We start from the raw sequence: 254,281 nt of genomic DNA, 5'->3' as shown, positions 1-254,281 counted from the left end.
ATGACAGTTGTTAACCATTCTTTTATTATGTTTATTGTTATGATTTTGCCATTTGATAAGGACTTACTATTTTGAATTTTCCTTTGAGTTCGGTATCTTGTTATTTTACTTTTTTCTGCAAAGTACCACATATATGTACTAAACAATCGCTGTTTTTTTCCAAAAAGAAATCTTGTGCATTTTCGATCTTTTGTGAAGTTTCCAAGGTTCGCAAAAGAAACGAAATTAATGGTTAGTTAATAGATAACTTATTTTTGTACTGAAATTGGCCAATTTATTCGTCCATTGAAAACAATTTTAGTTTCTTGTGTACAATTTGGAAATTAGCATGGCGTTCATTATCACTGAACTAGTATATATTTATTTAGGGGCCAGCTGAAGGACGCCTCCGGGTGCGGGAATTTCTCGCTACATTGAAGACCTGTTGGTGACCTTCTGCTGTTGTTTTTTTCTATGGTCGGGTTGTTGTCTCTTTGGCACATTCCCCATTTCCATTCTCAATTTTATTTTAAAGATAATAACAGTTCTTTGCTAGAATATATATTTCAACTTTTCATGCCGACAGGCCTGAAAATAATGATTTTGGGAATTGAGCAACACATTGATTCCAAAAACAATTATTCAAAAACGATATTATCAGCATGCCTACGGTATGATCGAAAATATATTTATTGATTTGGTAGTAGAGTTAGAGGGGTTCCTTATTCAGCAAATTTTTGGTATTCCATTAGGTACTAATTGTACATCACAGCCAGCCTGTTTAAAAAATATTGATATTTTCGGAGAGTATGTTGTGCTAGCTATTAAACCAGGTTAACCAGTAATTTTCTCCAGAAATTGCCCTTACCAATTCAGAGGTATGACAGGGTTTTTTTCCACTCGTTGCTTTGGGTGATAACATTTGTTTTGTCAGTTTGTCTCCCCTGTGAATTTGCCTAGTAGTACGGTATTTTTAGTTTCAATGGTTGTATTTAGTCATCGGTCAAATCTATTATATAATTGTTGGGATGCACCTATAATGTCTCTTGTCCAAAACGATGATATACTAGTAGCAAATCAATTATACGTAAATACAGATGTGTGTAAATAAGGGTTTAAGAGTACCACCATTTAGCCTACTAAAATCAATGCCACCACCCATTAACCCGCATTTCAATAAGTTCGAACGTATGCATATATCCCAGTTAATTTGAGGTTGGAGATACTTCTGAAAGTGCAAGTTCTGCTTAAAATTATTCTTCGATTATAACACAAATTGACAACATTTAACTAGAATATATAATAAACATAATGATTTCAATTTTCAAACTATTAGATTCCTATATATCAGCAGTCAAATACCCCCTCATCTTTGACTAGATGTACATTAGGATGGAGGGTTTGTAAGGCATAACAAGAGATCTAGACTCTTATCATGTTGACACAGTCTGTCTCGCACCTTTTGGAATTCATGGGATTCTTTTTGTTTTTACTTTTACATTGGTCTGTTTCTTAATCTATTTACGAGATTTGAACATCGCTTAACTTAATGGACGATATCAAAGGTCAATGTAGGATAAAAAACGTAATTCACATAGTTTTCTCACTGCCCCCCTTCCCTTAACTTAATGGACGATATCAAAGGTCAATGTAGGATAAAAAACGTAATTCACATAGTTTTCCCACTGTCCCCTTCCCTTAACTTAATGGACGATATCAAAGGTCAATGTAGGATAAAAAACGTAATTCACATAGTTTTCTCACTGTCCCCTTCCCTTAACTTAATGGACGATATCAAAGGTCAATGTAGGATAAAAAAACGTAATTCACATAGTTTTCTCACTGTCCCCTTCCCTTAACTTAATGGACGATATCAAAGGTCAATGTAGAATAAAAAACGTAATTCACATAGTTTTCTCACTGTCCCCTTCCCTTAACTTAATGGACGATATCAAAGGTCAATGTAGAATAAAAAACGTAATTCACATAGTTTTCTCACTGCCCCCCTTCCCTTAACTTAATGGACGATATCAAAGGTCAATGTAGGATAAAAAAACGTAATTCACATAGTTTTCTCACTGTCCCCTTCCCTTAACTTAATGGACGATATCAAAGGTCAATGTAGGATAAAAAACGTAATTCACATAGTTTTCTCACTGCCCCCTTCCCTTAACTTAATGGACGATATCAAAGGTCAATGTAGGATAAAAAAACGTAATTCACATAGTTTTCTCACTGCCCCCCTTCCCTTAACTTAATGGACGATATCAAAGGTCAATGTAGGATAAAAAACGTAATTCACATAGTTTTCTCACTGCCCCCTTCCCTTAACTTAATGGACGATATCAAAGGTCAATGTAGGATAAAAAACGTAATTCACATAATTTTCTCACTGTCCCCTTCCCTTAACTTAATGGACGATATCAAAGGTCAATGTAGGATAAAAAACGTAATTCACATAATTTTCTCACTGCCCCCTTCCCTTAACTTAATGGACGATATCAAAGGTCAATGTAGGATAAAAAACGTAGTTCACATAATTTTCTCACTGCCCCCTTCCCTTAACTTAATGGACGATATCAAAGGTCAATGTAGGATAAAAAACGTAATTCACATAGTTTTCTTACTGTCCCCTTCCCTTAACTTAATGGACGATATCAAAGGTCAATGTAGGATAAAAAAACGTAATTCACATAGTTTTCTCACTGCCCCCCTTCCCTTAACTTAATGGACGATATCAAAGGTCAATGTAGGATAAAAAACGTAATTCACATAGTTTTCTCACTGCCCCCTTCCCTTAACTTAATGGACGATATCAAAGGTCAATGTAGGATAAAAAACGTAATTCACATAATTTTCTCACTGTCCCCTTCCCTTAACTTAATGGACGATATCAAAGGTCAATGTAGGATAAAAAACGTAATTCACATAATTTTCTCACTGCCCCCTTCCCTTAACTTAATGGACGATATCAAAGGTCAATGTAGGATAAAAAACGTAATTCACATAATTTTCACACTGCCCCCTTCCCTTAACTTAATGGACGATATCAAAGGTCAATGTAGGATAAAAAACGTAATTCACATAGTTTTCTTACTGTCCCCTTCCCTTAACTTAATGGACGATATCAAAGGTCAATGTAGGATAAAAAACGTAATTCACATAGTTTTCTCACTGCCCCCTTCCCTTAACTTAATGGACGATATCAAAGGTCAATGTAGGATAAAAAACGTAATTCACATAATTTTCTCACTGCCCCCTTCCCTTAACTTAATGGACGATATCAAAGGTCAATGTAGGATAAAAAACGTAATTCACATAATTTTCTCACTGCCCCCTTCCCTTAACTTAATGGACGATATCAAAGGTCAATGTAGGATAAAAAACGTAATTCACATAATTTTCTCACTGCCCCCTTCCCTTAACTTAATGGACGATATCAAAGGTCAATGTAGGATAAAAAACGTAATTCACATAATTTTCTCACTGCCCCCTTCCCTTAACTTAATGGACGATATCAAAGGTCAATGTAGGATAAAAAACGTAATTCACATAATTTTCTCACTGCCCCCTTCCCTTAACTTAATGGACGATATCAAAGGTCAATGTAGGATAAAAAACGTAATTCACATAATTTTCTCACTGCCCCCTTCCCTTAACTTAATGGACGATATCAAAGGTCAATGTAGGATAAAAAACGTAATTCACATAGTTTTCTCACTGCCCCCTTCCCTTAACTTAATATAGGCAAAATTGATTTGCCAATATGGAAATATGAAAAATCGATTTTGGATAAACATAACTTGCAGCAATTTTACCAAAAATATACGTTAAAGGCAAGCTATAACTGAGTCTAAATAATTTAAGTGTTTAGAATACAAACCTTGGAGTCAAACGGTTTAAATGTTTGTAAAAATAATAGCAATCACTTTCATTCGCATGACATAGAAGTAAATCATAAGTAATGAACATGATATCATTATTGCAACAAAATAGAGTTTTGATAGTGAAAAAAAACCACTTTATTTTGTATCTCTATTTTGTTTCAATATTTTCATTGAAAAGAGATTTTTTTTTTATTTCTGTCCACATATCGGCTTTGCCCGCATTTAGACGATTTTCCCCAAATGTATTTATCTTTGAAGTACTGTCTATTTTTCGTCCTTACTTTTGGTAATATCTATTACGCTAAATCTCATGTCAAAGAACTCTAACAACCGAAGCTGTTGTTTGTCTTATAACATTTCATTTGTTTCAAACAAATCAAAAAATTAGTTGCACTTCAACGTCATCATGGACGCAATTTGTCACATGCAAAAGATGTCTTTTAGATGTGTTATGTAATTTTGAGCTATTTGATACTGGAAAGAAACTACACAAATGAGGTTTAGGAAGCCATGTCTGCTCAGAATGTGACGTCTTATGTAGAAAATACTCAAATGAATACATGTTGTTCTTATAAAAATTATACTCACTGATTCACATATAATTGCATATATAAGTGTATCAGGATTTCAACAATGAGTTGACAAATATATATGCCTTTGTCGCTTGGATTTTAAGTTGTTTAGTTTGCTTCATATCCATGATATCGGTATTAAACATAATGAAAATTACAAAAAAATATATATAAAGAAAAGACTTTGTACATACATCATTGTTAATAAAACATATCAATGAGATTATAAAAAAACACAGCACAAAACATACAAGAAATACTGACATAAACATAATTGAAAATTATATAGAATTTGAAAAGGTCTGCAATTGAAAAAAATCTTAGAGAACCTGCTTTAAGATTTTAAGTTCATGATTTTTAAAACTTAAGCAGTGTGCTACAGAACTCTGTAATCTAGGAGATTTCGGTTAATTTGCTAATTGAAATTGGGCTTTGGATAAGCTTTCAGAAACGGCAAATACTCTAAGAGTGGTACATTTAAACGGGTTAACCCCTTTCTTTTTGTACCAGTCCGATGTCATTTTTTCATTTGGTTTAAATGTTTTATTGTCTCAATAGCGCACCCTCTTAATTTCACAAAGTAGTTTCCATAAAATGTGAAATTATGTTTATTTTTTCATCGATCATAATAGTTCTTTCCGTACGAATGACATAAAAATAAAGAAAAAATAAAAAAAAAATGAAATGAAAAAAAAAGTTCTAAATTATCAACCGATTTTGTTATGACACACACAATACGACGAAACAACGGCATTATAGATAAACTGGTACAAATTTTCATTTCGCAAAAATTGTCAGACAAATTTATTGTTCGTGTTTTCGAATCAAAATTGATTTTTTTTTCTTTCAAAAAACTTTGCAATTACAGATCCATAAAGAAACTCTCAGACATAATAACTTTATATGTTGTTTTTTTTTCAATAGAAAACGGTAAATCGTTCACAGGGCAGATAAAAGTTAATGTATTCTTTTCTTAATATTGTTAAATGAAAGGATTGATTGAACAAAATGAAGAATCCGGCAATTCACTGTGACATAAAGTAAATGAAATGATTTATTATTCTTCAAATCTGAGATTTTTTTTATTGTATCTGTTTTCATAAAATAAAGTGCTTCCTTTGAAATTAATTTGTTTTGTCGTCAGTTTATTTGATAACTTGTAATTTTCTTAAGAAGGCACACATTTTGATTGTTTTATTGCAGAAAACAGGATTATATCATTCATTTTGATTTTTGCAAACAGCCACCAAATTATATTTATTAAATGAAAAATCTATAAATTAGAAATTTTAAAGCCTTGAGCATTGATAAAAATAAATCGTGCGAATATGAAAGGATGGCAAATTTATTAAATAGTTCCATGTTAGTCTATAAAAACCTATTGGTATGTAAAAAATATATGACATGGATTTTAAAGTATGCCCGGATTTCATAATTCGTTTAATGCGCATTGCAAATATTCTGCTGCTTTATAATTGAAAATTTTATCATCATTCGACATTTTAAGAATACATAAGACATATCGTTGGATTTGAATTATATAACAAAAAAGTTATATCACATTGACAGTGAAAAATCATTTAAAAAAGAGAAAGCAGATATCAGGAGGGGAGCAATAAAAAAACACGACAAAAATTATAAATACAAAAGATACACAAAAAACTAAACATCAAACTCCCAAAAACTGACGATAATTTAAAAAAACGTACAAATGACTCAAGATGATTTTAGACATTTGAATGAGGTTGAAGGTAACAAAGATTGCATAACTCAATAGTCAAAGGCAAACTGACAATGCCATGATATACTTTATTCGAAAAACGATCTTAAGACAAACAATAATCTACAGAACAAAACATAAATAACTTAATACCATACCTGCCAACTGTCAATATTTGCGGGGGATTTCCCCCATGGAGGTTCCCAAATTGAAATTTTGAAAGAGCAATTTTGTCCACAATTTAAAAAAAACCAATTAATTTTACAATGATTCCAGGCTTATAAAAGTGTGAAGAAGCCAAAAAAAAAACCAACATTAAAATGTATTTGAAGGCCCCCTTGGAGGTTTTTTAGGATTATGGCAGCCATCTTGCACGCAAAACCCCCATGGGCGTTTTGAAAAGTTGGCAGGTATGTAATACTGAGCAACATGAACCCCAACAACACGGGTTTTAGTCTTTCTTAGAAATTCTGGAAGGTTTAACAGATCATTTTCCACGTGTGACACAGGGCTACGTGATGAATTCTTACATCACCACATTCGTAAACAATCGATCATTTTATAAAATGATTTAACCCTGAGACTTGAACAAATATCAAATTGTGGAATTGTAAACAACGAGGATAGACATGGAAGTATCAAAAATATTGAGCACACAAATTAATAAGAATGAAACAAACCGGAACTTCTATTGGAAGTTAAGCTATATCTTTTTTCAGTCAGGTACGAATAATTCGGTTAAGCATGTCTTCGGAGCCAAATTGTACAAAATGATATAAATTGTATTGTTTTGCACAAACTTTTTTCTAAAGCCACAAATAAAGTTTTTTTTTTATGAATGCATTAAAAACATATTACAAAAAACTTCGAAAATATAGTAATAGAGATCTTTGATTTTCTGCTTTTAGTAAAATGATTGTATATGCAATGGATCATATGGCTATTATGTTAAAAAAGGAAAAGATAATACATTAACCTAGAGAATGAGTTAAATTAACAATATATAAGATGTTTGATGGCGTTTATGATATGCTACTAAAGACACACCATTACAAAGTTATCAAGAAATTCAAAGATTGATATGAAATGAGTGTACCACCTTGTTTCTGTTAGTGCCATTTGCTTTCGAAATCGGATATGTATGTTTTTATAATGTATCCATATCAATAATGGTTATTGCATTGCATACGTTCAATATTTTAGTGCGTTTTTTTTCATTTTTCTCATACAAATGTGTTGATGATTTTATGTATCTTCTTCATATCTAACTTCATATAACATTGACGTTGGTAGATTTGTATATACTAATACATCTAACTTCTTATAATATTGACGTTGGTATATTTGTATATACTAATACATCTAACTTCATATAACATTGACGTTGGTATATGTGTATATACTAATACATTTAACTTCATATAACAATGACGTTGGTATATTTTTTATACTAATACATCTAACTTCATAAACAATGACGTTGGTATATTTTTTATACTAATACAGTTAAACCTGTTTTAAGAAACCACTTAATTCAGAGCACAAAAGTGGTCTCATAAAACAGATGGTCATAACTGTTTCATACCTGAAATGTCTTCGAACCAATGCCAACATGAGAAATTCTGAAAACAGAAAGGTTTGGTTTTTGATTTTTATTTTTTAGCGTAGATCATTTACACAATTTTGAATTTTTGAAAAACTAAGGCTTTTCTGCCTAAGGCATAGATTACCTTAGCTGTCTTTGGCATAACTTTTCGGAATTTTGGTGCTTAATGCTCTTCAAATTTGTACTTTATTTGGCCATTTTCAACTTTCGAGCGTCACTGGTGAATCTTTTGTAAACGCGCGTCTGGCGTATATACAAAATTTAGTCCTGGTATCTATGATGAGTTTATTTACTGTTCATGGTAAACAAAATTCAGTTGAGATTTGTATTTACAAATGCAACAATTAGGAGTATTGTTCAATTATGGTCAACTGTGCATCAATATTTTCTTTCTGGGAGATAGATATCTTTTTTTTTCTTTTGAAATGCGTATGCTTTTAAAGAGGAAAACAGACCATCTAGTCTGAAACACCATGTGCAAAGAAAAATCGACGATGTGGCATAGAGCAGTGCACACACTTCAACAGAGATAAAGTACGATTGTTTAATATAAACTCCGAAAAGTACAACGTTGGTTGTTCGAAAGGGAGACAGAAACAAATTTAGATAATATTGATAGCCATTCTCGTCAAATTCCATATTTACTTTTTAAAAAAATCACCATAAATTATTTGCTTTCAATGATTAACAAAATACGATTAAGATTTTTATCTACAAATTTAACAGTTAGATGTATTATTAAGTTAGGGTGAACTGTGTATCTATGATGAGTGTATTTACATCCTTCCGTTACAGGAGATATATTTTCTTTTTTAATTTCTAAAATGACCAGATAGTCTACAACATTTTATGCAGAAAATAATAAACCAGTTTCAAGATAGTAGTACACACAACTCAATAAAAATAACGAACAATTGTGCAATGGAAACACCGAGATAGAAAGAAATGAATTAACATATTAAAAGCCATCTTTGTCAAATTCCAGGTGTTTTATAAAAACAGAGGAATCGTTAACTGTGCCATAATTTAAATAAAAAACTTGTCCGTTCCAGGATTGATAAAGAGGCCAATTAAAGAAAGTATTAAGTAAATTTAAGATCTTTAAAGTACTTATCTCAACAAAAAACAGACATGTCAGCTTGGTCAAGGATCAGACAAGACCAATATAAAAAAATTCTATCAATTTTAATTAAAACGCCCTAGCCACCTTAAAAAGATTCATTGGTTGTCAATTTCCGAACTTCTAGTGGTCAATATTTCATGCGTATTCAAGAAAAAGATAATATAATCAATACACATAATTAGTAGTCTTGCAATATGGATTGTTTTGAAAATGTGTATGGTCCTTATAATACATTTGGCACAGGTTAATAGTCTTGTAATCAGTGCATGTTATTTCATCGTTATAGATGACCACGAATATTTTTTTTAATTATGATTTGTAATTGCATGAGCAACAAAATAGGTTCCACATGTGAATAGGAACCAAGTAACCCTTTTTATTGATATGTGTCGTGTAGCTCAAAATTCGTTTTTTAGTGGATTTGTTCGTCTTTTAGTCGTTTTGGGGTTGTTTTGTTTTGCCATGACGTTTTTTAGTTCAAAATGTAACCTTTCTCTAATCATTCCGACTCTTTTTAACTTTTAACTATAGATATAAGATATCAATGTTTAGGGTTCGGTATTTTGTTTAACAATTTCGTTATTTGATTCCAATAATGGTAATGTTGGCAATCGTTTCTGCGATAGATTATAATATATGATGTTTTAGGTTGGATGAATGACTGGGCCACATTTACAACGTGTTGTGACATTGAAAATGATCTATTTGGATATTAGTTTATTTGTATCATGAGAAACACTTTTATATTCTTGAAAAGGATTAAATCTCCTTTCATATTATTTACATAAACGAGAAATCTTACAAGGAAAAGTATAGAACCTTGGTCTTACCTATGGTAAATTATTTGAATTGATGATAGTTGGCTGTTAAAATTTAATATCTTCTATCAAGCAATGCAATTGTTTATGTTTTTATTGTCTGTTTTTAAAGTTAAAGTCTGTAGTTGTCACCGATATTTAGACGGTTTCTGTTGTCCAATTTATTTGAAATAACAATATTCTTTTGTTTAAATGTCATGAGTATTACAATTTATTGATTCTCTGTTGTGTCTCAATTATTACATTAAAACTTTGTCGGGAGCACTAGCTGTCAAATTCATTTCCACCGATTTGCCTCAAATTCTCATATTTGATTTAAAACCATATATCCAAATTATAAAAAAAAGGCTAAAACATTTAACATGGCATTGGTTTGGTAATATGTTGCTTCGTTTCGTTTGTATTGTAGTCTTGTTGTCATCTAGTTAACTATTGAGTTGATCTCTGATGAGCATATTAGCGATATAAATGTAAATATACATATAAATAGAAAGCCAAATCGTGCATTTGCGGTCCTACTAAAAAGCGCCCGGGAGCGCCCGGGGAAAAGAAAAAGCGCCCGGAGAAGGAAAATAGCGCCCGGAGAAGAAAATTAGCGCCCGGGAGAAGAAAATAATAATATTTTATAACAATATTTTTTTTCCTTAAAAAATAACTAATCATTGCTTGTTTTGTCCTTAATATAAATGGGGATATGTACGATGCTACATCTAAAGTGTTGTTGTACTTTTACATTTTAGATTTCAATATTGTATATTAAAGTAAGTAAATAGATATAAATAAGAGTACAGTATATAGAAGAATGATGAAAGACATTGTCCTCGATCAAAATGTATATTTTGTTACTAAAAATAATCGGTACCTGAGGTCTAATATTTTCTCAACGGCATGGTGAACACTTTTTTATACAGATGCTGAAATTATATCTTTTTATAAAACTAAAACTGTTTCAATGGCTATGGTTATCAGGGTTTTAATGCTTAGACTTAAATTTAAACCAAACTTCTGCTTTTTACCCCCTTGTTTTAACTACGGTACATATCGTTTTTGAAAAAAACATGTCTTTTGATGTCTTACATGTTATAAATCTTCCGCATAAACTGTTATCCATTATTATCAGTCTCTCGAAATAGTATTCATATATTTTTGTTAAAATTGAAATATTCATACTTGTTTTTGTGCTTTATTACAAACGTATATATTATCTGAATTGGCAAATTACTTGTCTAAAATAAAAAAAAAAATCAATTTTCATAACTGAACATAGGTGTCTCATGCCAATAAAATATAAATATATTTTTCCCGGGCGCTTTTTCTGTTCCCCGGGCGCTATATTTTCTTCTCCGGGCGCTTTATCTTTTCTTCTCCGGGGGCTTTATCTTTTCCCCGGGCGCTTTTTCTTCACCCGGGCGCTCCCGGGCGCATTTTAGTAGGATCCTGCATTTGGATTTTTCTAGATCAGTTCAATTTCATATTGTAAATTAAAAATATATGTTACTCATCGTTTTTATCTGTATACAAATGATTGTTTGGTTGATCGGTTCATTCAATTAAACGTTTTACCATCGTTTCACTTTCAATGTTGACATTATTTTCCTTTAGATAACTGACCACGCACAGTGCATGCGTTATCAATCTCTAGATAAGGGGTTAAATTAAAGTTCACATGAATACGGATTCAATGTGATCGAATTATTCACTTGTAAGTGAATAATTCATCATCAATGTTTCTTAGCTTTGTTTGAGAAAATGACCATACAGGCTGCCATGAGTGAATTATTGTTGCACCATTTTACTTTCATTAATGATTGAATCAAAAAGTCATATCGAAAGAGAGATAAGAAGTGAGACTTACATAAAGTGTATGTTGCTTATATTTGTTCAGTGTTATCAACATTAAACACATTTCATAGATTGATATATTCTATATCGAATAGAAATTTTAAGCATTTAAGTCAGTTTTTTTATTCAGTTTTTGACCAGTGCTGTAAAATAAAATTTATAATATCATCTGACCTGAATGATTCGCTGGAGTTAACTTAAGTAAATACCCTATAACACATTCAGTATCTCCTTAATTCGTTCTTTATAAGTAATCAGTAATGTGTATATGAGACATCATTCTTTTCCAAATATTGAGTCTGGGTGTCTGAGACGATCAATGCATGCATAGTATGAAGTTCATGCACCAAATCTTAGCGACGGTTAGCTATTGCAACATCAAGCATTACGTAATTCACTGACACCGTAACACAAACTATATAGTATACGAACTGGTTAACCGTTATGGAACATCTCTGTCGCAGACCATCACCAATATGCTCAAATTGTTGTAATCACAATACTGTCATCCTCATCTGTGGTGACGTCACAGAATGAGACTTAAATTATTACCAAAATTGTACCTACCATGAGTAATATTGGGATGATTCAAGACTAGAAGGATCTGGTAGCTGTTCTTGTGTATCTGAGATCACTGTGAATGTAACGTTGTGTTTGCTGTTGCTTATATTTTCTTTGATTTCTGACACTTTTTTGTTGTGGTAATGTCAGTTTTAGAGAGATTCCACAAACTTTATACAGACAAAGATACAATCTTCGTTGAAGCATATTCAAAACTGTTGTAGTGTTGACCGAGTTATATTTGGTTTAGTAAATGTACTTCATGGATTAAGAAACATAATCGTACCCTGGTTTAAATAGATGCGTTAAGATAAATCTCTTCATAGTTTTGTCATTGAAGAATTTGAAAATGATGTTTATGATAAAAGGAAGTCATCAATCGAAATATTGTAACTGCAGTAAAATGAAATGTGTCAGAAATGTTTAATTGTGGTAAATGCAGAACATTTATATACAAGAGATGAATTTCTAAATTTCTTAACATTCAGAAACCATCATTGTTTTGTCACTTTTTAACGAGCATACATCAATTAATTATAAAATATCGGGTCGAATCACTTATAACTTTTGGTTATCTTTACGTAGATTTCTTAACCTAGACTATCGAAGACAACATTGATGGTTTTATAACAAAAACATGTTAACCGAACTCCAAGGTATATTTAATCAAAGTGCTTGTAAGCACTGAGGGTAAAGATTGCTTCAATTTATCGGTGGGAAGTAACATTAAATATTGCATTGTATAAAGCATTGGTTGTAGTTGATTTATCAGTAATTCTAGACAAAGGAAGATAACTTCAATATTTAAAGATGGCTTTAACATTTTTAGAACAGTTATTAGATTCCTGCACCTTGCAAAAGTTATGTAATTTTCTTGACAATTGTAACATCATTTTGTGCCGTGAATATCTAGGCATATATTACATCGATAAATTTCTGGAAATGTTCTTGGATAAGATGTATAGAAAGTTATGATCAATGCACTATATAATCTATATTGTGTGTATCAAAAAGGTAGTGATAAGTCTTGGAAGATTTCGATATCAAGTCAGTCCCATAAGGATTTATAGCTTGCTAAGTCTCACACGTGTATGGCAGTTGTAACTTACACCATTGTGTGAGCAACCCAAACACATAATTGGTTAATGGGACAATTTTAGTTACAATGGCTGAGTATCAGCTATAAAATACCATACGAGTTGATATGCGTATACTCTATTCGCTTGTGAACTTGTAATATTGCAGCTAAAGTGAGGAAAATTTATAATTTAAAATTTGTTCGTTTGTCATAGATTTAGATACTAAGATGACCTCTATTGTCAAGGTAAATGTTACTCTATAATAAGGCGTAGTAAGCTGTATCATTGGTTTCTTTGATCATAAGTTCAACAGGACATATCAATGTGATCCAATCACAAAACTTTATTCTGATAACGGAAAGAACATCATCAATATACCTGTATGCACAATTAAATGATCTACATTCCTAGATATTGTGGTTTTTTTTCAATTGTCTGGAGAAACTCCGACTCATATGAAGATAACACTCTTGGCATGTTCAGTTTTCCGTTTTATAGTATATTTTTTAAGAGAAAGAAGTGTTTGACATTAACGTCTTGATTATCACATAACAAGCAGTGTATTTCCCTAAAAGTATCTACATGTTGTGAATGTAAAGAAAGAAATATGACATGTTTGTTAAAAATAATTAACCATGGATCAAAAGAACAAAGACATGAACATTAACCTTATTTGATGTTGCGGCTAAATACATTTGGACACGAAATACCATGTATTCTTTATTCTAATTCTATCAGCTAAAATTCTATTTTGCTACAGGTGTTTCGCAGACTTTGTGTGTGACCATGTATCAATTGTAATTTCCTATTTAAGTGTAGGTTGGTCTGATATAAGAAGAATACATTGAAGAGAGGAATATTACCGAAGGGTTCACTTAAAAGACTATGCCATGGCCAAAGAAAGAAATAAGGGAGAACAAAAGACAGACACTTCCCAAAAAAACATGCATATACATGAACAATCTTTTGTAGGACAGTGATGTGAGCTTTTGATATTCTCATCTTTTCAAAATTAAATAATGTAAAATTCTTGCAATACTCGTACATGTATTTGAACTTGTGAAGCGGTAGAAATATCAATGAAAATCATCCCACATGACATGGTCCAATTGTATTCTTAACTAACCAAATTCAAGACTTGATTAACCATCTTTCTTGTATTACTAGTAATACTTTTAAAGATGGTCAAAATGTTCAAGTTATAATAAACAATCATGACCTAAATAAAGTCAACAGTAGTATACAGCTGTTCAAAACTCGTCAATCTATGGACAAAAAACAAAATCAGGGTAACAAACCAAAACTGAGGGAAACACATTAAATATAAGAGGAAAACAACAACACAACATTAAAATGTAACACACACAGAAACAAGTCCCTATATTGTTGAGGGCCAATTAAAGATGAATTGACAGTGAGATGTCATAATCAAAGTGTCTGTAAGCACTGAGGGTAAAGATTGCTTCAATTTATCAGTTTGAAGTGAAATTAAATATTGCATCGGTTGTAGTTGATAAAACAGCAATTCTAGACAAAGGAAGATAACTCCAATTTTAAAGAAGTCTTTACCTATGACTTGATTTATATTTATAGAATTGATATTAGATTCCGGCACCTTTCAAAAGTTATGTAATGTTCTTGACAAGTGTAACATTATTTTGTGCCTTGAATATCTGAGCATATATTACATCAATAAATTTCTGAACGTTCATGCATAGGATGTATAGAATATTATGATCAATGCACTATATGTTGTATAGCAAAAAAGGTACTGATAAGTCTTGAAAGATTTAGATATCAAGTCAGTCCCATAAGGTTTTGATTGCATTTCTTGCAATCTTTACCTAAAAATAATTTATAAATAAAAAACAAGTCAGGGTAAATAAATGAACATCGTAGTACTTTAGTTTGTTTATTTACACCTGCTATTGCATAGCTGTTCATATATATATTTATCATTTATAATGTACATTTCATAACAATAAAGCACCAACATAGAATAAAGTATGGATATGTGTAATATTGGTCAGTTGACACAAAGAATAAAGTATGGATATGTGTAATATTGGTCAGTTGACACAAAGAATAAAGTATGGATATGTGTAATATGGGTCAGTTGACACAAAGAATAAAGTATGGATATGTGTAATATTGGTCAGTTGACACAAAGAATAAAGTATGGATATGTGTAATATTGGTCAGTTGACACAAAGAATAAAGTATGGATATGTGTAATATTGGTCAGTTGACACAAAGAATAAAGTATGGATATGTGTAATATTGGTCAGTTGACACAAAGAATAAAGTATGGATATGTGTAATATTGGTCAGTTGACACAAAGAATAAAGTATGGATATGTGTAATATTGGTCAGTTGACACAAAGAATAAAGTATAGATATGTGTAATATTGACCAGTTGACACAAAGAATAAAGTATGGATATGTGTAATATTGGTCAGTTGACACAAAGAATAAAGTATGGATATGTGTAATATTGGTCAGTTGACACAATGAATTGGTCAGTTGACACAAAGAATAAAGTATGGATATGTGTAATATTGGTCAGTTGACACAAAGAATAAAGTATGGATATGTGTAATATTGGTCAGTTGACACAAAGAATAAAGTATAGATATGTGTAATATTGACCAGTTGACACAAAGAATAAAGTATGATTATGTGTAATATTGGTCAGTTGACACAAAGAATAAAGTATGGATATGTGTAATATTGACCAGTTGACACAGAGAATAAAGTATGGATATGTGTAACATTGGTCAGTTGACACAAAGAATAAAGTATGGATATGTGTAATATTGGTCAGTTGACACAGAGAATAAAGTATGGATATGTGTAACATTGGTCAGTTGACACAAAGAATAAAGTATGGATATGTGTAATATTGGTCAGTTGACACAAAGAATAAAGTATGGATATGTGTAATATTGGTCAGTTGACACAAAGAATAAAGTATGGATATGTGTAATATTGGTCAGTTGACACAAAGAATAAAGTATGGATATGTGTAATATTGGTCAGTTGACACAAAGAATAAAGTATGGATATGTGTAATATTGGTCAGTTGACACAAAGAATAAAGTATAGATATGTGTAATATTGACCAGTTGACACAAAGAATAAAGTATGGATATGTGTAATATTGGTCAGTTGACACAAAGAATAAAGTATGGATATGTGTAATATTGGTCAGTTGACACAATGAATAAAGTATAGATATGTGTAATATTGACCAGTTGACACAAAGAATAAAGTATGGATATGTGTAATATTGACCAGTTGACACAAAGAATAAAGTATGGATATGTGTAATATTGGTCAGTTGACACAAAGAATAAAGTATGGATATGTGTAATATTGGTCAGTTGACACAAAGAATAAAGTATGGATATGTGTAATATTGGTCAGTTGACACAAAGAATAAAGTATGGATATGTGTAATATTGGTCAGTTGACACAAAGAATAAAGTATAGATATGTGTAATATTGACCAGTTGACACAAAGAATAAAGTATGGATATGTGTAATATTGGTCAGTTGACACAAAGAATAAAGTATGGATATGTGTAATATTGACCAGTTGACACAATGTTTATCTTCAATTTGGTGGTACTATTATTCTTATTTCAAAAACTAGAAATAAGAAAATAAATAATAATATTTAGATGGTCTTTAAGGGAATGTCCTTGGTCTACATAGTAGTTCAAACCTTTTCAGTTAAGTCAAACTGATCATGAAGGAAAACAATCATATTTATAAATAAAAACTATTTTGATTTTATGAATTGATATGTTGAACCTTTTACAACCTTAAATTGATTACTAAATTGGAGACCATACATTGGCTTATACACACACAACCCTTTGCTAAAGTCAATTTTTAGTACACATAGAGCATTAAGTGTTTCTTGACACACAAAGAGCAATCTATGTGTCTGAATACACAGATATAAGTGTTGTGTCAGCATAAACAGTGCTTTAAACTTGCACTATAAAAACAATAACAATGTAGTCCTGACCAGAAAATAATTTGCTTCCATCAAATTTAAGTACATGTAAAAAGGAAAGGTTAAAATTGGTGAGATGTAAAAAATAACTTAACAAATGAGAATTTATAAGAAGCATAGTTTGGAAATATACAATTGTATAATACTAAATATTAAGTCAGCTGAACCACAGAAATATTATGTATAAAGCAATTGAAGATGTGTCATTTGGCTTTCCTTAACTTATAAGTGACAAAATTATGTGTTTCCACATTTCATACAGAGACTAAATATATTAGTAAAATTATTGAAACCTTATTTGCTCATATTCAGATGTAAATCACTAAAGTTTGTCTACATTTTATTTAACAAGACAATAAAACTTTTATTTTTACTTAGAACAGAAAGATATGTACAAATAACAATAAGTAAAATTAACAAAAAACAATTACAGCACTGTAAGGGTTAACACTGGTTAATACTCAAAATTAAAATTATTTCCACAGTTCAAAATAACTGAATGAGAATGCCAATTCACATTTGATGACATATTTTTTCAAAGGATTGTAATAACATATCATACTCCAGTTGGACAATCAGTCAAACATTCTTGTGTATGATTTTAAACATCAACATCATTTCATAAATACATGAAAGCTACAATGTATTAAGACATGCAGTTTATACTTCTGGTAGTAATACAAAATTGTCAAATTTGATAAATCTTCTTTTAATAATATGGATTAAAACTTATATAAGTCTTCATGATATGGTAGAAATTCTTGAACCTTATAATATTGCATCATTTTAATAGTAAAAAAAAACATGAATAAATTCTTCATAAAATGCTTTAAGACAATGTATACTATCAATACCCTTTTAATCTGTCACAAGCCTTACATTCTTTATTCATAGGAATAGAATTAAGAATGGATTACTTATTTCTATTCTGAAGTACAAGATATGTGTTTCTTCAGCTTATGAAACATGCCAAAATGTTGTGATGTAAAAAAAACTTGCATTTCTTGTAACTTTAATGTCATATAAACTGATAAAATGACAGGTGATGACATGATATAGGTGAAGATACTTTGTACAAATGATAGTGGGAGATAACTCAATGATATATTTCTTTACGAGATCATAGTGTGTTGTATGACAAAGGAGATAAGTCAGATGAACTGTTGTGTTTTTGGCAGTGTCACAATAAATAAATCATGAAGTTATATGTAAAATGGAATGTAATAAATTATTTAATGTTATTTACAATTATTAATGATTATTAAATATATGTCATTTCACTGATTAGAAAATGTGGAACAGAAAATGATATTAATCTCAAGCTTTCTAAACATACTACATTAACTAATAGCAAGTAATTAAATGTATTTAATACATATATGTTTTGTTCTAATTCTGGTGCAATATTAGACATATCAGACTGTGATATATGAGGCAACTCCAATAATTTTTTTAATTCTAATTCAACATAACTTTTATATCTTAAAGATGCTATCATTTGTATAAGAGAAGTTTTTGTGGTTCTGGCAATATGTCCTCTATTAAGTAGGTTGCTCATATCTCAAAATTAATGAAAGAACCTCAATATGAGGCAATTTTGCCAATACAGCAGTGTTCTTACATGTGAAATACTAGAGGGCCTAAAGCAAATATGCAAGAAATTTATCAAATATATTGTTGCTGATTATCAGAAAGACTAATAATATGTTTTGTTAAAATCTCAGGTGAGTTTTATGAACGATCATGATGGTTTTTTATTTTCAGGTAAATGACCCAAATGTGACCTTTAAAGAATGTTTTTACGTTTGTTGGAACTGTACTGTACAAATGTAAATGAGGATAAAATATCAACAAACAGACTTTAACTTATGGAACTTTTATCATTATTTATGAAAATCAAAACTGACAATTGACAATTGTTTTTTGTCTATGAATTTAACACTTTGAGTATTTTGAATTTAAATGAATCCAAACGATCATTATGCTCTGTTTTACAAAATGAATGAGTATGTTTTAATACAAAAGAAAAATTTGAGTGTAAATTAACAAATTTCAGTTGTATACATATAGATCTTACCACCACATGCCTTTAATTAAGACATCTATTCACTCTGATTAGCCAAATTTTAAAACTTTATAACGCAAAATTTACCAAGCATTTTTAAATTTTCAAATCTGACTATTGATATAGGATAAATATTGTTGTCAACAGCGTAGTAGAGTGGTAAAATCTGTTTCTCTAATGGTTTCATGAAAAATGCTGAGTGCAGTGTTCTGTAGGATACGACGAGAAGTTGTACAAGACAATATTTGTGGTTTACCTAAGTTCATCAAACTGGTCAGAACCTGTTTTAATGCATATATAATTAAGAGAAATAAAATTAGCTTTACAGAATAAATTCTACAACCTATCTATTCAAAATCGTATTTGATATTTCTACAGCATTATATATGACAAAGTCTTCAATGCATATGTTTACTTCAGCTAAGTGCATCTAACTTTTTAAAAGGAAAATTGTATGGTCCTAAATGGCACTCAGTACGTTGCTTTGCATTGCAAATCATTTTAAAATCAAAAACTCTAAAAGCATTTAACTTATTCTTAAAAGTATATATTACACTTCCATAATTCAAAATTGCTTTAAAAAAGTACAATATGAAGATGATATAAGACTAGCTGGCACACATTCTATAAAAACAATCAGTAAAACAACTATACTTGTGCTTGAATTCATCAATTCTTTGTAATATTTATAATTCTTCAAGATATAACAATGACTTAAAATGAAGGATATTTAAAATAAATGGTAAAACAAATGATTTGAGATCATTTAACACCACCCTTCTGTATACATAAAACAATCTGTTTTATTTACATATCACAGAAACTATATTTGGCTTGTTCTGTAAGCAAAGGAACATTCCAGTTGTAATGTGAAGTTCTATCCCTTCTCAGATTATCCTTGAGTATGGAGTCCATTACAACATTAGAATGTTCCTTAACAACCTTGATGTAACCTTGACATAAGTCACATGACCTTGTAAGGATCACAACAAAGAACTACTCCTCAGATCATCCTTAAGTATGGAATCCATGACTACACTGGAATGTTCCTTAACAACCTTGATGTAACCTTAACATAAGTCACATGACCTTATAAGGATCACAACAATGTACTACTCCTCAGATTATCCTTAAGTATGGAATCCATGACAACTTGGAAAACAACCTGAATATTGCTAGTGTCTGTTGCAGTGGTAAAATGTGGATAGATGACTTTAGACGGCACATGATTCTGACGCTGAAATTCTATTCGTATAAAATGAGCTGCACTATCAAAATCACGGTCTTTACCTGAAATATAGAAAAAAAAACATAAGAAAGATAAAGAAAGAGGGCAGCAAAAGAATTTGAAAATTCTGGGGATTTAAAAACAAAAGTGTATCATCTGGATTTTGAACATGTATTGTCAATGATCCAATTTTGTTTTTTTTAATGCTGTTTATCTCCCTTAATGAATAATCATTGTCTGATATATTCATTTTTTTTACACATGAAAACAGGCCATCTATGTGTTTTTCATTCCTCTTGTGTTAGTGTTCTTGTATTCTATTTGACTTTCATATATTTGTCATTTTGCCTCAATATGGCCTTTTTGTGATGCTGCAGCTTCAATCAATCATTATTTGTTACCCCAATTTCCCATACACAGCCTTACCTGCTTCCTCTGATTGTTTTCACTGAATAAAAATGTTGAAAAACAAACATTGTTACAAAAATGTTATAACATTGTAAGTCATTTACAGCCATTCAAGTCCCTTATTGAAATGAGATCCTTTTGGAACGCAATGCAGAAATCGCATTGTAGGGGGTTCCCATCATCAGATCATGTGTGGTCTTTGTAGAGGCAATTATGGAATGTGTTCTGTTTAGTGATAACAGCAATACTTTAGGAAAAAACAGTCTAGAAAAAAATTAGACTGAAAAATGACATCATGTGATAGCTAAAGCTGTCACTTTGAAACAGTTGAGCTTCACAAAATGTATATACCAACCTCGATAATCAGGAAAGAAGTTCCGCAGATGTCTCTCAGAATGACGTATCTTATCTTTAAAAAGATCCACTTTGTTCAAAAATAAGATCTGAAACAAATAAATAAATATTTTTCAAACAAATAAAAAAACAAAAGAAAGAAAGACTACTTAACTTAGACATAGATGTTGCTATGGTGTATAAACTAAAGTCAAACCAAAAAAATAGCCTCTCCAAGAAACCTTTTTTGCTCCCTGACAGCTGATTTCCCCTGACAACTGTTATAAATGTGCTTATCTCCCTTATGTAAAGAAATAAGTTCATTTTAAAACTAAATGAAATTACTAATAAGTTTTGCAGTGTTTCCAAGATTTTCAAATAAAAATATATATCAATATCTGTTTTAAATTGGGTGATATTTTGTTAGACACAAAATTAACCAGATACCTACTCCCAAATTTCTATAAATTCATCAGAAAAATCAGCTTATTTTTTCGCAATTAAAGTCGTTCTAAGTCTGACATCTTCTAGTTCTATCTTTTAAAAAGAAATTTCCTTAAATCTGTGCCAATTGAGTATTGAATATTTATAAAATTTAGTGTTTTATATAATATGAATTGAACCACTTTTAAAACTGGGAATATAATTATCAAACATGAGTTTAATGGCAGTTCAAAGAAAATAAACAAACCAAATGCTATTTTAGATTTGAACCTCTCCAGCAACTCATCAAAAGACAATGAAGATGCCATATATATAAATGTTTTGAAAAAGACTGGCATATCATATAGCTAAATAGGAGAAAACTAGCAAAGTAGATATGAAAAAAGTATTTATATAAGTTACAAAAATCTTAAGACCATTTTTAAAATCTATTCAAACTAGTACATATTATAAACTCACCATACAAGTCTCCCTGAAGAACCTATTATTACAGATACCTCTGAACAAATTCAAACTTTCTTCAAGTCGATTCTAAAAGATAAAATAATAAATTATATAGCAACCTTTCAAAATGTTGTTTATTCTTCTTGTTTTGTCAAATTGGATTATCTCCCTTTTAACAATATGTTGTCTCACTTCTTTTTGTCTTTTTACTAATCTAATTACATTATCTTTTTATTATAAAGAACAGATTCAAAAGAAATTGTTTACAAAATACTATAGTTTCATTCATTCTGTACTGTTTGGTCTTTTTTGTCTGTTTTTTTAAGTATTGTAGCATAATAAAAACTAATTTTCAGACAATATTGTTCCAACTTCTCTCTGTTTCTGATGTTTGTCTTGATTAAATGATTTGAAATTACAGTCTCCTTTATTCAAAATTATTTTTTTGTCATCATATTTGATACCATTATGTTAGTCTAGTACACAAAATCCTTATCATTAGTTTCATGTAAATCTAAACTTGTAGGAATTTTTGGTCCTCAATGCTCTTCAACTTCGTACTTTTTTTGGCCTTTTTTTATTTGAGCGTCAATGATAAGTCTTTTGTAGACGAAACACGCGTCTAGGGAAAAAAATAATAAATTTAAATCCTGGTATCTATGATAAGTTTATTTAAAACCTCTAAAGTAAAAAAATTAAATTAAACTAACCACATCTGGGTCTTCAAACAAGTACATATCATAACAACTTAATGCTGCCACAAATAACACGGCTTTAACATCCCCAAAACAATGGATCCACTTCCTCCTCTCTGATCTCTGACCTCCGACATCAAACATTCTGAAAAATATCATAAGAACATCATAACAACACATACATAAAGTTTTATATTTGATATATACTAGTACCTACATGTATAATAAAATTAGCACCGACTATAAAGTTTGGAGTTACTCATAATGTAAAACAAGAGTGCACACGCTGAAATGTCTCGCCTTCTATACTAATCATTGATATTATGTTGATAGTCCTAAGTATAAAGCTAAGCTTTATTACAACTGTCACATAAACTTAACATTAACCAAGATAACTAAACAAAGACCAATGAACCTTGAAAAAGAGGTCCAGGTCAGATGAACCATGCCAGGCAGACAGGTACAGCTAACAATGCTTCTATACAACATATATAGTTGACACATTACTTATAGTTTAAGAAAAATAGACCAAAACACAAAAACATAACACTGTGCAATGAACCGTGAAAATGAGGTCACGGTTAAATAAAATCTGCTCAACTGACATAAAGATCATAAAATATTTCCATACACCAAATATAGTTGACCTATGGCATATAGCATTAGATAAAAAGACCAAAACTCAAAAACTTAACTTTGACCACTCAACCATGAAAATGAGGTCAAGGTCACATGGCATCTGCCCGATAGACATGTACACTTAACAATCATTCCATACACCAAATATAGTAGACCTATTGCATATGGTATGAGAAAAACAGACCAAAACACAAAAATTTAACTATAACCACTGAACCATGAAAATGAGGTCAAGGTCAGATGACACCTGCCAGTTGGACATGTACACCTTACAGTCCTTCCATACACCAAATATACTAGCCCTATTGCTTATAGTATCTGAGATATGGACTTGACCACCAAAACTTAACCTTGTTCACTGATCCATGAAATGAGGTCGAGGTCAAGTGAAAACTGTCTGACAGACACAAGGACCTTGCAAGGTACGCACATATCAAATATAGTTATCCTATTACTTATAATAAGAGAGAATTCAACATTACAAAAAATTTGAACTTTTTTTTCAAGTGGTCACTGAACCATGAAAATGAGGTCAAGGACATTGGACATGTGACTGACGGAAACTTCGTAACATGAAGCATCTATATACAGAGTATGAAGCATCCAGGTCTTCCACCTTCTAAAATATAAAGCTTTTAAGAAGTGAGCTAACGCCGCCGCCGTAGCCGCTGTAGCCGCCGCCGGATCACTATCCCTATGTCGAGCTTTCTGCAACAAAAGTTGCAGGCTCGACAAAAAAACTGTACTGTAAACTTTAGTTACTGACATCCATATCATTTGGACCATTGTGGGTAGTTTTCTCATTATATACCACATACACCTTCTTATTTTTATATTACATAAATTTGGTGTGTCTGAACTCAGTTATTTTCTAGCTTAATCTTCTTGAGGAAAGCTAAAAAACCCAACATTGTCAAATTCTATATTTTTTACTACATGTAATAAAAATATGCGCTGTAGTATGTTTTTCCTTTCTTGGATTCTAGTGAATTGCAGGTTATATACATTTACATATTTATGAAATTTCATTTAACTTTGTCATCGTTACCTGAGTTTTTCTCTCTCTGTTTTTTATGTACTATGTTTTGTCTATTGTTATATATATAAATCCTGTATAATATTGTACAGATTTTGCTCAAGCTGTTTCAACTATTGGTAAAGTATCTTGTTTTATTGGTGTATACTAGGTTTTTTTCACACATACAAAACTTGCTACTTATTGAAGTATGTAATTTTATCCCATGTATATTCTTTATATAAGACTACTCCAAACAATAAGTACATATTACATAATATAAAGTTTATTAACAATCCATAAAATCTTTCCTTACTGACGTAACAAGATTAACGAATGTTTACATTACGTGCACTATAAGAAAGTAATTTTAACCAGGAAATATTGTACTACAAAACACAACTCTAATGTTTCTTTACGTAATTTATTGTTGTCACCACATGGTCGTTACAGACAGACATGTCTTAATTACATAGCATTTAAATCTGCACACAAAAATGTCACATGCTTGTTTTATTAGGTAAATAAAATTCGCTTTAACATGATTAAATACTTTGGTCTACTCAAAGGACACAATGTCTAGCTTTGGAATGAAAGGCATAAAGTCCTTCCCCATAATTAGAAAATGTGAGACATTTCAAGTACTTCTTTGCATCATGAATGTTCACATTCAAAAAATTGAGAGGCGAATAAGGATTTAATAAATTCATTCATCAGAACTTCAATGAGACTAAATTAGATATATCTTTATTAGACTAAATTAGATATATCATTATTAGACTAAATGAGGTATCCTTATTACCAAATGGGCTAAAATGCATAGAATAAGGATTGCGATGTGGTATGGTTGATAAAAAGACAAGTATCAATTAGAGACCAAACATAGATGTTAACAAATACAGGTCACCGTACAGCCTTCAACAATAAGCAAAATTCATACTGTTTAGTAAGCCATAAAAGATCCTGACAAAACAAAATGTGAAACAATTGTTGTTCTTTACAGAAGTTTTGGTGTATTTGACTTACCTTATAACAAAGTTGTTAATCTTAAAACATGTTTCTAAGATTCCAGTTGTGCGTACCCTGGCTCGTAGAACATCTTTTGCGTTAGGTATAAAGTTATGATGACATATTCTGTCCATATTCTCAAAGTAACTGTAAAAAAATAGTTAAGTTTAAGACATAATAATATCAAATCGCCATAATTAACAGCATACCAAATTCTTATGGTCCAAATATTTTTTTCATGATTTTGCATGTGTAGACCAAATTGTCTGTGTGAGATACACACGTTATACTATTCTCTTTTTACTATTTGTTTACAAAATGTAAAGTATTGAGGTCAGACAGGCTTTTTTTTATATTGCAGTGTAAACACCCAAGATTAAATAAGATCAATTTCAATCTGGTCTTTTTATGTTCAATTCAAATAAAGATATGTTCAATTTCTTACAAGTGAAAACAGGGTCTTATAGTATGATATAATATAAGTTTATCTGTAAACATCTGAGGTTAAAATGTATTTTATGAAATATAAATGTCAAATTACCAAAAGCTACAAGTTCATCAATTTTAAACTTACTATTCTTTGTCTGAATGTCAGATCTATAATCATCAAAAGAAACTATAAATGCATATCTTTGGGTTTTTTTGTGTAGTAGGGTTTTCTTATTAAAATTATCCCAATTATCCTACATTTGATGATGTACAAAACCAAATTAAAGATATTTGTTAGAAGCTTAATTTGAGTTTGTTTTATCATAAATGTTCTCCAATCAATAATGGGTAACACCATAATATTTTTCGCAGTTTTACCATAATCCTGGGTTTTTTTAATGTTGAAGGGTTTAATTCTTAACATTGCTCGTTATTTTGAATTTGTGCACGTACAAAACCAAATTACATAAATGTGTTAGTCTGCTTAATTGGAGTTTGTTTTACCATAAAAGTACTGGCCGATAATGGGTTACACCATAATAAGTTTTTTAATATATTCTCAGTTTTACCAAACCTTTAAACAAATTGGTACAAGAAGACTTGAGACAGTTCAATGTTTTACCTTGTAAAATATATATATTACCCCATTACACTTTAAATTGATGTCTATAATGGACCTAGAGTCAACACACTTTGACTTAATATTTTATGGCCTAAATGTAATGTACAAGTTACATCAACCTGAACATATCTACTTTCAGGTCAACGTGATATAGAAATGTTGACCTTGTCATTTTATCTTATTTTATTCATTATGCAGAATATTTAATCATAATGAAGGTCAAAATAACTTAGAAAGTAAACATGCCATAGTTATCAATGTATCATTTTCAACCCGTTTACCAATTTAATTAATGAGGTTTTCTTTCCCTACAGTGGATCATTTTTTTCTTCTGAATTCAGTAAAATTTGACTTTTCATGGATATTTGATTTTGTCATTGATACAAACAAGTCTATAGAAAATTTGTATTCTGTTAAACATTAAAGGTTTAACTTATGTTTTATAATTTGACAGCATGTAACAGAATCTTGAGTACAGTCTAAACACTCAGACATGAAATCAGCAATATATTTTACTATATTTATCCTTTTAAAAACTGAGGTCATTCGATCCTCTTAGGTCGGATAATCTTAAGTTCAACATGAATGACCATTCAATGGGCCACTTAATTGTAGGTAACATTTCAATATATACAAATAAAACACTTCACACCTGTACCAGGTGATAAGATCAAAAGGCCTAACAGATGTAAGTATCTACCTATTGTCTAACAGGTGAGATAAACAAAGGAAACACCTGGTAGAGTCATTGTCTTTACAAACTTTTATTGAATATGAATCATTAAAATTCTTTTTTTACCTGTTTATGTCACTTTATTGATTGTTTTTACCTGGGATTTGATTACCTTTAATCATTGAGATGCATCCTATATATGAGAAGATTCTCCAATGTTGGTTTGATGTGTCATTAATTAATATTTAAAGTTGATGGCTTTATGGTTACTTGTAGAATAACTGAATGTTATCATCTAATGAGGTTTTGTGATGTATTTATTTACTTTATTCTCAACATTAAAAATCTATAGGGACCCATTTAAATAGTTAGCATAGTTGTCTATAAAACATAATAAATGGAATTACAAAACCATAATAAGGAATTTGTGCAACTTTCATTGTATTCACTACTTCACTTTATTTAGTGTCAAAAACACAAACTTGGTTTGAATTGAGTGACAGAATTAACAAACAAAATATAGATGTTCATATGATGTATTGATAGCTGTAATTTTAATACATCTAAATGCACAAAACTATTTATCTTTTTCTGAATTGTTTTCCCTGTTTTTCATATTAAAAACCCAGGTATTTTCAATGTTATTCAAGCCATCACATTCCTACTTAATATTATTTTCAAGGAAATATCAGTACTAAGTCAGGAATTATATGACAGTTGTTTGCCTTTCATTTGACGCGTTCGAGCTTTTGATTTTGTCATTTGATAAGGGACTTTCAGTTATGAATTTTCCTTGGAATTTCAGTATTTTACTTTTTAGTAAAAACATAATGACATCACTGAAACTTGATATTGGTAACGTCACAGGATTTTCCAATGTGCTGTGCAGAATTATATTGGTGTAAGGAAATACAATAATAGATTGGGTATCATTTGAGTAGGATTTGTCTTCCTCATCATCAAATTATAGACTATTTCATTTTCAGAATATATGAAGTTTCAAGGTTTCAAATTACCAAAAAAAGAAGGCCATGGAATTGCATGCCATTGTATGAAACATGAACAATTATAGACATATTGAAACATTAACATACACTTCCTGGATTTAATTGATTTTGAAATGCATGTTAGAAACTGAGAAACATAATTATTGTCCAACAAAGTAACAAATTAAGGCCAGGTATTTTGCATATAATATTTTTGAAGACAGGCAATTATATATTAAGCAAGCCATTTATGCAAATCATCATTCTAACAAAAACAATTTATAATTCTAGTAATACAGCTAGACTCCTTACATGTTATCAATAGATATGGCTTGTTTGAAACATAGATTTTTTTGGTTTGTAGACATCTACTGACAGTTTATTCCTCAATTTTATCAAAATAAAATTTATAAAACTCAAATCGTGAATGGAAGTTCAAATGGTACAAGTAATATTTACGGCTCATCAAACAACAAGTCTGTACAATGTCACAGAACATCGTTAACATTCCTTTCTATATTACTTACTATATAGCCGAATCATTCAGTTCATATTCATAGCCTCGAGACACAGCTAGTCGTACCCCTCGGTCCTGCCACAAGTATTTCAGTGAAGCGTACACATCTTGATACATGTTCTGTTTTTTGTCAAAACAACAGGTACAAGTGAGGACTTTTTCTGCATGAGACTGGAATGTTAAATATGAAAAAAATAGATTTAAGGTATATGTAAATATGGTATAAATGTCAAAGACATAACTACCAAGCAACAATAAAATTGAGAATAGAAATGGGGAATGTGTCAAAGTGTTCATCAAAATAGTTAGAAGTTGTCATAAGTCATATCTTAGGTTTTTTGTTGTTTGGAGAATTTGAAGTTGATGACAGACCTGGGACAGTTTCTGTTTAATTTATATACACTTGTTTTAAGACTCAAAGCAATTCTGTGCTTGACATTTTGTGTGGACATTTGTCTATTCTTAAAGACTGGCTGTTGACTTCTAAGTAGATGTCTTGTGGAAGTTACTGTGGATGTTTTTTTAATGTGTACCATTTTTTTAGGTTTAAGGAAAAAATATCTTGTCTGTGTATGTTTGATTTTGTGGTTTGTTAAAGTCTACATACAAGCTCACAAAATCAATCAACAGACCGTTTACCACCAAGAGAAAGGCATTAATCCAAAACATAAAGGTGAGGAAGACAAACATTTGACCATTTAACAAAACACAGTAAATTAAAAGATTTAGCAATCTAAAACAAATTAATGGAACTTTTTCCTAACAAAGGATAACAGATAAGCACTGATGTCATTCAGATACAAAGAATTCAAAAGTCAATAGTACCATGGATTAACATTCTATACATTCTTGTAAAAAAATCCAAAATATCTTTATCCTATCAAAGATAGTCTAATCCACCCTATTCTTTAATGTGGTTTAACACAACATTGTTCAATCTATTAATGATTTTATTACAACTAATTTTTAAAAGTTTAAGGACTTAATAAAGACTTTATTGACATTATAATCCAAACAACAAAAATAAAAAGTCATTGAGTTCTATCTTATCCTAATAATCTTGACACAATAAAAATAGAATTGTTTTACAGTGGACGATTTGTAGGATACTGTTACCGCTTACTTCATTGTCACTTTACTAAAATTGAAAGATCTATACAATTCTGGCAATAGCTTAAGATATTTATAGGGGTTTACTTTCCTATTAAATTTCAATTTAGAGTCCACAATGTTGTATACAAAGAACGAATTAGGTTCCTCTTATGTGGTATAAGTTACATCAACAGAGAACTTGTAAATGTGTTAAATGGATAAAATTGTTACATTCAAATTGTTCCTAGTGGGTAACTTAACCATCATAACAGCGCATTTAATCTAGTAATTTGTAATTTGGTCTACTCTTTTTTAGTTTAACATTGTTATCCATGTATCTTGACTTTTCCCCACAAAATACAATATATATTGTTAATTTAAAGCTGAGTGGTGATGTTTGAGAGGATTTTCCAAGTGAGGTATTGTCATTTAAATTGAGGAGCAAAAATATTTTTTCAAAATTTGACAAGTGTCCTTAAATTTCATCTTTTTTACATAAACTATGAATTACCATAATTCGGCCATAAATGTAACACAACCAAATTCAGTTTATATAATATAGATGCCTCCAAAAGTATATAATCTTTGAAAAAGTCACATTTACGTTATAATTTATGTATAACCATGTTAAATATTGAATGAAATGTGAATTTATCCATCCAAATTCAAACTTAAGTATTTAAGAATAAAAAAAAGGTGTTTATTTAATTCCTTCAGGATTACATTTGAACATTTATCAGAAACCTTCAGAATCAAAACTTTGGCAAGCTTAAGATATAAATTCAGTGATGAAAAAAAAGTGTATGATCAACTTTCAACTTGTAAAAGTTTCTACAAATGTTCAAGAAGAAACTAAGACAAAATCTGCCAGAGTGGAAGCTGTAACTATATATCAGAGGATAATGCCTCTTAATTCTGTGTCTACTTCGGTCCTTATCATTGGATTTTTTTGTTTTGCTCATTGTTGAAAGCTTTACAGAGAGACACTATAGTTGCTAGTTTGTACATCACTTGGTCTCTGGTGGATAGATGTCTCATTGACAATCACATCACATCCCCTTATATTTCAATATTCAAATCAAAATCATTATGTCTTGACTTACTCTGTATTTAGGATTTTCCAGATTAATACGTAACAGTCCCATTCCTGTCAGGACATACTTCATGGAACCCAGTAAGTTATCCAAGACAGCAGGCTGAAAAGAAAAGAAATATTGATGATTATGAATTGCAATCATTACTTTGTATGATTTTTTTTTTTAATGATAAAATTTGATGGGCATGGGTTGTTATTTGCTGTTTGGTCAAGCTGTTGTCTCTGTGACACATTCCCCATTTCAATTCTAAATTCTATTCTTAAATATTTTAAATTATACGGAAAGAATTCTGATATAGCCCCACATGCCTCATATTTCTGTGACAGCCAAAGTTTCCTGTATACCGGTAACTTCCTTCACTTTTAAGAACCTTTATATGTAACTGACATATTGCTCCCAGAACCTGACAATTTTGAAATTGAGCTATGGCTATTAAATGATAGTGTTTGAACATCATTCAGTTAAGGGACAGATTGGTCTTACAAATAGATGCCTTTTTGAGGACTTTCTGGGGCAAACCAGAGATCAGAGAAATCTTGGACTAACTTTTCAGATAATCACAAACCAACATGATAGTCCTGAAATAAATTACACAATCTATAATAAAAATATGATAAATTCATACTATAATCAGCCATATAATGGTCATAGATTTAATAGTATTCTATTAATTAAATATTAATAATTCAACACTCCTCTATTTATCATATTTAAATAGATCTTATAGATATTTATTGACTAAGACATGTCTGACTTGGCCTTCATTTAGACAGTTAAACAATATACAATCTTGTCGTGTCTTTCATCAGCTACATAAATACCACAGAAAAAACACGAAAATTTGAATAAAGGGTCGGCAATGTTAATGATCATATTAAGGTCATCAATAAAACCACAGAACCATTAGTAATTAGGCCAGGTAAATATTAACGTAGGTGTGTATAGATAATATCCCCAGGTAAAAACATATTCTTGTCCAATCATATTTATAAAAAGTTTTTCTTACCTACAGACAGTAATCTGACTATAAATAGTGCAGACTTTTGATAACAAATAAAAATATTATTGAATATTTATTGCAATGAGTTATCCTGTTCAGAGTTATGCCCGAAGGTTGTTTTTTTCCTGGTGAAGTAGTTCTAAATCATAAAACTTTCTTTTTTAATCCGACTTTTTACACGGAATTTAAATAAATGATTGATCGATATGACATTGATAGCCAAATATATGACTTCCCATTATTTAATCTAAACATTTCATTTTTTGTGGAATTTTATCATGAGTTTTTTTGACTAGTGAACAAATATCCAGGTGAATTCATTAGCACATAATGCATTGGGCTTAACTCATGTGGTTTGATAAAAGGTGTCAACTTGCTTGTCTTTGGAAGTCAAAACTTTTTTCAGAAGATTTCTCATATTATAATCATAGTATCATTTACTAGTATTCTTATTATGTATTGCTTTTAAGAAGGGTGTATTGGTTCTTAAGCAACAAAAGAAACCGGTCCCAACAAAAACTTTGGTTTCATGAAGTGTAAGCCATTAAAAAGAGCTGTGGTGGTCAAATACAATATAGCACAAAAACAATTGATAGAGAAAACTCATGCAGATATCAGATAAAGGTTATTAAGTAAATGCTTCTTGTTTTTTATATAGATTAGACCGTTGGTTTTCCCATTTAAATGGTTTTACACTAGTAATGTTTGGGGCCCTTTATATCTTTGTGTTTGGTGTGAGCCAAGGCTCTGTTGAAGGCTGTACTTTGACCTATAAAGGTTTACTTTTACATATTGTGCTTGGATGGAGAGTTGTCTTCTTACATCTATCCAGACTAAGGTTTGAATAGGATATAAACATACAAATGCATATTGTCTTCGAAACTATTTACTTAGAAAAAAATAGGTAACTATTAAGATCTAGCTGTGTACTTCAATTGAGTAGGATACCTTAACCATTTCTAGTGAACTAAACACAAATTGAATTCTCAAAGAGAATGTTCCAAATGTTGAAAAGTTCAACTAGGAAGGGAGATAATTCTTAATGGCAGAATTCCCTACTACATGTACTAACAGGACCTGAGTCAAACAACTACTAGAGATTTCAAAACTTTTAAAATGAAAGTGTGCCTTTTATGAGTATGCTGTCATTATCATCAATAAAACAATGGTTACTAAAGTTTCTTTAAACTTTATGCAGATGGAGCATTGAATCTTCAAAAAACATTTTTAAACATTTGACTGTCCCTCAATGCACTGTGTGTACACTTTTCTTTGGGACCATACCACTAAGTATTCTAATTGCTCTCTACAATACCTATAACATGTTTACGCTATTACGATTTATAAGAAAACATATAAATAACATGTATGACATGACGAGTAGGTGACAATTTAACGTAGTACCTGACAGGTTAATTATATTGTATTATCTACCATGTCATTTATAGTATGAAAAATATTTGTATGATCTCTGTAAATAAGGAGGATTTATTTCCTGACATATTCCATTCACTTTCTATGTACATGTACTAGTATATATATATATTTATATCATACCTGATTTAGGTAAGCCATTTCTACGCTGGCTGAGGTGAGCCTACTAAAAGGTACTATTAAAGTCTTTTAACAATGTATAAGTACATTCAGTTGTTCTTAGTAAGATGTACAAAGATTCTAAACAGTACGTTTGCATTAAGAAGTGCTCTGTTACTTAGTCTAACCTTTTCAATGGTGATTTCAAGACCTTTTATTCAGAACAAATTTACTATTGGGTTTTATACTATACTTTTTCGATATTATAACCATTATGACCGTAAGGTTTAAATGTGTTTCATCTATAATTTATATCTATTTTACATGTTCATACATTTCAAATCATGCAAATATTCAGATTTACTGGGTAGCAACATTGTTGAAAAAATTCTTTATAAAATGCATAGCAATAAAACTATTGTTGTACTATAACACTATCCATAAAAATCCCCTTAAATTATTATTATCAAAGACGTGTATTTATAAAACCTGACATAAAAATTCAACCAGAAAACTACTCCTATTGAATAGATCAGAAAGATCTAAAGCAAATGAAACTAGGTAGCCCATATTTACATGTTAAATTAATGTGTTTAAAAATAAAAATTGTATTAAATAGTAATCCAATGTATTTCATAATAGATGATGCATTATAGCCAGGTATTCAATAAAGACTATTACAAAGGCAGTCATTTAAATAGCTTGTCCATAGAAATCTTTCTTATGGCTATGCTTTTTACAAGCTACTATAAAAATACTGTATATCAGGCACGAGAAATTGACAAAATCGAATGAAATATGCACAGACATTTCTGTTTGAAAGAAAAATCTTTAATTCTATACATTTCCTTCTTTTCAATGAGAAAAATCCTGGTTTAACAAATTAATAAAAATCAATGTCTAAACACAGAGACATATGTTACATATACATATCCTATTACTTGATTTTAGTTAACATCAGCATTGATTTGTAAACTTTTATAAAAACAAATAAGACAGTAAGAGACAGTTATGCTGCATTGGAAGGTTCCACCAAAACAGTTTCAGACTGACAGCAAGCTATCAAAGCTAAAAAATTGTTTAAAATTGAGAATGGAAATGTGGAATGTGTCATAGAGACAACAACCCGACCATGGAGCAGACACAGCGAAAGGTTGTGGTCAAATATTTTCATTATTAAATATATAACAAATAAGGTTTTATATCAAATAAGTACTGGACATCTGATGACCACATTAACAGTGGCATGCTTTATTTTGTTTAATACCAAGACCAGACTGACAACGATGAGATCAATCTTATGACATGACATTATGAAAGATTGTTTGGCAAAGAAGACATCATTACTGTAATTAACAGTAATTTATAAGTTTAAAGAATGTTTGGTATGGTAAATAACTCTAACATTTAATGTTTCCAGTCACCAAATGAACTCTCTTAATTCAACCAAAAGTCAAATATATAAAAAAGAAAATCTAGTCAGTCTATAACATTTAAAACTGAGCTACATTATTGCCTGTTACATGTACTGACATACAACTATCAGAAGATATCACAAAGACCATCATCATAAATTAAAGTCCATTCTAAAAGATGTACATCAAATCTGAGGCTTATATTTTCAAGATTATAATTCAAGTTACCTAATTATATAGTTTTTGTTAATACTAAAGAAGAACCAAATGAAATAAGAAAATCCAACCAAGATTGAGACATCCTACCTATTTTTAGTTTTTCAACCAACAAAAAGTAAAATAACGAAAATATCAAATTTTTAGGACAGCATATATTCTAATGACCTAATGTACTTGTTAACCCCCTCCCTGTGCTATCTCTGGAAACCATAATGTATAGTAATAGGAGACATATTCCTCTCTGTGCAAACACCATCCATCCTGGTGTCTAAAACAAATTCTTACCTTGAACGACATTAATTCATCATTAGAGAATCCATCATGGTGTATTATCTTCATTTGTTTTACCAAAGTACTTTTGCCACTCTCTGCTGCACCTGTTTAGATACAAAGAAATATGTTATAAATAAAACTAATGACACTGTGCCATTTCGATATTTATATATATTATCAGGGGTTTCAGAATTGCTGGTAGATAGTCCTTAAGCACAGATATATCTAATTCCAAAAGGAATAACAAATTTTTAAGAGAAAATATTCTACATTGGCCAGAACATATCATACTCTCTATCTAATATTTACTTATATGTTGTCCATACTCTGAAGAAAGTATGTTATAGAAGCATATAATTCCAGGTTTAAATAAGTTTGGTTCAGAGTTCTTGTCTTTTCTCTAAAATACTTTCCATCCTTTAAATTTTGCTTTATTTAGAACTATATTTTTTTTAGGAGGACATTTCAATTATAACAATGAGCCATGACTAAAAGCTCAAGGAACATGGCAAAAGCCAGATGCCAACTTCAATTCATAAGGTAGTTGAATACCAATTATGGTCTGTGTGCAACTCTTGAATCTTAATGTTTTGTTAAAGTCATTTATGTACACAGTCTTAGCAGGAATGAGAAAATCCCCCTACCAAGTTCAAGGATGATACCCCAACAGTAACAGGAGTGGTCAATGAATACATTTAGATCTTATTATAACAAAACCCATGTTTAAAGATCTTTAAAACAATTAACATTTATTCAAGATGTACATAATGAAAACTGTCTTTATTTTATTTTTTTGGAACATAGATTTAATTACACAAAACAAATACCATTCATAGAAATATAGATAATGATGATAAACATTATATGTCTTAAAGGTATACTTGTAAGATTGTTAATGAATGAATGATTTAACATGGGAAATGTAGGCGGAGAATCATTTCATAAATTAAACATAAGCATTTAAAATATGTGTTGTTGGAATGTGTCTGTCAAGCGGAAATACAACTGATGCAATACTACATTCTCTACACAAATAATAATGAATTACATTCTGTTATAATGTTAAGGGCCCTTTATCAATTAATAACTCTGGCTTACAGGTCAAAGAATTGTCACATCCATGCCATTATATATTTTTATTTACCTATAGGAAGATATGTAATGAAAATGTGTATTTAAAAGCTATTTCCTTCATGCACATGTTATAGAGGGGCCTGATGGGGTTTTTTTTTGTTCTTCATGATCGGCGAATTTTTGCTATTAGTGATCCGTTTTTCTACAGATTTTATTTTTTTATATTTTTGTGATCCTTGATCATGAAAATTTATTTTCTGTGAATCATGATTGACATGAAAAATCAACTCGTGAATTGTGATGAGACATCCATTCCTCCCCCCCCCCAAAAAAAAAAAATCAGGCCCCTCTTTATATGCAGTAACACCTTTTGTTTAAATAAATCACCCCATTTAAAAAATGAAATTTCTCCCGGTTAAGTCCCTACACTTTCTACTGTAATGCTGAGACTAATATAACATTGTGTTCAGTGTACTTTGCTCAGTGTAACGTTTCATAAGATTCTAACCATGTTGGACAGGGGCAATGATGAAACTTATTTGTATTGTAATATCTTTGACTAATGATTGATTGATTGGTGTTTAACACTTACAGCACTATTGACTATTTCTAGGCATCAGTTTTTCTAGATGGAGGAAGCCTGAGTGCCTCAATAGAACCGTGACCTTGGGCAGGAAAACTGACAATCCTTGTCAATATAAAGGTTTGAATAGAGCACACTTGACAATCGCAGGGTTCGAACTTCTTATTCATATGCATTAATATTGTGTCATACAAGTACAAACAGAAAATTAAAAAACATATATGTCATCTGTAATCATTACATAATTTTTTGATCTCCAGACTTACAGGTACGCACAGGTAAATACTACACATTCCAGGCTAGAAAATCTAATATTTACTTTGGAAATTTTCACCTTTAATCTGCTTTTTTCTTTTAGCATTAAAATATTTAGAAATAAACCTATCATATTAAAGAATTTTCACCTGTGCATGCATTTTTTATCAGAATTTTCCAGTAGATATTTCCTTCCTCAGTGATATGTCTTTACATGTATACATGTAAATTTAAATGAACCTGGTTTTAATTGAAAATATGTATCTTAAACTTAAATACCTACGAATTTCACATATGCACAGTAAAAATCAAATATTGGAAATATGTTAATTAGATGTAATATATTTAGTTGTAATATTTTTAAGATAACTGTCCACTTCAAATGTAGATTTTTTTTGTTTTTTTCTTCCTATTCAATCCTAATGGTTTACAAAGGAAATATGCTGTTGTGGAAATTTTGGATAAAAATGTACCTAGATTAAACAATTACAAAAAATATTCTATTACCAGAAAAAGTCAATATTATCTCTAAACTGATTGTTTATCATTCTTCAATTTCAGTTTAACAATCATCAAAGAAATTTAAATAGTAACATTAAAGGGGTTCTAGACAAGCAGGTAAAACAAAACCAGTAGTTTAAAACAGAAAAATGTCAATACTAGACCACACAATGTTATAACCCTAGTGACTCTGAAGGTAAAATAAAATAAAAAACAATTCTGATGAAATTTTTTTTTTTCGTGTCTCTTGTCACTTGATTTCCAATATCCAGACACAAGAGAAAAACAGTTACTTCTTGATGTTAAAAGATGACATAAATGTTTAACAAAAACATTACTTGTGTTTGAAAATTCCATTGGTCATTGTTGGTGTAAGATTTATAATTTACTTCAAATTATGCCCATAGTAAACATGGTAAAAAGAAAAAAAGTACAAACAAAATCAAATGGAATTTTTCAACAATTTTGACTTTTATATTTTAAACTTTTCACCATTGGGTGGTCTGCAGTAAGGAGGTGTGTGCAGAGATTACTTTTCAACCTCACAGTTACTGGTGACTCCTGCTATTATAGTCTTGTATTAAACTGTTTTAAGGGAGGACAACTAATCAAGTCTTTGAATACAACTGTAATCAAAAGTTGGCTTTAATGTGTACAGCATGGTCAGAGTCATACCAATACTAATTTATAATGTTATTGAACATGGTCAAATCTAGCTCTGCCATTATCACAAATGTAATCAAGTTGAAAAAATAAGGAGTTTCCCATTTTATTGAAAGTTTTCCGGTATTTTGGTTTTTATTTTGGATAATCAGTTAAACTGAATATTGAATAGAAACTATAAAACTATGAAATTGATGACCTTCCTGTCGACCAAACACAAAACCTCGGTTGGACAAATGTAAATCTTAGGTTTAAGATCAATGTCGTTCTCGGTACTTTGCCCACACAAATCTTGTTCAAGAGCCATTATTATACCATTATGCATATAATCCTAGTATTAAAAATTCATTTTTGACAATGGTAAATCTGTTACAAAATAGAAGTTTGTCATAAGGGGATTTGTAAAAATCTCTGTCTTTAAAACCTGTATGTATTGAGAATTACACTTTCTTTTATGCTGATCAGTGACTTCTTTACAGAGTTAATTCCTGTACTAAACAAGATTTATAATTTTAAGTAGCATGAGTCAATACTATTTAATGTTATTAATTACTTTGATATGCTGTTTTGGATTGATCTCGGGTCAAGTTTTATCCTTTTATCATTTTCGGTTTGTACATACCAGTCTTTTTATTACTAAATCGTGCATTAAAAACATATACCACAAAAAGTAGTTTTTATTATGCATTTCAAAAAATATTCGTGTCATTAAAATATTCTTTTTACAAGTTATCTAAAAAAAAATCATGCAAGGTCATGAAGGTCCCCTGCCATTAAAAGCCTAAGATTGAGACATTCATTGACTAAAGGGAAAGCATTTGTCCTACGCTAAACTACCAAAACATTTAGGATGACAACACTCTATTGACAATAATCAATATTGAATTGGATCTCCAAAGAAAAGTCTTTTTAAAGTGCCCTTCTTTAAATGACAGTTTATATTGATCACAAGAATAGTGAATCTTGATAACTATGAAATTATATTACAGTCCAATGAAATCAATAATATATATAAAGTACATGTAATATATATATAAAGAACAAAAAAAGGAAATACCAAAGGGGAAACAAGAGCTACAAGTCTATGAAAAACACTATTATCATGGCCTGAAAAACGGACAAAGACAAGAACTTAGGTCAACTACATGTAAACAATATACTGAAAACTTAAGATTGACCAACACAAACCCAACCAAAAACATGGGGTGAACTCTTTAAATCAACAAGTTAATATTCTACTTGTACAATTCTCAGTCAAAATTACTATTAAAACATGCTAATACTATTTAATAAAACCAGCTATGCAATCGGCTAAATACATATGTACCAGACAACCTCAGGTCTGCAACTCAAATTGACAAAAACCAAGGAATCATATAATGTAACAACTAACTCTGACTTATCAAAAGGTTTAAGATTGTGACAAATGTAATCACAATAAAATAGAATCTAAAGTTGACCAATAATCACAATAAAATAGAATGTTTAGTTGACCAATAACAATCTCAGATGTGTGACCATTCCTACAGAGCATAGTGATGATTTATCACAAGACAAAGCTGAGCTTATACTTTTCAGCCTTAACTCAAAAGCTTTAACAAGAAAAAAAAAAGAGTTCAACTGTATTTTTCCTGTAGTTATACTTTTCACAACTGAAAGGAGTATATCTTATTAAGTTGACAAAATTACTGTCCCAGTAAGTCATCAGGAATTGTGAAATCTGAACATACTGAAGCAAAATTATTATAATTGCCAAATTATTTTAGATTGGCAGAATATATATCTTATAAAGTAAAAGATGAAGAATTTGTCTGATAATTCTGTCAGAGCATGGAAGTATTATATTGACAAACCTCAACAAGAGATTATTGAGACTTAAGTAAAGATGAAGAATCAGTAAGGATGAAGAATTTATGGCTCTTTAGAAATGATTGAGACTTGAGTGTCTAGACTTGTTAAAATATTTTATAGATGATAAATTTATGATGAACATATCATACTGTGTCCACAGTGCATGTAAATAGTTCCATATACCATAATGATATAGTTCTGAATGGAGCCCATTGTATAGGCCTTGAGAAGTGTTATCTGACCATCAATGTTTGAACAGCCATCAATATGAACTTTAAGAGGTGGTGATACACCACTTTATCTGAATAAACATCTTATATTGTATTCACACTGAGTGGAGAAGTTTACATATAATGTGACTTATTTGACTTCAGGAAATCTTCATAAATATCTGCTGATTTATAGGGGTAATTTATTATATTTGACATGGGAATAATAACATAAAATTGTAACTATAAACACTGAAACAAAGAATTTAGATTTGACACATTTTTAGCAGTATTGAGAAGTCTCCACTCCGCATATCTATTCCTTACTTTAGAAAAACGCTATATACTATATATTATACTTATTTATATATGTATAAACATGCATTTTTATTTCTCAAATTGCCTTATTCAGGGTCTTTTGGCAAAACATTACAAATTGTGAGTGCCAATCCTGTGAAACAGGTGCAGCTGTTAGCTGCTTCGGGGCCCCTCAATTCATCCATAGTTATTAATGATAAATTTCTGTTTTCTGTACAAAACGGTGTATATGTTTTGAGGAATTATTTTGTCTCCACTTATTTTATCATTGCCTGTGCTACAGTCTGATTTACATAGTATGCTTTCTGATGAAACCCCTCCCCTTACTGCATGTAACATGTGTAATATCATTCTGTTTATTTATAGTCAAACACAGACCCATTTAAAGATTTTCACAGAGTTTTGTAAGATTTATAGTAGAATGAGAGAAGGTTAAATACTAAAAATACATAAACACACAGCTATTGAAAAATCAAATATTGAAAAAAGAGATTTAAAATGACAACCTTGTAGGGACAATTTTCGATCATTTATAATTAAAAAGTCATTTAATACCAACTTGTAAAAACTTGAAAATGGAAGTTAATTTGATCTAAAAACATGTTTATGTGTCATAATCAGTAAGGAAATAGATAATATTGAAGGTGTTACTATTACAAATAATAGCTAATCTGTATTACAAGGGCTATCATTGGGACCTTAATCATTGATAAACAAGGAGGTGTCAATTTAAGATTAAGTACTACCTGTATATTCAGTGTTAATCAACAAGAAAAACACGCTGGTTATTGGATTACCTTGTACACAAATTATTAAGATCAGGCCTCTAGGCCAAGATATGTTCGCTAAAAATATTTGTCCTTCCTTTTTGTTTGAGTGTCACAGAAATAATCTCTTTTTTCCCTTTCAAAAGCTTTTAATTATAATTAAGATATTTTTGATGAGAGTGAAAGTCTCTCTGTAGATTAGGTAGAGTTGACAAAAGTTATAAATCAAACTAGCTACTAAGTATCTGTCAGAATTATAATACCACTCTTTCCTGGACTTCAAAACTATTTTGTTGAAAAATGCAAAGAACCCTTTTCCATACATTGAATGTTATTAAAACAAAGAAACCTGTAGTTCAAATGTACATGTATGTCATAATGAATCTTTGGTCCAACAAGGCAAGAGGGTTTTGATAGCATATTGTTTTGTTTCTCAATAAAGATACCATATGGGACAATCAAAATGTGAAAATTGAATAAGAAGGACAAAAAAAACAATGACCAAAAGTTAAAAAAATTCAAATGCAAATAATAGTTCATAACAGTCTTAACTTAAAATTTATCAGTATAGTAATTTAAGAAGTCTACTCAAAACCAAGACTTCCCTGTGTTACTTTAAAGGATAAATAATCTTTGTTCAATTAGTGGCACTGACATAACTTATTATAGTCTTTAGCAAATAAACATTTGCGTATATATGTCATAAATTAGGAAATGTTGATAGAAGGTGTTTTAGCAAATGGAACATGTCCTGCTTATATCTGACACAGATCTTTTAATAATTTTACAAAAACATTTTAGAATAAAAAAATCTTCAAATAAAGACCATCAGCTTTTAATATATATATACATGCAACATAACTGACCATCCAAATTAGTACTACAACATAATTTACATGTTTTTGTTCCTAATTAATTAGAAGCTAGATGACAGGCACTCAAAATTTGAATGTAATATAAGACACACAAAACCATGACATCCAATAGGGAGAGAAACTTGAAGTCAAAATGGCTCTAATGCTGACAATAATACACAATGTAGACTATAATACATCATGATTTTTTTTAAACTTTAATAATTGTTATTTTAAGATAAATGGTCATGCTCTAGTATGCTTGTACATTGTTATACATTTTTGTTCTAGAATTAACAGCTAGATCATTTAGGAGTAATTATTGAAAATCAAAATTCTTCTTAATTTCTCATATTGAATATTACAATAATCTTAATTCAATTATAATTTATTTTTATAAGAAGGATCATTTAGTGTAAAGTAATATTATAAATTTTAGCAGAGACATAATTATATGTCTAAGAAGATTTTAGTACACATGTAAGAATCTTACCAAGTAATAAAATTTTAATGACATTTTGCTCTTCTTTAGCCCATGACTGTAACTGTCGGTCTATAACATCACTTTTGGCACGTGCTTTCAATTCCTCTTGATCCAAACTTAAACACTGACCCATATTAATGAATTGTACATTTTCACTAAAATTACAACACAGTATTTTTTAATAATACATTTAAAACTTTTTCATATTAATAAAATCCAAATCATATATTTTAAAAGATCAACACACTAATTTCCTTTAAAATCTAAAAAAATCAACTTTAAACACAGACTGTCAACACAAATATATCAATGTCGATTTTTCACTACAGACACCCGTACTACTTATTTGTGTACTGGGACATATGATTTGTTGTCGTGTCCTCAAAAAACATGTAAATGCAAATGTCACGTGTATGCAGAACAGAACCCGCCCACTTTTTTTTACGGTGACTACACAAAATATGACTGTCAAATATATCCGACAGTAAACAGATTTTTAAATACACTACGAGCAAAGTCGGGAGATTTCCTGTCTGTTTTTAGTTGTATAAGTCCAGACATTTTACTCTTAAAAAGAAAAGCATATAAAAACACTAATGCAAAACAGAACAATAAAAGTCATATAGAACAAAACAAATCAAAACTGTACGTGGCAAAAATAAAACAAAACCAGACGGCAAAAAATAAATAAATAAACAAACAAACGAAAAACCAACAAACAGGCCATCATAGTCAATTTATGGATGTTTGTCAAAACCATAAGTCAGATTAATCTGTGTCTATTGTAATCTCTCTTTCAAGTTCGATGGGATCGATGCACGATGCACGTTCACTGATAAAAGAAAGATTCTTCTCTAGTAGGGACATGCATTGTATGTGGGTACTTTAAAATTCCAAAGATCTGTTAGAGAACATACATTCCAGGTCTTTTTCATCTTGCAATAGTATTTTAAAATAGATATGAAAAAGTGTGGTATAAATTACGTGCCAATGAGAAAACTCTCCATCCAAGACACAATTTTTAAAACTGAATAAATAATAAATAAGCTTTATTTAGAGTCGGCAAGGTATACAAACATAGACAAACATAAGCTCTAATGAGCTTTTAACCGACATATGAGACATTTTTTAACAATACAACATTTATAACAATACAACACATAATATAATACACATGCAATAAATTTCACAGCACAAAAATGAAGCACTAAAAGCAGGATATAAGCATAAGCTAGGTATTAAAGCTAAAAGCATATAAGTGTAAACTAGGCATAAAAGCTGGCAAAATGCATAGCATAAAAATTTGAAAAAATTGGGTATGATCTAGATGGTAAATAAATTTGCATAATATATAAACTAAAAGTCTACACAAACTGTCATTTCCAATCCATTTCCATGACTTTAAAATATTTTTGAACTGACTAAAATTAGCAATTTTTCTAAAATCATCAGGTAGATCATTCCATAAAACAGCAGCTGTGTATTTAAAAGAGTTCTTACCATAGGTTGATGTTCGGACCCTAGGTATATCTACAATATTAGAATCTCTAAAATTATATTTACAATCTTTCAATACAACTAAATCATGTAAGCGTGGTGACAATTTATATAAAATTTTAAAACACTCAATAGCCATGTTACGCATACGTCTTATTTTCAGTGATGGAACCTTTGCTCGTAAAAGTAGTTCATTATATGAACTAACATAGTCTTTATATATAAATCGTAAAGCCCTTTCCTGAATTTTTTCCAATTTGGTGGTGTTATTTTTGTTGCAAAAATGCCATGCCAAAGGACAAAAATTAAAATTAGATAAAATAAATGTATGGAAAATGGTCAATTTATTCAATTTAGTAAGGTAGCAGCCAATGCGCTTCAAAACATTCAGTTGTTGGGATGCTTTACGACAGATATTTTTAATGTGGTGATTAAAATTAAGTTGATAGTCAATATCAATACCTAAAAGTTTGACAATCTCATCACAGGATATTTTTGCTGACTGTATATTAAAAAATGGCTTTTTTGCAAATATTTTATTTCCAACTGCAAAGGCTTGGAATTTGTCAGGATTTGCCTGCGTACAATTAAAACTAAACCAGTTAATTAAAACAGCACTTTCTCTTTCAAGTGTACATAATAAATTTTCAAAATTGTTGTCTGCATATTTCAGAGTGTTATCATCGGCATAATTATATAGGGTACCATGTTCAATAAAATAGAATATGTCATTTATAAAGATATTAAATAATAGGGGCCCTACAATTGAGCCTTGGGGTACCCCTTTCTGGATGTCAGCCCAACTGCTGAGTACTCCCTGAAGTTTGATTTGTTGCCTACGATCTGTTAGATAATTTTGAAGTAATTTCACTGATTTAAAAGAAAGACCGTAGGCAGATAATTTACTTAAAAGAATATCATGTGGTAAACAGTCAAAAGCTTTCGAAAGATCCATAAGAATAACTGCCACATACATATTATTATCCAAAGCTGTTTTCACTTTCTGTATATATATAGACGATGCCATCTCATCAACTAATTCATTTTTTGTGATTATATTGAACGCAGCTATCTAAGAACTAGAAATAACGAATTCAACATACACTAAAGTATGCATCCTATATTGATAACATCTAGATATTGATGAGGATTGGTTAAGAACACATATACTTTAACGACAAATTTGAAAAGAGATGACAATTTTTCAATTATCAACTTTCCGTGCATTTCTAGATTCCAGTATCGCCTACATATGGAGTATGTATCTCCCAGGTAACACGATATTCCAGTAGCGCCTACATATGGAGTATGTATCTCCCAGGTAATACGATATTCCAGTAGCGCCTACATATGGAGTATGTATCTCCCAGGTAATACGATATTCCAGTAGCGCCTACATATGGAGTATGTATCTCCCAGGTAATACGATATTCCAGTAGCGCCTACATATGGAGTATGTATCTCCCAGGTAATACGATATTCCAGTAGCGCCTACATATGGAGTATGTATCTCCCAGTTAATACGATATTCCAGTAGCGCCTACATATGGAGTATGTATCTCCCAGTTAATACGATATTCCAGTAGCGCCTACATATGGAGTATGTATCTCCCAGTTAATACGATATTCCAGTAGCGCCTACATATGGAGTATGTATCTCCCAGTTAATACGATATTCCAGTAGCGCCTACATATGGAGTATGTATCTCCCAGTTAATACGATATTCCAGTAGCGCCTACATATGGAGTATGTATCTCCCAGTTAATACAATATTCCAGTAGCGCCTACATATGGAGTATGTATCTCCCAGTTAATACGATATTCCAGTAGCGCCTACATATGGAGTATGTATCTCCCAGGTAATACGACATTCCAGTAGCGCCTACATATGGAGTATGTATCTCCCAGGTAATACGATATTCCAGTAGCGCCTACATATGGAGTATGTATCTCCCAGGTAATACGATATTCCAGTAGCGCCTACATATGGAGTATGTATCTCCCAGGTAATACGATATTCCAGTAGCGCCTACATATGGAGTATGTATCTCCCAGGTAATACGATATTCCAGTAGCGCCTACATATGGAGTATGTATCTCCCAGGTAATACGATATTCCAGTAGCGCCTACATATGGAGTATGTATCTCCCAGTTAATACGATATTCCAGTAGCGCCTACATATGGAGTATGTATCTCCCAGTTAATACGATATTCCAGTAGCGCCTACATATGGAGTATGTATCTCCCAGTTAATACGATATTCCAGTAGCGCCTACATATGGAGTATGTATCTCCCAGGTAATACGATATTCCAGTAGCGCCTACATATGGAGTATGTATCTCCCAGGTAATACGATATTCCAGTATCGCCTACATATGGAGTATGTATCTCCCAGGTAATACGATATTCCAGTAGCGCCTACATATGGAGTATGTATCTCCCAGGTAATACGATATTCCAGTAGCGCCTACATATGGAGTATGTATCTCCCAGTTAATACGATATTCCAGTAGCGCCTACATAAGGAGTATGTATCTCCCAGTTAATACGATATTCCAGTAGCGCCTACATATGGAGTATGTATCTCCCAGTTAATACGATATTCCAGTAGCGCCTATATACATAAGGAGTATGTATCTCCCAGTTAATACGATATTCCAGTAGCGCCTACATATGGAGTATGTATCTCCCAGGTAATACGATATTCCAGTAGCGCCTACATATGGAGTATGTATCTCCCAGTTAATACGATATTCCAGTAGCGCCTATACATAAGGAGTATGTATCTCCCAGTTAATACGATATTCCAGTAGCGCCTACATATGGAGTATGTATCTCCCAGGTAATACGATATTCCAGTAGCGCCTACATATGGAGTATGTATCTCCCAGTTAATACGATATTGCAGTAGCGCCTATACATAAGGAGTATGTATCTCCCAGTTAATACGATATTCCAGTAGCGCCTACATATGGAGTATGTATCTCCCAGTTAATACGATATTCCAGTAGCGCCTACATATGGAGTATGTATCTCCCAGGTAATACGATATTCCAGAGCGTGCAATTCATATCATGATTTCCTGAATAGAAGGTTCTCACAAGGAAACTACTTAACCATGATTTCCAAGTGATGAAGCTGAAATCATTCCTTCGAGATTTTTTCGGACGCAATCCATTGGCGGATCCAGGGGGGGGGGGGGGGTGGACCCCCCCTTTTTTGGCCGATCAATGCATTTGAATGTGGACATATAGTTGGACCCCCTTTTAAAATGGCTGGATCCGCCCCTGCAATCACGATTTGGTTGGCCACTTTGTAATATCTGTTTCACGCCCATCGACAGGTATGTTCCAATTTTCGCAGCAGCAATACATTCCTCTTTTCCTCGAATGTGAGATACCGAATAAGACTTATCAACTGATATGTACTTACACGTACAGCACGAAGCGTGCAGCAAGTGGAGCACGAGGTGCATACCCTTCCAGGGCATCTGATATCATTCACAGTTTTGTTGGTTTCGGATTGTAAAGACTTTAGAATGAAACTAACGGAGTTTAAACTTTCTGAAGAAATCTTTGATTCTGTCTTTCTAAAATAGTGTTAACCGTAGAAGCGTTCCAGAAAGACAATCTATCGCATTTTTCATTTGGCGAAAAGGGAAAATCTATCAGTGCCGATATCGTTATGCTTAGGTATGGCATGACACGTATTTGATCACAGACGGTTGCATGGATGTCTCAGTCGTCATCTGGATCAACACAGTTTATTTTCGTACTCAAAAGTTTATCTGGTCCTGTTTTGAGGTAAGGAGTTTTATTTTCAAGTAGACAATAAATGCATGATTTTTTTATTAGTTGTTAGTGGCTTTGAACTAGCTGTCAGATAACTGCAAGTACTCTCAGATCTGTTCCTAGTGTCTTTTTGTTGTTGGGATGTACAAGTACTTGGCCACGTCCACTTGTATTTTTGTCCATCTGTTAAGTTAAGCCTTTTTCAACTGATTTTTATATTTCGTTCTTATGTTGTACTGTTATACCACTGTCCCAGGTTAGGGGGAGGGTTGGGATCCCGCTAACATGGTTAACCCCGCAACATTATGTACGTATGTGCCTGTCCCAAGTCAGGAGCCTGTAATTCAGTGGTTGTCGTTTGTTTATGTGTTACATATTTGTTTTTCGTTCATTTTTTTAAGGCCGTTAGTTTTCTCGTTTGAATTGTTTTACATTGTCATTTCGGGACCTTTTTTAGCTGACTATGCAGTATGGACTTTGCTCATTGTTGAAGGCCGTACGGTGACCTATAGTTGTTAATTTCTGTGTCATTTTGGCCAGTCTCTTGTGGACAGTTGTCTCATTGGCAATCATACCACATCTTCTTTTTTTATATACTAACTCACTTTCAAGTTCGTGAGCAGGTAAATATATATTCGTTATATCTGCTCGATTACTTGAGAACAAGATTAAAGGCTACATACAAACTCATAATTCGAAAAAAACAAACCGAGCATGACTAAAAACGAAAAAGACCAACAGACAAATAAACAGAAAACACAACATAAAAAAAAAGACTGAGCAACAGGAACCCCATCAAAAAACGAGGGATGCAGATCCTGCTCCATATATGGTACCCTCACCTAATTCCTTCAACTCTGCTAGCGACGTACGTGAAATAAATACATAGTAATCCGCCATTATCCTTCATTACTGATTTCAATCAAGGCCGCTATACAATTTTCCGATGTTCAAATATCGTAAATAGATTAAGAGAGTATAACATAACTCCAAGGTAAATTAAAGGGAAGTCCACAAATCTGACAAAATCGATTGTTTTTATACTGACTAGCTAAACCATCCATTTGTATGGGACATATAGCTCCGTTGAAATAACAAGTTTGGTTGTAGCCTACAACTTAAACAAACATAACACTAGAAGGTAATTATGACAATAATAAAAATCCAATTAAGAACATATATAAAACCAGCCGAGATTGTTGGTATTCCAATTGGAACCAACTATGCACCTCTCCTTGTCGATCGGCATTTTCTTATTTTCTAATGAGTCGGAGTTCCTCAGTTTGAACAGACTTAAGTTAAACCTACCTGTCCTTTATGCCATAAAGAGGTGGAAGATGAATTTCATTTTATCATAACATGTTCAGAAATTAATAAAACTAGGATCAAAATGTTTGATGAAATATCTAGTATTGTCCCGTGTTTTAATTCAATGAGTGAAGAAAACAAATTTGATTTTATATTTTCCTGCGAAGAATGTGATATTTTACTTATCATTGTTAACTGCATAAGTGAAATGTACAATGAAAGAAACAATTATAATGTCAATATATGAACTGTGTAATTGATGGCTCAACTTATAATGTTATATATATTATAACATATTTTTTGTAACATAAGCATAATATTTTAATTGATAATTTTAAAGAGGAGGCATGCTGTCAAAAATAGTATTATAATTAATACTAATAATCTATGTTTTTGTTTTTCTTTCAATGCTACATGTTTGTAGTGTTTAATGACTATCGTTTTGTATTTAATATGCCACTGTCTGTTTGTTTGTTTTTGTTGTATATTTTAGTAACAATCCTATTGTTTGGATTTTATACTAATAAAATTCTTATTCTTATTCCTACCTCGAAAAAAAAACAGATCCTAGAGGTATTCCATTGGTCAACGTTAACTAATATACATAATGTGTCTGTTAAAACTTAGTTAATACACTTTATTTTTTAACGTTTATTTATCTAATAGGTTGGTCAAATTTGCAGGGCATATATCTATATAGCACCGTTACTGGTTTCCCACATAGAAAATTATGTGCTACACCAGCACGGATAAAAGGAAAAGTTGAATAGGAATCCAGTTAAGAGAAAGCATGCTGACGATATATAATTTCTAGAGGTTGTTACATTCGACCTGGAATAATATATTTATAGCGTGGTAACGATTTTTTTTTTACAGTGAAAACAAAATCTGTATTTTTTCTTGCAAGCAAATGAAGAATGGAATGAAGAGCTCATTTTAAGAAGTGACGGGCTGTGCACGTTTGACGGTTTTCAAGAGTCAACTTTCTAATTTTTGAAGACTTTGAAATCATACTTTATTTATTTTCAGAATAGAATATAAGCAGTCGCATTATAAAACAGAAAAGCGATGTCAACTGGAGTAATGTTACATCAACAAGTGATTAGTGCTAATGTTTACTTTCTTTGGGGTCACCGGTAGATGTCTGTATGATCAAAGGTTATGTTGTCGATATTGTCCAATCAACAGAGACTCTTTAATAGCGCGGCTAATTTAATGCGATCTTTTGGTGGGAAACTTCAAAGCGCCCGATCGCAAAGTTGGACAGGACGGAAAAAAAATCTGGGAAAGAAAGATAAAGATAAAATGTTGGGAAGAAAACCACTGAAACAGATCGACAGTAATGGTATGTATATGTTAACTACAAAAAAATATTATAATCCATTCTTGTTTCTTTTTTTTATGATATATTTCTATTTCATTTTCACAACACCCTGGCCTTTGTCTTTTTTTTTTATAGATTGCTAGTAGACCACATTTTTAAAACCCTGAATCTGCACTTAGTTTGTACCATAGTTTTGTCTTTTAAAGCTGAAGAATTTGATTTGAACATTCAAGCTTTTGAAGTTTTGTTCATTTTAATAATTAGAAATTTTTTTAGAACTAAAATTATATATAGACTATAGTCTTTTATGCATATACAGATCCAGGGGGGCCTGGGGGTCGACCCCTCCCCCCCATTTTTGTGGGGAAAATTTGGTTAAATATATAGGGAATCACTGAAGCGTGACTGGAGTGCCCCCCCTTTCATTACCTTTGCTATGTAATTATGAAATTCCATTACTTTCAATATTACATAAAATTTGCAGAGTAATAAAAAATGTAACCTTTTGGGTTTTTTTTTCTGATGCAATCAGTGTATCACACTTTATACACTTGCCAGGTACTTTTGATTTTATTTTTAAAAGTCCCCAATTACAGTAGAAAAGAAAAAAAAAATATAATCTTCTAATACTACAACTAATGAACTCTGAATGATTTAACTTTTTTTTATTTTTCTGCATCTGTGCAGAAATCTTTTCCTGTATCATTTAGGTCTGGATTTGAGTAAAATGTTAGAACTTAGGAGACGTCCCTTGTAACAGTAAAGAATTGAAAAACTATAAATCAATAAACTGATTATATCATAATGCATTAGTATACACCAGTTCAGAGATTCAGTTAATCATTTATGTAACTGTCGAGTGGCTTCCACAGGCCATATGACCAAAATGTAGGGATTTCCACTTCCAAAATGTGTAACTACTGTTCTGTTGGAATTAGGTACCTATGGAATAAACATTATACATGTATAAATGTTATTTTACAGTCATGGGAAACACACTGAACGACATAGGAGCCTTGCTTCCAAAAGGGAAAAAGTATACAGTAAGTATCAAGAATTTTTTCATGGCCAATAAAATCAGCAGAACAGGAAGTCTTTTCGGTCCACACAATTTGATACTTGTAGACACTGGATTAAAAGTGAGGTGTTCATCAATGACAATTGACTTAACAACCCAATGAAACAAAACAGAAGCTTAAGCCAAATAGATGTTTATGTAGACAAGTAAAGTGGTTGTACAATATTTCAACATCAAATTCTAGCCCCCTTCCCTTTAAAAATATTTTTGAAATAATACCTGATTATTCACAAATGCCACATCCATTGTCATAACATTAATTAACTACAAAGTACAAGTCATATTCAAGTTGCATCTTTGAAATTAGCCCTTGTCAAAATAAAAGGCATTTAGTCAACTTAAACACAAAACTTTGGATAGATTTAGTTACAATCTTTTCCTCTTAAATGTAGCATCGCTATTGGTCTGAGTAAAAACTAGTTTTTGGATAAACACTTGTGTGGATAGACAGTTTTATTACAAAAAAGTTAGCAGTAGATTGTATGCATATTTATTTTGTAGGTCTCAGTAGAGGGTAATATCGGCTGTGGGAAGACTACATTGTTGGAGTATTTCAGGTCTTCTCCTAACGTTGAGGTAAGACTAGTTATAAAACCAACATTTTTTGAACAGATAGGAATTATATATTTTGTTCATATTATCTAATTTATGAAATTTATGTTCTTTGTAAGAAACAAGATGTAGTGATGGAAATGTACTCTTGTTTAATTACTTGGATATAAGTATATGGTATGAGTGCCAATGAATCAACTCTCCTTCCGAGTCACAATTTGTAGAAGTAAACCATTATAGGTCAAAGTACTGTCTTCAACACAGAGCCTTGGCTCACACTGAACAGCAAGCTATTAAGGGCCTCAGAAATAACTAGTGTAAAACCATTCAATCGGAGGGAAACCAAAGGTCTAATCTATATAAAAAAAGAGAAACCTGTATGAACCACATCAACAAATGACAACCACTGAACATCAGGTTCCTGACATTGTACATTAGTCACTTGGATGAGATATATAGCTTTTTTCCTTTTCTTTAGTCATGGAATTTAAGTTGCATGGAACATTTTTCTAGGTTCTAAATTCAAGTGCTAACTTTTTATGAAGTACCTTTTCAACACTTGTTTGATTTTGCTTTATGTATTGATTTGTCATTTACATATATAGTTGCTTATGATGTTGGTTATATCTTGTTTACAGGCTATAAGAGAACCTGTAGAACAGTGGACAAATATACAAGGACATAATGCATTGGTAAATATTTACTTCTACAGAACACTAGGAAAAGAAGTCCATCTATATAACTGTACATGAATTGGTTCCAAGGGCTTCCTTTTTATCAAATAATTCCTGTTAAAAGTTTTCAGTCATTTGGTTAATTTTTAGCACACAACTGATTACATGTCATACAATTTAGGTAGTCTTGAAATTTTGTAAATTAAAAAAGATTGGGTATGATTGCCAAGAAGACAACTATTCCAACAGACATAAACTGAACTAGATTTTTAAAAAGGTTCAGGCATGACAATTTTTTCCATTTTAACAACAAATACGACAGATAGCAAGCAACTGACCACCTTTAAATTACTGGTTACTGACTTGGGATAAGCACATACAGATTTGAGACTAGTAATCAGGGAAAAAAAAGGTGCAATCAAAACAGCAATCTAAGAGTCTCAAAAATACTAAAAGCTAGTTGATCAAAGCCAATTACAAAACAAATACATTAATCATGCTTTCGGAGATTAAACATCAACTGATACACATCCAACAGATTTAGTGTAAGATACCATAATGTGTCAGAGAAAGAAATATTTAGTATTACAATGTTTTTTTCAGGCTTTGTTGTATGAAGACCCTCAGCGATGGAGTTTTACCTTTAATTTGTATGCACAGTTAACCAGAATACAAATGCATGTCAAACCTCATGTAAGTTGTTTATATAAAATGTATGTTCTTTCAGTAAATTCTGCATCTTCTATTATTTTACCAAAAATCCATGTTATTGCTTTGCTCAGATCATTCATTTATCATTAGGAGGTGGTGTCTGTACTTTTACCCTCCTATGCTTAGTACCACCAGAATTTAGGAATTTTAATATAAGATGTTCATAGAATATATTGAAAAGTGCCATCTACATAAGGAAATGTACCTGTCAACGTGAAGGATAATGAAACCCTTGTTTTAGTCTTGTCTGTTTGTCCCAAGTATGTTTTAAGATCTTTCTCAGAAACTTGTAAACAGAATGACCAGGTTTGTCAACAGTTTGATTGTGATGAGTTTCAATGCTAGAACTATTTAGACCTGTGAAAAAATATTCCTGTTTGCCCATACTTTGAGTTCTACTTTATTTTGAATTAACTTGAATTCTTTCATTATTTTGACTGAACTTCTAAAATACAACTACAAGAATGACTTAATTAGGTCAGCAGCTCAACGGTGAAGAGTTGTAATGTATGCGCTTTTTATATGTCCAGACACCTACTTCCTGTTTCCCTATAATGGTGTTTTAACTTGGTTTATGCCTTTCTACAAACATTTAATTGTAATGTATATATATTGTGTCATTATATTTGCAGATGAAACCTGTAAAAATGCTGGAGAGATCTCTTTATAGTACTAGATATTGTTTTGTAGAAAATGATTTTAGAAAGTAAGCATATTAAATGTTTGTTTAACACTGATCAAACCCAAACTTAGTAATCACAATAAGAAACTGAAGACAAGAAGTCAAGACAGCATGACATACTTAAACTTTTATCAATGTTTCTGTGTAATTTACATGGTAGAAGGCTAATGATAATATACAGACTTAGTATATTCTGTGACTCACAATTTCAGTTTTACAAGAAAAGATACCAAATTGAAACAACACTCAAGAGTTGAAGAAGAACAAAAATTGCAAAAATAAGACATATCAACAGTCAATAAAACATGACAGCAATAAGTAAGACTGAGCGAGACAACTCCAGCAAAATATTATTATCAATCTAATTGAATTTATATTAAAATATTTAATGTTTTGTAGCAAAACAATTAATGGTATGGAACTTGGTATTTTAAATGGATGGTTTGACTTTTTAATGGAGAGAGAAAATACTTCATTAGACCTCATCAGTATGTATATGTTCATGTCATTTATGTAAAAATTGATTGTTTATGTATCTGTCTTTACTCTACATGTCTGAGATGAATTTTTGGAAAATTTAAAATATTTAACTTGCCTTTTGAGGTGATTCTTGCAGGCGGGAACACTTTTTACAAGTCTCATCTGATGGTTGATGAAATTATTGCATGAAATGCGACCTGGCCAAAAAAAAAAACCACTGTATTCACTAATGCAAGTATTGCTGGTTATTTTAACTTTGTTAAATTATGATATGAATATTTCTGGGTCTCCCATACCAACAGACCTATAATTATGTAACCTGTGGTATGGGGTGGATGATTTTACTATTTTGAACCCAATTGTATGCCTCTTTATGTATGATATTTACATGTGAGGACTTAAACTGATATGGACTGGCATGACATGTTTTTTGCTTAAATCAATTTCATGATTTTATGATTAATTTGTAGTATACCTCAGGGCTGATCCACAAGTATGTTTTAACAGAATAAAGAAAAGATCCAGGAAAGAGGAATGCTGTGTTCCTTTTGTAAGTTGATTTAGTAGGTTTATATAATAATGCACAACTCATTCCTGGTTCTCTCCAGGTACACTCATTTACTCCACCAATAAAACCTGCCGTCACAATATAACCAAGAGTGCTGAGAGTGGCATTAATATCAACTCAATCAATAGATAATTTGGAAGAAAAATATTATATAGACAGTGTCTTCCCTAGAAAATTCTTGATGCATGGTGGGTCTCAGAAGAATTTGTAACGCGGAGAGCGTCGTTGTTTTGTAGAATTATTTTTATTACACTAGTGAAACTGAGACTACTATAACAATAGTAGTCTCAGAGTGAAATGAGATGTGCATTAAAACTTCACATAGATCTGCAATACAGTCAGGAACAATACTTAATATTTTCTCTCAAGGCCAGTCTGGATCCAAAAGTTTTTTCAAGGGCCCTTTAGAACTTTTAGGCTCCACTAGGTTTGTTTTAACTACAGGTACATGCATATTTATAGTCTGGAATGTTCTTATATAAAAGCCAAAAATATATGTTTAAAATACCTTATACATGTATCTTGTTTCTGATTATGATGGAAATAATAAAGTAATTAAATATACATGAGTTTTTCAGAATTAAAATCCATTTAACCATGTATTTTCAGACTGGTGAACTTTATATATTTGTAATACATTTTTTATTGAAATAAAAAAAAAAAAAAAAAAAAAAAACAGCCCCCCTTTCCATACTATTTTAATAAAAAAAAAAGTATTATCAGTTTCACCCCAATAAGTTATTATTTTTTCATGAATAAATATTAGCAGTTAATCAAAATGATTTCCAAAATGAAATTCCTACTGTCTATAAATAACAATGAAATTTCATTGTTTCCTGTAAATAAGGGGTTTCCCGAATTTTCCCGCCAAAAAGCACATGGCTTTTAACAAATGTAAACAAAGCATTCAATTTGTGATCATGGATTACAGCTTTAATTAATTTAATTTGGAGATAGATATTCAACTTAAGGTACAGTCAAGCAATGTTTTTACTTTCTTCTGGATTAAAACTAGTTTGAAAGATCAGTTTGAAAAATAAAATAATTTTTGACATCAAAACAAAAACGATCTTTATTCAGTGACCCATATTTTTTTGAACTCTGTTACGGAGGTCAAAGTTACATCATGTTTCAACCCAATGATGTGTATTCTTTGACAATTTGTTCCAACTAATTAACTGTGTTTGATATAAATAGTTCGATGTCAAACATATGATTTCAAAACGTAAAATTTATACTGCAAAAGGTTTACTTTTTATTTTTCACGGAAGGATATTTGGAAGCTGTATCAGGATATAATATTTATCATTAAAAGAATTTGAACTACCGATTTCTATTATGCAATCAAAGTCTTGAATGTTGTTCTATCTAATCAATGTGGTTGTAAAATCAGAGCGTTGCATCTAATTATGATCAATTATCAGTCCATTGAGTTTGAAACACCTGTAGAGTTGCCAATTGTCACTTCATATTATAAGATAATAAAAATTTCACACATAGCGGGATGCATAGCGGGTATGATAAAAGCATGGCGGCCGAAATTTTATGCGTAGCGGTACCGCAATGCATGAATAGCCTAGGGAAAACACTGATAGACAACTGAATCTACAACCAAATTGTTATATTTCATTACTGGGGTAGTGTATGCATCTACATGTCAGTTGTCATTTAAATAACTGTTACAGAAAAATAACACTATATTGTTATGAAGGAGCTGATCTTGTATTTTATTTACATCAAACTTGTATCTAAGACAGTGAGTGAGTGATATTGTTGGCTTTTTTCATAACTACCTCTACCCTTTTTTATTGGGAAAATATGCATAATTTTTATCAAATTGGGAAATTTAGAATAAACCATGAATTTTAAGAGTCAAACTCTGCTTTGAAATAAGACCCCTTATTGTCAGTGATAATACATAAATAGACCCTCAAATCTGCACATATAGTCATTTTAGGCATGGAAAATGTATAAATGAGTGTTTATAGTTTGCATTCATGTACAATTACTACTGAGACTGCGCTGTTTTGGAAAAAAGTTGTCTTTTGGCCAGTTTTGGGGAATAATTTAAGCCATTTTTTTTCAAATTGGGATTCTTCTACAGGGAAAAAAAGCCTTTATTCTCCAGTAATTTGAGGCAAACAATATCACTGCAGTGAGAAATAAGTATGCCTTCTATTGTAGTAATTTACATGACTTCATTATAAAGGTTATAACTTGTATTTTAGGAATTAATCCAGTCTTTACATGACTTACATGAAGAATGGTTGATACAACATAAGAAATTTAAACTTCCTGCCCCTGTACTGGTAAGTTATTTGTACAGAATATATATTTGACCTAAAAACTGTTCCATTAAATTTATGTAGGACCCTGGAAAGGAATTTTCAAATCTAAACTTGAATTCAGTGTAAAATACTGTGGAATTTTGAATTTGCCTCTAAGATTGTTACCGTACCCAAATTTGTTTTAATGTAAGTGCATCATGTATGTTTGAATAGAACAGTCTGTCAAGGGATAAGAGAATCTCTTTAGATTTCTATAAATTCAGAATTAATTACGAGATTTTATTATAAATGTGAATATTGCGACTTGATGATTATTGCAATAATAAGAACTTGCATTCTGATATCGTCTTTGGTTAGCTTGCTTGTTAGCTGAACCGTGAAGTCATTATTTTGTCAGGTATACTACCCTCCTTTCGAAGTAGCATAGTCCAACAGACAGAACGATTGGTTTTCTGTCGGACTAGTCTATTTTTAAAGTAGGGTAGTTTACCTTACCTAACATTGACTTCATGGATCAGCTAACAAGCAAGCTAACCAGAGATATTACCTTTGGCTACACACTCAATGGAAGCCGCTGTAAATGCTGAGTAGTACCATCTAAGCATATTAAGATCTGTTGTGAAGTCGCTTCCTATTGACAATTCTTTGAATTTTTAACTGGATTTTTGTGACAAAAATGTCGGTTATTGATTTGAGAATGTACGGCGGGCGGGCGGGCGTCAATCAAATGTTGTCCGTGCATTAACTCATGAACCGTTCAACCAAAGCTTTTAAAATTTTAATATGTTATTACTGACAACTATACGAAGGTCAAGTTGAATAATGGCGATTTTGACTTTTACCGTTCAGGAGTTATGGTTCTTGAAAGATTGAAAAATGGAGTTTCCAGTCGTGTCCGTGCATTTACGCATGAACTGTTCTACCAAAGCTTCTCAAATTTTAATATGTTGTTACTGATGACAGAATGGAGGTCAAGTTCAATAATGACGATTTTGACTTTTACCGTTCAGGAGTTATGGTTCTTGAAAGATTGAAAAATGGAGTTTCCAGTCGTGTCCGTGCATTTATGCATGAACTGTTCTATCAAAGCTTCTGAAATTTTAATATGCTGTTACTGATGACAAAATGGAGGTCAAGTTCAATAATGACGATTTTGACTTTTACCATTCAGGAGTTATGGTTCTTGAAAGATTGAAAAATGGTGTTTCCCGTCGTGTCTGTGCATTTTCTCATGAACCATTCAACCAAAGCTTTTGAAATTTTAATATGTTGTTACTGATGACAAAATAGAGGTCAAGTTCAATAATGACGATTTTGACTTTTACCGTTTAGGAGTTATGGTTCTTGAAAGATTGAAAAATGGCGTTTCCATTCACGTTGTTGCATTTACTCATGTCCAACCATTCAATCTAAGCTTTTCAAATTTTAATATGTTGATACTGATGACAAAATGGAGGTCAGATTTGATATTGACGATTTTCACTTTCACCATTCATCAGTAATGGTTCTTGTGATATTGCCAGGACACAAATAAATGTTAATAAATCCGGTTTGCTGTCGTTGTGACAGCCTCTTGTTATCTAGTATTATCCTACTGGCCATGGAATTGTTTTGTTACATACTAGTTCATCTTTTATATGAAACGATCTATTTGATGTTAATGTTTATACCTGTTGATATTTCGTTCTTTTCAGGTGCTTGATGCAAACAAAGAATACTCAGAGATAACACAGCTGTATGAAGATAAGAGACAAGAAATTTTATGTGGATTTCACTGATAGTAGTGGAATTGTGTATGATCGAGAGATGTGTGTATGTGTGTATACAAGCAGTGCAATAGTTATTTCGTGTTAGTGTCTATATCATGTTAGTGGATCGTGTTAAATATGATTGTTATGTTAAATGATGTATGTGAATGTTTTGATTATTTATTATTTTCGAAAATACCTTGGAATATTTATATTAAGTTGACTAGTGTATTATAGGGGTAGAATTCAAATATGTCTGGATGTTCTTTTAAAGATGTAAAAAACAAAATCTTTATATTGAAGAATATAAGTGGTACTTGACACACATGCATATGAAAATGAATAATTTCACTTTTTTATTTCTGCTTCAGATGTTTAACTTCCATTTAGTTTAGATACATACCACAAATTTTTTTTTTTTTTTTTTTTTTTTATTTGCATGAAATGTTAATTTAGCATTTAAACTTGCATGGGCATTTAAAAAAAACTTGGTGAAGCAATGATATTTATAAAATGACAGCTAATATGGTATTTTTAGTAGATTGTTTTTAGCAAGGTGTAGATGTTATGCATTTAAGTTCAAAAAACATTTTTTTTATGTGCATTTATTGAAGTACAATGCAGTTATGAATAAACATAACTGTTTCGAAAGTTACAAATGATCTCACTTTGATGTCATATCTCTTCAAGTCTTAAAATGTCTAGTGGTGTAATTACTGTGTATTTACTACTCTCAATAGTTTGCTGTATTAAGTTCAATTGTAGCTATTCATTGGGTTATACCACTGCCTTTGTTGCCTTGTACTTTTGTCACAGTATCCAAATATGAATAATAAACTGCTAAATTAACCCACATTGTCAAATATCTGAAGTCACACTTTGTTCAATCTCATCTACCTCAATATGATGTGAAATTTTATTGCAAGCTTATTTTGACATCTTTAATTCCAATTGTATTGTAATAAAACTTCTTGCTGATTCAAAATATATATAAGTTTTAAAAAAAAGCACACTGTTTAGGTACTGTGATGGAAGCCATAATGTTGTGTTCAAAATTTTTTTCAATACCTCACATATTATTTTGTCAGCTATAATTTAAAAGTGTTCAAATTTTTTATGAAGAAACAGAATCTTATTTGTAACCAAAGGTGCTTTTTTTTGCCAGAACTAGCTCATTTATTGTTTTTCAATTATTGATTTCTTTTACTTGTTTGTTGATGATTTTGATATTTAAAGATGCTGAATTTTGTTTACATTTTACCATGTCATCTGAGCTTTGATGTCATTCTTTTCAACCATAAATCGCAATGAATGTACTATTGTCTTTTATTATTATTATTATTACTCATTTTAAAGAACTTAAATATAAAATGTAAATGAAGCTAAAACATTATTTTTGAAGGATTTTATAAAATATAGTTGTGTAGATATTTTATCAAGTATACAAATTTAATTTACCCCCGAAATATTATGAAAAATTGTTAAAATTGGTTAGCCTTAACACTTGGTACCCAGGGGATATATATTGGGTCCCATTGTTTAGCAAGGGGGTTACCCACCATTGTAAAGACCACTCTCTATAGCCAGTCAAGGTCGTTAAAACCCCTCATCATCTGCAAGATGGTTGATGTACTATGGTAGTTATGCTATCAAATTTGAAATCTTCTGGTATGGGGGACATGTTTTTAAAGACCAATTTATATATTAGAGAGGATGATATTAACTTATAATGTCATGCATTATGGTCTCCATACAAACCATTATTGAAATATTGAACTCTGTTAAAAGTCAACTGCTAGATTTAGTCCCAATCATTCATTGATAGTCAATGATATTTTTATACATGAATGTGGAAATAAAGATTTTATATATATCTGTTGTTTATCTTACTCTCATATATGCCCCAACTGTACTAAACAGTTTACTGTAAACCGGGAAATTTTCACGCTGTCTTTATTTCGCGATTTATTAACACAATCTTAATTCGCGCCGTTTTGATTTCGCGATTTCTCTGTGACCTTTTATAAATAGATTTTCCCTTAACCTTTCGCGGTCGTTTTATTTTCGCGTTTCACTCATAACCGCGAAAATAAAACTGCCGCGAACATTTCCCTGTTTACAGTATTTTAATAAGGTTACATGTTTACCAAAAGGACATATCTTATATCAACAAAAAGATTCATACGTAATAGGTTTTCTCAATTTTATATACTTAAAAGTAAATGATATAAAGATCATTTTACGTGGGCATGTACACCTTTCAACTTTAAAAAAAATAACTTGCTCAATTCTACGAGCAACAAAAATGAGGTCAAATGTGCACTACGGATTAAGATTACTATCTGAAGAATATAGCCAACCATACAGTACTGTCACATTTGCTTCATGAAGTGCTACAGGGATAGTGATCTGGGGATGGCAGAAAAGCTTCAGAAGGTAGAAGACTGTATATATATGCCTTATGTTATGAATTTTTCCTTGGTCATATGTCCATTGTCCTTGACCTTGCTTTGACTACTTGAAAAAAAAGTTTTAGTATTTTAAATTTCTCCCATATGAGTAAGTAAACCCTCTTGTATGAGTCAACTGATATCTATATATTCGGTATGAGTGACGTACCTTGCAAGTTTTTGCTTGACCTCCACCTCTGTCCTCATTCCATGGATTTGTGAACAAGGTCAAGTTTTCGTGGTTTAGTTCATATCTCGGATGCTGCAAGCAATAGGTCTATATTTGGTGTATGGAATGATTGTAAGGCATGCATGTCCATCTTGCAGGTGTCATCTGACATTGATCTTATTTTCATGGTTCATTGGTTATTTTTTTTGTGATTTAATCTGTTCTTATACTGTATGCAATAGGTCAACTACAATTGGCATATGAAAATTGTTTGATGTCTGGCTTGTCTTATTTGTCTTGTAAGGTGTATATACTTGTCAAGCAAATCTCATTTGACCTCATTTTCATGATGGTTAATTGGTCAATCCTTGTCTGACAAACGTTAACAGTAATATAATCAATGTAGGATAAAAAACTTAATTCACATAATTTTTTCATTGATTACTATTGCAAGATGAAAAGTCTTAGATTGTATGTACTCGAAAGATCTTTGGAATTTAAGTATCCACATTGGATTCATGCCATCCATAGAATAGGTAGTTTCACAATAACGTTAAAGCCTGGCTTTGATTGCCGATTAATTGATATCAATTATTTAGAAATTGGTTTCTTTAAGAGTATACTTGGACGACCCAGCAGTGTAACCTTGTTTGTAAGAACATGTAGTTGAGGTATCCAATACAGTAATAGAAGAATCAGCTCTTCACCTTTGGTTGAAATTCCAAAGGAATATAGAATGTTTGGATAACTAAAAATCTAATCACAAAAGCACAAAATTTCTAATTTCTTTATTTTGTATAAGTGTATAATATATATATTACACAGTACATTTACATGGGTATAAAAATGATTTACAAATACACACATAAATCACAACCAAACAAAAAATATCACAATTACCTGATCAAGGTACATTATTATGCATTATTAAAGTTGATATGTCATTCCTTATAATAAAACAAAATTTGGTATAAAAATATATAAATCTGGATCAACATTATCTTGAGATTTAAATTATAAATTAAAGATTATCTGACACTCAAGATTGAAAGTGAAAATTTTAGATTAACCAATATTTGAGATTAAATCGTAAATTGTAGATTATCTGAAATTAACTGTCTGATTGTTAAAAACAAAGTGATTAATTATCTCCCCTTGAAGATAAAAACAACATAACTGATTGTTGGTTGTCATGAATCTTTAAAGGTTGATTTGGATTGGTTTTAATGTTTTCTTTTTTAGTTGTCACCATGAACCTTTTAAAATACTGATATCTGGTTATAACTGATGGTGATATACATTAATTTTAACTAGGCCAGGGTATGACAAATGATTGCCTACAATTACAGATTTTTTGGTGAAAATTCCCTTCATTCAACACTTGGTTTGCATTATAAGTAGAAGTTATTTATGAAAGTAGGAACAATAACAACTATTAAGTTATATGCCATCCAACTTAAACATATTACACATTTAGCACTATTCATAGCTGGGAATGTCTTGTGCATAAAATGTTTACAAAACAAGTCATAAACAAGTGAAACTGCGAGCTACTGCTCACTGATGATACCCCCGCCGCAAGTGGATAATATTAATAATGTAAAAATATGCAAGTGTTCGGTAAACAGGAAGTTGTCAAGTGATGAATCTGAAAACGCATCACACGGTATAGCTGACTTATATAAATCCTGAAACCAAATTTCAGAAATCCTTGTATTGTAGTTCCTGAGAAAAATGTGACGAAAATTTTCAACTTGGCTATCATGTGTAAAATCATACAAGTGTTCGGTAAACAGGAAGTTGTCGAGTGATGAATCTGAAAACGCATCACACGGTATAGCTGACTTATATAAATCCTGAAACCAAATTTCAGAAATCCTTGTATTGTAGTTGCTGAGAAAAATGTGACGAAAATTTTCAACTTGGCTATCATGTGTAAAATCATACAAGTGTTCGGTAAACAGGAAGTTGTCAAGTGATGAATCTGAAAACGCATCACACGGTATGGCTAACATATATAAATGTTGATACCAAATTACAGAAAGGGTGGATGTGTAGTTCCTGAGAAAAATGTGACGAAAGTTTCATGGGACGGACTGACTGACGGACTGATGGACTGATGGACGGACGGACTGACGGACGGACTGACAGACAGAGGTAAAACAGTATACCCCCCCCTTTTTTAAAGCGGGGGTATAAATATTCTACAAAATATATATAAAAAACAACATACAAAAACAAACAAACCAATTTCTACTTCTTATTATAAACTTTCATACGCTGTCATTTATTGCCATACCCAGTAATAAATTATGAATGCTTTTTTCTTGAATTGCATATTAAAGCTAGTTCACTTCAATTTACTGTGGATTCATTTATTTTCGTGGATATCAATTTTCGTGGATTTTTGATTTCATGGTTTTGCCACTCTGTATACAAAGCCTATTGAAAACCCACGAAAATTGGTATCCAACAAATAATAATGAATCCACAATATGTGCCAAATGTCCTATGGTAATGAGGTTCTTGAAATTTTACTATATCTTATGTTAAAGAACTACTATTTATTTGGCATTATAAATTTGGAATTTATTACTTTTTAATAAACAAAATTTTCCCCAAATGGCACATCAGCATTCCAAACTGACAGCAGCCTGGCAAGAATGTAAATAACAGGATTTTTTCTCTTCATCAAGTTAACATGGCCAATGCTACCTGATTATGTGTTTAAAAACATTGCATAATATATGAGACATAAAAATGTTAAAATCACTCTTCATAAACTTCTGTTTCTATACGGAAATCTTCAACTTCTGGTTCAACCAATCTCCGTGGAGTCGGAGGAGTGCTCCCTTGGCTACTGTCACTACTGTCATCATTGTCACGGATCACTGCATCGATAGATTCAGGACCAATTATCACTTGTTCTTGAGGAACAGGTTCTCGTGGTCGAGTTTCAATGAATGTTTTTTGAACAGTAGCATATTGAACTGCGGGATCTTCGGACACATATCCTTTGTTGTCATACATTACAGGATCAAAATTCTCTATCACTATTGGTGGCACTGGTTGCTGCTATTCAATGATAAATAATTCTAATGTCAACATACAAAAAATAGAAATAAAATGCAGATGTCATGCCCTGTTTTGATCTCTTTTACTCAGATACTTCAAAAATATTTCATATATTTAACTCTGACAGTAATATTTAAGCATCGAATATTTCCAATGAGCTATTTTAGCTGAATACTTTTAGACTAATCACTTTATAGCAGTTATCTCATTTTTAAATTATTTAAATTTTTATAATGTAAAATTAACTTACCAATCTGTCTGAATTTCTCTTTTGTACTACAAATATAATAAAATACAATTGTGTATGAGAAAAAAATTGAATACAAAATATAAACAAGTTTAAATCAAAAATTTTTACCATCAATTTTATATAATTGTGAATTTTGTTAGGATAGACAGATATTCAGGAGAAATTATTACAATTTCTACAAATGCTGATACACGTAACCAAAAATGCTTTTATAATTTAAATTGTCAGTTTGTATTTTTGTGAAACCTATTCTGTTGCTCTTTTGGCAATAAAAAGTATTGCAGAAATTTATGAAATTACAGTAGTTTTAACAATTTATAAGAACTAACATATTAACTAACTTACTTAAATTTTGCTTCATGTTTTGTTTACTTTTGCGTATACAAAAGCAAGCCACAATTACAAATATGATGATGAAGAATAATAAAATCAGTACAATTATCATAACAACCATGGCAGGTGTGCCGTCAACATAGGTTGGTTCATCATCAGCTACCTATAAATAGAAACAAAATCTACTAATCGTAAAAAAAATTCTAGAGTGATCAACTGCAGTCATTTGCAGTCTAAGGTCGAAAAAGACTCCTATATTTCCTTAACCCTTTCGCCGATGAGTCCCGGTTTACCGGGATTCACGCTTCAGACAGCTGACGATGAGTCCCATTTTACCGGGATCGGAATACATCTTTTATGTTTCCCACTCAAAACGGTGCAAACATGAGTTATCTTTCTTTGATGAATACCCGGATGAAAGTGTAAACATGGCGCTTCCGTTTGTTGAAAACCGTGTCAAAATCAGACGAAATTTACGGAATTTACGAGAATTTGAAATGACGGAACATTTTTTTGGAAAGAATATGGAAGAATTGAAGCCAAACTAGTATACTTTTTTGACGTAAAATGTCGTTTTATGTACAAAACACTTGGAATGGACATCGTTCAGTGTGCGGAATTTGTACAGCCTCATAAAATTTTTCAAAATTTTGCCGTTATGGGTTTAAAAATTACGATTTGGGGTCTTGGAGCAGAATTTTGAGAATTTCACCTAGATAATGCCGAAAATTTGAAAATTTGAATATTTTATGAAGAAAAAATTATCAAAACATGAACAAAACTGTGAACATGGTGTTAGTGAATGAAATTAATACACAAATAACTACAGACAAGTTTTTATTGACATTTATTATGAAGATCTCCCACTTGAGTAATAGTAGCCTGGGAAGCCATCGTCTCAGAGTAGCTTCTCTCTGGGCAGCAATCGGTGAAAGGGTTAAAAGTGACAGTGTGGTATCAACATAAGGTAGCCCACAAGGTTCAAATGGAACAAAAATAACTGCATCACTGCTTTTGAAAGTTTTTGCCATGGTTATAAGATAGGGCACATCTTACAGGAAAACTTGTGACAGATAATGCATTAATCAAAGACATGACATCTTTGAATCTGGACTCTTAAAAAATCACACTGATACACCTGACTTAGCGAATCTAGCATTCTGAGTATTTAAAGTACACTTACACCTAAAGATTTAATATACAGCAGATCAAATGGTTCTGTGTTTCTGGCTTTCTGTGTATTTAGTATTGAAAGTAGCTGTGCACCAGTATATATATAATTTGTACTGCTAATGGCTGATAGGTACACATCTGACCTGTTATAATGAGAAAATATAAATATTGTCATCATTTAGATATAACCTGTTTCACTTCATCTATTGTGAAATTAACAAGCATTCTGTGAGTATTACTTGGCAATACACAGTCCCCTACTTTTTAAAAATATTCATTGTATTGGAACAAAATTCTAACTTGATTTATAACTTGTCATTGTGTAAACTATTTAACAAGTATCTAGTCAATATCTTCAAGCATGACGAAAAAAAGTGTTGAAAACTGATGATTTAAGTGAGTTTTTAAAAGTCCAAGGACAATAACTCTGCACAAAATCACAGACAGACAATGTGCAAACCTAAAGTCCCTTTCGACTTCATCAGTAGAGGACTAAAAAGCTGGCAAATTCTTTGCTTGAGTTAATCTTTTAATAGCTTTTACCACATTCAATTGACCAAAGTTTTTTTTAACCCCTTAGAAATTCATAATGTAAATAGTTTTTGTTTACTCTATGCAAAGTGAAAATAAATTGAAAATATTTTATTTCATCACATTGCACTTTGTTAACTTGACTGTGGTTTTCTACAGCAGTTGGTTAAAACTTCTGACAGTTGATCAGTCCAAATTGAACCCTTTATGACTCCTATTATCTGCCCTTGTCCAATGACTTACCAGTAAGAATCCTGCTGCTCTCCTGATGTCACATGGTCTTTAACAGCAGATATACAAACAAACTTAAAAACTGAGCTACCATCGGAATTTTTCAAACTTTCAAACGTTCTGAAAAAAAAACACACACCAAAGTTTAATCCATGTTAATATTGTCAATTGAAAATCAATTAAATCTTTTTTTACATGATATTGGCTTTTTTTTTTCAATTTTGTTTTGAATCTTGAACAAAACAAGTGACCCATGTAGCAAGGTCATACCAAAAACTAGGTTCTTTTAAATATGTAATTACACAGTGTTAACAGCTGCAGAATGCATTTTTTCATCCTAGGTGCAAGATTAATTATATTGCAAGTTAGGTCTACTCCATATAAATTTAACTGGTGAATAGGACACCAGATAACATAAACTATTAATTCAACCTAATACTACAAGGGAGGGTTTAAAGACCTTGACTACCCATGAGGGACTTGCACGCTCACTATTTGACCATGTATTTAATAATGTGATACACTGTTTTCACACGCCATTGCTGCGCCTTCTTTTTCTTTAGTTGTTGTGTCTTGCAATTAAAGTGTAATTGACGAAAATACTTTCATTCTTAAGATCTGTTAACTGTTTTTCTTAGTGCTAGTTTTTTCCTTATTATAAGTATTGTAGCTCTAGATCTATTTTTACTTACGTTTTAATTTGATCAACAAACTGTCTGACTTCTAATGGAGGCTGTGTTATAACAAGTTCTACTTCGTTACCTCCTTGTGTCACAAAAATCTGAAAATATTCAAATTCATTACATTTAGGGCATGTCATTTCCATTATTTTTCTATAGTGCTATTGTGTGATTTGAAAGGTTGAAATGAATAGGGTCCTTTATTTAACAAAAGGTCAAACAATGTACTGTTTAAAAAGAAGAGGTACAAGACTAAATGTATTTACACTTATGATATTTAGGTGAATTTTCTCTCCAAATGACCTTAGATCTGCTCTGAATAATCTTCTGAAGTCAATAATTACTTTTTAATAATGTCCATCTTTTAAAATTGTGATGTCAAAGTTTTATGGAACCTGTGTGACTTTATGTAATGGTGGGCACATTTTGCATAGAGGTGTAAATACTTCTATTGTTAATAACTTCTTTGACTTCATCATTTCGAAACATTAAGTTTATTTCCTGGATTTGACATTGAGAAAGGGTCAAGTTCTTGACATGAATACACACAGTACCAAGTTTGATGAAAATAGGATGTAAGATTTCAAGTACTGCAACTTTAGAATGAACAAACAGATAAAAGTTTTACAATGTTTTCTTCCTTGCATCACAATGTTGAAGCGTGTGACAAGGTTTTTGTCAATTTAAAATTACACATACCAAAACATCAGACTCATCAGACAGCTGTTTATCTGTTGCCCTGACAACCAAGTTGAATTGGTTAACCCCACGGCTAATAAAGTCAGCCATTAACTTCCTGTTGTAGATAACTCCAGTGTTACTTCCTATTTCCAGTCCATCGTCACGGTTACCAGATTTTATACTGTATTGGATTCCACCAGAGGAATCTTGATCTTTTGCAAACACAGTAACAATACTTTGTCCAATAGGAGCTCTTGTAGATATACCTATCAAAGTTAATAAGTCATTAATCAAACAAACACAGTAACAGTACTTTGTCCAATAGGGGCTCTTGTAGATATACCTGTCAAAGTTAATAAGTCATTAATCAAACAAACACAGTAACAATACTTTGTCCAATAGGGGCTCTTGTAGATATACCTGTCAAAGTTAATAAGTCATTAATCAAACAAACACAGTAACAATACTTTGTCCAATAGGGGCTCTTGTAGATATACCTGTCAAAGTTAATAAGTCATTAATCAAACAAACACAGTAACAATACTTTGTCCAATAGGGGCTCTTGTAGATATACCTGTCAAAGTTAACAAAATTAGTCATTAATAAAACCTTAAACCACAGACTGTATCAGTCAGGATCGAGCGTATCCAGCTATTTTAAAAAGGGGGGGTTCCAACCACATGTCCCCATATAAATGCATTGATCATCCCCAAAAAAGAGGGGTTCCAACCCTGGAAGCCTGCACCCCTTCCCCCACCCTCTGGATCCGCCACTGTTAGTAAATGTGCACAAAAAAAGGAGTAATTTTATCAGTCAAATTTGGAATTTGGAATAAATGTTTTCTAATTTAGAGGAATGCATAAAAATTCTAAATTTTGACCATTTCTATTGCAAAGTCTAACAATTTTTTTACCAAGATCAACTGTTATTCCAATTATAATAAGGGAAAGACAATGATTAACTTAGCAGAAGTAGACTGTGCATTCTAAAGACACTTACAGCCAGTGTAAGATGACTCTTCAAACTCTGGTGGAGCATCGTTAGTATTCCTGATATTGATGATAACCTGTACTATATCAGGGGACAGAGCTCTTTTCCTCCTGTTAGTAATCACGGTATAGTCACTGACGTTATTTGTGGCATGGACATCTAGGATGTACTGTTTCTGTTGTACACTATCCACAGCAGCCGCTAATTTCATCACTCCAGTCATCTTGTCCAGAGAAAATTTCCCTTTCTCATTTCCACCTGTAAAACAATTCCTGTTGTTTAATGTTGTACAATAAAAGAGGGTTAATATGGTATAATGTTAAGATGCACCAATGATAATAACTGATTTATAAAATTTTATAAAATAGTAAATTTAGTAAAAACAGACATCTGAACAAACAAACAGATGTATGGATCTATAGCTGCTACAACATTTATAATGAGACATAAAAGACAGACATTTGAACAAACAAACAGATGTATGGATCTATAGTTGCTACAACATTTATAATGAGACATAAAAGACAGACATCTGAACAAACAAACAGATGTATGGACCTATAGCTGCTGCAACATTTATAATGAGACATAAAAGACAGACATTTGAACAAACAAACAGATGTATGGATCTATAGCTGCTGCAACATTTATAATGAGACATAAAAGACAGACATTTGAACAAACAAACAGATGTATGGATCTATAGCTGCTGCAACATTTATAATGAGACATAAAAGACAGACATTTGAACAAACAAACAGATGTATGGATCTATAGCTGCTACAACATTTATAATGAGACATAAAAGACAGACATTTGAAGAAAACAAACAGATGTATGGATCTATAGCTGCTGCAACATTTATAATGAGACATAAAAGACAGACATTTGAACAAACAAACAGATGTATGGATCTATAGCTGCTACAACATTTATAATGAGACATAAAAGACAGACATTTGAACAAACAAACAGATGTATGGACCTATAGCTGCTGCAACATTTATAATGAGACATAAAAGACAGACATTTGAACAAACAAACAGATGTATGGATCTATAGCTGCTACAACATTTATAATGAGACATAAAAGACAGACATTTGAACAAACAAACAGATGTATGGATCTATAGCTGCTGCAACATTTATAATGAGACATAAAAGACAGACATTTGAACAAACAAACAGATGTATGGATCTATAGCTGCTACAACATTTATAATGAGACATAAAAGACAGACATTTGAACAAACAAACAGATGTATGGATCTATAGCTGCTGCAACATTTATAATGAGACATAAAAGACAGACATCTGAACAAACAAACAGATGTATGGATCTATAGCTGCTGCAACATTTATAATGAGACATAAAAGACAGACATTTGAACAAACAAACAGATGTATGGATCTATAGCTGCTGCAACATTTATAATGAGACATAAAAGACAGACATTTGAACAAACAAACAGATGTATGGATCTATAGCTGCTACAACATTTATAATGAGACATAAAAGACAGACATTTGAACAAACAAACAGATGTATGGATCTATAGCTGCTGCAACATTTATAATGAGACATAAAAGACAGACATCTGAACAAACAAACAGATGTATGAATCTATAGCTGCTGCAACATTTATAATGAGACATAAAAGACAGACATCTGAACAAACAAACAGATGTATGGACCTATAGCTGCTGCAACATTTATAATGAGACATAAAAGACAGACATCTGAACAAACAAACAGATGTATGAATCTATAGCTGCTGCAACATTTATAATGAGACATAAAAGACAGACATCTGAACAAACAAACAGATGTATGGACCTATAGCTGCTGCAACATTTATAATGAGACATAAAAGACAGACATCTGAACAAACAAACAGATGTATGGATCTATAGCTGCTGCAACATATATAATGAGACATAAAAGACAGACATTTGAACAAACAAACAGATGTATGGATCTATAGCTGCTGCAACATTTATAATGAGACATAAAAGACAGACATTTGAACAAACAAACAGATGTATGGATCTATAGCTGCTGCAACATATATAATGAGACATAAAAGACAGACATCTGAACAAACAAAAGGATGTATGGATCTATAGCTCAGCTGCAACATATATAATGAGACATAAAAGACAGACATTTGAACAAAGAAACAGATGTATGGATCTATAGCTGCTACAACATTTATAATGAGACATAAAAGACAGACATTTGAACAAACAAACAGATGTATGGATCTATAGCTGCTGCAACATTTATAATGAGACATAAAAGACAGACATTTGAACAAACAAACAGATGTATGGATCTATAGCTGCTGCAACATTTATAATGAGACATAAAAGACAGACATTTGAACTAACAAACAGATGTATGGACCTATAGCTGCTGCAACATTTATAATGAGACATAAAAGACAGACATTTGAACAAACAAACAGATGTATGGACCTATAGCTGCTGCAACATTTATAATGAGACATAAAAGACAGACATTTGAACAAACAAACAGATGTATGGATCTATAGCTGCTGCAACATATATAATGAGACATAAAAGACAGACATTTGAACAAACAAACAGATGTATGGATCTATAGCTGCTACAACATATATAATGAGACATAAAAGACAGACATTTGAACAAACAAACAGATGTATGGATCTATAGCTGCTACAACATTTATAATGAGACATAAAAGACAGACATCTGAACAAACAAACAGATGTATGGATCTATAGCTGCTACAACATTTATAATGAGACATAAAAGACAGACATCTGAACAAACAAACAGATGTATGGATCTATAGCTGCTGCAACATTTATAATGAGACATAAAAGACAGACAATTGAACAAACAAACAGATGTATGGATCTATAGCTGCTACAACATTTATAATGAGACATAAAAGACAGACATCTGAACAAACAAACAGATGTATGGATCTATAGCTGCTACAACATTTATAATGAGACATAAAAGACAGACATTTGAACAAACAAACAGATGTATGGATCTATAGCTGCTGCAACATTTATAATGAGACATAAAAGACAGACATCTGAACAAACAAACAGATGTATGGATCTATAGCTGCTACAACATATATAATGAGACATAAAAGACAGACATTTGAACAAACAAACAGATGTATGGATCTATAGCTGCTACAACATATATAATGAGACATAAAAGACAGACATTTGAACAAACAAACAGATGTATGGATCTATAGCTGCTACAACATATATAATGAGACATAAAAGACAGACATTTGAACAAACAAACAGATGTATGGATCTATAGCTGCTACAACATATATAATGAGACATAAAAGACAGACATCTGAACAAACAAACAGATGTATGGATCTATAGCTGCTACAACATTTATAATGAGACATAAAAGACAGACATCTGAACAAACAAACAGATGTATGGATCTATAGCTGCTACAACATTTATAATGAGACATAAAAGACAGACATCTGAACAAACAAACAGATGTATGGATCTATAGCTGCTGCAACATTTATAATGAGACATAAAAGACAGACATCTGAACAAACAAACAGATGTATGGATCTATAGCTGCTGCAACATTTATAATGAGACATAAAAGACAGACAATTGAACAAACAAACAGATGTATGGATCTATAGCTGCTACAACATTTATAATGAGACATAAAAGACAGACATCTGAACAAACAAACAGATGTATGGATCTATAGCTGCTACAACATTTATAATGAGACATAAAAGACAGACATTTGAACAAACAAACAGATGTATGGATCTATAGCTGCTGCAACATTTATAATGAGACATAAAAGACAGACATCTGAACAAACAAACAGATGTATGGATCTATAGCTGCTACAACATATATAATGAGACATAAAAGACAGACATTTGAACAAACAAACAGATGTATGGATCTATAGCTGCTACAACATATATAATGAGACATAAAAGACAGACATTTGAACAAACAAACAGATGTATGGATCTATAGCTCAGCTGCAACATATATAATGAGACATAAAAGACAGACATTTGAACAAACAAACAGATGTATGAATCTATAGCTGCTGCAACATTTATAATGAGACATAAAAGACAGACATTTGAACAAACAAACAGATGTATGAATCTATAGCTGCTACAACATTTATAATGAGACATAAAAGACAGACATCTGAACAAACAAACAGATGTATGGATCTATAGCTGCTACAACATTTATAATGAGACATAAAAGACAGACAATTGAACAAACAAACAGATGTATGGATCTATAGCTGCTACAACATTTATAATGAGACATAAAAGACAGACATTTGAACAAACAAACAGATGTATGGATCTATAGCTGCTGCAACATTTATAATGAGACATAAAAGACAGACATTTGAACAAACAAACAGATGTATGGATCTATAGCTGCTACAACATTTATAATGAGACATAAAAGACAGACATCTGAACAAACAAACAGATGTATGGATCTATAGCTGCTACAACATTTATAATGAGACATAAAAGACAGACAATTGAACAAACAAACAGATGTATGGATCTATAGCTGCTACAACATTTATAATGAGACATAAAAGACAGACATTTGAACAAACAAACAGATGTATGGATCTATAGCTGCTGCAACATTTATAATGAGACATAAAAGACAGACATTTGAACAAACAAACAGATGTATGGATCTATAGCTGCTGCAACATTTATAATGAGACATAAAAGACAGACATCTGAACAAACAAACAGATGTATGGATCTATAGCTGCTACAACATTTATAATGAGACATAAAAGACAGACATCTGAACAAACAAACAGATGTATGGATCTATAGCTGCTGCAACATTTATAATGAGACATAAAAGACAGACATCTGAACAAACAAACAGATGTATGGATCTATAGCTGCTGCAACATTTATAATGAGACATAAAAGACAGACATTTGAACAAACAAACAGATGTATGAATCTATAGCTGCTGCAACATTTATAATGAGACATAAAAGACAGACATTTGAACAAACAAACAGATGTATGAATCTATAGCTGCTACAACATTTATAATGAGACATAAAAGACAGACATCTGAACAAACAAACAGATGTATGGATCTATAGCTGCTACAACATTTATAATGAGACATAAAAGACAGACAATTGAACAAACAAACAGATGTATGGATCTATAGCTGCTACAACATTTATAATGAGACATAAAAGACAGACATTTGAACAAACAAACAGATGTATGGATCTATAGCTGCTGCAACATTTATAATGAGACATAAAAGACAGACATTTGAACAAACAAACAGATGTATGGATCTATAGCTGCTACAACATTTATAATGAGACATAAAAGACAGACATCTGAACAAACAAACAGATGTATGGATCTATAGCTGCTACAACATTTATAATGAGACATAAAAGACAGACATCTGAACAAACAAACAGATGTATGGATCTATAGCTGCTGCAACATTTATAATGAGACATAAAAGACAGACAATTGAACAAACAAACAGATGTATGGATCTATAGCTGCTACAACATTTATAATGAGACATAAAAGACAGACATCTGAACAAACAAACAGATGTATGGATCTATAGCTGCTACAACATTTATAATGAGACATAAAAGACAGACATTTGAACAAACAAACAGATGTATGGATCTATAGCTGCTGCAACATTTATAATGAGACATAAAAGACAGACATCTGAACAAACAAACAGATGTATGGATCTATAGCTGCTACAACATATATAATGAGACATAAAAGACAGACATTTGAACAAACAAACAGATGTATGGATCTATAGCTGCTACAACATTTATAATGAGACATAAAAGACAGACATCTGAACAAACAAACAGATGTATGGATCTATAGCTGCTACAACATTTATAATGAGACATAAAAGACAGACATCTGAACAAACAAACAGATGTATGGATTTATAGCTGCTGCAACATTTATAATGAGACATAAAAGACAGACAATTGAACAAACAAACAGATGTATGGATCTATAGCTGCTACAACATTTATAATGAGACATAAAAGACAGACATCTGAACAAACAAACAGATGTATGGATCTATAGCTGCTACAACATTTATAATGAGACATAAAAGACAGACATTTGAACAAACAAACAGATGTATGGATCTATAGCTGCTGCAACATTTATAATGAGACATAAAAGACAGACATCTGAACAAACAAACAGATGTATGGATCTATAGCTGCTACAACATATATAATGAGACATAAAAGACAGACATTTGAACAAACAAACAGATGTATGGATCTATAGCTGCTACAACATTTATAATGAGACATAAAAGACAGACATCTGAACAAACAAACAGATGTATGGATCTATAGCTGCTACAACATTTATAATGAGACATAAAAGACAGACATCTGAACAAACAAACAGATGTATGGATCTATAGCTGCTGCAACATTTATAATGAGACATAAAAGACAGACAATTGAACAAACAAACAGATGTATGGATCTATAGCTGCTACAACATTTATAATGAGACATAAAAGACAGACATCTGAACAAACAAACAGATGTATGGATCTATAGCTGCTACAACATTTATAATGAGACATAAAAGACAGACATTTGAACAAACAAACAGATGTATGGATCTATAGCTGCTGCAACATTTAAATGAGACATAAAAGACAGACATCTGAACAAACAAACAGATGTATGGATCTATAGCTGCTACAACATATATAATGAGACATAAAAGACAGACATTTGAACAAACAAACAGATGTATGGATCTATAGCTGCTACAACATTTATAATGAGACATAAAAGACAGACATCTGAACAAACAAACAGATGTATGGATCTATAGCTGCTACAACATTTATAATGAGACATAAAAGACAGACATCTGAACAAACAAACAGATGTATGGATCTATAGCTGCTGCAACATTTATAATGAGACATAAAAGACAGACAATTGAACAAACAAACAGATGTATGGATCTATAGCTGCTACAACATTTATAATGAGACATAAAAGACAGACATCTGAACAAACAAACAGATGTATGGATCTATAGCTGCTACAACATTTATAATGAGACATAAAAGACAGACATTTGAACAAACAAACAGATGTATGGATCTATAGCTGCTGCAACATTTATAATGAGACATAAAAGACAGACATCTGAACAAACAAACAGATGTATGGATCTATAGCTGCTACAACATATATAATGAGACATAAAAGACAGACATTTGAACAAACAAACAGATGTATGGATCTATAGCTGCTACAACATATATAATGAGACATAAAAGACAGACATTTGAACAAACAAACAGATGTATGGATCTATAGCTGCTACAACATATATAATGAGACATAAAAGACAGACATTTGAACAAACAAACAGATGTATGGATCTATAGCTGCTACAACATATATAATGAGACATAAAAGACAGACATCTGAACAAACAAACAGATGTATGGATCTATAGCTGCTACAACATTTATAATGAGACATAAAAGACAGACATCTGAACAAACAAACAGATGTATGGATCTATAGCTGCTACAACATTTATAATGAGACATAAAAGACAGACATCTGAACAAACAAACAGATGTATGGATCTATAGCTGCTGCAACATTTATAATGAGACATAAAAGACAGACATCTGAACAAACAAACAGATGTATGGATCTATAGCTGCTGCAACATTTATAATGAGACATAAAAGACAGACAATTGAACAAACAAACAGATGTATGGATCTATAGCTGCTACAACATTTATAATGAGACATAAAAGACAGACATCTGAACAAACAAACAGATGTATGGATCTATAGCTGCTACAACATTTATAATGAGACATAAAAGACAGACATTTGAACAAACAAACAGATGTATGGATCTATAGCTGCTGCAACATTTATAATGAGACATAAAAGACAGACATCTGAACAAACAAACAGATGTATGGATCTATAGCTGCTACAACATATATAATGAGACATAAAAGACAGACATTTGAACAAACAAACAGATGTATGGATCTATAGCTGCTACAACATATATAATGAGACATAAAAGACAGACATTTGAACAAACAAACAGATGTATGGATCTATAGCTCAGCTGCAACATATATAATGAGACATAAAAGACAGACATTTGAACAAACAAACAGATGTATGGATCTATAGCTCAGCTGCAACATATATAATGAGACATAAAAGACAGACATTTGAACAAACAAACAGATGTATGAATCTATAGCTGCTGCAACATTTATAATGAGACATAAAAGACAGACATTTGAACAAACAAACAGATGTATGAATCTATAGCTGCTACAACATTTATAATGAGACATAAAAGACAGACATCTGAACAAACAAACAGATGTATGGATCTATAGCTGCTACAACATTTATAATGAGACATAAAAGACAGACAATTGAACAAACAAACAGATGTATGGATCTATAGCTGCTACAACATTTATAATGAGACATAAAAGACAGACATTTGAACAAACAAACAGATGTATGGATCTATAGCTGCTGCAACATTTATAATGAGACATAAAAGACAGACATTTGAACAAACAAACAGATGTATGGATCTATAGCTGCTACAACATTTATAATGAGACATAAAAGACAGACATCTGAACAAACAAACAGATGTATGGATCTATAGCTGCTACAACATTTATAATGAGACATAAAAGACAGACATCTGAACAAACAAACAGATGTATGGATCTATAGCTGCTGCAACATTTATAATGAGACATAAAAGACAGACAATTGAACAAACAAACAGATGTATGGATCTATAGCTGCTACAACATTTATAATGAGACATAAAAGACAGACATCTGAACAAACAAACAGATGTATGGATCTATAGCTGCTACAACATTTATAATGAGACATAAAAGACAGACATTTGAACAAACAAACAGATGTATGGATCTATAGCTGCTGCAACATTTATAATGAGACATAAAAGACAGACATCTGAACAAACAAACAGATGTATGGATCTATAGCTGCTACAACATATATAATGAGACATAAAAGACAGACATTTGAACAAACAAACAGATGTATGGATCTATAGCTGCTACAACATTTATAATGAGACATAAAAGACAGACATCTGAACAAACAAACAGATGTATGGATCTATAGCTGCTACAACATTTATAATGAGACATAAAAGACAGACATCTGAACAAACAAACAGATGTATGGATTTATAGCTGCTGCAACATTTATAATGAGACATAAAAGACAGACAATTGAACAAACAAACAGATGTATGGATCTATAGCTGCTACAACATTTATAATGAGACATAAAAGACAGACATCTGAACAAACAAACAGATGTATGGATCTATAGCTGCTACAACATTTATAATGAGACATAAAAGACAGACATTTGAACAAACAAACAGATGTATGGATCTATAGCTGCTGCAACATTTATAATGAGACATAAAAGACAGACATCTGAACAAACAAACAGATGTATGGATCTATAGCTGCTACAACATATATAATGAGACATAAAAGACAGACATTTGAACAAACAAACAGATGTATGGATCTATAGCTGCTACAACATTTATAATGAGACATAAAAGACAGACATCTGAACAAACAAACAGATGTATGGATCTATAGCTGCTACAACATTTATAATGAGACATAAAAGACAGACATCTGAACAAACAAACAGATGTATGGATCTATAGCTGCTGCAACATTTATAATGAGACATAAAAGACAGACAATTGAACAAACAAACAGATGTATGGATCTATAGCTGCTACAACATTTATAATGAGACATAAAAGACAGACATCTGAACAAACAAACAGATGTATGGATCTATAGCTGCTACAACATTTATAATGAGACATAAAAGACAGACATTTGAACAAACAAACAGATGTATGGATCTATAGCTGCTGCAACATTTAAATGAGACATAAAAGACAGACATCTGAACAAACAAACAGATGTATGGATCTATAGCTGCTACAACATATATAATGAGACATAAAAGACAGACATTTGAACAAACAAACAGATGTATGGATCTATAGCTGCTACAACATTTATAATGAGACATAAAAGACAGACATCTGAACAAACAAACAGATGTATGGATCTATAGCTGCTACAACATTTATAATGAGACATAAAAGACAGACATCTGAACAAACAAACAGATGTATGGATCTATAGCTGCTGCAACATTTATAATGAGACATAAAAGACAGACAATTGAACAAACAAACAGATGTATGGATCTATAGCTGCTACAACATTTATAATGAGACATAAAAGACAGACATCTGAACAAACAAACAGATGTATGGATCTATAGCTGCTACAACATTTATAATGAGACATAAAAGACAGACATTTGAACAAACAAACAGATGTATGGATCTATAGCTGCTGCAACATTTATAATGAGACATAAAAGACAGACATCTGAACAAACAAACAGATGTATGGATCTATAGCTGCTACAACATATATAATGAGACATAAAAGACAGACATTTGAACAAACAAACAGATGTATGGATCTATAGCTGCTACAACATATATAATGAGACATAAAAGACAGACATTTGAACAAACAAACAGATGTATGGATCTATAGCTGCTACAACATATATAATGAGACATAAAAGACAGACATTTGAACAAACAAACAGATGTATGGATCTATAGCTGCTACAACATATATAATGAGACATAAAAGACAGACATCTGAACAAACAAACAGATGTATGGATCTATAGCTGCTACAACATTTATAATGAGACATAAAAGACAGACATCTGAACAAACAAACAGATGTATGGATCTATAGCTGCTACAACATTTATAATGAGACATAAAAGACAGACATCTGAACAAACAAACAGATGTATGGATCTATAGCTGCTGCAACATTTATAATGAGACATAAAAGACAGACATCTGAACAAACAAACAGATGTATGGATCTATAGCTGCTGCAACATTTATAATGAGACATAAAAGACAGACAATTGAACAAACAAACAGATGTATGGATCTATAGCTGCTACAACATTTATAATGAGACATAAAAGACAGACATCTGAACAAACAAACAGATGTATGGATCTATAGCTGCTACAACATTTATAATGAGACATAAAAGACAGACATTTGAACAAACAAACAGATGTATGGATCTATAGCTGCTGCAACATTTATAATGAGACATAAAAGACAGACATCTGAACAAACAAACAGATGTATGGATCTATAGCTGCTACAACATATATAATGAGACATAAAAGACAGACATTTGAACAAACAAACAGATGTATGGATCTATAGCTGCTACAACATATATAATGAGACATAAAAGACAGACATTTGAACAAACAAACAGATGTATGGATCTATAGCTGCTACAACATATATAATGAGACATAAAAGACAGACATTTGAACAAACAAACAGATGTATGGATCTATAGCTGCTACAACATATATAATGAGACATAAAAGACAGACATTTGAACAAACAAACAGATGTATGGATCTATAGCTGCTACAACATATATAATGAGACATAAAAGACAGACATTTGAACAAACAAACAGATGTATGGATCTATAGCTGCTGCAACATTTATAATGAGACATAATCATGTCACATCTTTTATACAATTCCAATACAAATCAAACCTCTTCCAAAAAAAAGAAGTTTTTCAAAATTCATTTAAATAATGAATAATATTATAAACTTCCAGGCTGATGATAAAGCATTCAGTTTATTTTATATATTTCCCTAGTAACATTCTTACCTATTATGTAGTAGTAAATCTTTGGGTTTTCATCATCATCTGTAGCAATAGCCTCCCCTATTTTATCACCAACATTAACGTTATCTGACACTGTAATCTGTATAGGTCTTGTACTACCATCCTGTGAATCAAAAATCATTTATTCTACCATTATATTCAGGTTCAATTTTATACTTATACAGGGGCGGATGCAGGAATTTTCGAAAGGGGGGGGGTGCTAACCCAGGGCAAAGGGGGGGGTGCAGGGGGGGTGCAAAACATATGTCCCGATACAAATGCATTGATCGGCAAAAATAAAGGGGGGGTGCGCACCCCGGAACCCCCCCCTGGATCCGCCACTGCTTATACTTGTATTCATTATTTCATTTCTTTCATTTCTCATAGTTTGCTACAATTCCTTACAAATATTTTTCATTCCAATATCATGACCTTTCATGTTGCCTACACACTTACTATCAATACTATATTTCCTTTGATGGTCAACACATTACTCTAAATTTTTACATGCTTATCAATATTCTTGCTTATGAATTATTCATTATTTCATGAAAACATGTTCCGTTTTACAAAAATTATTTATAATAAACTTACTTGTAATTGTGGGAACTTTGGAATGTTATCATTGACATCTTTAATCTGAATAGTAAGGTATCTTGTAGCATCCAGTGGAGTGGGGGTTCCACGGTCTTTAGCCATTAGGAGAAGCTGAAATAAAAAGCCATCATAAAACATCTAAAATAAATAACTCAGTATTCAGAAGCTTCTTAAACAATAAAATATACACATAAGATAATTTGTAGTATTTTAAAATTAAAGTTTGCCAAAGATAAATGATATTCAAAAATAAAGTCAAGGCATTTTTTCAATAAAAATAGTTTAATCCATTACACTTTATCTAATCAAACCAAAAACATAAATAGCTTAAAACTTTTCAGCACAATGATGAGGATCATGATGATGGATGATTAATTAATGACCAGTGGCAATTAAATACATATTCAAGACAAGATCCTGTAATGTGTAGCGAATGGAAACCTTGCTTTGAACTAGACCAAAACATAGAGCTGGTTTATGACATTTTGTTTTTTACTTAGTAGCTCAGGGCCAATAGGTCTTTACTTTCTGGTACATCAAAGTTATGTAATACTTGCCACATATCTAGGCACTTTTTCCCTGTCGTATACTATTCTTGCACTGATTACACCAGTTATAGAATTAATCAGGAATTCATTTGTTTGATTGGTAAATATTCCTCCAGCAAAGAATCCATAATCAATTATACCATTATTGCCTTTGTCTGAATCCTCAGCGTGTACATCGTAAACTATCATTCCAAGATACTGATTCTGTAATGTAAAGAAATACCTCAGACTATGTCCTCAGGATGTACATCATAAACAATCATTTCAAAATTATTTTTTTAAATGTAAAGAAAAACCAGACTACATGTTCAAGGACCATTACAGTGTGCATTTCTTACTACTAACAAAGACTGTAAGCCATTATCTCTAACACTACGACAGCTGAACTAATGGTAAGACCAATTTAAATAATGATTAGCTCTACATGAACTGACCAATGAAGTGTAAGGATTTGTAATTACCTCCAGTACACTGACTGTCATATTCTGATCAGGTGGAATAATCCATCTTGGTGGAGAATTGGTAGCCTCCAGGACTGTTATCTGTACATGGGCTGTATGAGTATAGGGTCCACTACCATCTTGGTCCCTGGCTTGTACAATAAAGGTATAGACACCAGAATTCCTTAACAGACTCTTAGCTACTCTGATTCTTCCTGATTTCTCAGCAATACTAAAGAAACCTGGGGAAAATGTCAAAGAACATATTTTAAATGCATTTAATATTCTAATTAATGAACCTTTAGTATTAGCAAACTCACATCCCCCTCCCCCTTCATGCACACATTCAAAAGAACTTTAACCTGTTCATTTCAAAGCACTTACGATGCAATTTATATATTATCAATTATTTCCAAGGGACATAACTCTTAAAAAAATTGCTAATTGGCAAGATTTTTCAACTGGTCCTAGACATAGCTAAAATAGACCTTCTTTATCAATTTGATAAAAATCTGGCAAAAATTGTACAGATGAGAACGCCTACAATGTACTATTCAAGTTACTACTTTTTCCTAGAGGCATACCTCTTTTAAAAATAGTTGATCAATACTGTTTTTGAATTTGTCATATACATTGCATATGAAAACCTATGATTAAATTTGCATAAAAATCTGTCAAGAGTTGTACACATGATAGCCCTTACAAGACTGCACAGACAGATGTGCAGATGGATTAAAGCCTTTTATTTGTATGTCCCCCACAATGCCTGTGTTCCTAGATATTTTGTAATCTATTTACCATTTGGATCTCCAGTGTTATTAGTTATGGTGTAAGCTATTTCTGCATTATATCCTATATCAGCATCCGTCGCAAACACCTGTAGGACCTGGATTCCAACAGGAACTGTCTCAATTATTGTGGCCACATAATTGGACTGAGTGAATACTGGTGGATTATCGTTTATGTCGTCTAATGAGATGTATACCTGAAAATGTAATGTACAATGATTATTTCAGTTCCTTAAATTATACTGGTTAACACCATTCTTAATCTACAAAGAAATACAACTATGAAATCATTTTTATTCGTGGGGATATCAATTTGTTTGGATTTCCTGGATATAGGTTTCAGTAACCTGGAATTTCAATGTCCAACAAGGCATGAATTTTCTACAGGCTTGCACAGGCAAACAATGAAATTAAAGAAGATGTTTTTTGTTCGCAATCCATTAAAGTTGGTATCCACAAAAATAAATGAATCCACAGTACAGTGAACACAAATTAAGAAAAAAGGTGCATTGAATGATCTGCACTGCCAAGAACATAAAAAACATTGTATTGAATGAGTTTGAACATAAAAATAGTATTTTCATGTTGTTTCTAGTTATTCTGGTGACAACAAATGGAAATTTTAAACAACCTTGACTGGCTATACAGCCCTTGCACGGTTCTGTTGATACTCAATTGCAGAGATGCAAAATAATATACAATCCCTACTACCATGTGTTGTAAGAATATGTATTTTAAAATATAAGATACTAATTTTTCATTTCAAGACAATAATTATTGATTCATTAATAGAGATTTCTACCATATTGAACTTACTCGGACATTAGTAAACCTCCTAACAGAAGCATCTAGAGGACTGTCATAGGCTGTCACTTGTACATCTATCTGGGGTGTAGTCTCCCTGTCTAATACTGCCCCAGGGGCAACAGTTATCTCACCCTGAAAAGCAATTTGACATCATCAAATCACTAAACATATACAGTCAGTCTGATATAAGGCAACTGCTACATAAAAGTTGGAAGTTTTTCATTTACAGTCGTTTGCCTCGAGTGTGTAGGTAAAAGCAATATCTTTGGTTAGCTTGCTTGCTAGCTGAACTGTGAAGTCATTATTAGGTTAAGTACACACTCATTGCAATAGGCTGTAATAAAATCATTTTTTTTCAGAAGAATTCACACCTCAGCTTGAAGATATTATCAAAGCGAATAAAGGTATAAACATACATAAATTTTGCAATCTACACCTTAAACTTATTTTGCCCTTATCTATACAATAATAACACTGATAATATTACTTCCATTTTTTTAGCAGGAAAATCCTTTGATTAAATAATTATTAAATATCTGATCTTCAGTCATTTTTCAGAAATCCTACTTCAGTAATTCCCATTATATTATGAATACTAACAGTGGTATCATTAATCAGGAATCTGTTCAAGGGATCTTTCATTTCATATCTTACAACACCATAGTCTCCCTTGTCAGCATCATTAGCCAGTACAGTGACAACAGATTTTCCTGCACTCTCCCCTTCGTTTATTCGTGCAGTGTAGGATGTCTGAAACAGAAAATATATTGTATAAATGAACAACAGTTGATTCTGTAGTTTTTCAATCTAAAATGTTTCAAACAAGTGAAACTGCAAGCTACTGCTCACTGATGATACCCCCGCCGCAAGTGGATAATATTAATAGTGTAAAAATATGCAAGTGTTCGGTAAACAGGAAGTTGTCGAGTGATGAATCTGAAAACGCATCACACGGTATAGCAGACTTATATAAATCCTGAAACCAAATTTCAGAAATCCTTGTATTGTAGTTCCTGAGAAAAATGTGACGAAAATTTTCAAGTTGGCTATCATGTGTAAAATCATACAAGTGTTCGGTAAACAGGAAGTTGTCGAGTGATGAATCTGAAAACGCATCACACGGTAAAGCAGACTTATATAAATCCTGAAACCAAATTTCAGAAATCCTTGTATTGTAGTTCCTGAGAAAAATGTGACGAAAATTTTCAACTTGGATATCATGTGTAAAATCATACAAGTTTTTTCGGTAAACAGGAAGTTGTCAAGTGATGAATCTGAAAACGCACCACACGGTATGGCTGACATATATAAATGTTGATACTAAATTACAGAAAGGGTGGATGTGTAGTTCCTGAGAAAAATGTGACGAAAGTTTCATGGGACGGACTGACTGACGGACGGACGGACTGACGGACGGACTGACAGACAGAGGTAAAACAGTATACCCCCCTTTTTTAAAGCGGGGGTATAACTAAATACTGCCAATAAAACGATGATAACTTAAATCCATTAAAAAACATTAAAAATTCTATTATTTCGTTCTGAGCTAACATATGGGAAATATGTCAAAAAGACAACAACCCGACCAATAGCAGACAACAACTAAAGGAAATGTTGGGTCTTAAACGTAGCAAGAAAATCCTGCACACGAAACTCCAAAACATATCAATGAACTAAAATTAAAAATATGCACTTACCTGTGTAAAAATAGGTGAGTTGTCGTTGATGTTACGAACTGTTACATAAACAGTTGTAGAAGCACTGAGTCTGGGGACACCAGTATCATATACAAGTGCTGTGAAATAAGTTTGTTCAATTTTCTCAAAGTCTATCCTACTAGAAACACTTAGTACACCTGTAAAAGAGAAAAGTTCAGTTAGAAATAATACAACAATGAATTTATTATAGTCGTACACTGTTGACTGGTCATGCTTCATATTAGGTTCAAGCTTTTTCCTATGAATATGTTTGATTTAAAAAAAAATCTTTCAGCAAATATCTTAAAAAACATTGATTTCTGACAGGAAATCAAAAATATAATGTGGATTTCTCTATTTTGATGAGATTTCCCCCCCTCCCCCTTAGATAGCTGTAAGATTGCATTCTGTTTTTGCTTAATTTTGACAAATTTAGAATCAACCTATTAGGATATTTTTTTTCATTAAACACTTGAATTTGTGGTTCACCAACTAACAAAACTAGAAACCCAAGTACAAAAATGAATACAAAAGTACTGATGTAAATAATTACCTGTTTGGAATCCTATAGCAAAGTAATTATTAGGGTTATAAGGTAATGAATATTCTGCTATGGCATCATCTTGGTCCTTAGCTAGTAAAGCCATGACAAATGTCCCAATCGGTCGCTCTTCGTCAATGGTAATGTTAGTGTGAGGTAGGAACTCTGGTGCCTGGTCATTATACTCCAAGATGTTTATGATCAAAGTACCTGTAAAACATTACCATCTTCCTAATATATTGATTGATAATGTTTTTTATTACTATAAATTTTAAATAATTGACCAATTGCCTTAATTTTCATACTATTAATAATCCTGTAATAATCCTGATACACATAGATCCATGTTTGCTGTAATTGACTTCCCTTTTTGCTTTGAGATTATCTACAATGTTATCTGGAACCATTGATTTCAACTCTGTCTAGTGCAACTTTACAGACAGAAAATTTGTTAACTACTTGTTCTACTATGAAGTGGGGTAGTGCTGATAGAAGTTACAATTGAGGCATAATCCATTTTTTGTTGTATTTTTATAGACAGGAAACCAGTCACATACATGTTCCAGTCTGCTGTGGGCTGACATTGGTATCAGTTACAGTCATGGCCAAGGTCACAACAGAGGCTTAATCACTGTCTATTTTAGCTCTATAGACAGGGAACTAGTTACATACCTGTCCCAGTCTGCTGTGGGCTGGCATTGGTATCAGTTACAGTCATGGTCAATGTCACAACAGAGGCTTTATCTCTTTCTAGTTTAACTCTATAGATAGGGAACTAGTTACATACCTGTTCCAGTCTGCTGTGGGCTGGCATTAGTATCAGTTACAGTCATGGTCAATGTCACAACAGAGGCTTTATCCCTGTCTAGTTTAGCATTCGTTAGGACATGCCCAGCAACAGGATCAACAGCAAACAAGTCCTAAAATAAAATCCTTAGATATTAAACATCTTTATATAATGTTTATGTAGACCAATGATATATTTTTTCTATTACTTACAAAGATGTTTGAAGACTTTGAAGACAGAAATTCCATCCTAGAAATGAAAAGAGGGGGTTGGACCTCCACTTTTTTTGGACAGTCAATTCATTTGAATGGCGACATATAGTTGGACATCCCTTTATCCTGGGTTGGGACACCCCCTTTTTAGAATGTCTGGATCTGGCCCTGATATTATATCAGCTAGTGTAGGTCAAATATTGACACCAAATGCGGATTGGGTTCTTTAATACGACTTATAAAAACATTTCAGTTTGAAACAAGAATGTGTCCATAGTACATGGATGCCCCACTCGCTCTATCTTTTTCACTGTTTAGTGGATCTTAAAATTTGGGTCAAAACTCTTATTTGGCACTAAGTTTAGAAAGATCATATCAAAGGGAACATGTGTACTAAGTTTAGAAAGATCATATCAAAGGGAACTTGTGTACTAAGTTTAGAAAGATCATATCAAAGGGAACATGTGTACTAAGTTTCAAGTTGATTATACTTAAACTTCCTCAAAAACCACCTTAACCAAAATCTTCAACCAGAAGCTGAAGCGGTACAGACAGTACAGTACAGTCTTACGAATGAATGGACACACAGACTGAAAAACATAATACCCCTAGTTAAGGCATTAAAATAAAAAAAATATACAGCAAGACAATTATAAATTATATTGGTAAAAACATACACTGTAATCATAAATGTTTTTGTTGACTTGAACACCATCTGGGTTAATGGCTGATTTTGGTTCTGTGAAGGCAAAACGTAATATACTGTTGTCATCTGGATCTTGTGCAGACACTTTAAACAACGAGTAACCAATGGCAACATCTAAAATAAAATGGGACTCATTAGAATGTTATATTTGTAAGATAAATCTTTAAATACTAATTTCATTAATGTAGAGTCTAAATTGAATAAATATAACTGCAAGCATCTAAAATATTCTAATTTTGATTTGACAACCTTTAACCCACTATTATTTAGTGGAATTTAAAGTACTAAATATTAAAGATATTTTTATTTTATTTTTCATCATACAGTGGTAGGGATGAATGTAAGAAGTACAAGAGTAGGTATAAATCATTAAAAAAAAATTGTCTTTTAATAATGTTCGTTGATGTTTTGTCACAGTATAATTGTATGAGAAGGAGACTCTTACTTTCATACACCTCAGCTCTCATTGTAGAAGGTACAAAGAATGGGTCCTTATTGTTCTCATCAGTAATCTCTATGGTAACAGTACTGGTCCCTGTTTGTTGTGGGCGTCCTCTATCTCTAGCTAACACCTACAAAACAAGAATGTGTCCTCAGTACACGAATGCCCCACTCGCACTATCATTTTCCATGTTCAGTGGACCGTGAAATTGGGGTAAAACCTCTAATTTGGCAAAAAAATTAGAAAGATCATATCATAGGGGACATGTGTACTAAGTTTGAAGTCAATTGGACTTAAACTTCATCAAAAACTACCTTGACCAAAAACTTTAACCTGAAGCGGGACAGACGGACGGACGAACGAACAGACGGACGGACGCACAGACCAGAAAACATAATGCCCCTCTACTATCGTAGGTGGGGCATAATAAATAATAAAAAATTAAGTGAGCCAGCTCACATACCCAATGCCCCACATAAAGAATATAATATGGGATCAATGTAATCAATTAGTTGCTGTACCTTGGAAATGAGGTGGAGGACCATGCAATCTTCATCATCTTTGCAATATCATGCTTTCATTTTAATCAAAGCACAAAAGCACTAAAAAGGCAGGTTCTATCTACCTATCACTGTAAGGCTGCTGACCAAATATAGAATGGTTTTGTTTAGTACTGGAGAAATGTGTAATAAATTCTTTAAGATTATTCAACATTTAAAGAACCAGTTAACAGAAATAGAGTGGTTGAAAGATCTGAAAAAAGCTAAGACATAAAATCATTTTGTAAAGTAATACATTTTGAAAAATTCAAGGTTTGGGTAAACAGAAGTAGGTGAGTAAGCGACATTTAAGTGGTTTTGTTTAGTCATACATTAAAAAGAGGAAATATTTGTTAGATGAACAGATGAGATATAAGGTTGGATGAGGTGAATGTAATATAACCCCCACTCCTAGAGTGAGTATATCATACCTGCATAACATACTCCTTCTTGACATCAAAGTCAAAGGTAGCATCAGGTGAGGTAGATATATCTCCAGAGGCTGTATTTATCATAAACTTGCCAGAAGCCCCTGTATTGATACTGTAGTCTATCTTACCAGCATCACTGGTGGGAGAGTCTTTATCTTGGGCTCTCACAGTCAGTATGTAGTGATCTGAAATGTACATTACATCATACAGATTCATATAGACCACTTATTAAACATTATAATTTGTTCTTAAATCAATTTTCTTGTAAAATCTTATTAATTTATCACTAACAAAATATGGAAAACTAAGTTTTGGAATACCAGAGATTGTTAATTAAATAATTTGTGAATTGTTTGAAAACTGTACTGGTGTTTGTGGTTTTATTTATCTGACAAATAAGCATCAAACTGGATATTACACCAAGCATAATTTTATCATACTAGTAACCAACTGATTTCATTGGATGCTTGACTGCACTTGGAACAGAGTAAGTCAGACACTGGTTTGTATCAAATCTGAATTTTGTCTTGTTACCAACACCATATATGTCACAGTGAACTCAACATACACCAAATTATTGTAATGGCTTATACTAGACAGTGACTTTGATACCACTTTTATTAACTGTAAATATACATTTATTTCAACATATACAAATCTTTCAACAAATTCGGGAACAATTACATTCATTCATAATCTAAATATAAAACCACAAACTACAATGAGACAAGAACTGACGGACTAATGAATTCGACCAAGCACTTACGTCATGAATTAATATCGCCAATAAAACAATTTCTAGCTGTTATTCAGTAATTTTGAACTATACTATAAAACTATGTAAAAAGTACGGAAAAGCTGTATTGCAGAAAGTTATAAAACTATCATAATATTTCCATATAACTTTTAATGAATGAAACTCTATCGAGAATCTAAATAATATTTTCCAAATAATAAAATTAACTAACCTGTAAATATTGCTTTGGCATTTAAGCGTCAGCATTGAAAGGCGGCTATTCAGTTAATGAAATATTAAATCTCTATATATAAATAAAGCGTACATATATTTTCCCGCACTCGTGCAATAATATTTTATTCTATTTAAATCGTTCAGGTGTGTAGTGACGTGTATATGAAATTGTGCAGTGACATATATTAGAAATGTCGTCAGTCTCAGTCAATTGTCATAATGAGTATGATGAAATAGAAAATGGAATGAATGAATGAAATAAATGAACTGATGAATAACCAATCAACCATTTAATAATACACATAAATACGACGGTGACATATATATATATACTGTCAGATCAAGGAGCGTAAAGAGATTTGATTTATTGTTGGTATCTTAATGCTCAGTGGTTAATATTTCATGCATGTTCAGGACAGGTCGAGATCTAGAGAGAGAAGTGCTGTATATTAATATTGTAGACTTACTTCCAAGAGTTTTCTCATTAATCTTTCCATAATAATCACTAATATCAAACTTGGGTCCATTGTTGTTTAAATCCTGTAAATATGAACAAACATAATTATAAGAAAAAAAAACCCAAATATTATTGTACCTTCTTGTCTTTTGAAATTGCACAGATTTTTTATGTACAAAAAGAGTGGTCACATCTGTATTGAGATCAAGACTTTTTCAAAGCCTGCCAGGTAATATATTCTATGAAGAAGCTTTTAACCATAATAATATCAAATTTAATTTTAAAATGATTTTATAAGTCGATAACATTTTGTATTTTAAAAAAAGGTATAAAAAAATTGTAGGAAACTTGTTTGTTCTTTCAATATTAATTATGTCATAAGCTAGGACTTTGAAAAAAATATAATTCAAAAAGCACAGAAACTTTTACATATCTGTCTATTTGATGAAATCTTGAAGCTCCAATTCCAATAGGAGAATGCTTAAGATCTGAAATATGGGTAAAGTTTGTATGGAAGAAGTCTTGACAATAACTTACAATAACATAAATGGTGACTGTTCCTGTGTCAACATATTGTCCATCTGATGCCTGCACTGTCATGATAAACCTTCAACATAAATAGTCCATGTAATGAATATAACATGTTGTCTATCTTACTGTGTTGTGTCTTTTTGTTGAGCACTTATTTTACAATGTTGTGTACCAGTAATAGCTCTTATTTTAATTTGTATAGACTTTATGTACAAGTTATCAGTATGTTGGCATACACCTTCTTTCACCATGTGATACAAGTTTATCTTCAATTATTCACCAGCATGATATTTCACTTGAAGGTTTATTGAAAGTTTATATACTTTAAGTCTAAACATTAGGGATAGCTGACCACTTTATTAAGTTTGTTATATAGATACAAATTTGGATACCAAATTTGAATCTGTATTTTTTATTTTTTTTCACCGGTTTTTCTTTCTTTCTTTCAAAAATGAAATATTTCATTTTGTAATATTATCCGATTGTATGTCAAAGAATCTTCTAATATTCCATTTGGACAGATAATTTTGTTTTAGTGACTATCTTGATAACGGTACGTCTAAACACTGCTAAGGACATATACAATGCCACTAAGGACTAGAAGGAGTGCTGTAAATATGTATTATTGCATAGCAATATAATATTTCCCTCAGAAAGTAACCCAAAGTAAGCTTGCAATAAATCTTCAAAATTCATGACGTCATTAACGACAAAATTTAAGTTTAAACCAATTTTTATTTTTAAATATTATATTGCTATACAATAAAAGGGTTATTACATGAATATTCGGGAATATTGTCCCTCGCAAAATATATATTGCACTCGCAAGCTCGTGCAATATGAAATTCTACTCAGGACAATATTCCCAAATATTCATGCAATAACCCTATAATATTGCACTAGTGCAATAAATCTTCAAAATTCATGACATCATCAACAACAAAATCTAAGTTTAAAACAATTTTTACTTTCAAATATTATATTGCTATACAATAAAAGGGTTATTGCATGAATATTGTCCCTTGTAGAACATATATTGCACTAGCAAGCTTGTGTAATATAAAATTCTACTCTGGACAATATTCCCCAATATTCATGCATTAACCCTATATTATTTTTACATATTATGTTAGACATTGATATTTAATGCATAAATTTCACATTTTATAGAAAAATAATTACAAATAAACAAGATATTCAACATTATTTAGACATAAGGACTCCTTAGCAGTGCTTAGACACACCCTTTTGATAAAATCTGTATTTGGATATCTCTTTGGACCTTTTACAACCACAACAAAACTATACTTACGACCCATTAACACCAGGAGCATCATCATACAATATCGGCTGTTTGGCGGTAATATTCCCTGTTGTAGAATCTATCTGCCATTTTAGCGTACTTTCTTGTATGAGACTGTAGGATATAGGACCCCCCACATTATCAGGATCGGTAGCCACCACAACCACTTGTGGGTTTGGAACAGTTCGTAATTCCTCAATATAACTTATATAGTTCTTGGTAGCAAACGTTGGGCTGTTGTCATTGACATCATCAATATGAATGACAAGGTTAGAGGTCACTGTTTGACCAGATCCACCAGAATCCCTAGCTGTAACAGTTAGATCATAACGGCTTTTCTGTTCATAGTTTATACAGAAACCAGAGCCTGGTGTAGCACAATTAGCAACGGTCACCTGTCCACTGACCTCATCTATCTTAAATCTGAAACAATAACAATTCTATTCAAATCAATTTCTCCATGTAATGCCAACAAAAAAAACCAGAACTGTCTGCATTGCAGGACTAATACACCCCTTTTTCAACCTTACAACAATTTTTGTTTCTAGTCTGATATTCAGTATTGAGGAAATGACACTGATTGATATTTTTGGTTTTCTGTTATTATTTTTATATAATCATTGGCCTTGTGTTATATTGACACATGGTTACAGATTGGTAAATCTTAAAGAATTATACTGACCCAAGAACAAATTCTATGGTTTGTATACTGCAAATTCAGCTTTGTTTGCAGGGGATATAATTAAGCAGTTTTAACTATATATACTGTGGTATACAATTAGTAGAAAGTACAATAATCTATTGTATCAGTATACCTATTGAAATACACAAGAAGCTAAAAAAAATAATAATACATTCTATCTATAGTATGTCCATTTTGCCTTCTACAGATGAGTTTGGTACATTGGATTACTTGGGATCTTATGAGGGTTATTAGGACACATTTTGGAAATTAGCAGATTAAATAAAAGGTTGAGCTAGCATAAAATCACTTACAGAGGACTTCCATCTCCAAGGAGACCAAATCGTATGCCACTGTTGCCAAGGATACCAGAGTCTGGATCTGTTGCCTAATAAATAAAACAACAATAAGGCTTCAATAAAATATAAATCAGAATGACCATTATCAAATATCATCTTAACACTGCATGACTGTTGCACAATTACATTAATCATTTGCCAATCAATCCATACGGGTTTACTATCCATACGGGTTTACTATCCATACGAACCCCTAAAAAAACATGTTTTTTAGGGGTTCGTTACGTTTGGATAGTAAACCCGGCAATTGTAACAAGCCCCTGTGAGTAGATTATCTCAAAAGTTCATTTCTTGACAACCTCATAATTTCACGATTGTACACATCGATTTTAAATTAGTTTCTGCATAACACATGCAATGGCAGTACCTTTCCAATTACTATTTATGTGTTGCGTCTAAATTTAAGTTGTAACACTTTATAGTGACTGAAAAGGGTAGAAATTCATCAGATGAGAAAATGCTGAAGACACCTGGAAACAGCACCAGATCATTATGTATTGCATCTAATACAAAGAAACAAACTGAGATTTGGATAGTTCCACTTCAAGGTAAAAATATTAATCTCTTGAAATGATATTAAAAAAATATTGTAACACTGTAGTTAATTAATAAAGATATTATTACGTGTATTTCTGTATTGGCCTTGTTATTGGTCCTCGGCCAGCTGTAATGGCATTCGGCTTCGCCTCAGGCCAATACAGCAAGCCTCGGACCAATAACAAGGCCAATACAGAAATACTTACGTAATAATATCATATTACTTTTTATGTCCAAAGTGAAAAACAAGCACCTTAAACCTCTAAAATATACAGACTACCAATACATACTGTAACTGTAACAACAATTGTTCCACCAGGAGCAGTCTCTACGATTCGTTCGTCATAGTTAGGTGGATTAAACGTTGGAAGGTTGTCATTAACATCTATAACATTTACTATGACTTTGGCCGAACCAGATCGCCTTTCTGGTGTCCTGGTTTCTCTAGCTATAACCTAAAATTATATATTGATGCCATATCTTTAAAATGTATACAATTTAATAAATTTATAAGAAATGGAACAACTGCTATACTTTGTTTTCTTTATTTAACTAGCAGTTTTCAGATCAATACTTTCCTTAGCTTTCAATTTGGGGGTTAGAGTTCCTGATAAAGGTAAATCCTGAAAAAATCTTTGGACACACCAAATTTATGAAGAGTTAATTCCATTTTCTAGCACGGGGCTGATACTATTGCTGGCTAGTCCCCAAAGGGTATCCTCATTTCAGTAGTCATTGCTTATTTACTGATATCATTTACCAAATACCACTCTTAAATTTACGAATTATTAAGATCCTAAGGTTCAAACCCATCAGGGAAAGTTGACCTTAAGTAGATTTGGCTATTTTCTTGAAGTCCTATTTTGTCATATAACTCCTCACACATTAATACAGTCTTAAACTTTATAATTTGGGGAGTTGAGCATATCTGTCACCAAATAAAAAGAAAGAAAACAATAGCATTTAATTTTACATTTTTAGCTATCAAATTTAAAAAAAACCTCACTGGTCATAATTTTTGTTTTTTAAAACTTTTTAAAACTGTTACAATATTTCTAAGACAAACCATTGCAACTTTAACAACATAAGTAACCCGTTCCTGTCAATTTTAACTTACATCAAAGATATACTGAGTTGGTCCTGTTTCATAATTTATCAAGTTAGTATCCTTTATAAGTATGCTTGCAGTTGTCTGTCCTTGTCCATTAGATGGTGATACTTCAAATTCTGCATTGTAATTGGATAACTCAAATTCAAAATAAGCATTGTCAGCCTACAAAAAAAATAAATAATATTAAATGGATGAAAACATACAAGTCATTATTTTTCAATCTTTTTATGTTTATATATAGATTGATGGTCTTAAAATTAAGACGTATTTAATAATTTGTACCAGAATGGTCCTATAAAACCTTGAAGTAGTGGTTGTATGGCTATATAATCAACAGCAATAGATAATATCTAGATTCAGACACTATCCAATTTAAACCCAGAAGTTGTGAATATATATATAATCATAGAGAATCAAAGGGAAATAACTTACCAAATCTGGATCAGAAACTGTCAATATCACACCAGGTAGAGGTGACTGGTTGGGTATGTCTTCAGCAATACTGACATTAAACTGGGTTTTAGCAAACTTTGGACTGTTGTCATTAGCATCAACAACATTAATTCTAATGGTTGTGTAGGCAGTTGTGGAAGCATCACTTCCCAAAATGTTAGCTGAAGCATTTATTACCTCTCTTGCCTAAAAAAATAATATCAGAAATATTCATATTTAATTCTTTTTTGAAATTTTAAAAGATGAGTCATAGTTACAGTAATGATAATACAGCTACTGTCTGACACAATTTTGTTTAGTCTAAATAAAAATGTGTTGACTTTGTATTGACAAATAGCCTGGTTTCAAACTTGTACGTATGCTGCAACTGGCGATTTGAACATAGCTCATGCTGGTTTTTTTTTAATGTAATTACATGTATTTTATTGTTTCTCAATATTTCACAGTAAGGTTTAAGCAATTTATATAACTAACTGCCGTTCAAATACCTAAATATAATATAAGAATCTCAGACTAACTTACCATAAACCCAAGACCTATATTGAGTTCTTGACTCTCTCTAACTCATGTTGATGTCATGTTAACTTACCCTAATTCCCAGATCTATATATCCTATAATAAGGTCCTGACTCTCTCTGTCAAAGGTAACGTTGGTTGTGATATTTCCCGATACAGGATCCAATCTCACCAGTTGGTTAATAACTGAAATCAATATTCATATTTCATTTTTAATCCCATTCAATTTTATAGTCCCCAAGTAAAATATTTTACACCAGTCCATGTTACAAAATAGAAAACATTTCAATTTCTATTCAAGACATATGAAACTTAACAAAGACATTTTACACAGCTAATAAAAAAATCAAAAAAATCAAAAATTAAACTAAATATTTTATATATTTTATGTACTGCTAAAACTTGACCATTTATCTGTATGGTTAAGATGTGGGTTCCAGTTTAGCTTGTGTTGTTGGGCTCTTGTCTCATTTATGGTATATAACAACATTTTTTTTTCAAATACCATAAATGTTTTTTATGTAAGCATAATTTTTCACTTGCTCTCTAGTCAATAAATGTTTGGAGAATATAATCCATGACATGTGACTATAAATTATGGGTTTGAAATAAAACAAAAAAAGTCAGAATATGATTTCAATGAAACTTTTCACTAAAAGCTAAGCAAATTCATGCAGTTCAGTCTTCACATTCTATAACAACTATCCCTCAACAAGACATTTCATGACTAAATTCTATGTTATAAACAAGACAAAATTCAAGCTGATAATTACAAGCTTGTCATAAATGGCAAATGAACAAGGCATGCAATTTATTTGAAAAAAATATAAATAAAGGTATCAATACAAATGCATGATCCCCGATATTAATTCCTGCTGATTTTGTTGTTAAAACTAAAATATGAGGAAGCTTTTGAACTAACAATACTAAACAACTTTCATTTATTGTAAAAGGGACATAACTTTTATTCATTTTAATTGATAAAAATAGAAATTTAGATATTTGAGTTCCTTGCCTTTTCTCTTTTAGTTCAATCCAAAATTAGGTCTCTGGTAAAGGAAATAATTCACTAATCCAAGAATTCAACTTTTGAAAGATATTTAACTCACAAGTAAAAACACTGAAAAACTAACTCATGCAATGTGTATATCAGTAGTTCTTTGAATATTTTTCTATATTGGAACTCTTTGATTAATTATTCTATAAAAAGTCTTATCCTGTTCAATAAAGAAAAATAAAGTAATATCTATTTCATTGCTAAGTAGACTGGAGAAAAAAAAAGTAATTTCATCATGATCACAAAAAGAATCTTACTAGCCATGTGACATCATTGAAGTAATGGTGAAAACCGAGTGATGTCTAATTGTATCTATTCACTTTCAACACTCTGGTTTTACAAAGATATAAAAGATGTAAATAAACAAATTCATGAATGATAGTTATAAACATGTATTAAATAACAAGAACAAAAACAATGATTTGCATGCTGAACATTTAAACCACTCTCCCAACATATAAAATTTTTAACTATACAAAAAGTTTAACTCACGATGATGACACAAGTTAATTATATCACCTAAAATCAATCAATTAAGTCTGATTAACTTGTGAAGTGTTGAATAAGTCACATAAAAGAAGCCAATAACCGTATAAGAATTTGGATTCATATACACTTAAAATGTACCACAAAGAGGTTCATCTTCAGATCTTAAAAATATCAAAACATTGCACTATAGCTATCTGATTGTGCTAAAATTACATTCATGTCTCCTCCCAACTAAGAATCCTGAAGACTTTGTTATCATATTGTTTATTCATATCCTAGCTATATCATTAAAGTTATTTTTTTTCCTATGTTTTTTTCTTTTTTGATATGAAGCCTTCTTAAACTCATATGCTGTGTTCACTCGACACAAAGTTTCATATTGTGACTCGCACCTGATATTTTACAATATCAATATGCATACCACCTGATAATCCGTACATATCTATACATGCTATATGCAGATTTTTCTGAAATCAGAATAATTAAACTTTTTTTTAAGTCTTTAAAATCGCAATTATAAATGCATGCAATAATTTCTAAATTAACATATTTGATGGTCTTTATCTCAGGTAAAACTACGCAATCTGAAAGCCTCCGTACAAAATCTTATGGATTAACTTATGTGTATCACAACTTCTATAAATAAGTCTAGCTATTTTCTACAACATGGAATGCAATGATTAACTTATAATTTTTGTCATATGTAACAATATACTTATACAATACAAGACATATATACTATATATCATTCCTTTAATCAAAAATGCCATTCCAGTATAATGCATTATTTCCCATGCATGTTACACTATAAATAGTAACAACTCCTGTGCATGCTTTACAACACATGTAGACATCACTTCTATACAATTTCTCCTGTTTTTTTACTCCATTCCCCCCCCCTGTAAAATCCTCTTGTAATTCATGAACCATCAACAGTTACATGCTTTACTTACATGTCCGTATAGGAAGTATCCCTATTAAATCATATATCTGAAAATTTAATGATCTCATTGATCACAATTACTAGCACAGAAATTTAGTTAACTGAATCAACATTATTGGTGTTGATCTCAGATTATCATGTGCCAACGTTTGACTACAGTAATCACATAATCACAATTGCTCACGTAATTTAAATTGTTTGACTATCATTTTGAAATAATCACCAATATTTAACTCTTGAAATTACATAATCACAATTATATGGTTATCACAAATGTTTGGCTGTGATAATCACAAAATCACCATTATATGACTACCTTAATCACAACTGTCTAGCTATTGAAATCATATATACACTATTGTATGACTCTAAAGGTAATCACAAATCACCAATGTCAAGTTCATACAATTCTTTGTTCAATTTCACTATGATAATCACATAATCTCCGTTGTTTATACCTACCATACTATGGGAAACCATACCTATTGTATTCTATGTAATAACATCTACCATAACATGTGTATACATTCTGTAATCTTTCTTATTATAAGCACACTTATTGTAACATGTGTATTCACATCTTTTGTAACCTGTTTAATTACACCTTTTGTAACCTTTATAATCAAATCTACCAATCTTTGTAAGCATACCTATTGTATAAATTAATGTGTAATAAAATATATTGCAACCTTCATAATCACACTTATTGTACCATGCATACTCACACTTATTGTACCATGTGTAATCACACTTATTGTACCATGTGTAATCACACTTATTGTACCATGTGTAATCACACTTATTGTTCCATGTGTAATCACATTTATTGTACCATGTGTAATCACATTTATTGTTCCATGTGTAATCACATTTATTGTACCATGTGTAATCACATTTATTGTACCATGCATACTCACACTAAATGTACCATGTGTAATCACACTTATAGTACCATGTGTAATCACACTTAATGTACCATGTGTAATCACACTTACTGTACCCTGTGTAATCACAGTTAGTATACTATGTGTATTTACACTCTTGAACCATGATTAATCACACTTATTGTACCATAAGACACATGATGTGTTACCAATCTAACCCAATTACTTACTTTCTATATCAGTAAAATTACTTGCTAGAATAAAAGTTGTGCGGCCAAATGTAAACTCCTCTACTATTATACGTGTTAGGATAATCTGATTACAATTAGATTTACTATTCTATATAAAATTGAATTGAAGGTTTTAAATGTATGTTTACTCTTTCATCCCCCTTTTGCTCGATGGACTATGGCTTATGTTGGCAATGTATGTGTTTGAATTTATTTTTCTAAATGGATTTAGAAAATCAATTTATACAATAATAAAGGTGTGATGTACAGGGTTTTAATCACTAATATTTTGATCAAATATAAGTCTATGCAAAAGTATCCCCTTGAAAATAATATATGAACAAGAAAATATTTCTAAATTAGTGTTTATATGTAGATAAGTATTTGACAATTTAACATGTATATTAAGACTTACAAGCTAGTTCATATCTAATCTCTCTGGCATTCTCTCTATCACCATCAACTGCCTCAACATACTCCAAGAAACTACCCTAAAATGTACATAATTTACATTTATACATATATGGGTTGAGTTTATTAACAATCACTGGGTCAATGCCACTGCTGGTGGAGTTTTAAATACCCCATGGTATCACCAGCCCAGTAGTCAGCACTTCTGTATTGACTTGAGTTATCATTGATATGTTCATAATTATAAATTAACTGTTTATAAAACATTTGAATTTTTTAAATACTAAGGATTTCTACCTCAACTCTGGTGAAGTAGGGAGGTGTGTTCCTTATGTTTAAGGAGTGTGATACAAAAGAGACTTACTGCAGGTATACCCTCTGTAACAGTGGTAGAGACTGCTCTGGTGAAGTAAGGAGGTGTGTTCCTTATGTTTCAGGAGTGTGTTACAAAAGAGACTCACTGCAGGTATACCCTCTGTAACAGTAGTAGATACTGCTCTGGTGAAGTAAGGAGGTGTGTTCCTTATTTTTGAGGAGTGTGATATAAGAGACTCACTGCAGGTATACCCTCTGTAACGGTGGTAGATACTGCTCTGGTGAAGTAGGGAGGTGTGTTCCTTATTTTTAAGGAGTGTGATATAAAAGAGACTCACTGCAGGTATACCCTCTGTAACTGTAGTAGATACTGCTCTGGTAAAGTAAGGAGGTGTGTTCCTTATTTTTAAGGAGTGTGATACAAAAGAGACTCACTGCAGGTATACCCTCTGTAAGGGTGGTAGATACTGCTCAGGTGAAGTAGGGAGGTGTGTTCCTAATGTTTAAGGAGTGTGATACTAGAGTAAGAGTAAGAGAGACTTACTGCAGGTATACCCTCTGTAACAGTGGTAGATACTGCTCTGGTGAAGTAAGGAGGTGTGTCCTGGACGTTTATCAATGATACTTCAATACTTCCAATCTGAGTCTGTATACCATCCTGATAAATCAATAAAAAAGTTTATGAAATTAATGAAAATATATGTCTCCCAACTTGAACTCCACCTGGAAACCATCAAGACTGTTGCAACTTTTGGCTATTGTTATCCCCTCTGCATATGTATTTTAAAAAAATTATTGAAATGTCTGATCTATTATGAAATAAAGTGGTATCAGAAAACCTCGTTGGATTTCAAAATTTATCAGACTTAAGAATTTCCAAAAAGCTCAATGCTATTTGATCAATAATGAAATGTTGGTATGTTGTCTTTGATAATGAAGTCATCTGACAAACTATTTCAGGTAGACCCAAAATGTAAGATGCAGGTCAACTTTCCCACAAAGATTTAACTTTTTTTTACAATGGACAACAAACATCAAGAGATTGCAAAGGATCACAGTGGCCAATTTTGGTTGGTGAGCATCATTAATATTTGTTAACTTTACATTTACTTCAATTTGTTACAATAAAAATAAAAAATAATAAAAAAAGAGCAAAGTTTTTCTCATTAAAAGCCTGTAATTAAATAAATTTGACCTTGAACACAAATACTTACAAAAGCAGCCAACGGTATCTGATAGAAAGCCTGAACTTCATAATCCACCGGCTCAGCTAGTGTCACATGACCTATCCAGTTCTTATTTGAATCTGAATCTATATTTAGTTTAAACTTGTTGCAGGAATCTTTATACTGTAAATAAACAAATATTTAGGTTTTGTATAAATTACTCTTAACTTTCTGTACATCAGCTTCAGTTTTCTTAAATATGATTTTTTTGAGTTAAAACAACATGAAGTGTACTTTAATAATAAGCATGACTTTTATATAAAGTAAATCTTAAAGAATTATTGTGTGACATAGAGTTGCTGATTTGGAACTTCTTTTAAAGACGACTGATTAACATCTTTTAGAAACACTACAAATTTGAATGTTAAATTCTTTATCACAAAGTAAATCCAGCCTTCCATACTATACATTTCAGACTCCAATCCTTATAACATTAAGTCCACCAGTAACAGTTATTCAGCAGCTATTGTTAGTTATTCATTTTTTTAAATTAATTGTTAGTTTTTTTTTTTTATCATATATAGGAACTGGAAAGTCACCTGACCATCACCGCCATACTGAATTTAATTAGCAGACATAATTATAAATACAAGTTTTCTTATAAACTTAAAATTGCCTTGTTGCCTTTCTTTATTTTCCCAGTAACATCACAAAATAAAAATTTACCATACTTTTTATGATGTTTAAGAGAGAATATAATTCTATAACAATTGTTGAATAAGAATATTCAAGTTTGCCAACATGTCATCTAGCAATTATTCAGAAAACAAATTTTAAACACAGTTTCACATGTGATACAATATTTCTCCACTCTCAACAGAAATTTGGAATTCTTTGCCTAAATAATTGAAAACTGATTGAAAAGGTTTATGCTGATCACATGTGTCTTGCCTGCAATTGCTGTTGTAAGTATAACAGTTTCATGTTGACTGCCAAAAAATAAGTTCATTTATTTATAATAAAGTACAGATTTTTTTTTTTCCTTATTCAGATATAATTTTTTTTCTTTTTCTTATTCAGATATAATTTTTCTTTTTCTTATTCAGATATAATTATTTTTTCAAATATCTTCCATACGCGCAATGTTTTAAAAGCGTCTATCCAAATTTGATAACATATTATAAAGTTTTAAAGAGTAATTGAAGTCTCAAATACTGTAAATGTTTGCTGCAAAAAAAGAAATAAAACCCTTTATGACTTTTATCAGTTAAAAAACGAAAAAGAAAAAAAACATTTTAAAAATTCATCTTGAATCTTTCATGTGATCATAAATAGCTTATATCCAAGTTTCATAAAATTTGGCAAAGGTTTAACAAATCAATTATGTCTGAAAAACTTCCACTACAGACTGAATTTACATGTTGATCAAGCTAGCAATGTTAGAATAAAGGATGGCTATTTCTCACTTCAGGGACAAACTGTTCCTGACTCAACAAAACTTAAACTGCATGATATGGAGAAATATTGCAACACAATACAATGGTAGATTCCATATCATTCAAATCTCTCTTTTGTAATTATATGAATAAAATGACAGCAGCTGGTTTTATGTACATCAAACACCAGAACCAAAAACAAAATAATATCTAAAAAAAACCTTGTAGCTTTTGTTTCATTATTTGATTAAAATTAAACACAATAACTGCTTCAACTTACCACTAATTGATCAATCTAAACACCAAAAAACAACAATGTATATGAACATATCACACACTTAAATACATATCCCCAATGTGCAACATGTTTGTCATACAAAAAAAATAAGATATTAAAATAGATGTATTTTCTTTTGCTGCTTTTTGTTATTTCCTCGAATCTTTATATCTCCTTTAAATTACCAGCCAATGATATCTGCGGCCATGATTTGTCTTATCATTCTCAAGAAATTCAAAAAAATCAACAATAAAAAAAATCAACAAAAAAAAAAAATCATATGATTTGAAAGGTCATGTGTAATTACACTAACTTAAGCAAATGTGGCATGATAAATATAAAAATGTCAAAAATGAACAATAAATTTGTCTTGAAGATTTCAAAAAATATCCTCTATCACTATTGTACCATAATGGGATCTGTCTATTAATTTCACCAAGGATTTGTATAGTAGGATCTTACTATACAAAATCTTGATTTCACTATAAAGTTAAATATAATTTATAAATCTTTGAGCATAAATAGAGATAGCTTTAATGTCCAAAATTGTTTGTAATTCTTGTTTACCTTTGTCAGTATTGTTTGTAATTCGTGTTTACCTTTGTCAGTATTGTTTGTAATTCTTGTTTACCTTTGTCAGTATTGTTTGTAATTCGTGTTTACCTTTGTCAGTATTGTTTGTAATTCGTGTTTACCTTTGTCAGTATTGTTTGTAATTCGTGTTTACCTTTGTCAGTATTGTTTGTAATTCGTGTTTACCTTTGTCAGTATTGTTTGTAATTCTTGTTTACCTTTGTCAGTATTGTTTGTAATTCGTGTTTACCTTTGTCAGTATTGTTTGTAATTCGTGTTTACCTTTGTCAGTATTGTTTGTAATTCTTGTTTACCTTTGTCAGTATTGTTTGTAATTCGTGTTTACCTTTGTCAGTATTGTTTGTAATTCGTGTTTACCTTTGTCAGTATTGTTTATAATTCGTGTTTACCTTTGTCAGTATTGTTTGTAATTCGTGTTTACCTTTGTCAGTATTGTTTGGAAAAGAAAAAGATGTAAACAGTTTATGATTTCTATATTTTCATTTGAGAAAAAAAAAAGGTTTTGGTTTTTCTGTTGTACAACACAAAACCACACCAATCACCATGACAATATGATAATAGATTTTCTCAGTGCTTAAATATCATACAAACATATCACAGAAAGACTTCCATTTAAACCTCCATGACAGAATAAGTTTAATACACAGATAAGGGGTTCAAATGGAAGTCTTAAATTCAACACAAAAGGATACACAATCTTACCACAGGTTCTACACCCTAAACATGATACATTAAAATCATAACTTTTCATGTCACCATGTATACTAGTAAAGAATTCAAACAGTTGAAGATACCGATATATGATTTCTTTTATATGCAGTTTATATTTGGAATTGTGTGTATACTTGTAAGTAATTTGAGGTTAAAAAAGACACAAGTAAAAAGAGTTGTGAAATGAGATTTGTTTTAAAATAAAAGAGTTAAAAGTTCAGATTATATCAACTGTCACCTGTCATTTATGTATATCATTGAATAGATTAACTTGCAGATTTATGAAATGATATTATCACTCTGTATTCCAACATATAGCAAGTATTAGCTTAAATATTTGAAAAAAAGGGTTGAACTTTTTATTTGAAAAGCCATAGAAACTATCCAATGTTCTATCTTTAGTTATTTTTCATATCATTAGATTCTGTAACTAAACATCCTAAAGCGATCGTAACTAAATTCCTTTCCCTTACTCAATGTAGTTAAAAAAAAATCAATCCATAAGACAATAAAGGAAAAGTTTTTAGATTCAGAAACTTATCCTTATGAACAGGTGAGCCTAAAATAAAAACTTGCACCTAAGGACTATTATTTGTCCAACGATATATATTGTCCAATATTCATAATATCACTTGACAGCTTACTATATGGGTCCAACAACATCACTTATAGTTATTTTGTATATATGTTTAAAATATATTCAGATAAAACAAGTGAAACTGCGAGCTACTGCTCACTGATGGTAACCCCGTCGCAAGTGGATAATATTAATAGTGTAAAAATATGCAAGTGTTCGGTAAACAGGAAGTTGTTAAGTGATGAATCTGAAAACGCATCACACGGTATAGCTGACTTATATTGTCCCTTAAACCAAATTTCAGAAATCCTTGTAGTGCAGTTTCTGAGAAAAATGTGACAAAATTTTTAACTTGGCTATCATGTGTAAAATCATACAAGTGTTTGGTAAACAGGAAGTTGTTGAGTGATGAATCTGAAAACACATCACACGGTATAGCTGACTTATATCAAGCCTGAAACCAAATTTCAGAAATCCTGGCAGTGTAGTTCCTGAGAAAAATGTGACGAAAAATTTTCAACTTGGCTATCAGGTGTAAAAATGATACAAGTGTTCAGTTAACAGGAAGTTGTCGAGTGATGAATCTGAAAATGCATCACACGGTATAGCTGACTTATATCAAGCCTGACACCAAAGTTCAGAAATCCTGGTAGTGTACTTCCTGAGAAAAATGTGACAAAAATTTTCAACTTGGCTATCAGGTGTAAAAATGATACAAGTGTTCGGTAAACAGGAAGTTGCCAAGTGATGAATCTGAAAACGCATCACACGGTATAGCTGACTTATATCAAGTCTGAAACCAAATATCAGAAATCCTGGTAGTGCAGTTCCTGAGAAAAATGTGACGAAAAATTTTCAACTTGGCTATCAGGTGTAAAAATTATACAAGTGTTCGGTTAACAGGAAGTTGTCGAGTGATGAATCTGAAAACGCATCACGCAGTATAGCTGACTTATATCAAGCCTGAAACCAAATTTCAGAAATCCTGGTAGTGTAGTTCCTGAGAAAAATGTGACGAAAATATTCATGGGACGGACGGACTGACGGACGGACAGACAGAGGTAAAACAGTATACCCCCTTTTTTTTATATCCCCGCAGGGGTATAATAAGGGTTTATAATCATAAATATAAACAAACTGATGTACTTAAAAAATACAAACATGCAGTTTGAAATACCTAAACCATGGATATATCTTACATATTGCATTCCTAATTCAATAACATGCAGGTTGCAATGGTATAGTATACATGTGTATGTTCTAGAGACTCTACAACATTTATTCTCCAGTATGTGTTATATAGAATAATACAGACAGCCAATCATTAGATATATGTGTTCAGATGATGACTGGTCTCTTTATCATGCAACTTACCCTGGTATCCTAGACAACAACCATTTATTATAAAAACACAATATCAGTAAAATTTTAGAAAAAAACCAAATACCGTGTTTATAAACATATGAATTGACCTTAATGAATTAATTCAATAAGAAAAAACTGACATTCATAAACTTCAGATGATGTCCACATTTCAATTTATAATAATCAACCAATTAAAACTTAACTTTTCATTATGAAATAGATTTTTCATCTTGAGCATAAAAAATGGAACTCTGTTTCTAGATTTATAATGAAAACTTTCCAAAGAATATACAATGTCTCTATTTTTATACTGTCACTCTTTTGCTTCGACTGTCAAATCAAGAATGCAGAATATGGACATTTAATGTAGTCATGGTGATTATGGAGATTTGTCTCCCTTCTTTCACTATAACAATATGCATTTTCTTTCATCGTTAGGTATTAAACACACTATAACAAAAGGATATCTCACAATATACATTAGAAAATTTACCTTTGATAAGAATGTGCACAAAAGCTTTGAATAGCATCTTGGTGAGAAATCATTTCTTTAATGACCCTCATGGGAAGTCAAGGTCATTAAAAAACCCACCCTCATTGTCATCATTTCTATAAGTTGTGACTTACCTGGGGTGCTGAGGTGACAGATGGGTCACAGGTGACTATTAGCTTTGAGTTGGTAAAATCCACATCTGTAACCTGCAGATTAGCATATACCGTGGTCCCAACAGCTGTGTTCTAAAAAAACAACATGGAGTTTATTATTGTTATATAAAAGTATCTGTCTCAAACTTCTAAATGATCTATAAATTTTGTTTTTGTTCAATGATCAAAATTATAAATTATAATGAGCTTAAAAATTTGTCAGATAATCAAAATTTATAGGGTCTTGCTATAAATAACTTTAGTATGATAAACTTGTTAGCACATCATTGACTGGGCAATACAGAAATGATCAATAAATGCCATTCAAATGAGGGAAAATATACAGCATTAGATAGCCAATGATTACCTCAGGTAAAGATGTCTTCATGGTCGGACTTGAAAACTGTGGTTTTTCATCATTAACATCTCTAATCTGTATAGTGATTGGTCGCCTGATCTGAGGACACAAAAATTGTCATATACATATATATATATATACCTCCACATTAGTGACTGAATATTTGGCTACAAGGGAGATAATTTGTGAATTATTTATGAAATTACCTCCACATTTGTGACTGAATATTTGGTTGAAAGGGAGATAATTTGTGAACTATTTATGAAATTACCTCCACATTTGTGACTGAATATTTGGCAATAAGGGAGATAATTTGTGAATTATTTATGAAATTAACTCCACCGTTGTGACTCAATATTTGGATATAAGGGAGATACTTTGTGTACAATTATGTAATTACCTCCACATTTGTGACTGAATATTTAGCTGAAAGGGAGATAATTTGCAAACTATTTGTTTAGTTACCTCCACATTTGTGCCTACATCAATGGCAATGAATTCTACAGCTATCTGTGGTTCATCCTGAAAAAAAAATTGCAGAACGATTACATAATGCCATATATGCTTGCTCATCTTCACTAATATTAAAAAAAATATATATGGCTTATTCGTATTCCTCATACCCACCAAAAATGTAGTCTATAAGGATTTTAATTTATCATGGCTATAACCATGAATAATTGTAGTTCTTCATTTGATATCTACTTAAACATTTCTGTTATTAAAAATAGCTAATACAGTCTCCCCAAGTTAGGTTAAAATGTATTAGGAATATAATCATGCAGAAACAAGACGTTTTTGTTATTCTTGTAATAGTTGGAAATCCCCTTTTATAGGCATTCTTTATTTACTGAACAAATGAACACATCACAGTTAACTATTGAAAACAGACAATGTAGATAATATGTATTTTTTTTAAATTTCACTCACAACCATCTTAGAGTAAATGTTAGATAAGATTGATATTGAGAATGTACATAACCTTTTTCTTTTAGCAAAAATCTAAAAAATCATTTATAAACATACTAACCTCTCGATCGATCACTCTAATCAGACTTACAGCTCCTGTTTGTGGATTAACTTGGAAAACATCACGAACATCAACTTTACTGTTATATAACACCTGACCAGTGGCTCCTGTAGTCTGTAATGTGTAGTTCAGGGGACCTTTAAACAAAAACATTTCTTATCTCAAAACATATTAAAATCAAGTCTGTAAACTTTAGTTCATAAAATCTGTAACATGAAAAGTTGTGATGTATGAAGCAGAAAAAAAAAATTAAATTTTTTTTTTAAATGTTTGACAGAATAATCAAAATATCCTTCCTCAACAAAAAAAGCAAACAATATACATCTTAGCCTGAGAATGTTGCAACTTTATTTGTAGTGTATTTTCAGTATTTATCAACTTTTGAGTCAAATCTCATTTTCAACTAAAGCATCAACTCCAGGCTGGAATATGCTCTCACCCACTGATAGTATCTACAGAAATAGTACATTTCATTGATTTTAAAGCAAAAGATTACAAATTGAATTAAATAAAAATTTTACTTCAAATTGGTAAAACATTTTATAATCTTGTGAAACGAAAAAGCATTTCGCATATTTATTGTAAATTAATAGTGCATCATGAAACAAAGACTTACCTTCAGGAGTATTTTCAAACAAATTATAATCTTGCATGAACTTTGTGAACTGAAACTCTCCATAAACTGTCAATATAAATAGATAGTATTTTTTATTTTTAAATCTGTTTTGGCAAAATGACATAAAAACATTTTTTTGTTTTAACATGAAGCCTTACACATGAATTACATTTCTACTCTTGAAATTTGCACATTAAATTAAAGATCTATTATTTTCTACTATTTTACAATCCAAGATGGAGGAAGACCCCAAGTTACCTAAAGGTTGAAAGATATACTTGTCTTATCTGAAAGCATATATTTTCATATCTTATCTTAAAACTCTATTGTTAAGTTTTCATAACACAAAATGGTTTTCCCGTGTATAACTATACACAATTTGACAATTTGTACAACCTGAAAATGTGAAATATTTTTAAAATGTAACATGTAAGATGTACATGTAAACTACATTTTGTCAAATTATTAAACAACAAAGCAATCCTCCCCCTCCATTCTACCTTAATTTAAATTAAATGTTAAACAAAGCCAGTATTCTAGGCTCTAGCTTTTCATTTCTTTTAAAAAACCTGTTTTTAGAGAAAAAAAATGAAAAAAATAGAAAAAAACTTTGATCATCAAATAACATAACAAAAAGATAATATATGTTTAATTTATGCATTTTAAAATGAACATGAAGTAAAAAGATTATTCACAAACTATTATGGTTACTGAATTACCAGACTATGAACCAAAAAAATCATACCTTATATTTTTTTTATATAATCAACAACTTACCTGAGTGAAGAATTGTCAGAAGAAAAGCGACAGTAAGTTGAGTAACTATGGTTAGACGTATTGGGTGTTCCATAGTGTACCTGAATAGGAAGAAAAATAATATGGCTTACTCGAGATCCGTCACAAAATAATATGGCTCACTCGAGATCCGTCACAAAATAATATGGCTCACTCGAGATCCGTCACAAAATAATATGGCTCACTCGAGATCCGTCACAAAATAATATGGCTCACTCGAGATCCGTCACAAAATAATATGGCTCACTCGAGATCCGTCACAAAATGGATAAAAAAATGGATCAGAATCAAATGGCTTAGTTGTGAAGAATGTTAAGTGGATGCCAGGCCTTAAAATTTTCCTAACTGCACAGGTAAGTCTGTTCACAGAGTAGTTTTTGAGGTGAAAATACGGCCATATTAGACATGTTAGAGGGGCCTGAAAGGGGGTCTCATCACAATTCACAAGTAAATTTTTTGGCAGTGGCTATTTGACCGGCACCGGCTAAATAGCAAATTTGCTATTTGACCGGCACCGGCAAAATAGCAAATTTGCTATTTAGCCGGCACTGAATAAAACTGTTTATTGATGTGATTGTCAGGGACTTTCTATACTTAGTATGTAAAACTACGTACATCATAAAAAAGACAATATTAAAAGCTGTTTGCTACGAATTTCAATAGGACACATGATTTAACATTTGCAATTGTTACAAAACCAATTATTTGCCTTTGGAAGTTGCTTAAACTAGCACAAGATAAATGTTGCCACTCCAAACAGGAACTACACATACGGTATCTATGATGAGTTTATTTACACTGGCTTCCTTTGAATCTGCATCATGTGTGCATATGTTGCATATGTAGATAGGGTTCTTTTTCTTCTCTTTATATACGCTCTTAATCATTTTCTTTATTGTCTGTTACATTTATATCATCATTGATGTCTTCAATATCCTCATTAACATGCACGTCTGTTTGTTCATGTTCATTGCCACTTGAACTTGTACTTTCCACAGAATCAGATTCTAGAACTTCAAGAACCATACACCTCTTCCCATGACTCCAAAAATTTGTAATGCTCTGAATAACATCTCATCTCTGTTGATATTCGCCACCAGTAGCTTCGGATGCAAGACTAGTCATTTGTTGTAACAGAATTTGTGTCTCCCTGTATTTTGTGCTTTGAGAAATTTTCCTCACTCTTTTTGGTGTATATATAATAGAACACACTGATGACTGGGTTTCTGATATACCGGTATCATCAAATAATCTATGTGATGTCCTACCTGTGTTAATCTTCCAACGATCTGACACTGCTTCAGCAACAAACAAATTTTCGTGATTAACTTCTCTTAGTTTGAGTATATGCCTACACGGGAGAAGCATACTTTGATGAAACAAACAAGAGCAACTTTTTGAATCGACTCTCACTTGGCCCTTGGCTTGTTGTAGCTGTCCATATAATTTCTCTATCATCACTCTCTTTCTGCTCTAGTTTTACTTCAGACCTGAGTGAAAACTGTTTCAGGATATATGCCCAAGCATATGGCGTCACCAACTCTTGATATTTATATTCAGGCGAATCATTCGAGAATGCTGAAACAGTCCTCTTTTGAAATATACCGCTTGTCTTGAGGTCTCGTTCTGTTCGCAAAGAATTTTAGGCAATCAGAAAGTGTTCAGCAAAATCTGGTAATGTGGAGTAGTGCACAGATTTTATTTTGTCATTTATTTCTTTCAATCCGGTTGTTAGTGCGATTCCAAAGATTAACACCATCTTTAAGTCCATCAACCCATTCCTGTCTGATGTTGTTCCAGTTTCTTTTGAAGTATGATATTACTGAGTTTGATGATTCTTCACAAAGTTCTTTGTAAAAAGATTGCACTCTTTGTAGGAATTGAATTGTGCATTAAGCTCAATTTTTTTAGGTGTTATATCATCCATTATCACACTATATACTAACCAACTATTTAGGTTGAAAAGTACTCACCCATATTCAGTTCATTTGGTTTGTAATATTTTTCAAATTACATAAAATTTGCCCTTAGTCATATACAGGTAGATGATAGGTTTTTTATTTCTAAAGGAGAGTTAAAAGTTTAAGTGTTTATATGAGTAACAGTAACAAACGTTTTTAAATATAAGATTTAGATTTTTAATTATTATTCTTACATTTTTATTCCAGTGAGATATAATTTAATCATAGCCGGCTAAATAGCAAATTTGCTATTTTGCCGGTGCCGGTCAAATAGCAAATTTGCTATTTTGCCGGTGCCGGTCAAATAGCCACTGCCTAATTTTTTTGTCAATCACGATTCACAGAAAATAAATTTCCATGATCACGGATCACGAAAATATATTAAAAAAATAAATATGTAGAAACACGGATCGTGATACGGATATCGAAAATGCGCTGATCACGATGAACGAAAATAACCCATCAAGATCCTCATATTAGTCCATTTGTTATGATGAACTTTAAAGTATTGAGTTTATCTGTATGAATGGTTAATCTGTTTTTAAAAGAACATGTGGTAATATGTGCATGCAAATAAAACAACTAAACTACCAGCATGTTATTTTGGTTTTTTTGTCAGGTAATAGTCATGATAGTGGTTTTCTCACATAAAAAATAATATTTTGATCAACCTTTAATTATTTGACATGCAAGCTGTAGCCTAAAAAGATATCACAAATATGTGAGCAAGGTATAAATGTCAGTGTATTAATTTTTTAATTATTTTTTTTGTGTTCTATTTGTGATTCTATTTTCCTTTTCCGTTTAGAATAACTTCAATTTTTAACTGAACTGACATGTTTTCATACAAGTCATTTCCATTCAAATATAAATGATGGCAACATGGGAGGGAGAAATATCATATTTATACTCTGAAATAAAGAAATTCGTTCAAATTATGCATATTTTTAAAATAAGGAAATTTATAAAATATAGAAGAATGTTTGTTGCACATGTACGATCTTACCCTAGGCTAAAGCTTGTTTGTATACTGGACGCCCTACTCCACACAGTTCATATTGTTTTCAAGTGAATAGTTGTGTTATAATTGAATTAAAGATGACTATAAATAGACAGACCGGTTTGTAAAAGGGGGTGTTTTATGCTTTGTACCTCCTTTAAAGGTTGGACAAAATCAAGAAACCATGAAAATAGTTTCCATTTTTATATTGCAAATTTTTATAAAAAGCAAAACATTATAATCTGTATAAAAGAAAACTTTATTTCAAATCTTTATAGATTTAACGATACACAATTTTGATTTGAAAAATATACAACTAAATTAATTAACCTTCAACAGATAGACCACAGTATTATGCATATTCAATTTACAGTTTCGTTTTTTGAAATATAAAGAGAAAGATAAATCTTGCTGAAAAAAAGCGCGGGGAAAATGGGTGGTTCCCAAGTTGTCCTATTTTTAGAGTTTCAAAACCGGTTTTTGTTTTCTTTTGAATACACATGTATGCATAAATACAGGCATTGGGTGTTATGAAGGTACTCGGTATTAATTGAAAATTGAAAGGTAAAACAATAACTATTTTAATAATTGCTTAAAAGCAACATTTATCAGTTTCATAGCGATACATTTTATCGTAAAAAGTCACACTTCCAATAATTAATACAATAAATATTTGAAATTGAGTTCAGCAAGTCTTGAACAAAATTATCTCCCTTTTAAAATAATTGTCAAATAATGATGAATTTATTAAAAGAGGAATTGACTCGATTAGCATTCAATAATCTACCTTGAGGCCTCGCATTGATTTCAGAGCAACATGTTTAAAACTATTTATCATTATACTCAGTGGTGAAGTATTAAAATTTATAATAATAATAAAATTGAGAATGGAAATGGTGAATGTGTCAAAGAGACAACAACCCGACCATAGAACAGACAACAGCAGAAGGTCACCAACAGGTCTTCAATAAGTTTAAAATGTCACTATATTTATAATAAGTCAAGTAATTTCATTGTTCTAATACACCTTATCGCTAATCCCGGCTGACCCGGCCGCTTGAACTTTTGACGCATACAACATTCACTTTTCAATTATGGTGTCAGATATTTTGTTTTATGACGTCAAAATTTTATGGAAACCTGTGTGATATCCAGCAATGGCGGACAAATGGCGATAAGGTGTATTGTTATAATGGGAATTTACCAGAGTAATTATAGAACCACCAATTGAATATCTCTTGGAAAGGGAAGATCTGCATCTTTATCCATATTTTATAATCTTCATTTATGGGTATTTCATCTCAAAACAGATATAAACTTTCAGTTAAAAAAAATGAACTTTTGATTGAGTTCCTGTCTTTTTCTATTTTTTGCCATGGCAGTGTCAGTTTATTTCAACCTGAGACTATTATGGTAGTCTCAGTTGTCAACTTGTGAATTTGAATGTCCATTTTGGTATCTTTTGTCGTTAATAAATCTTTGGTACAAACATTCATGCAAAAGACAATAATTTGATCCAATATCAAATGAATATGTTCAATATATGATTGAAATATCCTTTCCAATATAGAATTTTAAGGCCACTAACTCCATAAAGTACGTTCATTTGATCAATGGATTGAAAACGAACTTTGGAGTTCGATGCATTTCCGTCAAAAACTGGTTTTAGTGAACATCATTTGTGCGTTTAGGTATGTTAGGGGCATCTTAGTTTCCGTGCCAATGTTGAGCGAATGGTTTGAAAACTATAATAAATGCTATATTGCGCAAATTATTCAGCAAACTAGATTTTCATAATTGACAATCAGCACTACTGTCATTAGGAAATTGTAATTAAGTACTTACAAAACAAATATTATTTTTAGTTTATCCTGCACAATGACGATCACTTAAAGACGCTTGATGAACGTTAATAGTACAGGGATACAGGCGATCCCCTCTATTTGGTAAATGACGTCATAAAGGCCCGCATAATTGACGAGTTTTTTCCGGTGACAGATGAACACGAAAGTAGTCTATTGAATTATATAAAATGTTGTCATTATAGAAACTTTTATAGATTACTCTACAGCATTGGTTTCAGGTGACCTGTAAGTAACTGTCAACATCATCCTTGCACAGTCTACATGTTTGTCTGACAGGTTTCACCTGACCTGGACCTCATTTCCTGGATCAGTGATCAAAGTTAAAGTCACTTTATTAGGTCCATCTCTCAGATACTGTAAGCAGTAGCTAGGTCATCTTTTTTTGGTATGCAGAATGATTGCATTTTGGTGAGTCCCCGTGTGGCAGGTTTCACCTTGGTCTTATTTTCCAATAATAATTTGTTGTGTTTTGTTCTATTTTTTTCTCGTACTACAAGCATTAGGTAAACTATGTTTGGTGTGTGGAATGATTACAAGTTTCTCGTACTACAAGCAATAGGTAAACTATATTTGGTGTATGGAATGATTACAAGTTTCTCATACTACAAGCAATAGGTAAACTATATTTGGTGTGTGGAATGATTACAAGTTTTTCATACTGCAAGCAATAGGTCAACTATATTTGGTGTGTGGAGTGATTACATTGTTCTTATGTTTGTTTGGCAGATATCATCTGTCATTTTCAAGGTTTATTGGTCCATAGATATAAGAAGATGTGGTATGAGACAACTCTCCATCCAAGTCACAATTTATAAAAATAAACCATTAAAGGTCAAAGTACTATGTTTAGTTTCAGTGGTAAGGGCCTCTTCTAAGATACTTTTTACAATAAGTTAAATAAATTAGGACTCACTGAATGGAATAATTGTTAGGTGTACATATCTGTCTGGCAGGGTTCACCTGACTTTTACCCCCATTTCATTCATGGTTAAATCTGTTATAAGCATGGAAGACATTTGAGTATGCTCTCTTGTTAAAATTTGTATGTTCTACTGTTTAATTTGAGTAGTTTATTTATTTTTCTTACAATCGTAAAAATTTTGCATACCACTTACAAAATGTTACTCCAATAAGACAGTACTTTAAGGGACAGACTGTATTTCAATCTGCCGAGTTGTTAAAATTCATATTCAAAGATATGCTTGAACAGTTTATACAAACTTAGCACAATATTGAACATAAAGCTCATTTAAAAATGAAATATATGATGTTTTTTGTGTTTTTAGGATAGACTGAAGATGTATAGTCTAGTTGTTATAATTGCCTTAACAGGTGAGTCAATGATTAAGTTAATCACATTAATAGTACTACGTGTAGTACTACGTTTTACAGTATGAAATGCATATATTGACAATAAATTTCTCTTCAATCAAAATTGACAAATGATTGAGGTCAAAAACTTTGAAAATCCAAAACTAATTAAAAAATGAAAAACCTATCAAGCAAAAAAGACAAAATAGAGATATGGATAACTTTACAATTTATGCATACATACATGACATATGAGAAAATTAAGATCAGATTAATCTTCTTGTTGTGATGGTGTAAAACTTATAAATAAATGTTACACAAACTACAGAAAGAAATAGACACAAATGTGATTTTATAGGACATTCACACTTATATAATTAAAAAAATAATATTATAAATGATACAGCTACCTTCCAGACTATAAAAGGCAAAGGCTTTAAACAACTGCTGATCACCAAACCTACTGCAACTGATAATTTTATTTGTATAAATAAAGGCAACAGTAGTATACTGGTGTTCAAAAATCATATAAAATTGATTGAGAGGAAAACAAATCTGAGTTGCAAACTTAAACCAAAAGAAACACATTAACCACAAGAGGAAAACAACAAAACAACAGAAACACTGAAGTGCAACAAAAACAAACGCCAACATGCGTAGAAATGAACTATTTGATAACAACTGCCATATTCCTGTTTATCTGATTTGGTACAGGATATTTTTAGAAAAAACGGTGGGTTGAACCTGGTTTAATGGCTAGCCAAACCTCCAGCTTTATGACAATGTTAAGAAATATCGCTAAAATCACAGACAAACAGAAATATCACAGAGAAACCTGGTATGAAATACTAGTTTTGCATCATTTTGTAATGCCATGATAACAAAAGTACCTAGATTTTCTTCTTAGGCTGATCAAAATGATTTGTTTCTGGCTTTTTTCTTTTATATTGTAATAGAGTATCGGATTTTTATCATAATTATACTATGAGCTTAAACATGTATTAATATATTTGTAGGAACTATTTCCTTTGTTGTTGGACAAAATGGTAAGTAAGTAAAAATAAAATATATGATTATGATTATTATTGGTTAAACCTTGAAATGTTTGTGTATTATTTTTATGCAGTTTTATAAAAATGTCTCATTATATACCTGCTCCAGACACTTTTGGAAATATTTATTACCAGAAAATAGCAGAGTATTATACTGGACTATATCTAAAGTGTAGCTTCTCTTGGCTTAAAACTGATGGTAAGAACTAAAATACAGGGGTAAATTAAAGTTGTGACCACAAAGGATGCCACTTGTTTTTTTTAACTCCTGTTTTCACCTCTTGTTTTGAATGTGGTTATACATATCTCAATATTTAGTTAAAATCATTGTATCTTGTCTTGGTTTTGTACCTTATAGTGTAGAATAGATGAAGGCACGTGCACTCACCCTGTATGTAAAAAAAAAATACATGAGAATATTCATGAGAATATTATCAAAAGCAATAATAGTATTGATGAAATAGTCATCTTGAAAAATGCATATATTTTTCATCGCCAAACTTGATTGGATAATGTCCTTTGCGGTAAAGAAAATTTTACTGATCTTGTGGTAACATGGTTAAAAGTCCAGGACTGGTAGACTTCTCAAAATAGAGTGTGAAATTGCCAAAAATGCCCCAGACCACTTCAACCATCAATGCCTGACTCCTTCAAATAAAAAAAAAAAACCCAAACAAACAGACAAACAAACAAAAACGAATTTCAGTAATGACTGCAACCAGCACCAAGTCTAAATCATTTTTTATATTGTAGCACCTGTGTTTGATGCCAACAATGATGGTGACTTAAGGAGCCGTCTGAGTCAGGGGATCGTTGAGGGAACTACAGTTGGTATGTTATAGAATTATACTGGATTAAATATTCCTGTTTATCCTGCAATTTGATTGGTTATCTAAGCAGGGGATATGGCTCCATATTCCTTGTGAAGGTTAACAAAGATAAAAATTTAAAGTAGTGTTGAAATTAGGACAGGACTGACTCCAGTATAATATATTTGTAATTCAGCCTTCACTTGGAATATTGGCTCATAGTGTATACTGCCATATAGTATTCAGATAGTCCTTATCCTCAGTCCAAGCAGTGTTAAACAGACAACAGTTGTTATGTTACAATAGTCCAATATGTCATAGTGCATTGAAGACCCATTGGTGGCCTTCGGAAGTTATCTGCACTTTGGTTGGTTGTTGTCTCTTTGACACATTCCCTTTAAGTTTTTACATTCTCAATTTTATGAGGCTATTGTTTCAGAATACTATTTATATTCATTCAGTGTGTTGTAGTAATTAATTTATTTTGATTGACTGTTAATTGCTTAACGTCTAGTGGCTTATATTTCCTTCATGTTTAGGATGAAAACAAATTAACAATAAATGCTATAGGTAGTTCATTTGATATAAACTACTGGTCGTTAAGATCAAAATATACATATTTCTTCTCTAGCCACCAAATTTAAAAAAAAAAATCAAAATTTCTTGAACAGATGTTTTATTGAGGAACATTTTTTGGGAATAATTTCATTGGATATATAGCAGTTTGACAAACGCTAATTTTGATCATAGAGAAGCTTAATATTTCCTTAACATGATTAAAATGTTCATCTGATTTTTACAGTGTAATCTCCCTGTAGTGTTATTTATCTTTCTGTGATACATCTACATTTTTATACCCCCGCTTTGAAAAAAAGGGGGTATACTGTTTTACCTCTGTCTGTCCTTCCGTCAGTCCGTCCGTCCCATGAATATTTTTTGTCACATTTTTCTTAGGAACTACACTACCAGGATTTCTGAAATTTGGTTTCAGGCTTGATATAAGTCAGCTATACCTTGTGATGCATTTTCAGATTCATCACTCGACAACTTCCTGTTTACCGAACACTTGTATCATTTTTACACCTGATAGCCATGTTGAAAATTTTTCATCACATTTTTCTCAGGAACTGCACTACCAGGATTTCATGAATGTTTTTCGTCACATTTTTCTCAGGAACTACACTACCAGGATTTCTGAAATTTGGTTTCAGGCTTGATATAAGTCAGCTATACTGTGTGATGCGTTTTCAGATTCATCACTCGACAACTTCCTGTTAACCGAACACTAGTATCATTTTTACACCTGTTAGCCAAGTTGAAAATTTTTCGTCACATTTTTCTCAGGAACTGCACTACCAGGATTTCTGATATTTGGTTTCAGGCTTGATATAAGTCAGCTATACCTTGTGATGCATTTTCAGATTCATCACTCGACAACTTCCTGTTTACCGAACACTTGTATCATTTTTACACCTGATAGCCAAGTTGAAAACCTATCGTCACATTTTTCTCAAGAAGTACAATACCAGGATTTCTGAAATTTGGTTTCAGGCTTGATATAAGTCAGCTATACCGTGCGATGTATTTTCAGATTCATCACTCGACAACTTCCTGTTTACCGAACACTTGTATCATTTTTACACCTGATAGCCAAGTTGAAAATTTTTCGTCACATTTTTCTCAGGAACTACACTACCAGGATTTCTGAAATTTGGTTTCAGGCTTGATATAAGTCAGCTATACTGTGTGATGCGTTTTCCGAGTCATCACTCAACAACTTCCTGTTACCAAACACTTGTATCATTTTACACATGATAGCCAAGTTGAAAATTTTCGTCACATTTTTCTCAGGAACTACAATACAAGGATTTCTGAAATTTGGTTTAAGGGTCAATATAAGTCAGCTATACCGTGTGATGCGTTTTCAGATTCATCACTCAACAACTTCCTGTTTACCGAACACTTGCATATTTTTACACTATTAATATTATCCACTTGCGGCGGGGGTATCATCAGTGAGCAGTAGCTCACAGTTTCACTTGTTTCTTTATGTTTTCAGGGACATACATAGGTCAGCTGAAGGCTTTTGTTCCAGGCAGTCCTAATACAGTGGTCCAGTTTAGAGGTATCAGTACAACTTTAGCTGTTACTTTTGACGGTAATGTCACCCTCAGTAGAGAACTGGACAGAGAGGTAAGTCATTTTCCAGAATTTTTCCAGATCAAAATAATTCCTTGTTTAACATGATAATACAATTTTTCACTAATCCACTAATAAAAATGTGTTACCCACTAAAATAAATTAATCCACACAAATATAAAAAGTTTGAAGTGGCTGCTCAGTAGATTTAAGTACTGGTGTTAAAAAAAAATTATCAATTTTTAGAGTTCCTCTTTGTTTAATCAAGAGTTCAGTTGAAATTTTCCAATAGGTCTAATTGTATCACCATATTAATGCTATTATAAACATAAGAAGATGTGGTATGATTCCCAATAAGACAACTGCTACAAGAGACCAAATGACAGAGAATTAACAACTATAGGTCACTAAAAGGTTTTCAACAATGAACAAAGCTTATATGGTATAGGCAGCCATAAAAGGCCCAGAAATGACAAATGTACAACAATTCAATCAAGAAAACTATAAACATTTATATATCAACCTAAATGGAGTTCTGTTATTTGACCTTCATGTCAAGTTTTTATTTTCCAGGAAACCTCTCAGGGAGGAAATGATTTACAAGCAAAATGGTTGGCATATTATACAAACAATAATGTAAGTGATTGTAATTAGATTTATTTATCTCTGTATTTGAAACAAATAATTTCATTTATAAGACAGTCTATTTTAATATAATTTACAGAAAATATCAATAAATTTACAAATGATTAGTTAAGACTTTTCCAGCAACTCATTTCACACAAAATTTTCTAGAGAATAAAACTCATAAACATTTCATTATAACTTCTGATCAATTTGTATCTTTTTTTGTTTTGAAAATAGCCCTAGAATGTTAATTACTTTATTATATCCTAGTCCTTTCTCTAAGAACTTAGTCAGGATAAATTAGTTAAAACATTCAAATTCATACCTTAAGGATTAATTTATGGTTTGTTATAATTCTGAGAAAATAAATGTGAACTAGAATTAGTGAATCTGGATTTACAATTATAATTTTTTAGGCTGATATCAAATGACAGTCAATCTATATAACTAATAATTGTCCAACTCTTGTATTTGGTATAAGTTACAATTGTGTTTTTTTTTATACAATATGGAGTGAAAATCATTGTTATCAAGATTAAATATGTAGGACTCTAAAGTGCGATGGTACTCTAAAGTGCGATGGTAACGCTAAAGTGCGATGGTCTACGCTAAAGTACGATGGTGTCTCGCGCTAAAGTACGATGGTTGTTTGTTTGCTAAAGTGCGATGGAACAAAAGAGAAAGGTTCAAGGGAACTAATTATAAAAACAAGTATTTTTGCAAAATCTAGTCTGCTATGATATAACATATAATGCGATAGGCTTTTACTTTACCGGTAGTCTTATGTGACTGTTTCTAAATTAAGAAGACAAATTTGGATTTGCAACTGGCAAGGGGATGTGTTTACATTAATAGGCTGTGTAAACGACAAGCTACATCCTATATGCTCCTCGACCTGAACATGCATGAACTATTTGCCACTGGACGGAATAAATAAAATTTATTTTTCCCCTTTTTCCTAGCGAGTATTAATACATGTTATATTTAACCAAAATGTACACACTGATGTTTTAATGGACAATTTCTGATTTACGCTTGAAACGTGAACCTTTATTTTAACGATGTTTATACTCTTCAATAAAATCAATATTTTAATGTAAACGTAAACATAAATTTGCATCTGTTTGCTTCCATTATTTATTTCATATTCCGGTATGTTCATTTTTGGTTTGTATAAACGACTGTTAACGTCATAATCCAACTACATTTTGTATGTCTATACTTTGGTGGACCATCGCACTTTAGGGTATGGAGGCATCAGACTTTAGCGTAGACCATCTCACTTTAGCATGACAATCGTACTTTAGCGTCCCCATCGCACTTTAGAGTCCTACAAATATATATAATAACATAAAAAAATGTAATTTTTGATTGTCCTTTACTTTATGACATGTCTAGTAGAGAAACTTTTGTTTCACTAGTATCATATATGTACATTATCAGCAAGTATATAATCTGCCCTAAATGTTATTATTTTTGGAAAAGTATTATTAATAAAAACTTTTAAAATTGAAATGTGATAAACAATAACAAATCATGCAATAATGACTCAAGGACAGACATGTTTATTATATATTCCATCTTCATCCTGTGTGTTTATTCATTTAACAATACTGATAAAATATTGCATGTGTACACTATTTCAGACAATATTTACAAAGTCTGCCATAGTTTTCTTCAGAAACATACAACATAAGTTCTAAAAAGTCTTAACATATTTTAATAATCTATTGACCTTTAATGGAAAGGTATTACTTCTTTCACTGCTTAACTAGTAGGAATAACTAAAATTTATGACATACTCTCAAAGACACTGTTGATTGATTATGTTTTGGTGTAAGCCACTACCCTCAGCACTATATGTAATGGGGTGGGGATTGTCTTTGTAATTATTGTTGTAAATACTTTTGTGTGACATTTCCATTAATCCGGATTGGGAGATGTATTCATACGTACACACATACATACATGCCTCTGACAATTGGCTGCTTATACAACTGTACAGTAAAAAGAAATAATGTATTATGTACAAAATTTGGTAGAATAGATAAATTTATTGTCAGGTCAGCTTTGCATGAGGAAGTCAGAACCTTAGCTCCTGGATTATTTCTAGTTTCATCAATGGATCACATTTTAAAATATTGGTACTTAAAAAACTTCTTGCACGCAAGGTTAACACACACTATAAATCTGTATTTCATTCTTCTTATAAGTTAATTTCTACCTTTCATTAGTTTTACACTAGTCATCTTTAGGGTCATTTATAGCTTGCTGTTCAGTGTGAGCTAAGGCTCCCTGTTGAAGACCTATAATGGTTTACCGTTACATATTGGGACTTGGACAGAGAGTAGTCTCATTGGCACTCATACCACATCTTCTTATATCTATCATATCTATCTATAATTGTTAACTTCTAAGAATCACACATGGCACCTTACCAGTGAAATGACAGGACCTGTAGGGTTTATCAACAACTTTTTTAAATGTTTTAATTGTCTGGTCATTATTGATAATAATTTTATAGTACCGTATAATAGATATATGAAAACTTTTTTTAGCAAATATAATCCTTAATTGAAAGGTGTAACTTCCTCCACTGCATAATAAGTAGACATAACTTGAATTTATGACCAACTCTCAAAGAAATTATTGATTGATTTTTTTTTTAATGTTAGACTATTCTCTATTTCTTGGTGGCCACTTTTTATTAGGCATACTCTGAGAGAACCAAAACCTTTGTCCCGAAAACTGACAATCTTAGTGTATTAAGACTGGTGTGAATCTCAAGTGTTGACAGGCTAAATATATATAGTATATATGATATAGTAGTTGAACTTAACTTACACCACTCAGCCACTCGGCCACCAATGCCCCTCAAACACATCATTAAATATGTTACATTTAAAGTCATAAGAAACGAGTGACCGGTGAAAAATAATGTTCTTCCAATTCTTGAATCAATGCATACAAACATAATAAACTTAGTCTTCTGTGCACCAATTTATCATTTTTTTCGTGTAAATTTCGTATAATCGTCAATTTTTTTTTTCAATCGGTCAGTGTTGTTGTAAAAATATGGCAGGTAATTAAAGTTCGTGTTTTGAAAGCCGAAGTTTAATGATTGTCACCTGTTTGTCAACAATCGACAAAAAATCAACAAAAAAGCATGGAAATTGAGCACGTGTTTAACATGTAAATTCAGATAATAGTTTATTTTATGACATTCATGCGTATTGTGATCACTGGATTTTTACGAGATGGGTCACACTGAGGTCACTTTGCATACGGAAAATATGTCGGGGGAATTGCTTCCTGGAAGGAAGCAATTGAAATAAAGTAAACTTCTTCTAAATATGAATAAATTAAAGAATTTTCTTCAGAAAAAAGTATATGTACACAAGTTTTATAATGAAAACTATCCATTGAGTTATAAAAAAACATATGCATTATTTTTTATGATTTGAGGTTTCTTATGACTTTAACTGCTTGATTCTAAATAAAGGCTAAAAATTGTCAATTTAATAGTTCCAATTTGCAGTCATTAACTGTTTGTACAAAGCATACCAACTTACAGTCATATCAATTTATGACCAGTTATTTTATTCAATTTATATATCTGAGAAAAAGATAAAATAAAATTTTTGACACTGAAATCAGATACTTTTTTCTACATTATCTTTCACATTCACAACTTTAAACTAAGTATTTCCACTTGTTATATATGTGTATATTAACTCATCAGAGAAACCAGGACTAAATTTTGTATATATGCCAGACTTATTATCTTTATGCTGTCACTTAGGAAAGCAGTAATTCACTTAGTTTGTCATGTTTTTTGTTATCCATAAGATAAATTGAATTTTGCTAAGTAGTCACACATGTAAAGACAAATGAAACCTGAAGACTCATTATGCTTAAAACAAATACACCTTGGATAATTCAGTCCATCCTCTTCATGAATCAGTACTTTACTCTTCTGTCCATCTTTTGATATTACTATTATTTTATTTGATCTCTGGTCTACTACATAAATGTAACCAAAATTATTGGTCCATAGTCCCATTGGTCCCTCTAAATCCTGTTTATATTGCCAGATCTGTTTACCGGATCCATCATAACAGTATACTGCTTTACCACCATAGTCACTATAGAATACTCTGTCTTCACAGTAAGCAACGTACTCAAGAAATGATCTACTCAGAACTTGCATTGACTTCAGTGTATTTCCTTCCAAGTCTATAATACGGATTTCATCACTATCCAAACCTACAGCAAGAGAATCATCTGTTGATGATAATCCAAAGCAGTATTTGTCTAATGTGATAACTTTGGTAACTGTTTCATTCTCCATATTGAAGATCTTAATGGCTTTCTCCCTAGGATAAGTTATGGCTATAGTGTTCTGATTGATCTGTGTAACGCTCTGGGCTCCACCAGGTATAGGTAGTTGTTTGTGTAGTTTGCCATCAGAAGTAAGTAGGTTAACTTTACCACCACTTTTCACTACTATAACTCTTCCATCCATCAGACAAATCATGTCACTAATCAACTGCTTTATGTTGATATCTATCTTTGTCTCAATATTCATTGTCATGTTGTTTATGTTGGATTGTTCGTGTGATGGTACTTGTGCTTTCCTTCTCACACTTGTTTCTTTCTTCATTGAGACATCTGTCTCGACAACCATTACTTCTCCAAGGGATGCTAAAGTCCCTAACTGGCTGATTACCTTTTTTACTTCATCATTTTGCTTCATATTCATTTCAACTTCTTTGGTCCTCCCATCATTTTCTAGATCCTCAACATATCGTTGACATTGGTGTACTTGTTGTTCTATCTGATGTACACCTAGAAATGATTGGAGTTTAGAAATATTTGTTGTGGCTGTTTGTAATTGATCTTTCATTTTCTTCAAGTTTTTAGTTTTCCTGTCAATTTCAGAAATGAAATCAGTTGCTTTTGATTTTTCCTGATTCCAAATACTATCTATTTCTTTGCATAACTTCTTCTCCAGGTGGTCTAGATGTTTATTTATTTTCTTTCTAATTTCTGTTATAGAATTCTTAATGCTAACACACTGAATTTCTCCTGTTTTGATGTTTTCTGATTTGTTGCTGATTAATTTGTTAAAAAAATTCACGAGAGAACTTATGTCTGTCTCTACAGTCTCCTTTGATTTTTCAATTTTGATTTTATCCACTACACCTGCCAAACTTTTTATTCCCGTACATTTTAAATGACTAGTTGAAATACATTCATCACAGCAAGGCATTAAATGACCAGGACAGTACAAGTTGAGTTGCTGACCATGTTTGTCACATTCTGTTTTGATGGCTTGGATGGATGGTTTATAACTTTTGATATCAATCGTCTTATGATCACATGTTGCTTTGAATCTTTTGTGATGACTTAAACATGTTGAACATAATCCTTCATCACAGTTGTAACACCAGATGTCAGCTTTAGTGGTTACTTCCCCTTTGTGACAAGGTCCACATAGTATAGGTTTACTGGATGCCATGACCTGAACATGAACAAATGAAAAATGTTATTTAACTTTGCTTCATGAAATCTTGAAAGAGCTGATAAATCAAGAGTATAACCAAATCTGTAGAAGGAATATTAAGGAGCTTTGCATCAGGTAAATAGATGTACGTTCCTTTATTGAAAAATGATTTCCTTTTTGGGCCCCACCTACGATAGTAGAGGGGCATTATGTTTTCTGGTCTGTGCTTCCGTTAGTTTGTCCGTCCATCCGGCTGTCCGTCCATTCAGGTTAAAGTTTTTGGTCAAGGTAGTTTTTGATGTAGCTGAAGTCCAATTAACTTGAAACTTAGTTCACTTGTTGCTTATGATATGATCTTTCTAATTTTAAAGCCAAATTAGGCTTTTGACCCCAATTTCACGGTCCACTGAACATAGAAAATGAAAGTGTGAGTTTCAGGTTAAAGTTTTTGGTCAAGGTAGTTTTTGATGAAATTGAAGTCCAATCAACTTGAAACTTAGTACATATGTTCTCTATAGTATAATTTTTCTAATTTTAATGCCAAATTAGATTATTACCCAATTTCACGGTCCATGGAACATGGAAAAGGATAGTGCCAGTGGGGCATCTGTGTACTTTGGATACATTCTTGTTTTCCCCAATATTTTTTTACTGTGAAATTGTATTAAAATGAGTAGGTTCTATAAGGCCTTAAAATGGCCCCTTTTTTAAACGTCTGTCAAAATTTTGACGGGACATATTATGGTATACAAATGTCCTGCCTCCGGCTGTCTGACGTAAACATGTCGCACCGTAACTTGAGAAAGATTCATCCAAATTTCATGAAACTTAATGCAGTTATATGGTCAAACGATTTCACATGTCGCGCTGTATCTTAAAAACAATTTATGATAATTGCTTAAAACTTTACAAACTTCTTAGTTATATTAATCTTAAGATCTGTATAATTTTTGGTGATGATTCAAAATTTTATTTTTGAGTTATTGAGTATTTTGTTAAAAAAAGGGATGGGATAATTACATGTCGCGACATATCTTAAAAACAATTTATGGTTATTGCTTAAAACTTTACACACTTATTAGTTATATTAATCTTAAGATCTGCATTCTTTTTGGGTTTGATTCAAAATTTTATTTTAAAAATATTGAGTTTAAAAAAAAAGGTTGGGTCTTTCACATGTCAGGATGTATCTTAAAAACAATTTATGATTATTGCTCAAGACTATACTCACTTCTTAGTTATATTTATCTCAAGATCTAATTACTTTTTGGTGATGATTCAAAATTTTATTTAAGGGTTATTATTGAGTTTTTTTGTTAAAAAAGGAGGGTTTTTCGCATGTCCAGCTGTATCTACATGTAAGAAATTATTTATTATTATCATGATTATTGCACACAAGACGACGGGTGTATTATAAGCTCATGGTGCAGCTGATTATTTAGATTAAGTTTCAAATCTGGATTTATTGACAATATCAAAATGAATCAAAGCTAATACAATTAATAGGAAAAGAGCCTTTTGTTAAAAATTCATGTACCTGCGTTTTATTCATGACGTCACAAGTAGTACTCATTTTGATTATTTTTCCCACATTAAACATGTTAAAAATCAATGAAAATGGGTAAATTCCATTGATTATTGGACAAGAACCATAGAGAGTATACATCAACAAAAAAGATCTTATAAAGTAATGTTTGTAAAGATCTTTCACTTGAATATTTAGTTTGTCGACACCTGCACTCTATGTTTCCTGGTCCAATTTGGTTGAACCTTGACCTATTATGTCAAAATTCGCCAAAATTCCTTACCTTGACCTATGTTGGATGTACAAATCAATACTTTCGAAATAAATCGTGGACTCGAAAACTTTTATTTAACTTTCTCACATGTCTTTACGACTACTTAAAACATTTTTTTTTTGTAACATTGAACATTATAATTGGGGCAATTATGTCCTTATTGAACTTACTCCTTTTACGGTTGATTTCCCCTGTATTTGTTTCACTAACAGGTTTAAAATGTTAAAATGATAAAACTTGAGATTGTTCAAAAGTTTTTGAGGTATTGCTCACAACAACATCATGGTCGGCACTCAACATAGGGTTGTTCAGGAAAAGCTTGAAACATATTATGATGTTTTCAAATGTTTTTTTGCTTTACTGTTTTTGATCAACAGAATCAATAAAGATAAGTATTTAACAATTAAAAAAAAATAGTTGATTATTTATAGGGCCTTGATTTTTTTACACTATTCAACCAGATCTATACTTTAGCCTATGAACTCTTATTATCTATATTTATGTCTTTAATGTGATAACATATAAAAGTGAGTACAAATGCCTGTTGTTATTTTCCTCTTGAAGTCCAGATTGTTTTTGATGTTAGGTTTGCCATCTTCTTTATATTCATATTAAAATATATGTAAAAAAATAAACAAAAAGATACATAGCCCCAAATACAATCCTTGTTTTTCATTGTCAAAAAGGATATAACTTTTTCAACTAAATAGTTTACCTCTTTGATTAGTGAATTGTCATCATCTGTATTTTGTTTCTATCCAATAAGTTACAAGGAAGTAAATTAGAACAGGTTTATACATGATCTCCATTATCAGTATGTATATTTAAAGGTCACACCTATATACAGATCTATCATACCTGTTATAGTAAATCATACCTGTTCTAGTTAACAGATAACATTGAAATGACACAACCATGAATATGATATAATGACAATTAGTTTTCCTCTAAAGATAAATCTAAAACATTTTGTATTATTTTTTTTTTTTTTTTTTTTTTTTTTATTATTAAAGTGAAATATTTTTTTATTTTTTTGCTTTTATACTATAACAGATATGTCAAATTGTGCACTGCTAAAATATTTAAAAATACAAGATCTGCAAAAATAACAAAAGTGGTTGCAATACCGCTAAACATTATTATCAAAATGTCATGCCTTCACTAGATGAGCGATTTCGGCTCTTTGGAGCCTCTTGTTATTTTTTTTTTATAATTAAACAAATTACATTTTTTGTTGAAATAATTTTACATGTGGTAGTTTTTCTTGCATCAGTACAAAGTAATTATAATTGCACTAAACATGCTAAATTTTATCATTTTTTTTTATTTGTGGAAAACAGGAAATCATAGAAACCCAATCCACAGTAACAGTGACAGTAATAGATACAAATGACAACAATCCAGAATTCCAGAATGTACCTTATTCAGCACAAATTCCTGAGGTAAGATTTCAATTATATTGTATTGACAAAACATTGTTTAGGAATAGAATTAATTTATATAAACTGCAGTCCTGAATTAACAGCTAGAAAACATATGCATGCAGAGTAAATCTTTTCCCAATTTATACAACTTAATACATAATATGGTGTAAAAGTAAAACAATTGGAGAAAGGTAATGAATATCCTACATTTTTAGATCTTTTTTATCAGTAAACATGGGGTATACACCACTGTGAGAGCAAATTATTGGAAGTACATTACTGTGAGAGCAAACTATTGGAAGTACTGTCTTGTTAAATTCTTGACAATTAGAATATCACTGGCACCTTGTTTAAGTGTGTTGTAAAGAAGCTGTGGTATGATGGACACTGAGATAACTACTCACCATTGTCCAAATGTATTTAGAAGGTCAACAACTACAGGTCACCATTCTGCCTTCAATAATGAGCAAAACTATTTTCCTAAGATTGCAATAATTAATTTCACATTTATTTACATTGCAATAATAAATTCAAGCAATAATTTCTGAATTTACAGTAGCACTTGATCATCTTAATCATATTTTTTACCATCTTAGATATCTTTTCAGTTGCTTTTTATACCCCCGCTTTGAAAAAAAGGGGGGTATACTGTTTTACCTCTGTCTGTCCTTCCGTCAGTCTTTCAGTCCATCAGTCCGTCAGTCTGTCAGTCAGTCCGTCTGTCCCATGAATATTTTTGTCACATTTTTCTCAGGAACTACACTACCAGGATTTCTGAAATTTGGTTTCAGGCTTGATATAAGTCAGCTATACTCTGTGATGCGTTTTCAGATTCATCACTCAACAACTTCCTGTTAACCGAACACTTGTTTGATTTTACACATGATAGCCAAGTTGAAAATTTATCGTCACATTTTTCTCAGGAACTACAATACAAGGATTTCTGAAATTTGGTTAAAGGGTTAATATAAGTCAGCTATACCGTGTGATGCGTTTTCAGATTCATCACTCGACAACTTCCTGTTTACCGAACACTTGCATATTTTTACACAATTAATATTATCCACTTGCGGCGGGGGTATCATCAGTGAGCAGTAGCTCACAGTTTCTCTTGTTATTTTAACAAATGTCCAATCCTTTCTTTTTTGCTTGTCATCAATTAAACTGAATGATTTCAGGACACTTATCTGTTGGAAACATTGTGGTATTTGATAGATATGGCTTATTATGCAGTAAATTCATTAAATACAATTCATTTATGACACAATTAATCGGAAAACACAGTAAACATTTTGCAAAAAATACACAGTAACCTTATTTAATTCAATTTATTTAGGTCACAGGTGTTGGAAAAATTGTATTGTAAAATGGATATGCAGTAACCTTATTTAATCCAATTTATTTAGGTCACAGGTGTTGGAAAAATTGTGTTGTAAAATGGATATGCAGTAACCTAATTTGATCAAATCTTTTTATGGCATAGTTGTTGAAAATAATGTGATGTACAAAAGATATGCAGTGACCTAATTTGATCCAATTTATTTAGGATACAGCTGTTGGGAACACAGTGTTCAGTGGGATTAGGATATTAGATAGTGATATTGGTATCCATGCGGAAGTGGAATTAACATGTTTTGTGGACCTTACCGATAGTCAGGTATGTCTATGTTCCACATGGAAATTATTTTGTTCAAAGGTGACAGTTAAATGAATTGCAATTAGTCTACAAAATATGATGAGTTGAAGTGCCATTAAAAAAAAAGGTTTATGAACTCATCTTGTAACAATAAAATTGAGAATGGAATTGTAACAACTATTGGTTGTATAAAAAATGGTGACTGGCTATTTCTTTAATTTTGACCGGTGTGAGAAAATATTTCTCCTCACTAAAGAAAAATATGTTCTCGGCAAATGATTGGTAGAAATTTAATTGTGATGTTAAATTTTCTTGTTTTCTTCTGAAATTCCCTTGATGTCATGAAAAAAGGCGACCATGCCTAATGACGTCACATCAAAAGTACACAACTTTCCTCTTATCTTTGAAAAGGAAAGATAAAAATCATTAGAGAAACCACTGTAACTTGTGTATTACAATATTTCTCAACTCTCAACAGTTAAATTTTAATTCTTTAAAAAGCTCGTCAAGCCTTGTGCTTCAAATATTGAAATTTAACTGTCTCGAGTGGAGAAATATCGTAATACACTTGTTGCAGTTGTGGAATCTATATATATCTAGGTCATCACTGTCAAATAGAAAGGTTGTCATGTTTCTTCAGAATAACTTGCAGACAGCAACATGGCTGTTGTTGTTAAAAATAGAATATAATAGTAAAAAAAATATGATTTGAAAATCTTGCCTGGAAATGATGTATCACATGTGATACTCCTCAAGAAAAGTAATTTACAGTTCAATCATTTTTTTTGTATCTTTATCCGTCATTTCCCAGACAAGGCTGTCAAAACTACATAAGGTAGATAGGGTGTCTTCCTTCATTTTGGATTTTGAAATACCAGAAAACAAGGTCTAGATCTTTGATCAAATGTGCAAATTTTGAGATTGTTAGGTAATTCATGTGTAAGAATTTTCATTATAATGTAGAAAATGCCATTTTTTATCATATTTATTGTTGTATTTTACAAAAAAAAGGAATACTACTTTTTCCAACTTTGCCAAATAAGGGGAGGCAACTCAAATGCAAGGGCAGATAATTCAGATAGTGTTACTTTTACAATAAAATGTGTTAGGAATTTACCCATTTTATTATGTAGTAAGAAACGAGTCCGGTGACCCTGTTTTTAGCTCACCTGGCCCGAAGGGCCAAGTGAGCTTTTCCCATCACTTTGCGTCCGGCGTCCGGCGTCGTCCGTCGTCGTTAACTTTTACAAAAATCTTCTCCTCTGAAACTGCTGGGCCAAATTTAACCAAACTTGGCCACAATCATCATTGGGGTATCTAGTTTTAAAAATGTGTGGCGTGACCCCGCCAACCAACCAAGATGGCCGCCATGGCTAAAAATAGAACATAGGGGTAAAATGCAGTTTTTGGCTTATAACTCAAAAACCAAAGCATTTAGAGCAAATCTGACATGGGGTAAAATTGTTTATCAGGTCAAGATCTATCTGCCCTGAAATTTTCAGATAAATCAGACAACCCGTTGTTGGGTTGCTGTCCCAAAATAGGTCATTTTTAGGAAATTTCACCGTTTTTGGTTATTATCTTGAATATAATTATAGATAGAGATAAACTGTAAATAGCAATAATGTTCAGCAAAGTAAGATCTACAAAAAAGTCAACATGACCAAAATGGTCAGTTGACCCCTTAAGGAGTTAATGCCCTTTATAGTCATTTTTTGTCAATTTTTCGTGAAGTTTTGTTATCATGTACAAAAATCTTCTCCTCTGAAACTACTGAGACAAATTTAACCAAACTTGTCCACAATCATCATTAGGGTATCTAGTTTAAAAAATGTGTGGCGTGACCCGGCCAACCAACCAAGATGGCCGCCACAGCTAAAAATAGAACATAGGGGTAAAATGCAGTTTTTGGCTCATGACTCAAAAACCAAAGCATTTAGAGCTAATCTGATATGGAATAAAATTGATTATCAGGTCAAGATCTATCTGCCTTGAAATTTTCAAATGAATCAGACAACCTGTTGTTGGGTTGCTGCCCCTGAATTGGTAATTTTAAGGAAATTTTGCTGTTTTTGGTTATTATCTTGAATATTATTATAGAAAGAGATAAACTGTAAACAGCAGTAATGTTGAGCAAAGTAAGATTTACAAATAAGTCAACATGATTGAAATGGTCAGTTAACCCCTTTAGGAGTTATTGCCCTTTATAGTCAATTTTTAACCATTTTTCGTAAATCTTAGTTATCTTTTACAAAAATCTTCTCCTCTGAAACTACTGGGCCAAGTTCATTATAAATAGAGATAATTGTAAGCAGTAAGAATGTTCAGTAAAGTAAGATGTACAAACACATCACCATCACAAAAACACGATTTTGTCATGAATCCATCTGCGTCCTTTGTTTAATACTCACATAGACCAAGGTGAGCGACACAGGCTCTTTAGAGCCTCTAGTTTCTTTTTCTCATCTGAAAGCATAATATTGGAGCTATCTTTACATATTTTATCTCAAAATTCTATGGTGTAGTTTTAGTTTTATGGCAGAAAATTGGGTTTTCCATGCATAATCTATACAAAATCTAACAATTTTGCACAACCTGTAGTGTGAAAATAAGTCCTGTGACCCATTCTTTTTAATAATGTTTTTAAACATGCAGGATATAAACTTCATTTTGGAAAATTATTAAAATATTCCATGGATTATAATTTAGATACCCTATCTACCTAAAACAGAAATGACAGAAATTCAATGATCGATATTAACCAAGCTTTTGTAAAAAGATATAGAGTTCTTAAAAACATTTTTTTTTATCTTGATGGTTCACGAAGAAAATCTACTGGTCCCCACTATTATTTCTATTGTGATATACCTAAATTTGTTGGACAAAACCTTCAGACCACCATTTTTCGAGAACTTTGAAGATATGTTAATGATTTTCTTTTTAGATAATGACTAAGGACTGAAACTGTCATCAAGTACTTTGCATTCAATAATTAATACTATAATTTAATGTATTAAGCATTCTGAATAATGCTGTGTAAAGGTAACTTCACCAGAAAACCGGAGGATATGGGTTTAGGTACCTTTAATGCAAAAAACAAAGGATATGGGATATGTACTCATGACACAAAATCAGTACATGCTCATCTAAAAACACAAAAATTATATACTCTTTGTCTATAAACTTTGAATGTCGGTCTATTATTTAAATGGTATATAAAAATGAATGTCTGTATTATTTATGGCTCTTATTGATATTACAGACTGTGGAAGCTTGTGGGTACTTTAACTTGACAACCCAACAGCTTGGACAAGGTTTATACAGTGGAGCGGTCATTTTGAAGAAACCATTAGATTATGAGTTCAGAAAGGGGTTTACCATGACTATACAAGCTAAGGTAAAGGTTCAAGACAGACAAGGTTATCGTTACAAACAAATCCTGTAAAATAACAAATACTTTTAACACATTCCTCTAGCTTCCATCATATTTTACCATTGAATGAAAATTTGAGATGATTTATATACTTTTCACGAAGTTATATAGATCTTGAATACTTGTCTCATCAAAGTAATTTGAGTTACTTTTATTTAGTTGATTCTTGCTTTCCTATTCATGTGTTATAAATATAATTATAATATATTGAATTCTGTATTCAGCATTAAACTACTGACATGTTAAATCTACTTTAGAAAAGGACTTTACATGAAATGTTTAAAAGAACATGGGACTTCAAATGATTATCGTTGTCAGAAGATCTTTTAACATTTCTTATATAGCATATATACATTCAACATTAAAACAGATAAGTTTTTTTTTAACTCTTATTATTATCTACACAGTCACATCAAATCTTATCATGTGTGTCTTTATATTTTTACAGGACAATTATAAGCAGCTAGGTGGAGCTCCATCTTTGATGACAACTGTCAATGTTTTGTTGGAGATAGAAGATCAACAGGATACGCCCCCTCTCTTTATGGAAACACCCATAACAATATTTGTTATAGAAAATCTACCAGTTGTAAGCTAAAGTATATTTTGCTTTAAGATTTGTTTGTTTGTTCATTTTTGAATGAATTCCATTTATTTTCTATATTGTTCTGTTCCGACTGTTCGTAATGTTCATCAGTTTTTATGCCCCACCTACGATAGTAGAGGGGCATTATGTTTTCTAGTTGTCTGTTCGTTCGTGTGTGTCCGTTGGTCCTGTTTCAGGTTAAAGTTTTTGGTCAAGGTAGATTTTGATGAAGTTGAAGTCCAATCAACTTCAAACTTAGTTCACATGTTTATTTTGATATGAACTTTCTAATTTTTATGCCAAATTAGAGTTTTTACCCAAATTTCACAGTTCACTGAACATAGAAAATAAGAGTGCAAATTTCAGGTTAAAGTTTTGGGTCACGGTAGTTTTAGATGAAATTGAAGTCCAATCAACTTGAAACTTATTACACATGTTCACTCTGATATGATCTTTATAGAAATTAAATGCCAAATTAGATTTTTACCCTTAGTTTCACAGTCAATTGGACATAGAAAATGATAGTGTGAGTGGGGCATCCCTGTACTGTGGACACATTCTTGTTTAAGCCCAATAAATTGATACCAAGAATAGTGTAAGAATGATATGACATGTCTGTTTAACTTTTTTTTAGGGAACTCCTGTTGCAACTGTGACTGCTAAAGATGGAGATGAAGGCTCTCCTAGACCAATCAAAATCGTCAACAAAGGTAAAACATATTGATCTTTGTTGATAGCTCAACATATTTGAAATATTTGGAAACTTGATTTGAGAAATTTTATTCAAGTATTTACAGTGTATTTTGTGTGTTAGTGAGAAGTTTTGTGTGTTATAATCATTCAATGACTCGCCTTTATTTGTTTTTTTTACAATATATTTATTTTATCAGCTAAATAGAAGAATAAAAAGGAAACAAATGTGAAAGACAATTATTTATTGTCCATCAGAACCAGACCATCATAAGTGTCTAAAAATAATCTCCTGTGTATTAGTGGCTTATGATAACTGATCATAAATCTTTCCTAGTTACATTTCTTTTTTTCTTTTCGTTTTATGGATAAAATTGTAAAATTTTATTAAGGGATTCAATTTTCACTGGTTATTTAAATAACTGGTTATTTATTTAAATAACCACTGTTATAGAAGTTGGACAGTTTTATTGAATGTTCTTTTCATCTCCAATTTGCTGTTCTTTTGGTCCCTCAGTCAGTTTCCACACTTTTTATCCCATGGATTTCATTCTTATTTTCAGAGTGTTTTAAAGTCATAAGAAACGAGTGACCAGTGAAAAATAATGTTCTTCCAATTCTTGAACCAATGCATACAAACATCATAAACTTATTCTTCTGTTCAAGAATTTTTCATTTTTTTCGCATAAATTTCGTCTAATCGTCAATTTTTTTTTCAATCGGTCAGTGTTGTTGTGAAAATATGGCAGGCAATTAAAGTTCGTGTTTTGAAGTCGAAGTTTAACGATTGTCACCTGTTTGTCAACAATCAACCAAAAAGCATGAAAATTGAGCACGTGTTTAACATGTAAATTCAGATAATAGTTTATTTTAAGGACATCCATGCGTATTGCGATCACCGGATTTTTACGAGATGGGTCACACTGAGGTCACTTTGCATACGGAAAATATGTCGGGGGAATTGCTTCCTGGAAGGAATCAATTAAAATAAAGTAAACTTCTTCTAAATATGAATAAATTAAAGAATTTTCTTCAGAAAAAAGTATATATACATAAGTTTTATAATGAAAACTATCCATTGAGTTATAAAAAAACATATGCATTATTTTTTTTAATTTGAGGTTTCTTATGACTTTAAAAATAACTAGATCCTATTTAATTTTCATTTTGATAAGTTCAAATGACTGACCCCTGTTTGATGACTAGACTATGGATACAGGTAATGGATGCATGAATTGAGAAATTCATTTTAAAATAAAAAACCTGCTCTATATTTTCATGCATGTATAGCTTTTATTGATTCCTGAAAACTCAAAGAATTTTATATAAAATTGAAACAAAACAAAGATTTAAGATTTTGATCTGCATTTTACTGTGGAATAGAAGTTTGAAGTTTTACAGAAGAAATCCTATTCTGTTAGAACAAGAAATATAAAAAGAAGATGCAGTATGATTGCCAATGAGACAAAATGACATAAAAATTGACAGCTATAGGTCACTGTATGGCCTACAACAATGAGCAAAGCTAGTACAGCATAGTCTGCAATAAAAGGCCCAGAATCACAAATGTAAAACAAATGGCCTTACTAGAAAGAAATAAAATATTTGAAAAATACAATTTGAATGTTTTAATTGATTTGTATTATTGTCTGATATTAATCGATTAACTTATGTGTTTTAAGCCTACGGTAAGTGTGACTGTTGCTAACCAACTCTATAATGTTATGGTACACCCAGAGTGACAAAACAATCTTCTAAGGTCAAATGTACTTTTAAACATTCAAGATTTCCTGACATTTTTCAAATATTGATTTATTTAGATTGTATTACTAGAAAGAAATATTTTTAAAATATGACAAGAAAATAATTTGAAAGAAAATTTATAAAGTACATGTGACCTTGCTCTCAGCTACTGACAAAGTGTGCTTTATACTCATTTGTATTACAGAACTTTATAAGGATTATGTAGGGTGACAGATCCTTTCATATCTTTGGATGATGGTTTTATATTGGTTGCCATGACAACTGTTTGTTGTTGACACTTTATATTGGCATGATACAGAATGATAGATGTGATTACATTTGTTATGGCAACCTATTTTTCCACTGGCTTTAAATCCTTGGAAACTCTTTGGTTTATACCCTTTGATCCTCTGACCTCACCTGTTTTTTTTTAAATCCTTAAAAAATCCTTGATATCCCCCAAAAGTCAGATTGAACTGGTGTATTTAATCATCCTTATACTGCTAAATAAATGTTCTGTTTGAATTAAAAACTTAAACTTATGACTTTAATCAGATATAGATCTGAAATCAATTTCCTGATAGCATTTTATGAATTAATGGCCAGAGTATCCTAGGGTACTCATGGGTTTTATTAATAGCTTACAGATTTTACTTTTAAACCATTATTTGATCAAACTGTCAATGGATTGTATAAAGAAATTATATAAGTAATGATAGCCATTGATATTATAGAGGTGGTGCAGATTTAATTGCTTTTTTTCTTATCTCAGTTTCATTACCTCCAAAATAATGTATGGTAATTTCTTCAAACTAGCTGTTTTTCAGTGAAGTTTTTATGTAATATACACAAACTGAAGCAAATTGCAAATGCTATTTGATTTTGTTGATGACATTTCTTTCATAATATTTAAATTCCACAATTTTAAATATCAATCTAATTATATGTGGCATACATTTTGAATACTTCTGATATTCATCAACTTGACCATAAGTGAGCTTTGTTATAGTTCGTGTGGTAAAGGTGATAAGAATGACCATCAGTACTTGATCACCCTCAGGGTAAAGGTAAAGGTATCTTACATCAGTGTAAAGGTAAAGGTATCTCACATCAGGGTAAAGGTTAAGGTATCTCACCTTCAGGGTAAAGGTTAAGGTATCTTACATCAGGGTAAAGGTTAAGGTATCTCACCTTCAGGGTAAAGGTTAAGGTATCTCACATCAGGGTAAAGGTTAAGGTATCTCACCTTCAGGGTAAAGGTTAAGGTATCTTACATCAGGGTAAAGGTTAAGGTATCTTACATCAGGGTAAAGGTTAAAGTATCTCACCTTCAGGGTAAAGGTTAAGGTTTTTTTTTCAAAAGCACTGGGATAAGGTTACATTCCATGGGTGTTGTTCTTTTGCTTTTAATAAACATTTTTTATACTTTTTTTATGTCAAATTTATATGTCAGTAAAATTGTATGTATATGAACAAATAATAATAAAAACATTACATAAGTCAGGCTTTAGAAATAAAAATTACCATAAAATGCTAAATGATAATGCTTTTATAAAACTGTTAATAAAGTAATGCGCTGCGTAAAGGCTGTCTAATGCATGTTATAATTCTTATCATGTAAATGCTTTTTATAAAGTATTTTATATTTCAGCATGGTGTGTTTGCATGTCTCATGTCGAGCATTAGTCAGAACTATTTTTGAGTGATTTATTATGCATGCATTTTGTAATTTATAACTATAGACTGATATCTGTTTGGTCAATATGCCATCAGAGGTTTTTCATATTTCTATTATCGGTTATTTATTTTCCTTAAAAGGTAATTTTATACAGATTTTCTTGACAGGATATAATACATTTTAGTTTTGGATGTTTAAATATAATTCATAACTGTATACTTGTCAAAAACATTTTTGTGACAATAGCAACCTTAAATTTTCTGTTTCTGTCTTTTTATGTCCATTGTCCATGACCTCATTTTCTTGTTTCAGTGACTACTTAAAAAAACTATATCTTGTTTTATTGTCATGTGAATTTATCACTTATAAGTAATAGGACAACTGTAATTGGTATATAGATTCCTTGCAAGATCTACAGGTCAGACAGGGTCTCCTGACCTTACCTCATTTCATGGATCAGTGTATTCATGGTTAAATTTGTGTCAAAAACTCAGAATCATTAAGCTGAAGGTCAACCTTATTTGGTATATAGAATGATTGTAAGATGTAAATGACATTTCTAGCAGGTTTCATCATTCTGACCTTCACTTCACTTTAAAGATTCATTGGACAATGCTGTTTTTATGATTTATGGTTATCTGTCAGATTTCATCTGACCATGACCTCATTTTAATGGTTCATTCAATAATGTTAGGTTTTTTGGTTTAATTAAGTCTGTTTCTCAGGTACTATAAGAAATAGGTCAACAATATTAAGTGTATGAGTTTAAGATGTATATGCCTGTCAGGCTTTTTCATCTGACTTTTAACCTTATTTTCATGGTTCATTGGTCAGTGTTAAGTTTTTATGCTATAAGCTAGAGGTCCCCTATTTTTGTAGATAGAATGATTGTAAGGTATACGTTCCTTTCTGACAAAGTCAAAGTTTTTCCATAGTTAGGCCTGTTTTTCAGAGCAATAGACTGAATAGTTGGTGAATGGAATGATTGTAAGATGTATAATGTCAGTATTAAAGGGTTTATTTGACTTTTATTTCATTAAAATGGATCATTGAAAATGTTTTAATATAATTTGGTACTCGTGGCATAATTGTTTTCCTCAAAGCCTGTTTATATACACTTCAGTGTGTGGACTCTTGTTATTAAAAATGAACTTTTAGTATTGGTTGCATTTTAATTTAGAAATTCTATTTACAATTCAAAAGACTGCAAACCTTATTTACTTGTATACAGCAGTATGTACAACATGTATCAGGTGACTTCATTAAAAAATTCACTATTTCAAAATGTGTCGAGACAGTAGTTGATTGGTATTGTAGTGAATACAAACTTGTAGACAATTAAAAATATTGTTACAACTGTCCAGTCCTAATTGTTGTTAGTACAGAAAATGTTATGAAAAATTACATTTCAAATCCTTGGAACACACATTATTGTTTTGTATTATATGTTTTAAAAAACAGATTTGATGAAATTATTGTACATTATAAAATTTCAGATCCAAATCAGTTGTTTAGAGTGGGTGATGCTGTCAAAAAAGCTGAAAACACCTGGGTGTCTCAAGTGCTAATTAACAACCCCATTGACAGAGAAGTTCTACAGGCTCGGTATCAGTTTGATATTCAGGTAAGAAACACCTGGGTGTCTCAAGTGCTAATTAACAATCCTATAGACACAGAAGTTCTACAGGGTGGGTATCAGTTTGATATTCAGGTAAGAAACACCTGGGTGTTCCAAGTGCTAATTAACAATCCTATAGACAGAGAAGTTCTACAGGGTCGGTATCAGTTTGATATTCAGGTAAGAAACACCTGGGTGTCTCAAGTGCTAATTAACAATCCTATAGACACAGAAGTTCTACAGGGTCAGTATCAGTTTGATATTCAGGTAATGCTTTTTTCATACAATTTGCTTTGAACTTTTTGTGTGATAACTTTCAATATCAGACTAGTTTTTTTTGTGCTTTTTTCACATTTCTTGATCGGTGTGAAAACATATTTGCTCTTCACTAGTGAAATATTTGTTCTCTGCAACTGATTGGTAGAAATTTAAGTATGATGTCAAATTTTCTTGGTTACTTCCGAATTTTCCTATTGTGATGTCTTGAAAACCTGATGACTTCACATATAAAGAACAGAACTTTCTGCAAATTTTTGAAAAGGCAGGATAAAAATCATAGAGAAACAGATTTGGGGCCATAATAATTCATGTATTACGATATTTCTCCAATCTCAATGCACAGTTAAATTTAAATTATCTAAAACGCTTGGCAAGCTCACGCTTTAAATGTGAAAAGAGAAGAGGAGTCAAAAGGAGAAATATCATCACATAGTTGTTGCAGTGGTGCCATCTATATTTCTTCAGTCAAGTAGAATGAGATGATGTCACAAGCCTTTACCATTCACATTGCTTATAGTACTGCAACTGACATCGAAAAAGACGCTTAGTTAACGAGTTTAATGGTCCGGAATAACACACGGCTGCAAATTGTTTTAAATGATAGAATAATATCTATATTTTAATTTCCGTCGGGTCGTAAAAAGTTTCTATGGTCACATTTTTGTATTTTATCCCTTTAATGGGAGTACCCCTCAATTTACGGTTTTGGGTAGTTACCTTAAAATCCAAAAATATATTTTTTGGTTAAATTTCCCGCTTTTTTCGTAAATATTTTCTATGCACATATCATCAAGGATCATCGGAATGATGAAGACATAAATATTATACCATCTCCAAGTAAAACTTTCAAACTTAAAGTTGGCTGTTTTTTAGATAGAAATTTAACGCGTTTTTCTTTGAAAACGAGAAAACATATGATTCAAAAACAGTATTTGACATTTGAGAGGACACAACATATTATTGTGATACTGCATGGAAATTTTGTTGGGCAAATTCCAAACAATTTTGTCAAAAACTCAAAAATAAAAACATCATTTGTACCTTTTTTAATTACGGAAATATCCTATCCGTCAATCAGCTCCACCATTTATTTTTTCATTCACAATCAATTTGATAGTTTCGATGTGATTATGTAGATTTTGTAGGAGAAGTTAATTTATTTTTGAGTGATTTGAATATATATAGTAGTTCTTTCGTGTATTTTCTGTAAATAAGTTATATTTTTGTTAATAAAATTTTGACTTTATATAAAAGTTAACCAAATCCTTCGGATAAGAGGTTTTTCCGGATAATGACATTGTTTGAAAATACATTGTATGTCAATGTTTAACCTCAGAGCAATTAATATGCATGCAAGTGGTCGGGGGGAAAAGTACTATTGAAGTTTCGCAGAGATTTGGTGTGTGACAAGGTAATGCTAAAACCAACTTCTCTTGATATTCTGCTTTCCGTGGGCGAATCATCAGTGATGTTATGAGACTTGCACCAGAAGGCAAAATTGGTGCGTCTTTAAATTAAATTGATTGATTGATTGTTGGTTGCTTAAAGTCCAGTGGCAAATATTTCATGCATGTTCAGGACGAGAACAAGCTAACAATAAAAACAATATGTAGGTTTTGTCATAATAGAGGCCATTCGGGATGATGATCGGAAAAATTTAGACTGCCACTGGAAAATGATGGGATATTGGATTGGGACAGAAATTTTTCATTGCAACATGCCACCTTAAAGAGTTGGTGCAAAGGTTTTTAATGTGCAAAGAACGTGACACTCCCTTTACACGAGGCAGTGGATTTAACGTCCCCATTCTGACCGGACGTGACTGCGAACTTGATACATCCCGCACAGCCAAACGGACGCCAAACTTCGTTTTACTGCAGGTCGGGGGAAGACTAAGTGACCATATTTCGTTTCCCCAGTCACCCTTGGGGAACTTTAAATTAGAAACAACAGAAATCCATATATGTGATCAAACTGATCGACATGTAACCTCACAACCTGACACTTTTATACGATCACGCGCTCAGTTTCTTTCTTGTAGTTTGGATATGAAAACAGGGTTTTTGTGTAAAAGAAAAACCTTTACTTATTGAAGTCAACACTTGTGCAATTAAGTAAAACATTCACTGAAAAAATAGAATTTGAACTTGCTGTCAGTTCATTAATAACGATTGTTAGTGATGTGATTTGTTTTTCAATAAGAAAAAGCCTTTCTCATGCATGTAGCACATCCTCTATATATACCGATCAATTTTACCCAAGATTGTCTCTGATGCTTACCAAACTGCCAAACTCCAGAACTAACTAGATATTGTGACACCTTACAATTCAGACACAGTGGGTCCAAGGGATATGAATTATAGAGTTTAACTCTGAACTCAATTTAGGGGATGCCATATCTGCTGCAGGAAAATTGAAGTCTAAATTAAGATTTTCAGAATTACACCAAGGTGTGTCTGAAAATATCAAGGATACATTAAAAGAAGAACAATTACTTCATCCTGCCACCAGTGGTCTTATGAGCTATGTCCTCGTTTTGGTATTTCTATGGAAATGATGCCCGCATAGCTTGTTAATAGATATAGGAAGATGTGGTATGAGTGCCAATGATACAACACACCATCAAAGTCACAATTTATAAAAGTAAACCATTATAGGTCACGGTCCGGTCTTCAACACAGAGCCTAGGCTCAAAAGTTCCTTTGATAGTTAATCGATGAAAAATAACACAAAGGCGCTTCTGAACCGTATATTGTCCCTAAAGATAACAAAAATTCGTAAATGTATGGCTATTACAAAATAAATCGTTTCTGTAGCAATTTCGCCCCTTTACATTTGGGACTGGCAGTGCAGATACATCATGCATATGCATATTGGAATATGGGTCACGAACATTGATCGAAACTTTGTACTCACATTTCTTTTGTGTTTCCTATACAAAGGGAAGACTATATCTGACGAGTTTGACCAAATCATGACGGTATTTACGCTCCAGATAGCATTTGTACTAAAAAAACTGTGTTTGCTTTGAACAAACTCTGTCCTGTGCCGAAGTTGTTCTTATAAAAAAGGGAAGTGTCTTGTAATGCTAATACGCGTACTGAATCCGCATATGATGACTAAGAGATTGATTCATGTCCCTATTTTATGAATACTTGAGCTATTGTGTGTCGCTTTTAAAAGTTATATAAGGATCATGACTGAATTTGAATTACAACATTAGAAAATTGGCATTGCATTGTATAATTTTTCATCCTTCCCTTAAAAAATCAATGAGTTAACTTTTTTACCAGGATTATCCTACTAAAAAAATTTTCATGCACCAAACTGACTTTGTTTTACACTCAATTTTTTTTTAAACCTCGCATTCGCCTCGGGTGACTATAGTATATTTTGTGTTATTACTGCTCTGTCCAGACTTTACAAATACACAATATGTATTTATCTATAACTAGATACTAATTTTCACAAAATACACAACCTTTAAGATGCAAAATTAAAAACACTGTTTCAGCGCTTAAATTTTGTTTTTTTCAAAGATAGAAAAAATATTGAAATAATTTGATAAACTGGTGTTTTATACTTTAGAAAATAATTCTGTAATATACTATAGTGAAATACTATATACAATATGAAAGTTTATGGATGTGAAAAGGTCAAGGCAACTTCTTCTTTTGCTATGTCTTAAATGGAAAAAAATCAGAAGGTTCCAAATCAACGCCATTTTGTAATGGCAGCTCTTCATATAATTAGTCAAACTTGCCGTTTTAACATCGTTTATAGTGTATGCTTATGGTTGAATCGTTTTTGTAGCATTCTATTGAATAAATATCAGAATATTTCTCCTTTTTGTTCTTGTGTTTGAAATATTGATATTTTTAGGTCTGACCTTTGACCTCAATTTCACAAAATTGTGACCACTCTGGATTTTTACGACCCAACTTTTCTTATTGTACACGTTGTCCTCTTTCCATCGATATATAATTTAGGTGTGTGTTCTTCCGGACCATTAAAGTTTTAAAAAATGAACTCTGGTTGCAGTACTATTAGGAAAGTAACGATAAACAGATTGCCTTTAGTCATTCAACTACCAAAGTTTCCAGGTTTCTTCTCATCTCAAAGCTATCCCCCTTCCATGTATTGAGTTTATAGCCTAGAAATTCTTGTTTTCAAAACCATCAGTAATCTATAAATATATATAAATATCAACCAAATTCTACAGCTTGATATTATGTTGATGATATGGTAATGTAATACAAATAAATCACCTTGTTCTTTCCCTTGTATTGATAAACAATCCTTGTTATTGGGTTGATTTTCTGGTAATTTTAAGCTATAAATGAACTGCATTAGTTACATACATATTTTATTTGTATCTTTGGAACAATCTGATTACCGAAAACAATGATGATAAGTGAATTAAACATGCACCAACATTTTGGAGCTGGCTAACACTTGACTTGTTATGTCTGTTTTATGGCTGGTAGCTTTTAAGATAAATTGTACTAAAATAATGATATGTCATTTTTATGCCCCACTTAAGATAGTAGAAGGGCATTGTGTTTTCTGGTCTGTGCGTCCCTTCATCTGTCTGTTTATTCATATGTCCGTCTGTCTGTCCCGCTTCAGGTTAAAGTTTTTGGATAAGGTTTTTGATGAAGTTGAAGTCCAATCAACTTGAAACATAGTATACATGTTCCCTATGATATGATGGTTAAAATGCCAAATGAGTTTTTATTCTAATTTCATGGGACACTGAACATAGAAAATGATAGTGCCAGTGGAGCATCTGTGTACTATGGACACCTACTTGTTTGTCATGTTTCAATTTTTAACTGGATTTTTGTGAAAAAAATGTCGGTTATTGATTTGGGGATGTACGGCGGTCAGGCGGGCGGCAATCAAATGTTGTCCGTGCATTAACTCATGAACCGTTCAACCAAAGCTTTTAAAATTTTAATATGTTGTTACTGATGACAAAATAGAGGTCAAGTTCAATAATGACAATTTTGACTTTTACCGTTCAGGAGTTATGGTTCTTGAAAGATTGTGAAATGGCGTTTCCATTCACGTTGTTGCATTTACTCATGAACCATTCAATCTAAGCTTTTCAAATTTTAATATGTTGATGCTGATGACAAAATGCAGGTCAAATTTGATATTGACGATTTTCACTTTCACCATTCATCAGTAATGGTTCTTGTGATATTGCCAGGACACAAACAAATGTTAATAAATCCGGTTTGCTGTCGTTGTGACAGCCTCTTGTTGTATTATATGACTGTTTATAGGCAATAGAAGTTGAATTCAATGGTACAGAAACCAATCAGCGAACAGATACCACCATCACTGTCAATATACAAGATATGGACGACAACCAACCAGAGTTTGAATTCCCCAGTTATATGGTTAATGTCACTGAAATGGGTTCACAGACATCAGGGCCATCAACTCTTCCTGGACTGACAATGAAAGTTACTGACCCTGATGATGTAAGTACATTATTAAGTGCCTCATCTTAGCTCGACAACATTTTGTCTATATTCCCTTGAAATCTCCCATTTATACAACTATGAATTATGTTATTTAAAAAATAATTTGTTTGATTGAATTTAATTTGAAACCTGATTCCCAACCCTTTTTCACGCTTTGTCAAAACAACAAATGAATTTTTATTGGAAAATGTATTTTCATCCAGCATGTTCATGAAATACTTGCAATTAAATAAACAACAATCAAACTTTAGTTTTTCAGTCATACATGCCTTTCATCAGAGTTAATAGGTTTTTAAAAATGAAAAACGACTTTTAAATTTGACATCTAACCTTTCTTTTTCAGGCAAGTTTTGCTGGATTTAATATTACGATTACAAAAGCTGTTCCGTTCGAGAACAACTTTTTGGTATCACCTGACAATGGAGTAGGGTCAGCCTTGATAAGTTTGACAATAGTAAATCCTTCTTTACTGGATTATGAGGTAGCAGACAACCGTATACAGACAGTTACGGTAAGACTATTTTATGGAATAAACTTCATTATGTCTCTTTTGTTGGTCAGTTGATATAAATAGAAATAGTTATTTGAAAGACTAGTATCACCCTCTTTACATATTATCATGTCTGTCTTGGGTAAGGAACCACAACAAATTTTTGTTATCTTATTATTTTTCTTTATCTTTAAAGAATAAGTTTTTGTTGTTAGCATCTTAAGTAGTAAATCTAATGTATTTACATCTTATTTACGCTTAAACACTTGTCTATATTTTACTTCCAAGAATTATAAAGTTTTTTTCCCATTTTCCTATTACACTTTTAATCACAGCAGTCGAATGATAATGTTAATAACCTTTTTGGAAAATGTCAACTTGCTTGTATTGCCACCTTATCTTAGCTTATAATCATTGTGAGTGGGTCAAAATATTTAATCCTATGTAGGAACTTAGGGTCAATGCTCTTGAACTTTGTATTTTATTTGGCCTTTTTACTTTTCAAATTTGAGTGTCACGAATTATGTGGTTTTTTTTAAGAAGAAACGTGTGTATGGCATACAAAATTTTAATTTATTATGATTATATATAAATGGGTGGTAGAAATTTTGAAGTAAAAATTTATGAAACCATTCCATTTGCCTAATTTGCCTGTGCGAAAAACAATAGGTATTGCATAGGAAAATGTCATATAGTACAACCTTTTCCAACCTCCACATTAAATCATATTTCTCAGGATTCACATATGGTCAAAAATAAACATATGATCAGAAAGATGAAGTATTTAATTAGATTATACAATTTTCGAAATGACTGAAAACATAAATAATGTCAAGAGTACTGCACTTTTTCTGTAGACATACTTTTGTGAATCCACCAAGTGTGATAATACTTCCCCATTGAATGCAAAGAGAGATTTAAATTGTTGTTCAAATCTCTAATTTTTGTATTTAGGTTGTTGCCACTGATAAAAACAATGCTAGTAGAACTAGTGTAACCGTGGTAACCATTAACATACTTGATGCCAATGATAACTATCCTGAATTCTCACAAGCTGGTTACTTTTTCTCTGCAAGAGAAGATTTAGCGGTTGGTCAACCTATTGGTAGTGTAACAGTAAGTAGATTAATGTTTTTTTCTAACAAAATTACCTACTGTGCATGAATTCCTTATTATTCATGGGATATCAATTTTTGTGGATTTTGTGGACAAAGGTGAACCATGAATTTAAAGGTTCAAAGAAATACAAGTTTTCTATATGCTTGCATGCAGACGAAATCAAATTTCCACAAACACACAGTTTTTCCTCAACATAAATTGGTACCCAGAAAATAAATGAATCTACAGTTATTATGGATTTCTGCTAGATAAAATTTGACAGTTCCTATGTTGATAGGCTTATTTTATTGTTTAGTTATACCCAATGTCCATAAGAGAAAGGGTGCACTGTTTTTCTCGTGACTGTCAGTCTTGTATAAATTCTCTGCTTGTATCTTAGGAACTACAGATTACAGCTTCCTGACATTTGTTGAAACAGGCTTTATGTGACCATGACTGACTGCGTAGTTTATTTTCATATCCATTGCTCATTAATTTTCTGTTATAACAGTGTACACAAAGGTATCATTGTTGAGTTAGATCTCACAGTTCAACTTGATCTTCAAAAATTTATAAATATTAAAATGAATAGTTATACTCTTTATAGTTTATAGCTTGTATTGACCAATCTTCGGTTTCTTTGCCATGGAAGGAAATAGAATGTTTCCCCAAAATCCTTTGCTTCACAATAGAAATTGATTTATGTCATAGACCAAAAGAGATTATTTTGCAAACATCATCACTGTAAGATGCACATATATTAGGGCAGTCAGAGAAAACAAAATGATCTCTATAATTGGTGTCTCACTGTCTCACTTGCATATAAATTTTCAGAATGTGAGACCTATCTATATTGGTCTCATTGGGGGGTTCCGATCCCGGATCCCGCTTACTCTTTTGTCAGATTCCCGTTTCCTGCTTACACTAAGTACGTAAGCAATTCTCATTTTTTTGTCATTTCCCGGATCCCGCTAGACCTCATTTCCTGTTTTCAGGACACAATAATTTGACTTTCACGCGTCACACTTACAAAAAATCTGCAATCCCGCATCACACTTAGACCCCAATGAAACTCACCTTATACATCTACTCATTACTCTTTGTACATTTTCCCGTGGATTCTATTGCCTAAACAACTTTTAAATATCAATGCAACAATGTCACACTTTCATGTCAAATCGTATAAAATTATCAATGACATATACACGTCATTCAAATACAGCCCTTACAGCTATCACACTGCTAAGTTGTATGCATGAAAATAGATTTTTGTACTTCTTCATGCAATTTCCAATTCTAGACAAAAAAAGTACATAAAGTTAAAGCGAATTGCTGATAAAAAGATTTTTTTTGCCCCACCTACGATAGTAGAGGAGCATTATAAAATTGAGAATGGAAATGGGAAATGTGTCAAAGAGACAACAACCCGACCAAATAAAAAACAACAGCAGAGGGTCACCAACAGGTCTTCAATGTAGCGAGAAATTCCCGCACCCGGAGGCGTCCTTCAGCTGGCCCCTAAACAAATATATACTAGTCCAGTGATAATGAACGCCATACTAATTTCCAAATTGTACACAAGAAACTAAAATTAAAATAATACAAGACTAACAAAGGCCAGAGGCTCCTGACTTGGGACAGGCGCAAAAATGCGGCAGGGTTAAACATGTTTGTGAGATCTCAACCCTCCCCCTATACCTCTAACCAATGTTTTCTGGTCTGTGCGTCCATTCGTATGTCTGTCCGTTCGTTCGTTCGTCCGTCTGTCCCGCTTCAGGTTAAAGTTTTTGGTCAAGGTAGTTTTTGATGAAGTTGAAGTCCAATCGACTTCAAACTTAGTATACATGTTACCTATGATATGATTTTTTTAATTTTAATTCCAAATTAGAGGGTTTACCCCAATTTCACGGTCCACTGAACATAGAAAATGATAGTGCGAGTGGGGCATTCGTGTACTGGGGACACATTCTTGTTTTATACTGAGTTTAGTCAATAGTTGTTCTGTAGAATCATTGTGAGGTGTACATGTCAGTTTTTAATGGTTCTTGAACTTGATTTTAATGTAAACATACATTAAGGAAATGAGATATTTAAGCATGTCATCTGTATTTTTAGGGAACAGATCGAGATAGTGGTTTGAATGCAGCATTGAGATACAGATTATCCGGCACTGGAGCTGATGTGTAAGTTGATTATAGATTGTTAGGATATGAATTGACAACAGAGCTGATGGATATGTTGGGGTAGCTAAGATACAGTTTATTATCTGGTTCCATAACTTCTTATTTGGTAGATATAAAAAAAAAAGATAGGTTCCAGTACCTCTGGTACCAGAATTGATGTGTAAATAGAATAAAGTGATGCTAAAAAAATGGATAATTGATACAACAGAGCACACACACAAAAAAGTTTATATTTGTATCAAAACTGGTTATAAAATAATATTGGATAATTAGAATATATTTTGAAGTTTATAGGTACCAGAAGTCATGTTAAATGAGAGCAAAGAGATGATTTGTCAATTATTTCAATTATTTCTGTCAGTTTGGTTTTAATTTCTGTTTCTCTATGTTTTTATGCCCCACCTACGATAGTAGAGGGGCATTATGTTTTCTGGTCTGTGACTCCGCTCGTCCGTCCGTCTGTGGTTCCGTTTGTCCGTCCAGGTTAAAGTTTTTGGTCAAGGTAGTTTTTGATGAAGCTGAAGTCCAATCAACTTGAAACTTAGTACACTTGTTGCTTATGAGATGATCTTTCTAATTTTTAAGCCAAATTAGACTTTTGACCCCAATTTCACGGTCCACTGAACATAGAAAATGAAAGTGGGAGTTTCAAGTTAAAGTTTTTGGTCAAGGTAGTTTTTGATGAAGCTGAAGTCCAATCAACTTGAAACTTAGTACACTTGTTGCTTATGATATGATCTTTCTAATTTTAATGCCAAATTAGATAATTACCCAATTTCACGGTCCATGGAACATGGAAAAGGATAGTGCGAGTGGTGCATCCGTGTACTTTGGACACATTCTTGTTCATATATATATAAATGAAACTGTTTTATTATTTTAGTTTCAATGTAAATGCTGATACTGGTAGCATAACTTTGGCTAAACCACTAGATTTTGAAGTGACCCCACGATATGAACTTCTATATATAGCAGTAGATCAAGGCTCTTCACCACGACAGACAAGTGTACCATTATCTATACAGATCATTAACTATAATGACTTTGGTCCCGTGTTTAATCCACCAACTTATACAACATCTATCAGAGAAACAGACTTGTCACTTCTAATACCGGTCACTGTCCAGGTAAAAAACAGACTTGTCACTTCTAATACTGGTCACTGTCTAGGTAAGAAACAGACTTGTCACTTCTAATACCTGTCACTGTCAAGGTAAGAAACAGACTTATCACTTCTAATACCTGTCACTGTCCAGGTAGGAAACAGACTATTCACTTCTAATACCTGTCACTGTCCAGGTAAGAAACAGACTTGTTACTTCTGTTACCTGTCACTGTCCAGGTAAGAAAAATACTTCTAGGCACAGCTACTTTTGCATAGGTACCATTTCTGTACCAAATATCTGTAGTACTGGAAATCTACATTTAATATTCGGTACTATTTTGTTACTTTAAAATTATTGTAATATTTAGGTACCTGTATTTTACAGTACTTGATTTATACTTGAAAATTAAGTACTACAGATTTTTGGTTGCACAGTTACATTTTCAGCATGTTGAAGGTTTGTCAATTTCAAATCTCATATAGTTATGATGTTCAAACATGGAATACTGTGATCATTGTTGATATTATTTATGTAACAATATTTTAAGTACAAATCAAGTACTGGAAAATACAAGTACCTAAATATTACAATAATTCTAAAGTAAAGAAATAGTACTAATTTAAGATATTAAAAGTAAATTTCAAGTATATATACTACAGATTTTTAGTACAGAAATAGTACCTATGCAAAAGTAGCTGTGTAGCTAGCAAGCAAGCTAACTAGAGATATTATCTTTACCTACACACTAAATGCAAACAATACAAGTATAGGAAAAACTTTACTTTACAGTGTTTATATAGTCTGTAGAGATAATGAATTCACTGATTATTCACAGTAATATTGCCCACTGGATACCCTTATCATTCAGCAATGTAATTGTCATTGTCTATGATAAAAACATACTTGGACTGGATTAATTGAGAAGAGTTTACAGCAAATAACACACACAGCTTCCTATTTTGTCATCTCTGTTTGTGTGCATTCATAGGTACTGTATTATACAACCTTTACCATATTTTATATTTAGGCCACAGACAAAGAATCATTAAACAATATAACATACAGAATTGTAGCTGGGAACACACCTCCACCGGCAGCCTTCATACTAGGACTAAACACAGGTGTTTTATCTGTCACCAGAACTATCAACTATAATGAAACTCCTAACAATCAAGGATTGTAAGTTTAGGTTTAGTTTCATTGGTTTTACTGTAAATTCATAAGCTTGATGCATTTGTCTATTATTGCAAATCCTTGACCTCTTAGAAAAATATAATTGCTAATAGTTGATAATAATCACTGCTGAAATTATGACTGCAAGTCTCTATTATTGATGACTGATACTGTCACATATTTGGAATTTATAAAAAAAAAAAAAACAACAACATTGCAGCTGCTTTCAATTTATTGTAATTTAAGAAAAAAGTAAAAGGTGAGTTTGTATGATTGTTACTCTCCTACATTTTAACATTCTCATAAAAGTTTGACATTACAACAGAAGAACAACTTTACATATAACACATCAATTATATCATATAGTGCTCTTGAACAGAGAATTGAAATATATGTACATGATGTAAGCTAAACAAGATTACAATAAAAAATAAATGATCAGTTGTAATGCCGTCTTGAATGAATGATTTCCGGTTACTGAGTACTTGTTTGTCTTCCAGTTTTGTACTAACAGTTGAGGCTACTGATGCTGATCAACCACCACAGAGAACTAATACAACAATCACAGTATCTATTATAGTAAGTGTGCTCACGGTCAACGCTTTTACAACCCTATGAAGTTACAAAAAAAAGCATTCAATACTTATAATTACATTTTTAGCTAGCATCATGAAAACCTGATTTTTATCAAGTTTTTATTAGCTCACCTGGCCCGAAGGGCCAAGTGAGCTTTTCTCATCACTTGGCGTCCGGCGTCGTCCGGCGTCGTCCGTCGTCCGTCGTCCGTCGTCGTTAACTTTTACAAAAATCTTCTCCTCTGAAACTACTGGGCCAAATTTAACCAAACTTGGCCACAATCATCATTGGGGTATCTAGTTTAAAAAATGTGTTCGGTTACCCGGCCAACCAACCAAGATGGCCGCCATGGCTAAAAATAGAACATAGGGGTCAAATGCAGTTTTTGGCTTATAACTCTGAAACCGAAGCATTTAGAGCAAATCTGACACGGGGTTAAATTGTTTATTAAGTCAAGATCTATCTGCCGTAAAATTTTGAGATGAATCGGACAACCGGTTGTTGGGTTGCTGCCCCTGAATTGGCAATTTTAAGGAAATTTTGCCGTTATATGGTTATTATCTTGAATATTATTATAGATAGAGATAAACTGTAAACAGCAATAATGTTCAGCAAAGTAAGATCTACAAATGAGTCAACATGACCGAAATGGTCAGTTGACCCATATAGGAGTTATTGCCCTTTATAGTCAATTTTTAACCATTTTTCGTAAATCTTAGTAATCTTTTACAAAAATTTTCTCCTCTGAAACCACTGGAACAAATTTATCAAAACTTGGCCACAATTATGTTTGGGGTATCTAGTTTAAAAAATGTGTCCAGGGACCCCGCCAACCAACCAAAATGGCCGCCATGGCTAAAAATAGAACATAGGGGTAAAATGCAGTTTTTGGCTTATAACTTAAAAACCAAAGCATTAAGAGCAAATCTGACAATTAGAAAATTGTTTATCAGGTCAAGATTTATCTACCCTGAAATTTTCAGATGAATCTGACAACCTGTTGTTGGGTTGCTGCCCCTGAATTGGTAATTTTAAGGAAATTTTACTGTTTTTGGTTATTATCTTGAAAATTATTAAAGATAGAAATAAACTGTAAACAGCAATAATGTTCAGCAAAGTAAGATTTACAAATAAGTCAACATGACCGAAATGGTCAGTTGACCCATATAGGAGTTATTGCCCTTTATAGTCAATTTTTAACCATTTTTCGTAAATCTTAGTAATCTTTTACAAAAATCTTCTCCTCTGAAACTACTGGGCCAAATTAATCCAAACTTATCCACAATCATCTTTTGGGTATCTAGTAAAAAAAATGTGTCCGATGACCCGGCCATTCAACCAAGATGGCCGCCATGGCTAAAAATAGAAGATAGGGGTAAAATGCAGTTTTTGGCTTATAACTCAAAAACCAAAGCCTTTAGAGCAAATCTGACAGGGGGATAAATTGTTTATCAGGTCAAGATCTATCTGCCCTGAAATTTTCAGATAAATCGGACAACCCGTTGTTGGGTTCCTGCCCCTGAATTGGTAATTTTAAGGAAATTTTACTGTTTTTGGTTATTATCTTGAAAATTATTATAGATAGAAATAAACTGTAAACTGCAATAATGTTCAGCAAAGTAAGATTTACAAATAAGTCAACATGACCGAAATGGTCAATTGACCCCCTAAGGAGTTATTGTCCTTTATAGTCAATTTTCAACAATTTTTATAAAATTTGTAAATTTTTACTAACATTTTCCACTGAAACTACTGGGCCAACTTCATTATAGATAGAGATAATTGTAACTGCAAGGATGTTCAGTAAAGTAAGATGTACAAACACATCACCATCACCAAAATACAATTTTGTCATGAATCCATCTGCTTCCTTTGTTTAATAGTCACATAGACCAAGGTGAGCGACACAGGCTCTTTAGAGCCTCTAGTTTAATTTACCTGTGCACTTTATTGTGGGACCTTGTGTCATCATGAATAATAATTTCATTGAGTAATGAAGTTGATTAAGGAATAACGAGAGATTGCAGTGTAGCCAATCAGAATAACATATTATAATGTAACATACATCTAATGTATTTATTATCCTTTTACCCAACTTTTCCTGAAAAATATGCTCAATATTTATTTTTACTAAAATTTTACTTTTTTGATAGGATGAAAATAACCATGATCCAATATTTGCACCGACAGTCTATAGTGGTTCTATAAGTGAAATAGCTCCAAGAGGTAAGAATATCAGTAATATAAAAAGGTACTACAAATGTATAGTTGAATTAGCTTCAAAGGGTTATTGCCTTCAACAATGTTACTATAAGTGAAATGGTCCCCTTTGGTAAAGATTACCAAAAGTCCAGAGTGGTAAAATAAATGAAATAGCTCCCTCTTTCCAGTATCTTTAACAAATTTCTCTTTAGAATTTTGTTTTAAAATGTTGTGTTATTGCTGTGAATATCTCTAATCGTCTCTGTTTTAATAACATAACATTATTTTGGGTAGCTGCCCTTCGATTTGGCTAACTGTATCCTTGTGTCTCCATTACAACCATGAACTGATTTAAGAATATTTTTTTTGAACCTTTCTAATGAGAAACTTATACAACTTCATAGTCAGAAATAAAATGAGTATTTGTTTTGTGTATTTTTAGACACGCCCATCACAACTGTGTCGGCAACTGATGCTGATTTTGGATCTAATGGTAACATTAAGTATTACATCTGGAGTGGAGGCCAGGATAACTTCGCTATCAATGCAAATAATGGTGCTATCACTGTCAGCACGAGGAAAAATCTGGATTACGACAATATTAAATTATACAATGTTACTGTAAGTTGGCTCTTTGCTATTAATTATGATAAAAAAAACTTATATATCTAATATGACATATAAATAACATGGCATAAAATCTTTATATTTACCAGAATTAATAAAACTTGAAACAAACTTATGAGGCTCCCGCATGGTCAAAAACAACTGCGACCTCTGGGCTTTTTAGAGGCGACTTCCGACCTGAGGGCCTTCTAAAAACGACCTGCGACCTGTAAAATTTGGAAAAAACGACCTCCGACAGACTTCCGTCCTCTTGTGTTGGGAAAAAAACTACCTGCGACCTGTACATTTCCCTTAAAAACGACCTCTCGACGAATTTAAAAGAGACCTTGCGACCTGAGGGGGGTACCCTGTGGAAGCCTCACTTATAAATGTATGCTTTTTGGATCATCACAAGTTATCACTTTAGTCATTTCTCCTTCTTGTCAGATGAATTGTTTAATCTGAATTTCTTTTAACTTATGATGGAATTTTAGTATGATGGTTGTCATCATTAGATGCTAAGAATGCTTTGAAATGAACTCAATTTAGTCTGCTTTTTATTTAATCACAAAAAGATTATTAACTTCTTTCAATACAAATGATAAAAGTTATCCAATGTATTGTATTTGTTTGGTGACTGTGATGATAAGAGTCATAATAAAAAAGAACATGTGTTGCAATGCTTGTACTAGTTTTTACTGTCAAATAATATTTTCCAGATCCATGCCAGAGATGAAGGGGGTCCCCCAAGGACAGGGACAGCTTCAGTACTGGTCACTATAACAGATGCTAACAACAAATTACCAGTATTTCCAAAACAGGTCTACACTACTAACATTCAGGAAAGTAGGTGGTTTGATATTTTCGAGCGAGTTATGTTTCATCTTGATTTCAACAAGTCTATTATAGTACAATCATTTTTAGATCTATTCAGGTTATTTTTAGACTACCCAGTAGCTGTTATTAATTTATGCAAAAACAATGAATATTTTCAAGTATCTGAAAAAACACTAAACAGCAAGCAAAATGTCTGAACATTATACTGAATTTACCACCAGGAGAGTATATGAAATGAAACTTAACATCCTTAAAGACACAACATCAAAATTATTGTTTAAATTCTTACTCTTGTACAATTGCAACAACTATAATACACTGTGGTAGGCTTAAATCTGATAACTACATGAACTACATTTGTATTCACATGCATTAAAATTACAATATAATTTATTTCCTCTCTATCAGATATACCTGATATTTTGATTGGTTTAATTTGACTGTTTTACATTACTAGGTGTTGGTATTGGAGCTATAGTTGACACAGTGACAGCCACAGATCCTGATTCAACCAGTAGTCTTGTTTACTCTATACTTAGAAGTTCTATAGTAGCCAGAGATAGTAATGGTGCTGTCATTAATTCTGTCTTCCCTTTTGACTATAGAGTAAGTAAAAGCATAGACATTAATATCTAGAAAAGGCCTCTGTGGCCTATTGGTCTAATCAGTCCAACTACTGTATCACTAGCCTGTCAACACTGAGATTGTGAGTTTGAATTTTGAATGTAGTAGATGCATTTAACCCAATCTTAATTGACTAGGATTGACAAAAATGCTTGAAATTGATGAATTTAACATGGAAAGTGATTGGCGAAAAATTAGTGGTGTGTCTCCCTATCATGATTTTAAGTTAAGAATAACATGATTATTTCCCTTTAATGTCATGTATTCCAAAAATTTCACAAAATGAGAAAACTACAAAAAAAGTTCAGCATTTTTTCATAGTACAAACATTAGAATATATGCAGATAACTATATTTACTGTTTAATGAGATTTTAGTGATGTAATAAATTTGAATTGTATTCAATTATAAGTTACATCGGACCTCTATGAAAATATAGTGTTAGTCTTTAATAAATTGAGTGGGCCTTGGTGGCCAAGTGGTCTAAGTAGTTCTACTTCTGTTATCACTAGCCAGTCAACACTGAGGTTGTGATCCCCATTTTTGCAGATGCACTTGACTCAAAAGTCTCGTTTAACTAGGATTTTCAGTTTTCCTATCGAAGGTCCATGGTTTTCTGTGGGCACTCCTGCTTCCTCCACCAAAAAAAAATTCTAGCCCACACATAATTGCACAAAAGTGGCGCTTAAAAGTGGAGTTAAAACACCAAAAATCAATCTTTAAAAAATGTTGTTTAACAAAGGTGAATATCTTTACAACAGGATGCTTTTACCATTAACAATGTGACTGGATTGATTACTACTGCACTGAAGTTAAGTCGGGATGCAGCAGCTACCATTGACTTCAATGTCCAGGCACAAGATATAAATGCACAGGAGCCTTCACCTCAAACAGCCACAGGTAATTATTATATTGAATCTCATAGTATTTTATGGTAAGTGGGGATGCTGCAGCCAATATTGACTTCAATGTCAAGGCTCAGGATATAAATGCACAGGAGCCTTCACCTCAAACAGCCACAGGTAGTTATTATATTGGATGGTTAGATTAATTTAACACAGAAAAGTGTGGTTAACACAAAAAAATTAAGACATTTTATGTTCCATTGATTACCAGTTCTGTGGCCTTAGTTAGGGGTATTTAGTGAAATCTTACCACATCTTAAACAAGGCTAAAAATCTATTAACAAGGTCTTTTAAAATAGGTTATTTACTGCAACTCTACACAAACTAAAATCTAAAATCATGTTTGGTTCAGAACATTTCAATGTCTTGGAATATAAAATTTACGTTAAGATATATACATGGGAATCTCTGTATGATGTTTGTCTGCTATATCACAGATGTCTATACTTTTAAAGTAACTTCATCTTTTAAATAATTAGCTGATGTTTTGAAAACACTTTTACTAATACTTTTATTTCAGCTGATGTATTGATTACAATTCTTGCTGATGCCTCGGTTGATCCATACTTTGCTCCACCATGGACAGTAGTTAATCCCAACTACAACTTCAGGATATCCGAGGAAACCAATGTACAGACAATGTTGACAACATTGATTGCTACAGATCCCGCCATTTCTGAAAATGTTCAGAACTTTGAGGAAGTACCAGGATCAGATATAGGAGATTACTTCAGTGTTGACAGAACCACAGGTAAGAATGGGTTGACAAACTTGTAAAATATTTAAAGTATTCGTTTATTCTTCCTGTGGAATTTTGTTTTAGAAATATTATGACTGATAAGTATAGTAACAATAATACCAAACTAAACAAAAATTCTGACATTTAAGTGTTTGATTTATTAATTGATATTTTATGATACTACACTCATTACATGTGACATTTAAGTGTTTGATTTATTAATTAATAATTTATAATACTACACTCATTAAATGTGAAAACAAGCATTTTGTTCTGTCCTTATTGATGGAAGTAACTCTATTATTTATAGAATTATATTTTATTGTTCAAAAATACATACTTCCCTCTGAATGAAATTAACATAAAACTTACCTTATATTTATGTTTCATTTTTAGGTCAGATTCGGATAAAGAAAAGATTAGATTATGAAAGCTTGAATAACAAATTTCTAGAATTAGGAGTGATTGCCATTGGTACACAAGCTCAAACTACAGCCTCAGTCACAATACAAGTCACAGATATCAATGATAATGCACCACAATTTCTGGCCAGTGTAAGTAACTAATAAATATACAACCTCAGACTGAAACCGCAGTGAATATAAAAGTTACAGATATCAATGATAATGCACAACAATTTATGGTCAGTAACTTAGGAATACCCAACCTCTGACTGAAACCTTAGTAACTATACAATTATATCAATGGTAGTCAACCACAGTTTCTGGATAGTGTAATTTATCCATATGCAACCTCAGACTGAAACCCAAGTGACTATTTAAGTTAATGACATCAATAATGCACCAGTTTCTAGCTATTATCATACATGTCAACCTCTGACAATGGGAAATCATGTCATGACATGACATGACATGTCAAAAAGCGTGTGAAAACGCGTGACGTAGATGCGGACTTGTTAATATGAATGTGGTAATGTTCATAATTTCATACAAATTTGTGAATATAAAAAAAACAATATATATTCTACTGTGTACTTTTATTGTATTAAACAGTGGTCTGTTACATGTATGTTGCTTTTAAAGCACCACCACTAGGCACATATTCAAAACTGCCAGTTTCAAGTTTAGTTACATTTATTTGATAACAGCACACAATACAAGTGTAATATAGTCAAGTTCTGATCAGAATTCAGTGTCAATATCTTTATAATTGAAAAGCCTCTCCCACAGTAGGAATAGATATTTGACTGAATTAGCTTCATCAAGATTTGAAAGAATGTCATAATGATTTTTTTTTGGCAATGTAAAATGTCATCTATTATCTCTGCCTTTGCTCCATTCCTATTGCCTGGTTAAAACTGGACAGTTCATCAGAAGAAAGCTAGTACTATGAGAGCTGACCCAACAGTTCTGTGATATTTTTATCCCCATGGCCTGTAGAAATCTGTTGCCATGTTGGCTAGATTTGAAACTGAAATTGAAAAAGAAAAATGTTTTATAAATTTGATTTCCATTAGATAAACATGTTAAAATGCTTATTCAAATAGCTACATTGTATTTCTCCTCTCACATGTATTGTTTTTTTATCATTGCAACATAGAATGCACAAATTATGCGTTACTTGTCACTCGATCATTTAAACTCGAACTCCAAAATATAATTTATAAATCTTGAATCTTGCCGTACACATCGTTTTGGCTTAACAATCGGCACTTTAGACGACGGTACAGGCCCTGAAAGTGACCTCTTTCTGTGCACATTTCCCCTATAAAGTGAATTTGAAAGAAAGTCACAAAATCGTTAAAAATAATCACAAACTACTTACCTTTTACTGTTTGTACGTACAGAAAAATAAACAATACGGCAGCCAAACAATTACTTCGAATTTTTCGGTATTTATCGCCGAATAAGGAAAAAACCCGAGAATAGCGATATCACTAACGACCAAAAAATGAAAAGAACGAAAAAGCGTGTAATTGCGTGTAAAGTGGTGAAAAGCGTGTACACGCCATGTGACAAAATCCTCGCGTGTAAACCGTTGAAAAAGCGTGTATTACACGCGAATATCATGTCACTTGACATGTATGGCTATTATTAATAACGTATAACTTATCCATTCTCTACCTCAGATTGAAACCTCTGTGACTATACAAGTTACGAATAGTAGAAAACCATGTCTACACCATATGTCAGCTTCTAAATTGCTGACAACAAAAATAAAAACACAGGCAACATTGTCTCCCCATGTCCACCCTAGAAGGCAAGATATATATTTTGTTGTTATTGTATTGTTTGAATACTGTCTCCAAATCATTTATCCTTTGTCTGCTTTTTCTTTATCATTTTCTTTACAGGTAGGTTCTTTGTATGCTTTAGACTAGGATGTCAATTGTCCTTTTATAAATATACCTTTGTTAACAGTAATTGACATGAATAAATGGTGATGTGTTGTAAAAATCAATAATACAAAAACCAAACAAAACCTAACAATAAGAAGGCGTAATCTGTCTTCAAAGAGGGACAGTTTTCTATACAATTCTTCAAGCTTTAAGTTATCTTGAGTTCTTTAGTTTGTCTATTACAGATAAATGGAAATACATGCTTCCAAAAGGGTGCTAACTGTTGATTTGAAAAACATATTTCATTTTAGAAAACTCAATTTTATTACAAAATTGCATCAAAACTTCAACATGTATTTCTCTGATTTGAACAGGAATATTCTTTCTCTGTGGATGAGGATAGAGTGTACCCAACCCAGGTTGGTAATATCTATGCTTCAGACTTGGACAGTGGAAGTTATGCCAGCGTCCAGTACTCACTCACAGGTCAGGGAGCTGGAGATTTCTTAATGTTTACCAGTAGTAAACAAGAGGTTTGTATACAATATAATTCTAGGTAGTCATTGTGATGCAGCATGTTTAAAAAAGATTTTGTTCAGACTCATATAATGTATATACTGTGTCAACAAATACATATGTTGTAGCATTTAACTTTGACTGATTTTCTAAAACAGCTGTCATAAAAACAAATGTCTTCTGGTCTATCCACATAACAATTATAAAAGTATACCAAACTTTTTAGGTCCTAAATCTCAATGATAATCTATTTTGTCCGCAGGGTAACATGTTGCTGAGAACAACATGTTCATCCATGTTAGCGCTTCAAAACGTTTTATTTAGTTATTGACCTTCATACCTGGATAGATAAGATATGTGCAATGCGGGGGACATTAGTTACAGTTCATTATCAAATATATCAATAAATAAGTGCATGTTCTATATGTAGGGCTTAGTCTTCATCAGGCAAGGTACAAAACTGGACCATGAAACAATCCCAGTGTATAATCTACAAGTTGTGGCTACTGATAATTACCAGGCTGACTCTACAGCAGAGGTTAAACAGACCAACACAGCTGAGGTAAGCAAAAGGGAACTCATTATAGAAAAGGTTAAACAGACCAACACAGCTGAGGTAAGCAATCGGGAACTCATTATAGAAAAGGTCATTCAGACCAACACAGCTGAGGTAAGCAAAAGGGAACTCATTATAGAAAAGGTTAAACAGACCAACACAGCTGAGGTAAGCAATAGGGAACTCATTATAGCAGAGGTTAAACAGACCAACACAGCTGAGGTAAGCAATAGGGAACTCATTATAGAAAAGTTCATTCAGACCAACACAGCTGAGGTAAGCAAAAGGGAACCCATTATAGAAAGGTCATTCAGACCAACACAGGCTGACTCTACAGCAGAGGTTAAACAGACCAACACAGCTGAGGTAAGCAAAAGGGAACTCATTATAGAAAAGGTCATTCAGACCAACACAGCTGAGGTAAGCAAAAGGGAACTCATTATAGAAAAGGTCATTCAGACCAACACAGCCGAGGTAAGCAAAAGGGAACTCATTATAGAAAAGGTCATTCAGACCAACACAGCTGAGGTAAGCAAAAGGGAACCCATTATAGAAAGGTCATTCAGACCAACACAGGCTGACTCTACAGCAGAGGTTAAACAGACCAACACAGCTGAGGTAAGCAAAAGGGAACTCATTATAGAAAAGGTCATTCAGACCAACACAGCTGAGGTAAGCAAAAGGGAACTCATTATATAAAAGGTCATTCAGACCAACACAGCTGAGGTAAGCAAAAGGGAACTCATTATAGAAAAGGTCATTCAGACCAAGTAGTTAAGTGAGAGAGGGAAGGGTTAGTGACTGATTTGTTTTGGGAGTACATGACAGCAGAGGTCAAACAGATATTCTGATCTAAGGTTATTTCTTTGATTCAAGACAGCAGAGGGTAAAAAGACCAAAAACTGTTTATGTGCAATAGGGAGAGGTTATAGAGCATATTCACAACATCAATGGTGAACATACAAGTGTAGTGAAGATTAGGGCATGAGTGAGAGTTTTTCAATGTGGAAAACATCCAGTTAAAACTGATCTTATGATAAAGATAAATTTAAAACAGGGGATGTTTATAATGATAACAGTTACTATGTTTAAAATTTGAAATTGAATAAATTTGAAAAGAATAAATATTGTTATATTTTTAATTATGTTTGGTTAAATTTATTTCCAGTTGACAATAACTGTTCGAGATGTGAATGACAACACTCCAGTTTTCAATGGCAACTACTCGTTCTTCACAGTGGAGAGTTACGAGGTGGGAAGAGTGATTGGTATGGTGACAGCTACTGATGGAGACCGTGGACTCTTTGGAGAAATTCTATACACTTTAGAAGCGATGGATGAACTTGATGGTAATGGACAAATTATGTTTTTCTTTGTATTAACTTTGAGATATATTGTATGTATCAATTTCAAATCTTTGGAGAAATTCTATACACCTTATAAGATATGGATGAACCTGATTTCATGTTTTATTGTGTTTATTTCTTTGAGATTTAATTTTGTCATGGATTCCATCAAATCAAGACTAAGTCAATCAGAGTGTTTTTTTTATTGAGATGATGTGATCTAGCATATATATTTCTTCACCTCTGTGTTATAGAATGGTTTAAAAATGATGAGTTGTACCATGAGAACAAACGTTAAAAGTGCTGAGCAGTCACTTCAGTTTGAGGATATTTTGAATTTATATTTTTACCTACTGAACATTACATTTTTTGTTTCACAATACTCAGCTTCTGTATCCAGGAATTTTATTTGGATTTGAAATTTTATTTTTTATGAGATGTAGCATGACTTTCTGACCTGATAATAATTAGATTTTTTCTAGCTTCTGAGCATGCTAATAATTGCACTACATAGCATGCAATTCCAACTGTTCTTTGTTTTATATGATATGTTCATATATGCTGTGTCTGACTTACTCATGAAAGGCAAAAATCATATTTTGTTATTTTCAAATTCAATTTGAAAAAAATTTAATAATTAAACTAATTCTTATTTAAGACTTGCAGAGATTTAGTGTACATCCTGATAATGGAGCCTTCAGCAGTAAATCATCTTTAGAAGGTTTGTCCAGGAGAAGTCCAATACATTTTAAGATAATAGCTCAAGATCAGGGTTCACCTCCTAGAATTGGGGTCACTTATGTTGAAGTAAATATCACCAGTGGACAGTTGGATGATGGATTACCCTACTGGACTCGTCCAGCACCAGACACAATACTACAAATACCAGAGGCAGGTTTATTTATATATTTCCACCATGACCTTATCAAATTTACTTGATGGAAGGTCAATGATACAAACCTTTTATTACATTAAGTTTACATAGCAAAATGTTGGAACAAGACAGACTTATAAGTTTGTTTTTCAAATATTTTTTTTAATTGATTGAGCTTCTATGGAAGAAAACATGAAAGGCACTCTAAAGAACATACCCTTTGTATTATGTTTGTTTCAATAACAGTCTGTGTTATTATACCTGATTGCAATGAAAAGCAGTTTAGCTAAAAAGATATGGTAAAAAACATCATATATGAGTTAACCTAAATCTGTTGAATGTAATATATACGATATTAATACAGGGTCAAGACAGTGGAAAAGTTATTTACACTTGTAAAGCTACTGCAGTCACTAAGGGAGCATCAATTGATTACAGTTTTGTGTCCAGTTCTGACCCAGACATTGCAGCATTATTCTCCATCAACAGACAAAATTGTGAAATCAAACTAGAAAAGAAACCTGACAGAGAATTCAGAGAGATTTATGATGTGAGTTTTATAAAGGTTCTATATATACAGCTTGTACATACAACTTGTCAGATTTTTTGGTTAAATCCAGCTTGCTTTCTATCTTTCCATTTGAATGAATACACACTAACCCTTTTAACACATAGATATTCAGTTTAACCACCATTAGTTATTGGTTTAATGTAGATGGGGGATGTGTCACAGGGCTTTTTTTTCAAGCTACAGGTTCTGCAAAATTGTCATATTTTTCATAGATTATTCATGGAAAACACAATTTTGTGTGATACACTAAAAGCTAAACAATAGAATTTTAAGATAAAATATGAGATGATTTATCTTATAATGCTTAACTTTCAAAATATGTAAAGGAAAAAAAGGGTCAAGTGATCATTTCTTGCTACAAAACAAGATATGTAATAACACATTCCAGTATAAAAGTCAAATTATCTAAATTATCTCCCCTAATTGTATATGGCAAACTTGAAAAAAAATTATTAAACAAAAAATATTCTGTATTTGTAAAAAAAAAATGGTTGCAAAAATATGATAAAACACATAATTGACTTCATTCAGATGAAAAGTCTTAACATATTAATGACATTCTTCTCTCCAAATTTGCACATTTCAATAAAAGATCTAGACTGATTGTTTTCTGCTTTTTTACAATCCAAATGACGGAAGACATTTGAGTCTTCTAACCTGCTGTGCAAGACCCTCATGGGTTATTAAGAATAAAAACTCTTATTAAAGCTTCCTTTTAATGCTCATACTCAAGACCCTCATGGGTTATTAAGAATAAAAACTCTTATTAAAGCTTCCTTTTAATGCTCATACTCAAGACCCTCATGGGTTATTAAGAATAAAAACTCTTATTAAAGCTTCCTTTTAATGCTCATACTCAAGACCCTCATGGGTTATTAAGAATAACATCTCTTATCCAAGCTTCCTTTTAATGTAAAAATAATGTCCAAAAAGGCCCCATACTGCACCTACTACTTGCATACATTACAGAATGTTTACACATTAACTGAAGTTGTTTTATAATATTGTTTTATTATCTTTTGACAGTTGATTATTGTGGCTGAAGATACTCTGAATTCTACATTGAGGAGTTCACGTAAACTGACAATTAGACTAACTGACGTGGATGACGAGATTCCATCATTTAAAAACTGTCCTGATAGACAGGTATGAGAAAAATAACAACAATTTACAACATTATCCTGGTCTCAAAATTTTATCTTTTATTAGAAAACCTTTACCAGAAAATTATGTTTATTTCTTAGCATGTTTGGATCAGAATTGACGCAAACATATTGTATTTAAAATTTTGGAATTTTTAGTAAGCTTAGATGGTAGTGAATGATATTATTTATGACCAAGTCACTATGGTAAAAAGGATAGGAATAGGAATCAATTTGGTTTCAGACAATTTTGAATATGTTACAACTATTTCAGTATGCTGATCCCCCACCAGAACCTGCCACAGTCGTGGAACAGTCACCACCAGGGACATTGGTGTTTACAGCTAAGGCCTGTGACAAGGACAGTAACCCACTATTCAGTGACTTCAGATACAAGTTTGATGTTAATCCACCTAACTTCACCCACTGTAAGTTTGATAGAGATTTGTAAAGATGGCTATGTAAGCCAGGTATTCAGTGACTTCAGATACAAGTTTGATGTTAATCCACCTAACTTCACCCACTGTAAGTTTGATAGAGATTTGTAAAGATGGCTATGTAAGCCAGGTATTCAGTGACTTCAGATACAAGTTTGATGTAAATCCACCTAACTTCACCCACTGTAAGTTTGATAGAGCTATGTAAACCCACTATACAATACCTTTGATGTACATTATTCCTTAAATTAATGGCCTGAGAAGGTCATAAGTTAACTTTCAGAAAGAAAGGCAAAAGATACCAAAGGCACATTCAAAGTCATAAGTCAAAAATATACCGACAACACTATGGTTAAAAAAGAAAAAGACCAACAGACAAACAATAGTACACAAAACACAACATAGAAAACTAAAGACAAGCAACACCCACCAAAAACTGGGGGTGATCTCAGTATGGTAAGCAGATCCTGCTCCACATATATTAAAGTATTGTATTTAATCATTCATCTTATTTGGAAGAAAATGTATATATAGATTATATTTCTCAAGTAAATTTCAGGTTATCGAAATCCATCTTTGTATTTCCATGTTGATGAGTTGTCAGGTCAGGTGACCACATACAACAACACAATTGACCGTGAGAGGAATTGGCCAACAATTATTGACCATTTTATACTCTGTATCAAAGCTGAGCCGTATTACAGTGGTGGTCGTAGGAAGAGACAGATAGAGAATGTTAACTGGAACTATGTAAACACAGACCAATATCTTTACTTGAGGGTCACAGTACTAGATATCAATGACCAAGCTCCTTATTTTAAAAATCCAGATACCATAACAACAGGTAGGTTATGTGACAGCCATAGAGTTTATTTGAGGGTCACAGTACTAGATATCAATGACTACTAGTAGCCTCCATATTTTACCAATACAGATACTATTACAACAGAAATGAAAACTCTTTTGAAACAACATGATGTGAGCTTTAAAAATAAAATGCCTTTGATAAATGGTCTTAGGTTAGAAAATGAAAATTCTTCTAAATATAATGAACTTATAAATAACACTTTCATTCATTATTTTCAACAGAGTTTAAGTGGTATTTGACTAAGATAGCCAGTTTACCTTCCAACAGTCTGTGGCTGTTTACTCCAACTTCCCACCAATAAAAACTGGCCACAACAACGTTAACTAAGATTTAGTCAATAACATTGAAAGTATTAATTAATTATAAGTGTTTTTAATCATTAAGCATGGATTTAATTTGATATTTCAGCTGTTTTAAAGTTCCCGACGCAGGATGATGTAATACATTTAAAAGCAGAAGACAGGGATTCTGACCTGTACAACAAAATACGTTTCACTGTCACTTCTACCATATTCCCCAGCTTGGGACGAATGTTACCAATAGATGGAGCTTTCAGTGTGAATCCAGAGACAGGCATGATCAGAGTTGGAATGCCAGCTTATATTGCCTTCACTGATGGTCATTTCTTGTTGAATGTCAAAGCAGAAGATCAGTTAGATTCTACAAAAATGAATTCTACACAAATTAAGGTATTTTGTCTGCCAACGATATTCAAATAGTTACATGTAATTCATTCTATTAGGTATGATTGTTAATAAGACATATCTACCAAAGACAATAAGGACAAGGATTTAAAACAACTACACCTAAACTACAGGTTTTATAATAGAAAACATCATAATAGTATTACTCGATTTATTTCACTTGACTGGACGGAGTTTAACCGGTTAGCTCATAATAAACCAGTCCATCTATAGATTGGTGTTTTAGGATAAACTCATCAATGAAGTTTCCAGTCATTCTTTTGTAAATCCCTTTGATGACACTGATAGGTGATTAAAAATTAGTAATAATTATAGCGGCAATCATCCTTATCACACGTATCTACAAATAGACTGTCTGTTCCAGACCGTATGAGTATTTGGACCGTACGCGTACGGTCTGGACCGTATGCGTACTTTTTCAATATACGCATACGGTCGGACCGTACGCGTACGGTCTGACTAATATTAGGAATTTGGTCAAGTTTATTAGATACAAATGTATATAACAGATCAACATAACTTATATCTCAAATTAACATAAAAAGTTGAATAGTTATTGAAATAAAAACTTAATATTTTAACTATTTGTAAAAAATCAGGTTTATTTAATCTGTTAATCTCCTGTACTTAGCATGTTAGTAATTCATTATGCTCATTGAAATTGAAGTTATCGGAAGTAAACATAATGTGGGAGGACAATTGTTTAAGAATATTTAGGAACTTTACAAAAAATGCATATGCAAAGGAACATGCATGAACAAAACATGTTAATTTTAAAAATATATGACGTTCCTTGTGGAAGCAAGTGTCATCTTGGGCCAGAGTAACAAAATATGATTCACGAATATAAAATTAAACAAAATTTAATATTTGATTTTAATTGTTCGCTTATTCACTTTATCCATCTTATTGTAATAATAACAATTTGTATAACTAAAAATAAAGATTTTGATAAATGTGTGTTAACATTTAACCCATATGATCCCAAAACATGTATGTTCAGCTGGACCGTACGTGTATACTCATACGGTCCGACCGTCCGCGTATGGTCGGACCGTACGAGTATACGTATACGGTCCAAATACTCGTATGGTCTGGAACATGTCCTTATGCAAATTAAAACGTAAGCTCCATCCGATCAGTTGAAATAACATTGGTAATAGGCTGTGGAAATTTTTTGTATTAGGTTGATCAGATTTTAAATGAAAAAGTTTGGAAATACTTAAAATTCAACCTTCTAAAGTAAACTAATCTATATACGGTAAAGCAGGTTATTTTCACGGGTATAAAATTTTGCGATTTTCTTCAATAGGGTATACTAGTACAAAATATTTTGGCGGTTATTAGTTTGGCTGATTCAAAACTTTTATCAATATTTTTGCATGTGCCGTTTTAAATTGTCAGAATTTATTTGACAATTTTGTTTTTTTTGCGAAGTTGTTTGATTTTTTTGTGTTAGCAAAGCTTGATGAAAGGAAACATAACTAAGAAACAAGGGGTATTAACTTTTTAGGTTTGTCAACATTTTATACTCATATTTTCAATCATATTTCATTGGTTGGCTTTTATTAACAAACTGACTATTATTAATTACAGATATTTGTTGCTAATGAAGCCAGCCAAGTAAGATTGGTAGGACAAACCAATGATCTGTCAGACCCTAGTGCTACTGCTGACAGTCTCCTGGAGTATGTACACTAATATTTCACTTAACAATTTGTCAATTCATACATAAACCATGAACTGTTTTTATTTGTGGAAAATAATTTTCAATGTTTAAAAATTTTCAAAAAATGAAAATCACATTTTTAAGCCACACGGAAGCGGAGGGGACATTTAGTTTTACCCTTGTCAGTCCTTCTGTCCAGCCCGTTAGTTGCATACGTCCAAAACATTTGTTTCAATTCTTTACTTTTAGTTTGCCTCAACCAAATATAATGATACTAAATAATGCTTATGCTCACCAACGTTATGACACTTATACACAATGCTTATTGTCTCGACTTCATGAACCTGCTTCTGTATGTGGAAGTTGATCATGCATATTTACAAGAGGGGACATTTGTGGCTCATAAACACATTTTCCATTCATTTATGTAAGATTTTACATGAAAAAATTTGTTCGTATTGCAAAAACATAGAAATGGCTGTGATCATTTCATAATTAGATTCAAATTATTTTTTCATTTTTAGGTATTATTTGATTTGTGTACCTAGTGTGCTCAGATATACACCAGAAAATTTCAGTGATAATTGTTTATATAATTTTTAATGAATATTGTCTTTTATGTTAAGAGTGATGGCAGATTGTTAGATTGATATAAACTTATTTATATGCATTTTTCAGGGAATTAAGTGCAAGGGGAGGTAATACATTTCATATTCAGAGAACTAAGATCCAGTATCACACCACACTGTCTGGTGAGACAGTTCATGCACAGTAAGTTTTCAACAGGCTTTATATAGTACCACATACAATTAAATAAGATTTATATTAAAGTGTCAGAACATTTTGACAAGTTCAGTCTGCGCCAAAATCTTTTCTTACTTTTCTAGTCTGAAAACAGATATTTCGACATTCACCATATTGACTGAAACAAAGGTTTGCAAAAACCTACTGATCTAGTTACTAGGTGCATGGTACTACACAGCTACTTTTGCATAAGTACTATTTCTGTACTAAAATTATGTAGTACTTGAAATTTACTTTTAATATTCAATACTATTTCTTTACTTTAAAGTTATTGTAATATTTAGGTACTTGTTTTTTACAGTACTTGATTTGTACTAAATATTTTGGTACAGAAATAATACAATATTCCATGTTTGAAAATCATAATTTTAAGAGATTTGAAATAGAAAAACTTTCAAAATGCTGAAAATGTAACGGTAGTAACCAAAATTCTGTAGTAACTAAATTTCAAGTACAAATTAAGTACTGTAAAATACAGGTACCTAAATATTGCAATAATTTTAAAGTAACAAAATAGCACTGAATATTAAAAGCAGATTTCCAGTACTACAGATTTTTAGTACAGAAATAGTACCTATGCAAAAGTAGCTATGTAGTAGATTAAGGTGCAGACTGCCAGTTTGAAGCAGATTTATACCACTAAAAGTAGAATTTTAGAAAATTTCAGAGACATTGATGAGCTTATTGAAGTGAATAACTTATTTAACAATAAATCATAATATAGTTGACAACATTGTGTTATAGTCTCTTTAGAGCATTAACATTCATTTTCAAACCTATATAACCAAAGTACTTTACTGTTTCAGGACAGATATATGTTTTGTTGTGATTAAGAATGACAGAGTGTTGGACTCACAGCAAGGAACCGCTGAAATATCATCTTCACCATACTCAGATATCTTATCTAAGTTTAAAGTGGGGGATGCAGGGGTGAGTTTACATTAAATCATCACCATACACATTAATTTGGTCTGCCATCCAATCCACTGTATTTATTTGTCCCTGAGTCCACACATTTTATATGTTAAAAAATATGTGGCACAGATGGCTAAATGACAGTTCATATGGACTGAAGATACCAATTTGCCCATAAGTGCCATAAATTATTTGTTATAATTTAACTAACTGCAAAATCAAAAAGTTTTTATTGATAACTTTTTATTTATTGATTGATACAAACAAACAACAATGCTTCCAAACTTAAAAACAATATCCCTACTAGGGAACACATAAAGAGAAGATAATTGGATATCATAAAAATATTAACAATTTTAAGCTATTTTACAGCAAAAATCTTTTTTTTAATTTTATTTTGAATTATGACATACATATTGTTTAATGATTGAAAGAAAAATACAGAGTGTTAAGTTGTAGACTACTATCCACCATAGTTATTACAAAGTGGTTGTAAGCAATTGAGAAAAAAACCATACTGTATTATAGGCTATAAAAAGCCCTTAAATGAAAAATAAGAAACAGTTCAAATGAGAAAATTAAATTAGAACAAAACAATTAACATACTATAAAACAAATTAACAGTCTTGAACCAAAGGCAATCACTAAATACAGTATTTAATTTTGAATAGGCAAATTAAGTGTGTGGTGGGGTTAAACCTATAAACCTTGCAGCAGTGTAACAGCACAATTTAAGAACCACCTGTAAAAATTAGTTGCAATGATTTTCTACTCTGTTTAGAACACTTAGAACTATAATTAACCACTTCATAGACTTACTTGCAAATTACCAAGAAAAACTGATTGTATGAGTACAGGGTGTGTTATATTAATATTTTTTCCAGCCCTGTGACACTTCCATCAGGAAACCACCTATGATGTTTATTGTTTGTTCTGACCAATATATATGTTTTTTTGTCAGCCATGGGATCCTCCCGCCTGGAAACCCCCTATGATTTTTTTTGTTTGTTATGACTGTTATATTTCTGTTTTCAGCCGTGTGACCCTCCTACCAGGAAATCAACATATGATGCCTACTGGTGGATATTGGTAGCCTTTGCTATTTGTATGTTTATAATTGTCCTGGTCCTTATTGTATTAGTGGTCATTTTCTATAGAAAGTAAGTATACAAACTTAACTGGTCAAGTTACATAATAATTTAAAAAGATGTAGAAACTCAAGTTGAAGACAATCATATATCCATTTTATTTTAATTCTGAATTAAACAGAGGTTTGTATAAAGTGAAAAATATTTTTGTCATGAAAAAAAAACCATGATTGGAAGAAAAGTGGGAATATCACTATTTTTTTCTTGATATATCACTAATTTGTAAGTCCTTGTTTTCCTTTCTTTTCAGTATCCTTGTTAATTATCTCCCCTTGGACATATTTTTCACACAAGTTATTTTTTGAAAGTTTACAAGACTATGTGGATAAGATTTAACATAGATATTTGTTTATTTACAGTTACAGACAGTACATGGATACAAGAAAGCAATGTAAGTATTAACACATCAGATTTTCAGATTTAGTTCCTAAGATTTAGTTACCATCAAACAAGCTCTACAGGTTGCCTCTATTCAGTTGAAACATTTATTGTCAGGCCACCAGCTTCTTGTCCTGTGTTAGTAGCACTTTTGCATTTTGAACCTCAATTTCAAAGGTGGCCTCTTATAATGTCAGTTTTCTCTGGTCCCAAAATGACGTTTATATACAGGGTTTACTGTACATTTAAAATAATTGTTTGTTTGTAGAGTCACAAAAAAAGTAATTATAATGTAAAAAGAAATGGTAGAATACTGATTGATTAGCCTATGAAATTTTCTGCAATATGAAATAGTTTTGGTAAATGACTCACAATTCAATATACCGGTAGTTAATAGAACCTTTCATAATATTTGTTTTTCCAAAATCATATTTGTTTTAGTTAGAAAAATGAATGTTAAGAAAGGTAAACCTGTGTCGAGATTTTGAACTTGATTTCTTTAATTTAATTGTTGAAACCTCTAGAAATGGAAAATTCCGACTATGAACAAGAAGTTTCATATGAGGGAAAATAAGAAAAGAAGTACTATATCTTTTACATTATTAATCCAAATGATATTTTCTCATACTGTTAGTTAAGAAAAATTTATATTTCTGCACAAAAAAAGCTCTTATCAATGTACAACCATATCTTTGTTATTTTCAGATTTAATACAAGATTGATAAAAGAGAGAAGATTGTCTCAGGAATACTTGTCTATTTCATTGTGTAATTGAGTGCTACTTATTTGTGATACAGAACTCATTGTAAACAACAAGGATTACTTCTATGAAATCAGTGCCATTAACACAACACAAAGTAGTCAAAAGTAGAAAATATTAAAAAAACAGCATTAACATTTGATTAAAGACACTGAAGAATCAGGGATCTGGTAAAAATCAACTCATGTAAAATATACAGTGTGTGATTAATGCTTTGTATAATGAGGTACACCCATTTTAGTTGGATCTTTACATATTAACAATTAACTATAGTTACAATATTGACATTGTACTGCATGGAAGGTGTCCCAATTACTTTAAGGGCATTATGCAAGCAACAATCAAATAATTTTAATAGGTTGAGTAAATTTATTTTGTTTATAAAACTGAATGGTAAATTCTTGCCATGTAACCCTATTACCATTCAGAACTAAGAATAAAGGAAAATACAATACAACATACTTTGTTTTCAGTTAACTATAAAATTTGTCCTTCTTTATAGATCTTGTTTGTGTGAGAGTGAAATATCTATAAGATTTACTAGTAATCCTATTATTTTATGTTTTTGACATTATATGTATTACTGTGATAAATAATGTATTGGTTGAATGAATCAATAAAATTGTTACATATGTCAAAATACAAATGGTTTTGTTGGTGATAAGAACTTACTTGTTTATTGTTATACCCCCAATAGCCATAGCAAGGGTATGCATACTCACTATACTTAGTACATCTGTCCATTTATAAATTTGTCTTTCCTTCAATTGTCATACTACATCTCTCAGAAAACTTATCAATGTATTCCAACCAAATTTTAAAAAAAATAACATAGCATGGTTTTATCTCTAGTGTTGGTTTCTTTTATCAACATTCAGGCCGTATGGAAGTCAGATTTGGTAATTCTCCTGCACATTAAATTTTCTCCAAACCATAAAAACTTTAAAAAAGTGAAATACCAAAACATGTGGAATGTCTTTGGAAGGAAAGCTTGTTCCCTTTCTTTTTGGTTGTGATTTGGTAGTGTATTTTTTGTGTCTTTCATGTTAATGGCTTATCAGTGTAGTATAATAATTTGACGTTTTATATATACTTAAGAATTTTATATATTATATTTGTACATGTATATGGATGTACATGATTATTGTTTTACACTGTATTTATTGTATTTTGTATAGATGTTTTGTACAAACATTCCAAATAAATTATATATTTTAGTATGTTGAAGTTTGCTTTTATCTAGCCTGTGAATGTCCATTTTGTGATAAAAGAGGGACGAAAGATACCAAAGGGACAGTCAAACTCATAAATCCAAAACAAACTGACAACGCCATGGCTAAAAATGACGTTGTGATAAACTGTCATGTTTCCTCACCCAAAAGAATGTATTAACTATTTGAATCAAAGCTATCCAAATTAGAAAGAGAAGAGATAGACTTTCCAAATTAAACAATGCATCTAAATTGACCCAAATTCACATATTATAAGTAACACATATTATTTTTAAAATACTTAAACTTTACCTTTAAGTCATATATGTTTTTCTAACGATTATAACAGATGGGCAAAAGATACCAGAGGGACATTCAAACTCATAAATCAATAGAAAATAAACTGACAAGGCCATGGATAGAAATGAAAAATACAAAAAGACAAACAACAGCACACAACACAAACATAGAATACTAAAGACAGCAACACAAACCCCACCAAAAACAGGTCCTCCCGAAATTGTAAGCAGATCCTGCTCCACATGTGACACTTGTCATGTTGCTCATATAAGTACAAACCGAGTAACAACAAGTCTAATTTGTTATGTTGTATTCGTGAAAAGGGGATGAGACTGTAGTTATAACATTTGGAACATATCATCTATCTATCATTATAGATGATATGGCTGGTATCAGCGATGCTTATGATAAATGGTAATTTATACTCTTTATATATGCATCAGGTTTCAAAAAATTTGAAACTTTCAAGTAGTTCGGTCCTATGTTCATTATATAGTCCACGATGATAATTTAACCTAGGTTCAAAATGTGTATTAATTTTTGTCAAACCTGCAACAGTTGTCACAGAAAGCTGGCAACCGCAGCTTTATCTAACTTCCTCATTTTTATATACACAAAGAAAAAAGTTAAGCACACCCACGTTTTTTCAAATTGACAAATATTACGATAACGGTCATGGGATCCTGGAACAATTGGTGGCAAAAATAGTAATGCAGACTATAAGGACATAACATTAGCTTTCAGAAATACACAAACAATTGCAACACAAATGATAATTTAATGAAAAGATTGTCACAAAACCACAAGTCCAGTTTAAACACTAAAACATGTCCATGTTAAGTATGGACCTTCTGAGTTCGTTATGCATGATTCTAATGTCATGTCACTTAGAAAACGTCCATTGCAAGTCTGTTAACGATATCCATTATTCAATATTCTATATCTATTGAAACAAACAGGTGATTGGATGCAGGCCTCAACCCGGCGTCTCATCCCTCCAGTTAGTCGTCGGATTTCCTGTTTTGGTATTTGCCGCCATTCCCGGTGCAATGCTGCTTCCAACTAACGTAATTTTTGTACAGGTGGTCCGTTTGCCTGTGCCCGACGACCTAACGTGCCCCAAATATTCTCTTTCGGATTTAAATCCGGCCTCATGGAAGAGCAGATACTTCTTCGCCTTGAAAAAATGCGGTAACCGCTCTTGAACGATGCGGCCTAGCGTTGTCATCCATAAACAGAGGTCTTGCAGCTAATGGGTGGTTATCAAAATGAGGTACTGATAATATTCTCTGATGTATTGATCACAATTAAGGTTTCCTCGTATAATGACCAAGTCCAATTTGCAGTCATGAGAGATGCATCCCCCTACCATCATAGAGCCTCCATCGTCAGGAACAGTTGCATTGATGTTCCTTGGGGGTATATGCTGTATCTTTATGTCTCCAAAACGCTCAATATTCCATCTGTAACATGCAGAAGAAACCGGATCTCTTCTGACCAATGGATCTTGATCCAGTCCCTCAAGTTAAGCACCATGTCAAATGCATTTGTTGATGTCGGTCAGTTAACATCGGACGTCTTATTACCCTCCTTGACTTCAGTCCTGTTGATTTCAACCGGTTTCTCAAGGTTCTGGTTGATAGCTGTCCATGATGTAACCATTCTCTTTTAAGAACAGGACTTGTTGCGAATGGCATTCGTCTAACCAGGCATTTCAGTGCCCCGTATTCACGCTGCGATGTCACCATTGGTCTACTGGATCTTGGCAAGTCTTTTACGTTATTGGTTTGGATGTGTTTCCGCACAAGCCTGCTGACCACAGTGTAATGGTAGCCCAATGGATTTATAAGATAACCCTGATGACCGCATGCCGATAATCTGCCATCTTTGAGCCTCTGATATTCGTCTTCATACCATGTTCACAGAGTATGAATAAAATTTTCAAATCGCCGGACTTAGATACTCAAATTTGAAGCGTGGGGAAACTGCATTTTGTTATTTGCATGGGAGGCATGGTTCAGGTGCATGATACATCGATATCTTAATGACCAGTCAAACTTGTATGGTCACATCTTTTTAAAGGAACATTGGTATTGTTAAAATCAATATTGATATGCAAATTCATATTTTTGGTAAAAAAAACCTATAATGCAATATATCAGGGGGTGCTCAACTTTTTTCTTTGTGTATATTTTAAAAGGTACAAGACCTAAATGCTTCATACTTTGTATATATATATATATATGCCTTTTAATTTTTACTTTTTGGTAATGTTAATTTCTATCTTATTATGAGTAATAGGATAAGTATATTTGGTATGTGCATACCTTGCAAGGCCCTCATGCCCGTCAGACAGTTTTCACTTGACCTCATGAATCAGTGAACAAGGTATAGTTTTGGTGGTCAAGTCCATATCTCAGACACTATATGCAATATGTCTATTACAATTGGTGTATGCAAGGATTTTAAGGTGTACATGTCCAACTGGCAGGTGTCAACTGACCTCGACCTGATTTTCATAGTTCAGTGGTTATAGTTCAGTTTTTGTGTTTTGATCTACTTTTCTTATACTGTATGCAATAGGTCTACTATATTTGATGTATAGACATTTTTTTTATGTACATGCAGGGACTTCCTAAACTAACAGAAAGTCCCTGGTACATGTCAGTCTCAAAGGTTTTATTTGACCGTGACCTCATTTTCACGGTGCATTGCTCAGTATAAAGATATTATGTTTTGATGGTTTTTCTTAAACTATAAGCAATAGGACAACTATATTTGTTGTATGGAAGGATTGTAAGGTATCATCTGACCTTGACCTCATTTTCATGGCTCGTTAGTCAATGTTAAATTTTTGTCTCGATTGACGGAGTCATTTTGTACATAGTTTGTATTTTAAGTGCCTGTACTCTAGTTCTATTATAACTTGTTTAATCATTTTTAGTATGGATTTAGTTATTGCAAATTCAAGTAATGATACACACTACATAATTTTTATTCAATGACCAAATTATAAAAATTATTCAAACAAGTGAAACTGCGAGCTACTGCTCACTGATGATACCCCCGCCGCAAGTGGATAATTTTAATAGTGTAAAAATATGCAAGTGTTCGGTAAATTGGAAGTTGATGAATCTGAAAACGCATTACACGGTATAGATGACTTGTATAAATCCTGAAACCAAATTTCAGAAATCCTTGTATAGTAATTCCTGAGAAAAATGTGACGAAAATTTTCAACTTGGCTATCATATGTAAAATCATACAAGTGTTCGGTAAACAGGAAGTTGTCGAGTGATGAATCTGAAAACGCATCACACAGTATTGCAGACTTATATAAACCTGAAACCAAATTTCAGAAATCCTTGTATTGTAGTTCCTGAGAAAAATGTGACAAAAATTTTCAACTTGGTTATCATGTGTAAAATCATACAAGTGTTCGGTAAACAGGAAGTTGTCGAGTGATGAATCTGAAAACGCATCACACGGTATAGCTGACTTATATCAAGTCTGAAACCAAATTTCAGAAATCCTGGTAGTACAGTTCCTGAGAAAAATGTGACGAAAAATATTCATGGGACGGACGGACGGACGGACGGACTGATGGACTGACGGACTGAGGGAAGGACAGACAGAGGTAAAACAGTTTACCCCCCTTTTTTTCGAAGCGGGGGTATAAAAATTATAGAATAGCCAGATGGGGACAGGAAATGTAATTGATATATGCATGCCAGTTAATATTCTGATAGTATAGTAGAAATTGGTCCCGATGACAATTCTGATAGAACATAATGTAGCCTCAGTGACAATTCCGATAGTATAAAAGAAATTGGGGCCCAGTGACAATTCTGATAGAAGAATAGAAATTGGTCCGAGTGACAATTAGGAAGATACTGATTTTAAAACACCTATCACACTGTAAATTTAAAAAAAGAAAACATGTCCAACTTCTTATGCCATAATTCATTCACATGATTAAACAAATGATGCAGAACTATTTTTGCATTTTGTAAATTAAAGGTTTAATGTGTGGTCATTTATTAAAATGTTTCAGCTTTTGGTCCTCGGCGATCTTCAACTTTGTAGTTGTTATTGCTTTCAAACTTTGTTTTACATCTGAGCATAGTTTTGTGTGGACGTAGCGCGCGTCTGGCGTATATAAATATTTTTTAACCTGTTACCTTTTGATGGCTATTATTCGTTTGTTTCTCTGTCCTATATTTTTCCCCATTTATCTGTTTATTACCCTGTCGTGTTATGTTCTCATTTTAATGTTATCATTAACACTGCCATTAAAGCGGGAGGTTTGGCATGCCACAAAACCAGGTTCATGGATGATATATTGGCTCTAAATAATGACGACTTCAGTATGTATACTAAAGAAATTTATCCTGTAGAACTTACTTTAAATAAAGCTAATGATAACAATGACCACTGCCCTTTCCTCGATCTTGATATCTATATCATAAACGGGAAGCTTAATACAAAAATTTATGATAAAAGAGATGATTTTTCATTTCCTATTGTTAATTATCCATTTTTAGATGGTGACGTTCCCTTGTCACCATCTTATGGTGTTTATATATCTCAACTTGTACGATTCGCTCGTGTATGTAACAATGTATTAGATTTTAGCGAGAGAAATTTATGTATTACTGAAAAATTATTACACCAGGGTTTTCGATATCACAAACTGGTCAAAACATTTACTAAATTTTATCACCGGTATAAGGAAATAATTCGTAAATATAACTCAACATGCAGACATCTTATACGTTCAGGTATTTCACATCCAAAATTTAATGGAAATATTCTTTATAAAGCACAAAAATGTCAGTATTCTCCTAAGAAACTAACAAAACCTTTAAATAGACTTATTAAAAGGGGATATAGTTACGATACTGTTGTCAAGTCATTAAAGATTGCATATTTTGGCTTTAACATTGATTCACTGATAGGGTCTTTGCATCGGAACTAAACACATTTATTTCTAAAAAAACAGTTGTTGGCATGACACGGGTTATGTTCTTCTCATATATTTTATGATAGTATGATACTAAACCCCTAACGGGAGGGATTGTACCTGATATTCATATGATGAAGACATAATCTTTCAATCAGTTTAATTGAGGTCTGGAGCTGGCATGTCAGTTAACTGCTAGTAGTCTGTTGTTATTTATGTATTATTGTCATTTTATTTATTTTCTTTTGTTACATCTTTTGACATCAGACTCGGACTTCTCTTGAACTGAATTTTAATGTGCGTATTGTTATTATTTTACTTTTCTACATTGGCTAGAGGTATAGGGGGAGGGTTGAGATCTCATAAACATGTTTAACCCCGCCGCAATTTTGCGCCTGTCCCAAGTCAGGAGCCTCTGGCCTTTGTTAGTCTTGTATGATTTTAAATTTTAGTTTCTTGTGTATAATTCGGAGTTTAGTATGACGTCCATTATCACTGTACTATTATGCATATTTTCGGGGCCAGCTGAAGGACACCTACGGGTGCGGGAATTCTCGCTACATTGAAGACCCATTGGTTGCCTTCGGCTGTTGTTTGCTCTATGGTCGGGTGGTTGTCGCTTTGACATATTCACCATTTCCTTTCTCAATTTTATCAACCCACTATTTTTCATAAAATGCCCTGTACCAAGTCAGGAAAATGGCCATTTTTACATTATAGTTCGTTTCTGTGTGTGTTACATTTCGGTGTTGTGTCTCTGAGGTGTTGTAGTTCTCTTATATTTGATGCGTTTCCCTAAGTTATAGTTTGTAACCTGGATTTGTTTTCTCTCTATCGATTTATGAATTTTAAACAGCGGTATACTACTGTTGCCTTTATGTATCTATAGTGTTCAATTTGTACAAAGTCAAAATATAATTTCCAATATTGAAAGATCGGGGGCCCCGTAGATATTGGCTAGGTTAAGATAGTTGCTTTCTTAAAAATACATAATTTTATAGACTAAGAAATTTTCAGAAATCTTTAATTTTCTCCATCTTTTTAAAAATATATTTTGTCAAGAGTAATATAATTACTTTGATTTGCTACTTTTGGAGTTAAGGCCATGGCTTTGGGTTTTCTCACTATGATTTGTATTATTTGTAAATTGGTAATCTACTGTCTTCTCAAATTTGAAACCTTCAAACATCATTTTACTACCATTACATTGTTTACAAATGAACAAAAAACATAAGTAAACATTTTTACAATGAGAAGTTCTTATCCTTTTATGAATTTTACTTTTTTTCTTAAATAGCGATAAGCCGATCACACACCATTTAAGAAAATGACAGTGATCAATAAATATTTTTACAAACGAGGATACAAATAAAGGCAACAGTAGTTTACCGCTGTTCGAAATTCATAAAAAAACAAATCCGGGTTACAAACTAAAATTGAAGGAAACACATCAAATAAAAGAATATACCTGCAATATTACCGAGCTAAATTTAGCAATGGACACGTGTCACCTATTTGCCAGCTATGTGAGAGGAAAATGAAGATATACTTCACTTCATAGTAAAATGCTCTAAGCTACAGTATATTAGAGATAACTTTCTACATCTGATAAGCGAGGTATTGACAGGATTTTATTCAGGAATTAATGACCAGACTGCTCAAAGTTTAGATTTTTAAATGAGAACGCACAGAATAGAATAGAAACATTATCGATAGGTCTGTGTCATAAACTATTCCAGCAACGGGCAATACTAATTGAACAGTAATCCAAAAGTGTAATATACCGAGCTGAAAAGAAGGGACTTACCATAAGATAGTAAAGTTTTTTGTATATAGTGTATTTACATTTTATCGTTTTAATATGAAAGAAGCAACTTTTATATGTGAATGATGGACGATTTTTAGTGTGTACCAGAATAGTGTAAATAATGGTGATAGGGTCACATCCCCCAGAGGAGCTAATTAATATCTCTTTTACAGTTTTGAAAGGTTTATCTTTTAAATATAATTCAGAGGATTTGAACCGTGTGAGTGATTTTACACCGATTCTAGGATTGGTTGTTCTCCTGAGGGAGTTGCAGTACAGGTAAACAGGAAAAGAACAACGACACAACATAAACACAACACAAAAATGTTACACACAGAAACAAACTATAATATAACAATTGCCATTTTCCTGACTTGGTACAGGACATTTTAAGAAAAGATGGTGGTTTGAACCTGTTTTTTTCGGTTAGCTAAACCTCTCGCTTTTAAAATTGTATTCCTATTTGGAGGAAACGTGTCACTTTATCGGGACTATTCAATTTAGATACATGAATAGTCAATGACTATCTCGACAGCATTTAAGACAACAGATTGGTTAAAATTCCTAGATATAATTCTGGTGGTTATGCACCACCCCTCACATCATAAATTGTTAACTCCCAAAGATGGAGGGTAGACATACGTCTGTATGGACATATTTTTAACTTGTGGTTCGAGCGTCACTAAGGAGTCTTGTTTTTTTTTACGAAACGCTCCTCTAGAGTACATAATCAAACGGTATATTTCATGAGATTTCTTCTATATATTTTTTCACCTTGACACGCAATTCTAGCTCATTCGGTTTTATAGGGTGTTGGCCAACATATTTTATTAAACAAACAAAGTGGAGAGGGATTAATATAAGTTGCAACAACTTGTTTCCCAATCCAATATAAATAAACATGTTTAAACTAAACACCCGTACTAACATTATTCATTCTGATACTCCAATTGAACCCCTCAATTTCCTATACAAAAGTTTAGCACGAACGTTCCGCTTATTGTTAAAGTATCCTTCCTTAATTGTGTCTAAACTTCCTGTGTTAGAATTGTCAAAATATTTTTCTATTTTTGATACACAGAAAATCCTACAATTTTGTATTATATTAAAAATCTGTAGCAAAGTGTACATCCATCAAAATGTAAAGAATACTTTTTTGTGTTTTTCAAATAAGAGAGAAGTTATGATAAGAGGGAATTCTAAACGGAAAGTTCCTTATTCAATGACAAAATCAAAAGATCAAACACATCAAACTTGTGGAAAACAACTGTCCTATTCCTGATTTGGTATATCTTTTTCCTTATGTCAAAAATGATAGATTAAACCTGCCTAAACCTCTCACTTAATTGACAGTCGCCTACAATTCCATTAAATTCCCATTTGCGTAATCTATGTCAATTTCAATATATTTATGACATCATTATAAATAAAGGCAACAGTAGTATACCGCTGTTCAAAACTCATAATTCCATGGACAAAAAACAAAATCGGGGTAACAAACTAAAACCGAGGGAAACGCATTAAATATAAGAGGAGAACAACGACATAACACCGAAACGTAACACACACAGAAACGGACCAAGCATCAGACAAAACACCACGAGAATAACAAATATAACATGAAAACCAAATACATGAATTTGGGATAGACAAGTACCGTAACATCAGAAGTAAAATTTTGGACTATGTATTAAAAAATGATTTTAAATGACTTGACTAGTTCAACTATTTACGCATTTGCAGGGGCCAACATATGGCTCTCATACCTCCTACTGAAAATTAAAAAGTATATACACATCAGTTTTTAATTCATGTCGAAAAAAATCACCAAACATTCGATACGTTTCACAACGATATGCAACTAAAACATTGAAGATAAACAAGTATTTTTTAGACCGCTTAGTTGAAACATAAGTTATTTGCAAAGTAACAAAAGGGATTGAAACACACAGCTGCAAAATATGAATGTTTTCTCCTTTGTCAATATTGCATATGCCTCGAGTCCCAAAGGTATCAATATCATGTAAAGTGTGACTTCTGGCAAATGTTTCAACTCATTTTTTAATAAACATATAAGAATAGACTAACAATGTTGATGTATATTTGACCTTTTGTATCTGTTTTTTGTATACCTTTGCATTATATTTTATTTTTGTGCATGTGCATCGATCATTTACTACCTTGGTCTGTTAACTATATCTCTCGATTTATAAATGCCAATGTTCCCCGATATCAATCCTGCATTATTACCGTTTTATTCGTGCTTCCTTTTTACAGCTACTACTGACCTTTACTGCAAACGATATATGCATAGCTGAATATAATCCGAGGTTTATCCTGTCAACAAACTTGTCTCAGTCCGTTTTGAATTCATGTGATTTAATTTAAGTGAATAGACATGTTATTTATAATTTTTACAATATTCATTAGGGTATGCAATATACCGGTATCTTATCATGACCTCATTAAACATAAATAATGTATACAAAATTTATTTGGTTACTCATTTATTCATTTGATTCTAAAAAATATACATTTTTATGAAAAAAATCTTATAGCTTCCGCAGTAACTTTAAAACAAGAATGACCTATGCTTTTGGAAAAAAATAAGAAATCAAAATTCAGAAATAAATATTTAAAACAATTTTGATGTTTGGCAGCATCTAAACATGTCCTATTTACATCATCCATTACAGCTCACAAAGGTGGTTTCCTGATGTACTATTGATTAAATTCAAAAATACAAATAACCAACATGGAATAACACAAGATTACAATTTTAGATACATAACATTCATGGTGAAGTGATAAGAGTTTAAAAATGCATAGTAACACTTTATAAGGGTACTCGCAATTTTTTTTATAATAAAGTCTTTCCAATATTGAAAAATAGGAGGCCAATAGATATCGGCTACGATAATAGAATTGCTTTTTAAAAATATATCATTTGATAGATTAAGATTTTCTGATGTTTGCGTCTTAATTTTCTCAAAAGTTTAGTTTTTATAAATATAGGATTTTTTCAAGAGTATCGTTACTTTGTTAAGCTATTTTTGGAGGTCGAGTATTTTTTTCATCTTGATTAGTAATTGATTTGTTAATCCGTAAACTACTGTTGTCCTTAATTTGAACCATTCAAACATTGTAATATTGTTGACAAATTAAATGAAGATAACACGCAGGGAAATTTAAACTATTTTACATTGAAAACATTTAGAATCCTTTTTAAATTTGACTTTATTTCCTCAAACAGTTTTTAGCCGATTACAAAGCATTAAGAATAGTGATTACGATCAATAAATATTAAAACAAAAGAGGATCAAAGAAATTGTCCAGTCGTGCCAGCTTATCGGACGTCTTGTGATAAATTTAATATAGAACAAGCCAATGACCATTTCGACATCATTCAACTGATCCTGATTTTTTTTAGATGAAAAATTAAGAAAATGATATATTTCTGAAAGGGTATGTCAGATATGTTATTAGCGATGACGAATTGTTGAACAATTTATGGACCGATGACAGAGGTTTTATACCTAGTAAATATCTTCATAGAACTTATGCAATTAGCATGTTAATTATTATCTGTTTTGTTATTTTCAAAATTACATAATTTAATGAAGAAAAACAATAACAAGACTTGCATTCAAAAATATGTTACTGGTGATCGAAAGAAAGAAGAAATTAAGATAAAGTTACTAAGCATGCATGTTACCACTTGTATGTTGGGCATATTCATTTCGGAATTCTGATTTGTTGACAAATATGTTTCTGCTAAGATACAGTTTTTCTTTCTTTCTTCTTTTCCCTTACATGCTCTTTTCATTTTGATATCCAAGTATTAATATCTGTTCATGGTTATTTCTGGCAGGATGCCCAAGCAAATATGACTTCCTTTTTCACCAGAAGTTATTTTCTTTCGAATTTCTTCTTTCGATTAAAGACGCTAAGATACTTAAGCAGATATACCATCTTTTATTTTTTCCCAGAAAACCCTATTTCCATGTTCGTCGTTTGGGAATTCAATATAAGTTTGTTTCTGAATAACTTCATATAAAACCAAAGGCAACTCCTCTGGTAATAATTGTTCATAGAATACAAGAAATAGAACATTTTTTCCATTCCTTGAGTGAATACTTTCCATTCTAGCCATGTTGTATTCAAACATACAGTAGTAAGACTGCAGAAAAGATCGTGTTATTATACAGATGGTCTTTCTGCTGCTTTCAATTGCATGTATGATATTATCTGTTATATCTTCTCCTGGAACAAAATCACGGTGATGTAAACATAACTTTAAATTTCCGTCGTTTTCAAGATGTTCAATGCAATCATTCAAAACAAATTCTCGATCGTCATCTGAATATGACACAAAGGCATCATAGCTATAATCCAACTTATTTCCTGAGTGTTTTGTAGACCGAAACCGGTTCTTAAACTTTGTTTTATAATATAAGAAGTGAAGTCTACCTCTAAATGTGTACAACATGAATCGGACTTTCTGTCTGTTTCTGTGAATAGCAATTATAGCTAATATTACTATGAAGAAAAATATTGCAGAAGATGTGATCATCATTGAAATTGAATAATTTAAACACTCTCGCTGTAGATGTATAATTCTTGCTTCAACTGAATTTAAATCCAAAATGCTTCCATTGGCAAACCTGCATTTGTACGTATGAAAGTTAATCAAACGATGATGGTTCCCCCACGTCCAATTTAAAAAGGGGATACTGTAACAGTTACATTGAAACGTGTTGTTGCTTAAGTCAACTTTAACACTTTTACTTATCTCAAAAAGTCTGTCAATGTTTTTCATTGATCCGTCATCCAAATATCGTATGGTATTACTGGATAAATTCAAAATTTCTAAATCTACTAAATGAGTTAATTCAAAACTCACATTTGTAAGCTTATTAAAACTTAAATCTACAATTCGTAATCTCGGCTGGTTTATGAATAGTTTAGAAATCAGGTGTTTGATTAAATTATTAGAGAGACATATATACTCAAGTCTGCTTATTCCGTTCATCGCGTAGCTATATTCCTCTAAAAAATCATCTAGTTCATTTTTTGACAAGTCCAGGAATATAACATAAGTCAAATTGAGACCGATTTGAAGTATACCATTGCTACTTAAATCAAGACTTTGCAAACTGACTGGGGTTGGTAAAACTTTTTCGATGGGAAAGATTGACGTCTTGCGGACACATCTGTCTTTGTTTGTTATATGAAGTTCACGAATTCGTGTATCAAGCAATATATAGTTCACCTTTTTCCAAGTAAAAAATACTTTGATATCAACATTATTAATTTCTAGGATTTCAACTGGTGTCTTCGACAAGCTTAGAATAATGTGAATCACTTGATGAGGGTCATAACTTACGGGGCAAACGAAGTCTAGCAGCACAAATTTAAGCTGAGTTAGAAACAAAAACGTACCAGTCTCTAGTATCATTATATTACATTTTTTACAGCTAAAACGTGTTAAATTTGTTGTATATCTAAATGTGTCGTTCAATAAAGAAAATTTACTATAACTACTGAAAACAAGTGAAGAGAGATTATATAATGAAGAAAATCCTATTCCTAGAATTCTTTCTTTTGCGGAATTAACGTCTAATTCTAGTGTTTTTAACTTTTTCAAATCCTTAATTGTCTCATCTGGAAGAATGTAAGTATCAGGTACATTTTGTGGATTATTCATTTGAACAGAAAGATGTTTGAGTGATTCTAAAGGTTGAAAACAGCCTGGAGGTAACTGTTTCGTATTATACTTAAGGAAATTTAAGTTAAGTCTGAGATCTTCCAGGCGTCGAAGTCCTATAAATGTCTTTTCATTTAGCGACGACAGAGAGTTTTTTGAAAGATCCAGTAATTTGAGATCTGTCATATTTCCAAAGGTATTATTTGATATTTCTTTTATACAATTGGATCCTAAGTAAAGATGACGCAACTTTGGAAGTCCAGCAAAAATTTGCTCATTGACATAATTTAACGTATTAGTCAATAAATTTAGATCAGTTAGATTGATTAACGATATGAACGCATTGTTTTGAATATTGCGCATGTAATTACCATTTAGATAAAGATGATGCAGGTTTCGTAGTCCATTAAACACACCTTCAGTCACATTATTTAAAAAATTATTAGATAAATCAAGAATCGCAAGCTTTGGTGTATATTGGAAGGAATCATTTGGTAGTTCTTTTAACAAGTTATTGTTGAGTTTAAGTTGCTGCAGGTTCAAAAGTCCATTTAATGTTTCTTCATGAAGTGAGTCTATGTTATTATACGAAAGATCCAAAACGGTAAGATTGACTAAATATTTAAATACATTTTTTGGCAAACTTAAATTCTCATCAACAGGATATCGTGAATTCTTACTGAGATAAAGACTTCGCAGATTCTGAAGGCCTTCGAATGCATCTTCATTCATTGTAAAGATTCGGTTGAAAGATAGATCTAGCAAAACAAGCAGCTTCAAATAGTGGAAGGTTTCATTTGGTATTCGTCTAATTGAATTATGTTGTAGATAAAGATAAACCGTGTTCGATGGTGTTTTCGGAACATCTATCAATAGTTTATAAGAACAATCAACATGTAATTCTTCGTGCTGATAAAAATGTTTACATTTGAAATTTGTTTCCGTTTTTGTTGGTACAATGCTCTGTTTGTAACAGGCAACACTGAACAGGGAAGTAATCAATAATACCTTTGAAATCACAACTTGATTCATACTGCCTGGTGTGTCATTTCTTTTGCTGAAAAATACAAAGGCCCTATAATAAGACATAATACATCCTTTATACCCGTGAGACAATATCGTAATAAACTGAGAAATGAATTTATATGTATAATTATTCACACTGATGGTTCCCTGCAGATGACGATGAATATATTGCAATTGGTGTAACCCCAATACCGTTCTCTTTTACTGAATGTAAAGTTTTGCTTTTACATGAGCAAAAAGACGGATGGCCTTTGTGTAGTAGGATAAAATAAACTCATCATATACCAGGACTAAATTTTGTATATACGCCAGACGCGCGTTTCGTAGCAAATCCCATTTTCAAAAAGGGAGATTCATCTCTGCCATCAAATTATAGACCGATATCCTTAATTAGTTGTGTAGGAAAAGTTATGGAAAGAGTTGTGTTTAAGCACTTATACAATCATTTAAAAGCTAATAAATTAATTTATGAGTATCAATCAGGATTTCTCCCTAAAAATTCAACTGTTCATCAACTCCTAGAAATATATAATTGCATATTAAACTCCTTGGAAAAAAAGATGTAAACTGTTTTGTATTCTGTGACTTCTCTAAAGCTTTCGACAAAGTTTGGCATAGGGGTCTTATATGTAAAATAAAAGCGTATGGTGTTGACGGAAACGTATTGAATTGGTTTCAGGATTATCTACACGACAGAAAACAGAGAGTAGTATTAAATAACTCGTCTTCTTCCTTCTGTAATGTCTCAGCTGGTGTTCCCCAGTGATCAGTTCTGGGCCCTCTTCTCTTTGTCTTATATATTAATGATATTGCTGATAAGCTTACTTCACTGTGTCGGCTATTTGCTGACGACACATCATTCAATTATTCTGGTAACGACGGAGAACAGATTAAATCTGTTATCGATCGCGACTTGAAAGAGCTGGATGTTTGGTCTTCTAAATGGCTTATGTCATTTAACCCAGATAAAACCGAAATTATGATATTTTCAAATATTGAGACTCCAGACCTTAGCTTTTCCTTAAATGGTAAAAATATACCTTTAAGTACATCTCATAAGCACCTGGGAGTTAATTTCAGTAGTGACGCAAAATGGAACAATCATATTGAAAGTATAATTACAAGTGTAAAGAAACACTTAAATGTTCTACGTAAACTTAAATACCGATTATCTCGAAATAATTTAGAAAAACTATACTTAGTTTTTATTCGACCCATTTTTGAATATGCCAAGGAAGTGTGGGATAATTGTGGAATAGGCTACTCACATAAATTAGAAAATTTGCAATCAGAGGCCGCAAGAATAGTAACAGGTCTACCAATATTTACAAAAAATGAAACTTTATATTCTGAGGTTGGCTGGGAATCTCTTTTTGAAAGAAGAAGGAGAAGAAAATTACAGATGTTTTATAACATGAACCAAAAGCATGCACCAGAATATGTAATCTTGTACCTCCTTGTGTACAAAGTACAACTTACTACCCGTTGCGAAATGGTCATGATATTATTGTTCCATTTTGTAGACTTTCCCTTACTACTGAATCGTTTATTCCCTCTACTATACGTGAATGGAATAAACTTGATCCAAAAATTCGCAGTGTCGACTCTATTTCTAAATTTAAGAAAGAATTAAAAAACGATAGTCTATTATGTAAAATTGAAACGTTTTATTTGTACGGCCCAAGGAAATTAAATATAATCTTAACGCAATTGCGATGTTCCGCTTCATTCTTAAACAATGACCTATTTAGAGCTAATATTATAGATGATCCTTCTTGCCATTGTGGGTCCGATATTGAGGATGTCTTGTCTACCATTACTTCTTCGTTTGCCCAAAATACACATTATGTAGAAAAACCTTATTCCATAATCTTAACTGGCTATCTGAAAACTTTGTTTTAGATACAAAACTATTAATTTGCGGACACTTGGAACTTTCGAACGAACAAAATATTCAAATTTTCAAACATGTTCAAAATTTCATAAAAAGGTCAAACAGATTTCTTATGCCTTGATAGAGCGTTATTATTACTGACACGGAACGTCATCATTGTCATCAATTCACAAGTCATCGTCACAGAGTTATACGACTTTTCAAACTTTCTTTTTCTCTTTTTACTTTCTATGCTCTTTGTTCACCTATTAAAGCTAGTATTATATTGCATAAATTGTTTGTTTTATATGCATGTCCATTATATTATACTATTATTGTAACTTTGTATTGTATTATGGAGAAGACTTCATAAGTATGATTTACTTGTGTCTAATCCATTTTGCTTTAATTCAGCAAATAAAATATGTTTAAACTAAACGCGCGTTTCGTCTACAAAAGACTCATCAGTGACGCTCGAATCCAAAAAAGTTAAAAAAAAAAAAAAAAAAAAAAAAAAGCCAAATAAAGTACAAAGTTGAAGAGCATTGAGATCCAAAATTCCTAAAAGTGTTGCCAAATACAGCCAAGGTAGTCTATGCCTAGGGTAAAAAAGCCTTAGTATTTTTCAAAAAATTCTAAATTTTGTGAACAGTTAATTTATAAATATAACCATATCAATGATAATTCATGTCAGCACAATAAGTGCGGACAACTGGGCTTGTGATACCCTCGGTGAAATAAATCTCCACCAGCAGTGGCATCGACCCAGTGGTTGTAAATAAACTCATCAACTTACCCTTCCGAAACAACTACAATAAGCCTTGGTTGTTGGTGGGGTTCGTGATGCACAGTCTTTAGTTTCAATGTGTGTTTTATGAACAGTTGATGGTGTTTTTTCCCCAATTTGCTATCGAGTGTAAAAATTCATCAGTATCTGTCGCCTCTCTTTGACAACTGATAAAAGAACCATGAATTTTGATATTTTTACAGTTGTACTTCCGTTACACTTAATTAGTAATTGGGTAACGATTAAGCTTTCTTTCAAGAATATTACAGAGGTCAGGGAACATTTGGGCGGGAGTAGTATTAGTCAGTAGTAGCTAGCAGTTACACTTGTTGTACATGCCTGGTAATATGCTTAAATATGGGACAGATTAAAATCTATACCAAAATAATCATCACATAGGCTTGAACATATGGAAAAAATCTTTATGAATTTAATTGCACACAAAATTTATTTTAATTTTGATAATTAAGTTTTCTAAAACATAAATTTGTTTTTAAAATTATAAAAACATGATTATACAGATATACATTAGAACATAATAACATTTTTGCTAACTGTTATTGTTATGATAAAAGTTTATTTTTTTTACAAACCAATGCCATTGGCAATGCATATTTGTTTATCTTTATTTTTTATGATATGGTTTTGTCAGTTCAGTTGTTTTAGAAAAAGCTTTCGATATTCTGTTAACATAAACACTTCGTCTTGAAATTATTAAATGTCAAATGAAATGGTCAGCAAAAAAGTCTTGTGTTTAAGTCGTCAGAAAAATTTAATGCTTTAAAACAATGACTGTCACCAATGAGTAAACAAAACTGTTGACATTCCTAATTTAATGGTACCAAGTTTATTAAAATCGGTTCAGTAATGATACCACCATATACTTTTTAAAAATTGGGATGCCATTTGAAATATATTTCTAGAACGGAAAATTGCAAGTGACAGAGTCTCAGTTTCATGGTCAGAAACATTTTCTATTGACGGCTGTTTTATACTATTGATCTTATTTCACACTGAAAAAATACCTATCAATCCTTTCGTCCTGTTAACACAGTTCCCCTTACAACCAATTCTGCCTTTAACTTCGGTACCGTCCACGTGTTGTACTTTGCCGCCTCCATTAATTTATCGTAGTTACAAGCGCCTTAACGATAAAAAGCGTTTTGTTAACCACCGTTAAGACACAAACGACCTCTCGAGTGCAAATTCCGGTGAATGAAAACCATTCATAATTGAGACAAGTCTCATATTAGTTCCCAGTTTTATGAAGGAGTCTGTCTCACATTTTTACAAATTTTATCACATTTTATATTTCAAAGCGACGAAGTGTGTACACATATGTCGATTGATGAACTATATTGCAATTATAAGGTAAAAGAAACTGTGCAGTATATTCAACTCAGTAACAACAAAGATATTTGTGCGTATGTCAATAATGTAAAAACTAATTATAATATAGTAATTATCCTACTAGTGTTATACGAACAGCCATAGAGAATTGAAACAATAAACTAGTTAATAAGGAAATTATATTTTTTAATTTGATACAAATCAGACATGTGATTCCCTGTGAATCAGCATTCGTTATTGGAACAGAAGAATGTAAAAAATGTATATGGAAATTTTTAAACTGATATAAATTAGTTTCGCAATTTGGTTAAAATGGGTCACTTATAGTGATAATCATTATTGACGTTCAGCAAACCAGGAAAATCATGTCAATGTTTATTGGTACAGTAAATTCAGAAATAATTGAGTGCATTTATTTTTTATGTTTTTGAAGACACATAGCCCGAGGTTAATGTGACTTTTTGAGGGTGAACAAATCATCATATCAACCTGGTCTTAGGAAAATGAATGTTTTATTTCATTCTCTATCTGTGATTTTTTGACAAGTTCGTAGAATCGTCTCTGGAAATTTTTCCACCGACTGAAGTATTTACCCAAATTTTTCCCCTGAATTTACAAGTTTGATAACTAATACGTTACGTTTTACGGTTCTGTTGTACTTATTTGTATTCATCTCAGTTTTCTTGATATAATAACATGACATCAGCTTTGGGTTTCTTTTGTGATATGTACTGATAAAAGCTTCTATGCTCAGTTCAGTTTTCTTTATTTTTTATGTGTGAATATCTTAGAAAGGTGAATTGATACGACATTTAAACGAAGGCATCAATAGAATTAAGTATGGAAATGGAGAATATATCAAAGAGACAACATGACCAAAGAGAAGGCAACAGCCGAAGTCCATAAATGGGTCTTCAACGCAGCGAGAAAATCCCGCACCGGAGGTGGTCCTCAGCTGGCCCATAAGTAAAATTGTGTAATAGTTCAGTAAACATGGACGTCGCACATAACAATACGCACAGGAAAACTCAGTTCAAAAGATGTCAGAGTCCGATGTCAGAAAAGGTAAAAAAGAAACTAAGCAAAATGACAATGATACATACATTAAGAATGGACTACAAGCAGTTCCTTACATGGCAGCTCCAGATCCCAATTAAACTAATTGAAAGATTATGTCTTCATCATATGAAGGTTATATTTCCTATTCAATTTTTAAATTGTGTTTCATTGCTTGTACTTACTTGAATATGGTTTATATAAAATTCGACCCTGTTACAATCACCAAACAAAAACAACTTTTGAAAAAGTCGTAATAAATTTGAATTAGCACTTTACTAATCTCAAATAGATTTAGATTTTTAAAGATTCAAGATACAACTGTGCAGTATATCTGAAGAAGTTAATGCACACCTTGGCTTTGAATTATCAAAACTTGTTAATGTCGTGTTTATCAGAATATGTGTAGACTTAGTTATAATACAACTAATTATATAATGTGCGTTTTCAAAACCAATTACGTAGAATGAAAACAAAATTAATAAGGAAATTGAAAATCAAATACAATGTAAATCATGTCAGACATGCATTTGTTATTACACAGAACAATATAAAGGGTAAAATAGGGAAGTTTATGAAAGGTGTATATTTGTTTTGCTAACATATTTATTTTCATTTGGTTTCATAATATAAATAAAAAATAAATAAAATTTATCATAACAGACATTCAACAGATAAAATATATCAATGACCCTTCTTATTAGACTAGGTACATTGTAATTTTTTCAAACGATACTTTATTGTTATTATCTGTGTTATTTTGCTATAGTAAAATGTTTGTATTCTTGTCAATCGCAAGCTAATGTGTTTTGTCTATATGCCTTTTTGTGTTTCTTTGTTGATTACTTTTTTTTTATATTGATCGTGTGTTTTTCTATGTTGTGATGTTATGCTATTGTTTCAGAAAAAGCGAGAAGGTTTGGTACCATTAAAACGTTAAATCCCGCTGTAAATGTTTGCACCTGTCCTAAGTCAGGAATCTGATGTACAGTAGTTGTTGTTTATTTATGTAATTTATACGTGTTTCTCGTTTCTCGTTTTTTTTTTATATAGATTAGACCGTTGATTTTCCCTTTTGAATGGTTTTACACTAGTAATTTTGGGGCCCTTTATAGCTTGTTGTTCGGTGTGAGCCAAGGCTGCGTATTGAAGGCCGTATATTGACCTATAATGGCTTACTTTTTTAAAAAGTTTTTTGGATGGAGAGTTGTCTCATTGGCACTCACACAATATCGTGTCAACATCGTGTTTATATTGTATATATAGAGTCTATACCTTTCTGTTTACATCGTTCTCATCGTACACAACATGACGTTGACAATATCCTGTCAACATCATGTTTATATTGTATAGATATAGAGTCTATACCTTTTTGTTTATATCGTTCACATCGTATACATCGCGATGTTGACAATATCGTGTCAACATCGTTTATATGGTCTATACCTTTTTGTTTATATCGTTCATATCGTATACATCGCGATGTTGACAATATCGTGTCAACATCGTGTTTATATTGTATTGTAATAGATGTGCTTAGTAGGTTAATTCCCCTTTATTCGGACAGTTCAATTATTTATTAAGGGGGTACCCAACACTATAGAAAGAAAAACTTTTCATGAATCGAATGGTGTATGGAACAAAAAATTTGAGACTGAATTGACAGAGAAATAAGGGTTTAAAGCGGAGAGGTGAAAAAAGTAGTCGGGTACCTTCTCGTAAATATACGTTGATAGTGGGTCTTCCAATGGACACTACACTTTTTTTTTAAATTTATTTCAAAATTACATTTGATTAAAAAATTCGAAAAGATACACAAACATGACAAAAGCACAACAAAAGAAAAATCACAAATTTTGCTATTCCTTCGAAATTTAAATTTGATAAAGCAAAAATAACATGTTCTAATTTATATCATACATGTGTAGTTTCAGTTTCAACCATGATTCTAAATATAGACTTTACTTTCCGGAAAATTGCGAATGGAATAGAAGAAACCCGTTTATTACCAGTCCTGTCAGGATAAAGGTTGAAAAAAGATACTACAAAGATGTTTTTTTTTATTCAGATGAATGTGAGGGTGGATAAATATGTGTAGTGTTTTGTGGACTGAATCGGATGTTTTTTCCCCTTCTTTGTTGTCTTTGTCCCGACTGGCGTGATATGTAAATAATGCACTGGTGTTTGATTATCCCGCTCGATATCTTCTAACTTTTTACATGAATATAAATCATGTAATAAAATATTCAATTGCACTTAAAAAAATATGCCAGAAATTTTAGAATAATGAATTATTCATAACCTTTTTAACATTAATACGTGTATTACTAAGCCCATAGTGTATTTAATTAAAAACTGCATGTATGGTTTAAAAAAAATGTATTGTGGAGTCAATTCAGTTTTGGTTTTAATCAATTTGGTAAAGATCATTCTACGAAAACAGAAGCATTGTATAATTGTCCATGGTTTATTTATTCATTTGGTTAAAATTTTATCGTCAGAGGGAGCTATCATTTGAGGAGGGATGGAATTTGAAAAAAGGCAAGACAGGCTTTTGAGCAAACAAAGGCAGGAACAGTAATTTGGCATAACAAGCAGATTACTATTTATGTTAACAATTTCAGGATAAACTAATGAAAATTGTAGGTCCCTAAAGAATGAAAAATAAAAATGCAGGACAATGACGCCTGATAAGGGAGGGTAGGAGGGTCCTGATCCCGAAATCCAGGGCTTAAAGACACGAAATCCCGAGTTTAAATAAATCTAAGTCCTGACATCCCGAAATTCGAAAAAAGAATTCCCGGTTCCCGAAATCACGAGCTTAATTATCCCGGTCCCCTCCCCCTCTCCAATGATAACGAATAAAAAAAATATATTTTTTTTGTTGCCAAAGTGGACACAGATTTTTGTTCGTTCTCCTTAAAAAGCATAAATAAATGTTTTCCTGTTATCTTTCCAGTGTTTATCCGCCAGGATGCTAAAGCAGAGATGCAATCTGTTATCCTCCTCCACCGAAGAAAATCCTACTCCCGTGTTCCTAATCTGGGTATCTGTTTACTCTTATTGCCGACAAGATGACTAGGCAGATATACTATCTTTTATTTTTTCCCAGAAAATTCTATTCCCATATTCATCGTTCGGGAATTCAATATAAGTTTGTTTCTGAATAACTTCATATAAAACCAAAGGAAACTCTTCAGGTAACAATTGTTCATAGAATACAAGAAAGAGAACATTTTTTCCATTCCTTGAATGAAGACTTTCCATTCTAGCCATGTTGAATTCAAACATACAGTAATAAGACTGTAGAAAAGATCTTGTTATTATACAGACAGTCTTTCTGCTGCTTTCAATTGCATGTAAAATATTATCTGTTATATCTTCCCCTGGAACAAAATTACGGTGATGTAAACATAACTTTAAATTTCCTTCTTCTTCAAGATGTTTGATGCACTCGTTTAAAACAAATTCTCTATCTTCATCTGAATATGACACAAAAGCATCATAGATATAATCCAATTTGTTTTCTGACTGTTTTGTAGACCGAAACCGGTTCTTAAACTTTGTTTTATAATATAAGAAGTGAAGTCGACCTCTAAATGAATAAAACATGAATCGGAGTTTTTGTTTGTGTCTTTGAATGGCGGTTATAACTAAGATTACTATGAAGACGAATATAGCAGAACATGTGATTATTATCGAAATTGAATAAATCAAACATGCACGCTGTAGATCGATTATAATTTCTTTTGTAAGTGATTTTAATTCCAGACGGCTTCCATTGTTAAAAGTACATTTGTATGTATCAAAGTTAGAAAAACGATGCCGACTTTCCCATGTCCAATTTAAAAAGGGGATACTGTAACAGTTACATTGAAACGTGTTGTTGCTTAAGTCAACTTTAATACGTTTACTTATCTCGAGAAGTGTGTCAATGTTTTTCATTGATCCGTCGTCCAAATATCGTATGGTATTACTTGACAAATTTAAGATCTCTAAATCTACTAAATGAGATAATTCAAAACTCACATCTGTTAGCTTATTAAAACTCAAATCAATATTTCGTAATTTCGGCTGGTTCACGAATATCTTAGAAAAAATATGCGCTATAGAGTTGTTGGAGAGACATATATACTCAAGTTTGTTAGTTTCTGGCATTGTGTAGCTATATTTCTCTAAAAACGAACCAAGGCAATTACCTGAAATGTTCAGGAATATGACAAAGGTCAAATTTAGACTTATTCTATCTATATTATTGTTACTTAAATCAAGAAGTTGCAAACTGACTGGTGCTTGCATTGGTTTTACTAAAAAAGGAATCCTCCTCTCAAAACAATTGTCCTTGTTGGTTATATAAAGTTCTCGTATTGACATATTACGTATTCGTTTATTCAACTTTTTCCACAGAAATTCTGTATATTCCAATTGAACATTATTTATTTTTAAGATTTCTATTGGTGTCTTCGAAAAGCTCAAAAGTATATCGATTGCATCATGACGCATAAAACCAAATAAGCACACGAAGTTTAATTGCACAAATTTCAGCTTATTAAGTAATGAAAACGCATTACGGTCTATAGACATAATATTGCAATCCATACTGCTAAAATGAGTCAAATTTAGCGTATATCTAAATGTATCGTTATGTAAAGAAAATGAACAGACACCACTAAAAGTAAGAGAAAACAAATCATGTAAGAATGAAAATCCCACCCCTAAAACTCTTTCGTTATCAGCATTGCTAGCATCCAATTCTAGTTTCTCCAACATTTTCAAATCTTTTATTGTGTCATCTGGAAGAAAGAAACTGTCCAGTGCATATTGTGGATTATTCCCTTGAACAGAAAGTTGTTTTAGTGATTCTAAGGGTTTAAAACATCCTGGTGGTAACTGAATCGCATTATACATAAGACTATTAAAATTAAGTCTGAGTACTCTCAGGTGTATTAGTCCTATAAACGTCTTTTCATTAAGTGACTGCAGCTCATTATTTGAAAGATCAAGTACACGAAGATCTGTCAAAATTTCAAAAGTTTGATTTGCAATTTCTGTCATATGTACATAGTTAAGGTACAAATGCCGCAACTTTCGAAGTCCAACAAACATTTGCTTATTGATTGAACGTAATTCATTAAATGCTAACTTCAGTACAGTTAGATTAATAAGCGACTGAAACGTATTATTTTCAATAACTCCATCAAAAGATTGATTGAGATAAAGATGATGCAGGCTTCCAAGTCCAGTGAACATTCCCTTAGTAAGGGAATGCATAATGTTATACGATAAATCAAGTGTAAGGAGCTTTGGTGTGTATCGGAAGGTATCATTTAGTATTGTTCTTAACCAGTCATTGTTGAGTTTAAGGTGCTTCAGGGTCGCAAGTCCCTTAAATGTGTACTCGTCAACGTCCATGATATTGGACAAGCTATTGTCGGATAGATCCAAAGTTGTAAGATTGAATAAATGTTTAAATACATTCTTAGGCAAAAATATTCTCGTATCAATATGATATTGTAAACTATGTTCTAAATAGAGAAATCGTAGATTCTGCAGACCTGCAAATGAATTTTCATTGATTGTAGTAATTGTGTTGAAAGACAGATCGAGCAAAACAAGCTTGTTCAAATGGTTGAAGACCTCATTCGGTATTTGTCCGATTGAGTTATGTTGTAGATATAGGTAAATCGTGTTAGCTGGTGTACCTGGAACAGAACTCAAGTTTTTATAAGAACAATTAACATACAGTTCTTCATGTTGATACACATGTGTACAGTGGGAATTTGTTTCCATTTTTGCTATTACAATGCCGTTTTTAAAACAGTCACCACCGAACAGGGAAAGCATCAGTATCCACATCTCAAACACTTGTTTCATACTGCCTTGTGTGTTATTCTATTTTCTGAAAATATAAGGAAACCTCGTGTATCTAATGATTAAGAATGAATATTGGACAATCTTATGAAATATTGGAAAATGAAGTATTTGTATAATTTAATCGCATCCTTGATTTTGATTTGTTTAATAGCGAGTGTAATTCCCTTTACTCTAAAAATTTTGTTTAATTTATCCTCCTAAATATGCACGCGAAATTGACATTTGTCGTTAATTATGCAATAAGTAATTGGTCGTATTTCACGATCACAGAAGTTTAAATGTATACTCAAAAGGTAATGCCTTTCATACTCCTGCCTAGAAATTTGCCTATTGACGATATTTTTGTCTTCGCTTAGACAATTGCTTTTTTCATAACGTCTTGAAGACTAATGATTCTATGCAATTATGAATTTTCTATTGATGTTCAATGTACCTTAATATAAAAAAAACCATAACTAGGAGGGAGTTTGCAAAAAAGAAAAAAAAAAATTCCTCGGCCAAACTGCTTGCAAAATTTACCTTCTGACATTTATGGTAATTTTTGAAAATACCTCTCCCGATATTAATCTATCAGTTCAATTACATAAATGGATATATACACAACCAGGAATTTAATGGTTCTATGGTATTTATTAGTTTTATTCTCAGTTTTCGGCGGGAAAAGACATGCCCATGCAACATCAGTGCTCTCTATCTGTTGGGATACCGACTGGTCTGAACTTTGATGCACATCTGCATACTTACATCACACAGGTTTTCGTAAAACGTTGACCTTACAATAGAAAATGTCTGACTGCATAAAGGAAAAGTGTTTGTCACACTTGTAGGATGTCAATAGGCCAATATGCCACTACTAAACACGGTCTTTTGATATTCATATTATTAGTTTTACTGGTTGAGGTCAACTTAGGCACATTAAATTTGACTGTAATGTGTTCCATTAAGCTCAAATATCATCCAAAACCAGAAATTAACTATTAGGATTTATAAATCTTGCATTTACTTTTTGACAGAAATTACAAAATAAAAATTATCTGGTTTGACATTTAGGCACTGATTAACGATTAATATAAAGTGAAAAATGCTCAGTTTAAAGAATTAGTTAAATTAATACAACCTGTATCTTATTCCCAATTTTGTTCCGATGGTGTTTACTGATCAACTCTATAAAAATAAGAAGATATTGTATGATGGACAATCAGACTACGCTCGAGCAAAATTCAAATAAAGTGGATGTTATGAATATTAGGCAAGTACGTTCGTCGTCAACGGAAAAAACCTTTGTCGGTATTGTAAGGCAAGAGTACATTTAAACTTTGCAGTTAATCTGAGGTAGTTTATGTTCATCTGAAGCGTGTTGTGCATTTCTCATAAATCACACAGTAAGAACAAAGAAAATTTGTCATGTATTAATTAAATAATGTATTGACTAAATTATAATAGAAAATGATATCCTACCAATGTCATGAAGAACAACCACAGATAATGAAAACAAATCATATAATTAGTACTAAATAAGGAAATTAAAATCTCAATATACAAAAAAATCATGTGATTTTGTTGAAACTAAAAGTAAATGGTTTGAAGGAAATCGATAAAAAAAAAATAATTTATGAGTCATTTTATTTGATTCGTTTCATAATTTGAAAGGAATGAATCACTTACAGTGAATATCAATAATGACGTGTAACAAACCAAGGACAACTATGCCATTGACAATTTTGTATACAAATGGTTCCTAAGCAATTTAAAAAGGTATTGTTGTTGTATCAAATTATTTTTCAAGTCGAGCGAAACATCCATTTGTGTGTAATTATAAAACGTCACTCAGAGCACAATCTCGCGTAGAGAATAAGCATTGAAAAGTCATTTTGTTCTTTCGCTCTTTCGTAGTTTAGTTTGAAATTCGTAATGATGATCAAACACTTGAAACTTTGGTAGTTTACACACATTGTATTTGCGCAAAAAAAAAACATCATAAAAATGATCAGACACACGTTAGTATAACTTAATTCGTTTTCTTAAAATATTTGATTTTGCAAATGCTATTTGACTTTTCCACTTTTTATCTCGTGAAAATCGGTATTTTTGCTATACATTCTTGTTCACAGCTTTTGTTCTGTTTTTATATTACATGCTTTAGATTTGGTTAGCAATGAGTAATGCCAAAGCAAAGATACCGTCGTTTATTTTTTCATAGAAAATCCCATTTCCGCATTATGTTTTCGGGAATCCAGTTGTCGCTTGTTTCTGAGTAAATAGATATAGGGAGATGTGGTATGAACTAATGAGAAAACTCTACATCCAGGTCAAAATTTATAAAAGCAAACCATTATAAAGCAAGGTACGGCCTTCAACACAGAGCTTTGGCTCACACCGAAAATCAAGCTTTAAAGGTCCCAAAAAAAGTTAGTGTACAACCATTCAAACGGGAAAAACCAACGGTCTAATCTATATAAAAAAAAAACAACCGAGAAACCACATGACCATACGACAACTACTTAAACAAATGAAAAATAACCCTTTTTTAATTTTACACGTCCGAAGCGCATTTCTGAATTTACCTACATCAGGAATGTTCAAAGCCAATAACTTAAAAGCCAAGAAACATGTCGATGCTTTTCATTGATTTGTCGTCCCGTTTGTATGGCATTACTCGACAAATCTGAAATCTCAGAATATATCAAATAAAACAAAACCCGAGGTTTTTGCAATCCACAAAATGTCTTTTTTTATGATAGTAGCTGTTATTTGGTATATCCAGTAATTTAAAATCTGTCAAATGGTCAAAGATTTTATTTGATATTACCTTCTTCCTACGATTTGTCATTACGTTGAGATGATTGAGATTTCCTTCAATTATTTACATCCATGATTCACTTGATAGTTGTCTGATTTGCATCGTACTTATTCTTATAGTGTGTTGAATATTTAAGATGATGTAATTTGAAAAAAAAATTCCAATAGTTCCGAAAACAGATGACTGTTTTTCTTCACCAAATGCATAGATGTTGATGAAGAAAGTTTAACTTCCGGTTTAAAATGTCATTTCTGTTGTCCTTTTATGACATACTTTACTCTGATTCAAATATAGATTAAATTGAGCGCAAAACTAACCCTCCCTCCCTCCCTCCCTCCATCCATCCATCCACCCTTCCCTCCCTCCATTCGTCCCTACCTCCCTCCCTCATTCCCTCCGTTTGTTCATTTAGCCATGATTCCGTCCAGTCATCCGTCCATCTATCCGTCCATCCATCTATCCATCCATCCATCAATCCGTTCATCCATCCATCAATCCGTCCATCCGTCTGTCCATCCATCCATCCTTCAATCCATCCGTCCGTCTGTCCATCCGTCCGTCCGTCCGTCCGTTCGTCCGTTCGTCTACCCATCCATCTGTTCATCCTTCCATGTACCCATCCGTCCATCCGTCAATCAACCTATCAATCCACTCGTCCATCAATCCATCCAACCATCCATCCATCCATCCATCCATCCTTCCGTCAATCCGTCCATCCATACATCCATCAATCCATCAATCCATCCATCTATTCATCCATCCATCCATCAATTCATCCATCCATCCATCCATCCATCCATCCATCCATCCATCCATCCATCCATCCATCCATCCATCCATCAATCAATCCATTCATCCATCCATCCATCAGTCCATCCGTCCATTATCCATCCATCCATCCGTCCATCCGTCAATCCATCCGTCCGTTCAATCATTTGTCCTTCCATCCATCCATCACTCCGTTCATCCATCCATCAATCCGTCCATCCGTCTGTCCATCCATCCATCCTTCAATCCATCCGTCCTTCTGTCCGTCCGTCGTACCGTCCATTCGTCTACCCATCCATCTGTTCATTCTTCCATTTACCCATCCGTCCATCAACCTATCAATCCATCCGTCCATCAATCTATCCAACCATCCATCAATCCATCCTTCCGTCAATCCGTCCATCCATACATCCATCAATCCATCCATCTATCCATCCATCCAACCTATCAATCCACTCGTCCATCCATCCAACCATCCATCCATCCATCCATCCATCCTTCCGTCAATCCGTCCATCCATACATCCATCAATCCATCAATCCATCCATCTATTCATCCATCCATCCATCAATTCATCCATCCATCCATCCATCCATCCATCCATCCATCCATCCATCCATCTATCCATCCATCCATCCATCAATCAATCCATTCATCCATCCATCCATCAGTCCATCCGTCCATTATCCATCCATCCATCCGTCCATCCGTCAATCCATCCGTCCGTTCAATCATTTGTCCTTCCATCCATCCATCACTCCGTTCATCCATCCATCAATCACCAAGCAAATTTACAGATCTAACATTGTTGGGTTGATGTTTAGACGAGTTATGATCCGGATTCCGACAATTTATGTTTCTTCATTGATAATTCCATTATATTGACAACGATGCGTGAACAAGACAAACATACATAAAGGGTAAAAATGTCCGTTTCACGTAGAGATGATTTTAAATTCTTAATTATATCCTTTTTATTCTTGGTCTATATGCCATTTTTGTCACATATTTGTATGTTTTGTTTGAGGATTAAGATTATAACACAATGTTGACTGCTGTATATTGGATATTTTTGCCTATTATATCTGTTTGTCTTGTTTACGTATCGTTGTCAATATAATGGAATTTGAAGAAACTGCCATACAAGTAAGAGGTTTAGCTAGTTATAAAAACAGGTTCAATCCACCATTTTCTACATATGAAAATGCCTGTACCAAATCAGGAATTTGACTGTTATTATCAATTCTTTTTTTGTGTTTGATCTTTTGATTTTGACATTAGATTAGGACTTACATCTATAAATTGACAATCAGGGTCGGTAAAAAAACAAAATTTTGCGACAATAGAAATGAGTTTTGCTTCTTAATTGTATCCTTTTTATTTTTAAACAAATAGTTTCAAATTGTGAAGTTTAAATCATCACTTCAAAAAATTTACGGGCGCCATCACGAGTTGGTTGACCGTTATGGAATATCCGGAGGATATCGGATATGTTCCTTATGTCGTAACTACAATCCCGTTCATTTTTCAGGAATGCAACCTACCGAATTAGACTATTTACCAGCTTTGTTATAACATAAGCAACACAACGGGTGTCACATGTGGAGCCGGATCTGCTTACCCTTCCGGAGCACCTGAGATCACCTCCAGTTTTTGGTGGGGTTCGTGTTGCTGTTGAACCTCTATTTTATACATTGTTATCTCTTGTGTCCGTTTGTTTTGCTAACACGTCGTTGTCAATATAATGGAATTTGATGCGACTGTCATACAAGTGAAAGGTTTAGCTGGATTTGAAAATCAGGTTTAATCCACCATTTTCTACATGAGAAAATGCATGTAACAAGTCAGGAATATGACAGTTGATATCCATTTGTTAGATGTGTTTAAGCTTTTGATTTTGCCATTTGATTAGGGACTTTCTTTTTACTCTTTTACGTTATAATTACTACTATGCCGTTCATTTTCCGCGGTTTTCTTTTTCTTTTTATAAATATTTTCACTATCGCTCAAACATAGTGTCGATCAGACTGTAATTAGTTTTTCAAATTTTTTCATCCAAAAGGCTTGTTTAGTTTTTTTTGTAAATTTCTGTGCCAAATATTCTTTCTATAGTTTAAATATTTCATCGAATGATTACATTTGCATTCAGATATCGCAGATCAAAATTATTCGTTTATAGTGTAATAATGTACGTTTTTTGATTACGTTAAGCCTGCCAATTGATATTTTACCGTTTGTTTTTCTATGTTGTGATGTTATGCCATTGTTTCAGAAAAAGGGAGAAGGTTTGGATCCATTAAAACGTTTAATCCCGCTGCAAATGTTTGCACCTGTCCTAAGTCAGGAATCTGATGTACAGTAGTCGTTTTGTTTATGTAATTTAAACGTGTTTCTCGTTTCTCGTTTTTTTATTTTATATAGTTAGACCGTTGGTTTTCCCGTTTGAATGGTTTTACACTAGTAATTTTGAGGCCCGTAATAGCTTGTTGTTCGGTGTGAGCCAAGGCTCCGTGTTGAAGGCCGTACATTGACCTATAATGGTTTACTTTTTTAAAATTGTTATTTGGATGGAGAGTTGTCTCATTGGCACTCACACCACATCTTCCTATATCTATGTTGAATGAAGTTGTTTGTTGCTGTCAATTCTATTATTGTTGAAAACGAGATTTCGGAAAATGTTTGAAACTTGTTCACCTTTATGAATGGTACAACAGATTTTTAAAACAAATTAGATAAAATTCAGCAGCCATTACCAGAGAACGCAATATTATTTTGTTTAGATGTATCTAAATAAAGACAACAGTAGTATACCGATATTTAAAACTCATAAATCGATAGAAAAAAACAAATCCAGGTCACAAACCAAAAATAAAGGAAACGCATTAAATATAAGAGGAGAATGATGACACATTAAAATGTAACACACAACCGATGAGAATAACAAATATAACATAAAAACTAAATACATGAATTTGGGATAGAAAAGAACCATGACATGTCTTATAATAATGTGAATTCACACTCAAATATAAGAGGAAACAAACGACACAAAAGAAACATAACGTTAAAATGTAACACACACAAAAACGAACTATAATATAACAATGACCATAATCCTGACTTGGTACAGGACATTTTTTAAAGAAAAAAAATGGTGGGTTGAACCTGGTTTAGTGGCATGCCAAACCTCCAGCTCTAATGGGCATGTTAAATAAAACATTAAAATGACAACACAACGTTGCTGGACTACAATACAAATACATAGGAGAACATATTTGGCAAAGAAACACACGAATAATAGCTAACAAAAGGAACCAGGTTTAAAATTTAATACGCCAACAGTGCGTTTCGTCCACTCAAGACTTACTAGTTACGCCCAGATACAAAAGTTTGAAAGCCAAAACAGGTACAAAGACAATAACAATCAAAACCAAGAAGTAAACAAAGACTCATAAAACCAAAGGACATTTACAGTTATAAATAATAATTAAGAAACAACACTAAAAAGCGGGAGTGAAATCAGGTGCTCCGGAAGGGTAAGCATTTCCTGCACCGTATACGGCACCCGTCGTGTTATTTTTTTGTTCAGTTCGGTAACGATTGCACAAAGTTGAACAGCATCGAGAATCATAAGTTCAAAAAAGTTGTGCCAAAAACGGCCAGGGTTTTCTGTTTGCAAGCATATCATAAAAAAAACCGTTAGATTGAATAAATGTCTAAACACTTTTTTGGCACGCTCTCATTAAGAATGTTATATAAATTACTATAAAGATACAGGAACCGCATATTCTGAAGGATTCAAATGAATCGTCATTCAATGTTATTTTTCTGTAGAAAGATAGAGATAACAAAGCAAGCTTATTCAAATGATCTAAGGTTTTTTGTCGGTATTTGTCCGATTAAACTATGTTGTAGATTGAAGTATACCGTGTTAGATAGTGTATCTGGAACAACTGTCAGGTTTTTATTAGAACAGTTAACGTGCAATTCTTTATCTTGATCAAATCGTGTACAGTTTTTAAATGGCGAATATAAATCTTAAAACCAAGGGGAGCAAACCCATCATAACGAATGCAAGATCACCCCCAGTTATTGGTGGGGTTCTTGTTGCTTAGTTTTTAGTTTTATATGTTTCGTCTTCTGTACTATTATTTGTCTGTTTTTTTTGTTTTTTTTTTTAATTTTTAACCAGGGCGTTGTCAGTTTATTTTGTATCTATGAGTTTGACTGTCCCTCTGTTATCTTTCATTCCTCTTCTAGAAGCCTCATCTGTATATAATTCCAAATCCCCGACACTAGTATGAGCGCAATCATAAAGCTTGTTAATGCTATTCATTACTTTTCTAACCCAATGAATGTATTTAGTTTTGATGTTATATTTGTTATACTCTTCGGTTTTTGTCTAATGCTTAGTTTGTTTCTGTGAGTGTTAAATTTTAATGTTGTGTCGTTGTTCTCCTCTTATGTTTCATGCGTTCCCTCAGTTTTAGTTTGTTACCCGGATTTGGTTTTGTTTTGTTTAATATTGAGTTTTAATATAACAGCGTATACTACTGTTGTCTTTATTTACTATTCAAGTTCACCAAAAAAAGCAAATCGATACGAGATTCATTTTTTAAATATATTCTGTCTTCCAGATGCTTAAACGACCCGGAATTATAACCAGCATGACGATATTGAAATGCTCTAACTATTGTAAAAGTTCATGTAGGAACAACGTTGTCTGTTTAAACACTTCTTGATAAATTCACTCATGCGAATTTTTGTATTTCAAGGCAAGCGGGTCTCCAGCTTTTCCGTATGAAGTATTATATGACAGCTTTAGGTGTCACTTATGGTAGGAGTTTTGAATTGGAATAAAGAACGATAACTCTCTCTACATGACACATCTGAAAAATTTCGTCACTCTCTTTAAATCTCGTACGATTATCTTATTTTAATGGCTGTCGGATTATCGCTATGATCGCGCATTGAAATATTTTAAAAGAACGGAACAAATTCGATTTTAAATATGACATCAAATTTTATTTGTTTACAATACATTTTTGTATTTAGAATAAACAAATTTTGAAAACTTGTGTATTTTTTTTTTTTTTTTATTTTATTATGCCACAAAAATAACCGAAGTTTGGACAAACAAGTAACCTTCAACCTATCTTACCCGATGTTTATCACTATTTACGACACTGGGTCGATGCCACTGCTGGAGGACGATTCTTCTCCGATGGTTTCACCAGCCCAGTAGTCAGCACTTCGGTGTTGACATGAATATCAATTATATGGTATTTTTTTTATAAATCTACTGTTTGCTAAAGTATTAATTATTCGAAATACTAAGGAGAATTCATTCTCATTTTTATCTCTGCCCTCAACAAATCTTGTCATTAATAATGGAACATATTTATCTTTTTATCTTGTACTGTCACACCCAGAGTTAAACATAAATGGAGACTTGAGTCTAAGTGGTACATATAGGTATAATTTATGCTCGAACATTGTCTAAATTTGGATTTTATCGGACGATAGAGTTTTGACACTCTAGTTGGTTGAATTCAAAGGTGTGCTGGATACAGTGCAGGCGGTATTGTCGCAATGTCACAGAAGCATAACTTCGAATTCAGCTGAGGGAAGAACACACATTAAGCTTACGCAAATTTGCAGATCTTACATTGTTGTGTCAAATTTAAAAACGCTCGATTATGTTTGAATTATACGGCCTTTCATTCCTGGGATACACCAAAAGAGTTATGAAGGAATTTGTATATGTTTTACGGTCATAAGCACGAACTAGTTGACCGTTACGATGCATTGGTATCTGAACTCAATGGCGACAATTTGTCTTAGATTCTTAGATACCAGTATGGCTTATTCCTGTTTGTAACATTTCAACTGGGTGTAGATTGGCGAGTGCTCTTGCTCCTTTCTTCGTGGTATTGCAAAACTAAAGAGATTTAAGCACTCATTGATATAAGAGTATAGGTAAGAATAGAATAACAAAACTACCAAACTCCAATAGTGTTGAACAAAGAATACACATTGGAATACCAAAGAGGGACGAAAAATACCAGAGGGACAGTTAAATTCATAAATCGAAAATAAACAGACAAAGCCTGGCTAAAAATGAAAGAAGACAAACAGACAAACAATAGAATATATGACACAACATAGAAAACTAAAGAATAAGCAACACGAACCCCACCAAAAACTAGGGGTGATCTCAGGTGCTCTGGAAGAGTAAGCAGATGCTGCTCCACTTGTAGCACCCGTCGTGTAAAAACAATCCCCATCCCTTTCATGAATGTGACCTACCGAATTAGACTACTTACCGGATTTGTTATCACATAAGGTAGCAATACACAGTTAGAAGTTTAGTTTCGCATTATGGCCCCTGTGAATTTTTTTAAATATGAAAGTTTTTGTACAATAAAATAGATTTTTAAATAATTGAAGAATAATATAGCCTTCTAAGGGGGTTTATATGAACATTAAGATTGTTTTTAACATGTTTTATAGGCCATTTATATGATTGACAGTCCGTATTTTCCTATCCGTACCGTTCATAGGTCCATACATTATTGTAGTGTTTATCAGCAAAGATTTTGCGCTCGATCTTTTCAATTCAATTTTAGGGAAAAACGAGCAGATAAGCATATGATTTTTTTGGGACCACTTGATAGATATAAACCTATGGATTCAAGAAAGGTATTACTGTAATTGATTGAAATTTTCCTTTAGACCAAGTTTTGGAGACTTTTGTGACATGTTCACCCCCCTTTTTTGCTATATTTTGTATCTAAGAAATGCAGATTGTTGCCATGGTTACACCCAAGAGGGATTATATTTCACCCTTATGACCATTAGAAATCAAATCTATTGAAGATTCTCTTTCTATAAGTATATACATGCATAACACACATATAAAGCCTTCTTTGTTAGACAGGAGGGGAAAGAGGGTGTTTAAAAAATATGAGTGTCAATTTTAAGTTTTTTTCCTAACTGTGTATTGCTACCTAAGCAACACGACGGGTGCCACGTCTTTTACTATACAAAAAAAGAAGGGAAATGTTTAGGTAAACATCGGGATGACTCAGATTTATTTCGTTCTTTTGTTCTTTTTGAAAAAATTTCTATGAAGTCTAGATTGCAATTATTTAGTTAGGATATTCAAATAAAGGATAGTTACTTCTCGTGATGTAGAGTATATGGAATTCCGAGATTTGCTGTGAATATAAGTATGCTTGAGAGGGCTCATCTCAACTCGACATCATTTCCATAATCCATTGATTAATGTTGTGTCCCTGGTATATACAGATAACCTTTACCTAGAAAAATTTAAAAAAAAACGTCGGACGCCAGTTCCTAAGGTTGTTTCAATTGTTTAATGCGCTAGGTCGATACATCAGTTGATGGATGAATCCTTGAGGGTTTCATCAGCTCAGTAGTCAGAACTTCGCTAATGACATGATTCATATCAAACTTTTCTAAAACTGACCTTTATAGACTTCTGAATTATAAATACACCACGATTTCAACACTTTCAGGTAAAGTTGATCTTAGCTTGATTTGGTTATGTTTAGATTCTCTTCCGTCAAATAGCTCATCAATTGTTTCAGTTCTTGTATACCCTTTACTTTCATATTTTCGGCTTTGAGCTTTCTCATGAAAGTTAATCCAGAAATGTGATTCCGATGCATCATCATTTATAATGTGGTGCTTCTTCTTTTTAAATACTAGGCCGAAACCTCTACTGGTCTGGGGTTTCATCAGATCACTTTGATACTGTTAAGATTTTATAACAAGCCTGAAATTTTTTTTCTTAAATTGTCCGTTTAAAAAAATTGACACCATAAAGAAACTAAAGGTTAACTCCCTTAGGAAAAGTTAACCTTAGATGGATTTGGCTATTTTTATGGATTCTTTTCGTCATATAGCGATTCAACTGTTTGGGTTATTAAACATCATAGGCTTTCAACTATTCTGTTTTGTGTGTTTCTGAGAAATGGTAATTCAGGAAAGCGTTTCGAATGCATGAACATTTCGTTTTGTTTTCATTTTTAGTATATATCAAAGATAAATTGAGCATGCGAGAGGCTTCAGTGCGTGCACTTTTGAGTTGGTTTACTTGTGAACGTATTTCAGGATTTTGTCAGTTTGAAATAAATATCTCGTTGTTATATTTTGCCTCTATTTTTCAAAAACACTGAAACTGACTAAAAGAGGGACAAAAGATACCAGAGGGACAGTCAAACTCATAAATCGAAAATAAACTGACAACGCCATGGCTAAAATGAAAAGGACAAACAGACAAACAATAGTACACATGACACAACATAGAGAACTAAAGAATAAACAACACAAACCCAACCAAAACCTAGGGGTGATCTCAGGTGCTCTGGAAAAGTAGGCAGATTGTGGCACCCGTCGTGTTGCTTATGAGATAACAAATCCGGTAAATAGTCTTATTCGGTTGGTCAAATTTATGAAAGGGAAGGGGATTGTAGTTGCGACGTAAGGAACATATCCAATATCATTTGTGAAACGGTTATTCCATAACGGTCAACTAACTCGTGATGTCGTCCGTAAAATTTACTAAGAGATGATTTTAACTTCACCATTTGGAACTCTTCATTTAATAGCTTTCTTGTGAGCAACAACCCTCTATCAAGAAAATGCAAGCACGAAAATATTGTATCAATTGGGAGATATATACACTGTATGCAGGTGCTGCTGGAATGTTGCTACTTAGAAAAGAAAAGTTCACAATTGGAAAGCTGAAATCATCTCTTTTGTCGTAAAGTTTTGTTTTCAATGGACCCTCATTGTCAATTTCTAGATGTAAGTCAAGATATGAGGCCGACGAAACTGTATCTGTTGTATCCTTTATCTCTGGTTCAATGGGATAGATGCGTTCGAAATAGTAACCAAATTTTGAATTGTCTAGTGAATGAACATCATCTATATAGCGGAAATTAGAGTTAAAGGATATTGCTAACTTCTTATCTTTCTTCCTAAGAAGTTCCTGTATGAAGTCAGCCTCATAATAATAAAGAAACAAGTCGGAAAGAAGAGGGGCACAATTGACTAATCAAAATCGAATTTTATTTTTATGATAATTGTAACACCATTAACTGAAGAATTTTAGAAAAATAAAACTATGTCATTATAGCATAGAAAAACGAAAGAATTTTTATAATTACATACGCTGTTGGTTTGTTCTTTTCAGGCAAAAGCAATTGGTGACATTGTTCATGTTTTGATATATAATAATAAGGAGTTATTGTATGATAGATTCTCTATATTTAAATCCGAAAATTAATATTCAATTGCAATTGTTGTAACGTGAATATCATTAGTCCTATGAATAGATCAGTAAGCCGAAATCTGATAATTTAACCAAATAGCATTATAAACTTTGCCTTAGATTTAATCTTTAACCTTAGATTTGAACGGAGTCAAAAATGTTTGAACTGGTTAACAATACATTATGGCTCATATCAGTTTCGTTTTATCTTTTTTATTATCATATAACATTTAGATATTAAAGAACACATATGGTCATGTTTTATTTTAATAAAGATGACATTTTGTTGATATGATATAGATAAGAGGATTAAAATCGATAGAAGTGATGCAAATGACAGGTACATTACAGTACATCGCACATATACTCTAAAAATACATGTAACTATATCAATACAGGGCCAAAAGTAACACAGTGTATGACAAATGTTGGCTTAGTCAGCTAAGACTATATGTATGTATTTTCATTCAATCTTTAAAAATCAAATTACGTACAAAAGTTTCATCAAACATACCAGGCTTCAAAACACAACCAAACATTGACGCTCTATTCAAATAATTTGAATTGGCAAAAAAGGAACGAATTTGAAGAATATTGAGGACCTAAATGTCGAAGTTTAAATCCTCTAAAACTGTCACTTGTCATACAATCACAAACAATTTTTATTAAAGTTTTTATAGTATGAAATAGTACGCACAAAACCTTCTTCAGCGATTCACCTATTTATTTCAAACAGCGCATTTCAGGAACCGGCAGCAAATCCAATTAGAGATCATTCAGTCTTAGGCGGTAACTGGCATTAACAGTATAAAACCATTTACTTTTAATAATGTAATGGGAGTTACCTTATTCTCATTATTATGAAAAGAAGGTAACTCATTCTGACAATACTGTAAAATAACTGACATATTCCCTAAAATAAATCGTAGAATTTCATTAAAAAGAACAATATATATATGTCGTGTACATGTTATTATGTTGTACAGGTTATTACTTGTACACACATTTTGTCATCATACAAGTTATTACTTGTACAAATACAATTGAACAAGTAATTACTTGTGGAAAACATCAAATCTTTCAGTAATCTAATAATTCAGTATTCACTTGTGAATGATAAAGAGATTATCTACGTTATGTATTATAACAGGAAGCCAAGTTAAGTTCCAAAAAGACAGCACTTCAAAACAATTCTTAAGAAGGAATGATTTTTTTTAATATAGCAGGAAATAAATGAATAAACTCATTTGCAAAGGAGACGAAATCATTTATATTGTAAAGTTGATCAACTTTACCCTCTGATTGAACAGCACACTCTGGAGTTAAAATTGGTCATGGAGCATACAAATAACAATTATAAGGAGTTAAAAAAAGCACAATTTGCCAATATAGGCAGAGAAATTATCCGGATTTTCACTCATATGTGTGAATATTTTGAAAAAGTTTGCTCCTCCTATAATTACTACAGTCGTTAATGCATGTAGTCAAGTCAAGGTCAAAGATGTTACTGTAAGGTAGACCATGTTGATTATCAATCATGTACTATCAGGATCACTGAACCAAATTGGACTGCACCCGTAAAATGTAAAAATGGCTTACCAACTCACTGGCATTATTTTTACTTTTTGGATCTTTTACATATCATATAGGTGTTAATTGAAGGGAATTTCTTCTTTGGTTAGAACTTTAATTTATGTTTGATAGACCACTTCCACCTTAAAGTCACGTGTCCGTAAAAATATAGAATGCTGACATAAAGAGTATGATGATTTCATGAACACACGAGAACAACTGACACTGGTCTGAATGATTAAGAATTGTGCAATTCCATAAAAAAAATTATATATCAATATACTAAATAAATAAATGATTGGGAATACGTTAAAGTAATAAAAAGTCAAGAGAATTTCCGAACGCAATTTGGTTCCGAATAATATCTATCACGCTTTGTGCATGCAGACTCCACGCGGCCTTCACGTGATTTTACTATTTTTAGAATAATTGCATAGTAACCAAATGCACTTGATTCAACCTTTACTAATGATGCAACATTTTTGACCTGGCCGAGATTAACGTCCTTGATAAGAACCAATGCAGATTTCACCTGATTCTCTATTTATAGAAAAATGTTAAGAGTAACCTGTCCATATGAACTTGATTGATTCTTATCATGTTATTTATATGGAGCGCCTAAATAAATATCTTATTAACAGAATTTGTAGTGTCAGATATTATAGTAATTTATTTATGGCATCTTAAACTGTAAATGCATTCTATACGTTTTTATACCCCAATATAAAAAATAGAGGCTAATAGGGTGGTAAAGTAGAAAGAAATTTAAAGAGAATAATTAAACAAAAATAAAGAATACAGACCAATGAAATGATAATGGGAAGAATACAGAAAATTCGCGACTTCCATTGAAAAACTCTTTCAGCAACATCTGCTATTTGCTCATTAGTTAAGGTCGAAAATGCTTCATTTTACATATTTTTTAAAGCAACTTTTAAATATAATGTATTTGAATTTGCTCATTGTTGAAGGCCGTAAATGCTTCATTTTTCATATTTTTTAAACAAATTCTAACTAAATATAATTCATTTGGTTTTTCTCATTGTTGAAGGCCGTAAATGCTTCACTTTTCAAATTCTGCTGTGTCCATATCAACGGCAGCCATTATGAATTTTTTCAAAAGAGATGTCAATAACATTTCACTGAAGTCTAATATTCTGTCAGAACATGCTACTTTTACGTTTTCCCCCAAAGGTTTCACTTTTTTTGCTGCATGCAAACACCAAGCAGCCTTCACTTGCTTTTCAGTATTTTGAGATTGAAGAATCCCGATGCATCCGAGTATTTAAGAACATCCCGAAACAACCGAATGAACTTTCGTCAGGCTTTATTATATATCAAATATATGTTCAAATAAAGGGACAGTCATTTCATGTCAAAACTGCTGGCTAGTGCTAAAAAATTCAACACTCTTTAATTGCATATGATAAGGTACTGGTTTCCTGAAAGTTTATTATATTTCTTGAACAGGTATACTTCTGATCTGGGTCAAGATCCTTAATTAATTTTCCATAAGCGATAATGGTAACATTTTCCCCTGTTGCTCAGTCCATATCATTTACTTGAATATGTATGTTGGCTCATGTCGAAGCTGAAACATTTATACATGTCTGGTTAAATTTTCGGGGTGGCAAGTGAAAATACTTTTTTTCACGAATTACGGGACCCCGAAAGATGGTGATAAATGTCACTCTCCTCATGAAATGATCCCAGATAATGATCATGAAATTCAATGAAAAATTTGTCCTTTCTAATAATTTAGTCAAGGTCAAATTTACATTTTTCTCTCTCATCACATTAGCTCTATAAAACAGTTCTTATTGTTCAATCATGTCCATTTATAAAATCCCAGCATCCACAATTATATGGCGGACTAACATTTTTTTTAATTACGTCATCTGAGTTCCTCATCTCAAGGACCATTAGGGATATACCTTTTTTTAATGATAACAAATATTTTATTCAATCATTTCCTGGGCCCAGTTTCACGAAGCTGTCTTAGGACTAAGACATGTCTTAGGATGGTCTTACGACATATCTTAGTCCTAAGTGGGTTTCACAAAGCGGTCCTTAATTAGGACATCTCTTAAAGTTGGTCATAAAGTTAGGACAACGCGAGAGGTGTCTTATGATGGTCTTGGGATAGTTATACGTTTATTTATATAAATTACACTCCTTTTTTATATTAATTTTGAAAAAAAATTATATCTTATTATTATCTAATTATCTATTCTCCTGTACCTGCTTAAAACATATATACATTGACAGATTATCAGGATTTGTCAACAATGAAAATTCGATGTATTGATATAAAAATTGCACGATTTTATCTCTTAACCTTTTATAACCAATAAAGTCGAAATTGAATTCAACTCACTTGTACCAAAACAATGTCATAATTTTATATTCTTTTTTCTAAATTTTGCATTGAAAATTTCATATTCATAATGATGTATTGTTTAAAGATAATTTATATATAAATTACTTTTATTTTTTTTATATCTATTTTGCAAATTATGTCATTATATTAATCAATACGTTTAGAATAATTTATGGTAAGACATACTACATTTACATGATTTTTTTCCGTAGATCATATTTATATTTGAAAAATTAAAGAACTTGCGACAGGTTTAGGATGTCTTAGCTAGGATGATCCTAAGACAGCTTCGAGACGAGGTCTGAGATATGTCCTAGGATATTCATAAGAGGATCATAAGACATGTCCTAAGATATGTCTTATGACATGTCTTAGGATAGCTTCGTGAAACCGGCCCCTGATATATAAATACCTAAGTAGCCCAAGTCGCATACTTAGGGGCCCCTATTTTTTAACAGCCTCACTTGACCATGGGAAAATATCAAATGAGTTTATATAATAGTTTTACATACATAATTATATTTAAATAACCAATACAATTAATTTTCACACCTGACAAGATCACTGTATAAAATCACTATCGTATATCCGGTTCACTGAAACAACATGTGTTGATTTAAACTGGAAATATTTGATTGCGAAAATAAGTTATAGTTTGACTTGAAGAATTTTGATGTCATTGAACAGAATTTGAGAGTATTCTTTGATATATATATATATGGATAAAAAAAAAGGATAAAGCACATGTGGTAAGTACAAATATATTACGAAGTATAATATATGTGGTAATTTACTTATGTAACTAATATGCAAAGACAATAGATTCAAATAATAATTACAATAACAAATATTGTTTTTTCTTTCGGTTATAATCACATAGTGTTCACTACTTTATACACAATATACAATAAGATAAGTATATATGGAATCGAACACACCTTTCGTTTAGAGCAGTAGAACTAAGTACATCTTCCTAAATTTTTTCGATAAAGAGTTTAATTTTCGTTTTGCATATATACTCTATATCCGAGCGTAGCAGAAGAAATTTTAATTAGTTTTTCATGTGCAGTTTTAGCATAGCCTGTATAGATTGCACATTCAGTTTAATTTTTATCGAATTTGCATTTATTTCGTATTTTCCAAATAGCCCATTTGAAATAAAGTATTATTGCATTAGCAATGAAATTATTCGAATTTTCTGTACAAATTCCTAATAAAATATCTTTTTCAACGAGAACCTTGTCGTTTATAAAGTTACAAAGTTGTAAATTTCTAACAACCGTTCCTTTCAATGGTTTAACATTGTTACATTGATAAAATAAATGCTCAAGAGTTTCAAAATTATTAATTTCATCACATAAGTGCCATTTTCGATTTGACATGCGCATTATTTTCAGTCTGTTTCTGTATATATAATCCTGTGTATACATTTCTATTGATGTATGCAGATAGGGAATCAATCCATGACAAGAAATCAGATCATGAACACGGGGCATATATCTCCCATCAAAGGAACAGCGGTACGCTTTTATTGGTGTTCTTCATTTCAAAATCACAAGACAAGGCCTTTAACATAGAGCAAAAACTCTCACACCACTGCAAGGTTAAGATGGTTTTTAGCTAAGGTTTGAGCAGATTTTTTTTTTTTGGAAAAATGACGTTTACTGAGAATCAATCCGTGGACTAATGTCAATAAATGAAAACGGTATACAAATCAAACGTAACTATATATACCGTCATATGTGCATGTTTAAGAATGTGGGGCACGGTTAATTAAAACACTTGTGACTGGGATATATTATTAAAAACCTTACCATTGGACAGCACTATGTGGAACTGGGGGAGACACATTATAGATCAAACATCATGAAATTGAATATTTTGTCCAGAACTATACGAATGAAATTATGATAGATCCGAATTTTATTCAGATTGTATATTAAGAAACCGAAGATTTTTTCGATTTATTTACATAAACTTATTAAATCAGCTGCAGCATTAATATTAAATGTAGAACTACATTGCATAAAACAATGGAAATAACATTGTATATTGATAAACGATCAAACTTGTAAACAAGTAAATAAATAATTATAATTAAAACCCAAATGTCAGAAAACAATTGAATATTTCCCTCCATTGAAAAAATTAACCAATCAAAATAATTGAAAGAAGAGTTTCATTTTATTTATTTCTAAATTCAATGCCTTTGTAACTTTGCACCAATAGTCCGTATTTGGCACCTAGTTGTTCAACCCATTATGCTCAAAGTGTCATGTTTGCTGAAGTTATAACTTAAAAAGCAGATAGAATAAAATAAACAAATAAAACTAAAAGATAGCAAGTTGTACAAGTTGTTATCTATTTCTCAACAAAAACTGTACAGGTAATTACTCGTACAATTATATTTGTACAAATAATAACTTGTATGATGGCATCATACAAGTTATTACTCTTACAAAATTATAAAATGTACATGTATATTTATAGTATACAAAATTTGATGAAAACAAAAATGAATACAGAATTAAATAATTTTTCAACATACTGTTATATTAAATATAAGAAAGAAAATAATGTTAATCAGGGAAACATTATCTATATAAAAGCAAGGACAGTTTTATAACTTGGAAATTTCCTAGAATGATTAGTCAACATTTAATGCAATCTTGCACTTTTAGGCCAACATTTACGTCAATGATATCAACCGAACAAATAAGAGGTTATACATGAAACAAATAGTTAAACACACAATAACCTGCCATGTGACATGATAACGAATAAGTTTACTACTATATATAATTGGGCCACTTGCTGCAAGACCAAAAGGAACAGTTTGCAGACTATCAAAACAATTCACTGACTGTAAGTTAAAATTCAGTATTTACTATGTACAATCTAGTGTTTCTATTCTTTATTTGAAAATTTAAAGCTTAATTTCGTTGTTGTCAGATAACAGTTATTCTTTATTCGTGCTTTAGTAATTGTTATTAAGATAGATAAATATTTAATTAGTTATTGTTAAATTTCTATTCAAAATACAAATATTAAAATTCTAAAAATCTATTATGCCTTTCTTTTTATTGGTATTACCGTTTTTAAAACCGGTTTGTAATTGACTAACGGTATTCAAAAGTGCGAAAGGAAACGCTTGTGTTTCTATCACGTGGTCAATTTAAATATTAGTTTAAAGATATGATTCATTAAATAAAACTATTCTTGGACATCGATCATCATTTTTCGAGATGGAGAATTGGCCTGTTATCCATGATGTTGTTCAAAAACCATAACTGCGTAATATTCAAAACGTTTTCGTTTTGTAAAATAAATGGAGAATTAAAACTAAATACATTATATTAGGAATGACTGTTATATGTTTTTTTTGTCCATGAAGAAAGAACATGAAAATGGTGGTGCACAATGGAAAATCCGCGTATCTTGTTTTTTTTTTAAAGTGTGCACCACATTTTTTTAGTTTATTTTAAGTGCTTGTCTCACATAAAAACATGAAAATTGTCTAGAAGGGTTGTTTGAAATTTTCCTAATTAGGTTGATTTTTCAGTTCATAGATGTCTAAGTAATGAAGAAAAATATTTTAGACTTTTCTAAGTTGAGGCTATATATAGTAACAACCTTATTTGCATATTTCAATGATAATGGTTGAAAATACCATTAAAAAATTGGTAATGTTTGAGACCTCTTAAATCACCTAATGCCATTTTCACCTTATTTTTGGTTTATGGTTTGATTAAAATATATATTGAAGATAATGAAAAGCAATATAATGAAACAATTATCTGTTTTTTGTATAGGATGCCATGTAGGAAGCAAAGATTTATATATTTTAATTTTTACATCAAGTTTGAGACACTGGTTCTCCGTAAATTTAGCGAATAAGTGAATGAAACATCTTTCTATGAAAATTTGTTCTTACAAAATATTAAAAAAAATCCACCGATGCAAAGTTGTTTAAAATACCTTAAAATTGCGGTTCAGATATACCCCCAACACCCATTTCCACCTATTCTATTTTTGTTGAATGGTTCCAAAAAATTAATAATTAATGATTTAAAAACATGAAAAATATCAGATTGTTTAAATAATAATTTTTATAAATCAAATTTAAAATCAAAATAAAAAAAAATATTTTGACACTTCACCTACATTGTATGTGCACCAAAAGTGATTTCCCCTGAATTAAATCTCCAACTACAAGTACAGAAAGGCAAAAATTTCAACAGCAGACCAAAATGAGCATTCCATGTAACTGTTCAACATTATGTCATCGTATGTTCTGATGGTCCTACGATCCAACTCTTCCACTGTGATATGGACACAAGTTCTCATTTGTCACTTTAATTTTGCAATGCTGAAAATAGAAGAAAATGTTTTTACTGTTGTTTCTTATAATTTATTTATAGTTTCATCTTATTTAGGGGAAAATCATGATAAAACGTGTTGACGACCCCATGACATTATTATATATGTGAGCTGATAGATTAAAACCTGAAGTTTATCAGAAGACGTGTTGCAACAAAATAAAATGACTTAAAAATGAAGAGATTCATGCTTATTTTGACTCAGAAAAAAATGTTACGAAGAAATAGTTCCTGGGGACTTTAGTTTATTGTTATTTTACTACAGTTTGTCCCTTTATGCCAAATACTTTACACAGATCAATATCGAAAAATGACATTCAAACTATTTACAATAAAATATTAAGACATATTTGAATGAATTACTTTTATTTAAGACAATGGGCTTTCTACAAATATAAAATATTCGTGCATTTTTCAGTTTATATTATTACGTAATTGTTCGATGATACCATTTACACCTTTTACTTGAGTAACTTATAATTCAGAAAAAGGAAACTACATGCATGCCAGTAAGATTGGAACAGCCAAAACAATCCACGACGTTGACGACCTGCTGACACATCAATATATTCATAGTTTATCGCAGGTGTTTAAAGAACGTTATGCTGAGTTCACACGTAATTCGAATTTGATTCGCATTAACTAATTCGAATTAGTTTAATTCGCATTCGAAACGTTTTACGTCCTAACTTCAATTCTAATTCGAATTGCAATGCGCGTCAAATTCGCTAAACTGTCCAAACGACGTTAACTTTAAATTCGTATTACCAAAAGCGTATTTCTAATGCGAATTGGATAATTTGAATTAGCCAATTCTAATCAATTCGAACTAAACAAAGAAGAGTGTGTGAACGCGATTAGCGAATTCGATTCGCATTCGATTCGAATTCAATTCGAATTAAATGAACGTGTGAACGAGGCATCATATTAGAATTTTCATTAAATTGTATTCGAAAATGAGGCTTATTTGATCTTTTAACTAAATCAAATATTTCATATACTGTTTTATTTGAATTTCTATTTGAGGGATCAAAATACCATTGCTCAGGAAAAAGTTGGTGGAGGTTTCGTCCCCGAGGGTATCACCAACCCAGTAGTCAGCACTTCGGTGTTTACATGAATATCAATTATGTGTTCATTTTTATAAATTTCCTGATACAAAACTTTAAATTTTTCAAAAAAAATAAGGATTTTCTTGTCTCAGGAACAGATTACCTTAGCCGTATTTGGAATTTTGGATCCTCTATGCTCTTCAACTTTGTATTGTTTGGCTTCATAACTATTTTGATATGAGCGTCACTGATGAGTCTTATGTAGACGAAACGCGCGTCTGGCGTACTAAATTATAATCCTGGTACTTTTGATAACTATTTACACATTTTGTCAAAAATATACTGCTCAATCATTTCAATCAAATTGCTCTTTATATCGTTGGACTGATCATAGAGTAGTCAAGATGTGATATTTGACCCCATCACTGAATTATCAAATATTCAAACTCTTTATTTAAAAATTCTCTATCCTAAAAAAAACAAGTTTGGAAAATATCTTCTCAAAGATAACGGGTATCGCGCATATCATTTTGTACGAAAGATGCGCATTTCGTCTACAAAAGACTAGTTACATGTTCAAAAGTTAAAGGCAAAAAGCTTTTAGAAACTTGGAGTATTCCAAAAAGCTAGAAGGAAGAACGACTCGAATTGACACTACATCAGTCATCATCACGAAACAGTCGAGCAATACTATATATGTGTTGATGTCTTAACTCATTAGGGGCCTTTTGAACTTTACACAGTATAGTCGTTTAATTTGTAATTTAACCAATTGTGATCTATTTCCGATTGTGACCATTTTGGCTGAGCGTGTATTTGCATGGTATATAATAACATGAGACTCCAAATATTGCATTTAAGTCCGTTGCAATTTGAATTTGTCGAAATATATTATACATCAAGGATCGTTGATTTGTGTTTTTTCATTCATAAAGGTTGTCCAGTCTTCTTAATTTCCCGACATCAACGTACTTTGGTCAAAAATGGATATGCATACTTTAGGCAATCATACTTCATTATTTATAATCATTTTGAATAGTTATAATATTTAAGGTACCGATTTGTCTTCATCAGATACTCATTTCGAAAATCATCTTACCAAAAATTACTCGTAAGTCATGAACAATTTAATATCACTTCGAGACATTTTTATAATTACATTTTTGTGAAAAGAACCCCAGATTAAGATTTCGTGCATAATTTTTAGTCATGGCAACATATGTTACGTGTCGAAACCTAATATAAATGTTGAGGGGTTTATCAAGCAAACATAAAACCAAATATGCATAGGTCCGCATCTTTGAATACTCAATCTAGAAAAAAGGTCTCTCATAATTTAAGTGAGATTAGTAGATTATTTAATCACACAGGATGACGCTAGTTAAAACAAGTAGGGATTTAATATCCCTTTGATCACAAAAGTTAAGTCTGAGTTTTGTTTCAAACGGGTGTGTTATTGATTTTTTGTTTAGGTTTGCATGTTTTATATTTAGGTAATTTTGTAACAATGCTGTTTTCTTCTCTCTTACTCAATTATATTGAGTATGTTTATTTGTGAAAACTTTTTTTTCGTCGAACAATGGATCCTGTATAAGTTACACTTCTGTAAATATAAACAATGAAAATTCCCATTCAGACAAAACTGCTCCAATTTTACTATGAAGTTTCGTGAAATATGTCCTAAATTGCACTACTATCTTTTCAAATGTCAAACTATAGGGCGCTGCGACATATTTTTTAGCATGTCTATACCAGAACTTCTTAGAGTTAAAATTTATATAAAATTCTTTACTTTTCTTTCCTTACTTTGAGTCTTCCTCATATTTGAATTTCGCCGCTATCTATATGTATTTATACTTGTTACATCCCAAAGTTTTGTCTCTACGAAATGAAACATAAATATTATGTCTGGCAACATGTAGGTTAACAAAACAAAAATATCTTTGTATATTGTATATCTCCCATAAAGAGGCATTGGATCAAAGTGCACATATAAGGGTTAGAAAAGTTTCATTTGTCGATGGTTTACTAATTTGTATATGTCTCTTAAGCTAAACAACAGATTATTTTCAACTATATGTTATTATTAATGCCTGTTCCGATCTCATTGGTTGATTAACTGAATATCAAGAGGGACTATTTCACAAAAAGTTGACTTAAGATCAATTTGGCTATTTGTTTAGGACCCTATTGGTCACATCATCTATATTTCTTACCAATTATATATTTCATCCTTGAAATCTATAGCTTTTGTTTTGATCTTTGCCTCGGCCACATGAAATTTCTAAAGTGTTTATTTATTCGTCACTTTATCAGAAAGTACCGAAACTTTCATTTATTTTGATTTCTTGAGAATTTAGGTATAGGAGAACTGGTCATTATCGTTTTAAATGAATTTCCCGTAGGACAGTGGTATTTTCTGCGACAGCGATAATGACATTGCGTTCAGTTCAGTCTTAGTCAATACCACTGTCATGTGGGCAGTCTAATATCCCGATAATAACCAGTTTTTCAATAACTATTATGTAAAGAATGGTTCTTTACATTTGTCTTATTTCACAGGTAGCAGAAAAAACGACGAATAGCTGAAAAACATGCCTTCAACTTTTTTAATCAAACACAAATCTGGTGGAAAGTTTGTACATCCGAAAGGTGGGGATCGTCACCCGGGCAATGACACAAAATTGCTTCTTCATCAAGATATACACGACAGGATGTATTTTCAGTTTGATGTCGTGGAAGGGCACTGGGGTTACATTCGACACGTTAGCAGCGGAAAAATCGTCCATCCTGATGGCGGCCAGTTGTTTCCAGGTAATGATACCAACCTTGTTCTTCACTCGGATCATCATGCAGGCGCACTGTTTGCCCTTAATAATGTTGATGATTACATAATACATAAAGGGGGTAGATTTGTTCATCCGGACGGTGGAAGTCCAAATCCAGGTAACGACACATACGTGGTCCTGCACGAAGACAAGCACGATGCTATGAAATTCCAATTTGTTTCACCAGACGACATCAACAACGAGGTGTTGATATATGGAAAAACATCGGTTAATGGACATTGGAGAATAATTAATACAATCATAAACCCGATAGCAGAACATACACATACCAGATCATACACCGTGGGAAAGTCCAAGACGGAAAGCAGGAGTTCCACTTTTGCCTTTAAATGGGAGATTTCCGGTGGTATTTTAGCTAATACTGCATTTGGATCTCTCACAGCGTCAATGTCAGCTTCTACAGAATATATGATAAAGAAAGCATCATCAAATACTTGGTCGGAGGAAAAAATTGTTACCAATCAAATCAAAGGTATTAATTTTTACACATATACAATAACGACAGTACTCAGGCGAAAGGAGTAGTTAGAATAATTTATGTTCACTAAAATATCAAGTTCTTCAATTCTTTTTGAACTAGTCTGGTCAATTTAATACGTGTATATATAGTATACACAATTCAATTTGAATAAAAACGAGATGGAAGTATTACGTCTTAAAAATGTAGACATTTGAATGCTAATATGGTGGTAGATGCATGCATATCCTACCCTTATCCTGTCTCGTTTCTTTCAGAGATCATTCGACTAATTCAATTTGTGAATGTTTCCTTGCTTTGATTTTTAAACCAATGGATGAGATCTGAACATTGTCAAACTTCTGATGTATTAATTTTACATAAAGACGATTTAACAAAGTGTATTGTAAATCAATTATGAGAAAAAAAAACTTTTGTGGCATCGTTGAATGATACATCTAGCAAAACAATTATTTTTTTTTTATTAAATCCGTGTTCAAAACTATTTCTTTTTATATAGATGTGATATGCTGGCAAATGAACAAAAACAATGGACGTTGATGTTACATTGTATCAATCAAAGGTGACGTTACCGCATGCAAAAAAAACAAACTCATTTTGAAAGGCACCGAAAAAATAGAATGTGATATGAATGTATGCTAAAATAAATATCGAAAACCAATGTTCGTGACTTGGTACATGTCTACAAATAATCTAACTATACATGTTTGTGAGCGTTAAAAAAATCCTTAAATGAAACAGTGGCCTTTGAGTACACCATAAGACAAAATTGGAAAATTCAATTGGTAAAAGCTTATTAAATCTAGAGATTCGATCATTTAAACATAACCAGTTTTTAATTGAACGTTCCAGACGGTAAGTTCTGAACCCTTGTTTATAAGGGGTTAATTTTGTGATCATGCAATTTACAAAAATGAGTTTGAGTGACCTGTTAATTTAGCTAATTTATTATCCATTTCCCCCCAAAAAATAGTAAAAAAGAACCCCATAAAGACAAATAAAATGATTGTATAACTCTGATGTTTGCAATGCTATTCAACTGAACTCTAAGAAAAGCGCCGGTTCAAAATTGTGGGAAGTTGAATATGACTTTTGTACTAATTCTGCTTTTAGTTGTTCCAGGAAAGTCTGTAGTAACATGGCAGTATGTATTCGATGTTGCCCAGTGTGATCATAAAGCTATCTTCCATAGCAATATTCTGGCTGACACTGATGACGTATCGCATAAACCGGAAGACTTGGCTGGTGTTGAATATGACTAAAATAAGTGAACATAACTGAAAAAAAAACATTTTGAAATGAAAAACTTATTTATTATCTTACATGATTATAATAATCTGATATTTCAAGTAGAACTAAACCTCAATTTGCAATAACATGTATCATATGTGATGTCAATAGTTCACTTCTCAACAATAATTTAGTTCCGGAAAATTATTCGATTTTTGTGTCGTAAAATATCTTATTGGATATGCGCCTAATAAACGCTATACTTAGATAATGTTTTCGATTTATGGTTATGTATTGTAACATATTGACACCTTTTCATGGTTATTCTTGCTAAAAGAGACTAGTAAAAATACCATTTGATAACATTTGTTGATCAACGAAAAAAAATGTTGAAAATTGTAACTCTTACTGCAATTTCAGAATGAAAAGCATATTATTTTAATTTTGCAATTTAATTACACTTATTGTCTGATATCTAAATCAATTAGGGGCATTATAGTGACGTTATATTTGTTATAAATTGAGCAATTTATATATTGTCTTCGCTTGAGTTCAACAATGGTATGCACCATTTAGACACGAATTAAGATTATAGATGTATTTTCCAAGCAGAAAAACATACGTTAATTTTGAGTTTCTAATTTCTTTTATATCATAAAAATGTAACTAGATGTATAAAGACATGATTTTAATTATAAGAAAAAAATAGAGAGGTGGTGATTATTGTTTTGTTTAGCTATTGCATGAATTTGCCATAAATCTTTATTTGAAACAAACTAGTCTTTATAGTGTGTTCTTCTGACACTTTTGTGTTGACATGAAATTTCATTGATATATACAAATTTGGAAATATGGTAGAATTGCCAATATGACTAAAATAGTGAACATAACTGAAAAAAAAACCATTTTGAAATGAATAACTTATTTATTATCTACATGATTATAATAATCTGATATTTCAAATAGAACTAAACCTCAATTTTGGTGAAAAAAAATGGTGAAACAACTCTCTACAAGACACCAAATTACACAAAAAATAAAATATATCTAGGTCACCGTATCGTCTTCTACAATGAGAACACCCCATATCGCATAGTCAGCTATAATAGCCCCCTAAATGACAAATGTAAAACAAACCAGCTTGATTAATGTAAGCAGCAAAAGTCTGAAATGGCCTATATCTGTACTCGACTGCACTGAATTTTACTCGACCAGTCTGAATTGGTCTGAAATTTACTCAATAATACTCGACTGTATTCTGAACCAAACTTAATCGTCCCTCTTTAATAAATTTTAAATGACACCTTTGTTTTGTAAAACAATGAATTTATATAATCATTATAATAGAACTTCCCATGCAATCTGGATAACCTTTGAAAAGAGGGACGAAAGATACCAGAGGGACAGTCGCACTTTATAAGAATTATAAGAATTATAAGGATTAATTACCTCAGTAAAAGTCTGTTCTATAGTTAATGTGCTATTTTTCTTAAACGCGTGTATTACTTATCTGTGAATTCAAAAGGCCTTGCGATTTAATTTAACACGATATTGTAATTTTGGATTAATGTGATTTAGAATGTAATTCTCTCTGACCAGGTGTGATCTGTTTAATGAGTTTGCGCATTCATTCTAAAAGGGAAACTTTTTTCTTGTTGCGAAAGAATTTTCTGCAAGGATATTTCATTTTAAACCTCGTCCTTTTAAAGTTCTATTGCCACGTTACATGTTATATTTGTATTAATATCTGCTTACGGTGACTGCCGACAAGTTGCCTAGCAAAAACAATTTTGTTTCTGAATAACTTCATATAAAACCAATAATACCTCCTTTAATACATTGTAAATAAGTTACAAGAAAAAAGAACTAATTAAAATTCCTATAAAGACTATGGTTACCAGTAGTGATTGCCTTTGATAGTGAATACGCCCATTTTTTAAGACAAAATGTATTCTATAATTAGATATAGGAAGATGTGGTGTGAGTGCCAATGAGACAACTCTCCATACAAATAACAATTTAAAAAGTAAACCATTATAGGTTCAAGTACGGCCTTCAACATTAACTAGTTTTAATCCACCATGTTCTATATTAGGAAATGATTGTACCAAGTCAGGAATGTCACGACTGTTTTCCATTCGTTTAATGTATTTGGCTCCTGATTTTGCTTTTATAACGGATTTTCCGTTTTGAATTTCACTAGGAATTCGGTATTTTTGTTATATCACTTTTTCAGTACATGATTTGAACAATAAACATAATGCTACCTATTAATCTTTTGAACTGTAAACTTTATATTTGGACAATGAAATAATGAATGAAATTGTTGTTCTTATATGTATTTCACAAGTATTAAATATTTGAAATTAAATAATACATTAAATTTTGTATTTTTAGTGTTTGTATGTTCCGGACCATATGAGTATTACGACCATATGCGTATACTCATATGGTCCGACCATGCGCGTATGAGTATATACCCATACGGTCATGACCATACGCGTATGGTCCAAATACTCATATGGTCCGGAACATGTATATAAGTGTTATTCCTCTGTTTTCATTTCTGTCTGTGCCATTTACTCTAATGATCAACTAAAACTAGCAATAAGGTTAATCGCCAATTAATTTTTTGGAGTATGATTATATAGTTATCAAAGGTACCAGGATTGTAATTTAGTACGCCAGACGCACGTTTCGTCTACAGAAGACTCATCACTGACACTGTAATATTTAAATAAGTAAACGCAAGTTCGTGGTTTAATTTATATGTATTAAAATTATGCTTGTTACGTCATTATAGCCAAGTACATGTAACTATAATTTTGCACTGAAGTAACCGAATCAGTAAACAGTTACATAACTTTGAATAAATACATTCGTTTAAACGTTTTTTTGAATATGTTTTAATTATCGAACAATAATGTTGGTACGTGTTATCAAGGTATACAAATTAGACGATATGTCTCATTTTGGAATTTTGTACAAAGTTGTTGATTGATATATTATGACGTAAATCAAGATAAACGATACAGTTTATTTCAGGTTTTTAATATACTTATAAGCTCTGCTAAGCGCGTTTTTTAATGTCGTGTGTTAATTGAATATTGTGTAGACAAGATTATTATAGAAATTATTATACTACCTGTGTTATAAACAACAGCTGCACTGAATGAACACAATTTCAAATAATAGATAAGGAAATTGAAGTCTAAATATACAAAAGAAATCATGTGATTCTAATGACGCAATCATTTGTTTATTGTACTGAGCAATGTTAAAGTGTTTAAGGAAATTGATTAAAAAATATTTTTTTTGTAAATCGTTTAATCTAAATTGATTTCAAGATTTGCACAAAGTGAATCGCTTGCAGTTGATATCGTTATATAAGAGGAACGAAAGATACCAGAGAGATATTCAAAATCTTATATCGAAAAAAAACATGACAACGGCATGGCTACAAAAATAAAAAGACAAACAGACAAATAATAGTTCACACAAGACACAACATAGAAAACTAAAGACGAAGCAACACAAACCCCACCAAAAATTGAGGGTGATCTCAGAGTGACATTCAGCAGACATTCAGCAAAATAGGAAACAATTACTACTATTACAATCATGGTCTTTGATATGTAAACTAGATGTCTGTAACTTTTTATGCCGAGCCGAATATTCATATCGTACCACAAATCACCGAGAGCGCAAAACTTGTCATTTGAGAAAAGGCTTTGCACAGATTATTTATTCTATTGTCCAACAAACTAACAATTCGTTTATTCGTTGGGTAATTTTTTGTGTGACTTTCGACAAGGGATGAATATCTTACATTTTCGTATAGTATAAAAAAAAAGTAAAATCGTAAAATACTAAACTCCGATTAAAATTTAAAATGGAAAGTCAAATGACAAAATCAAAAGCTAAAACACATCGAACGAATATACAACTGTCATACTTGGTACAGACATTTCCTTGTGAAGAAAATAATGAGTTAAACCTGGCTTTAAAGCCAGCTTTACCTCTCACTTGCATGACAGTCGCATCAAATTCCAGTACATCGACAACGATGCGTGGACAATATTAACAGACACAATAGATAAAAATGTCACAAATAGGAAAACAATACCAACACGAATCCTACCAAAAACCTGAGAGAGGGTAATCCCAGGTGCTCCGGAAGGGTACAAAGTCCTGCTCCAGATGGCAACTGTCGTGTTGTTCATGTTATTCAAAAACCGGTAAATAGTCTAGTCGATAGATCACATTCGAGAAAGGGAACGGGACAGTAGTTACGATATAAGGAACAATACCGATATTATCTTAAACGGATATTCCATAACGATCAACCAACTCGTGATGACGTCCGAAATATCTACGAAGTGGTGATTTTAACATCATCATTTGGAACTCTATGACGTTAATATATCAATGTACACAGATATATGTAATAAATAATACAAATCAATGGAATGAACTGATTACTCAGGATAAATACACCTTCACATAAAACAATATAATCAGTTAAAAGATCACAACCATATGATATCGAGAAATGAATTGCATACTAGTATTACGATAACGGACAAACATATTTGTAGATTTAAATCTTCGACTTGTGAGTTATTTTTACTACATTACGTTGCCTTTGTATGTAAATTGTACTACTATGTGTCTTATAAAAGTATTTAAAATAAATGATCTCTCGGAAAATCCCAAATACACAAAAAAAATCAATTGACAAGGATGAAATTTGACGAATCATAAGTCTTTCGTGGCGTTAATGAACATTAATTATGTTGTTAATAGTAAACAAAAAGGTAAACAAATAAATTGTCGGCATTACTATGGGAACAAACTGTGTGCCTCTCCTTGTCGACCTCTTTTTATTTTCATATGAATCGAAGTTCAATCAGACATTTGTTTTTGAAAAACAAGAAGATTAAAGAAGACAGGATATTTAATTTCAAATTCAGATATATTGATTATGTTTCTTTCTTTAACAATCCAAACTTTTCTGAATGAGTTCCATTAATATATCCCCCAAAACTAGAAATTAAAGAAACAACAAACAGGGCTTCCTTCACTTAAATTTTAGACTTATACCTCGAAATTGACATACAAGGTCATCTCCGTGCCAGAATCTATGACAAACGAGACGATTTTAATTTTGGAATTATCAATTTTCCAAACCTAAGAAGCAATTTACCAATTTCACCTACATATGGGATATATATTCCCAACTTAGTCGGTATTCGAGAGATTGTAGCTCTTACTCGGACTTTGTAAAATGTCACCAATGTCTGGGTAGAAAGTTGAGGAACCAGGGGTATGTCAACGAACGTCTCGTCCTTTCTCTTAAAAAGTTCATCGGATGGTTTCAAGACCTTGTTGATAAATATTCTGTATCAACTTCACAAATGATACACATGGTCTTGAAGTATAGATTCTGAGTACTGACGTTGTTTATCATTTTATTAGGTTAGCGTGTTATCCTTTTGTTTGTCTTTGTGAATATTACTTTTGCTGTATACTCTGTTGTTAATGATATCCATTTGGCATGTCTCTGTACTTATGCATCCCGTCATAATGTTATTGTTCAATGATAGTATTTGTCTTCTAGCGTGTCTTTCATTTTTGCATGTTTTTTGTCTATAAGAATATTTTTGTTTGTTTATCTTTTAAACAGATGACGTGGCTCTGTGAATCTCGTTGTTGTGTTATTGTTCTATCATTTATGCATAATTGTCTTTCATTTTTTGCTAAGGTGCCGTGTCTATAGCTATATGCCGTGTAGTGATTCTTTAATACATTTGACATGGATCTCTACTTTTACATACCGTCATTGTGCTATTGTCCTCTTGTAAATTTTGTGTTATTGTCCTATTGTAAATTTTGTAATCTTGTCTTTCATTTTTGCAAATATGCTTTGACTATATGACTTTTTGTGTTTCTTTGTTACATATTTGTTTTGTTTTTATAGTGATTAAGATTATACCACAATGGTTACTGATGTACCCCTATTTGTGACATTTTTACCTACTAGTCAATATAATGGAATTTGATGCGACTGTCAAACAAGTGAGAGGTTCAGCTAGCTTTTAAAACAGGTTTGATCCATCATTTTCTACATAAGAAAATGCCTGTACCAAGTCAGGAATAAGATAGTTGTTAACCATTCGTTTGATGTGTTTCAGCTTTTGATTGTGCCATTTGATTAGGGACTTTCCGTTTTGAAATTACCTCGGAGTTCAGTATATTTGTGATTTTACTTTTTGAATAGCAAAACGGAGGACTTACTTTATTGAACACCTAAGCTTAAAAAAAATCATACCAACAATGGTTCATTACTGGCTCATCTGCATGTTTGACTAACAAATTATCCACCAGATTGCATTAATTTCGTCCAAAGTGAACGAGGCTCTTCAGAAATACTGTGAATTTGTTTTTTCACGTTGTGGTATTAAAAATGTGTGGATTCTAAAAAAAACCTTCAAAGCTCCTCAGGTAATTTTAAATATCGACCTTTTTCTGAAATTTTGATTTTTCAACCATGTATACCACCATTCCAAGTGTGAAATTGAAAAATTGTCTAGAAGAAATAACCCACAATGCTTTTCAACCGAGCCTTGTCAAATGGAATTTTACCAAACATAGACTAAACAGCAAAAGTAATAATTTACAAAGAAACAAAAATACTTTAACTCGTTAAAAAGATGATAAAGATAAAAAAAAAAAATAAACAACGTCAGTCCCTATACTCTACACATCCAGACTATCTTGTATTTTTTGTGAAGTGGATACGGAATATTTATCAACACTGTCTTGGTATATTTCGATTAAACTTTTTTTTTTAGAAAAAGGCCGGGGCTTGACATACATCAACTTTCTGCTCAGACACGAGTGACAGTTTACAAATAAAGGCAACAGTAGTATATTTCTGTTCAAAAGTCATAACTCAATTAAGAGAAAACAAATCCGGGTTACAAATTAAAACTGAGCGAAACACATCAACCATACGAGAAAAACAAAGAAACAACAGAAACACTGAATTGTAACAAAAACAAACAACATTAGAACATAGATAGAAATTAACTAATAGAAAACAACTGCTTGTTTTCTGACTTGGTACAGGACATTTTAAGAACAAATGGCGAGTTGAACCTGGTTTTGTGGTTAGCCAAACCTCGCGCTTTCATAGTAATGTTAAATATACCACTAAAATGACAGCATGACATGAACACTTTACAAATAAATACAAGAACGTTCAGGAAAGATAAATGCATCAATGAATAACACAAAAGTACAACTAGACAAGTAAACCACAGAATAACAACGAATACGTAAAAATAATTTAGAACAGTACACAAAAACAGCATAGCCGAATTACGTACTGCTCGTCTCACGAATGTATCAACGCAACAAAGTTTGAGTTACAAAAGTCTCAATAACATTCAACTCATAACATTTGATGTCGATAATATACCAGGTTTTTTTGGTTCTTTTTGAGGTTTCTTTCTTAAATAGTTGATTACTTTTAAATGTTGGCGTTTAACCACACCAACAAACGACAACTACTGAACGACATATTCCAGACTAAGGAAAGGTGCAAAACAAATTCAGCTGGTTTAAACGATTTAATAGGTCCAAAACTCGCCTTTATCTGAAACATAAGTGTAACATCACAACATAAAAAAACACACTATAAAGTATCAATTGAAATGGCTTAACTCAATCAAAAGATTTAGTACAATATGTTTCTTATGATTCAGGGAAAATTTCAAAGTCACACATAATCAAACAAAATACTTGTACTAAGTCAGAATTTTGCCAGTTGTTATGCATTCGTTTGGTGTGTTTGAGCTTTTGATTTTGCCGTTTAATTTGAATTTTCCTCGGAGTTCAGTATTTTTGTGATTTTACATATTTTTGGTATGGTAAACATATTTATTCTCAGAGGGAAAATATTATTTAAAAAAAAAATATATATCATTCCTTACAAATTATATTACCATGTTCTTAATACGGGTAACTTTGTATTAATATCTGGTTGTTGTTATGCTTCCAAGACGCCTATGCAAAGATACCATCTTTTATTTTTTCCCAGAAAATTCTATTTCCATGTTCGTCGTTAGGGAATTCAATATATGTTTGTTTCTGTATAACTTCATATAAAACCAAAGGTAACTCCTCTGGTAAAAATTGTTCATAGAATACTAGAAAGAGAACATTTTTTCCATTTCTCGAGTGAATACTCTCCATTCTAGCCATGTTGAATTCAAACATACAGTAATACGACTGTAGAAAAGATCTTGTAATAATACATATGGTCTTTCTGCTGCTTTCTATTGCATGTATAATGTTATCTGTTATATCGTGTCCTGGAACAAAATCCCGATGATGCAAACATAACTTTAAATTTCCGTCGTTTTCAAGATTTTCAATGCACTCATTCAGTACAAATGCTCGATCTTCATCAGAATATGACACAAAGGCATCATAGATATAATCCAAATTGTTTTCTGACGGATTTGTAGACCGAAACCGGTTCTTTAACTTTGTTTTATAATATAAGAAGTGAAGTCTACCTCTTAATGTATAAAACATGAAACGGACTTTTTGTCTGTGTCTGTAAAAAGTAATCATAAGTAATATTGCTATGAAGACGAACATAGCAGAACATGTGATAATTATTGAAATTGAATAATTTAAACAATCACGCTGCAGATCGATAAGAATTCCTTTTCTAAGTGATTTTAACTCCAGACTACTTCCATTGTGAAAAGTGCATTTGTATGTATCAAAGTTAACAAAACGATTGCGACTCCTCAACGTCCAGTTCAAAAAACGAATACTGTAACAGTTACATAGAAACTTGTTGTTGCTGAAGTCAACTCTTAGACTTCTACTTATCTCGAGTAGTCTGCCAATGTTTTGCATTGACCAGTCGTCCAAATATCGTATAGTATTACTGGACAAATTCAAAATCTCTAAATCTACTAATTGAGACAAATCAAAACTCACATCTGCAAGCTTATTAAAACTTAAATCGATATTTTGTAATTTCGGCTGTCTCACGAACAGTTTAGAGAAAATATGTTTAATTGAATTATTGGAGAGACATACAAACTCAAGTATGCGTGGTTCGTTCAACGCATAGCTATATTCCTCTAAAAAATGACCGAGTAGATTACCAGACAAATTCAGAAATTTAACATAGGTCAAATTGAGACTTATTTGATCTATATTATTGTTACTTAAATCAAGACGTTGCAAACTGACTGGTGCTGGTATAAAACGTTTTAATGGAATAGAAACCCTCCTATCAACACAATTGTCATTGTTTGTTATATGAAGTTCACGTATTGACGTAGCGAGTAAAAGAGTATTGACATTTTCCCACCAGGAATATTCTAAATAAACATTATTCATTCTTAAGATTTCAATTGTTGTCTTCGACAGAGGTAAAACGATTTCCATCGCAGAAAAGTGTTTAAAAGTCAATGTGCAAACAAAATCTAGTTCCACAAATATAAGCTTGGTTAGAGACAAAAACGCACCAGTCTCAATGAATTTCATATCGCAATGTATGCTTCTAAAATGCGTCAAATTGGGTGTATATCTAAATGTGTCATTATATAAAGGAAATTTACAGACACCACTGAAAGTAAGGGAAGAAAGATTAGTTAAGGAAGAAAATCCTATACCTAGAATATCCTCGTTATCAGCATTTACATCTAATTCCAGTGTTTCCAACATGTTCAAATCTTTTATTGTCTCATCTGGAAGTACGAAAGCATCAACTACCCCTTGAGGATTATTCATTTGAATAGAAAGTTGTTTGAGTGATTCTAAAGGTTGAAAACATCCTTGGGGTAACCGGTCCGTATTATACCTAAGGCTATTCGAATTGAGTCTGAGAATGTCAAGGTTTTTAAGTCCTATAAAAGTCTTCCCATTTACAGACTGCAGTTTGTTGTTTGATAGATCCAGTACACGAAGATCTGTCAAATTTTCAAAAGTATGATTTGATATATTGTTTATATTATTAAAGTGCAAGTTTAGATGACGCAACTTTGGAAGTCCGGCAAACGTTTGCTTATTGATTGAATGTATGAAAAAATTAAACGCTAAATCCAGCACAGTTAGATTAATCAACGATTGAAATGCATTATTTTCAATAGTTTCTATCCAATTATTATTTAGATAAAGATGATGAAGATTTCCAAGTCCATTAAACATACCTTTAGATACGTTATTTAAAAAATTACTTGATAGATCAAGAATAAGTAGCTTTGGAGTATATTGGAAGGTATCATTTGGTATTTTTCTTAACCAATTACTGTCGAGTTTAAGGTGCTGCAAATTCATAAGTCCACTAAATGTGTATTCATCAACGTACATGATATTGGCGGATAGATCCAAAACTGTAAGATTGAATAAATGTTTGAATACATTCTTTGGCAAACGTATTATCGTATAATTATAATATTGTAAACCATTTTTTAGATAGAGAAAGCGCAGATTCTGCTGACCTGCGAATGCATCCTCATTGTCTATATTAAGTGTGTTGAAAGATAGATCTAACAAATCTAGCTTGTTCAAATGTTCAAAGGTTTTATTAGGTATTTGTCCGATTATGTTATGTTGTAGATAGAGGTAAACCGTGTCAGCTGGTATATCTGGGACAACTGTCAGGTTTTTATAAGAACAATCAACGTGTAATTCATTATGTTGATAAAACTGTTGACAGAAGAAATTTCCCCCAGTTTTTTCTTGTACGATGTTGTTTTTGTAACAGTAGCCACTGAACACCGAAAGTATCAGTAATGTCTTGAAAAACAAAACTTGCTTCATACTGCATGGAGAAATATCCTATTGTTGAAAATACAAAGACTTGGGTACATCCTGTAAAAAAGCATATATATCGTATGTACGTGAGACAACCTCGTTAAATACTGTAAAATGTATAATCACACTTTTTATATATATATTTGATTTTCAATTGAAATACAATACATTTTACCTTTTTTTCGTGTATTTGATTTATAAGACCTGGACCTACATGAAACAATTTCTTTTGCCCTTAATCAATCAACAACTAATTAGTCATGTTTAAACACCAGCGAGGAAAACATCCGTAACAATATCGAAATGTTTTTGACTGTCTTTTCCTTTTTGTAAAATTGACTGAGACACTTCTTCATTTTATAACGTCCTAAAGTGCAAGACAAATGTTGTTTAACTGAACCTTCCTTATTAATATTTAGTATGATAAAACATATTAGTCGACACGATTACCAGGAAGTTGTTGGATACCAAAGTTACGCAAATGTCCTTACAAAAAACGTTATACCGCTGGGTCTTCTATGAGCTCTACGATACCTCTTCCTAAATTATTAACATCAATGTTATTAACATTTATAGCCTGGTTTATATATTGTGAAAATGCTATTTCTAGAGGTGGTGTGAATCAGATGTGGATACTTAAAAGTGCAAAAGATCAGTTAAATAGCGTACAATTTAAGTCCATTTTATCTTGCAATTTTGTAACAACATTTGATTTTGTTTTACCTTTTACACAAATATTTCTCCTTTGTAAACTTGAAGACAAATTAAAGGAAGTGGTCATATTTTAATTTGTTTTATAAAGCGAATGGCCACCGTAGATGCAAATACCTTTTTGTAAGCTTGATTTTGAATATTCATTTGATATCGTAAACCTGTCTTTGTACAAAGTTCTTCATTCATTTAACATGCCATGAAAGTAAGATTATAAGTACTCTTAAAGTATGCAGTACATCTGAGATACGGTAGTTAATGCATATATTAGCTGTTAACTAATTTTATTCTGAATATAACCACTAAGAACAAACCTAGATTACAATTTTTTGTGAATTATGGGAAAACAAGATTATGATAAAAAGTAATCATCCTACCTGTGTTATAATGAATAGCCAGAGAAGGACATATAGAAATTGAAATTTATGAAAAAATATAAACAAGTTTATAGAAAAAAATAATATCCGTTATTTAACAGAACAATGTAAATTGCAATGTTTAAGGAAATATTTCATTTTTGTTTTTAATTCATTTGATTTTAATTGGTTTCATAATTTGAATCAAATCGATGGCATTAATATAGACGTTTCACAAAACGGGAAACTATAATATTAAGTTTATTTTCGATTTATGAGTTTGACTGTCCCTCTGGTATCTTTCGTCCCTCTTTTATATAGATTGTTCTTGGTGTAAAGGCTGGGAACATTGAAGTTGTGTCAAGTTTGTGTTTCATTTCGAGTCTATCAAACGTCAAAGTGAGCTTTAAACTTGCTTATTTAATAACATGTCATTAGCCGCTTTTTTTGTTTAGTTTAAATCGTTTGAGTTCATTAAGGTTTATGACCCCTTCTGTAGCCATTTTTGTACGAATTTTTCAAACTTCAATTGTATCAAAACTACAGATGTAATTAATAATAGAGATATATGCCATTTTGTACATATTCAAAGGGGAAACTTGATGCAAAGCATGATTATTTATTGTTTCATTGCATTTAATAGAAAAAGAGTACTTTGTGGCAAATAAACCAAGATTTTACTAGAAAATCCACAGCCTTTTATACAGAGATTTTTGTTGTAAAATTTGAAACATAGATTACTCACATGCTTCTCTATGATGTGCGTGTGTTTATTTTTTACAAAAAGTTCTAAGCAACCTGTAAATTACAAAAAAAAACAACTCGGGCTTAGTCACTAAAGTCGAGCGTACCCTAAAAGGTGTACTTGATTTGGTCCATATTTTAATTTGTTTTAACCGATAGCTGCATACTCGTTTTAAGGAAATCAATGCTAGCACTGCATGCAATAATCTTATATATATATCATATTATATTTAAATGAACCCTCCTTTAATATTTAGTATGATAAAACATATTAGTAGTCAAGATTACCACGAAGTTGTTGGATACTAAAATTACGCAAATGTCCTTACATAAAAACGTTATACTGCTGGGTCTTCTATGTGCTCCACGATACATCTTCCTTAACTATTTACATCAATGTTATTAACATTTATAGCCTGGTTTATATGTTTTGTGAAAATGCCATTGCTAGCGGTGGTGTGAATCAGATGTGTATACTTAAAAATGCAAAAGATTAGTTTAATAGCATACAATTTAAGTTCATTTTCTCTTGCATTTTTTTTAACAACATTTGATATTTTTTACCCTTTACACAAATATTTCTCCTTTCTTAACTTGAAGACAAATAAAAGGAAGTGGTCATGCTTTAATTTGTTTTATAAAACGAATGGCCACCGTAGATGCAAATACCTTTTTGTAAGCTTGATTTTGAATATTCATTTGATATCGTAAACCTGTCTTTGTACAAAGTTCTTAATTCATTAAACATGCAATAAAAGTAAGATTATAAATACTCTTAAAGTATACAGTACATTTGAGATACGGTAGTTAATGCATATATTAGCTGTTAACTAATTTAATTCTGAATATAACCACTAAGAACAAACATAGATTACCATTTTTCTGTGTGAATTATGTGAAAACAAGATTATGATAAAAATAATCATTCTACCTGTGTTATAACGAATAGCCAGAGAAGGACATATAGAAATTGAAATTTATGTAAAAATACAAAAAAGTTTATAGAAAAAAATAATATCCGTTATTTAACAGAACAATGTAAATTGAAATGTTTAAGGAAATTTTTCATTTTTTTTTAATTCATTTGATTTTAATTGGTTTCATAATTTGAATTGAATCGTTGGCATTGAATATTAATAAAAACAGGAAAACTATTATATTCAGTTTATTTTCGATTAATGAGTTTGACTGTCCCTCTTGTATCTTTCGTCGCTCTTTTATATCGATTGTTCTTGGTATAAAGACTTGGAACATTGAAATTGTGTCAAGCTTTTGTGTCATTTCGAGTCTATCAAACGTCAAAATGAGCTTTAAACTGGCCAATATAATAACATGTCATTAGTCGCTTTTTTTGTTTGGTTTAAATCGTTAAAATTCATAAAGGGGCAGGTCTTTGACTTTTATTATACATGTTATAATTATAGAATATAAAAAATGGACACACCTGAGATATATGTAATAAATTATACAAACCAAGGTATGAACAACATACCCAAGATGGACGCCTCGTAATGGGTAATAAAGATATAAAAAAAACCACTCAGATCGATGTAACAGACAACAAAACACAGGATCTAGCCTACCAATACAAAAAAAGATATGGGTTACCGGAACATTCTATAAGTTCGTAATCTACAAATACAGAAATTATCCTGCTTCTTACACTCTCATGTTGGTTGCTTTCATTCAGAGTAAATGTCGTATATACAGCAACGCTATATATACAAAACATTTGAAATTTGTAAAGCAAATTTTGAGTCCAGAATTTTAAAGAGCTGTAGTGATAAAATTATATGCATACATTTCGTCCTTAACTATACAAGAGAGATAACTCTATTTGTGAAATGATAATCCTGGTACCTTTGATAACTATTTATACAAATTACAATATAATATCATATTCACAAATATGATTAGGAAACAAGCGACAAGTACTTACTTTAATCTAACTCCGTATTAAATTAGACTCAACATATACAAATAAATCAAAACTAAATGATCTGTTACATAATAAAAATATTGATAATATTAGTAGAGTTTTAAAATGAACTGAAAAAAAAGATGTATTGTTACTTGAAAGATGAAGAGCTTACAGGTATATTGTGTGAATTATTTGTTTGGAAACCTCTCAGATTTGATTATGAAGTGTGTACCATAGAAATTAACATCATCTGAAATCTTATTTGACCCGTTTATTAGTAATTGTCCATTGGTATTGTTACATTAAAATTGAGAATGGAAATGGGGAATGTGCCAAAGAGACAACAACCCGACCATAGAACAAAACAACAGCAGAAGGTCACCAACAGGTCTTCAATGTAGCGAGAAATTCCTGCACCCGGAGGTGTCCTTCAGCTGGCCCCTAAACAAATATATACCAGTTCAGTGATAATGAACGCCATACTAATTTCCAAATTGTACACAAAAAACTAAAATTAAAATAATTCAAGACTAACAAAGGCCAGAGGCTCCTGACTTGGGACAGGCGCAAAAATGCGGCAGGGTTAAACATGTTTGTGAGATCTCAACCCTCCCCCTATACCTCTAGCCAATGTAGAAAAGTAAACGCACAACAATACGCACATTAAAATTCAGTTCAAGAGAAGTCCGAGTCTGATGTCAGAAGATGTAACCAAAGAAAATAAAAAAAAATGTCAATAATACATAAATGACAACAGACTACTAGCAGTTAACTGACATGCCAGCTCCAGACTTCAATTAAACTGACTAAAAGATATGATGTTTGCTTCCTTATAACAATTCCTTGTCTTATGTCCGATATAATGGGTAAAATAATAAAACTTGCATAGGAGTTTCCAAGTCACCACAGCAACAGTGAGGAGAAAAAACCTCTTGGAAACAAGTAACAGTTATGAAGAATTTGACCTTTTCGACATCCAGCATAAAAGTATAAATGGACGCGGTAGTTCTTATTATGAATATGTATCTTAAATACAGAGAGCGATTCACAATGTTTTACACTTAATGTTTCCATAATTTGATGAATGACCGAAGAGTACAATCTGAGTAACGCTTTGTACGTGATTTTTTAATAGATTACTACGTAATTTTGAGCTGTGGTCGTGTCGACATCTGACATAACCAGGCAATAAATCTTGCAAGTATTTTAAGCTTTTTGTTGACAATTTTTTAAAACAGTATTAGTTCATAATTACTTCGTCGGTCTGAAAGTCTCTCCCATTCCAGGCGTTTTTTTAGTACATGTGCAGAATGTCGCCCTTGTAGAGACAGTCTTCTATAGATACACAGAAACAATTTCGACTGCATGCAACTAAGTCACAGGAATAAATCGCCTAATTAGGATCAAACTCCTTGTTATTCAGTTCACAACTAACAGAGAACATTTTAAAAGTGGTGATAATTACAAAGCAGACACTTAATGGGTTCATTTATAAGCAGACATTATGCATGGGAAATAACAGCTTTCTGAGAACTATTTCTTAATTAAAAATATTGAATTGATGTGTTTCTGTCAGCCGACATTGAATCTGTGATTATTACCAAATAAACCGGATAAACTATATTGCATATTTAAAGACACGTTCACTTTAACAAGCATTCGAAGTATAAGAAGGCAAAATGAATTTCACCGTATGCTTACACTAGGAGGACACAATTCATTATTACTCTTAAAATAAAACATAATATCAGCGAAAAATAAGTACACTACTAACCTTTTTAAGTTTATTATGACATAGCTGGTTTTAAAAACACAGTATTTTTATGGTTCTCTATACACTAAACAGGGGTATGTAATTGTATAAAATATAGTATACATATCTACTATTGTTGACTTTCATTTAAGCTGAAACAATTACATATTTACGGTATCGTGTTGTTGAAAACAAATGACCTACGCAAAAAGCTTATTCTTCCTCTCGTTTGACCAGACAGTCATGAAATAAAATCAGCTATCATACATTTGGAGAGAAAGTATTGAAACTTTAGAGACCGGGGGCTTTTAATTCTATCAAAATTTATTTATTTAGTGTTTGGACGAACCGAATGAGACAGTGTTCTTACCTAAGTCTGCTGAGTTTTACGTGACATTCAGTCTACAAGAGGGACGAAAGATACCAAAGGGATAGTCAAACTCATAAATCTAAAACAAACATCTACAATATGATATTCATTATAAAGAGCTGGGTTAAGTTACTCGAGAATAATACATTAAAGCATATAAAGGGGTATATAGTTAACATTAATTTACTCTATGATACTAAGAATTGTACAGAATATTTGTAATAGTGCCGTACAAAAGAACAGTAGAAAGTATCTTGTGTTTATATTTCGCTATAAAAACAGAGACAACCGGGTAGAGAGGAAAGATAACAAGAGATATACGAAAACAAACACAATTGCAATGTCGACAACAAAACAAAACAACAACAACAAATGAAGTCTGTTTATACCTGTTTATACCTGTTTATACCTGTTTATACCTGTCTTTTTGCACTGCACAAGGGAATGCAATTTTGACTGTTAATGACCTCTTTAACGAAATCCATTGTCAACAGAATGATATATTTTATATGATTATATATGAACGCCCAGGAGTGATTTTGTGTTGCTGTTTTATTAGAATAGTGTTTGTATCTACGAACGAGGGAACAATTCCATATTCACTTATTATCTTATAATTTCCTCTTCATACAACAACCATTCACTTTATTGAGCCATTTATAATCAGCATTTAGGCATTAGGAATAACAGCTACAGGGAAGCGGTTTTATATTAGTAAGGATATGTAATGAAAGTGTTTCTTACCAATACATATGAAACGTGACTATCTTATTAAACGAATAAAGGTGTTCAGTCAAATAAAAACAAAAGTAGTATACCGCTGTTCGAAATTCATAAATCGAATGAGTGAAAACAAATCCTGGTTACAACTAAAACTGAGATAAACACATCAACTATAAAATTACTTTCACTGTCTTGGTGTTAAACACCAACTAAAGGAGATATGAGAGTCATCCAGATAAAGAGTATATATGTCGTTGATGCTTTTTTGATTCATAAGACCCTGGTGTACAAATGTACCGTAGTGAGTAAAAGGAATTGTGATGTATTTGTTCAAGGTTATCATTAAAAACGCTGTCTTTATAATCAATAAGATATTTACTTATCTGATAAATGAACTACTTTTGTCTTGCTTTATAGTATCTTTATGTTGATAATGTGTCTAAAACACTACAATTAGAAGAAGAAAAAACGAAAACCTCTATACTGGAAATAATTTTGTATGATAACTACACAGGAAATGCTGAAAGCATAACATTATCACATTACTACATCAGCATAAAAAGATTGAATTGCAAATGAGAACATATCACATTTATAAATTCCGATATGCTACCATAAAAACTCTCATTTTCCATATTTGTATGCAATCTAAACGTCGAAACAATGATGTATTCCAGATATATTTAGTACGTGCGCAAGACATATAGAGAATAAACAAACAACCTACCACTGTTGCACCTGTATGTAAGTAAGGAAAAAAACTAAATGTAAATATAAAATAAGTTTCAAAATTACTAACCAAATGCCATAATGACTTCAAGTGTTAACAGGTGCCGATTTGACCATGACACGTCTGGCGTATTAAATTCTAAACCTGGTGCCTTTCGTTAGCTATTATCCGTGTGTTTCTTTGTCCAATATGTTCTCCTATTTATTTGTATTGTAGTCCTGTAATGTTATGTTGTCATTTTAATGTTATATTTAACATTACCATTAAAGCGGGAGGTTTGGCATGCCACAAAACCAGGTTCAACCCACCATTTTTTCTTTAAAAAATGTGCTCTACCAAGTCAGGAATATGGCCATTGTTATATTATAGTTCGTTTCTGTGTGTGTTACATTTAACGTTGTGTTTCTGTTGTGTCGTGTGTTTCGAATAATGGTTGTCTGGAATAATTTCTATCGATTTATGAGTTTCGAACAGTGGTATACTACTGTTGCCTTTATCTATTACTAAGGCTTGTTCTACCTCAAGAATAGATTACCTCAGCTGTATTTGGCCAAACTTTTAGGAATTGTGGTCCTCAATGCTCTTCAACTTCTTTTTAACTGTTTTGGATTCGAGCGTCACTAATTAGTCTTTTGTAGACGAAACGCGCGTCTGGTGTAAATATAAAATTTCATCCTGGTATCTATGATGAGTTTATTGATACAGATGACGTGGCTATCCACTTATACATCCCTTCATTGTGTTATTGTGCTATGGTAAATTTATGTATTCTTGTCTTTAATTTTTGCTGATATGCTGTGTTATTAGGTCTTTTTGTGCTTTTTTGTTACATATTTGTTTGTATATGGTAATTAAGATTATAACACAATGTTGACTGCTATATCCATATTTTTGACATTTTTAACTGTTATGTCTGTTTGTTTTGTTCACACATCGTTTTTTGGAATTTGATGCGACTGTCATACAAGTGAGAGGTTTGGCTAGCTATAAAATCAGGTTTTATCCTAGTACCTTTGATAACTATTTACACCACTGGGTCGATGACACTGCTGGTGGACGTTTCGTCCTCGAGGGTATCACCAGCCCAGTAGTCAACACTTCGGTGTTGACAAGAATATCAATTATGTGGTCATTTTTATTAATTTCCTGCTAACAAAACTTTGAGTTTTTCGAAAACTAAGGAGTTTCTTATCCCAGGCATAGATTACCTTAGCCGTATTTGGTACAACTTTTTGGAATTTTGGATCCTCAAGGCTCTTCAACTTTGTACTTGTTTTGCTTTATAAATATTTTGATATGAGCGTCACTGATGAGTCTTATGTAGACGAAACGCGCGTGTGGCATACTAAATTATAATCCTGGTACCTTTAATAACTATTTACACCACTGGGTCGATGCCACTGCTGGTTGACGTTTCGTCCCTGAGGGTATCAGCAGCCCAGTAGTCAACACTTCGGTGTTGACATGAATATCCATTGTGTGGTCATTTTTATAAATTTCCTGTCAACAGAACTTTGAATTTTTCGAAAACTAAGGAGTTTCTTATCCCAGGCATAGATTACCTTAGCCGTATTTGGCACAACTGTTTGGAATTTTGGATCCTCAATGCTCTACAACTTTGTACTTGTTTGGCTTTATAAATATTTTGATATGAGCGTCACTGATAAGACTTATGTAGACGAAACGCGCGTCTGGCGTACTAAATTATAATCCTGGTACCTTTGATAACTTAACCACCATTTGCTACATACAAAAATGCCTGTACTATGTCTGGAATATGACATGTGTTATCCATTCGTTTAACATGTTTCAGCTTTAAATTTTGCCATTTGAATAGGGACTTTCCATTTTCAGTTTTCCTTGTAGTTCAGTATTTTTGTGATTTTACTTTTAAAGGAGCAGATGTGACCATTTTCTATCAATGTCGAAAAAAGTGGCGATTTGACTTGGATTCCGTTCGATGTTCCTCAGGAAACATATTTGTATATTTACAATCAATGAAAAAAAATTCTATACAATATAAAACACCATAGAACATATTGCATATCATTAACGTTGCCCTTCCCTTTTGTGCTTCCTGTAAAATTCCCAACACAAAACATGTCACCTGTATTTTACTTTGTATTTGTTTGGTTCATTATCTAAAAACATCATCTATCTAGATACAAAAAAACATGTGAAAGGACATATAGGTGCTTAATATTTTGGCAATTGTTTCGAACAATATCAGCTTATTGCCATTCGGATTAAATCGTTTATTTGGATTCGTTATTCTTGTATATCATCAAGTATCGTTTTCAGGTAAATGTTGCTTTTTTATTTTTAGTTATTTATTTATTTCTGTAGTTTTTTCTGTATTTCAAATTAATATTGCATTTAAACGTTAGCCTTTTTTTATTTGTTTTAAGGACTCGTATTTCTTATTTATTTCATGTCTGAATTTTATTTCACTTCCGATTCCAACGGAAACTCAATGTTTTGTGGTCATCTCCCTTCTAAAATATCCATACATTTCTTAGTTGTTTTAGTAATTTATCTTAAGGGTACCCGAAAATTTTGTATTAAACCACCGAGCTTATTGACTGTTTCAGTCAGGGTGTCGAAATCAATATATTTGGTAAGGGGCTGAGTGAGCATGCAAATAAAGGGATTTATACAAATCGTAGCGAGGCAAATCAACTTACTTTTGCACCAATGTACTATATAACTTAAATTACCTTAAAGGACAATAAACCCACGAACCAACCACTGTGACGGTATGTTGGTCCGTTGTGTAATTGTTTGGGAAAGTTGATTATATTTAATTCATAATACGTCGTACACCTTTGAATATTGAGAAAAATATCTTTAATGGGTTTATTCAAAACTGCTGGTACCTTAACATCTATTTCCTGGTTGAATCAATGGGTAGACACGCTCCACACTTACGTAACAAAAACAGTTTCCCTATCACCAAAAGGTTACAAAATTGTAAAGGAAATAGTTATTTTGATTATACAAGATTGCTTTGTTCAAGTTAAAAAGGAAGCAATTATTTTATTACAATTTTTAAACATTTCCTCAAATTACACAGGACAGTTTTAATATAGCAATAGAATATTTCATTGTCAAGTCAAGGCCGACAGGGGAGAGGGTGTGCACCATAGGTGACAGTTATGCTTAGTAGTTAACGTGTAATGTCATCACACATACAGTAAACGATACAATTACATGTGTCATGTATATACACATGTACGAGATTATAAAATTGAGAAAGGAAATGGGGAATGTGTCAAAGCGACAACAACCCGACCACAGAGTTCTCTTGTGTAATTTCTATGACTATGTTATTAGAAATCTTCTATCTATCTAATTGGTTATTGCAATATTCCATTAAACGGTAAAATATATTCTAATACAGTGATTGTATGAATCAGCTGTGTTTCTATATGTGCATAAGTGATGGTGCATTTTGTAATAACGCATGTCTTGTTTCCAATGTCGTTATTAGAGGTTTTTATAGCTCTCTTAATATACAGATTGTGTGTTGCTTATCTCTGCTATCTAGTTTACATCCAAATCGTATGTTTTTGTTTGTTCTTTATTTTGTTTTTGTTTGTTTTTTTTGTGTTGTTTTGCTAGAGAGAAATCCCATTTATGTATAACATTAAAAACAAGATATCACATGGTTGTTCGTTAAGAATCGATAAGTCTATCATCTAGACTTAGACGAGCTGTAGAGTCATCTACTTTATATCAGATACTTATAACCATAGTACCGTCAGTAAGATTTATCAACTGTTCCAATTACAATTTCAACGTCATGCAATTCTGTTATTAGTCAATTAAAGATTGATACTGAAGACAAGACTAATAATTATAGATTTGTTTTCTTGCTGTATTTCTTGGTTCGATGTAGATATATTGATCTTAGTACGTCTTCAATGGTTGTTCAGTACAGCACCAACGTCACGAGTTGATCAAAGTAATTGTCATTATTTAACCCTTGTCTCATATCTGTAGAGGTAACGCTTAATTAAGAATATTACGAATTTATGTGAGTTTAAGGATATTGCATTTTGGAAGACAATTACGTATTTTGTAAACTGGCATACATAACTTGTACTAAATAAAAAAAACATTTTCTCTACGTATATTTTTATTAAATATTTCTCGTACTCTGTAATTTTAATATTATCGTTGTTATATCCATTGAAGTCGATGAGATAGCTAAAAATTTTCAATGAATCATAATATTTATAAATATGGTATAAAAGATGTATTATAATAGTTTTCTCAAATTACATAATATTCATCATCAATCAATTATTAATTTCTTTTTATATGTTACATAAATGCCGGTTATTAAAGTGTTATCATTTATTAGATCATTTCTTTTCTCAAATCTAGGACTAACTTAAATATCAATGGTGTTAAATTGCTTCTTAACTTCCTTACAAAAAACATAAAACACGAAATCAGATATCTCATTTTTTAGAAAATATTCTGCATGAATAGGAGAAGTTTTGAGGTTATCTATGGCAAAGTAGTTTTAATACTACAAGAGCAATGTTTAACTTTTGTATTGTTATGACTTAAAATGAATCATTTGGTTTAAGTTGATATTCTGATTTTTAGAAATATTGTTTTACATTTTTATAATATGTTGAATTTTTTATGTGTATATGTAGTAGCTCAATGATTTGTGTTCATAAATTCAAGTGTAAGAATATAGGAATATTATAATAAATGCTTGAACCATATTAGCCGTTCTTAAATATGGATTCATGCTTGATGAATTATAAAATTTCATTGTTCATCTCAGCATTCACTGTAATGATAATTGGTAGGATTTTCCTTAAAAGATTCGGAATTAGATTAGCTCTCTGATTTTTTCTGAGGTTATAGCAAAACTGGAGCTGTGAAACAAAGCGCAATGATATAAGAAGCTTTTAGAAAGACACTAAACTTTCGTCCCACTGTCTATATCACTCTGCTAAACTCTTAATAAAATTGCATATCACGGCTTTGTTTTGTCAAATACGTTGACCTGGCCTTAATAACATTGACCGGATATATAAGCGACGTCATGATGTATGAACCGACGTTGCTAAGTCTGACCGGAAGCTATCAAGGCATCTTCCATTTAGCAACAGAAACAAAAAAAAACATTAGAACGTTGCAATTTATGAGACAAAATACTACTAATACTAAATATCACAACAATCTAAAATATGTATTTTTACAAGAAAGAAAGCAAAAGATGAAGTACAGAATTGCTGAACTTGTAGGATGAACTTAATCATATGTTTTTTGATTGAGTTAAGTCTGCCAATTGATATTTTACCGTTTGTTTTTCTATGTTGTAATGCTATGCTATTGTTTCAGAAAAAGGGAGAAGGTTTGGATCCATTAAAACGTTTAGTCCCGCTGCAAATGTTTAGACCTGTCCTAAATCAGGAATCTGATGTACAGTAGTTGTCGTTTGTTTATGTAATTTATACGTGTTTCTCGTTTCTCGTTTTTTTATTTTATATAGATTACACCGTTGGTTTTCCCGCGTTTGAATGGTTTTACACTAGTAATGTTGGGGACCTTTATAGCTTGTTGTTCGGTGTGAGCCAAGGCTCCGTGTTGAAGGCCGTACATTGACCTATAATGGTTTACTTTTTTAAATTGTTATTTGGCGGGAGAGATGTCTCATTGGCACTCATACCACATCTTCTTATATCTATATACAAGACGGCTGAACATATCAACAATATTAGGCATCAAACAAACATGTTTAGGAGAAACAAATTCTTATTAGTTCTTACGTATATATTTTATTTTACAAACTATTTATCCTTTCCTAATTGCTATTGAATGGGGATAAAAACTATGAATAAGCAATAGCATTTTCTTTTTGTGGGTTTTATATTACGTTTGAGGCATAATTCTTAAAGGCTTTTCCATCTAAATTATCTATATTATCGATCTCAATGTAAGTAAGCTGACATGCTACTTGTATGATATTGGTTAAGTCTCGGAATTGATTGTATTAAATATGTTTGTTGTTTTTAATTTTGATTTGTAGCTAGCTTTTAAGTTGGTTACTGGAAGGCCAATTTCACATTTATCTACTTCATACACAGATGGACAACACAGGAAAGTTGATGAATTCTTATATAATTCAATATCAAAGAGTCGAACCGATAGTGTTGGTTTTTTAATCTATAAAATAGAAAGTCAGTGATGTACATGGTTTTAGAAAACCGTTAAGGACATGGTTCCCTTTATTTGTTTTACAAGTATTTGTCTCTGAGTGTTCCTGGTGCAATTACTCAAGAGAAACGCTTCGGAAGCATCAAATTTATAACGTGTTGTGTTCATATTTTAGTGCATTTTGTTACTTGCAGAAACCCAAGTATTTTGAGCAAAATGTTGCCGGTAAAGATATTGAATCACTAGAAACACAAATTTACTGGATCATGGGTGGTGATCAAAGAAACTTGTGTTAAAAACTGTAAAGAATTATTGAAAGGAGTAGGTTCAGTAAGACCCCTTTTTGGCCACAAAATATAGCCGTTTTACAAAATTGTGAAAATGTAATCTTTTATCTATTTATTTGAAAGTAGAATGCTTCTGCTACATAAATATGGGCTGTTTTTGACAATACAATGCACATATATCGTGTACTGGCATCATTAAGTCGTGCTTAATTACTGAAATCTTCACAATTGTAGCATTTTAGTTAAATTTTATACTGTTTCCGTGTTAAATGAAAGTGGCCGCATTCGTGTTCATTCATAATATTGAAATATACGTTGTATTTGATGATAATACATAACATATATAAAGGTTGAGGATGAATACGGATGCGGCCACATTCTTTTGTGACCGTTTACGTTTGTTGGCCTATTTGATAGATTTTTCATGTTTAAGCTTGAATCGGAGCGTTTTTAATGACTAAATCAGTGAAAATCTTTCATATAAACTAATTGAATCAATTGAAACAGACACTCAAATACTTAAATAATGTTAAAAATCTTTCGTAAGATGAACCTGAAATTTGAGGCCAAAATCAGACCTTACCGGACCTACTCCTTTCACAAAAACCTGACAATACAGCATAACTAATACATACGTGAGTGGACATTTTATTGTGATTCAGCGCATGCCAAATGTAATTTATTTTGTGATATAACTATTCCTGTGTGAAGTATTTAGATAGTCTGATAAAAAATAACATTCAATTATCAAGGCCAATTTTAACCCTTCGTGAATTTACTGATTTGCATAAGACTGTCGAATAAAATGAATTAGTTATGATATCAGAAAGGAGAAGCATAACTTTTTTATTCTTACTTTGGTTTTAGATTTTACGTTTATCTTTTTTTAAATATAAGTTCTCAAAAATTGACAAACTCTGTCTTGACGAATCTGACCCAATCTAAGACCTGATATCAAGTAGTTGTTTTTGGTTGCTTTACCATTTGTATATCTTAACTAAAGCCAAAATACCAGATTCAACTCACCATTTTTTTTTTTCAATGTCCTCTACCAAGTCCGGAAAATGGCGGGTTTTTTTTCATCTTAAAGTTCGTTTCTGTATGTGTTCATTGTCGTTTTGGCTTTTTGTTGCACTTCAGTGTTTCTGTTATTTCGTTGTTTTCCTCTTATAGTTGATGTTTAGTTAGTTTAATTTATTTATTTATAGTGGATTTC

At 31.9% G+C, this 254,281-nt stretch overlaps 7 protein-coding genes across 13 annotated transcripts; 3 read left to right on the top strand and 4 right to left on the bottom strand.

Annotated features, from left to right (window-relative positions):
- Nucleotides 1-17,534: 17,534 nt before the first annotated feature.
- On the bottom strand, nt 17,535-43,328 carry LOC139487559 (guanine nucleotide-binding protein G(o) subunit alpha-like). The gene is made up of 9 exons (XM_071272447.1): nt 42,916-43,328; nt 35,360-35,451; nt 30,914-31,006; nt 28,729-28,889; nt 25,510-25,638; nt 22,845-22,974; nt 22,150-22,221; nt 21,269-21,356; nt 17,535-20,567 (listed from the first exon to the last, which is right to left on the bottom strand). Exons 1-9 carry the CDS (start codon nt 43,037-43,039, stop codon nt 20,377-20,379), a joined length of 1,080 nt encoding a protein of 359 aa, XP_071128548.1. The 5' UTR covers nt 43,040-43,328; the 3' UTR covers nt 17,535-20,376.
- A 6,893-nt stretch (nt 43,329-50,221) lies between these two features.
- LOC139487558 (thymidine kinase 2, mitochondrial-like) lies at nt 50,222-61,484 on the top strand. The gene is made up of 11 exons (XM_071272446.1): nt 50,222-50,322; nt 50,536-50,851; nt 51,815-51,873; nt 52,410-52,484; nt 53,099-53,152; nt 53,738-53,827; nt 54,478-54,551; nt 54,927-55,015; nt 55,478-55,557; nt 57,804-57,884; nt 59,558-61,484. Exons 2-11 carry the CDS (start codon nt 50,668-50,670, stop codon nt 59,639-59,641), a joined length of 870 nt encoding a protein of 289 aa, XP_071128547.1. The 5' UTR covers nt 50,222-50,322; nt 50,536-50,667; the 3' UTR covers nt 59,642-61,484.
- A 1,519-nt stretch (nt 61,485-63,003) lies between these two features.
- Nucleotides 63,004-114,673, bottom strand: LOC139487557 (cadherin-87A-like). 7 transcript variants are annotated; one of them, XM_071272438.1, is made up of 42 exons: nt 114,468-114,673; nt 111,483-111,562; nt 110,706-110,771; nt 110,090-110,226; nt 109,525-109,581; nt 109,069-109,158; nt 108,684-108,794; nt 104,813-104,827; nt 103,145-103,279; nt 102,475-102,588; nt 101,620-101,695; nt 100,101-100,121; nt 99,151-99,177; nt 97,675-97,787; nt 97,065-97,271; nt 96,639-96,794; nt 95,812-95,976; nt 94,940-95,013; nt 93,953-94,366; nt 92,647-92,716; nt 92,120-92,192; nt 90,683-90,867; nt 89,716-89,842; nt 89,242-89,384; nt 88,353-88,485; nt 87,578-87,775; nt 87,025-87,182; nt 85,928-86,077; nt 85,337-85,459; nt 84,531-84,717; nt 83,754-83,974; nt 83,302-83,496; nt 82,742-82,855; nt 82,151-82,271; nt 70,184-70,432; nt 69,203-69,450; nt 68,516-68,604; nt 67,836-67,943; nt 67,072-67,204; nt 65,901-66,051; nt 65,556-65,581; nt 63,004-65,305 (listed from the first exon to the last, which is right to left on the bottom strand). In XM_071272438.1, exons 2-42 carry the CDS (start codon nt 111,553-111,555, stop codon nt 65,000-65,002), a joined length of 5,559 nt encoding a protein of 1,852 aa, XP_071128539.1. In that variant the 5' UTR covers nt 111,556-111,562; nt 114,468-114,673; the 3' UTR covers nt 63,004-64,999. The 7 variants fall into 7 exon arrangements, with proteins under 7 accessions (XP_071128539.1, XP_071128543.1, XP_071128544.1 ...); XM_071272442.1 differs by lacking the exons at nt 99,151-99,177; nt 100,101-100,121 and adding an exon at nt 101,205-101,228; XM_071272443.1 differs by lacking the exon at nt 99,151-99,177.
- A 248-nt stretch (nt 114,674-114,921) lies between these two features.
- LOC139489478 (cadherin-87A-like) lies at nt 114,922-176,896 on the top strand. Its single transcript, XM_071275911.1, has 41 exons — nt 114,922-115,025; nt 117,613-117,658; nt 118,654-118,683; nt 119,443-119,520; nt 121,558-121,691; nt 122,211-122,273; nt 130,910-131,011; nt 132,540-132,650; nt 135,892-136,026; nt 136,511-136,651; nt 137,283-137,358; nt 142,256-142,383; nt 147,948-148,148; nt 148,495-148,662; nt 149,596-149,757; nt 151,855-151,922; nt 152,806-153,049; nt 154,056-154,207; nt 154,702-154,780; nt 156,931-157,003; nt 157,422-157,600; nt 158,305-158,431; nt 158,880-159,028; nt 159,807-159,945; nt 160,471-160,701; nt 161,086-161,243; nt 163,363-163,521; nt 163,935-164,066; nt 165,229-165,409; nt 166,065-166,297; nt 166,645-166,830; nt 167,878-167,997; nt 168,268-168,421; nt 168,990-169,274; nt 169,707-169,987; nt 171,599-171,690; nt 172,350-172,442; nt 173,282-173,405; nt 174,426-174,550; nt 174,898-174,929; nt 175,622-176,896. Exons 2-41 carry the CDS (start codon nt 117,625-117,627, stop codon nt 175,636-175,638), a joined length of 5,376 nt encoding a protein of 1,791 aa, XP_071132012.1. The 5' UTR covers nt 114,922-115,025; nt 117,613-117,624; the 3' UTR covers nt 175,639-176,896.
- An 11,016-nt stretch (nt 176,897-187,912) lies between these two features.
- LOC139489419 (insulin-like growth factor-binding protein complex acid labile subunit) lies at nt 187,913-201,630 on the bottom strand. The gene is made up of 4 exons (XM_071275739.1): nt 200,470-201,630; nt 191,412-191,482; nt 189,493-190,721; nt 187,913-188,220 (listed from the first exon to the last, which is right to left on the bottom strand). The coding sequence occupies exons 1-4, from the start codon at nt 201,628-201,630 to the stop codon at nt 187,913-187,915; spliced, it is 2,769 nt and encodes a 922-aa protein (XP_071131840.1).
- A 24,823-nt stretch (nt 201,631-226,453) lies between these two features.
- Nucleotides 226,454-229,192, top strand: LOC139490253 (galactose-binding lectin-like). The gene is made up of 2 exons (XM_071277106.1): nt 226,454-227,203; nt 228,323-229,192. The coding sequence occupies exons 1-2, from the start codon at nt 226,477-226,479 to the stop codon at nt 228,469-228,471; spliced, it is 876 nt and encodes a 291-aa protein (XP_071133207.1). The 5' UTR covers nt 226,454-226,476; the 3' UTR covers nt 228,472-229,192.
- Nucleotides 229,193-236,362: 7,170 nt separating this feature from the next.
- Nucleotides 236,363-239,331, bottom strand: LOC139487556 (toll-like receptor 4). The gene has a single exon (XM_071272437.1). The coding sequence runs from the start codon at nt 239,291-239,293 to the stop codon at nt 236,510-236,512; it is 2,784 nt and encodes a 927-aa protein (XP_071128538.1). The 5' UTR covers nt 239,294-239,331; the 3' UTR covers nt 236,363-236,509.
- Nucleotides 239,332-254,281: the final 14,950 nt, after the last annotated feature.

The sequence above is a fragment of the Mytilus edulis genome, chromosome 9, assembly GCF_963676685.1.
Source record: "Mytilus edulis chromosome 9, xbMytEdul2.2, whole genome shotgun sequence".
Classification (NCBI taxonomy): Eukaryota; Metazoa; Mollusca; class Bivalvia; order Mytilida; family Mytilidae; genus Mytilus; species Mytilus edulis.
This window is presented reverse-complemented; position numbering and strand designations above follow the sequence as displayed.

Excerpts from the sequence above, each read along its gene's own strand:
- LOC139487558 (XM_071272446.1), top strand. The coding sequence starts at position 50,668 with ATGTTGTCGATATTGTCCAATCAACAGAGACTCTTTAATAGCGCGGCT. Across the intron at positions 53,153-53,737 it reads TACAAGGACATAATGCATTG|GCTTTGTTGTATGAAGACCC; the intron begins GTAAATATTTAC and ends TGTTTTTTTCAG. Across the intron at positions 57,885-59,557 it reads AACTTCCTGCCCCTGTACTG|GTGCTTGATGCAAACAAAGA; the intron begins GTAAGTTATTTG and ends CGTTCTTTTCAG.
- LOC139490253 (XM_071277106.1), top strand. The coding sequence starts at position 226,477 with ATGCCTTCAACTTTTTTAATCAAACACAAATCTGGTGGAAAGTTTGTA. Across the intron at positions 227,204-228,322 it reads TGTTACCAATCAAATCAAAG|TTGTTCCAGGAAAGTCTGTA; the intron begins GTATTAATTTTT and ends TTCTGCTTTTAG.
- LOC139487556 (XM_071272437.1), bottom strand. The coding sequence starts at position 239,293 with ATGAAGCAAGTTTTGTTTTTCAAGACATTACTGATACTTTCGGTGTTC.
- LOC139489478 (XM_071275911.1), top strand. The coding sequence starts at position 117,625 with ATGTATAGTCTAGTTGTTATAATTGCCTTAACAG. Across the intron at positions 160,702-161,085 it reads CAGTGTTGACAGAACCACAG|GTCAGATTCGGATAAAGAAA; the intron begins GTAAGAATGGGT and ends TTTCATTTTTAG. Across the intron at positions 171,691-172,349 it reads ACTGCTGACAGTCTCCTGGA|GGAATTAAGTGCAAGGGGAG; the intron begins GTATGTACACTA and ends TGCATTTTTCAG.
- LOC139487557 (XM_071272438.1), bottom strand. The coding sequence starts at position 111,555 with ATGGAACACCCAATACGTCTAACCATAGTTACTCAACTTACTGTCGCT. Across the intron at positions 97,272-97,674 it reads ATATAGATCTGGGAATTAGG|GCAAGAGAGGTAATAAATGC; the intron begins GTAAGTTAACAT and ends TTATTTTTTTAG. Across the intron at positions 87,183-87,577 it reads TGCTATAGGATTCCAAACAG|GTGTACTAAGTGTTTCTAGT; the intron begins GTAATTATTTAC and ends TCTCTTTTACAG.
- LOC139489419 (XM_071275739.1), bottom strand. The coding sequence starts at position 201,630 with ATGAAACAAGTGTTTGAGATGTGGATACTGATGCTTTCCCTGTTCGGT. Across the intron at positions 191,483-200,469 it reads ATAACGAAAGAGTTTTAGGG|ACAAAGAGAAGAGGGCCCAG; the intron begins GTGGGATTTTCA and ends TTAATATATAAG. Across the intron at positions 188,221-189,492 it reads ACTTGTTTTCAGTAGTTATA|GAGAAGATATAACAGATAAT; the intron begins GTAAATTTTCTT and ends ATTTTGTTCCAG.
- LOC139487559 (XM_071272447.1), bottom strand. The coding sequence starts at position 43,039 with ATGGGTCAGTGTTTAAGTTTGGATCAAGAGGAATTGAAAGCACGTGCC. Across the intron at positions 35,452-42,915 it reads CATTAAAATTTTATTACTTG|GTGCAGCAGAGAGTGGCAAA; the intron begins GTAAGATTCTTA and ends GTATCTAAACAG. Across the intron at positions 20,568-21,268 it reads CTTCTTTCCTGATTATCGAG|GTAAAGACCGTGATTTTGAT; the intron begins GTTGGTATATAC and ends TCTATATTTCAG.